At 46.9% G+C, this 204,723-nt stretch overlaps 9 protein-coding genes and 2 non-coding genes across 19 annotated transcripts; 7 read left to right on the top strand and 4 right to left on the bottom strand.

Moving 5' to 3' along the window:
- Positions 1–202: 202 nt before the first annotated feature.
- On the top strand, positions 203–52,344 carry FAM149A (family with sequence similarity 149 member A). Of its 2 annotated transcripts, none has more exons than XM_061571223.1 (15): positions 203–1,895; positions 23,793–23,906; positions 25,151–25,283; positions 26,346–26,488; positions 32,628–32,759; positions 34,964–35,185; positions 36,273–36,463; positions 37,353–37,483; positions 40,085–40,191; positions 40,298–40,540; positions 42,722–42,851; positions 44,674–44,805; positions 44,941–45,022; positions 45,683–45,820; positions 47,037–52,344. In XM_061571223.1, the coding sequence occupies exons 1-15, from the start codon at positions 1,192–1,194 to the stop codon at positions 47,111–47,113; spliced, it is 2,679 nt and encodes an 892-aa protein (XP_061427207.1). In that variant the 5' UTR covers positions 203–1,191; the 3' UTR covers positions 47,114–52,344. The 2 variants fall into 2 exon arrangements, with proteins under 2 accessions (XP_061427207.1, XP_061427206.1); XM_061571222.1 differs by having other exon boundaries at positions 25,148–25,283.
- A 425-nt stretch (positions 52,345–52,769) lies between these two features.
- Positions 52,770–56,972, bottom strand: LOC133354498 (uncharacterized). Its single transcript, XM_061571383.1, has 3 exons — positions 56,816–56,972; positions 54,221–54,451; positions 52,770–53,951 (listed from the first exon to the last, which is right to left on the bottom strand). The coding sequence occupies exons 2-3, from the start codon at positions 54,435–54,437 to the stop codon at positions 53,275–53,277; spliced, it is 894 nt and encodes a 297-aa protein (XP_061427367.1). The 5' UTR covers positions 54,438–54,451; positions 56,816–56,972; the 3' UTR covers positions 52,770–53,274.
- A 4,375-nt stretch (positions 56,973–61,347) lies between these two features.
- LOC133354567 (uncharacterized) lies at positions 61,348–76,419 on the top strand. 3 transcript variants are annotated; one of them, XM_061571514.1, is made up of 6 exons: positions 61,348–61,535; positions 70,250–70,325; positions 71,151–71,206; positions 73,274–73,339; positions 74,163–74,282; positions 75,841–76,419. In XM_061571514.1, exons 2-6 carry the CDS (start codon positions 70,289–70,291, stop codon positions 76,417–76,419), a joined length of 858 nt encoding a protein of 285 aa, XP_061427498.1. In that variant the 5' UTR covers positions 61,348–61,535; positions 70,250–70,288. The 3 variants fall into 3 exon arrangements, with proteins under 3 accessions (XP_061427498.1, XP_061427499.1, XP_061427500.1); XM_061571515.1 differs by having other exon boundaries at positions 61,348–61,559; XM_061571516.1 differs by lacking the exon at positions 61,348–61,535 and adding an exon at positions 64,132–64,334.
- Positions 76,257–80,728, top strand: LOC133354566 (nuclear mitotic apparatus protein 1-like). The gene is made up of 5 exons (XM_061571512.1): positions 76,257–77,985; positions 78,703–78,884; positions 79,637–80,229; positions 80,315–80,399; positions 80,703–80,728. Exons 1-3 carry the CDS (start codon positions 76,430–76,432, stop codon positions 80,161–80,163), a joined length of 2,265 nt encoding a protein of 754 aa, XP_061427496.1. The 5' UTR covers positions 76,257–76,429; the 3' UTR covers positions 80,164–80,229; positions 80,315–80,399; positions 80,703–80,728.
- A 5,210-nt stretch (positions 80,729–85,938) lies between these two features.
- LOC133354544 (palmitoyltransferase ZDHHC6-like) lies at positions 85,939–102,509 on the top strand. Of its 4 annotated transcripts, none has more exons than XM_061571455.1 (11): positions 85,939–86,131; positions 91,081–91,379; positions 92,243–92,334; positions 93,660–93,819; positions 95,415–95,573; positions 96,257–96,310; positions 96,904–97,068; positions 98,418–98,459; positions 99,208–99,353; positions 100,079–100,125; positions 101,496–102,509. In XM_061571455.1, exons 2-11 carry the CDS (start codon positions 91,125–91,127, stop codon positions 101,747–101,749), a joined length of 1,374 nt encoding a protein of 457 aa, XP_061427439.1. In that variant the 5' UTR covers positions 85,939–86,131; positions 91,081–91,124; the 3' UTR covers positions 101,750–102,509. The 4 variants fall into 4 exon arrangements, with proteins under 4 accessions (XP_061427439.1, XP_061427438.1, XP_061427437.1 ...); XM_061571454.1 differs by having other exon boundaries at positions 90,899–91,379; XM_061571453.1 differs by having other exon boundaries at positions 90,896–91,379.
- A 101-nt stretch (positions 102,510–102,610) lies between these two features.
- Positions 102,611–152,063, bottom strand: LOC133354543 (serine/threonine-protein kinase Wnk-like). Of its 2 annotated transcripts, XM_061571451.1 has the most exons (16): positions 152,046–152,063; positions 120,217–120,272; positions 117,887–118,056; positions 116,906–117,131; positions 116,178–116,457; positions 114,966–115,052; positions 114,332–114,455; positions 113,392–113,589; positions 112,492–112,595; positions 110,895–111,016; positions 110,325–110,450; positions 109,014–109,130; positions 108,229–108,317; positions 106,665–106,829; positions 104,717–104,869; positions 102,611–104,418 (listed from the first exon to the last, which is right to left on the bottom strand). In XM_061571451.1, exons 2-16 carry the CDS (start codon positions 120,231–120,233, stop codon positions 103,778–103,780), a joined length of 2,619 nt encoding a protein of 872 aa, XP_061427435.1. In that variant the 5' UTR covers positions 120,234–120,272; positions 152,046–152,063; the 3' UTR covers positions 102,611–103,777. The 2 variants fall into 2 exon arrangements, with proteins under 2 accessions (XP_061427435.1, XP_061427436.1); XM_061571452.1 differs by lacking the exons at positions 108,229–108,317; positions 152,046–152,063 and having other exon boundaries at positions 103,978–104,418; positions 120,217–120,423.
- Positions 125,392–144,520, top strand: LOC133354545 (uncharacterized). The gene is made up of 9 exons (XM_061571457.1): positions 125,392–125,825; positions 131,248–131,269; positions 132,082–132,178; positions 134,623–134,708; positions 134,913–135,012; positions 137,550–137,659; positions 139,326–139,381; positions 141,170–141,332; positions 141,784–144,520. The coding sequence occupies exons 1-9, from the start codon at positions 125,821–125,823 to the stop codon at positions 142,003–142,005; spliced, it is 861 nt and encodes a 286-aa protein (XP_061427441.1). The 5' UTR covers positions 125,392–125,820; the 3' UTR covers positions 142,006–144,520.
- Positions 145,161–145,232, bottom strand: TRNAA-CGC (transfer RNA alanine (anticodon CGC)). The gene has a single exon. It is a non-coding gene; the product is annotated as a tRNA-Ala (tRNA).
- TRNAA-UGC (transfer RNA alanine (anticodon UGC)) lies at positions 145,734–145,805 on the bottom strand. The gene has a single exon. It is a non-coding gene; the product is annotated as a tRNA-Ala (tRNA).
- ENOPH1 (enolase-phosphatase 1) lies at positions 147,129–158,260 on the top strand. 2 transcript variants are annotated; one of them, XR_009756600.1, is made up of 7 exons: positions 147,129–147,302; positions 150,801–150,902; positions 152,534–152,724; positions 153,619–153,751; positions 154,377–154,500; positions 156,905–157,148; positions 157,195–158,260. XR_009756600.1 is itself a non-coding variant. In XM_061571458.1 (6 exons), exons 1-6 carry the CDS (start codon positions 147,207–147,209, stop codon positions 157,027–157,029), a joined length of 771 nt encoding a protein of 256 aa, XP_061427442.1. In that variant the 5' UTR covers positions 147,129–147,206; the 3' UTR covers positions 157,030–158,259. The 2 variants fall into 2 exon arrangements, 1 of the variants encoding a protein (XP_061427442.1); XM_061571458.1 differs by having other exon boundaries at positions 156,905–158,259.
- A 2,074-nt stretch (positions 158,261–160,334) lies between these two features.
- MAN2B1 (mannosidase alpha class 2B member 1) lies at positions 160,335–188,892 on the top strand. Its single transcript, XM_061571258.1, has 24 exons — positions 160,335–160,710; positions 165,189–165,291; positions 165,920–166,093; positions 166,915–167,108; positions 168,306–168,438; positions 169,192–169,337; positions 169,491–169,607; positions 170,193–170,275; positions 170,571–170,691; positions 171,636–171,714; positions 173,498–173,607; positions 174,221–174,328; positions 174,602–174,718; positions 175,557–175,769; positions 176,344–176,441; positions 176,744–176,861; positions 178,820–178,938; positions 179,960–180,061; positions 180,661–180,748; positions 181,182–181,262; positions 181,475–181,702; positions 182,464–182,613; positions 183,577–183,673; positions 185,583–188,892. Exons 1-24 carry the CDS (start codon positions 160,630–160,632, stop codon positions 185,696–185,698), a joined length of 2,976 nt encoding a protein of 991 aa, XP_061427242.1. The 5' UTR covers positions 160,335–160,629; the 3' UTR covers positions 185,699–188,892.
- The last annotated feature ends 15,831 nt before the right edge of the window (positions 188,893–204,723 follow it).

Here is a 204,723-nt window from a genome sequence, read left to right as displayed (position 1 = left end):
AATGCGACGTACGTGAGCTGAATTAGCTTGCAAAGGCTCGCGTTGAATTTGACATTTTCCACAGACCAGTCATTGCCTTCCCTGTCTCACTCGAAACGAAAAGGTGCTGAGTATGGTGGATCTCTTCCCAGTAACAAGTGCTGTTTGTGTTTGCCTTAGCAACACACCAGGCACAGAGAGGGGAGTGAGCCAGAGCTCGGGTGCACACACGCAGAAGAGCGCGACTGCCAGCGATTGTGCCGGGCCTGCTATCGGGCAGACGCTGCTGTTTGCGCTGTACAACTTTGTGTTTGTGTTCGTAAATTAAACATTAACCCCGCTTGGGTTGCTTGTCTCATGCCAGCCTGGTTTTTTTTCTTTCGTCCCCCGAGCGTCAAACACGGCGAAAGCGAGAGGGGAGAGCGCTCGCCGACGACTGAGCCCGCCCGCCAGCTCGCCCGCATGGCTGCCTGGCTGATTAATGAGTTGTTTTAAAAGGATCGGGTTTACCTTGCTCATTTTCTGTCAGTCGCAAGAGTGGAAACATCATCCTGATCCTGTCAACGGGGTACGGCATTTGCGGATGTCTCTTGCGCACGCCTGTGGCATGGCATGCTGAGCTCTGTTTTCTCGTGCTCTGGTTGAATAACAAGAGGACCTTGTGGCAGTTTGCTGTAGGATAAAAAAACGGCGCGGCGGACGAAGGGAAAAGTCTTATTTTTTAAGCTATAACGCTACGTCAACTTCACTGCTGCATCGCAAGAAAAGGGCCTCTGTGACGATCGTGTCAAGATGCAAGACGCGTCCGCCGTGGTGGATGCGAGTCTCTAGTTTGAAGTCTCGTGATTTGTTTCTGTTGCTGAAATTGGGATCTCTAAGTAAAAATGGTGTTAACAACTGTTTAACAATAACAATCTGTTCAAAATAGTTTCTTTGGAATAAAGTATGTATTAAAAAAAACACTTATATTGTCTACCGCTAACACCATCTGTTGGATTTGTAAAGCGTCTCAAAGCATACAAATTAGTTCAAGATTGAGAGGAATCATAGACACCAGCATAGGGCAGCTTTTCTTGGTTTGATTATAATTATACAAGTTAGGATACAATTAGCGAGAACAAGCCATAACTGTCGCAGATAGTAAACGCAACACGCACTCGGTGCATAATTGCAATCGGCGCGGTGCCGACAGATCGTCGCACGCTGGGCAATATGAAGCTGAACTCTCTCGGCTTCTTCGACATCGGCTCGTTCTTCGGGAAGATCTTCAAATCGCCACCCCAGCAGAATGCGGCAGGGAAGAGCGGCAAACCCAGCGTGGGCCCTCCTCCTCCGATGCCATCCCTCTCCGACTCATCTCCGGGCCTCTCATCGGCGCTCTCTGCCAAGGGCATTTTCGGCCGAGCGCCTGCACGGCAGTCGTCCGCCAAGCAGCTCGTGGCGCCGGGTGGCTCGCAGGCGGCGGCCGGCTCCCCGATCGCCGCTCGGCTCGGCACTCAAGACCAACTGCATGGCGCCAGCAGCAGCAGCCCATCGAGCAGCCCATCGCAGATCAGCACAGCGGGGATCATCGCCGGCGGTGGCGGCAGCCTGGCAATGGTGTGGCCGGCGTCGGGCGCCAACACTGTGTCGACTTTGTCGCCGGCCGCCGCGTCCCAGCACCAGCAGCAGCAGCAGCAGAGGTTGTCGCCGAGGTTCGCGCGCCCGGCGAGTGTGGGGGCCCGTGCCGAGGCACATGGGGGCTCGGACCGCTTCCTGGTGACGGTGGGGATCGGCAGGGCCCCCCCTCTACCGGTGCCGCCGTACGGTCTGCCCGACATCCATGAGGAGGACTTCCTGCCGCGAATGTACGAGCAGCAGCAGCATCAGCATCATCATCAGCAGCAGCATCAGCAGCAGCGGCACGTACATGACAGGTCAGGCAACCCTATGACATGCTGTGTATGCCCATAGGTGTGGGAACACACGGGCAAGGAGGACGGCTTTCTTCTGTCCACCTTTTGTGTGCAAGCCATACGCTGTGTCCTCTCAATCAATTGCCTCCATTGGTTTCCTTTGTTGCTTGGCATGGGTGCCCATAGCTACTTCGTGTTCGGCCCCTTGTCAATACACTGAATGACGACCACCCCACGTGGTGTTGGGCATGTGGCGTTGTTTGACCATACTTCACTGCGACGGTCATGGTCAGTGCGGGTTGTTAAAGGCGGACGTTATTCGGGAGAGGTTCAGATATTGCTCGTTACTCATGTTAGCCACGACTGAGAATTTAAATCTATTCGACCACTGTGCCACCACTCAATCGACCCCCGCCCCCCGATAGCCACTTTCCCCCTGCAAACCTAAAAATAATTTTCCCACGCGCCTATGTATATCTGTTAAATGCGAAAACACCCACTTGAATGTTTTTGTACAGAAACACGCATTCATCATTTTAAGTTCATTCATTGTGAATGGATCTATACAGTCCCACTCGTCGGAGCAGTGGGAGATCTCAAATTGTTACATTGCAAGCAAACGAAATGTACCCTTAAATTGCATGGTACATTTTGTATGTTCGTGGATATAAGGACATTGTGGATGATTTAGAAAAGTATTTTGCCAGTCAAAATAAATTTGGTAAAAAATAGTTTTTCAATGCACACACTTTTATTTGCACTCAAAAGTAGAAAAAATATAATTTGACCCCATAATTGATCAAATTTGATGTGCTGAACATAAGTGGGTGGCTTGCATCAAGCAAATTAAACTAATCAAAAGGAAACCACCCACTTATATTCAGCAAATCAAATTTGATCTACTTTTGAGTGCAAATAAAAGTGCGTGCATTGAAAAACTTTTAACTATTTAACGACTTTTATTTCACCAGGTAAGGCCCACTAGAGCCATACAGTATAGCTCTTTTTCAGAAGCAACCTGGACACATGATGGCCCAATGAAGTGGCTTATCATGTGGAAATGTATCAGAGCCAAATACTCAAAGCACATGTTTCTAAATGTGGGGGAGAAACCAGAGGACCTGGAAAAACATCCACGCGACCCATGGGCAAAACACGTAAACTCCGAATATACATGTGTCAGTGTCAGGATCGAACCCACAACCTCCTGTATACCAGGCGAGGTAGTTAACTGTTAAGAACAGCAGCACTATAACCTTCACCGCCTATGAACAAATCACCTGGACTTGGAATGCAGCCGTTCTAGTTGGACTTCGAAAGCCATGCAGATGTTGAGCCTGGACAGTGTCTGGATGGGTGCCCACCATGCACTTACAGGTTTTCATAGGGCTGCGGGGAGCTACGTGTTTACGTCCAGTTGTACTATACTTCAATGCAACCCACCTTTACCAATCCGCACTGACCAGCCGGGGTGGCGTATGGTCAAACGGCCTCCACAACCAGCTCGGCAATTGGAGGCCCTCATCCAGCGGTGGATTGACAAAAGGTCTCTGTGCTTCTACGGGCATTGTGCGGCGCTCATCTCCACCAGTGGAAATTCCACATTCCCATGGTAGGGACCAGCTTTAACAACCACTGACGACTTCGCATTAATTGGTACCTATTTTATGACCCTGTAGAGATGGCAATGATGGCTTGCCTAGGTTAACCGTTGACCCTACAATAAACGAAAGCATGCGCATTGCTATACAATAACAGTCTACGTAATGAAAGGTTGATAGCACGAAGGATGGCGATTAGAACTAGAATAACGATCCCCGATTGAAAAGTAGCGAATTGACATTTATAACAAGGCGATACGTATAGTATAAAGTGTTTCATTGGCATATTTGTGATAATTAATTACTGTATGGAAGACTGTAAGACGCATATAGACTGGAATGCTGTAACAATGCTTGTATATGCACAGCATATTGTGACACAATATTCAAAGTGCACAGATTTAGCACTTTCATTTAAAGGATTTTTATCAACAAACATAATTAGAACATGTTATCAATCAAAATAGGGATAATATTACCGTATTTAATTCTAAAACATGATCACGATTCTCGCCTGCTCGCTCAACTTGAGCCAGAACCATGTTGCCCCTCAGCGCATCGGAACGGGCATCGCAAAGCAAACGATAATATTACTTATTAAGATGATAACTCTAAAATTATTTTGGCAATAGCAAGAGGAGTCATTATTATTGTAAGCGTTGGTCTCGCGCTAAGAGGGAACCACAGCGGCCGCTACGGCGCCATGCCGAGTGGCGATATAAGCGCCGCTTTCATTGGTCAAAGGCTCCCGAACAGCTGCTCTGATTGGACGAGACGTTTGCCCTCGTAGCCTGGCGCGACCATTCGAGATTTCAAAAAAGGGGGGAGGGGAGGCCAAATGTCAGGGTATTAAAATTAAGTAAAAAATATGAATAGCCCAGGATCGGCAGTGCCTGGACCGGTTTATTTTTTTAATTAAATCTAGAATTGCCACTCGAGACGAGTATGTGTCGAAAATTTCAGCTCGTTAGACATCGTAGATCCGAAGATATTAATCGTCAAAACATTTGAAATAATTTAATCGGGCAACACGGCAAGTTCAATAAAGTGTGTAAAAACTAAGAAATGTAATCATCTTTAAGTTGTACTTGTTTTTAAAGCCACGTGTTTTCGTACAACCGCTTAATCATACTCGCGCGACAAAGTTCTGTTCACTGAATCGCATTATATCCATTTTGCATGTGCGTTATATATAAGTATTACCCGTAAAAACAAAGTTTTTCACTCTAAATCCTTTATATGCGTGGCGGCTAGAGTCCTCTCGTCCTCTGGCTTGAGATGGCTGCCACCTATGGGTCAGATGATTGCCTGCAGTATTAAACAATTGGTAATTAAATATAATATTTTTGTCCTATAAAGTGTAAAATTTTGGAAAAAAAATTTCACGAACATTAATTGTCACGCACAACGAGTCTGTGTGGAAAATGTCAACTCGATTGGATCACGGGAAGTGGGTTAAAAAACGACCGAAAGATTTACACGGTCGTAAGCAAGCAAGCAAGCAAGCGAACTTAATATAAAGGATTTTAAAAATGTGTTCCCCAATACATTCATCGCGTTATATCCTATTGGCGTTATGAAAACACGCGCCGTTATAGGAGAACGACAGTACTTGACCCATGCAAATCAGTGTGGGTCGGTGAAGGTGAATATAATTGACTTTGGAGCTTAATACAGTTACAGCAAAAGATTTTATTTCCCTCCCATCAGCTGACAACGTAGCCCTGCAGCAGCCTGCAGCGCCTGTGTGTGTGTTTTTTACGCATGGTGATGGTCATCCATCCACGCGCTATCCGGGCTCCAAGCTCAGGCCTCCGAGATCCGATGAGATCAAACGCACTCTTGAGTGATTTGGTAAGAGGCTCATAACACGCGAAAGTAAATTTGTACAAGCTTACTTACAGCAGTAAGCACAGAAGGGTTACACACTGAGCACTTGTACCTATAGTTGCGTCTCTTCGGCGAGGCGTTACTCTTTAACCGCTACCACCATGCCCATTTATATCAGCAGCATGCATGACAACAGCACAGGCGATTGACAGATACGCGTGTGATGGGGTAGAGTGTGGGTATGCCCACCATCTTCCAAGACGCCTGCTCAGCGTGTCAAGAGTCGGCCAAATTAACCGCTTAGTGGAGGGGAGCGGTCGGATCTTCAGTGCTCCCATCTACTGGAGGCACTTCCGCCAGCAGTGGTGTGAGCAAGTAACAGAAATGCTGCATCCACCTTTACTTTTTCACTCGGAGGCCCGAATGTTATTGGCAGGAGCAGCCACCCGTGAACAATGTGGCTGGCGCTTAAAAATAAGGTGGCGGCGGCGGCAGCAGCCCGTTGCAAATTGTAGGGGATTGGCAGTCGCTTAGCGATGCGTGTGACATTTCTAAAAACCCGGCAGCCTGAAGTGCAGGAGTAATGCGAGGATGGTGCAGATTTAACCTGTGTACCCTGATCCGACTTACACGCGTAATCCCCACAGTCCCAAAATTCTTACAAAAAGGTAATTGAATTCTTTAGCTCAATACCCATACACACACACATTAGTAACTTTAGGAGTTTTTTTTTGCTTTTAGTAGCCTCATCATTGTTGGGCAACTGCTGAAGGGATCCATTAAAAGGCCCTCTGCTTTAAAAACACACAAATAACGAGCCTTAGAATAAAAGGGCTCTGCAGCGAGCATGACTTCCTTCGTGAAACCTGCCAGCCTGTTTGCCTTGCTCCCCAATAAAGTGTGATTTGTTTTAACGGTGCTGATAAAGGTTAAACAAGTCTGTGCTTGCAAGTCCTGCGGTTGATGCCCGGAGTTGTTCTTGTTTATTTAAGACGACGCGTTTCCCGTTGGGGCTCCACCAAGCCGTCGGTCGGTGTTGTGGTCGGCCGTGGCTGGCGTGGCGTTGGTGTTGACGTTTGGCGTCGGTGTTTGGCGTAGCATTGGTGGTTGGGTGGCTTTAGCGAGCAATCGTGGCTATCATGGTGATGGGAACGCAACGCGTATTTTCATGCCACCCCATCAGCCCGTGTCACGACCTAACCACGTCGAGCCAGCGTTGGGATAGGCGGCTCTGTCCGTTGGCAAGTGTGATACGACAACGTGACGCTTGTGGCAATAAGTGCCCCCCCCCCTCCTCCGAGTGAAAATATAAATGAAATAACGAACGATTCAGTGGGTTGAGGTGTCGATATGAGATCGCTCATTGGGTACATCATTCAGCAAGGAGGTTCAGAATAAATATAGGAAGGAACCCCACGTTATATTCTTGGTTCTTTCGGTAAAGTCACGTAGAAGGGAAATATATTGTTTTATATTTTTATTATTTTATTATTTCCCTTCTACGTGACTTTACCGAAAGAACCAAGAATATGAATCCCTGCAGTCACGAAAGCTTTAAATCAAAATTGAAACCCACGTTATTAAATAGTTCCAAATACCCATATATGTGTACTGTGTTATGTGTTTAGCGGTGGTTTTAAACTCGGTGACCCGAGTTTGATTCCCAAACGCGGCTAACACAGTGGCGAGTAATATCTGAATCGGTCCTGGCCACCCCCTGCCCCTTCACCAACTCGCACGGACCGTTGTGGTGAAATGTGAAATGGAACAACATGATATTTTGATTTAAAGCTTTCGGGACTGCAGGGATTCATATTCTTGGTTCTTTCGGTAAAGTCACGTAGAAGGGAAATAATAAAATAATAAAAATAATAAATTTAATTCTCACGACGTTTCGACTGCACACAAGCAATCATCATCAGGTGTGAAATCCACAACAAGAAAATTTGAAAATAATAATTTATTGCTGTGGATTTCACACCTGATGATTATTGCTTGTGTTGCAGTCGAAACGTCGTGAAAATTGTATTTTTTATATTTTTATTATTTTATTATTTCCCTTCTACGTGACTTTACTGAAAGAACCAAGAATATGGAACAACATTGCCAATACAGCATAGCGAGGCCTTCACCCAGCAGTGGATTAACAAATAGCTGTACAGTATCTGGGAAACCATCGGCATCGATGTGTTCACCCGCTCAAGCAAGCACTGGGCAGTGCTCATCACTATTCACAATCCTTAGCCTCAAGTACGACCCTCAGTGCATTACGCATTGTTTTGAACGCAGTTCAGTACAACGCCACACATCCGCCTATACCTCGGTCGCCAGCGAGTCGGAGATGCCACGTGGTTCTGTGCAAGTGCGTTTATTAAGAACCACGACAGATCTTTTTATGAGAGAATTCTCCTAATTTATAATCGTTGTCAGAGAAACGCACCGATAACAGCAGACTATTAGAGTCAGTCCTTTCTCCATGGGATGCATAACCGAGTAGACAATAATTTTGTACTCTAAAAATTACGTGTGCACCTTTTGGATAGCTGCTCCAAATTGCAGTGCGAGTGGGGAAAAGCTCTCCTAATATGTACGCAATTCTTACATAATAATTAAGGTTCCTTTATAATCCATGCTTGTGGCCGGACGTGAACCTGCGCATTGTAAAGGAGACCCACACTGCTTAATATACCATCACCAATTGTTACTTGATATCGTGCCAAACACAAGCAGACAATACTCATCATTAGACCTACTTTGCTAGTACCAAAATATAATAATAGGGTTTTCCCCCTTTTTTCTGGCACCAATTGGCTCGAGGCTCAAAAGAAAGCCGTCCCTTGGTGTGGACCAATCAGTTTCAAGGAAAATGCATATATTATCATAGTGTGATTTTTGTTTGAATTTTGACTGCAAGTATTGTGGTTAATTCAGACATTAATCCTTGTAAAAAGGTTTCAGTTTAGTTGCCAGAAAAAAGAGGAAAAAACCCTATTATTATCAGACAATACTCCTTCACATATCTGTACGTCGTTAGAATCACAAAACCTTTCCCAAACGACCAATAGCGTTTATATAGACCCACATATATGCATGTGTAACGAATGTCACCATAACAATCATAATAATTCACTGCCCTGTATCATGTCACTGCTAAATAGAGGACTCTCCCAGCCACATCAACCTTGTGGGGTATGTTTGACCATACTTCACTGCACTGGTCGATGTGGGTTAGAGAAGTGGGACCCATAGCCAACATCACCCACCATGGATGTTCGCCGTAGCTGGAAATTGAGCTCATGTTGCCGAGTTCACAGTGCGATCCGCTAACCACTGCATGCTGCTCATAATTAAAATTAAATATTTTTAAAAGATGTAGTTTGTTTAAGCTAAAGGACCTTTATGCATACTGTAATAATGGTGTTAAATCTGACACAACCAAAGCTTTTGCCTTATTTGTACTAAAGGTTTATGTAAAAGTGCCATGGCATATCAGGAACATAAATAGACCAAGACCTTATAGCTCACTAAAACCGTATTTGCAAATGAGGCACAATAACAAAGATTTAAACACGGTTTACTATATGTTATAAGTAAACTAATATAAGAGTGATTTTTTTTTATTCTAGCCCCAAGTTTCTTCATAAAACATTCATTCGTTGCATAACTCATGTTTGTTTGTTGTAGTACAGAGTTAGACTGATGGCCTTAATCTAAGTTGTCTTGTGGTTGTTGTTGTTTGACTTGCATCTCACTGGGATTTTTGCACAGCGTTGGTGTACGGTGCTTATTTTCTGGAAGATTTTGCAGTTTTTTCCTGGATTTTTTTGTTTGCGCATAGTCACTTTAAGATGTTTTCTTGTTCATGTTTTTGTCTTTTGTCTGTTGCGGTTGCACCAGATTCAAGAGCCGAATGGCTCACAGGGCTATACGAAATAAATGCAACTGATAGGTTGTGTATAAAAGGAAGCATTTCACAACAGCCGTGTGCTGCTGGAATATAACCTATATGTAATGAGGAACGGCATATTAATTCCCTCTGCACATTTAAGAGTTCACAAGTACAGCTCGTTCCAAAGATCAGTCCGTCCATCCCCCCCCCCCCCCCCCCCATATCTCACGGTCAGCATGTGCCCTTACCACCAAATATATGTGAACAGCGATGCATGTGAGTGATAACAGACGTAGGAATATCCCATCGTTATTTCATTGCATCGATGGGCGACAGATCCTAGTTCACAATTGGTGAACGGTGAAAGGCTCCGTTACATGCGGGTGAGTGGGACGCCCCCAATCTCATTCTCGCCCACTCTGTTCTGGTGACCGTGGCACCCGTGACCTCTGGAGTAGATCCCGCTGGGAAAGTTTGTTTTGAGGTCGTCGCCTCGCTGCGATCATTTGAAACGGAGGGGGACAACGGGTTCTGCTGAATCACCTCGCTTGTTTGTAGACTGCAGGTGGAAGTGTGGCCATGAAGGGGGACCCGGTGCTGTGCCTGTGTGCTTTCTTCACACACTGTTCCATTCGTGAATGCGTGTGTCTGTGTGTGTGTCTGTGTGTCTGTCTCTGAGTGGGGGAGCCGTAGTGTAGTTGTTAGCGCGCTGCGCTACGAACCTGGCGACCCGAGTTCGAATCCCGCTCACGGTCAACACCAGTGACGATTATCTGAACTCATCTTAGGCCTCCCCTGAGGTCACCTCGGCCTCAAAAAAGGTACCTCGTGCGATGTGTAAACATCGCCACTGGGGAGACAAAGGTGGTCCTTGCCACACCAACCACTCATGCGCCGAGTTGGCCTTCATGGGTGCATGCTCACAGCACTTGACCCAACAGTCTGTGTAGGCTACCCTCTAACATCGTGTTGTTATTCATTTGTATGGTGAGTGGTGGCGTAGTGTTTAACATGCTGCAATACGATCCCTATGAACCAGATTAGATTCCCACCCATGTACAACACCAGTGGCAAATGGAATTGGAACCTGGTGGTGGCCTCCACTTGGTTGACTTCAAACAATCATACTTGGCAATCATAAAAAATAGGGGACACTAAAGCAGCCAGGCGTAGTGCTGGCCGCATCAATCCCCTGTGCACCATCCTTTGTGTAGGTGCTTGTCCAAGTACTGTACTCATCCCTTCCAAGTTGTATGGAACCATTGTCTCGCGTGTTATTCCGGCGTACTGTACAGGTTTCCCTCGCGTTATGCGGGTTCGGTTTGCGTGATTTTGCGTGCATTGTGGCGAACCTATTTCTATCCATAATTCGTTTTATGCGCTGATTGCACTATGCGGTCGGACGTCGGACAACATTGTTTGTGAACTTTGTACGCTACTTGGCAGGCAACTGTCTCGTGCGGTTTTGCTGTGTGCGCCCTTTTTTGGGAACGCATCTACTACTCCGTAAAGCAAGGGAAACCTGTAATATGTTTTAGTTTTACAGTGCACAGTGGTAGCGTGTCTTCCGCTTATTGCATAGGGTCAAGGTTCGAATCCTGAGTCCATCTTGGGGGAGAGCCAGGACTGCTTCAAATATTCGCTGCCACTGTTATTGGTAGTGAGCAGGAATCGAATCCCAAGTCGCCAGGTTCGTAGCGCAGTGCGCTAACCACTAATTCTACCGCTCACCCTATTTATACGCAAAAACAAAGATCCCAATTTTAGCCTTGACACACTGTTAAAGTAAGTGCTGTTAGCGAGCACCTATGAAGGCCGGCACGGTATACGAGGGGTAGGGTGGTCAGCACCACGCTCAGCCGCTTTCGTCTCCAGTGGTAATGTGGGCACATCTTACCAGGTACTTATCAAAGGCTGAGTCAACCTCGGAGAGACCCAACACTAATTCAGATATTCGTCACTTGTGTTGGCCATGAGCGGGAATCGAAATTGGCTCGGTGGGGCTTGTCGCTCAGCTCGCTCACCGCTGCACTACCGCTCCCCCCCTCTACTTACGCACACACACACACACATGCGCGCATGCGAACACACACCAGCTTCAGTGCTCCACATTCGGCGTCCCCCGTCCTCGGTCCGTGCGCCCGGGCGTGCCGCTTATTGTGGCAGATCATTTTCACGAGCACGCCCCGCCAGTCGTAACGTGACAAGTGCGCCGGGGAGAGCGTGCGCTTGATGGGATCTGTCAACACGGCTGCCCACTCGTGGGAAACGGCACACACGGAGAGAGAAAAAAACACCCATCTCACTGTACGAGTTATTTGCGTTTGATAAATATAATTCATGAGTGCACTTGGAATTTGGCTTCTCCACATACACAATATTGCGTATGCGAACCCAGCGACCCGGGTTCAATTCTCACTCACGGCCACTACCAGTAACTATTATCTGAACGTCCTCGTATGCCATGCCGGCCCTCCTAGGTGCTCACTTGCAGCACTTGCCCCAGCAGTTTGTTAAGGTTACATGGGGATTTTTTTGTCTTTGTCTTTTTGATCTTTGTGCCAAAGGTTGGAACAGTGGGGAGCACAGATGGTGCATCTGTCAGTCATCGGTGGCGAGAGGGTAGCCTCAGTGCCTGGTACGCAGGAGGTCGTGGGTTCGATCCCGACTCCGACACCTGTATATTTGGAGTTTGCATGTTCTCCCCGTAGTTGCGTGGATTTTTTTTCTGGGTCGTCTGGGTTTTCCCTCCACATTTAGCAACGTCCGTTTATCGTATTTGGCTGCTATAAATGTCCACATGATAAGCCACTTCGTTGAGCTATCATTTGTGGCTAGGTCGCTCCTGAAAAAGAGCTACATAGTTCAGTGAGCCTTTCCTGGTAAAACAAATCTTTAGTTTCTCAGTTAAGCCATCACATCTACGTCTCTCCTGTGACCTTTTTCGCCAGCGAGTTTTCACATGGCCTCAGAGTGCACCTCACCTGGCACCTGTGCAATGACGATGTCTTCACTTTGTGGCGAAAAACCAGCCCTGTCTAGATTTTACACCAGCCTTAACTGAGTTACGTAGTGCGTTGTGTGAACATCAACACTGGGAAGACAAAGGCGGCCAGGCGTGATGCTGGTCATACCACCCCTTCGTACACCTAAGCAGGCTTAATAGGTGCTGGGGAACAGCACTTACGTGAACAGTTTGTATGGCTACGGGGGGCATTTTAGCTTTGTGTTTTGGTATGTGTGTATTTTTGTGTGTACGTGTGGGTATGTATTTACATGTGTGCATATGCGTGTGTGTACGTTCTGTGGGGGTTTGTTGCCCCACTGTAGCTATGGAGAAGAGGCCTGCAATGCAGCCGCTACCACTGTTTGTTTATTACGTTGTGCATTCTTTGGCTCCTGTGCAACGTGAAATACCACAATAGTAAACAGCACGTGCAATAACACTTAATGTTCACAATACAATAGCACGTGGTATTCTTGGTTACATTAACACATGCTATCTATTGATACATGAGAACATGAAATGCACAGGTGTATACTCGCATACGCATTTGCACAAAGACAAATGTTCCCCGTATAGCCATAAACTTTTGGAGCAAGTGCTGTTACCGAGCACCATTTAAAGTCCGGCATGGCACAACGCTCAGCCATGAGGTACTCATTTGCTAAGGTTGAGTCGGCTTTAGGGGAGGCCAAGGACCGGTTCAGGTGATCATCACTGGTTTTGGCTTTGAGTCGGAATCGAATTCAGGTTCTCATGTTTATTCGCACAGCGCGCTAACCGCTACACGAACGCACGGGCCACATTGGCGCACCCAATTACAGATACATTGGCACACGTAATAATGCACGGGTGCATTAGCACAAACAATGCACAGTACAGTAACACCTCTGATCGTGGAAAGAGCCTTTCTGGTCATGGGGGATTCCGGAATATGGGAAATATTTAAATAATTATAAATATTGTACGGTACTTTTTTTTGCTTATTTATTTTTATTAATTTGAACCTATCGACGTGACTTTACCGAAGGACCCAAAGAACATGAATTCCTGCAGTCACGAAAGCTTTAAGTCAAGATTTATATTTGAATTGCATTTCTTTTTAGTAAAACAAATCTAAATTACTTCATGATTAACACTTATTAACAATTAACTAATTTACTAAATGTTTGCTATTTAACATTTTTCAATTGAGTAACGAAGCATCACGACTGCACAGTTTACCTCCAGTCGCCCTCCATCCCTGTGAAGCTGACGATGAATGCCCGCGGTTCTCTGGACGCCAGAAGGTTGAAATATTTTTTCAAGCGCTTCGAACAACTTGTCCTGTTTATTTTTTAAATGTAGACGTTGTGTGGATCTATTTTTGCAAACGGATACCTGAAAAAAAATGCTGCATTGCATTCATGTCAGTACAACGCATGGTCCTTAAGCAAATTTCAGCCTTCTGTCAATCCCCTGCTGAATGAAGGCCTCCCGAAGCGACGTTGGTCAATGGGGCTGTTTGATCACAGTTCACCGTACCTGTCGGTGGGGATAGGTGAATGGGAGGTATCCAGGACCGGTTCAGATTCCGCTGTCCAATGTTGGTGGCTGTCGCCCGGAATTGGACTGTTAGGTCGACGGGTTCATAGCACAGTACGTAATGTATGTTGAACTTCTTTCGCATCCTACAGTAGCCAACCCTATGCTAGATGTAGGTATTTGAAAAATGCATCGTCTTACTTCACACCGTACGTAGAACTGCTTTTTGTGATTAGTTTGTCCTTCTCCCGCATCTCCGATTAGTACGGTTGGCTACGTATGGTGTGAAAGACATGCTGCATACACACATATGTAGCCAACCGTGCTAATCCAACCCCATAATAGTTGTAGGTATTCCCAAAATGCATCGTCTTACCATGAGTGCTGATGTCTCTTCTAAATGCTTAACAGTGCCCGGTAAGGACCTGTGGATTCTAATGTGGATTGGTGGGGGAAAACGGAAGCAGGTGAGGGTTGATGCCTTGCAATGGGTGCCTATTTGTTGTTTGAACATCTTAATACCTTTGTTATTGCCAGAAAGGATAAAAGCCTGTCCTTTATTTTTCATCAGTGAGGGTTTTATCACACCCAGCCACCCAGCCACCGGCTCCGCATTTTAATCAGACCTTGATATTCAACCTTTCACGGCCCGAAAGCCATGCGTGAGAGCTTGCACGACGCCTCCTCAATTATTTCACCAAAGTTGTGCCATGAAATGTATAATTTTGTAAATTGATAAAACGCCCCCCACTCCCCCTCTAATCCGTAGGTCGTATCCTGTTGTGCATTTTGGGTCACGCAGCGCTGAATGGCTCCGGTGTCGTGTTGCGAATTGCGGCAATCAACAGCGGTCTTGGCAACTTGGCTCCCATCGCGGCAACTTGGCTCCCATCGCGGCAGCTTGCACGCGGTACCGCCGCCCCTGTGCCAGACTGCCTGTGACTAATTGCCCCTGTAATGTTAGCGGCCGCTTGATGGCTTCGATGGGGTCGATTTGGGGCTCAATGAGGGCTGCAGACGGATGTCGGCGAAGCGGCCAGATGCTGTGCAACAGAGCCGTGCTTGCTCCGACGGCTTCCCAGGTCCATAATGAGTCGTGACAATGTCTTTTTGAATGTTGATTCGATTCAAGTAAAGCAATACCCTTTGGGGAATTCAATACATTCGTGCTTTAGGTGTGTTTGTGTTTGGGGGTCGCCGCGATGCCTCGCCTGGTATACAGGAGATTGTGGGTTCGATCCCAACCCTGACGATGCCTGTATATTTGGAGTTTGCATGGTTCTCCCCGTGGTCACGTGGATTTTTCTCCAGGTCCTCCAGTTTTTTTCTTCCACATTAAGAGAAACATGCGTTTATAGTATTTGGCTGCTAGAAACTTCAACGTGATAAGCCACTTTATTGTCTTCTTGGTTCTTTCGGTAAAGTCACGTAACTTTACCGAAAGAACCAAAAAGATGAATCCCTGCAGTCATGAAAGCTTTAAATCGAAATCCACTTTATTGTATCGTAATTTATGGCCAAGTCGCTTACGAAAAAGAGATAAATAGCTCAGTGGGTCTTACTTGGTAAAATAAATAAAAAGTTTAGTTTAGGTTATGTTTTGGATTAAATTATTGTCCAATTAGACGAGTTTATATCACTTATAGGTAAATGTGAGACTTTATGTTAAAGGCGTTTATTAATTAAGTTTTTGTGATCGTGATTTAGTGGTGATTATTTGATAATTAACATGCTAATCTCTCACATTAACATCGCCACCTTGGCACACTCGCCGTGAAGGATGCTTGGCGATCTTGTATTGACATGCTAATTTTTGCCTCCAGCCCTTTGATTGGTGGAAAGCCCACCACCGTCGCGGTTGCTGCCCACCACTTGCATTGACATTGGCTGCTGACATTTGGGCTATGCCCATTTCAAACCTTTATAAGCAGTTGTGTTTAAAAGCCAAACCCCCCTTTTCCTGATGACGACCGCTTGTGTTGCGATCGAAACGTCGTAGTTTTTTATTATTTTCTTTTAACCTATCTACGTGATTTTACCGAAAGACCCAAAGAATATGATTATTTGATAATTCACTGGTCAACACGCTTTTTCTGGCATAAGGTATTCCAACGGTTTTAATGTAATTTTGGGGTGCTGATTCCAAATCTGGCATCAGTTTTTGTCTATCACATCAGGTTTTTGAGATAAAATTTTCAATAAAAACTGCAGAAGAAAAATATTTAATAAATGTGGATATGTACATAAAATGATATTATAAACACACTATCCTAAAAATACAGCACCATATTTTAACACTAAAGCAGTCACTGAATCGCAACAACTTGCAATCATAAGTGACAGAGTTAATTTCGGGTAAAATCAATGAAAATGGGGTATGCCGATAGCATAAAAATGAGATGTGATAGAGCAAATCTGAGATCAGATTTGGAATCAGCACCCTGAAATTAGTCTAAAACAGCTGCAAAATTCCAGGCCAGAAATTTTTTTATTTTTTTTGTGGACCAGTATAATCGGAGAGAGCGGTGGCACATTGATTAGTGCACTGCACTGTGAACACGGCGTACATCAGTGCCGCCGGGTGATATATGCACCGGTCCTGACAACTCCACATCGGCAACCCACACTGACCACTCAAGATGTTACTTCCTTAATGTGTGGTCAAGCAAGCCATGAAGGTATGAATGACAAAAGACCTGTAAATTAATATGATGATGTGAATGACCTAGGTAAAGCTAGTTCATTGTCATTTTGTACGTTTCCTGCGCCCGGTGAGATGCTGCCGTTGCGTGACGCTTTGCACACTGGGCTCCCAGAAGTTGCCGGTTCAACTTCACCTTTTCGGTGCGGCAGTTAAGAAATGGCGCAAGTTTCTTAAATCTTAAATCCCATCTGCCTCTTATCCACGCAACAGTATCTGTATTCTTGGTTCTTTCGGTAAATTCACGTAGAAGGGAAATAATAAAATAATGTTGCTTGATATTTTTATTATTTTATTATTTCCCTTCTACGTGAGTTTACCGAAAGAACCAAGAATATGAATCCCTGCAGTCACGAAAGCTTTAAATCAAAATTTAACAGTATCCATGTTTACGCCACAATTGGCCGATCGCCTGTGGTGGGGTACAGTGTGGGGATGGGGGGGGGGTGGCTACTAAGACATCTTCCAAGACGTCTGGCCATCGTGGAAGAGTAGGCCAATCACCCTCTACTAGAGGTCCTATCTGCCAGCAGTGGCGTAAGCAATTGTTTACCACCTCTCTCTCTCGGAGCCTCCTCCAGTGGAGGCCCCTCTGCCTCCTGCCCTCACCGGCTGTGAGTAAGCTCCACCTCAAGGTTTGCACCTTGCCTCTCCGCAGGTCGATTCTGATATTCGGCTAGCTCTAGTAGTGGGCCAGATGGAGCCGGCGTTGTCTGTGCTATCTCAGCGCTCACGTCTCGCCCGTTGGCACCGACGGACGAGGGTGTTTCTCCGTTGCCAAACAACGCGTCGGGCTTTCGTGAGTACGCGAAAGATAACACGACCCGCATATGCCACCAATCAAGCCCTGTCCCTCCCCTCTCCTCATTATACTGGAGTAGGAGGGGGAGACCAAGCAAAGATGCCCTTTCAAATAATCAGCTTGTCAAGGTGACAGAGTGGGCCACAGGGCTAACAGCCATCGCAGAGTGTGCACAAAGGGACAGAGAGGGCAGTTGAGGTAGCTGCCCTCCTCTCGCCAACATTTTGATCGTGAGGGCAAGTTACATCCTGTGCCCCCCTCCCCCCCCCATTAACTTTTATGGCCCGTCTTGGCTACTCAACATGGACCCCAATGGTTATTTGCATGCTGTGCCCCCCCCCCCCCACCCATTAGCTTCCATGGAACCCCTTGGCTTCTCAAAATGGGTCGCAATGGCTATTTACACCCCATGTCAGAATTGTTCCTACACACTTGTCTCAGGGTTTTGAGCCACAAATGTAGAGAACTTAGACCCCGCATGATGCTTTAGAGTAAAGTATTGTCTTCGGGTAGTGAGTTGTCAGTCTCAGCTGAATGTCCAATGCCTGCATGAAATGGCACTCGCATATCACTCGCCACTGATGTTCGCCATGGCCGAGAATGGAACTCAGGTCTTTGAGCTCATCCTGTGGTGCGTTACCCACTGTGCCACCACCCCTGCACCCAAAGCATCATATACACAGAGGAAAACCTCACCTCCTGCACAGATAATAAGAAATACTCCTAGAGTGTGATGTGTCAGTCTCAATAAACGGTCAGATGGTGGGGTAGTCTTACTATCGATCTGCAAGGTTTGGGTTCCCTTTTTGAGTGGCTTTGCCACGGCCGATGCTCTACAATGGACGCACCCTTCACAGCTGGAGCACACGGTCATCGACAGGCAGAAATCCAAAAAGCTTGTCGCAGGAGTATCCCAGCAACGCCTGCGGATTACTTCGCCCGTGTTGCCCGCTATCACCTAATTGTATTCCTGACTGAGCAGCGGTAGCTGTGAGTGGTGTCCTTTCCGTTGTTGTGCACCCGCTGAGCCGTAACGCAGAGTGCTTGTAATGAGGCCCTCCTTCCCTGTGACTCACCGTGCCTACCGCGTGTAACGCAGGCATCCCTGCCGGCGTTAATCACAAGTCTATGTGCCATCGTTGCACCCGCTTCTGTGTGGCAGGCTGAAATGTTGACGACTGTCCCTGCGTTTTGAGCGTTTGAGCGTTTTTGATTCCCCGACTCCACCCACCTCTTTCTTGATTCCGTTATTGGCATCTTGTACACATGCCTCCGGAGTTCACTTGTGCTTTAGTGCATTGTTTCTTGTATTTCATCACCATCATCATCAGCCATGGTCAATCCACTGCTGGATGATAGCACTCCCAAGCTGATCCAGCTTGCGTCGTTGCATGATGTCTGCGAAGTTTTCAGTAGCGGTAGAATTATGTCACTGCTGGAAGAAGATTACCGTGCTATATGCCCTGTTTTATACACCTTTAGCAGGCCACACGTTTACACACAGCTCAGCGTCATGCAGTATAGAATAGCTCTTGCAGTGACACAAGTGACTGAGCGCAATAAAATTTTAAACACGGTGATAACGCAGATCAAACATTTTTCCCCACTGATACCCGAGTGTTGCGGCTAGGACGCTTATAGTGATGGATACATATCGGTTGTGGGCTGTGCTGGCTGGCGAGCCACGTGTGGCCACTAACCGTGAAGAAATGAAGTCGTAGGCCATATGCGGCCCCTGGGATGTATGTTCCCTTCCCCCCCACCCTTGCCTGCCCTTTCTAATGCGTACAAAACCTTTCCATACGCACAGACCTCGCCTATAAACCCCATAATTCGCCGGACACATTGCGGGGCGAGTGATTGTGCGCCCACGCTCTCTCCCATGCGCGGTGCAACACGAGACATCCGAGGCATGAGGCGCGCATCGCGACCTCGCCGACGTATTACCGGATTGTGTGTCCGAAAATTATTTCGGCGCATTAAAATTACATTTTAATAATGCAAAATGTGCCATTGTGCGTCGGTATAATGCCCTCAGTCAGTGGCGTGACGGGCGCATTGTATGAAATTGGCGCTCGCCGCGAGGCCGACACTTTTGACACAAAGCAGAACGCGCGGGACGGGATTAATCGGAGCAGGAGCTGGCACCCAAGCGACAGGTTGCCTTTGACGGGCACGGGAGCCGTGCTCGGCGTATTGCGGTGCTTATTATTATTTAAGTGAGGCTTTAAATGGGTGGGTGTGGTCGTAGTGCCGTGCGCGCGTCGCTCACGGCACGCTGGGGTAGATCTGCGTTGAAGCCACGTGTTGAGCAGTTAAGAGCGGACCTGTGCACTGTTAGGACTGTAGACTGATCAACCGATGAATTCGGCTCTTGTAGTACGTAAAGCTCTGTTTAATTTAGTATCTCTCTGTGTGGTGTAGTGTGATGTATGTTCTGCATCTACGCATAATTACATTTCAGCTTACCCTGCTGTGATGCAGAAATGTGATATTGAATAAAAATATAACTAATTTACCCAGGACAAAAATAATATGATTTTATACGACAGATACGATATAATGTAATTTTATGACAAACATCAATTGCTTGTCTCTGAAACACGCTAACTAAGGGAAAAATAAAAATATCAATTTTATCTAAAGATTGCAATATCAGTCTGAAAAATACATTTTCAACCTGAATTTTCTAAAACGCATTTAAATTATTTCATGATATCCTCATTACAGAGTTGATCATTTGTTTTCAATCATTCGGAGAGATAGTCATGCAAGTTGTAAAAATGTAAATAAAGCCCGTTCACAGAGAAAGCTTCACCATGATGCACGTGGTTGGTGAATGCCTCTGAAAGGACCAAGCGTCTGTGCGTCTGCATGCGGAGGGGCGACGTTGGAAGTGCCTTTGCCGCTCAATTGGCTCCGCACATCTCGTCCGAAGCGTCTGTGGGAAGGGCGACTGAAAACAACCGATTCCGCGCTCCAGAGCAAGGGGCATCCCTTGAAGGACAAAAGCCTGGAATAAATAAAACGGGACGCAGCAAGCGATAAGAAGCAACAACGCAAGAACCAGTGGCTGCCGCTTTGCTATTGTCCCGACGAAGAATAGCGGCCGAGCGTGGCATCGCAGCTTTGCGGAGGCTTCTTCGCTGCGAAGGGCGTAGACGGAGGAGAGGCAGTGGCGGTGGCGGAGAGAGGAGGTGGCGGCGGCGGCAACGTCAAGGGGTATTTCCCCCGGCGGCGCGCGCGTCATGCGTGCCCACGCCATCCCCTGCAGGTGGATGATGGTGATCGGGTGAGTGACGCCTCGGGGTTCAAGGTGACGCCTCGGGGTTCAAGGTAACCCCCGGGTATCCCGGGCAAGAGCACCAGCATCGGCAGTGGCCTCTGTTGTGACGCACGCATGCGCGTGCCACGAGCGTCCGTGGACATTGAAGGATGCTCCTGGGGTGTGATGAGCTCGCAACAGCTCAGCGTCTCTTGTCTGCGGTCCTGCCTGCTCCGCTGGTTAGTTCCACCAGCTCGACTACGGCAGTCACGCGGGGGTGCTGCACTCGTTGGGCTGGTGCTTGAACGTGCCGCGATTTCGATCGCGCGTCCTGATCTCGTTTGCCGCCCCCCTTGCAAGGTGGCGCCAGCCCTGTTATTATGCTCGCCACAGAATCGTACGATTTCACATCTCGAAAATTTAATTTCAGATCACGTGGCGGTTTGTTTTGTTCTCTCAACAGTCGTTGAGGGTGGTCTAAATTTTGGTTGTGTTGTTCACAACTGAGAAGCTGTTAAGCTTGACAGCTTGCGTTGTATTGCGTTATGATCACGCGGTATGCATTATCCTTAATGGACAATGTAACAATTGGCATGTTATTGTGTGACGCTAACTACTGGTCGGTTTCGCTCGCGCGCGTTTCGTTCAGTTGCGGAATGTGTAAGCTGCAGCTGATTGCAGATGTAAGCCGATTTGAAATGAATGGAGGGAAATTCAGACTGTGATGCTGTTTCAGGTTGATAAGTCACATGCAGAACCAGTGGAATTGTTTTGGGGTTTGCTCACATCCTTCATGCTCATTCTTCATTGACTAAGATGAATGTTGCTAAACTTTTGAGTGGTAAACTGAGCCACGGGTTCAAAAGTGCATGCGGCGAAAATGAATTTGTCCTTGTCTATGTCAACATTCATTCTCAAGCCACGATCGATGCATGCGGCACCGGGTCCATCACTTGGGAGTACATATTTACACAAACTGCGTAATTAAACAACACATTCATAACAATGACAGAATTTTCACAAAAGCAATTAATTTACAATCTTATCGTCGCATAATTTTTTTTTAAACCAATGCAACACGAATAATAATGCCAAATATTATTTGGGCCAATGCCCAAAACATTGCGTGTTATATATTTTTACTTTCTTTTCAAGGCAGATTTTTGTCGTTAAATCCTTGTTGTTCGGCAATGTTTTGGAAGCTTTTGCAAAAGTGCCATTTTGATTAATCACCTTATTACTTTGTTATAATTACATTGGAGTATTCTTGCATGTATGTACGCATACAAATATTATTTAAACCAGACAACACCTGTTTTGATATAATACATTTCTTTGTTAGAAATGTATGGATAAATACAATTGCAAGTGTACAGGGTTACAGCATCTTTTACAAAACTATAATGTCGACCAAGTTAACAAAATCCATATGATACAAAATATACACGGTCGGTCCTATGGTAACGAAATTACGGTATTGTACAACACAACGAATGAACACAACACATTTGTCAACAACACATATACTAATGATGCCTGTAAATGTCAATAGCACATGGACTCATGTGAGATTTGCTATTTTGTGCTTGTGCAACACTGGCAATGCAGCATCACGGTGTTTTCGTTTAATATTCACAATAGTAAACTTGAACATTACGTGGACTGTACTGCCATCTAAATCTATACCCAGCAAGTTGGTGTGATATATATAACACTAAGTTAAAGGTCACCTTTTGGCCAATTGCCCTTCGTCATGGCACGGTAAAAAAAAAACGTGCCATGAAGATGGGCCATTTCCCAAAACATCGGACATTATATTAATTTATTTTAAGGCTGTGTTAGGTTTTGCTAATTGTGCTTGTGCACCACTACCATTGCAGCATCACCAAATAATGTGTTTGATTACAGGCGGTCCATCTTCAACTAAAGGCTAAATCAAACCTAGAATGCGGCGCTACGAGATACAGAACTTTACTTTTGTCCAATTCATCATAAAAACATTTACGATCCGCCGTGTCCTTAAAACACGATTAAAAGGTAAAAAAAAAATGCTTTGAATGTTGGCCTGATGAAGAAAAAAAAAATCTTAATTATAACAAAGTTGTGCGCATCCCTCACTCATGGGAAGCCAGAATATTTTTTCTCATTTATTAATACTCGGCTCGGTGCAGCTGCATGGTCGTTCACCGCGGAGTGAAAGCGGCCCGCGGCGGGCATTGTGAGTTGGGAATTATGGCTGTGAAAGGCCTGAATGACGCATGTAAATTCGACCTTTTCGGGGGGGGGGGGGGGGGCGGAAAGGAAGGAATCTCCGCTTTGTTCGGAGAGACAGGCGGCGGAAATTTGCAGCTTCTTGGCCCAAAATTCAGCCACGGAGTTGCGGCGCCAACCTTTCCCAGGTCTCAGTTTTCGCGGGCTGCATGTGAATCGAGGGCATCTTTTGAATCCACACACGGCGCAGCAGAAAAAGTGTCCAAGACAGCAGCATCAGCATCCTTTTTTTTTTAAATCCTAGGGTCGCCCTAGCCAGAAAGCCACATCTCATTGCTCAGAAAATGCTGTGTGTATTTGGTGTTTGGGCATGCAGCCATCACTGACCATAATTTCTCATGGGATATTTTCTGGGTTCGCCCAACCCCGAGCACACTGGGAACCCTGTTGCGTCGTGAGGGATTGCGACGGCTTGGCGAGGCCTTCATTCAGCAGTGGATTGATGATGGCAGACCGAATGTTGATGATGCTTCACAACTTTTTGAAACTAGAATATTTTGTTTCAAGACTCTAAGCGATTACCGCAAAACAACAAACACAAATCTGTTGCAGAGACACCCAGTGCACGTCTCAGCAGGATAAGGTATAATCCCAACCATGACGCCTGTATATTTGGAGTTTGCATGTTTTTGTCCAGGTACCCCGGTTTTTCTCTCCACATTTAGAAACATGCTTTTAGAGTAATTGTCTGCGCTAAATATCCAAATGTTAAGCTACTTTGTTAAACTATCATTTGTGGCCAGGTCGCTTCTGAAAAAGAGTTATACAGCTCAGTGGGCCTTGCCTTGGTATATATGTTGAACATCTTTCACACCGTACGTAGCCAATCGTGCTAATTTGAGGTGCGGGCTTACCTGGTGAAATAAAAAATCGTTTTAGACAAGTCGCGGTTTCCTTTACCAGCCATCTCCTCGAAAGCGAGTGGGCCTGTTAACCCACAGTCTGTGTGTTGCAGACCAATGCCCTTCTCACATCGGACTCCCACGACTCATTGCAATTGAGTGCCGCCCACTGTTGTTTTTTTGCAGTAGCCGGGGGCTGGCACGCGGTGGGGTGGACCAACCGCCCCTGCCAGAGCCGGCTGGGAATGCCCTGCCCCTCGCCTTCAGCCAGCACATGCAGCATGCCATCTCTGCGTACAACCGGTACGCTTGCGCATCTCACTGACCGTGCCTGTAACGTACGCATGTTGAACTTATTTCGCACCGTACGTAGCCAACCGTGTTGGGAAGGACAACGATAAGGACAACCATGAACGACATTGTAGGAGAATGGCGAGATGCAACAGCTAACGTGCTGTATAATTCACGTAAATGCCTGTTGCACTGAATGAAACTATACCAAGTCTGACTTCTAAAACCAAGTAGGATTGTTTACAAGGAGAGTATACATAAACTACGGACATCTCTGAAAAGAGCTTTATAGCTCATCCTATTTTTCCAGGATAAATACAAATTCTGATTCTGAAACATAACAATTTTTATTCATCACAAAAAAAATGTTTTTGTGGGGCCCTCGAGTTGAACATAAGTGCCCTTTGCCCACCCTTAAATCTCGTGCAGAGTGATCAAGGATATCCAGTCATCGTACTCGCAACACCACATTGGCATTCAAAAAATACTCAACACATTGGCCAATAACCCTGTGGCCTTGAGAGGAAAAAATATATATTTGGTGACGTTTTGGGCAATGGGGCCCTCCTTCATAGCGTATAAATAGAGAATCCAGAGAGAGTGGGACAATACGAGTTGGAGACTGCACTTTACACCATGTGACCTGATCAGAATTACCTTTTGTCATGTTTCCTAATTGACAGTTTAAATATTAACACGTGAACACTTGACCTATTAATAGTAAATGAGTAACAGACAAACCTTCAGTATTCAAAATATATGACCCGAAAAATACAAATTATGGCTATTAACCCTTTCCCGTTCTGAGACATCTGCAAGTTGCAGTGTGGATCCCGTCCACCGCTGAATCTCGGAACGCGCAAGCGGTCAGCGTAAATTTAATTTAGAGAGCCGTAGCGCCGTTGTTTTAAAAGACATTGTACTCACCGCAGAGAACTGTAGTGACATGACCACACTCTATGATAGCTTGCACCAATCTGTACCAGACTCCCTCCCGCATGGCCTTGTGGGAGCCTGGGTATCGATAAAGTTATTTTATTTTAGCTTTTCTTCCAATTCCTTTCTGATGACGTACATCCACGTACGTGTACATCATCAGAACGGAACCGGAATAAAAACTGATGACGTATACATACGTTCATACGTCATCTGAATGGGAACGGATTAATAGGTGCTCGCCGACAGCGCTTGCTTCCACCACCACAGTCTGCGAGGCAACGTGGGGGAGGTGTTTGCTTGTTTCCTCGTGGCAGCAGCTCCTCGCTGGAATCCAGCGAATCAAGCGGGAACACGACGCCCACGGAGCTTGACAAGTCGTGGTCGGCCATCCACAGCGACACCACCTGCCCGTCCACCGAGCAGTCGTCCCTCTTCTCCTGGGGAGACGACGTACGTGTGTGTGTGTGTCTGTGCTTGAGTGTTAGTGTAAGAGGAGGCTCGTGAAGGACGCTACTGGTCGCCCTCAAACAACGGAGGGCAGAGAAGCAACGTTCACAACAACGGAAGGAGCGCCGGGCATCTAAAATGCAGCAAGTTGGCACAGTAGTGGGCACAGCTGGTGCAGCTGCCAGTCATCTCAGTCAGTCAACTCATGGGACCTGGGTCTGTCCCGTGACCTGTCAGCGAGCCTTCAACACTTTACTTGGCCTCAAAGGGCACCTGGCTTGGCACACGTACCATGGTGGCGTCACCCTATCACTTAGTGGCGAATAGCGGGTATTGATTAGTGTGAGAGTGGTGGTGCGGTGGTTAGCGCACCTGGTGACTAAAGTTCGATTGCCGCTCACGACCAACACCGGTAACGACTATCTGAACCAGTCATTCAGCCTCAAATTAGTACCGAGTACGATTCGTAAACATCGCCACTGGATGAGATAAAGACAGCCGGGCGTGGTAATTGCCACCCGCCCCCTCATCTACCATGCCAGCCTTCGTAGGTGCTAGCTAACAGCAGTTGCCTCAGCAGCCTGTTAGAGGCTTTACGGAGGTGATCTTTGTTTTTTTTGTCATGCGTAGAAGTTCAAGTTCATTTATTAGGTATAGCCCTGTGAACCATTCGGCTCTTGAATCGGGTGCAACTGCAACAAACAAATAACATGAACAAAAAACATCTTAAAGTGAATATGTGACTAAGTGCAAACAGAAAATCCAAGAAAAGACAGCAAAATATTGCAGAAAAAAACACCGTACACCAACACTGTGCAAAAATACCAGTGGGATGCAAGTCAAACAACAACAACAACCACGAGACAACTTAGATTAAGGACATCAGTCTAACTCTGTACTACAACAAACAAACACGGCTAAACTAATACACTTTTCGAAATCACCAAAATAGAGCCATGAAAGCAATGAAAAAGCAATCATAGGAACTGTGTCGTGGTGAGCACATCTCGACGAGCAATGCGCTAACTGGCACGGTGGTGTTGTGTGTGTGTGCGCGCGCGGCAGGAGTTTGAGCGGGTGGCGTCGCGCCGAGTGCAGCAGCTGTTCCGTGAGATCGACGCGCTGCTGTACGAGGGCACGGGCAGCGCGCAGACGCCCGCGCTGCAGGGCGAGTGCATGCAGTGGAAGACACGATTCTTACATCTCAGGTGCCTGTCGCCCTTCGCCTCGCCGCCCTCGAGTAGCTCAGGATTTCGGAGACACGGCGCACAGATGCAGTGCCTTGCAAGTCGACTTTAGGCATGCGTGTTTGCGTGTGTGCACACACACGCTTGCGGTAGTGTAGCGGTTAGCGCTACGCTGCGCTATGAACCTGGCCACCCGGGTTCGATTCCCGCTCACGGCTAACACCAGTGAAGATGATCTGAACCGGTCCTGGGCCTCCCCTAGGTCGACTCAGCCTTAAATGAGTACCTGTTGCGGTGTGTAAACATCGCCACTGGGGAGACAAAGGCGGTCGGGCGTGGTGCTGGCCACCCACCCCCTCGTGTACCGTTCCGGCCTTCATAGGTGCTCGCTAACAGCACTTGCCCCTACAGTCTGTTAAGGCTACACGGGGGATCTTTGTCTTATCTTTGTGCGCGCGTGTGCCTTGTGCGGAGCGGTCGTGTAACTGTTAGCGCGCTGTGCTACAAACTCGGCAACCTGCGTTCAATTCCCACTCACGGCCAACACCAGTGACGATTATTTGAACCGGTCCCGGGCCTCCCCTAGGTCGTCTCGGCCTCAAATGAGTACCTGGTGCGGTGTGTCAACATCGCCACTGGGGAGAGACAAAGGCGACCGGGCGTGGTGCTCGTCACCTGCCCCCCGTGTGCCGTGCCGGCCTTCATAGGTTCTCGCTGACAGCACTTTCCCCAACAGTCTGTTGAGGCTATATGGAGGATCTGTGTGTGTGTGTGCGCCTCTGTGTAGTGGTACTTTAATGGCCATCATGCTCAAAGGGATATTGTCCTGAGATACTGTTGCATTTAAATTCTATATCGATCCACATTTTCTTGGAATGATTTATGTCGGTTCTCCAGTTTGATGAATAAGCATGATTTGAGGTCACGATTGAAGGTTAGAATCTTTTTCATCCCGTTTGCACCCTGGTCATTTGTATTGTTGTTGTCGTTTTATTCTGTCTCTTTTAATACATTAGCCTCGCGGTAGTATTTTGTATACAGAATAATTCCTATGAACCTAAAATAATTAATTAACACATGCATGATTCGACAAATGCATTATGAGCATGAGAATTGAGTTTTCTACATTAATTGTTACATACACAATTACCCTCATCGCCATCGTGTATCCATCGCCGGGAGTAAAAACCCAACACATTAGTCAGTAGGAAAAATATATAACAGGCAACATTGTGAGCAATGGTCCTTCTTTATAGCACATAGATCATCGTCATCAGGTGCTCCGGTTTAAGCGCTCGTTTTGCGATTGGATGCAGCCGAATTAAAATCCTTCCCGGATAGCAACTTTAAACTGTCACCGTTACGGGATCTAATACACCTTGTAACCAGTTACGGTGAAAGGTCAACAGTGGTCGTTCGGTGGATAGAATACCCCTGACCATGGGAATGTGGAATTTCCTCTTCTGCCTTGCGGGCACCTGTGGAGGTGAGCACCACTTCGTGCCCATTGGAGCCGGGAGACGGTTAAGAGTCGGATTTGTCCGATGTCGTTGCTAGCGGCGAGCGCACGCTGTCGTACGCATTGCGGCGTCCTCTCACACCCATTATTTCCCCCTGGGCACTCCAGTTTACCCAAACCGCACTCAATAAAAGTCTCATAAAAGAATTGGCACGCGGGACCCTCCTAGAAGGAGAGTCTTGAAGAGGCATTGAAGCTTTACTGGGTAAAGACTTCACATCAGAGTACTTTATTATATTGGTCTTTGGCGGACAGCTATGAACACACTTCAGAGTTGTACTATAATGAATAACGCTGGACAATTCACATGTAAATGGTGAGCACACATAATACAACACGCACAAATTACCACTGAAATGGTCATTTCTCCGAGCAGGTAAATCCGTCACGTTTAATTTCTATGAATCGTGTTACGTTGTTGCTGTAATTCCCCAGTAGGGAGACTATACTTGTGAGGCTATGTGATGCTCTTAAGGATTGTTGGTACACTTCTATGATGCCTTGATTGACGTAATTTCTTAAGTTCTCCAGCCAATCCTTCTGAAACCATGTAAATGTTTTCATCCTATTTTCATTTATAATATTATTCGTGTCGCCATGTTAATCATTGGCATGTATATATTGTCTTTATCTTCCTGGCACGTATCCTCCTAATGTGGGGTATGCCTGTGGATATGGAGAAGGGTGCAGAGATTAACCTGGACAGAGAAGACAACCAATGAATGCATCTTTAATGGCATCAACAAAGGAAGAATTATAATGGAAGCCGTGATAAGAACAGAGACGCACTGGATCGTATGGATTATATAAGGACACAGTTGGATGAATAGGGACATTTTAGAAGGAAGAATAGTAACAAACAAAAAATATTTTATAAAACAATATTTTACCAGGTAAGGCCCATCGAGCTATATAGATATTTTTCAGAAATAACCTGGCCACAAATGACAGCTCAACGAAGTGGCTTATCACTTGGAAATTTATAGCAGCACGTTTTCTTAATGGAGGGGTAAAACGGAAGACTAGTGACCAACAGGAGAACATGCTAACTCCAAATATACGGGCGTCAGGGTCGTGATCGAACCAGACGACCTCCTGTATGCCAAACGAGGTAGTTAACATCTCTCCACCACGAGATAAGAGCGAGAGGGAAGGCCAAGGATTGGTATGCTGGAGGAGTTGAATGAAGTGTCGTTTTGTAGAAACAAAGAGGACAGAGAAGGTTTGGGAATATGACAGACGAAAATGTTCCCTTAAGACAGGGCATCAACGAAGACGTAGGGTCTGTCTTCCTGCTCCCCTTACTCTCATTGCTGTCCTGGGCCATGTCCACTCCACAGTTCTAAACGACGTCCTGGTCTCACTACTTCAAAACCACCTGCTAGTGTAATTGTACACGGAGGAGTGATTTCCTTTGGGTAGGGTAGCCCGAAGAGAAAAAATTAACCCGTAAAAACAAAGTTTTTCACTATAAATCCTTTATATGCATGGCGGCTAGAGTCCTCCCGTCCTCTGGCTTGAGATGGCTGCCACCTATGGGTCAGATGATTGCCTGCCACCATTAAGCAATTGGTAATTAAATATAATAAAAAAATTCCTAAAAAGTGTACAATTTTGGAAAAAAAAATTCACGAAAATACATTGTCACGCACAACGAGTCTGTGTGCAAAATGTCAGCTCGATTGGATCACGGGAAGTGGGTTAAAAAACGACCGAAAGATTTGCACGGTCGTAAGCGCGCAAGCAAGCAAGCAAGTGAACTTAATATAAAGGATTTTAAAAGGCGTTGGCATCCTCCCTCTCTGAAAGTCATGCTCGGTCAATGATAAATCATTGTAAATGAGAAGGCTCGTGAAAATAATTGCATAATTTGTCCTTTCAAGTGTCTTTCAAGTCAGAGTGTGTACCAGCACTTACCACCATCACAGACTCAGTATTGGGTTACTTTCCTCGAACGCCTCCGGGTCTGGGTTCAATCCCCATTAAATTGAACCGTTGGAACATTTTAAACATTCATCGTAAGCCTGAATGATTTCCTTGTGCAGTGTATGTCATGATCTCAGACAGGTGGTAGGAAACTGTACAATCGTAATATTTAATTTCACGTCATATCTCAATCTCTGAAGCCAAGCAGAATTGAGCCTGGATAATGCTTGGATGGGTGGCCACCATGCACAAAACAGATCGTTATAGGCTTCAGCGATACATGGGTGGGTAGCTGAGGGCAATGCAGGAAAAATATACATTGTACACTAATTTTATGCTCCCACATATATGCTCCTTGCCTTCATCAACCCACACTGACCAGCGTGGTGAAGTATGGTCCAATAACCCATACAAACAGCACGGCGAGGGGAGGGCCCCCCATTCTTCAGTGGATTGACAAAGGGGCTGTGTACGTGTCAATGAACACTTCACAATAGAGCGCCTGAGACACACATACAAACGTTGGTGTTACTTGCTATAAGTTATTGATCGTCAAGTGTTTGAGCCACTGCAATTGAAGAGCAGAGTTTGAAAGCTGGGTGACGAGAGAAAAAGCTTATTTATCCCGTATTGATCCTGCAGTTTGTCGGGCTGAGCTGTAAAGAGCAGAGCTGTTGACAAACTAAGTATTTTCCTTCGTGTTATCAATTGGTATACCATAACGACAGTCAGAAAAGCTAACAAAACGTGTTTTAGATCGAGTATAATATTAAAAATTCCTGCCTGGTAAATAAGTATTTTCACATGGCAAGTTTGTGTAAACTATACGTTCAGGTTTAAGGTTGTGAGCCGCGTGATGATAGCTTCGGGCGTAGCGCAGCTAATACGGAGAGCGGGCCTGGTAGAATGCAGTTGTTTTCTGTATTGTTCATTGTGTGGTCCGGGTGGTCGCAGGCTCTGCACTGTTGGGTGATCTTTTTTTTGTTTTATATTTCATTAGAAGCCCGTTACAGAGCACAAACCACAACCTAAGGGGGCGGTGGGGGGGGTACAGAAACTTCGCGGACAGAAGTCCTGCACGCTGTGCTCCTGACTTACTTTAGGGAAGGGGGGCGATTGGGCTCACTGTCTCACCGAGTGGGGACCGCGAGCGGGGTATGTCTACTTTCATGTGGGAGAGGGGAAGCTGAGGGAAGAAGAACTTGACCCTTTTCTGTTCTGAGACGACTGCAAGTTGCAGGGTGGGTCCCGTTCACCGCTGAATCTCGGAACGCGCAAGTGGCTCGGCATTACATTTATTTAGAGAGCCGTAGCGCCGTTGTTTTTAAAGACATTGTACTCACCGCAGAGAACTGTAGCGAAATGACCACAGCCTATGATAGCTGGCACCAATTTGTGCCACACACCCTCCCGAATGGCCTTGTGGGAGCCTCGGTACTGATCAAGTTATTTTAATTAAGTTTTTCTTCCGGTTCCGTTCAGATGACGTCCATGTACGTCATCGGAATAGGAAAGGGGTTAAGTAAAGGAGTAGAAGGAACGGGGAAAGGTGGGGGGGGGGGGGGGGTTGCTGTGTCATCTTTAATGTCCCACTCCTGGAAGAGGAGGCGTGCACAGCCACCAATCGCTGTTCTAAAGTTAGAAGGTAGTTCAGTATTCGAGTGCGTGGGTAGACGCATGGTGCAGCGCAATGGCAGTTTGAGCACCATGAGCCTCCTCCCTCCCATCCTCCACGTGTCCAGCCATAGGTGTTGGGGACACAACATCACACGGGGATTTGAGGGTCCCAGGTGTTTGCTAACTTTTCAGTTGTGACGGTTTCGAACGCTTCTGTTCTGAGCCGTTGAAGATCGGCTCGGCCTTTTCCGTCTTTGGGCAAATCCTTTATATTTTCAGCATAGAAGGCATTTGCTGCCAACATTTCAACCACTCAGTTCACACTGCTGCATAGTAATAATATTTTTTCATAATGGCTCATACCTTTTTAATGACAGCTGTTACCAAATCGCTTCAGATATCTGAAGCTAAGCAGGGTTGAATTTGGAATATAAGTGCTTTTATGGATGATCACCATTCACACCATCAAGTCATAGGCTGCTTCAGGGATGTTTTATACGTGGTGGTCAACAGAGAGCAATGCAGAACAAGCCATTGTTGTACTGTGTATCTATGTGCCCCACCTTCACCCACCCACCTACACTTGCAAGTGCCTTAAAACTTAGTCAAATTACCACCATAAGCCAAAAAGCCATACCTTGTGAATTAGCGCTTCGAGCCAGGCTGTTCTCATCTACTGGCTTTCCCACTCCAGTACCAGTGTCTTCTGCTCGGCATGAAGCCTATTGAGTTAAACCCCATTCACAGACAGCCACACAAAGTCCTCATCGTAACAATTATTTAGCCATGGGTGGAATTTGCGCGGGGGGTGGGGGGCACGGGGGGCGGGGGATGGCACACCCCGCACAAACTGGACACCTTAATTTATTTCCAGTAGTTTCCAATTAAAATAAAAAATTAAGTAAATTAATTATATGCACCCGTGATTCAAAATGTGAGGGACAAAGCGAACCCATACCCCCCCCCAAATATAGAAGTCAAACTCCGCCTATGGACTTAACTATTGCTCTAACGCGCATGCACCTCTACGCGCCCCCCCCCCCACCCCTTGTTCGTGATGCACTGTTGTGGCTGCCTTGGCCACCTCCCCTCCAACAGGATCCTGGGCAAGCAGCTGGTGGAGCCCACCGACGAGGGCTATCAGCTGGTGCCCACGGAAGGGACGGCGGCAGCCCGCACGGAGCCCCCCACCGGCTCCGTCTCCACCGGCCACAACCCCAGCGGCAGGGAGTAAGGACATCCACCGCGTTTGTCATTCCAGACGTGTCCCCCCGCATCTTGAATCACCGTAATGTCATCGCCAGTGGAGACGAGGCCATGTAAAGCGGTCCAAGACGCTGCTGTTAAATAATGAAGTCAAGTGTGATCATTTGCCAGGTGGCTCCGGTTCATAGTGATAATAATACTGTGAAGCCTACAAGTACGTTCTTGTGAATGTCTCGCCGAGTCTCAAGGCTCGGTTTTCAAGAGGGTTGCCTATCTTGAATGACACAAACAACTAAAATGACAAAAACAACTCAACAAGTTTGTCAATTAACTTTAAAGTAAAAAATATATAATAGGCGACATTTCTGGCATGGAGAGTTGGAGACTGCACTTGACACCGTGGGGGGCCTGATAAGAATACCCTTTGTTTCAGATTTACACTTTTTAATTTGCCGTGTGCATAGTTTCCGACGAGTAGCTGTTGTGTGGTATTTGTGCACCACTGCCACCGGATATCTTGAGCACCGAGGTGGTGAAAAGTCTCTCCGTAGGATAACGACTGTTGACTTGCCCGCAGAGTGGTCTTCATCGGGGTGTTTGGAGTTTTAATTTCAAGTTTGTTTGTTTCACCAGGGTGAAAACTCAACAGACCAAGATAGTATTGTTTCCAAGAGTGGCCTGGGCCACCAAAGTTACAGCAGCAGTAAAATAAAACACCGCAAATGAGTTGAGGAAACCGGATGGTTAATATTGATGAAGATGTCGACGAAATTGATATTAATGATAAGGAACAGAGCAGGAAGATGTGCCTTGATAATTTCAGCAGGTGTTTTGTTAATTTCATCTCGATGAGTGTGATGACAATATAAGGTGTTAATGATACATCTATTTACAAATGTCAATAGGTACATTAAGTATCATTCGTATTACTGAAAGGTGTCGGTGAGCGCGACAATGATGTTGATAAGCAAATTGGTGGCAACAAATTCTTGAGAGCAATGACTCCTCACTGCCACTTGTTCTTTGTCCACGTGTGGCTGAAACCCTGCCTTGCATTGAACCCAATGCCCCCCAAATCCACTGAGGCTGCAAGCAAAGCTCACTTCTTACTGCTGATGTCATCAATATTGATGAGATAATGGCCTGTGCGTAACGCCTTGTTACATAACACGCTGTTCTAATCCGCCCAGGGCGTGCTCGCAATATCGGTTTCTTTTGACGGGCGGTCTCCTCTGGCTATTTTTAACCTCCCCTTTTACATTATTCACCCGTGTTCCTCAAGACTTTTAAGCGAATTCCTTTTGGAAGCAAACAAAGGGCGTCGCTGTAGTGTAATGTTATCCCGAATGGCCGAGCACAGGAAAAGCCCCGTAATCTGATAATGCCCCCCCCCCCCGTGTGTTTACATCGCCCCCCTCAATGGCTCGTTCGCAAGTGTAAGTTCAGTTTCACGTTTAATGATTGATTTTGCCTCTGCCGTTAGGGGTAGCTGCCAATGGAAAAAATAATGTTTAGAAAGGACAATCTTTATTTATGAGACCCTATTTTTTCCAGTATCAAGATGATGGGGAAAAAATTGCCTTTTAACCTTTTCCGGCAAGAATAAAGGAGGTGTTGAGATGGTCAAACGCCAAATAGATAGTTATTACAAGGCATCAAGTCTGCCTTAAGCACACCACGTGCTTGTGGTAAAACATGCGAACAAACGTGCTTCGATAATGTACGCATTCTCCTTAAGACTGATTGGCCTACACCAGAGACAGCCTCCTTCATGGCCACGTCTCACTAGAGTTAGACCAGAGAATGCTAAAAGGTTTTGCTCAAGGTCAAAAGAGGCAATGACGTTTCATGTTTCTCGGTGGGTTTATTCCCCATCTCCTGGTTTGTTTTATATTTTTATATTTCAAGAGGAGCCCGATACAGAGCACGAATTGCTATGTAGGGGAGGGGGTACAGAAACTCCGCGGACAGAAGCCCAAAATTGCGTACTCCAATTGAGGAGGGGGAGGTGATTGGGCTCACTGCTCCAGCGAGCGGGGTATTTGTACTTTTATGTGGGGAGGGGAAGATAGGGGAAGAAGAACTTAAGTAAGGGAGTAGAGGGTATGGGGGGAATAAGGGGGGGATATCTCCTGTTAATTAACAGATACTGACCGATGAGTACCGGTTGGGTGCGCCAGCCAGCGCGCCAGTGACCTCCAGCGAGCGGTGCCTGTGCCGTGTGCCAGGCTGCGCTTGCAGGGCAGCCGCCTGGTGCCGCGGGGGGTGCTCGCTGGGCCCAGCCGGGGGGGCGCGGTGTCTCCCGCAGCGCAGTCGCATCGGGACAACGGCAGCGGCAGTGGTGGCGAGGAGGGCGAGGAGGGGGAAGAGGTGGCGCAGGAGACGGAGGAGGAGGTGATCTGCAGGGACGGCACCGTGGAGGAGGTCCTGGCTTTCGACAGGCATGAACCGTAAGGCCGCGAATCGGCAGCGCCAAACTGAGGGTGTGGTGGTAGGGCACGTAGGTTACGCCCGGTGGATTAGACCATTTGGGCAGAGCTAAAGTAAAAGAACACGTGGACTGACGGCTCCACCAAGCTTAAAGGCCCTCCGCCAACATGTGAATTGTACGACCCAAAGAGCCAAACTAAGGCTCACTTAGGATTGTTGTGATTTTCAGATCGAGATTTCTCAGACTCGGAACGACTTTCAACACTTCACATGGCCAAAAAGTACGCGTAGTCCGTCAGTGACCAATGGCGGCCCGTTGTTTTGGTTGTCGCTGTAGTATGTGTGTATGTTTATCATTGTTCATAATAGAGGTGTTTGGGTGAGATCGCGTTAATATGAATGTGTCATTAAAACCACCACCACCACCTGACACAGCCAATTAGTAAGGTTTGTCGCTTAAACAAAAGGTGCCAATTAGTTACGAGTTCAGCACACCGGTGTGTTGGAGAGTAAACTCATAATATTTTTACAATTCGGGTACGACATTTCGCCTGTAATTACAACCAGCCTCATCAGGCGACAGCCAGAATTGAACAATACTCAAATTGTAAATGGCGTGGATTTACTCTCCAACACACCGGTGTGCTGAACTCGTAACTTAATTACCACGTTTTGTTTACCTGACAAACCTTACTAATTGTCTGTCGGGTGGATGCCGGGTTTAACGACACATTTATATTTAACGCGATCGAACCCAAAAACGTTTATTATGAGTAATATTGGCCGTGAAAGCCTACGTGTTAAAAAGCATATTTCATAAAATATATGTCACTGGGGAGATTCACTGCCAAGAATAGCTGAACAATGTTCTGATAATAAACAGTATGCTCACAAAAATGATCAAGTCTTTTCACGAGCATTGTTTTGAATTAAAAATATGTTGCTTGTCCTGTTCCCAAGTGCGTCACTCTTATTTAATTTATTACGATGATGTTTTTTTTGCATTGAATACCAGGCTAGCTGAAAACCTAATTTGGTAAAAAAAAGTAGAAAATATTGGTCGCGAAAGTCCGACTACGCGTTTACCTTCGTCTTTGTGCGCCGCAGAGAGGAGGACGTTCCTGAGTGGCGGCACGCCGGTGGCAACCGGTGCGGCGCGTGGCGAGCGCGCCGGGGCCTCCCGCCCGTGTCCCCCGCCGCGTGCCTGCGGGACGCCGTGTGTACCGAGCTCTTTGATCAGCTGTGGGCCGAGGCGCTGGGCTGCCTGCACTCGCTCGACCAGCAGTCGTGGGACGCCGGTGTGCAATTTTGTTTGCTTGTCAATTCGGCCGCTATAAATTTCCACGCGATAAGCCACTTCGTTGAGCTATCATTTGTGGCCAGGTCGCTTCTGATAAAGAAGCTAATAGCTCTGTAGGTTTTACCCGGTAAAATAATATTTGTATCGATTTGCTTACCTTTCCTATGCTTTGCACTCCTAATATTGTTCGTGGTTTCTGGTCCGCTCCTACTGGATATTTGCGAAAAAGAGCTTCATAGCTCATCGGATCCCTGCAGTATAAATAAATATTCTGGTTCTGAAAATACGCGACGCAATTTGTACAGAAAATTATTTCCCACAATTTTATCCCGTTTGTGCCGTCAACGTTGTATCCTGAGACGCGGCATCCATTCAGATCTCTCACGGAGCGGCACAATTCTTCATGTGAGAGAATGGCCCGTGGAAGCGGATGTCACAGAGCTTACCTCTGAGATCCCTTCAAGTGATCTCTGCGCCACACAGTAGGAGGGGCAGCACTTTCCCACTTGCTCTGCCACTGAGAGTAATGTCCATCACATGACTATCAAACTGATATATTTCATCCAAAGAGCTTTAATTTAGCTAAATTAATTAAGCGTAGAACCAACATTAATTTGGTATGTGTGCAGTCGTCGGTGGCCAGGCTGAGAACAATCAGCCGTGAGAACCCGACTTCATCACGAGTCTCTCGTAGCTATAGGCACTACACTCTTAAAAGCATCGTCCTTGGATGCTGTCCAGACGTTTCGCCACCATAGGACCCACCTCTCATGGCAGACATCTTGCCCCTCTGGCCATGCTCTATGTAATCCACTGCTCCTGTGTGCGTGCGCGTGTGTGTGTGTGTGTGTGCACGTGTGCGTGTGTGTGCATGCCTTGATGTGCAGAGGAGAAGGGGCTGACGGGCGTGGAACGTCCGGCCATGCAGAGGATCTTGCTGCCGCGGCAGGCAGGCACAGCTGACAGTCTCTCCATGCCTCCATCGCGAGGCTCGGACACACGGAGCTACCTTCCCCAGGTAAACTAAAACTGAACTATTTTTATATTTTACAGGGTAAGGCCCACTGAGCTGCATAGTTCTTTTTCAGAAGAGACCTGGCCGCAAACGATAGCTCAACGAAGTGGCTTATTGCGTGGAAATGTATAGCAGCCAAAATACTATTAACGTGTTTTTTTCTATCTTCTTTGGGTTTTTCGGTAATGTCGCGTAGATTCATGACTTTACCTACGTGACTTTACCGAAAGACCCAAATAATATGAATTCCTGGAGTCACGAAAGCTTTAAGTGTGTTTTTTAATGTGGAGAGAAAAACCGGGGGACCCGGAGAAAAATCCACACGACCCCAGGGAGAAGGTGCAAACTCCAAATATGCAGCCGTCAGAATCGGCATCAAACCCACAACCTCCTGTCTACCAGGCGAGGTAGTTAACATCTCGCCACCGTCGCACCCCCAAGTAACCTACAGCATCGTGAGCTGTGTACACGTTTAACAAATGGGGGCTGGCACTGGCTGCGGTCCCATGTGCCTGTACCCCTGACTCACATCCCGTAGCAGTCAGAAATGTCTTCCTTGAATTAGCATCCAGGCCATGCATATCTCCGCACCTTCCGATTATCACAGTTGGCTATGTACGGTGTGAAAGAAGTTCAGCATACATACGCTTACAGCCAGGGCTGAGCTATTGATGGAAATTCCATACTACTGTGGCAGAGGTGAGTCGATGCATAGAAATACAACTTTTGACTTCCCATAAACCGGTACTTATTTTACCACCACTGAGGAGATGATGGGCTGCTAGATGTTCCATTGGCTCAGACCAAATCTATTACTTGTTGGTTCCACCTGCGATTTAAAACCTGACTTGTACCAACATTTAAATCACCAACAAAAATACTCTCTCATTAGAACTGGGATCCCTAAATATTTACCGCTGCCTTTGGTACCAATAATTTGCTGGCCCTTTGGCTAAGACAAGTGATTTTCACTGGCCACTCTCAATCAGTTTAATTGGTTTATACTGGTAGGAACCTCCTGGTTACACCAGCCCACAGGAGATTATTGTGTCCGTCCGTCGTGCATCCAAAAATGGGAGGGGTGGGGCTGGGTGGAGAAGGGAGGGTGGGGAGGGCTGGGTGGGGAGGGGCTGGGTGGGAAGGGGAGGGTGGAGAGGGGCTGGGTGGGGAGGGTGGGGCTGGGTGGGGGGTGGGAGGGGTGGGGCTGGTCACCCCGTGGTGCCCTTATAAAACTCAACGTTTAACCTACTCATGCCGGCTTGTGCCCACCCTCACAGTCGGCCATATTTGCGAAATACACCACGCCGCCGTTGACCCTGGCCATTGACCGAGCAACCCAACGTCCCTACCAGCTCCCTCCGCAGGAATGTGTTTATTCGAGCTGCAGTCGGGTGGCTGCTGCTCTCAATTCACATCACTTGTCTCGATCAGGTGGTTGATTCGGCTCATTTCTCTGGGGCGAGTAAAATGAGTACCGCTTTGTGGGAACTCAACCGTGGCCATCTTACGAGTAAACAGGCACCTGCCATGGGAATGTGGAATGAACATTTGTAGCTAATCACTGCCATTGGAGTTGGGTGTCATCCCTTTGCTTAATTGCGAAGATACTTAAATGATATTTAGATATAATGAGTCATCATGAACTGGTTTGATTTTACAGTATTTTCTTACTGCTCTGAAGGAGGGCCATGACCCAAAGTCTCAGCCTACCATAGTTCATGTCAACTTAAAGGGGCAGCGTTTGCTCATTAGTAAGATGGTCAAATATTTTCAGCTCTTTGTACATCGTTAAATACACCGTTGTGCACACCCCACTGAGAATTTGATGCGAAGTTTCTGCATAAACATAAATACCACAGAATTTGATGATGATTATATTGATGATGCTATTGATGAGCATGCATACACATTACGCACACACCCACGGAGACAAATGCACAGCTCTTGCAGCTGTGAGTACTAGGCATGTAGTTATTCATCCATTTGTCTTGTAAAATATCTTCATATGCTTGTGTATCAAATTACGTAATAATACGTTATTTAAAATTCTGCTAATTACATTCAAATGTTTCCTTTGACTATGACTGAGGCACCTGGAATACACACCCCCGATCTCATCAGATCTCCTGAACTAAGCTGGGTTGAGCTTTAGATAAGTGACCATTTATAAAAGAGGTGTAATCGGCTCCTGTGGGACTATGCTGCCATGCTGCAACGTCTATTGCTCCCCGCCTTTGTCAATCCGCGCTGACCAGCGTCGCTGTACTATGCTCCATCATCAAGTAACCCCCACGGACTGGCTCAAGGCACTCATCCAGCAGTGGATTTTAAAAAGGGGGCTGTGCTTGTACATGTTACCTTGAGGCTAATTGAATGAGACAAAACAAATAAGACTGTGCATATGAGACGGGTAACACAAATGAAGCACAATAAAGGAATAGCTCATGAGCCTTAATTGTGACAGTTCATCCAATCTTGGGAGAGGTGAATGTGCTACATGCCTTGTAAGCTCGTACACACACAAGGGAGAGAGGTCCACTGCTTGTGTACGCGGCTCTGTCTCGCTCTGTGACACGCACACTTTGCCGTGTGCCGTCGCGGCAGCTGCACCGGACGTCCCTGAGCGGCCGACCGGGCGACCTGCATGGCGTCATGATGATCCAGGCGAAGCCCCTGCAGCAGAGGCACGGGCCCATCATGGACAAACTCCCGTACGTCCGCACTGCCGCGTCTATCGGAATCGTTTGCCTGCCGCCGCGCCTGCGGCCAACGGTCGCTGCCAACGGTCGGGCGCGCTTCCCCCGATGCCTCCCGCAGGCTTCCATCGGCGCTGGAGGAGCGCATGTGGAGCGGCCGCCCGGCCTCCAGCGTGCTCTCGCTGCCGCGCAGTCGCGCCGGCCCGCGTCCCGCCGCCGCCGTGGACGACACCCTGCCGGCCTTCTCTCGCGTCGCGCTCTCCTCGGCCCGCCGACGTCCGCACCCCGCTGCCGGCCCGAGGCTCGACGCGCGCGCCAAGACGTCCAGCGTCAATCGGCAGGAAGTGCTGCGCGGCACCAGGCTGTGAGCGATTCGCATTATTTGCCAGCACGGCGACGCTACGGGCACTGCCACCGCAACCTTAACCCCCTCCTCTGCCATCTCACTGCAACCACGTCTCCCATACCTCATCTACAGTTTCTATTTGGCACTGCTAGTCCGTAGTGTCCTGCTAATCTCATTACAACCATTGCCACCACCCTACTACTACTGTGAATGCAGCACTGCCGCCACCCCTATTCCCCGTATCTCTTCCACAAACGTCTATCCAACCATTGCTGCCCCTAACATTCTAAGCTCACTGCAACCATTGCCATCAACAGTCATCGCATGAGATTCAAGCATTAGGGATTCAGCAATTGTTCAAAACAACCCAGTAAGTAAGGAAAAGAAGGGAGGAAAATAAGAAAATGAGGCAAGCCTTTGCTCAGCAGTGGGAAGTTCCTAGCTGACAGCCACAACTATCAACCACCCCTCTTCCACTCCGTCTACACAACACTGCAGGTCCCCCTTATCGCTTTCACAAAGTCTATACAATAATCTCTTTATCTCTTCCACATTGCCTCTACATCACTGCAGCCTGCAGTTATACATACCGCTGCCACCAGAAAAAGCAATTGTCCGGGAGCCTTTTTAAAGGGCGTAGTTGAGTTTTTTTTCACGGAGGAAGAAAAGAGCGATGTCATGGCTTGGGATTTAGAGGTCAGCTGCTTGAATTTGAGGTTTTGTTCAGCCACCACTGAGTGACTGCTGGTTTATGGGAGTAATCATGAGCCTCGAGGCTTGTCCTGCAGTCGGAGTGTCGCGTCCCGCTGAATGCAGCTTTTCGGAAGCTGCTGCCGTTCCACATGTCCAGGAGTGGCCAGGCGTGAGATTTGTTTACCGTTTGGTTTGCCCACCACGTGGGTTTAAGCGAAAGGAATGTTACGATGTTTTCTCGTGTAATGTTTAATTTTTGTCCTTTCATTCTTAAGTTTTTTTTTATTCTTTTTGGTTGTATCATTAACATCGGTTGATCGGTAACCTTTGGATTGAGTCGTACATTCTCTGCATAGTTGAGAACCCCAAAAACAAGTGACCAGTGGTCTGTTTAAAAGAAAAAATTGAGTGAAAGTTTTCCATAGTATGCTGTGTAAATCTATGTAAACCAAAGATATTTTTTGCTTTCAGTGTTTTAGGTCGTTGGCATAATAATCTTACACAGGTTATTGTCCACCGTTCACACTTCATCATCCATCATCATCATTGATGTATGATAGCCTTACTGATTTCATCCATCATTCATTCAGTACAGACCATAACGATGTATATTCCATCACCATGATCTGTTATGTTCTTTATTATTATTATAAGCTGTTAATTATCTCTCGTTCACACGCCATCATATCCTGCTCGTTATGCATCATTCACACTTCTGCATCATCATCATCATTACCATCAAGTCTTACATTTTCAAAGTGCTCACACTTGCCACAGTAAGACAAGATCCCCCGTATAGCCTGAACAGACTGTTCGTGAAAGTGCAGTTAGCGAGCACCTATGAAAGCCAGCACGGCACACGATAGGGGTGGGTAGCCAGTACCACATCCAGCCACCTTTGTCTCCCCAGTGGCAATGTTGACACACCACACTGGGTACTCAGTTGAGGCTGAGTCGACCGTGGCGAGACCCAGGACCGATTCAAATAATCATCACTGGGGTTGGCCGTGACAGGGAATCTAACTCGGGACACCAGGTTCGTTGTCTTACCGCTCCCAACTACTGTCACAGCAATCACACACACAACAACAACAACCGCCATTCGCCACTAAGCAGCGGTGACGTCACCACGACGCTTGTGCCAGGCCATGTGCACCTTGAGGCCACGTGAAGTGTCGAACGCCCGCTGGCAGGAGGTCACGGGGCAGACCCAGGTGCCACGGGTCGACTGAGATGACCGAGATGACTGGCTGATGCACCACCTGTGCCTCCTACTTTGCCAACTTGCTGTGCTTTAGTCACCCGGCGCTCCGTTCGTTGTTGTGAGCGTCGCTCCTCCGCCCTCCGTTGTTGTTGGAGGGCGACTGCCTCCAACTGCCCAGTAGCGTCCTTCACGAGCCTCTTCCACAGAGGCCGATCTTGACACCGCTGGTACCAGTCATCGGCACGTTGGCTCCCACGCATGAAACAGCTGACTGGGGGGGGGGCGCATCTCTTCTACCACAGAGCGATGGGAGCTTCCGAGCGGCTGTCGACGCCACAGATGAGTGCTGTGCGCAACACGCTGCTGCCCCCCATCGGCTCGCCGGACCCCCACGAGAGCCAGCTCACAGTGCCGGGGGCGCGCCCTTCACAGGCGAGTCCAGGAGGGGGATGCGCACTCACTCAACGCCTGTCCCTACATCAGCAATATTGTACAACGGAGGGGGATCGGTGGCTCGGAGGTCAGATCGCAGACAAACGGACAGCATTCAATCATTCAGGGTTATGGTAGTAGCAACAGACACAGAATGCGAAATTCGTATATAAATGAGGGATTCAAAACATTAATATTTACCATATGTGAAATGGGAGTGGAGCCGCAGAATGTGTCGTCTTGTGTGTGTGTGTACGAGCTTACAGGGCATGTAACAAATTCACCTCTCCAAAGATTTGATAAACAGTCACAATTAGGGCTCACGCAATATTCCTTCATTTTGTTTCATTTCTGAAGCAAGCCAGTGACCCTCGACGAGTGAGGAGCTGCTAATAAGCAGAATAAGTACGCACGGTAAAACGACTTGGACGCGCACGGTTAATCCGCAACCGGAATAGACCACCCCTCAACTCTACGTACATGCAAACAGATTATCCGCTTATTATACACGGATACCCTGTTTAGCGCGGGGGATGCGTGCCTGTAAACGAGAGCGCGCGGTGAATCGGCGCTATACGGGGTCATTGTAGGATAGACCCTATGGAGATGTGTTCCCGACATTGTAATTTATCACCTACGACCAACACATTAGAGGTTCATTGGGTTATTGGAACAATACTACAGATGATAAACATGATTTTAAAATACTGTTAATGGTACAAGCATTTTAAATAACATAAACAGTGTACTCACCTAGATTTGAAGCTTTCGTGATTGCAAGGATTCATACTCTTTGTTTTTTTCGGTAAAGTCACGTAGGTAAAAAATAAAATAAATGAAAACAACTAAATTAAATCACGACGTTTCGGGCGCAACACAAGCGTCCTTTTTACCTACGTAACTTTTCCGAAAATAACAAAGAGTAGTGTACTCACCAGCGCATGGTGCGACCCCGAACTTGGCAGCGCTGGGAGACAAGATGAGAGTTATGAACGGGGAGATGGGCCAGGTTGTGGCTCATCCTCAGCTCGATCTAGAGCACGGTCCACATCCACCTGATGCTCACCCGCCTCAAGCCTGCCGTAACACTTGCATTTTAACCTCCAGCATGATCCTTTTCCTTCTTAATTTTGGAGCTTTCGTGACTGCAGGAATTATTCTTTGGTTCTTTCGGTAAAGTCACGTATAAAGATAAAATAATAAATTAAATAATAGCATACGACGTTTCGATTGCAACACAAGCAATCATCATCAGGTATAATGAAATAGCGACATAAAATCTAACCAGAAAACTATAGACAGACATATAAGCAGACAGATATCACCTTTTCCTTGTCGCTTTTGCAGCCCCTCCAAAACTGTCACTTGCATGCCTCTTGTCGGTCATTATGGGTCAAAATTTATCACTAAAATAGGAAAGCAGCAGTAAGAGAAAGACCACGGAGGGATAAACAAAACACCTCGTGGGCGCCACTTGAACTGAACAGTAGAGGAAAGTTCTCATTAGCGGAGAGCGAATGCCACGCCAACCCGAGTATGATATCGCTCATTGGCTGAGGGCGAAGAGAGTAATAGGGCGCTAATACTGTGCAACGTTTGGATGAGAGCTTATACCGCGCTAACTCAAGTACGGCTTTTCATCATTATTTCTATTTACTGTACGCAACGTATGTATTGTATTATTTATATATATATACTGTGTATAGAACAAACAGCTCTAACGAATCGGTGCTGTACGGGATAGCGCTGAACGGGATATGCGTGTACAGATATGAATGAATGAACCATCATCGATCGATCGATCTTACCGTGGCGTGCGCAGACCAAGGGCCGTCTGAGCATTAGCCGCGTGTCGAGCGCCGTCACGGACGACACGGGCCGCCGTCCGGCCCGGGACCGGCCCTCGCTCGTGCTGGAGCATCCGTCGCGGCCCAACACCACGCACACCTTCCGGGTAACCCTCCGTGCGCACTGCAGACCAACAACCCTGCCGGCTTCGGCTGGAAAATGACCGGCTCGTGCGCGGGACCCCCTACGCTTACGTGCGTTCGGGTTTGTTTAAACACGGTCCTGTCGCGTGCGCGTGCAGTCAGACATGCAGCTACGGAGGTCGCTGACACCCATGGAGTACAATAGCGCCACACGCACCGGAAGAGCCTCCCTGGGATCAGGTATGGTCTCAGCCGCACCAACCTTATCATAATAATAAAAAACTCCTATCCAGGGGCCTACCCTGGCTCCTCCCCCCTCAACCAGTATATATACAAGGTCGGATCTCTTGGAATTTCTCATTTACTTGATACAGCAATCGTGCTGTGACGGTTCCACCTGAAGACGGAAGCTTGTGTTGCCTCCGAAACGTGATTTTTATTTTATTTTTATTTTACTTTTATTAATCTTAATTTTAAATTTTTACCTACGTGACTTTACCGAAAAAACCTAAGAATATGGTCTCTGCCTGTTTGTGTGCAATCGTGTGGTTTTCTTTTTTTATGGGGAGCTGTGGTGCAGTGTTTAGAGCACTGCTCAGGAAAGAAGCACGTAAACGTGGATTCAATTATCAGTCGCGGCCTGCATAAATGGCGAGTCATATCTGAACCAGTCCAGGGCTTCCCCTGGATCAATTCAACCTCGAGTTCGTACCTGGTACGGTGTGTAAACATCGGAACTGGGGAGACAGGGGGCTGGGCGTGGCGTTGCTCACCGACCCACTCGTGTGCCATGCTGGTCCGTTGTAGGCGCTCGCTGGCAGCACTTGCCGCAACAGTCTGTTAAAGACAACAATGGGGGATCTTTGTCTTTGTGAGCACTCGCTGCCTCCCATCCCACAGACTCGCTGAAGATCCGCGTGACAGGGATCGGGCTGAGCAGCGCCGGGTACCAGCTGGACCCGTTCTCACTGCACGCACTCGGCCACTCGCCTCTGGAGGACGATGAGGACCACCCCCCCGCGTACCACCCAAGCTGGGGTCAGTGTTCAGGGAGTGCAGTGTCTGTGTGTGCATCCTCGCTTTCCAGCGTGCGACTGTGGTCATCCAGAACAGACCTTAACAATGTATAGTGACGCAACGCCCGATCCACAAATACGAAATCACAGCGGTTATCCGGTTTGACCACCTGAATGTGAAATTGCAGTTATTGCTCTGCATCTACACCAGCCATACGAAGGAAGAATTCTAGATTTGAAGCTTTCGTGACTGCAAGGATTCATACTCTTAGTTCTTTCGGTAAAGTCACGCATCAAGCAAATCTAGCTGTGACGGTCCCACCTGATGACGGAGACTTGTGTTGCCTCCGAAACGTCGTGATTTTTATTTCATTTTTATCAATTTTAATTTCATTTTTTACCTACGTGACTTTACCGAAATAACTAAGAGTACGAAGGAAGAAGACCGTGGCTCTTTAGGGCCCCCTTGTGACCACCTTGGATATCGATAGTAAGGCTACGATTTTGACGAGGTGATTTTTATGGAGGTGGAAAAATGTTACTTTTTGTAGGCTCTCACCTGCTCATATTAAGGACCTTGATCTGGACTGGATAATGATATTTTTGCTTATGGCTGCATGAATCGCTTATAAGTCTATATACATATTATAGTTATTCAAGTAATGGCTTCAATACCTCGGTTAAGTATTCACTCACATTGGTCCACAGTGTGGTCGACGGTCTGGTTGGTAATTGGTTTTTTACCCTTCTATCTGGCAACAAAACTGACACCTTTTTTACAAGGAGTCATGTTTACATAGACCACAATACCTGCAGTCATAATGTAAATAAAAAACATAACTCTGATAATGTGCACTGTCCTTGAAGTTGATTGGTCCACACCTGAGACAGCTTTCCTTAGGTGTCAGTTTTGTTGGCAGATAGAAGGGTAAAAAAACAATTATCATATTTTTACTGGCAAATGAGGTTCCAATGGTGGTCTGGTTGGTGTTTGCGCAATCGCGCGCCAGGTTTTCTTTGAATTTCCACTTGTGAATGTCATAGTGGGCGGTTCTTCTGTTAAGACGTGCGGATTATATTTTCAATGTGGACCATTGTAATCGGGAGAGATTAAATCCTGAAGGTTCTTTAATGGTGGGATCGGCGATCAGGCAGTCGATTGGGATTGGTAAACGGTAATTAAACAAATACAACAGATATAATGGAAAACAAATGACCGCCATTATTCTTGTTTGCAGGTGCTGAATCCCACTTGCATCATAAACCACAGAGTCGCAGCAGCAATGGCAAGAAGCGTTTCCCCATGGCGCTGTAGCTCATGGGATGCGGAGGATGGTTGGGCAGCTTTTTCGTCGCCCTCACTGCAGCCCGCGTCGGCATGAGCGCAGCGCTGGCCAGGCGGGCGAGCCTCCGGTTATGCTGGACCACGCTCTGCCGGCCAGACACAGCGCGCTTAGACACCCGTCTCCAGCTCGCCGTGGAGGAACTGCGACGTCTCCGATGCTGCGTGAGAGCGCCATGCTGCTGCGTAGGTTTTTTCGCGGTTGCGCTCTATAGCTCTCCGATGTCGTTTTCGTGTCGTTCGGAACGATGTCCGACGTTTCGCCCCACGTGCCGGGAGACACTTCGGGAACTGAAAAAGCTGTGGTCACTCGGAACCAAAGAATCTTTCCGGCGCGTGGAGCGAAACGTCGGACATGAAGCCGAACGACACGCGGGTAAAACTCGAAAAGCCATCGGAGCGATTGACCGGCAGCTGCATCGTGCGTTTGCCACCAGCGATCTGCGCGTCCCGTAAACGCATATGTCCGGGTACCTTCAATGCAATTCTATACTCGTTTAATTTGTGCGCACAAGAATTCTGCGGAGACCACGTCCGTGTCCTGCAATCGGAGTCGACATGAGTTGACGTCGCGGTTGTATTCGTGAGATAGGGGGGCCTTTTGGCCAAAGTGCAGGGATCAGTCATGCGCAACTAAGCATGGTGAGGCTTGATATACCCAGTGTCAGCGTTTTGGCTTCGCTACCCCAATGCGTGGGCGAGTGGCTCTCTGAAATGTCAACAAAGTCACCCGCCGTCGTGAGGTTTCGAGTATTTATCTTTTTAAAATACCGTCTCCTGTTCGCAGTATCCTCTCTGCAAACGTATTTTATTTTCAACACTGTTTTCAATCGCAAAAGTACATTTCCTGCTTTATTAACCAAAGCAGTGAAATAGCAAACTCAAGATTCGTATCAAATCTATAAATATTCCCATCACATCCAGTGTATGACGCACATAACAGTAACCTAAACAATTACCCCCAGTACGATACACATGTGGGTGCCATACATTAGTTTTTTTTTATTTTATCAGAAATGGGAAACATTTATGTGTGTTATACACAGGAGCGTATTATACGCAAGCCAACTTAAAAGTGTGGAGCTATTGCTTTCAATATTCAGCACGGGAACTTGTTCGTTATTACTGTCATATATTATTATATTTTTTAACCTCTTTGTCAGATGAGACCATAAACTGTAATTGTTTTTACTCAGGGACAACTTCAGCACAGGAATTTGGTCCACGTAGGGTACCCGAATAAGCCTTGCATCACTTCGGTGCTATCACAGCTCTGTGTAGGATTGGACTGTATAGCCCAAGGAGGTTGCAAACAATATTATTGCCACGTGTTTGAAAATGTAGGTGCAATTTAAAATGCGCAATGAGCAGATGACCGAAAGGTCCGGATTCACGATACAGCATTCTCGCAGAGCGCTTGACTTTCAGGGTTGAGGAGTCGGTGTGCATTGATGGGGCAGCAATATTTGAAACTGTCAATGCTTGCATTGGTTACGAGGCACATTCAAGAAATCTGTGCACAGTGATGTAGCTGTACGGTTGGGGCGATAAATACAGCATGCATTTAAAATCTGAGACACGGTTGCATGAAGACGCTTTACATATCCAAGTTGTATTGTTGTGAGGTGCAAATTCGCATAATTGCTGACGGTTTAGATTCTTTCCCTCGATGTGTCGTCACAGTCCCACTCGTATGATTTATTGAGCGTCTCCTCCCTTGTGCTTGTGGTAAGCTTCATGGTTCAGGGCATCATTCCTCGTTTTCCTTCTTTGTCTCAGGGCTCAGAATATTTCAGGGCAGTCGACCGATCGCATATTTACCCCCCCTCCCCAAGACTGGAGCACCTCAGCTGCTGTCCGTTATAAACCGTGCACGCCGGTTCACTTTGTAACGAGGGTTGCTGCGATATCATTTTTCAGGGTCCGATACGAAACAATATTCGTTTTGACGATATGACGATTGTTGCGATCTCGGTTTCCCCTTTCCATTTGTAATTCACTTTTGTACTATTTGTGTGCTTTGCTGAATTTACGGTACGAATAAAGATGACTTAATAGTTCAACTGCAGTTCGCTCAACATAAGCCTGTAAATAAATCTTCGAGTTATTGCAGCTTTACAGTATGTATGCGTATAATATACATGCTGTCAGTTATAACAGAAATACTTGTGTAATTGGATTAATTCCAAAAATCGAGGTCATATAATCACCATGTCCTCAGTTACTCTGGAAACATTTAGCAAACCTCAAGTTTAATGGGTAATAGCTAGTCATTTAGAAATTCTTTTTTTTCAGCTGTTTTGTTATTTCAGAGAAAACGATTGCAATAAAAGTAAAATATATTATAGAAAAATAAAATTAACAATAGCACGGTATGTTTTAGAACGTACGATACGATTATCGTGACCCATATAATATCGCCATATCGTCGCAACCCTACTTTTTTACACAAAGCAGCTGTTACCACTTCCAAAATAGTCGGATTAAACCGGTGGCTAGCATCTGGTAGCGCATTGTTTCCTAACCTTGGGGTTGAAGATCTCGTAAACCCCATTTATTGCGGTCAGCAGGATTGTATAATCCTCAATGTATGACTAACAGAACAGGTTTACGACTTATTCAGAACGAATCAAACCAGAGCTCTATAAACGTGAAACGTTGGGCCAATATTTGTTCAAACGATTCCAAGCACAGGCCAATGCTGGACCCAACCTCTGCACCTTATACTGGGCGAGTAGTTTCTCATCCTGCGCGTAGTTTGTGGCTTCGTGTTCAGCGACTGCGTGCATTGCGCGAACGGCCTCCGTGTTGGGGAGTGGCGGGGAGCAACTCTGTCGTTTAACCCCTGGTTGGGTCAAAGGCGTTGTACATAAATGTTTTATGTCAAGTGGCACGTGTGGTGTGTGCCCCATCTCAGGTGTAGATTTTGACTCGTAATTGACTCGCCAGTCTCCTGTTTGAACGCTCTGTACGTTAAACCTGTCTGTGTCAATCTGCGCACAGCTTTCCATTTGAAAGCAAAATGTTTAAGTGTCCCAGTCACATTTTATAGCAGATTCTTCATTCGTATACAGGAGACTTGGGCACGTTATTGTACAATGGTGTATATGAATCTTCTTGCACATACGTACGCGAGTGTGCCTGTTTGTGTGTATGGGAAACGGTGGTGCACAGGTTAGCGCACTGTCCCACAAATATAATCCCCTGAGTTCAAATTCCTGTCCACGGCTGACATCGATGGGCAGTGATATCTGAGCTGATCCAGGGCCTCCCCGAGGTCAACACCACCTTAGATGATTAGCTGGCGCAGTGTGTAAACATCAGCATTGGGAAGACAAAGGTGGCTAGGCATGGTACTAGCCACACCATCTCTTTGTACGCCGATCTTTATACTCACCAACAGCACTTGCTTATACTGCTATACGAGGGATCTTTGTCTATGTGTGAGTATGTATGAATGTGTCGTGCCTGATGAAAGAGATGGTATGTTGGTTAGAACACTGCCCCCATAGGCCCAGCTACCCAAGTTCAGTTGGGAAGTTCTGTTCATAACAGGAAATGTGGTTTCTCTGCCTGGCAAGAGATACCTGAGGTCATCCTCGCCTGTTTTTAGTACCTGGCACATCAAACAACTCCAGTGCTGCGGTGGGGCCGTGCTTTTACCATCAGAAATTTTTTTACTGGCCAAAATAGGTGCTCGCTAACAGCACTTGCCAGTCAAAGCAGGTGAACGAGGGTTTTTTGTTTGTACCTGATCATGTTTATTTTGAAGTTGCCAAAGATATGTTGTTAATGTCACATACACAAGATGTTATGAAATTCAGGGCCGTAATTTAACATTGTTTCATATCTTTTGAGTGTTGCCATATTTACTGAGGCATGCAGTGATGCGTCGATTTAGAAGTTAAAATCGATTCTTGCGCTCTTGCGCGTGAGAATCGATTGTGTTCGGTTGACTCATCTTGTCCGTCACGAGTTCACGTAAATCCCCTGCATCCGTTCGAGGCACTTGGTGCACCAAATTTTAATGACACCACAATATAAAAAAAGAACACATTATTTAATCGTAAAAATTATCAAATTTCGAGTGGTACGCGTATTCAACCTCCGTTAAAAGTGTCTTATCATTGTCGAACCACCGAAGAAAAGATGCAATTCTACTCTCAACAACAAGAATGCTTAAGTCTTGAATTTGTATGAAATAAATGTTGGCTTTATTGGGTCAATTTCACCCGTTTCTTATAATTGTGCATGTATTGCCGTTATTTTAGGTCAGGGGTCTTTTTTATATTCATGCAAAAAAGTACTTAATTCTCTATAGATGGGGAAATTTGCTGGCTGGTAAAGTCTGTTAACCAATAAAGCACATTAATAAGTCACTTTGACAATCTGCTTTGTATTGCAACTTAGTCAAGTCTCGATTATTCCAGGTTAAGCAATTAGGCCAAACACACAATTATTGTCATTTACCTGCTTGGAACGTGGGGTGACCATTTAAGATGTCTCGTCTGTCTTTTTTTTTATTGCTGCACGTAATCAATCGGTGCATGAGTTCAAAAACATAATTGTTTTGCAAGCACGCTTAAACTGCAACTGATAATGGGAGTTTACGATTAGAACGTCGTTCAACTCATTGCACAATGGAATACCCTTTGCATGCCCGACCATTCGCTTTCAGCGTTTACTTTTTCAACAATGTATGCAACTCTGACATTTTAATATGCATCGATATTGAATATGAACCCTCGCCATTCGCCACAGCTGGTACACCTACATTTCCCAATCATCTGTTCAACGGGAATGCGTTACACTGCACATGCACGTAGATTGGCAGCAATGGAAACCATGGGATGTGGGGACAAAAGGTTGCGGTTGAGAAATGTTGGCAAGTTAGACCAGGTTATTTAAAGCCACACTGGATCATCTCATTGCGGTTCAACATCCTATTGACACTCACGTTCTGTTACACATGGCCTTGCATATGATCTGTACATGCTTGTTGTTATATGTACAAGTACTTAGTCGCATTTCGTTTGAAAAATATTAAGTACAAAAAAAACTGCAATTTTGTAATTTGATAGAAATAAAAATTATGTACATATGTGAATACAGATTGTACCGTTTTATTTTATATTTATGTTTAGCCTTCAATGTTAAAAGGTAAAGTTACGTATTTGGTATAATAAACAATGATAGCTACACGATTGTGTTGTATTTTTCAACTCTCTTAAATTCGATTTAGCAGAATTGCAGGGTGGATTGTTCCATCGTAGGACCACGCGTGGCGGCATTTTCGAGGCCATCATATACCAGTGAATCCTGCCTGATGATGTATACCCAGAAACGCTTTGAAATTCATAATCAAGCCCTTTTATTATTTTACATTATGGCAAGTTGTTTTTGGCAAGTTTGAATTCACAGAACGTGTCGGGTATTATTTGCAGGCTACATTTTCTTGAATAACAAAGTGACCGATTGCAGGGACACGCATACTCTAAATATAAGTGCAAGTTTATTATTACTAAAGAGTAGTTTAAAATGGTACCTATACTCATTTTGAAAATGACCAGTGCCTGAATATCACTGCCACGTTCCCACCAAAAAATACATTTGCAACATTCATTTTATATACTTATCGTGTTTATTTGGACATGAAATAGGCGATGAACAATAACCAGCACAATAGCTCAATGGGTAAGAGGCCTGTTGATCCTGCTTTGGTACAAGCCTTGTCAATACCGGTTTGAGTAACATCACCAAAAAGAAAGGTTACAAAATAGCAATGTTCTTAATCTGAGTAAAACACATGTCAGCAATTCAAAGCTAAACTCTGCCATATTGTAAATTATATTTCAGTGTTTGAATGACTAAAACACTGGAAACAAAACTTAAGTATAAAAAAATGCACAATGCACCTGTGTGAAAACAAAGTAGTTTTTAAACACGCTACCTTTATTCTATTTAGTATTTATATAGCGCCCTTTCCAGGGCACTTTACAATGCAAGCTGTATACAAGGCGCAAAACCTATTAATGACAAGTTAATTATGCTCATCTGCATCTGAGAATTTTTTTTGCATCTGTTTCATAGCCCACATCAAATTTCTCTCCGTGCATCGATGCACGGGGAACACCTCAGAGCGTTGCAGAAGCGACCAAATCGTCGGAAAGTTTGCCTTTAACACGCGATTTGAGAATGCCCAGCAACTCCGAGAGCACGCCCATCTCCTCCTCGTGCATCTGGCGTGCATCCTCAATCTTCTGCAACTCTAAGTCGAAGCTTTCCTTCTTTAAGTCCTTGACCCACTGGGGCACACCACTGTTCCACATCACCCTGCGCCTCTTCCTCGCTCTGACCTGGACCTCCTCCTCCACCGCGGTGGCCGATGCAACGGGCCACTCGAGCACCTCCGGTTGCGACGACGGGACCTCCTCGCTCAGCTGGTGGTCGCCCTGCTCCGACAGCACCACTTGCACCATTAAGGGCCGGTTCATGATGAGCGAGCTGCGCGTGGCCACGGGGTGGATCTCTGCGTCTGGCCCGTACATCTCATCGAGCTCATTGAAGAAGGTGCATTCCGTCTGACTATTGCCGAACTTGTGCTGGTCAACGACTTTGCTGTAGACCTTGAGTAGCATCTTCCACCGGTGTTCGCACTGCCACTGCGTGAACATGTGGCCCTTGGCCTGGAGGCCGCTGGATATTTCGTTCCACAGGTTCTTCTTCTTGTGCTTTCCGCACGTGAACTGATGTTGCCGTTCCTTGTAGAGCGCAATGAGCAGCTGGGTGGTCTCCTCGCCCCATTTGTGAGCTACGCACAGAATGGATAGAACAAAACGTGAGAGGAGTAATGGGTTGACGAAACAAGTTCGTTTTTAAACAAGCAAATTTCTCTGGAATTGCCAAACGTTTTTACGACAGAATGTCAGGGTAAAATAGCAATCAAGTGGTTGTACTTTGCAGGTTTTACTCGAGATTGACAAGATTTATTTTACTATAAGCTGTTGATTAAATAGGAAATCTCTCACCGCTTATATTTCTTCATAACAAATTCACAAAATGCATCTATGGCAAAATCACCTGGAGAATGTGTCCTGCACTGTAATGTCAAATCGTTGATATCAGTGTCCTTGCTATCGTTCTGGCTGGGAGAGCTGGCAACGGGAGGCGAGCTGGGTGGGTCAGGGACGCTGGTCTCCGCCTCCAGCAGTGGACAGTCGTGCGTGAGGGCCAGGTCCACATCGTGAAACTGCTCCAGGCACTTGGAACACTGGTAGATCTGCATCAGTGTGGCCATGCGTTTCGCAAACCCTGCACAGATGGAAAATCAACAGACGTGTTAACTCGTATTGGTTACAACTTTCAGTGCTCATCACTTGACCTTTGGCCCTTAGGGCCTGTCCTCTGCAACTGTTTTAATATAAATAGAAAATTAGCATATATTAGTTTTCAAGGACAATGCATACATTATCAAAGCATATTTGTTTGCACGTTTCCCCACATGTATGTGTGGTTAATGCACACTTGATGCCTTGTTATAGGTGTCTAATTTGGTTCTATTCGCAACTTATTATAGCATAATGCTATCACCAAGATGCCGTTTCATCATCTGCATGGGAGCGATATTGCAGTAGCTTCGCAGTAGGTGGCACTGCGGCTGTGTTTCTCCGATCGAGTAGAAGCAGTCCTCGACTTGCCTTAAAACGCGAACTCGCAATTGCAAAATGAACCGCAGAACTATTTTGTTCAGAGGAGCGATCCTCCACAAAATGCAAAGAGTCGGCCTCGAGCTGGGAGTGAGTAGGTGGGTGTGTGTGCATGGGAGCTGAGTGGACTTGCCGATGACTGGTACCAGCGATGTCAAGATCGACCTCTGTGGAGGAGGCTCGTGAGGGACGCTACTGGGCAGTTGGAGGCAATCGCTCTCCAACAACAACCGAATGCCAGAGGAGCAACACTCACAACGAGTGGATCGCCGGGTGGCTAAAGCACAGCAAGTTGGCACAGTAGAGGCACAGGTGGTGCATCGGCCAGTAATCTTAGTCGACCCGTGGCACCTGGGTCTGCCCCGTGACCTCATGCCAGCGGGCGTTCGACACTTCACGTGGCCTCTATGTGCACATAGCCTGGCACAAGCGTCGTGGTGACGTCACCGCCACTTAGTGGCGAATGGTGGTTGTGAAGTAATAAAATAATAAAAATAAAACATAATAAATTAATAAATGTTTAATAATAAATTATTGTATTACTTCCCTTCTACGTGACTTTACCGAAAGAACCAACAAGATGAATCCCTGCAGTCACGAAAGCTTTAAATCGAAATTTAATGGTGGTTGTCTTTGTGTGTGCAATGGTGGTGACTCATTGCCTTCCTTCCGACTACAAGCTCGCATCAGGAATCAAGGTAAGTGAAAGTAAGTTTTCTATTTTAGTTACTTTTTTTCTTTTATTTACTATTCAGTATTTTTTTCCAGTGGTACATGCAAGTGTACAATATTTATTCTTAATTATGAATGTAACAATGCTTTCCTTTTCATCGAACCGTAACACAATTCATTACACCGCCCGATATGGGCATTTAAATACGGTGCATTGTTGTGTTCCGACTTAGCAATGGGTCTCGTGAACGAATTGGGTTCGTAACCCGAGGACTGTCCTGTAACATGCCGGACGATTTCAAATTTGGGGACAATTTAAACCGTGAAGCCAACCCCGTAACTTGGCCCTAGGAAACAATGTCACGCTTAGGGCTGACTAAAAAGTGGGCTTGCACAATGGTGTAATGCACGTTACCATAAATAACCCAACCGGTAATGGATATCCATTGCAATTAATATGCATCTCATTAATCACCCCACCCTCCCTTTGCACGTGAAGGGCTCACAAAGAACGCCATCACATCGAAACAGGAGGATTTCTCCACAGACCTGGCTGTCTGATGCTGGTTGTAATTCATTATTGGCGAAACGTCCTACTCGATTGCAAATGTTGTGGCTTTGCTCTTCGACACATCCGTATGCTGTACTAGTAGAAAATTGGCATGTTTTGTTTACGTGACAAACCGAACCAATTGGCGGTGTCGGGTGGTGGCGGGTTTAACGACACATTTATATTTACGCGATCTAACCCCAAAAAACTGTATTATGAACGACTAAACAGTGGCAGAAAGTCACAAAATAAGTCGTGCGCGCACGATATTCATGGGTTTTGGCATCGCGAGAACGTGAAAGGACGACAACTTGAACGAAGGAGGCTTCATGCAGCAGCGGACACATCGTAAACATGAGATGACGCTCTATCACCGCACCGATGGATTTAGGAATCCACTACTTTAACTGCCAATCGCTTACCTCGCAGCCCAAGTTGTAAGCAGCGGTGACATCAGACAAGACAGCAGTGGCTTAGCCGTGGAAGGTTTAAGTGGTCTCCTGCTCGCACAAGCGCGGCAATAAGCTACAACTCAGCAGTATCCCGTGAAAAGGTTCCGCGGTTTTGAGAACAAATGCCGCCGCCTATATGCAGTAGTGGTTGTTGTTACGATTCTCAGAATTATAGTCGTGAAGAATGAAAATCGTGTCGGAGCCTCGCAACAACAACAAAAGTTGATCCTTCAAAGGCGTTCGCGACCGACGGCTCTTGACACGGGATCGTCGAGACGCGAGACGCGAGCCTCACCTTCGAAATAACCCGGGGAAGGAGCGGCAGAGGCACCACCACCACCACAGCGAGGAGGGGAAACAACGCAACGCGGGCGGACCGTCAAGCTCTCTCGCCGCCGCCGCTGCTGCCTTTAACATAAAGCCCAGGGGTCAGAGGGCAACTTCCGGAAGTCGTATTCTACTTCCGGAAGACGAGGCCCAGGCGGCCAGGGAGCATCTTCCGAAAGATGAATTCCAATTCCGGAAGATGAGGCCCAGGCGGCAAGGGAGCATCTTCCGGAAGACGAATTCCACTTCCGGAAGATGAGGCCCAGGCGGCCAGGGAGCAACTTCCGGAAGACGAAATCCTCTCTCGAATTATTATTGCGAAAGACGAAAGCTTCTTCCTCTTCCGGAAGACGAGACCCAGGCTCCCTCTGCCGGAAGACGCGTCAATAAAACTGGAACAATAAAATCGGAAGACCTCGTAACCACTTCCAGTTGAAGGGGGAAGGGGGAGGAGCGAGGGGAATGGAGGGAGGGGGCTGGAGGGAGGGGGGGGGAGAGGGAGGGGTTGGAGGGAGGGGGGTAGAGGGAGGGTGAAGCAGGGAGGGGGGATGGAGGGATGGGGAAGTGGAGGGAGGGGGGTTGGATGGAGGGGGTTGGAGGGGAGGGGGTTGGATGGAGGGGGTTGGAGGGGAGGGGGCTGGAGGGGAGGGGGGTTGGAGGGGAGGGGGCTGGAGGGGAGGGGGTTGGAGGGGAGGGGGGTTGGAGGGGAGGGGGTTGGAGGGGAGGGGGGTTGGAGGGGAGGGGGTTGGATGGAGGGGGTTGGAGGGGAGGGGGTTGGATGGAGGGGGTTGGAGGGGAGGGGGCTGGAGGGGAGGGGGCTGGAGGGGAGGGGGTGGAGGGGAGGGGGTTGGAGGGGAGGGGGTTGGAGGGGAGGGGGCTGGAGGGGAGGGGGCTGGAGGGGAGGGGGTTGGAGGGGAGGGGTTGGGAGGGGTTGGAGGGGAGGGGGGGCTGGAGGGGAGGGGGTTGGAGGGGAGGGGGTTGGAGGGAGGGGGTGGAGGGGAGGGGGTTGGGGTGAGGGAGGGGGGCTTGGAGGGGAGGGGGTGGAGGGGAGGGGTGGAGGGGAGGGGGCTGGAGGGGAGGGGGTTGGAGGGGAGGGGGTTGGAGGGGAGGGGGTTGGAGGGGGAGGGGGTTGGAGGGGAGGGCGGCTGGAGGGGAGGGGTGAGGGGAGGGGTTGGAGGGGAGGGGGTGGAGGGGAGGGGGTGGAGGGAGGGGTGGAGGGGAGGGGTTGGAGGGGAGGGGGCTGGAGGGGAGGGGTTGGAGGGGAGGGGGGTGGAGGGGAGGGGGTTGGAGGGGGAGGGGGGTTGGAGGGGAGGGGGTTGGAGGGGAGGGGGTTGGAGGGAGGGGGTTGGAGGGGAGGGGGCTGGAGGGGAGGGGTTGGGAGGGGAGGGGGCTGGAGGGGAGGGGGGTTGGAGGGGAGGGGGTTGGAGGGGAGGGGGTTGGAGGGGAGGGGTTGGAGGGGAGGGGTTGGAGGGGAGGGGGTTGGAGGGGAGGGGTGGAGGGGAGGGTGGAGGGGAGGGGGTGGAGGGGAGGGGGTTGGAGGGGAGGGGGGGTTGGGGGGAGGGGGTGGAGGGGAGGGGGTTGGAGGGGAGGGGGCTGGAGGGGAGGGGGTTGGAGGGGAGGGGGTTGGAGGGGAGGGGGTTGGAGGGGAGGGGGCTGGAGGGGAGGGGGTGGAGGGGAGGGGGTTGGAGGGGAGGGGGTTGGAGGGGAGGGGGCTGGAGGGAGGGGGTTGGAGGGGAGGGGGTCTGGAGGGGAGGGGGTTGGAGGGGAGGGGGTGGAGGGGAGGGGGTTGGAGGGGGAGGGGGTTGGAGGGGAGGGGTTGGAGGGGAGGGGGTTGGAGGGGAGGGGGTTGGAGGGGAGGGGGTTGGAGGGGAGGGGGTTGGAGGGGAGGGGGTTGGAGGGAGGGGGTTGGAGGGGAGGGGGGTTGGAGGGAGGGGGTTGGAGGGAGAGGGGGTGGAGGGGAGGGGGTTGGAGGGGAGGGGGTTGGAGGTGAGGGGGTTGGAGGGAGGGGGGTTGGAGGGGAGGGGGTGGAGGGGAGGGGGTTGGAGGGAGGGGTTGGAGGGAGGGGGTTGGAGGGAGGGGGGGTTGGAGGGGAGGGGGTGGAGGGAGGGGTTGGAGGGGAGGGGGTTGGAGGGAGGGGGTTGGAGGGAGGGGTTTGGAGGGCGAGGGGGTTGGAGGGGAGGGGGTGGAGGGAGGGGGCTTGGAGGGGAGGGGGTTGGAGGGAGGGGGTTGGAGGGGGTTGGAGGGAGGGGGTTGGAGGGGAGGGGGTTGGAGGGGGTGGAGGGGAGGGGGGTTGGAGGGGAGGGGGTTGGAGGGGAGGGGGTTGGAGGGGGGTTGGAGGGGAGGGGGCTGGAGGGGAGGGGGTTGGAGGGAGGGGCTGGAGGGGAGGGGGGTTTGGAGGGAGGGGGTTGGAGGGGAGGGGGTTGGAGGGGAGGGGGGTGGAGGGGAGGGGGTTGGATGGGAGGGGTTGGAGGGGAGGGGGTGGATGGAGGGGGTTGGAGGGGAGGGGGCTGGAGGGGAGGGGGCTGGAGGGGAGGGGGTGGAGGGAGGGGGTGGAGGGGAGGGGGTTGGATGGAGGGGGTTGGAGGGGAGGGGGTTGGAGGGAGGGGGCTTGGAGGGGAGGGGGTTGGAGGGGAGGGGGTTGGAGGGGAGGGGCTGGAGGGGAGGGGGTTGGAGGGGAGGGGTTGGAGGGGAGGGGGTTGGAGGGGAGGGGGCTGGAGGGGAGGGGGCTGGAGGGGAGGGGGTTGGAGGGAGGGGGCTGGAGGGGAGGGGGGTTGGAGGGGAGGGGGCTGGAGGGGAGGGGGTTGGAGGGGAGGGGGTTGGAGGGGAGGGGGCTGGAGGGGAGGGGGTTGGAGGGGAGGGGGTTGGAGGGGAGGGGGTTGGAGGGGAGGGGGTTGGAGGGGAGGGGGTTGGAGGGGAGGGGGGTTGGAGGGGAGGGGGCTGGAGGGGAGGGGGTTGGAGGGGGGGGTGGAGGGGAGGGGGTTAGGAGGGGAGGGGGTTGGAGGGGAGGGGGTTGGAGGGGAGGGGGTTGGAGGGGAGGGGGGTGGAGGGGAGGGGGCTGGAGGGAGGGGGCTTGGAGGGGAGGGGGTTGGAGGGGAGGGGGTTGGAGGGGAGGGGGCTGGAGGGGAGGGGGTTGGAGGGAGGGGGTTGGAGGGGAGGGGGCCTGGAGGGGAGGGGGTTGGAGGGGAGGGGTGGTTGGAGGGGAGGGGGTTGGAGGGGAGGGGGTTGGGGATGGGGTTGAGGGGAGGTTGGAGGGGAGGGGGTTGGAGGGGAGGGGGCTGGAGGGGAGGGGGCTGGAGGGGAGGGGGTTGGAGGGGAGGGGGTGGAGGGGAGGGGGTGGAGGGGAGGGGGTTGGAGGGGAGGGGGGTTGGAGGGGAGGGGGTTGGAGGGGAGGGGGTTGGAGGGAGGGGGTTGGAGGGGAGGGGGTTGGAGGGGAGGGGGCTTGGAGGGGAGGGGTTGGAGGGGAGGGGGGTTGGAGGGGAGGGGGTTGGAGGGAGGGGGCTGGAGGGGAGGGGTTGGAGGGGAGGGGGTTGGAGGGGAGGGGTTGGAGGGGAGGGGGTTGGAGGGGAGGGGGTTGGAGGGGAGGGGGTGGAGGGGAGGGGGTGGAGGGGAGGGGGAGGGAGGGGGTGGAGGGGAGGGGGCTGGAGGGGAGGGGGTTGGAGGGGAGGGGGTGGAGGGGAGGGGGTTGGAGGGGAGGGGGTTGGAGGGAGGGGTGGAGGGGAGGGGGTTGGAGGGGAGGGGGTTGGAGGGGAGGGGGTTGGAGGGAGGGGGTTGGAGGGGAGGGGGTTGGAGGGAGGGGGTTGGAGGGGAGGGGGTTGGAGGGGAGGGGGTTGGAGGGGAGGGGGCTGGAGGGGAGGGGGTTGGAGGGGAGGGGGTTGGAGGGAGGGGGTTGGAGGGGAGGGGGTTGGAGGGAGGGGGTTGGAGGGGAGGGGCTGGAGGGGAGGGGGTTGGAGGGAGGGGGTTGGAGGGGAGGGGGTTGGAGGGAGGGGGTTGGAGGGGAGGGGGCTGGAGGGGAGGGGGTTGGAGGGGAGGGGGTTGGAGGGAGGGGGTTGGAGGGGAGGGGGTTGGAGGGGAGGGGGTTGGAGGGGGTTGGAGGAGGGGGTTGGAGGGAGGGGGTTGGAGGGGAGGGGGTTGGAGGGGAGGGGGTTGGAGGGAGGGGGTGGAGGGGAGGGGGCTGGAGGGGAGGGGGTTGGAGGGAGGGGGTTGGAGGGAGGGGGTTGGAGGGGAGGGGGTTTGGAGGGAGGGGGTTGGAGGGGAGGGGGCTGGAGGGGAGGGGGTTGGAGGGGAGGGGGTTGGAGGGAGGGGGTTGGAGGGGAGGGGGTTGGAGGGGAGGGGGTTGGAGGGGAGGGGGTTGGAGGGGAGGGGGTTGGAGGGAGGGGGTTGGAGGGGAGGGGGTTGGAGGGGAGGGGGTTGGAGGGGAGGGGGTTGGAGGGGAGGGGGTTGGAGGGAGGGGGTTGGAGGGAGGGGTTGGAGGGGAGGGGGTTTGGAGGGGAGGAGGGGAGGGTGAGTTTCGAGTTGAAATCGAGATCTTCCGGAAGACAAAAGAGAACGAGGCGGTTAAAAAAAAAACGACAACGCCTCCTCGTTCTTCCGGAAGAGGAAGAGGAGTTATAATTTAACACCAACGGCCGGAAAGGGGCTGGTCCCCATCGTCCCGTGCACATTCGCGTGGAAGGAAATCTGTTGCGAAGGTGACGACGACCGGTTAAAAGTTTGTACGTGTTGCTGTTGTTGTTGTTGCTTGTTCGATGGTTAGAACGTGTCGCTTTGTTGTGGATTTTGCAAAAGTTGATTCGTGCGGCCTTCGCCCGACCGGCGCTGGGCTAGAATGCCCTGCCCGGAACCGCGCGCCTTCGTCGGCGGGGACCTCCACGCTGAGAAGCTTCACGCTCAACCTCCCTCCGTGTTCCTCTTTCTGTGTCATCCAAACATCTCTCTTTCTCTGCTCCTGTTGGGCACTGTCATGGTCATGTGGGGTTTGTGTTGTCCGTGAAGGAACATGTTTCTGAAGTTTGCGTAGCGAGGTAGCAAAGTGCACAGATTAAAACGCCGCGATGTCTGTACAGTACTGAACGTTGAACCTCTTTCGCACCGTACGTTACCAACCGCGCTAATCCGAGGTGAACTTGCATTGGCGAACTTTACGACTTTCTTCGCCGGCCGCTTCGTGAACTTGTTGTTGGTTATAAATGTGTATGTGGCTGTGTGGTTAACGCGCATGGAAGGTAAAATAACCAGGTTTGATTCCCTTCCTGGGCCTTGAATCTTAACCCGCTCGTATTTACACGCTGGTAATGAGGATCGTCCCCTTGAAGGATCGTTGAATGGATGGGTTTCCATTGTAGTCATGTATCAAACACAAGTATAGAATAGGCACCACGAGCATAATGACTGTGAGACCCCCCCCACCACCTACACATTTCACAAGTAGTGACTAATCCCATATCTGCATTTTTACATAAATATGCTAAATTCATCTGTTGATATTGTAAACTCCTTTGTCAAGGCGCTCTCCTCCTCTAACCCAGCTTAAATATACGCTGCCAAGCTTGGTGGTGTTCATTGGGACGCTGTCTTTCCGACAGCCCTGTTCTTCACCTGAGGACGGCTGCTTGCATTGTGGCCGAAACGTCGTGAGAATTGTATTTTATTATGTTTAATTTTTATTATTTTATTATTTCCCTTCTACGTGACTTTACCGAAAGAACCAAGAGGATGAATCCCTGCAGTCACGAAAGCTTTAAATCGAAATTTAGGCACCACTGGTTCAGGACCAACAGCGCAGTTTATCTTCACTAGATGCTCGGTTGAGCCGACCAATATCGTTTTAGTTTATGTACTGTGTGTGACCTAATACTTTAGTCCTTTGTTAGTCTATTACTGCATGAAGTCCTCCCCACGCCATCTCAATCATGTGGATTGTTTGACCATATTTCACCACGCCGGTCGATCCGTGTTGGTGAAGAGAGGGTGACGGGGCAGGACCGCAGCGGCGAATCTAAACTTAAACTAAACTTTGTTTTATTTTACCAGGTAAGGCCCACTGAGCTATGTAGCACTCTTTTTCAAAAGCGACCTGGCTATCAGAAATGATCGCTCAACGAAGTGGATCATCGTGTGGACATGTATAGCGGCCAAATACTCTAAACAGGCGTGACGTTGATTCTAAAATGTGGAAGGAAAAGCCGGGGGACCCGGAGAAAAATACACACGACCACGGGAAGAGAGACACGCAAACTCCAAATATACAGCAGCAGGCATCAGGGTTCAGGATTGACCCCACGACCTCCTGCTAACTAGGCGAGGTAGTGAACATGTTGCCGCTGCTGGGTTCAGTACACTCTCCACTGCGCCACCGTTCCACTAATACGTATACAAATTTACAGTTTTTGTTCGGTTTTTTGTTTGTTATCCGTGTTACAGAAATAGGTAAAGTATACATCTTCTTGGTTCTTTACCGAAAGAACCAAGAAGATGAATCCCTGCAGTCACGAAAGCTTTAAATCGAAATTTAAAAGGTAAAGTATAATTTTCTGGTGCGGTTGATGGTAGGCCGATACGCACATCCCCTTCATGAATAGAGCATTAAAGACAAACCGCAGTAGTAGTGCGTTTGTGCCAGTGCAACCCAAACTAAGGACCATATGCTAAACCCATAGAGACACCGAGAGATACATAGACACTCGTAGAGATGCATTAAAGACAAAGTGTGACTGGCCATGCGACCCAAACTAATGTACCATAATAGTGGAGACCACTTGTCCGCGCTCCTTAAACGGTGGAATTGCAAAACTACACAAACTATTTAAGGGACCGTCACAGAAACGACCCCTCTCTTTGTGCTGATACGTGTCCTCTCTCTGTGTGTCCTTGTGATGTCTGTCTGCTTGTATGTCTGTCTATAGTTTTCTAGTTAGATTTTTGTTGCTATTTCTTTTATGCCTGATGATGATTGCTTGTGTTGCAATCGAAACGTCGTAATATGCTATTATTTTAATTTATTATTTTATCTTTAGACGTGACTTAACCGAAAGAACCAAAGAATACACAAACTCTCTCCTAAATGTTATTTGAAGCTTTCGTGACTGCAGGAATTACTCTTTGGTCGTATTTTTGTACCAGTTGAAAGGGTAAAAACATATTACTACTCTTTGGTTGTTTCAGGCAGCTGCCCCAGCAGACCCACCTCTCTCTCTCTGCCCCCCCCCCCCTCTCTATTTAAGGCCTCAACACAGAGGCATTGGGTCTCTGTTGTGTCTATGTTGTGTCTCTCTCTGTGTTGTCTCTCAAATTTAGTTCTACCTGATTACGGTTGCTTGTGTTGCAATCGAAACGTCGTATTCTATTATTTCATTTATTTTCTTTCTACGCGACTTTACCGAAAGAACCAAAGCGTCTTTCCTAAATCCTAATAACACCCGGTACTGTTACAACACTGGGAGATCCTGCAGCCGAGGAACAGCCCGTCTTCTCACGCTGATCCACACGAGGTGACTGCTGCGGCTTAAGTCTCATCCTAACACTGGCGGACCGCGACACGTTTAAATGTTACAGAACAACCGCGCGTTTGCCCACACGAAGGCTCCGCCAAATATATTTTGCTTAACATTGTCAGGTTAAACGTGCCACACGTGGTGCCAACTTTTGTCGCTCATTTCTCCCCCAAAGTACCCACTCTGCACCTTTTTATCTTTGATCAAAGTTAACAAGACTCCATTGTGTTTGCTCTTCTTGTAGATATGCCACGTTTTGACAGTAGTGTGTGGTTAAAATGTGTGAGTAATATAACGCACTACAATATTTAGCAATATGTGTTTACGTCTAAGCTGGTCTGCTATTGGCAAGTACATTGTCAAATGTTTGAATGGAATATATTGCGTTGGCAACAATTGGATACGTGTTAACGCTTTGTTAAAATGTAATGTCAAATATATTACAAGATTGAATGGTGATGATCCACTTTTATCATTATTGTCTAAACTTATTCAACCATGAATTCGTGCACCTGTATTCCAGGCTATTCACAATCTCAATTGTATAGAGCAGTTGTTTAAATGAGATATATTTGTCCTTGTAAATTATATATTTGTCACGAACAAAAACCGACAAGGCCAAACATGCTGTGAAGAAAAGAATTGAAATAATGACAATGGCTAAGTTATGTTTCATTATTTATACGAGGGATAAACATTGTGTTTTGGAAGTGTGCCGCAGGCTTGTTAAGTGATGAACATGAAACAAAAGGGTTTGCTAAAGGAGCAAGCAATATCGTCATGTGTTTTCATGTAAATTTACAATGTGCTACTACAGTCGGTTGTAGACTTAGTGTTGTAAAAAAACGCATCAGTTCGTCAACATGAGCGGTGAAACCGGTACAGTATCTGTAATGGTGCGTCCATTCACCTTGAGAGACTGTCCCTCGCCCTTAATTCTTTGCTAGATGTATTGTTTGCCAACAAAGATATTGAGCTTACAAAGTTCCAAACGCGTTTTCCTGTTATGTGGGAGACTGGTTTTAAAAACATGTTGTGTTGTGTAATGGTGACTGCTTGTGACACAATTCACAGTGCCACAGCGTAACATGTTAGCCACTTCATCTCTTGCTCTTCTGTCTCCAATTATTCGTGTCTTGGGCCATCTCCACATCCATTGAAGTCCTTCATTTTCGGATGACCACTTAAAACCACCTCTTTCTAGGCCTTGCCGCTCAGTCTCTGCCCTGGTGCTTCCATTTTCTATTTCCATTGTGGTTTTCCTCTCTTCCTACAACTTATCCCAACCGTCTGAATCAACGTTCTCTCTTCTCGTCCGAGATGAATTCCATCACACTTGCCCCGTGCCTCGTCTCTTCATTTCTGACTGATCCTGAACAAAGACGGTCACTGTATCGCACTCGATCAGATGCGCTTCTGCGGCCGTCTGGAATGCTCTTCCGATATTCGGAAGTCATTATAGCTATGCACTCTTAAATCTGAATTGAAAACTAATTTCTTTAGAAATGCTTTTTGGGTTTAGTTTGTTATCCTTCCTCCGCGCCTCCGATTACCACGGCTACATACGGTGCCAAATAATTTCAACATACATCCACTCTTGTGTTCCTAGAGACCCATCTTGCCATCCTCATTTCTGTCATACACAATGTCTGAATCAGGTGTTTTAATATAATTGTTATACATTCATGCATAAGCAAATTGTCTAGTTTTCGTGTATGTGTAATTCTAGCAAACGCAATTCGCCACTAAGATAGAGATTGAGTAATTTAATCCTCCGTGTAAAGCTAGCATCAATGAGTGCTCCTTCAAATTAGATACGTGTACTCATTGGTGTTCACCCAGCATGTAAACACTAAATAAGTGATTAGATTTGATACAGCCTTGTGCATGTAGTGGTAACACTGCCCAGCCATGTCAGTCTGGACTATGCAGTTTAAGCAATGTATTCTTATCCAGATCTTGCTCAAGTTCTGTTGTCGATAGGAAATGCTCCAAAGCATATGCCAAAACAATTGCATTTTTATTTATAAAATGTTAGTTCTTAAAATGTTAAATTGTGATAACAATATACATTTTCCGGATTAATTTCAAGTCAAACAACGACACAAATGTCTTGGCCTCTTCAGTTTTAATGTAAACAGTCTTAATGACTATAGATGCGACATTGTGTTGCTTGAATATTGCTGCTACGAGTCCAGTTCCCATTTTCAGTGTCCTGCACCGTTGTGACCATACAGATGGGTGCCACCCACCACGCCCTGCTTCAGGCAGTCGAGTACAGGTACTTTGCATAGGTGACAGCAGTTAAGATATGCGCATAGAATGGTTGTAGTTTGGATATGCAACAGGCGCGTTGCCATTACATGGGCTAGATGCAAAAATAACAGCTTCGCGCACTCTTGCCTGCGTCGACACACCATTTAGATCTAGATTTAGAGCTCTGCTTGAAACGTGCTTTTATGAGACTACTGCCTTAAGTTGATTATGACGCCATGAATCTGACTCACTTGGTGATCTGTGTGTAAATATTAGACATTTGTGAGTTGAAGTTTGACCTTCACAGTCAAGTTTTTGATCCGGTTTATGCTTTGCCCCTTCAGCCAGGGAGTTGTCTTGGTTCTGAGGATGTCAGCCAGCAATTACCATCATACCATCATACAACTATTTATTGTAAATGTTTTTGTGCATCGTTCTATTTATTACTTGAAAGCTAAAAGTAGTGATAATTGTTTTTTTACCCTTTTATCTGGCAACAAAACTGACACCTTTTTTACAAGGAGTCATGTTTGCATTGACCACAATACTTGCAGTCGAAATGCAAAAAAAAACATAACTCTGATAATGTATGCACTGTCCTTGAAATTGATTGGTCCACACCCGAGACAGCTTTCTTTAGAGCCCAGTCTCACATGCTGTTGGACCAGATGACGTCAAAAGGCGCACAACTCAAGGACAATGCACCATCAGAGTATGAGAGCTCGGGTAAAGCATTTACACCATTGGAACCTCATTACTGGCAAATGAAGGTTCCAATGGAGCTAAAAGTAGTTCAAGTATGATGAGAAATGCAAAAAAACTGCCTTTTACAAACTGCATGTTTGCGTTTTTTGAGAGCGCCATGACCTGCCCTGGACAGAGCACAGCTCTGCAACTGCTGCCTCACTGTCATCTGCAAGTTCCAAATCAATAGTTAATGAATACTAGAGAGTGTGCAAAGGTGAATATCTAGGTGACGTTAAGATACCGTGGGGATTGCACGCCATTCATTATCCATTCGCTCCTCCGATGAGCACGGTTGGCTACGTATGTTGGTAAAGAAGTTAAACGTACACTAATTACGGTGAACGTACAAAAAACAACTGCGTTACATTGCTGCGCTAGTGAGACGGCGCCTCCTAAGCAAGTTGACATCTAATTGTGGGATGATTCCCTGCGTGTTGGAGCGACTGCTCCATCAACCCATGTTGTGTGACGAGTTGTGACTTGGTACGATGGCTTATTTTAGCTGCAAACTATAAAACTGAACTTTTTATTTGACCAGGTAAGGCCCACTGAGCTGTATAGATCTTTTTAGAAGCGACCTGGCCATAATTGATAGCTCAACGAAGTGGCTAATTACGTGGAAATGTATAGCAGCCAAATACTCTAAAGGCATGTTTCTAAATGTGGAGGGAAAAACCGGAGGACCCGGAGAAAATCTACGCGACCACCGGGAGAACGTGGAAGCTCCAGATATACAGACATTGTCAGGGTCAGAATTGAACCCTCGACCTCCTGCATACCAGGCGAGGGAGATAACATCTCGCCACTGTGGCAATCACGGTGGCAATAAAGTACAGTATCAATAACCCTAACTGATATGAAATCCCAAAAATGCACCATTAAGATCATCTTCACGCTATGAGTTAATCAGTTGCTTCCAGGATAAATAGAAATTAGAAATACTTAGGGGTATCTACAAAACGTGTGTGTTCAGGCAGTCCATATACTGCGCTGCTTAATAGTTTTTTTCAGGTCTGTTGCAGTCACATATCCACCATGTATTCAAGTTCTTATTGAAGCAAAATCAACTCATGGGCATCACTACCATGAGTTTGCGATGCATTCCTTTCAGGATTTTGGTGTCTTTTGACCTTGTGTGGGTTAAGCTGCCCTGAATACTGTGCTGCATGCAGCAGTTGTTGAGCATTTAGTATATTTGTGCAATAGCTTTACAACCAATTTTATTACAGGTCATAATTAATTTTTACTATATATATTTCCCCATTATAAACTTCACCCCCTCTCCATTGTTATTAATGATTGTGAATTGGGGTAGTGATTGAATTCAAGAACACATTCGTTTTGTTTTATGTCCTCATTTGTACCGTCTATCACATTAGTTTAAACGTGTTTGGTCTTTATCATGAATTTCATTTTGCCTAAATATGCATTATCATATAATTAATGTATATATTATAAATTATTGATTCTTAGATGCACGAATTCATGCTTTGAAGGGCCATATTTATTTCTATACATGTGACATCTGAAAATTCCACCATCTAAAAACAACTTTGCTTTTTTGCACCTAGGGCTTGTTTTTGTTACAGAGAACCACAATTTCTCCATTTTCAAAGTGCTATCCCTATCTTTGTGTTATGGTCCAAACTTTAACCGTAAAACTGGGTAGGGAGAGAACCTGTGACATGTGGGCTAGATATGGCCCATGACAATTAAATACGGCCCATGGTCCCATGAGGACTACCACTTTAAAATGGCTCGCAAACGATATTTATCCGTCACTGCAAGCTACTTGTATTACCACCTCCATGCTGTTGAGAAAAAAGCCAGCACACGGAATGGCAATAGTGTGCTAAAGGTGAGCCCTATTTTTTAGCATTATTATGAAGCGCTAAGCATGTGCATTGGCTGTTAGTCAAAAATGACAATGTAGTGGCAGCAAGCGGATGAAATGTGTCCTCGAGAACGCCACCCACCAAGGGGATGGAGCAATGAGATGAACTCGTGTGCAGGTGCTCGATTGATTGTTGCATTGTGGGACCATGGGGATGCGATGGCTTGGGAAGGTCTTCATCCAGCATGTCAATTGGTTTTGATTGATGATGATGATATGCACTCCATTTGTACGTATGTATTTATGTTGAACTTCTTTCGCACCGTACGTAGCCAGTAGTGCTGATCAAAGGTGCGAAATAAATAATTAATGAGTTGTGAACATTATCAATTTCAACCTGACTTGTTATACATGCCTTAGATAAATGTTGAAGCTGTATTTTCATGCTGCAGAGAAACATGCTGACCATTTCATTTTCAAACTGCTTGCAGCCCAGTTTTCAGGGCTTTGCCTTGCAGCTTGACTTTGTGGCAGCATCACATGTTTGTGTAGACAGAAGGGTCTGTTATGAATAACTGACCTCTGTAAGAAAAGGGTTTGCTGCTCAAAGTGATGCTGCTTTCATAGGAAAGTGTATAAGTACAGTTGTGTAACCAAGCCTTGCAGATACATTCGGTGCATTGTTTGTACAGGGAAACTTAATAAAACTATTCTATGTCTTTGTCCAATTTTCTGCAGTGTAGTATGCAGGTTAACTTGAAGGACAAACGTTTCAATAAATAGAATCAATGAGTGGGACCTTTGTTTTTCCCCCACTCTGGTACCAGTTCCCACAACTGTGGAACATTACAAAGTGCAACACATCACAAAACATAGCCCCTTGGCAATAATAAACGCCTTGTTCTACAATAATGAAGAAAGGAAGCTGAATACTGGAGCTGTCGTTGTTGTAAAACTTTCCTTGCTGTGTCTTCGGCATAGGGAATATCGTAAACACGAAAGTAGTGCCACTTGGGAGGGCTTTTGGAGCCGCTGCATAATGTGATCCAGAGCGAACGTTGTCGTCTCTACGCAGGATGGTATTCCGAGAGCAGCAGTCGGAGAGGCGCACGTCATGAGCACGCCCGTCATCGATCGAGACTGGGACCCAGGTACTTTTTGATTTGTTTACTTTTGCAAGGTAAAGCCCACTGAGCTGTACAGCTTTTTTTTCAGAAGCGACCTAGCCACAAGTGATTACTCGATAAAGTGGCTTATAATGTGGAAATTTATATCAGACAAATACTTTCAATGCGTGTTTCTAAATGCGGTGGGGAAAACGCAGTGAAAAATCCACGTGACCAATGGGAGATCATGCAAACTCCAAATATAGAGGCGACAGGGTCGAACCCACGACTATCTTGCATATCAGGCGAGGTCGTTAACATCTCACCACCGTGGCGACCCTCATTCCTGACAGTTTGTCCATCTTGTGTTGTCGTGGCTTAACATGACCCCACTGGTCATTAGCAACACCTGTGATAAATTAAATAATAGATTGACTCAAACAATTACACTGAATCATGACAGTTCTTTGAATTGCAAGAGGGTGAATTGTCCCACCAAATAGATTATTATGCTCAAGATATGCACGTAGAATTGTGCGTGCAAGAATATATTTTTTCCAGTTAATCCAAAGCTGATTAGTCTACATCCACAAAGCGGTTACTAATTTGGCACGAGTACAGTAGTATCAGTTTTGGCTTTCATTGTGTTGATTTGAAGCTTTCGTGACTGCAGGCATCCATACTCTTGGGTTCTTTCTGTAAACACGTGTAGATAGAAATGAATAGATCGCGACTTTTCGATGCTGGCTTTTTCTCTCTCGCCTGAAGACGGTCGCTTGTGTTGCGATGGAAACATTGTGATCTATTAATTTTCTATCTACGTGACTTTACCGAAAGAACCAGAGAGTTATTTTCATTGTGTTATTTCAGATTCACCTCTGGAGACGCTTTTGGACCAGCAGGCTCGCTCACAGTGCACCATCACAGTAAGTGCTTCTCCCTTACCGTCTCGATGCAGTTCCCTCCGTCAGCTCTGCTGTGTGGGAGCCACATTGTCCAGGACACCCCATTTCACCCCAGTTTATCCCAAATCTGTATTGTTTCTGGGCAGTGATCTCCTTTTGCTTGTTTCGCACCGTACGTAGCCAACCATGCTAATCAGAGGTGCAAGCTTAGTATTTTGGGACCAAACGCCTTAAATGCGTTCAATCTTTATTGATCTTAGTCCTTGGAAGAGAGCCTGTGTGATTTTTCTACATTTATGCCTGTTAGTACTTGGAAGGGAGACTTGTATTTTTAAACACCAATAATAACCACATAAATCCAGTTCTCATCACTGTTAATAATATGCCTCTTCAACTTGTTCCAGCTTGCTTTCATCAGGTCCATATTGTCAGGAGAACATATCAGGCACAGCACGGGGGGACGCAACATGCACACGCAATTTGTTAATTCCCAAATGATCAAGTAATATTCTGTCCACGAGGTGTCGGCGAACCGTGCCATGGCTGTCTTCCAAAAACCACGTCTCGCACAGCTTTCATGTTCTAGATTTGAAGCTTTCGTGACTGCAAGGATTCATATTCTTAGGTTTTTTCGGTAAAGTAACATACGTGACTTTACCGAAAAAACCTAAGAATATAGCTTTCATGTTCTCTTCATCGCAGTCCCAGGCCGCCCTTAGCCAAACTCAACTTCAAGAGTCTTCCTGCTACGACATCATTCTGTAGCACATCTTGTAATGCCCTTCCCCTCCCCCCCCAGTTGCCAGAACATTGCTCCCTGGACAAAAGCTCCCTTCATTCTGCTGTCCGGCTATGGAACTGCCTCCCTGAACACATTGTAGGCAAACTTACTGATTCTGGTTTTCAGGCCTTCAAATGCTTAGTACATGGCTATCTACAAAATTCACCGCAAGCCTTGTAGGACTAAGTGTTTGAGCTGCAGTGAACCAATTATTATGCTGATTAGACGTACTAATGTCTGATATGGCTATTGTTGACAATTGCACCTCATCAAAAAAGATGATGGCGCATTCTCGATGTGTGTTCGTAAAATAAAACCCTTCAATTCGGCATTCTCAAGCGCTAAAAAATTGAGGCGGCCACGACGTTTTTTTAAAATTTTCACCATCCATTTATGGTTTAACTCTTGATAGCTTGAACATAAATAAGGAACAAAGCAACGTAGAATATTTCACCCTGGTTGTTTGAGTGGACTCAGCATGGACTGTAAAAAGCCCAATGGTCTGTTGTATTTGCTTCAATATTAGGCTTCGAATATTCTGAACGACCTTCTAACTTGTATCTCGAGGTACAATGGTCATCATGTGTACTTTGGTACAACAATAAACCCCTAGTAGCACCCAGACTCCTTGTCTCCTTAGCCAATAGATACATACATTGCATGCAACTATGCCTTGGTTTGCATCACATGTCCACCGATGGTTTTATGTTAATTCCTTTTGGATACAATAAATGTTTTATGTGCAATAGGCAAGTAGTTTACCTCGTACAGTTGTGTGACGCAACGCACTGATGGGTACATTTGCACACACACATTGCCGTTGCATGGAATCACTATTGCCTATTTATTGAAACTAAACTACTGAACTCTTTTTATTTAGCAGTTAAGGCCCACTGAGCTGTATAGCTCTTTTTCAGAAGTGACCGGGGCACAAATGATAGCTCCACAAAGTGGATTATTACGTGGACATTTATAGCAGCCAAATACTCTAAATGCGTGACGTTGATTTTAAATGTGGAGTGAAAAACCTAAGGACCCGGATAAATATTCACGCGACCACGGGAAGAGAGAGATGCAAACTCAAAATATGCAAGCGTCATGGTCGGAATGGAATTCCACGACCTCCTGTATACCCGTCGGGTTAACATCTCGCTACCATGGCGAGATGTTAACTACCTCGCCTGAGAACTAAGGTCAGTAGTATTGTTACTTCCATACACGACATCATCTGCAGTGCTGTGTGTCTGCTGTAGAATCGGTGTGTCTCTAAACACTGTGACGGTGTTGGTGTGCGTTGCTGTGCGTAGACTCTGCAGCATCAGCTGAGGTCCTTTGAGGAGCTCCGGGAACAAACCCTCCATCACATCTCCCTGGTAGCCCCTTCACACCTGCATGCAAGCATTTGTGTCTGTATCCATTCATTCTTCACAATGTCCTATCATGTCCTTCAACTTTCAGGTCATGCTGTTGTTTATTCCACAGTGTGCAACAACTAATTTACATTTTTTGTCTGGACAACAGTAATGGGTAGAACTTAATGGATAGAAGGCTGCGAGCAAGTCACCTGGAATGTGCCCGATCTCATCGGAGATTGTAAGATAAGCAGGGTGAGCCTGGATAGTCATTGGATTGGTGACCGTCTTGCACAAACAAGTTGTCATCGTGATGTAGGGTTATGTGGTTGACGACAGAGGGCAGTGCAGAAACATGCATTTTTGTACTATATCGACATGCTCTCACATCTGCTACCTATTCACACTGACCAGCGTGGTGAAGTATGGTCAATTAACCCCCATCATAAGTCCACATGATGTGGAGAAGCTGTTATCCAGCAGTGGGTTCACAAATGACTTCGAACATAGCTCAACTACATTTAAATGTATGAAGGCTTGTCACATGTGTTAATTTATTTATGCCTGCAGATGTAAGTACGGTGCTATAAGTTGAACAAACTATTCGCAAATGACACTGGAGATTACGTTGCACAGATGGCCGTTATTCCTGGCTTCAGCTGTTGGAATTCTCTCCAAGGCACATTCTAATTCTGCTGCTGCATTTCGGTGTCGAGCGCAAATCGGTGCGCGCTCCCAGCAGTCGATGTCGCAATGCGATTTGGGGAATGGAAGAATTGTTCCTGCGGTGTTTCTGCGTAGTTCGGCTCGTGAAGGTTCGTGTGTTTTGTGAACGGGGGCACAGGTGCAAGTGGAGATCGGCGAGTTATTGAGCGAGGGCCTGAACGACGACAGTCCCCAGAGCGTCCCTGGGCACAGGAGGAGCCAGCAGCAGCCTGCGTTCAGCAGCACCCTGCTGCCCTCGGTAAGGCCCCGCGCTTTACTCGTGCGGCCCACCCTAGGCGTAAAATGATACAGGGGCAACTCTTCTGTGTTTTTGGTGGAAGGCATCAAAACGTTATTTCCTTGCTCGCGCGTTCGGTGCCTTTGCACAGCCCTGAGCCAGCAGTGGCAACTCCACATTCATATGGCGGGGGTGAGTATGCATACGACAACCACTGTTGAATTCCCGACAGTGGTACTAATTTTATCGACCCCGAAAGGGCGATGGGTCGAGTCGACCCACGAATTTCCAACTGCAAGCCGCTTGTTCGACCGCTGAGCCACCTGGCCAGTTTACCGAGTATGATCGTCGTAACTGGGAGTTGATGTTCACCGTTTGTGATCTTCATCATTTAGATGGAGAGTTTTGCATTGTCCTACCAACGAATTCGTTTCTTTCCCCTCGCTCCTTCCACTTTTTGTCTATTGTGTTGTCTCTGCATCGTGTTGTTCCACCTATTTCTTTTCATCGGGTAACATTTTGCATATAATTTACCTACAATCTGCACAAATAAGTAATCTATTCTTACACACGCGATTTAAATAACATAACTCTTATTGTATGTGGTGCTATTACTCCTGACCCCTATTATCTGCTGCAGCTGTAAGGTTCCTAGAAACTGTTATTATTATTATGATCCTATTTTCCCTCGCCCCTATTCCTACCCATAATGCATAGCAAAGCAGCTTCCTAATTCTCGTGAGTTTTTCATGGATAAGAGAAGTTGTGCGACACATTACTCTATCAGCTGATTATCCATGATTTGAAAATGTGCCTTGAATAAAGCAAGTGCACAGCTGACTCTCGTTGTGATCACGAGACAATACAGACACACATAGACACGGAGACATAAGGACAGGGGGACCCACATACTCGGAGACTGAAAGACAGACAAACAAAGCGTCGCACACAAAACGACGACAAAAACAAAGATGGGGAGGCACAAAGAGACGGCAGACCTACTCTGAGACACGAACATGCACAGAAACGGGGAGACGGAGACAAACACGGAGACGTGCACATAAAGACAGACGGAGAAACTGAGAGGGACAAGTAACACGTACAGTACACGAGTTGAGAGAGATTAATGTACTGTGTGTCTGTCTCCACGTCTGTCTGTGTCATTATAAGTACGTCTCTGTACACGCCATCTCTGCTCGCCCGGAGATTACAGAAACTTATCTTTAAAGTGCTGCTGATAAGAGGAGTCGTGAGGCAAATTTATCCCATTATCCACAGGGTTGTCCGCAATATTTAGCAAGTGGGTAAGATTACTGTCATTCCAGACAACCCTGCAGATAATAGGATCTGCGATATTGGTTCCCATATTGCCATGTACAAAAGTTCTCCTTTATGTTCAGTAATATATAATTACATTGAAAGCAACAGGTTCGGTTGTAGATTGTATTAAAACAAGTGTAACCTAAAGCATTTGTATATTTTAACTTAATATGGAAGACATTTTATCTGGAGTAAAGAAAATGCCTTGACAATGAGTGAGCACGTCTTTACTGTTGCGTGTTGTTTTTTGTTTTTGAAGGCGGGCAAGACCACAGAGGCGGACAAAATACCGGGCGAGAGCACGGCTCAGAGCTTCAGCGTTTCGGATAACGTGAGCCGGCTCGTAGACAGGATGAGCCTGTGTCTGCTCACAGACGATCTCTCCGGGGTGGCCGAGGGCGGCGTCAAGACATCGTCGCGCCCTTCGTCCCGCGGCGGCGCCGCCACCTCCTCGGAGGAGTGCGACTGCGCGTCAACTGAGCGGCGACTCGGTGGCGGCAGTGGAGGTGGCGGGGGACCGCGGACCCCTGGAGGCCGCCGGCGCCGAAGGGGGCGAGGCGACGGACGATCTGTGGGCAGCGCTGGAGCGCATCGGCCTGCTGGGCACGTTCCTCCGCCACGAGTTGGAGAAGTCGCAGCTGCGAGAGCTGCTGCTCGTGCAGGAAGTGCAGAAGCTCAGGGGCTTCGGGAGCGGGAGCGGGAGCGGGAGCGTCGGCGAGAGCGACGAAGCCGCGGACGATGCCGAGGACGAGGGCCGCCCGGTGAGGCCGCGGCGGAGCCTCGGGGACAAGAAGCTGCTGAGGATCTCGGAGCTGGAAGAGACGGTGGACAGGCTTAAGAAATCGGTGATGTCACTGGAAGGGGCGAACGTGAAGGTGCAGCTCCAGCGCGGTGACGGGGGGCAGCAGCATTCCACGTCTGAGAATCATGCGGACGAACTCCGATTGGGCCGTGTGTTTGAAGGGCGAGGGTTGCGGCCGCTGAGCATGAGCAAGAGGGGCGACGTTACACAGGAGAGGGCCGACGACAGCGGCATTGTTGCAGGCGACACGCTCGTGACGAGCCTTGTGGAGCAGGTCAAGGAATTGAGGAGGGAGAGGGAGGAGTTGCTGTACATGGTGAAGAAGCGCGTCGACGAGGTGGAAAGGACGAAGGAAGACGAGCTGAGCCTGATGAGGTGCGAGCTTTTGCGGAACAAAAGCGACGTGGAACGGCTCGAGGACTCCCGCAATTACCTCGCGCAAAAGTTGACTTCACTGGACACGGAGAATAAGGCTCTGGGCCACGTGGTGGTGGAGAAGGACCAGATCCTGCAAGCCATGCAGGGCGAGCACGCGGAGTTGCTGAGGAAGACTCTGAGACTGGAGCAGGACTTGCGGAGCGTCAGGGTCCATTTAGCGAAGACGGAAAAGCTGAACAGGGCCTACCTCGAGGAGCTCAAGGCATTGCTTCACAGGTTTGAGGACCTTCGTGCGCACGCCAAGGCGCTGGAGAGCGAGAGGAGGCAGAACATGCAGGACCGCCAGACCTTTTTGGACCTCCTTGAGGGCCTGAGGAGCGAGACACGGCGCCTGGAGATGAGCTTCAGCGTGAAGAAGGCCGAGAAGGAGCTGGCGCAGCAGGAGGTGGATCTGTTGAAGAAGGACGTGAAGATTCTGACCGAAGAGAGGGCACGGTCGTTTGAGGATAAGCGCAAACTGGAGAGTTCGGCAATGCGGCTGAGGGAGGAGCTGAAGGGCGTGCGAATTCGGCTTCAGCGAGGCGAGGCGGGCAGGAGCACGCCTCCGAGTGAAATGCAAGTGGCCGAGGAGAACGTCCGATTGGAAAGCGAAAAGCAGTTCATGGAAGAGCTGGTGTCCAAGCAGAGAAGAGAGCTGGAAAGCTTGCAGGCTGACCTCGAGCGTTCAAAAGCCATCCGGCAAATCTCGGACGACAGCTACGCGAGCGACTGGAAGGAGGAGATGCACGACTTGGCGAGGGACAAGAGCAGGTTGGAGACGATCGTCGCGCAGCAGCGCGCCGAGCTCGAGGCCTTGAAACCGTCGTCACGGCTGTCAAATCCGAACGGGAGCGGTGACGCAGAGGCGGAGTGGAGGAGCGAGAGAGCGGCGCTCGTCGAAAGGAACCGGGCCCTGGAGGCGGCGCTGAGGGTCCACGAGTCGCGGCGGGGGGCGGCCCTGGAGGACCCGGACGAGAGCGAGGATGGCTCGTCTCGCTCCCGCGCGGACCGGCTCTCGTCGGCAGGCTCCGGAGTGCAGCGCCTGCGCGATAGCGAGCGGGCGCACGCGGCCCTGGAGGCCGGAGTGCGGCGCTGGGCCGAGGAGCGGGGGCTTCTCACCGAGTGCCTGCACACGGTTGAGAAAGAGCGCGACCTTCTGCAGCTCGAGATGAAGACACTGCACAGGTAGGGGAGTAAATGCGAGTCGTTGTTACTATGTGTCTGTTGTAAGATGTGTGCACATTAGAGTCCAGGCATTTATTCGTGAGAGGGCTGTGGTGTTTGAGACAGCGGCTTGTGCCTGCTGTCGCGCTGCAACATGACTTGCCCAACTAATGTTTCTGATGTTTTATTATTGTTTTTTTTTACGTGGTTACTATGTGTATGGTCTTGAGACACTTGTATTTTAATTCTTTGTGAATTCAATAATGACTTGATAGTCTTAAAATATGGCACCTTAATTGTTCACATCACTAACAATTTTCAAACTTCTGGCATAAAATGTATCCCCAATTGCTCGTCTTGGTTCTTTCGGTAAAGTCACGTAGAAGGGAAGTAATAAAATAATAAAAATAAAACATAATAAAATAATTCTCACGACGTTTCGGCTACAACGCAAGCAGCCGTCCTCAGGTGAAACCAGGTCTGTCGAGGCGACAGCGTCTGAATGAAATTGCTGTCGGTGTCATGCTCAAAGTGCAGTGCGCGTTACCCTGCGTCTGCAATCTAGCATCGTGAAATAGAGAGGTTATCCACACTTATCCCTGCTTGAGACAGCACCTCCCCCACACCTTCCTCCCACCTCCACAGCAGCTGATTACGTACACCACCACCACCACCACACGTGGTTCAAAACACAACCGCCGCTGACGCGCGTCGCCTTGGCTCCGCTCTGTTCCCCAGGGACTACCTCAGCCTGAGCGAGCGCGTGGGCCAGCGCTTGGCCGAGCTGAGCCGGCGCCCGGACCCGCCGTCGCTGCCGCTGTCCGTCGCCGAGCTCCTCTCGGACGTGGAGTACGCGGCGCGCGTCGGTTCGCACGGCCTGGGCAGCGGCGCGCGCGCCACGGCCAGCGAGGACGACAGCGGTACGCGCGTGATGCACGCGGGCCTCGTCTCCGTCGCCTTTCTCACCCCTTTTCCACTGCACTGACACACCCGAGCCGGGCCAGCGCAAGGCCTTCCCCTTGCGGGTGCTTTTCTACTGGCTAGTTGACGTAACCAGAACCAAACTCTGATACGCTGGCCTCGCAAGACATCCGATTCTTGCTCGGCCAAGCAAGGGCAGGGGCCAGTGATAATTATGCATTTAGTCCGTGTGATGTCATTCCGTACACGCGGAGGACGCAGTGCCACCGTGCCTTCTGCTTGCATCTCGAGTCGTTCACTGCGCGTGACGTCAGTGACACGGCTCGCCTTCTGCAGTGGAAAAACACCCAAGTGGCTCGTGTTAGTATGGTCGCTTTGCATGCAAAGGTTCCCTTTTATCACTTTATGGTTGATGGTTCTGGCGTAAATCTTGGCTGTTTTGTCCTTTTTCTTCTCTCTGAAGTGTTGGCTGGTCCTCTGGTTCCTGCTTGAGCCATTCCGGACGCCTTCCCTTCTCTCTACTGCTTGCTCTGCTTTCTTCTGCCTCCCACCTTACTCTGCTCCTTAAAGCCTCCGCTGCGTCTTTTCGGCCACCTTCTTGCAGGTATCGGGCGTGGCACGACAAAGGATAATTCGATTGTCTCAAATATTGTCCCACTTTACAACAAACTGAACATTAAGTATCTATTTTTTATAATTGTATTATTAAATCACCTTTGCCTTTTATCTACTGCGCCCTCACTTTCGCCAGAGCGAAGCCACTTGGAGGAGCAGTGTGCTCGGCTGAGACGTTTGGCCGACGCGACTCATCGCTGCCACAGCTCGTCCAGCGAACTGGGCGCGTCGGACGACGGGCACGCGTCCATCCGCAGCGCTCCCGTCGCCCGCTTGCGCTCTGGCTCCCCGTCCCGCCCGCTTTCTGCGCCGTCATCGTGGCAGGCTTCCCGCCCCGACGTCGGTCCGCTCTCCGCTCGGCGCTCTCCGTCCGCCAACAAGTCCTCCGTCCCCGGGCTCGGCTTCCGCGTCCGACCCGTTGTCCGAGCAGCTGCCTTACCCGGTGTCCGGCTCCCTGGCCACTCCGTCGGCCTGCCTGCGCCACGACCGTCTGTCCCACTCCCCGCCGCCGCCGCCATCGGGAGAGAGGCCAGCGCCGCAAGTGAGCGGCTCGCGCAAGCGGTGGCGGAAGAGGGAGGAGAGTGGCACGCGGCCGCCCCGGGACGACGACTGGCTGTCGCTGGTGACCTCGGTGGAGCGAGCGCCCTCTGGCCTCTCGGATGACGAGCAGCAGGGAGACGCTCGGGGGAATGCGACGACGTACGGGCAGCCCGGCTCGCTTGCTCTTCAGTAAGTGCTCCCGCTTGTCTTTTTGTCGTCGTGATGCTTTACTTCGTTGTCGGTGTGCATTGTTGTAAAATTAACTCTGGTGCAGGGAAGTGCTGAACAGCTGCGGCGAGCGATTGGCTGAAGATAAGGATGTGGATCCGCACAACTCAGGGCAGCCCAACAGCATCATGGTATCTTAACGCTTGCATATGTACACACACACACAAACCCACAGAGACACACATGCATGCACATACGATCATATAATTATGCACGTACACCTACCCCCGAACGCAAATGTACTAAAATTATTATGTAATTGGAAGAAACTACGTGGCATCTTTAGTGTTAATTGGCTCACACTGCACGCAAACATGCCTCCACTCAGTAGAGAATGTTGAGCAATCGCACGTCACATCACGGGGCATATGGGGACAGGAGAGCAACGTCGCTGTGAGCTTACCCGTGCCCTAACCGTCGCCCCCGCTCTGCAGGTAGAAGGAGAAGATATGCCGGGTAGGCGTTCGTTCCTGCGCTACGTGCAGCAGCAAGGCAAGTCGTGACACGCTCGCGTCGCACGATTACAGAAACATGCTGCATGCTGAGGGCGCATCCAAGTAAAATAAAAAATAGTTTCGTTTTAGTTTATTTAGAGTGATTTGCTTACCTTTCCTATACTTTGCACTCCGATTGTTTTTTTATCGTTTTTGTTGTAACTTTCTGACCCGCCCCTATTGGACATTGCGAAAAAGACCTTTATAGCTCATTGGATTCCTCCAGGATAAATATAGATTCAAATTCTGAAAAAATATTTTAAGTGCTCCACGCATCGCACGTTTGTGAAATAGTGGGAGGGTGTGCTGGTGAGTGGGGAGCGGCAGTGCAGCAGTTGGCACGCTTTGCGACAGACCCAACGACCCGAGTTCGATTCCCGCTCACGGCCAACACCAGTGACGATTTTCTGAATCGGTCCTGGGCCTCCCCGAGGTCGACTCGGCCTCAAATGAGTACCTAGTACAGTGTGTAAACATCAACACTGGGGAGACAAAGGCGACCGGGCGAGGTGCTGGCCACCCACCCCCTCGCGTGCCGTGTCAGCACTGTATAGGCGCTGCTCGCTAACAGCGTGTGTGTGTGTGTGCGCAGGCTCGCCGCCGACCCATCTGACGCCCGAGGAAGAGGGCTACGCCGACCACATTGTGCACAAGTACCTGTCGACGAGCGGGGGCCCGGCAGCTCCCGCGCCCCGCGTGTCCTGCTGAAGCCGGTGCGGCAGAGGCAGCGGCGGTTGGCAAGCCTACGCGCTACCGGCGAGGATGTGGCGCGGTATCGGGCAGAGCGGCACACACGCGCAGAGCCCCGCAGCTGGACACAGGGAGTAGGGAATATTGCGTATTATTGTATTACAGATGTTATGTACACACGAGCAGAGGCGAGTGCCTCTCAAAGGGCGTTTGCACTCATTGTGCCGGACTCGTTAACCCTCCCACCAGATCTTTTATTCGATCAGACTGGGTATTTTTTTAAATTGTGTTATATTTTGTAGCTTGCATTCACCATGGCCCAAGTAAAATGTTCAAGGTTTTGGTTCTCCATACTGAATTATCCCTATTGACCAGCGTACAGATAATTTGTCATGTATATAATGTGAAACGCAGCAGAGTACGTTGACGGGTATTCACCAGCTATAAATGACGCAGTCTCATTCAAAACACAACGGCTAAATGCGATTCAACACCAGCACCACTAGCTATGGACACACAGTTGGATATGTTTTCTATGGTTGGCTATATTTTCTTGCATGTAGTGTAGACCGATGGCTTTACTTAAAATGTTTGTGTCCTGCTGGTCAGGGATACACCCTCGGTAATAGTAGCCGGTGGGAAGACGTGTGCTCACATTGGCTCAATGCTGCATAGAGGAATTGTTTGCGTGATCAATTTGGCTTTTTGCATCGAGGTGCGAGCCGAGTTGTCATGAAATGTAATAAATGGGCTTTCATGTGGCAGCACTTATACACTTGGTGAGTTTACAGATATGATGTGTCTGCTGCTCCTGTGATGTCAAGGGGTGGTGCGCAAGAGATGAGCCAGTGCCACCCGTCTCCTGGCCGCCCACCTCGCTTGCCAGAGCGAGCTTTGTTCACCCGTACGATGATTAGGCGCACCTATTTTACTTACCGGCAAGCAAGTTTGCTTAAATGTGAGGGAATAGAGTTTACACTGTGGAGTAGAACTGCATTTTCGTTCAAGGACTGATTTCAGCTGGGTGCCTCGGAGTCAGCAGTGGACATGAATGGGATCTCGTTGTGGCATCCTCTGTGTATGATAAGGGCCAACTGCATGCCATGACTGAAATGTGAAGAATGACCGTTGTGGTAGGAGAACGATGCTGTATTTGTGTGTGTGTGTGTAGCCGCGTGGACGGTGAAGTTAATGATTGTTGCACACAGTTATCATTAAATGCCTTGGACAAATTGACCCAGAATTGAGGTCATTGTAGCTATAAAACCTAAAAGCCGTGTCAAGCTAATTACATGGTCAATTATATTTTGTGGAAACGGGCAACATCGACATTCTTGTTGCTGTATCTCAGCGATAAAAGATAGCAACAGCGGACTTTCATTTGTGTAGGTTTGGTATTTGACGCTTGTTTTGACACTTTAATTAATAAGAGTCAGTAAGGTGTCTTGAGCTACAGTTTGACACCGTCATTGAGTAGACGTGTAACACGGACACTCAATTAGCGGAGGAGTGTACATCACCCAATCTTTTTTTAACACAAATCCATCCAAGCCATCAACAGTCATCGTGTGTCAACGTTACCTCATTGCGATTTCATACCAAAACTTGAACATTCATATTTTCCGTTAACAATGTACATTCCATTTTAATATTTAAAACAACCATTCCTAGTGTGTAATGTAGTAAATGTTTCTGGCGTACAATACATTTTGTCTGCTCTGTTTGTGGTGGCTGTTTTAATTTAGAACTTACCATTCGTGTGTTTGTCTACCGAATATTGACATCATCGCTTGCATTGGGATCTGTGGACGATAACAGTTAAACGCTTGGATGCATAATAGGGAAATTCACGTTTTGCTTCCGAGTAAAGAGTTTGGAGTTGGGAATGATTTGGCAAGAAGACATCTGTGGCTGCCAAGGCTTGTTGTACCAGTACTTGATTCAGATACACACGTGCTCTTCTCACCGGGAGGTTTTGACGTTTTGAAATCGTGCAACTTTCCACAAGTACTTCTTTTTTTAACGATTAACATTTTTTTATTTGTACCCATATTGCACTTCAGCCGAGATCTTTTTGATGGTGGCTGTATAATGTACTTGTATAGCGCACTCATTTTCCCGCGTTAGGCATTGTGTAAAATATCCCCAAACTTCTACCAGCACGGCATGTGTGTTTTGTTTACACCGAGTGAGGTATGAATACTGTAGATTTACTTTGTTTGGTCTTCATGGCTTTGCTGTACAGCTACAAATCCGTTTTCGGGTTGTTACCGAGTTTTGTTTGGCACGATGTCAAATGTTTCGCTGAAGTGCTGAACTGAAAAGGTCCCAGTATGTGGAACAAAACGTTGGACACGAATGCGGAACAACACGCAGTAAAACCCGAACTCGGGTTGGAAGGCTGTACTGCCGATTTATTTTCATCGTGTGCGATTTAATGCACCATAATTGAGTTGCTTTCTTATTTACAAATGGGTAAAAAGGGTATTTTGGCTAACAGACAAAACAAGTGTTTGGAATGTAATCGTACCATATAATTTTTAAGCGTAGATTTATCGAGGTATATTCAGGCTCCAACCACATTTCTCTTGTTGGGGAAGCAATTGTCTCTGACCCATATTTTTTTGGAATGGTAACTCCTTAATAAAAGTTTTATTGCTCAAACATTAACCTTGCCGTTCAGATTCACTATTCCGATTGAAAGTATAACAAGCCAGCGTTTTTAAATGTTAAGTTTGGCATACTTCTTCTGGGCTCATAATCATGCATACTTAAATAATGACATAAAAAAATATTCTGAATGCATCCTCAACTGTTTATATGAGAATAAGCTATCCCACAAGGAAGGCAATATGGTATGTAGTTTCAGATAAAAAGGCAATTTAATTTCCCGAGTGTCTTTTGGAGCTGTTCAAATTTGGAATCATTATTCATATACACTTTAACATTCCATTTGATCTCAGAGTTAAGTACGTTTTTAATAACATTTATGTTAAACCACTTAAATAATTATTCTGCTCGGTGTGACATTGGTAGTATATTTTTGCACAATTGCATGAAGATTCATGGTAGAACTTTACTGTGGATTCAACGTGTCTAACGTTGGATATAATGCATCTAGGGATTTTGTAAAATGATTAATACAGGAATCTCAATAGACGTTTAGTATTGTCTCCAACAAGCACAGTAATGGAACTGAATGGGTTATGCCATTCCAGGGAAGTTTTTTTTATTAAAGCAACTTTAGATGGCATGTAACTTCTACACGGTCTTAAGTTGCATGGCGGACACATTGTAAAGGAAATGAAAAGGTGTTGGAGAGTTTTTTGGAATTAAATTAACATTTATTTTAATGTATATTTTTTTAAATCAAAAATATTAATGGCAGAGCTGCATAAAACCTACCAGCAAGTCAGTTAAAAGGCTTAATATATTTTGTCATCTTCATGGCATTGCTGTTCGTTATAGCTGCGTTAGGCTTGACAATAACCTTGCAGCAACAGATGACAAATTGACTTTGCGAATTTGGTAAAAACGCTCAGAAATAATGATAAGTTAACCAGTGGCAAAATGTATCCTGTGAGTAGTTTAGACGCATTCACACGCACTAAATTGTGGTTTAATAGATAAGTAATTCTACATTCCATTCAACACATTAAATTCTCACATGAATGTTTTTGAGAATTTAAAAGCAACGGTTGGCGATTCGGAAGCGACGACATGGCGGTGACCGACCACGTGTAAGAATTATGAACGGTCTAGTTTTGAAAACTCAAAAGAGTTAGTGTGATAGTGAGTTCAATCTAGATTTTAAGTTGTGACTGCAGGGATCACGACTCTTTGGTTCTTTCGGTAAAGTCACGTAGGAACCTAGGAACCTACGTGACTTTACCGAAAGAACCAACGAGTCGTGATAGTGTTTACTCGTGAGATGAAAGAATGGACAAATGATAAGCTGAAATGTACTGCAATTAGTGCACAATGGACATGATGCTTGTACACTTTGTATTTATCCACTAATTTGTATGTTTTACTGCTTATTTCGTAATGCGCAGACTGGAGAAATGTCACATTCCAATCAAACGTTTTGTATTTACAGGAATAACATCATGAAGGGCGTATTTTATTACATTTAACAGGAACGAGTGTTGTCCAGGCAATACATGCGACTGGAAATTACTAAAATCTTAGCGTTGCTTTGTATGTATTTGATTACTACATTGCAATAACATGTATATATTTTCACTCTACATCACAAATAAAATGTCACATTACAGTATTTTTGGGTTTGCGTGGTTTTTTGTTGTGTACAAGTAAAATACTGGTTTTTTTTTCTTTATTGTGTTGATAAACTCTGGTTTGTCAGCATTTTTCTGCACCAAGGTGACAAACCGGTTGGCCCTAGACTTGAATTTGTAATGAGGAAGAGAGCTGGGGCAATGGCCAATGGGGAATTAATTTTAAATTTATTTTACCCCAGGGAGCTTCACCGAGTCTCCCGGTCTTTTCAGCAGACTTCAACAAAGCCCTGCTTGGGAGCTGATGGAAGAACACAGGAATGCCATAGAATCCCTAAGCGCGGGGAAATAAGGTCGCTTAGAAACGTCTCTTTAACAAAGCTCCGTATCCACCGCCTCTCTCGACTGCTCCCCATCACGAGCAACTTCGCTGACCTACAGGTGGGTGTGAACCACACGTGATCTCACCGTAGGTCGCTAACCCCAGGAGTAAATCACAGGTGTCTCGACACCACACCCATCATCTCATACCTGCATTAGGTGGGTGCTATGAACATGAACCAGTAACCATGGAGTGCTGTACTGTACACGGAGTAATTAGTTGGGTTTTATCATCAGAAATCGCACAAAGGCTCAAGGGGGCCCAGATTATGGCACCCGTGGGATTCCTTGGGTGTGCTGAAAGCATTCGGGCCACAGCCTTTCCGTACCCAAGCAACGCCAAAACGTCACAAGCACACGTGGCTATAACGATTTTTCTGCACTGGTTGATGCACACATTGTGCACCATTGTGCTTATTAATAGGTGCACATCACCGAATACGTGTGTGTGTGTATATATTAATACCTGTATGTACGTACTTGTGCAAATGTTAGTTTAATACGTAGACTTTCGCGACCAATATCCATAATACAGGTTTTTTTGGGTTAGATCGCATAAGTTTACGTGGGGAAAAAAAAACCTGTATTATGGATGTGCATATGTTGGACATAATATGTATGCATATATTTTGAGCTGCTTTCGCACCGTACGTAGCCAACCGTGCTGATCGGAGGTGTGTGGAAAGGACAACGAATTGTATGCTGTGTACATGCTATATACATTGTATAATGTGTTCATAGCTCCGTGTTTGCAAAATCAATTTGCCACTCGATATCCGGCAAGTTGGCTCGACGGAAGAGCGAACGTCTCGCAGTCTGGAAGGTTGCGAGTTCAAGTCCTGTTTGGAAGGCTAACTCAGCCCATCATCCTTATTGGGGTCGATAAAACGTGTACCACTAAGAGCCGTGGATGTGTCAATGGTGACGCCACTGTGCTGTATACCTCTGCATGTGTATTAACTAATTACAGGCAAGCTTAACCAGTCTCACTGAACCCTAAGAGCATGATATGTATCACTTAAGAGCCAACGGAGTCACCCGAATGCGATTTAATATCAATTCTCACTCAGCCCACAATGTCACCTGTGTGTGTGTTTATTCAGCCTGGCCCACTGAATCCCATCAGGGCCCTGTAGGTGTCTCCGTGTCACCCACAAGGTCACCCGTGTGTGTGTTTATTCAGCCTTGCCCACAGAATCCCATCAGGGCCCTGTAGGTGTCTCCGTGTCACCCACCATGTCACCTGTGTGTGTGTTTATTCATCCTGGCCCACTGAATCCCATCAGGGCCCTGTAGGTGTCTACGTGTTACCCACAATGTCACTTGTGTGTGTGTTTATTCAGCCTGGCCCACTGAATCCCGTCAGGGCCCTGTAGGTGTCTCCGTGTCACCCACAATGTCACCTGTGTGTGTGTTTATTCAGCCAGGCCCACTGAATTCCATTAGGGCCCTGTAGGTGTCTCCGTGTCACCCACAATGTCACCTGTGTGTGTGTTTATTCAGCCTGGTCCATTGAATCCCATCAGGGCCCTGTAGGTGTCTCCGTGTCACCCACGATGTCACCTGTGTGTGTGTTTATTCATCCTGGCCCACTGAATCCCATCAGGACCCTGTAGGTGTCTACGTGTCACCCACAATGTCACCTGTGTGTGTGTTTATTCAGCCAGGCCCACTGAAATTCATTAGGGCCCTGTAGGTGTCTCCGTGTCACCCACAATGTCACCTGTGTGTGTGTTTATTCAGCCTGGCCCACTGAATCCCATCAGGGCCCTGTAGGTGTCTCCATGTCACCCACCATGTCACCTGTGTGTGTGTTTATTCATCCTGGCCCACTGAATCCCATCAGGGCCCTGTAGGTGTCTCCGTGTCACCCACGATGTCACCTGTGTGTGTGTTTATTCAGCCTGGCCCACTGAATCCCGTCAGGGCCCTGTAGGTGTCTCCGTGTCACCCACGATGTCACCTGTGTGTGTGTTTATTCAGCCTGGCCCACTGAATCCCGTCAGGGCCCTGTAGGTGTCTCCATGTCACCCACCATGTCACCCGTGTGTGTGTTTATTCAGCCTGGCCCACTGAATCCCATCAGGGCCCTGTAGGTGTCTCCGTGTCACCCACAATGTCACCTGTGTGTGTGTTTATTCAGCCTGGCCCACTGAATCCCGTCAGGGCCCTGTAGGTGTCTCCGTGTCACCCACGATGTCACCTGTGTGTGTGTTTATGTAGCCTGGCCCACTGAATCCCATCAGGGCCCTGTAGGTGTCCCCGTGTCACCCACGATGTCACCTGTGTGTGTGTTTATTCAGCCTGGCCCACTGAATCCAATCAGGACCCTGTAGGTGTCTCCATGTCACCCACCATGTCACATGTATGTGTTTATTCAGCCTGGCCCACTGAATCCCATCAGGGCCCTGTAGGTGTATCCATGTCACCCACCATGTCACCTGTGTGTGTTTATTCAGCCTGGCCCACTGAATCCCATCAGGGCCCTGTAGGTGTCTCTGTGTCACCCACAATGTCACCTGTGTGTGTGTTTATTTAGCCTGGCCCACTGAATCCCATCAGGGCCCTGTAGGTGTCTCCGTGTCACCCAGAATGTCACCTGTGTGTGTGTTTATTCAGCCTGGCCCACTGAATCCCATCAGGGCCCTGTAGGTGTCTCCGTGTCACCCAGAATGTCACCTGTGTGTGTGTTTATTCAGCCTGGCCCACTGAATCCCATCAGGGCCCTGTAGGTGTCTCCGTGTCACCCACGATGTCACCTGTGTGTGTGTTTATTCAGCCTGGCCCACTGAATCCCATCAGGGCCCTGTAGGTGTCTCCGTGTCACCCAGAATGTCACCTGTGTGTGTGTTTATTCAGCCTGGCCCACAGAATCCCATCAGGGCCCTGTAGGTGTCTCCGTGTCACCCAGAATGTCACCTGTGTGTGTGTTTATTCAGCCTGGCCCACTGAATCCCATCAGGGCCCTGTAGGTGTTTCCGTGTCACCCGTGACGTGGCGAGGTCGCGCCTCCCCCCACTTCGTGTTTGCCGAAGAGTCTTTTTTTTACGAGCGCACGAACAGCCGTAGCGGCAGCAGCATCAGCAGCAACAGCTGATAACGAACAAAGAGCAGCAGCAGCAGCAGGTACCACGTGTCTGTCGATAACTAACACTCGCCACATCGACGCCGGGTCGTGGGTTCGTCACTGCCGCAGCTCAACAAACACGTGCTCGTGTGTGTACTGTATGGTGAACATCTTTCGCACCCTAGGTTAGCCAAGCGTGCTAATCGGAGGTGCGTGTGTGTGTGTGTGGTCACGTGGCCTCGACTGTGCACCTAGCCTGGCACGGGCGCTATGATAACATTACTAGCAGTCGTGGTGGATGATTACCGTTGCTGCTTATGATATCGTTGCTGTTGGAACACGTGTTGATTAATTGGTTTATTAATCGGTTGCTCGCAAGCGGGTGCTTATGTAAGGCTGGTCTCGGGTGTGCACCTAGCCTGGCACTGGCGCGATGTAGACGCGAGTGCACTGGCCATCTTCAATCCTCTGCCGGACAAAGGCTTCCCCACTCCGTGAGCTGCGTGGAGCACGCATCACCCTGCCGCTTGTCATCGTGGGTTGGGCGAGTGAAGAGGTGGAACCACGAGAGAGGCTTGTGCCGGATGATACTCGCTGCAAAAGTAGCTGCAAATGCTACGGGTCATACTTCACCACGCTGTGTGTGTGTGTCAGAGTCATGGATGATGTGTCCATTATGCCCCAACGAGGCGTGGGACGAGGTGCATTCATATCCAGCAGTGGATTGACACGAGCCTGGAAAGTATTTTATTTTATAAAGTAATCTAAGTGTAGTACAAATTAGCGTTTGGTCATATGTACAATGACGGATATGGGGGGTATTCATCCAGCAGTGGATAGATGGTGAATATTTGATTGCTGTTTGCACTATTGTTGTGTGTGTGTGTGTAATTGTCTGTGCGAAATGTGTGTAAAGGACTGAACAGTATTCACAGTCGAATGGCATTTACAACTCTATATTATACACGAGTTGTATATATACTGCAATGTGCTTCGTGTATCGAAAAGTGGAATCTACTTACACATTGTTCAAAATATTCACCAAATATTTCATCATTTGTGTTTGAATGTGTGTACGTTGAACTTCTTTCGCACCGTACGTAGCCAACCGTGCTAATCGGAGGTGCAAGGGAAGGACAACAAACTAAGCAGTGGCTTTCTAATATCGGAAGGAAGCGCATTCCAGACGGCCACAGAAGCGCATCTGAAAGCGCGCGATGCAGTAACCACCTTTGTTTGCCTTTTACTCGGCAGTGGGGTTTGTTTTGTGTGTGTCCATGACTGATCTGAAATGAATGCAAACTTAAGCTCCTGTAGGTGCATGTTGGTCACCCCCTACAAGCGTTATCCAGGCTCATCTCTGCCACATTTTCAGAGATCAAATATCACTCACACTAAGTCGGTCCTTGACACGTACTGAATACATTTCGCACATCATTGATATTTTCTTGAATCTGATTTCCCCCCCCCACAATTGTATACCGATTCTACTCAAAGCATCGTGTCATTAGATAAGAAGCATCCGTTCGGATCTCACTTAGAGCAGTGCAGCATTTGCGACAGAAAATGACCTGCAGAAGTAGATATCAGAGAAGCACTTCCGAGGTCTCTTAAAGTGACCTCTGCTGTCCTCCAGCTGTACACACGAGGGCAACGTTTGTCGAATGGCAGTCAAACCGATATATTTTCATCCTCAGACCTGGAATTCATGCCAATTTCAGTGCAAAAACTAAACTTAATATGATGTTTGTTTTTAGCAGTCCTTGGTAAATGAGCTGAGACCATCCACTCGCTGCACTCGAGAACCCGGTTGAATAAGAGGCGGCTGAAGCCTGGATTCCAACCCATGATCGTAGTCGTGGCAGCTCGGCACTCTCACCTACGAGCCGCCCGGCCCTCCTCCCTTCCCCATCGCTGACACGGACTTGTCACCGCGTGCCAGCGCCCGCGTGCCAGCGCCGCGGTGGCGGGACGCCTCGGCCGCGAATGGCGGGCGGCGTGCCGTGGCGCCGGCTGTGCCACTGGGGGCCGTGGCTGGTGCTGTCGGGCCTGGTGCTGTGCGGCCTCGTGACGCTGTTCGCCACGCTGCTCTGGGCCTGGCCCGTGCATCGGAGCGCCGACGGTGGTGGCGGCGCCATCGTCCACCTGGCGTTCCTGCTGCTGTGGGTGCCCACGCTGCTCACGCCGTACCTGCACGCGGTGTTCGCCGGCGCTGGGTTCGTGTCCCTCGGATGGCGCCCCGTGAGTGAACTTGCACGCGCACCCGGACGGTCAGGGTGGCTTGCGAAAGCTTAAAAAAAAAACGTGCGCGCAAGTTCAGCCGCTCGGCTCGCTCGCTCACTCACTTCTGGCGTAACGGCTCTCTGCTACGAGGAGGCCCTCTAGATCTGCCCCCTCTTGGAGTGTTCTTTGGCTTTACTTCTTCCACGCTGGCCCGATGTTTGAGAAACTATTATTTTTTTAATCAAGGCCCACTGAGCTTATCTAGAGGTGTTTTTCAAAAGTGACCTGGCCATCACAAATGATAGCTTAACGAAGTGGGCTTATCACATGGAAATGTATTGCAGCCAAATACTCCAAATGCATGCTGATTATAAATGTGGAGGGGAAAAATCGGAGGGCCCAGAGAAAAATCCACGCGACCACGGGGAGAGAGAGACATGCAAACTCCAGATATACAGGTGTCCGGGTCGGGATCGAACCCACGACCTCATGAATACCAGGCAAGGTAGTTAACATCTCGCCACCGTGGCACCCCAAATAAGAGGTGTGAGTATCCACACTTGACCCCACCACACACGACCTGCCAGTCGACTGACTGCAGTGTGCCCGCTCACGCTGCCTGATTGACAGAGGCAGGGAGCGTTTAGAAACTCTTCCATTGTTTTTAACTGCCGTGCCGAGAGATTGACCCAACGACCTCTGTATTTGGTAAGAGGTTCGTAATAATGTACAGCCCTTCTGTCAATCCAGTCTGATGTAGGCCTGTCAATGCCGGTAAACTGTGAGTGTCCTTGCTTTCTTTTGAGTTGACGCTGAATGTGGGTGGAATGGGACGCTTGAATTGGATGTTAACCGAGTCTCTCCCTCTCTCTCTCCAACAGGAGCGATCCGAGGAGGCTCGCCTTCTGCCGTACTGTGAGAAATGCCAATCCTTCAAACCACTCCGGTCTCACCACTGCCGGCAATGTCAGAGGTGAGCATTCCAGCAGTGGCCCGGGTGTGTGTGGGTGTGTGTGGGTGTGTGTAGAAGTGGTGGAGTGAACTTCTTGGTTCTTTTGGTAAAGTCACGTAGAAGGGAAATAATAAAATAATACAAATATAAAACATTATAAAATAATTCTCACGACGTTTCGGCCACAACGCAAGCAGCCGTCCTCAGGTGAAGACCAGGTTTGTCTGGCCGAAACGTCGTGAGAATTATTTTATTATGTTTTATTTATATTATTTTATTATTTCCCTTCTACGTGACTTTACCGAAAGAACCAAGAAGATGAATAATCCCTGCAGTCACGAAAGCTTTAAATCGAAATTTAGTGGTGGAGTGGTTAGTGAGTTGCGCTACGAACACAGCAACCCGAGTTCAATTCCGGTCCTGCGCCTCCCCTAGGTCGACTCGGCCTCAAATGAGTCTCTGGTGCAGTGTGTAACATCGTTGCTAGGGAGACAAAGGCAGTCGGGCGTGGTGCTGGCCACCCCCCACCCCCTTGTGTGCCGTGCTGGCCTTCATAGATGCTCGCTAACAGCGCTTGCCCCAACAGTTTGTTAAGACTATATAGGGGATATTTGTTTTGTTTGTGTATATTTAAGTTTAGATTTAAATGATTTTAATCTCTGCTCACTTTTACAGAGAAAGTGAGCAGCTGCGCTGTCAACACCCCAGCCATGTGGACAGTTTGCGTGTAGTTTACGGTTAATTTCACACTGTCACCACCAGATGAGATCAATAGTAATCTGTCTTCTGGAAAGCAGACATTTAAGATTCTGTGGCATGAGAGGTGCCTGGGTGGTGCATGAGGTCAGAGCGCTGAGTTGGCACCGACAAAAAAAACCGCCGTCATATTCATTTTGGTTGTATGCTTAATTAGTATATATTCTTGTCCTGAGAATTAGAACAACTTTTGTGTGACTGCCTGCAACAACAAAAACGTTACTTTGTAGCATGGCGGCTGAGGAATGTGCTGCCGTTATAATGTGCATTGCAGTTACTTGAAGGGATCTCAAAAGTAGTTCTCAGATATCCGCTCCCACAGGCCCTTCCGTGTGAGTCTATTTTTCTTATCGTGGCATCATATCGATGGCACATTCACGATAAAAATTTGGGGAACGATCGGATTGATATTAAATAATAATCATGAGCGATAATTTACAAGAGGAGGTCCAATAAAACTGCGAGATAATTCTATTCGGAGCCGGGACCCCACTGCTCTCTCTGGCATTGGCTCCTCGGCTCCCTCGGTGTGCAACGTCACCTCCTGGGCGAGCAGCCTTACGGTGGACCACGTTCTCTCGTGCCCGCAGGTGCGTGCTGAAGATGGACCACCACTGCCCGTGGATCAACGCGTGCGTCGGGCTGCGTAACCGCGCCTCCTTCGTGGCCTTCCTGCTGCTCACGCCGACCGCCGGCCTCCACTCTCTGTGCCTTCTCGGCAGCACGCTCTACCAGGAGTTCCTGGCGCCGGTGAGCAAAAGCCACTGTGGGTTGTCGTCTATTTTAAGAGACCCCCGAGTGACACGAGGACGTTCGACCTTCAGAGAGTTCACTGCCCCCCCAGCAGTGGGCTACCTTACATCGTATCCAGACTGGCCACAGCAGGTGCAGTCACCTTCTCCATAATGTAGGGCAAAGGGAACAGTGAAGCACATCGTGGGTCGATGGGTCTCTATGTGAACTCATGTCCACTGTGAGTTTTATGGGTCTCTTTGTGAGCCTATGGGTCTCTGTGTGAGTTTGTGGGTCTCTTTGTGAACTCATGTCCACTGTGAGTCTAAGGGTCTCTTTGTAAGTATATGGGTCTCTGTGTGTCTATTGGTCTTTGTGTAACTCTATGGGTCTCTGTGTGAACTCATGTACACTGGGAGTTTTATGGGTCTCTTTGTGAGCCTATGGGTCTCTGTGTGAGTTTGTAGGTCTCTTTGTGAACTCATGTCCACTGTGAGTCTAAGGGTCTCTCTGTAAGTATATGGGTCTCTGTGTGTCTATCGGTATTTGTGTGACTCTATGGGTCTCTGTGTGAACTCGTGTACACTGGGTTTTTATGGGTCTCTGTGATTGTCAATAGATATCTGTGTGAGTCTCTGTGTCTCTGTGTGAGTCTGGGTCTCTCTGTGAACTCCTGTCTACTGTGAGTCTCTGGGTCTCTGAGTGAGTCTCTGGGTCTCTGGGTGAGTCTGTGGGTCTCTGTGTGAGTCTCTGGGTCTCTGTGTGAACCCGTGACTATTGTGAGACTCTGGGTCTCTGTGTGAGTCTCTGGGTCTCTGGGTGAGTCTGTGGGTCTCTGTGCGAGTCCCTGGGTCTCTGTGTGAACTCGTGTCTATTGTGAGACTCTGGGTCTCTGTGTGAGTCTCTGGGTCTCTGTGCGAGTCTCTGGGTCTCTGTGTGAACCCGCGTCCACTGCGAGGGATCTCCGAGGGCGCGTGCGGGATTCATGCTCGGCGTGCCAGGAAACCGGCAGCTGGGTTCACGACGTAGACGTTTATTGGTGGTTGTTACTCATCTCGTATCCGTTATGAAAGAGCACAAATGAGAAGCTTCACCTTCACACTGCCGGATGCCCAGTTACGCGCGAGGTTCCCATCCACACACCTGGGGGCTTTGTCAACAAGCCATCAAGCCCAGTGTATTAAGGGAGCCTCGGAGCTGTCCATACGCCCATCATTTTCTTTCCCAGAATATGCAAATATACTCAACGGACAAATTGGACAAAAAACATCCCAAGTAGGGACCCATCTGCTCGAGATGATCGAGGCTCATTCATGGATGTTTTAAGGACCTTCGTGTTTATAATGCTGTGGTATTTTTGTTGTTACGAGTAGAGTGCCACTGACCACTTCGGTGGTTCGCTGGCAGCTTTCCCAATAATTCTTCATCATGCTACTACAGAAGCCATTCATTCAGCGTTTCACTCGCAAAACCTCAGATCGGAACATACGAACATTGCCGATCAACTCCTCCTCGCCATACAAGAAGGAAGAAGAAGAGTTACCGGTCCCGCTCACGCATGGCACGCTTGTGCCGCCTTCCCCCCGATCCCTGTCCGCAAACTCCACCCCCAGGTTTTCTTGGTGCCTGCGGCGGGTGGCTCAAATTCGACGTTGGCCGTTGAGGCCGTGGCGCGTTACCCCTTCGGCGTGCCGGCCTTCCTCGCCACGCTCATCTCCTTCGTGGTGACGCTCACCGCCATCCCTTTCATGGTCCTCTTGGGGGTCAATCAGGTCGGTCGTCACGACGGCACGGTGGCGCTGACGTCGGGAGGGGCGAGCAGTGAAAATTTCTAGCGGGCCCGCGGATAACGCTAGATGTTTACTCCCTCGCCTGGTACACAGGAGGTCGTGGATTTTATCCTGATTTTGACTGTATATATGGAGTTTGCATGTTCTCCCTGTGGTCGATTAGCTTTTTCTCCAGGTCCTCCGGTTTTTCTCTCCACATTTAGAATCAATGTGTTTATTCGAGTATTTGGCTGCTATAAATTTCCACCCGATAAGCCACTTCGTTGAGCTGTCATTTGTGGCCAAACCGCTTCTGAAAAAGCTACATAGCTCAGTGGGCCTTACCTGGTAAAAGAAAAACAATTGTTTAGTTTAATATCAGTCCGATGAGGGCCTTCCCTCGTCATGCAGGTCATCGGGGGGGGGGGGGGGGGGGGAGTATTTGACCATACTTCATCACGCTAATCACTGCAGGTTGGTAAACGTGAGGAGCATACAAGTGCTGTACAATACAAAACATAACATTGTCTCGAGCGATCTCAATACCCATGTCCAAGGCACTTGCGGCTTGTTTGGAATCTTCTGCTGATTTTAAAAGTCGGTCCTCAAATTGTGGGAGTGGACTGATGATAATAACGATGATGATGACGATGACGATGGTGTTTTTTTATGTTTGATTCGCGCAGCTCAATGGACTGTTGAGAAACCGCACGTTTATCGAGGCCAAGATTGAAGCGAAGGTAACGTTAAATTGTAATCTACAGTACAACCGAGTGCAAACTGAAATTCGGTTTAATGACTATTTTCAGTCACGGTCTCATTGCGACAGAGGCTGTGGGTTCGCAGGTTGGCGTAAGGCCACGTGACCCTGGCTGAGAGTTACCCTGCATCTTATTGACGGCCTTTAACAGCAATGAGTGATCCGCCAGGCTTTGAGAACCGTCTCGCCAGTGTTGCATCACAACCCAAAGTGTCTCTCTAATGGGAGGAGGTTCAAAGGGTCCAAGTGCCATAACTCTCGTGGAGACGGTCCAGTGTGAAGGAAACCACGGCGTGGAGTCGTGCTTACTCCTGGGGACTCTGGCCCTCGAGTTAACCTTGTCGATCAAAGGGCTACTGCCCGAAACTTAGAGAAGCCTGAGCAATAATAGGTACGAGAGTATTTGCGAATGTGAAAAGTGTTTTGCCCTTCCGTACTGCTAATTTGATAACTCCGAGGACTAACGCCCCCCCCCCCCCCCGCGCACGCACGCTTAAATTTTTTAGTCGCTTTCTTCCCTTTAATCTTCTCTGTCTCCCGCCCCCCCCCCCCCCCCCCCCCCGTGGTGCCCAGGCGGCCGAGCGGTTCGCGGGCGGCCGCCGCGACCGACTTCTCCGCTTCCCCTTTGACCTCGGCTCCGCCTGGAGGAATCTCCAGCAGGAGCTGCCGCCCACGAGGTTGCGCGTGGACGGGCTGCGCTGGCCCACGGCAGCGGGCGCCGACCCCTACTGCGTCAACGTACGCGCGCACACACGCACGCACACACGCACACACGCACACGCACGCACACACACGCGCACACGCACACACACGCACACACACACGCACACACACGCGCACACACACACGCGCACGCACACACCCACACGCACGCACACATCCACACGCACGCACACACCCACGCACACACCCACGCACACACCCACACGCACACACCCACACGCACGCACAAAGACAAATATCCCCCGTATAATCTTAACAGACTGTAGGCGCACACACACGTGCGCTCACACACACACGCACACACCCACACACACGCACACACATGCACGCACACACACACACGCACACGCACCCACACACACACAAAGACAAATATCCCCCGTATAACCTTAACAGACTGTAGGCGCACACACACGTGCACTCACACACACACGCACACGCACCCACACACACACGCACGCACAAAGACAAATATCCCCCGTATAATCTTAACAGACTGTAGGCGCACACACACGTGCGCTCACACACACACGCACACACCCACACACACGCACACACGCACACACATGCACGCACACACACACACGCACACGCACCCACACACACACGCACAAAGACAAATATCCCCCGTATAACCTTAACAGACTGTAGGCGCACACACACGTGCGCTCACACACACACGCACACACCCACACACACGCACACACACGTGCACTCACACACACACGACACAAAGGTCTCCCCCACCCCGAGTATGCTTTATCAGCTGTTGGGGCAAGTGCTGTTAGCGAGCGCCCATGAAAGCCGGCATTGCGCACGAAGGGGGCAGTTGTGTGGACGGCGCCACAACCAGCAACCTTCGTCGACCCGGCAGTGACGTTTGCATACTCACCTCAGGATGAGCTGACCTAGGGGTGTCCTAGGACCAGTTCAGATCTCACTTGATGTTAGCCATGGCTGAGAGTCGAACTCAGGTGGCTGGTTTAGTAGGGCGGTGGGCTCACCGCTACGCCACCGTGGTAACCCTTGTCCCTCGCATAGTTCTGTCGGTAATAAAATGTTTACTGCTGTCGTCATAAGCAGTGTGTTAAAATTGTAAAAGACAAATATCTGAGAATTATCGTCGTTAAATTAAATAACGTTTAGGGCAACGGTCAGCCAACGTTTCATTGCCTTGACTGTCAATACCAAATGTGTGGGCATGGATGTCATCATTGCTTGGTCCAAAATACTATCGTCATTTCCAAGTAAAAAAAAACCCATGAGCCACGACCCGGATGGCAAACAAAAATCGCTCCCACTCATCGGACTGAATTTGAATCCGCGAGCCGGATCCAACGTGGAGTGTAACTTCTCTCCCACAGGAGGAGCACGCGGCTCAAAAGGAGGAGAGGACGTTGAGCTGCGTAAGTTCACACGAAGTGGACGTGAAAGTCACATTTCAAAAAATAATAGTTTAGATTTTGTGCGTTGGTGGTGGAACGTCAGGTTCGTTCAAAGCCCGTGGCTTCTATCTTTACGCCGTTTCTCTCCGTGTTGCCAGCTGCTTTGCGCACTCAGGCCTGCCAACAATTGGATTAGTGAAATGTTTGGAATCGCTCAACCAGAGTGTTTGGTGCTGCCACTGTCAGGGTTCGGCAACCTGCAGCTCCAGAGCCGCATGCGGCTCATTAAGGACCGCTTCGTGACGTTATGTATTAATGACCACCGTCTGGTATTCACATGCGTTGCGACACTTGAAATATTCTTTACCGAGTTTGAAAAAAATATGTCTCTTTGTTATTTTGGTTACCGACCCCCTGGTCTAAACAGTAGGCCAAGGATCTGTGTTTTTAAGGTGTTTTCAGTTCCTGTCCTCGCTCTCTAGCGCAGAGGCCTGGACACTGTCGTCTTTATTGAGGACGTAACTTAGTTCTTTGTTCGAGACTCTTGGTGGAATCTTAAGATATTGATCGAACGACTCGCAAAGTGACTGCTTTTAATAGCATACACATGAGCCTTGTGATCTTCATTGTGGGCATCATGGCCGCGAGGTGGCCACGAGACGCAATGCTGGGGGGGGGGGTGATCTTTGCCTTTGCGCCCCCCCCTCGGCACGCTTGACCTCGTTCGAGGGTCAGCGGCACTGAGGTGTGTGGGGTTACGTCGTCGCAGGTTCGGTACCGGGTGCTGGAGGGGTACACGGCCTCGGCGTGCCCCCTGGCCGAGGGTCCCGTCGTGTGCCTCGCCGCGCCCTTCACGGGGGAGCCACGCATTGCCGTCGCGCCGGGGGAAGCGGTCGACGTGAGCAAGACGATGCCGTGAGCACCCCGCAAAACAGCAGCAGCAACAACAACAACAGACGCGGGCAAAACGTTCGGTCGCCAATTTGTTTTAGTTTAATATGTAGAAGTTTCGTAGCCGACTGGGCTAATCGGAGGTGCGGAACATGTCTTGCGTTTGCGACGGTGTGACGGCAGAATTGGTTTACGTGACTTGGGCTATGTAATGATAATTATTGTTGTTGTTTATTTACGAGTGCCTCGTACCGCAAGGTTCAAAGCCACGTCACACAATTTAAGATAAAACCGAATATTTTGAACAAGTGTTGCAAAAAAACACTCGTGAAATGATGAGCACGCAAAGAGAAGGACAAATTATTTAAAAGACTTAAATAATAAGAATGCCAAAATAAAATCAGAAAACGAATTTATAGAAATAGGCCCGAAGCCTTGATTTAAAAGTAGCCACTGTGTGGGCAAAACCTCTTGACGCGATTAACTGCAGAGTTCCACGGTCACGGAGCCTGAAAACAGAGCCACCTCCTCCCCCCAACATTTGCTCAAACTAATTCTAAAGAGATAAGCATCTTGCCAGTTTTGGAGATGTGTAAATGCATGAACATTTTAAAGGCAGTATTTGTGTTTTTTGGGGGGGGAGTTTCAACATTGTTGACTATTGGTGGGTCTCATTCGTGTATCATCAATACGGTTAAGTCATTCGTTTTGCTTGTAATCTTATTTTTTGCGTTGTTGCTTTGTTTTAGACACTGGATGTATGGGGAAAAAATAAGTCACGCCGAAAATCAGGGAGGTAAGCTAAACGCAAGCACGCACTCAGTACAAATAACCCCATGCAGGAGGTTGGAGGGCTTCGATCTCTAACGCATGTTGTAGGTATGGCAAAAAGCCTCCTTGTGAGAAGTCGGGTCAGGTTATCATCACTGGACCGAGTGCGGTTACTGACGCAGCAGTCACACTTCCTCTGTCGCTGTCGATCCTCCGCCAGCTCCTCAATACCGATCCGGTTTATTCCGGTCGTCATTTCGTGTGGTTATATTGGCGGCAAGGTGGCGTCGCAGTTGGTTACACTTGCGCCTCGCAGACATAAGGGGGCCTGGGTTAGATTCCTAAACTCGGCCGTCTGGTCTGCAGTAAGCAACGCAAAAGTTACTGCACCAAACTGGGCCTGAACTTGTATATTACATTTTTTACCATTTCTCTTTTTCAATATAAGGAGTTCCGCTTCCCAACCTTTCCTCCCATCGCCCCCCCCCCCCACCAAGCCCTCCACTGCCACCCCATTGAGGAACAGGACAAATCTGTCTTTTTAATTAGCATGCGTGTGTGATGGTTAGCTTCCCTTGTTACCGCACTGCACTATGAGCTCGGCAACCTGAGTTTGGTTCCTGCTCACCACTGGATAACATCAGTGGTGATTATATGAACTGGTTCTGGGCCGCCTCCCGATCAACTCGGCCTTAAATTGAGTACCTGGTGTGATTAGTAAACCTCTGTTATGGATGATATTGGTTGCGAAAGCCTATGTGTTAAACGAAGTAAACATCAGCACTAGGGAATCAAATGCAGCCGGGCATGGTGCTGGCTTTCAGGATTGGACGCGATGGTGGCGAAATATTATCTCCCTCGCCTGGCATGCAGGAGATCGTGCGTTCAATCCTGACCCTGACGCCTGTATATTTGGAATTTGCATGTTCTGCCCGTGGTCGCGTGTATTTTTTCTCTGGGTCGTCCGGTTTTTCCCCACCACATTTAGAATCAACATGTGTTTTAGAGTATTTGGCTGCTATACATTTTCACACGATAAGCGACGTCGTTCAGCTATCATTTGTGGCCAGATCTCTCTTGAAAAAAAGAGTTCTATATAGCTCAGTGTGGCTTTGCCTGGTAACATAAAATACATCGTTTGGTTTAAAAGTTTATTATAGTCAAATATTTGGCAAATAAAAAAAATCAGTTGTGATTTACCCAATCGAATGAAACCACATAGAAACATCACCCCCTACTTTGAAACGACTGCAATTTTTTTAATATCCCTGAATATATAAAATTTTTTATAAAAGTTTAATGTGCATTCCTGGCCTTCATATAGGTGCTCTCACCATGTTGAAGGTTACAGGGGGGCGGGGTGGGAATCTTGCTCTCTGCTGTGCGCGTGCGCAGGGCTGGCGCCCCAGCGCGGCTGGTTTCCCGAGCGATGCGTGGACCTGCTCGCCGCGGTGCACTCGGCAAATTGCAGCGAAGGCGCGGAAACGGAGCACCTCGGTTGGGCCGGCGGGGACGCGTCGGGCTCGGGCCTCGTTGGCTTCGGCCACTCCTTCCAGGCGGCCAATCACGGCGCTCTGTGCCTCCCGCCGCTCTCAGAGCACCCACTGGGGTTCACCGCCGCTTTTGCGCATCGCAAAAAAATCATTTGACGATTTTGACCGCCTGCCACACGTATTGGATCCTGCCATGGTAACAGGTTTTAAAAAAAAAATGTATATATTAGTTTTTTTTACAATTGCAGAGCACTGGCCCAAAGGCCCATCAGGTCAAACGAACAGCAACAAATGGCACTATTAAAGACTGTAATGATAAGCTGACGTTTTTCTGAATTGAGCAAGGTCGTCGTGAGAACTTGGGGAAACAGATTATGGGAAAGAGGGAATTCGAGTCGAGCAGTGTGAGGGAACAAGCTGAAAAATAAGTGGCTGTGACCTGTCGTGTGGTGAGAGAAGTGTGGGTGAGGAGAGTCAGTCGGCACAACGGACTTGAGAGGTCGGCGGTTCGATTCGATCTACCGACGCAGCAGTTGAAACAATGGTGCGAGTTTCTTTGATTCCTCCAGTGCCTCCGTCCACCCGGCAGCGGAAACGGGTTCACCACGGTTAGTCGATGGCAGAGGTCGCAACCGGGTACCCGATACCCGTACCCTACCCGATACCCAGCTACCCGTACCCGGCCGGGTGCGGGTAGCCGTTTGCGACCCTGGTGCGGCCGGGTACGGGTACGGAATCAAAACCCGTTTGCGACCTCTGGTCGATGGGCAGGTCACGTGCCTCAGCACCTTCCTATACGCATACTCGCCGCTGTTCTGTTTAAGCCCCCTCTCTTTAAGTGACGTATCTACGGAATTGTGTCATAACAGTATTTTTTATACGTACATACAGTGTATTAATAAAATTGGTCTTCGTATATCGTGTGGGTTAAGTTATGAGCGTGCATTGTCATAAATGATACGGGTTGGATTTATATAGCATCTAAATACAAAGAGTGGTGTAGAGCGGATGAGAGGCAGTCATGGGCCCAGGAAAAAAAAGGGAAGTGTTGAGCCTGGACTTGCAGGGCAGGGAGTTGATGGCATTGACGGCTAAGGGAAGGGCACTCCAGACCCTGGAGACAGCAGAGGAGAATGAGCGACCTCCCACTGAGAAAACGCCGTTAAGTTTTTATTTGTTCGCTGTAGGACGATGGACGCTTTACCTAAGGCCTCGGTTCACAAATTTTGTTTCTCTTGTGTTTCCATAACAGAATTGTCTTCGTCTTTCTGTTGGCCCATTGGTTATACAATTGTCATCGTCATCACCTTCACTTGTGATTTATACCGCCTCTCATGCATTGCACAGAGGTGACAGGAAAGCCACACTGTCTGACCGAGTGGAATAAAAGTGCACCAGACGCAGATTTTAAACACAATCTTAAAAAATATAAACATTCATCAAAAACTGAAAATGTAAGGACAAATTTTTTTTCTAAAGTGTAACTTAACCGATTAGATTACAGGTCATACATTTTGTAAAAGAAATTGTAAATTGCAGCCTGTATTGTGATTACGGTAACGTGACACATGCGACGGCCTACATCCAAGGCTTCAGCAAGACCGAAGAATGTGGGCCCCCCTCTTCTCGTGCAACCAGCGCATGAGATCTACAGGAAGCGGTTTTCAAAGAGGGTTTTTCCACTGAAACATCCGAGCCGCGCCAGCGAGTGGCCCTCCCAATGTGGGTTTTTTGCACTGTTAGCCAATGCTTAGCCAGAACCAAACCACTGGCCTCGCATTTTAATCTGGCTTGGGGGAAGGGTGTGGTGGGGGGGGGGGTGGTGGGGTGGGCAAGCAGGGTCAGGGGCGGGGTTATTGACTAATTTATTTTGTCTTACGTCGGCAGCATGGCTCGGCTTTTGCAGTGGAAAAACAACCTGGTGCCAGGCTGGCTCGGCATGGCCCCGGCAAGGCTGGGTGCTTTAGAGTTATTGCTTTTCTCTCTGCGAGCTTGTGAAGCACGGTGTTTACGGCAGACTATTTTTACTGCACCGTATTTTGTAAACATTTATTTCCCCACCAAAGGTGATTGCCTCGTTTTTCTACCTACTTAATCATGTCCCAATGTCAAGCAAGATAGGTGCCCGAGTGTGAAGTGCCATTGCTACCATCACCACCATCGCCGCCAACGCAGCTGCCACTATCAACACCCATCACCGCCACCACCTCCGCCATCGCCGCCGCCAACGCCACCATCACCGCCGCCATCGCCACCATCACCGCCACCATCACCGCCACCATCACCGCCGCCAAAGCCACCATCACCGCTGCCACCACCATCGCCACCGCCTCCGCCATCGCCACCATCACCGCCGCCATCGCCACCATCACCGCCGCCAAAGCCACCATCACCGCCGCCATCGCCATCACCACCTCCACCATCGCCACCATCACCGCCGCCATCGCCACCATCACCGCCGCCAAAGCCACCATCGCCGCTGCCATCACCGCCTCCACCATCGCCACCGCCTCCACCATCGCCTCCACCATCTCCACCATCTCCACCATCGCCGCCATCTCCACCATCGCCGCCATCTCCGCCATCTCCACCATCTCCACCATCGCCGCCTTCCCTGTGGCACTGCAGCCCCAAGGCCTCGTCCTCGCCCGCGTCGAACTCGCAGAGGAGCCGCGCGATGGGGAAGTGCGCCTGCAGCGTCTTCACCACCACCAGCTTGGTGGAGCTCGCAAAGAAGGCGGCGTGCTGGCGCACGAAGGTCACCATGGAGTCCAGGTCGAAGTCGACGCCCACCACCTCCTCGTGCTCGAACTTGTCCTTCGCTCCTTCACGGCCGCCGCGTGGTGGAGAAAATCGGGAAAAATCGTTTTTTCGGTCACGACGTCCCGCGAAAATTATTGACTCCCACCACCGGATACCCTGCTGTGTGTGTGAGAGGTGTGCGTGTGAGGGAAGTGAGGTGAGTGTATGTGACAGGTGTGTGTGTGTGAGAGGTGAGGTGTGTGTGCGTGTCACAGGTGAGGTGTGTGAGAGGTGAGGTGTGTTTGCGTGTCACAGGTGAGGTGTGTGAGAGCTGTGTGTGTGTGAGTGAGAGGTGTGTGTGAGTGAGAGTTGTGCGCTCACCCGACGTGAATCCCGCCCGAACCTGGGCGAAGCTGAGCCGGTGCTGGCGCTGGATGCGCGAGTCGCTGAGGTCCACGAAGCCGCACACCCCCCACTCGTGGGTGTCGAACTTGAGATACACCGTGTGTAGGTTGATAGCGTGCAGCTCTTCGTCTGCACAAGTGGCACAAGAGGCACAAGTGGCAGCAGCAGCAGCATGAACATCGCAGCCCTGGCGTTTAGCGACTAAAGATCCAGATTTCCTCGCTCGCCCCGCGACCCCTTAATCTCCCCCTCGCAACCACCGCCGTTACCTTTCCTCTTCATATTCTCATCATTACGTGGCCCTTCTTGGTTCTTTCGCTAAAGTCACGTAGAAGGGAAATAATAAAATAATAAAAATAAAACATAAAATACAATTCTCACGACGTTTCGGCCACAACGCAAGCAGCTGTCCTCAGGTGAAGAACAGGTCTGTCTATTTTATTATTTCCCTTCTACGTGACTTTACCGAATGAACCAAGAAGATTAATCCCTGCAGTCACGAAAGCTTTAAATCGAAACATTACATGGCTATCACTCCCCGTCCATTCAATCCGTTCATCATTCACTGTCATCAATTTCGCTTTCGCTGAATTCGCCCATCACAGATTTGCGCATTGCTACCTGTCATCGAGTTTATTCAACTTATCTCCGCCACCACATCCACCAGCGTCGTTGTACCGTTGTTAATTCTTAGTAAAGCGCCTTGTTTAAGGCGCTATATATACATTTCGTTGAGATAAGATATCTGTGAAAAAACATTATTGTAGCTCGTTGGATTCCTCCAGGAAAAACAAAGATTCTGATTCTGATCACTCTTATCAGGTTTCTATGACCACCTGCATTGATGACCTAATTGCCAAATTATCTATTTTGATAAATATCAGAATTTTTCTTCTTAAAGTCACTAAGCGCAAACAGAAAAATCCAGGAAAAAACTGCAAAGTCTTCCAGAAAAAAAGCACCGTACACCAACGCTGTGTGAAAAAATCCCAGTGGGATGCAAGTAAAACAACAACAACAATCACAAGACAACTTAAATTAAAGCCATCAGTCTAACGCTGTACTACAACAAACAAACATGGCCAAACCAAAAAACTTTTCGAAATCACCAAAATAAAGCCATAAAAGCAATGTAACAGTGATCATAGGAACTGTGACCGAAATTTCACAATAAACGACAAACAACATGTACCACCAAACCCTGTAGCCATAGCTGGCTGCATGAGTCACTCCACAACAGCAGGAGCAGTCAAGCCAATATTCGAATTCTCAGAGATTGATTTTAGCTAGATTAAGTGCAACCAAATTTAATGCACTCACTCATACAAGAACAATGTGCATGCATAATGAACGTTGATTACCATATAAATAACCCAACCATTGTAATTTATATGCATTCCTTAATCCCCCCCCCCCCTCCCGCTTCGCACAAGAAGGGCTATCCCTTTGTTTAAGAACCGTAACAGGAGGATTTCTCCATAAATCTGGCTGCCACCTGATGAAGCTAGTTGTATTTACTGGCAAAACGTCGTACTCCGATTGTCAATGTTGTGGCTTGGCTCTCCAACACACCGGTGTGCTTTACTATAACGAATTGGCACGTTCTGTTCACGTGACAAACCTTACTAGTTGGCTGTGTCGGCAGATGGCGGGTTTAACGACACGTTTATATATTCACGCGATCTAACCCCAAAAAAACCTCTATTATGGCTTTTTGTTGTTGTGCAGGTGACCGGACAGACCATAAACCCACTCCACTTCAGAACGTCCGTGTGAAATGTCTCTCCGACATTTAACGACCACCACCGCCGTAACGCCGCGCCAGTTTGCGCGGTAGAAAAAGAGGTACAGGTGACGACGCCGCTGGTGTGTAGCGCCGATAGCGGCACAAGCCACGGAGGGGGTGGTGGGTGGGACCCCTCACTTGTCAGGACGATGTTGAGCTCCTCTTCCAGGCCCCGAGCAGCCGTCCGCAGCAGCCGCACCATGCGGATCTCCTTCTTCTTGCGACCCTTGACCTTCGTCTCCACGTCGTTCACCGACAGCGTCTCCACCGCCCCGCACGTCCACATGGACGGAGTCGCTATTCCTGCCGGCCGGGACACGTGGAATCGTGATTACAGCTCGTGGTGGCGAGGACTCTTAACGGTCCTTCATGGACGCTCAGGTCAATGCTTTTAGTACCCTGAGTTTTGTAGGGGATGGGTTCTTAAGTTCACGAGAACACGGTTTATGTAATTCAGGCAATCAGCCAGTCACGTTCAACCTTATTGACCAATTGCATGGCACAGAATTGTCACAATCGGTCCTGATCGATCTTCACCGATCGCACCTCTTCCCGTGCGATAGCTAACGAACGAACCACCCCTACGGCAATTCACTAAATTGTCAGCAGTCAAGGGATGTGATTTGAGAAACGAATCGATACATTTTCACCACATTTTTTTTAAATCGAATTTGTACAGCTTTTTTTTATTTAGAGCTTTCGTGACTGCAGGGATTCATATTCTTGGTTCTTTCGGTAAAGTCACTTAGAAGTGAAATAATAAAATAATACAAACATAAAACAATACAAATTCTCACGACGTTTCGACTGCAACACAAGCAATCATCATCAGGTGTGAAATCCACAGCAAGAAAATTTGAATTTTTTTATTGTTTTATGTTTATATTATTTTATTATTTCCCTTCTACGTGATTGTACATCTTTGTTTAGTTCGTTAGCCTAAGTGTAATGTGAGCATATCCACATGCGTATGTGATAATACAAAACTAAATATTTACAAAATCATTATTTGAGGGACACAACTGTACACTACCGAGGATCACGGCTGATGATGATGTACAGAGGCTATCTTGAAGGAGAACTTGGATCCAATTATAAAATAAAGAGATTATAGGTCAACTGATATGGTAAATTCCAGTGAAGCCTTCATGGGTGAATAATTGGCACCGTGGACGTTAGTCGACCTGGTGGGTTAAGGAGTTCAGGAATAAGTAAAAGAACAGGCACACAGATGATGCTGTTACTAAAGCCAGAGAATCCGAGCAGATATGGGCAGGATGTGTGACGTCAAAAACAACTGACGACAAAATTTTACTCCGGCGTGGAGGCTGAGAGAAAGCAAGAGAAGCTTGAAGATGGCGGAAGCGATGACATCACGGAGTTCGGAGGCCGTGATTGGACAAGAACAACCAAAGGAAGGAACTGGAGAAATTGAGAGCGGCTTTTGCCCAGCAAGTTCATTTATTAGGTATAGCCCTGTGAGCGATTCGGCTCTTGAATCGGGTGCAACCGCAACAAACAAAAAACATGAACAAAGAACATCTTAAAGTGAATATGTGACTAAGTGCAAACAGAAAATCCAAGAAAAGACAGCAAAATATTGCAGAAAAAAAACACCGTACACCAACGCTGTGTGCAAAAATACCAGTAGGGAGTTACAGCCTGTCAACAAAAATAGCAACGACAACGTCGACAGTAATACCAGTGCGGTTGGAGCGCCTGGTGAAGATGAATTTCTTCGTTCCTCCGCCCTCGTTTGTGAGAACGGCGATGTGCACGCCCAGTGACGTACTGAACACAGCCCATGGCACGCACACGCACGCACAAAAACATATCCCCCGTATAGCCTTTAGCAGACTGTTGGGGCAAGTGCTGTTAGCGAGCACCTATAAAGGCCGGAACGGTACACGAGGGGGTGGGTGGTCAGCACCACGGCCGACCGCCTTTGTCTCCCCCAGTGGCGATGTTTACACACCGCACCAGGTACTCATTTGAGTCGCCCTAAGGGCGGCCCAGGACCGGTTCAGATAATCATCACAGGTGTTGGCCGTGAGCGGGAAACGAACTGTTCAATTCCTGGTTGGGGGTTGACTCAGCCCATCATCCCTCCGGGGCCGATAAAATCAGCATCCCCTTTGCGGGTAAGTACGTTGAACTTCTTTCGCACCGTACGTAGACAACAGTGCTAATCGGAGGTTCGGGTGTTGTCCTATGGATAGACTCGCCCCCACCATAGGAATGGTGAACTTCCACCAATGCCTCAGGGCAGTAAAAACATGAGCACAGCCTCAAAGCTCAATTGAGCGAAAATCACTTTGACCTTGAATCACAAAAAGGGTCAACATCTAACGAGTCAAGGCCACGGGACGACCGCCGACAGCCGAGGTTTGCCTGCAGCATCTCCCCACGTTGCTCCAGAGAGGACAGCAAACGCTTTCTCTCTCACGTGCGCCCCCCCCCCACACCCCCCCCAGCGAGCAGACTCACCTGTAGAAGGGGTGCACCTGCATCTTGCACGACAGCTGCTTTAGCTTCTCCCTCTCCTCCAGGGTCATCCACATCTCCCGCATGACGCGGTGATGCACGTACATCGTTTCCTTGAGCCTAAACGCCCGGGGGAACACCGGCACAGCGGTGAGGAGAGGCATCATCATCACCGTCGTCGTCATCAGCCACGGTCAATCTACTGGACATCTGTGAAAAACAGCATCATGGTTCATCGTATTCCTTCAGTCTAAATAAAGATTCTGAATCCACTGCCGGATGAACGCCATCTGTACACGATGCCAGCGACGTTGTAATCCCCGTGGCGCCTTTCAACCCGAGGCGAGAGAAGGCATTCGGTGAAAATCAAACGCTCGCTTACGGCACTGTGCCACAGCAGTAGGTGATGCCACTATGCGATTGGTGGCATTGTCCTGCGCGGGAACGGTAGTGTAGGGGTTAGTGCGCTGCGCTACGAACCCGGCGACCCAGGTTTGATTCCAGCCCGCGGCCAGCACCAGTGACGAGTATCTCAACCAGTCCTGGGCCTCCCCTAGATCGACTCAGCCTCAAATATAAGTACCTGGTGCGATATATAAACATCGTCACTGCGGAGACAAAGGCGGCCGGGCGTGGTGCTGGCCACCCACTCCCTCGTTTGCCGTGCCGGCTTTCATAGGTGCTCGCTAACAGCACTTGCCGCAACAGTCTATTAAGGCTACACGGGGAATATTTGTCTTTGTCCCGAAAGGGGGAGCAGCACAACGTCCCACGCTGGCTGCAGCGAAGCGAGGCTGGCGCCAGAGGTCGCAAACGGGTTTTGATTCCTTACCCGTACCCGGCCGCACCAGGGTCGCAAACGGGTACCCGTACCCGTACTCTATCCGATACCCGGCTACCCGTACCCGGCCGGGTATCGGGTAGGGTACGGGTACAGGTACCCGATTGCGACCTCTGGGATGAAGCCATGTTGCAGGCGCGGGTGGGTTGATTCTAGGAACTTGAATTGTGAGAAGAGACAAGACGTTGGGAAATGAGTGACAAACGGTTACTCACCAGTGACTCACGGCCTACCCGTACCCGGCCGCACCAGGGTCGCAAACGGGTAGCCGGATATCGGGTAGGGTACGGGTATCGGGTAGGGTATGGGTATCGGGTAGGGTACGGGTATCGGGTAGGGTACGGGTATCGGGTAGGGTACGGGTATCGGGTAGGGTACGGGTATCAGGTAGGGTACGGATATCGGGTAGGGTACGGGTATCGGGTAGGGTACGGGTATCGGGTACCCGGTTGCGACCTCTGGCTGGCGCTCACCGGAGAGAGATGACGTGCGTCTCCATGGCGCCGCAGCGGTTGGTGGTGAGGCCCACCAGGGCGTACGTTTGGCCGTCGAAGATCTTGTTCTCCTTCACCATCTTCCCGTACTCCCGCCTCCTCTTCCTGCGCTCGCGCACGAGCCGCCCACCCAAAGCGGAAAGGTCGCCGAGCCGGCCTTCGTTTCAGCCGGGGTCAAGTCCGCGACGGCTACCCGGACCAAAAACCACGTCCGCGCCCTCGGCACTGCACATGTACTATACTTCTTGGCTATAACAGAGGCTAACAGCCACCTGTCTAATCGGCGAGCCAGGTGATATTTAGTGATACATCGAGCCCTGGTGACAGATATCAACGAACCGCCACTGTCATGTGACCCGCGCAATAAACCGCATAACTACCCAGGGCTGTCTGACATGGGACAGAAGCTTAGCTTTTCCTGTTTTTGAATGTATTCATTTGTAAAAAAGATCGAAGCTTTAGTAATGAGAATAAAACTACGTACACAATGAGGACTGCTAGGCGAGTGAGTGAGCAAGTGACCCGGTAGGCAAGTGAGTGAGCGAGTACCGATAGGCAGCTGCATCATATTCGAGGGTGGGGCCTTCCAGTTTCTTTTTGTCGACGACGCATGACAGGTAGCGCGGCCGGTAGCCGAGCGTCGGTCGGTGTCCATTCTCCCCTTCCACGACCTGCCAGGGCGACACACAGCTCGGCTCACATCGTGAGGACGCGACTCACCCAGCAGAGCGCATTGCCGTTAAGAGGTAAATGGGCTAACGGTCAAGGCGCAGCCCTGCAATTTTTTGCTCACACCCCTTGCTGGGGGAAGGGCCTCCCCTAGAGTGGGTTCTAAAGACCCATCCTTTATTTACTTTGGCCTCCTCTCGCATGCTGGCCGGATGTCTTGGAAGAGGTGAGAGTACCCACGCTGTGCCCCACCACACACGAGCTGCCAACCAACTGATCGCTGCACACAAACAAGTACACACAAACAAGTACACATATAACGCATTCCTGCGGAGGGAGCTGGTAGTAACGTTGGGTTGCTCGGTCAATGGCCAGGGTCAACGGCGGCGTGGTGTATTCCGCAAATATGCCCGACTGTGAAGGCGGGCACAAGCCGGCGTGAGTAGGTTAAACGTTGAGTTTCATAAGGGCACCACCAGGTGACCAGCCCCTCCCCACCCAGCCCCACCCTCCCCACCCAGCCCCTCCCCACCCTCCCTGCCCCTCCCCACCCAGCCCCTCCCTCCCCACCCAGCCCCTCCCTGCACGACGGACGGACGGACACAATAATCCCCTGTGGGCTGGTGGAACCAGTGGGTTCCTACCAGTAACAAGTACACATAAACAAGCTTACATCACGCCCGTGGGAGGAATTGTCTCGGTGATGCAACGACTCGTGCACAGACCAGTTGAGTGTCATTGCCTCACCCCAAACAACGCAGTAATTCACTACCTGACCAGAGTTCCACTGCACTACCGGGTGTTGTGTAGACCGGCACTGCAAGATCTGACCATGTCCGTCCCAGCAACCGTAAGCTGCATTGGCTTACGGTTGCTGAACGAGTACGTTATAGGGTCGCACTCATTACACACAAAGTGCTTGCCGCAGGTGAACCGCAATACCTTGCCGATCTCGTCAAGGAGCATAAACCACCACACGAAACTCCGGTCATTTTCGCAGCGGCTTTTGGCTAGCCGTGGAACAAAGGCGGTCACTGCATCGCGCGCTTTCAGGTGCCCTTCTGCAGCCATCTGGAATGCTCTTCCTTCAGATTTTAGGAAGCCACTGGAGCAATGCAATTTAAATCTACATTGAAAACTAATTGCTAAAAAACTGTTTTTTGTGTTTAGTTTGTTGTCCTTCACCAGCACCTCTGATTACCACGGTTTGCTGCATACGGTGCGAAAGAAATTCAACATACATAGAGAGGCGTGGGGGATTTAAGAAACATTCCCCATCGTTTTGACTGCTGCGCTGTGAGATCTAACTGGACCGGTGACCTCTGGATTGGCAGACCAGTGCACTGCGTACCATCACTCTGCTGCGGTAGCAACATTTTAACGGACAAAACGGAACATTCATGGCACTGGACATGCACCACATTAATAATTTTAGAAGCTCTAAACCTCGTGGACACGACGCAGCTAACAGGCTCACGTTGCCGATGACGGAATCTGCCACGAAGATCTTGGTGTCTCTGAGGAAGCCGAACGTGAAAAAGTCGGCCTTCTTTTCCTCGCTGAGGTAAGGATTCCTTCCGTCTGAGGATTAGCACAGAAACACAAAGATAGTGGCATTCGGACGTATCCCTGGCAAGACAAGGGCGTTGTAAAGCAAACGCCTGTCAAGGCATATAAGAGGCGGTGGTGTTTGCCCAAAATGTCGCTTGACCACACTGTTATTCCCAGGTGCGGAAGTTCACATGCGACTGTATGAGGTACTCGTTGCTGAGTACACCTCATGGAGGCCCAATGATGTTGACTCAACAATGCCGTATAGTTCGTAAGGTCATTCGCTTCATACCGACTCGCACATGCTACATTCTGGCACGTGCATATGTGCACAGAAACATAAACACACAAACACACAAATAGGCTCGTATACACTCGTACGCAAATAAGCGAGGGCAGACACTGGAAACACATGTATACGTATAAACACACATGTACACGAGGGGGTGGGTGGTCAGAACCACACCCGACCGCCTTTGTCTCCACAGTGGCAATGTTTACACACCACACCAAGTACTCATTTGAGGCCGAGTCGACCTATAGGAGGCCCAGGACTGGTTCAGATAATCGTAACTGGTGGTGGCGACAAGCGGGAATCGAACTCGGGTCGCCGGGTTTCATAGCGCAGCGCGCAAACCGTTACACTACTGCTCGCCTATTTTCATACAAACACACACCAAAGCACACCTTCCTGAAACAACTCGGGCACATAAAAAACCAGATCCGAGGGCTAATTTCTCAGTACAATGGCGCGACGCCAGCGTTGTCATTTCACAGGCACACCGCCTCCTTGAGAAGAGTCCATTGGCGTTGCCTAATCGAGCACCTTTGAAGAAGGTGTCGAGGAGCTGCCTAGCTGTAGGCCGAGGCTCTCCCTCCGGCTGCAGGCACTGCATCTGGATCTGCAGCAGGACATCCTCGGGCAGCTCGGGGGACTGGAGGAGCGCCTGGTACAGCGCCTGGGCAACCTCGATTGCTTCCTCTTTGACCGCGTTGTCCGTCCGGCTCCCGTACGGCTCCAGGCCTGAAACGGAGTGCGACCGCATCGGCATCATTATTCTCCTTCATCGCTCCCTACGGCAGTAAGTCCTGTAGCGCCTTTCCCTGTATTAACCCTTTTCCGTTCAGAGACGTCTGCAAGTTGCAGGGTGGGTGTCCCGTTCACCGCTGAATCTCGGAACGCGCGAGCGATTCAGCATTAATTTTATTTAAAGAGGCATAGCGCCGTTGTTTTTAAAGACATTGTACTCACCGCAGAGAACTGTAGCCACACGACCGCATTGTTGCAAGATCATGAGAAGTGACTGCGGCTCAGTGAGGCCTTCATCCAGCAGTGGATTGATTAAGGCCGATTGATGATTGTATATCATCAATTAAGGTGCCGCGGTGGCAAGATGTTAATTACCTGGCCTGGTATACAGGAGGTTGCGGGGTCAATCCAGACCCTGACGCCTGTATATTTGGAGTTCGCATGTTCTCCCTATGGTCACGGGGATTTTTCTCCGGGTCCTCCGGTTTTTCCCTCCGCATTTAAAATCAACATGCATTTAGAGCATCTGGCTGCTGTAAATTTCCACAAGATAAGCCACTTCTCATTGGGCTACCATTTTTTATGGCCAGGTCACTCTATTGCTCAGTGGGCTATACCTAGTAAAATAAAAATAATTTAGTTTTTAGTTTAGTTTCATATATAAATCACTATGTAGCACTAAACAAGCATTGCGTTCACCACAGGCTGCCTCCCTTGGTAAAGCCAGACACTGAACCTGTTTGCATGAAGTATATGAGCAGCCCCACGGTCCAGATGTCCCCCTTGATGTACGGCATCATGGGGTCAACATCGCTCGCGATATCTTTGCCGACGAGCTCGGGGGCTGACCAGCGCGTGAACTGCAGGGGGACAACGACACGCACGCCACTCGTTCACTCATTCATTCACACCTGCGACGAGCCACGCGAGAGAAAGCCCAGGAGGGATACATATTTTCTGCCACATAGATCTGGGACAAATAAAAAAGGGGAAAAATATAGAGGCCATGGGGGTGGAGTGGTTGCGCGACAGTATGAACGCGGTAGCTCGAGTTCAATTCCCCGGGCACGGCTGACATGAGTGGTGAGTAATATCTGAAGCAGTCATGCCCTCCTGCCCACCACTTCACTCCCCCCACACTGACAAACGTGGTCCATTATGGCAAACAACAAAAATCCCCATGACTGACGTGGTTTCCTTCATCCATTGGTGGATAGAGGATGGTTGTGTTGTTTATGGTGATTAGTGCCATGGCCCTTGAGAAGATCAGAGGGATGTGGGATGTGTGATTCCCACACACAGACACAGACTGGACTGCTTGTTCGATGGAAATTCCTGTCCAGGGATGTGGAGAAGACAAAACTCTTGACCTCTTGAAGCTCAGACAGGTTTCCTCGCTTCTTTGAGATCCCAAAGTCCACCAACTTCACCCGCAGGTCCAGCACATGCTCATCGATCTGAGGGTGGGGTGAGACGGAGGGACAGAAGATAGGGCACCTAGCCTGACACTGATACTGCGGTGATGGCAGCAAACACTCAAAAGCCACAATACAATCGGGAAATAGTATGGCAAATGTCACTCGCAACAGATTGAAAGTGCTTTTAAATGAAAGTTCTATATAAGTGATGAATCATTGCAATTCTTTATCTAAAGCCTATCAACATATTCCTGCGGAGGGAGCTGGTAGGAACGTTGGGTTGCTCGGTCAATGGCCAGGGTCAACGGCGGCGTGGTGTATTCCGCAAATATGCCCAACTGTGAGGGCGGGCACAAGCCGGCGTGAGTAGGTTATATAAGGGCACCACGGGGTGACCAGCCCCTCCCCACCCAGCTCCTCCCCACCCTCCCCACCCAGCCCCTCCCCACCCTCCCCACCCAGCCCCTCCTCACCCTCCCCTCTCCACCCAGCCCCACCCCTCCCATTTTTGGATGCACGACGGACGGACAGAATAATCCCACTTTTAAAACAGCCCACAAACGATATTTATCTATCACTGCAAGCATCTTAGCTGCACTAATCAGTTACTAGAGGGGATTTATTTTCACCTTAAAACACTGATTCTAATTTGCGTGCACCTAGTCACTACTGTCGTTGCAAGAGCCTCTTGGCGATGGCAGTATTAACCAGGGCGGCTGTGGGGCTCGAATTCAGAGCCTCTTAGCCATGTCAGCGACCTTTATAATATGGCGAGTTTTATAAGGTCACACTCATTGCATACAAAGTGCTTGCCACAAATGAACCACAATACATTGCTGATCTCGTCAAGGTGCATAAACCATCACATGAACTCCAGTCATCCTCGCAGCAGATTTTGGCTGGCCACCATATCGCGTGCGTTTATATATGCACTTCTGCGGCCGTCTGGAACGCTCTTCCGATATTATGAAGCCACTGGAGCTATGCACTTTTAAATAATCTAGATTGAAAACTCCTTTATTTAGAACTGCTTTTTGTGTTTAGTTTGTTGTCCTTCCCCTGCACCTCCGATTAGCACGGTTGGCTATGTATGGTGCGAAAGAAGTTCAACATACATACACACATACACATCTACAGCAGTGGGAGCATGCAATGGGGCCTCACCAGGATGTTGTCGGGCTTGAGGTCGCAGTGGGCGATGGGATCGGCGAGCGTGTGCAGGTAGTTGAGGGCGCTGACCACCTGGCGCGTGATGTCCCAGGTGCGCGAACGTGGCAGCCGCGGCGAGCGCTCCTCCTGCCGTGCCACGTACGTCGCCAGGTTCACGCCCACATGCTCCATCATCAGGAACCTGAACGGCTTAACCAAGCCCAGGCGGGGGATGCAGCCCTCCTTGAGCTGTCCCAGGTCTCGGATTGCCACGATGTTGTCATGGCGTAGCTCTCTGTCGTGCGAGACGAGGTCGCGCGCGGTGTGAGCTGAACAGGCAAGTCAAAGCGTCTCCCTGCTCGAGCGCTGTTGGTCAACGATCCCCAGGACCAGCACATGGAAGGGACCTTGATTCAGCAGTAGATTCTTACAGGGCGATACATTACATTGCATGGCTGTACACGTCTACCTGCAGGTAAAATTACTGCCACACCCCATGACGGTACATCTGCCCGCCACCTCTGCCCGTGACCTCCTGCCAGTGAGCCATCGACACTTCACATGGCCTCAAAGAGCACCTAGCCCTGCACCAGCGCCGTGCCGAACTTCAGCATCGCTTCATGGCGAACGGTGGCCATTGCTGTCATTATCTACGGTGACTTTTTTTGACCAGTATCCAAAATTATGAAAAATCAAGAATAGATTTTACCCTTTCTGGCTGTCGTTGCCGGTGTCCCGCTCACCTCAGCTGGCAGTACTCCTTCAAGATGGCCTGCTCCTTGTCCTCGGTGAGCACCTTGATCGCCACCTCGGTGCCCTGCACGAAGGCTCGGTACACCGTGCCGAAATAACCGGTGCCAAGCTCCTGCCAGGTGTCGAGGTTCAGCGTCTCCAGGTCATAGAGCCTCTCCGTGAGCGAACTGGCCTCCGTGGGGTCGCCCTCGTCACAGGCTGGCCGCCCGCTCGCCTCTACGCCCATTCGCCGTGGTTTAACGTGGTTTGAAAAAGGTGGCGGTGTGCACAGATGTAATAGATATGACATAATAGTGTTTGGTTGCATTTTATGTACATTATGTACTGAGTAATGGTATTCTAGTCCATCTAATGAACATTAGATACGATGTAACATTTTATTCCATCCATTTCAGCCATTCTGAAGCCACCAATGGATGAAGGTCTGCCCCACACCATGTAGGTCATGGGGGTTTCCTGACCATACTTCGCCATGCTGATCAGTGTGGGTTGGTGAAGGGGGGGGGGAATGTAGAACCGGTTCGGATATTGCCACAGATCTTAGCAGCCATGGCCAGGAATCAAAACTCCAGTGTAGCTGGGAATAAGTTTTCCCCTTTTTTCTGGCAACAAAACAGGTGTTAAGATGTTAAAACACCAAACTGAAACCTTTTACAAGGAATCATGTCTGCATCAACCACAATACTTGTGGTCAGAATGCAAACAAAAAACATACTCTGATAATATATGCATTGTCTTTGAAACTGATCAATCAAATGGACCAATCAGTTTAAAAGACAATGCATATATTATCAGAGTATGTTTTTTGTTTGCATTCCGACCACAAGTATTGTGGTTAATGCAGACATGATTCTTTGTAAAAGGTTTCAGTTTGGTGTTTTAACATCTTAACACCTGTTTTGTTGCCAGACAAAAGGGGAACCCCTAATCTCATTATCATTTGTATTGCTATTTAAATCATAGCTCCGCACCTGCTGCCACCTTTTCGGCGTTTCGGATTCCCTCGATGATGCGACGGATCTTCGCCCGGGCATTCTCCACCGATGCCCTCACTGCCGCGTGAGCTCCCTGCAGCTGTGCCAGGCACCCAGCCAGGTCGTGGTCGACGTCCTCCAGCTGACACGCGATGCCACCCGCATCCCTGCTCGCGACAGACACACCAGCGTTCAAGCCACACCAACAATCGGCATTCGCCACCAAGTGGCGGTGACGCCACATTAAGGCCACGTGAAGTGTCGAACGCCCGCTGGCAGGAGGTCACGGGACAGACCCAGGTGCCACGATGGGTCGACGGACTGAGATGACTGGCCGGTGCACCAGCTGTGCCAACTTGCTGTGCTTTAGCCACCCGGCACTCCGCTCGTTGTTGTGGGCATCGCTCCTCTGCCCAGTAATTAGCACCGTGCTTCACGAGCCTCCTCCAGAGCCACACCACCACCACACCACACATACATAGTGTAATATTACAATGTATAGTCGAAGGTATAGGGTGGTGTATAGTAATACAGTATATAATTTAATGTTGGGTTTGTCTATGGCAGTATATAGTACGGGGTAGACCCGTGTGATGTAAGAGAAAAAAGTTTAGCTGGAAGCATATTATATTTTTTGCGACATAGAATTGTAATATATTACTTACTGTTAGTAGCTCAGCTTATTGGAGAGTATATTTAGTATATTGATGATACTATGTAGTTTATACTTTAGTTTTTTTTACGTGGTGGTTTAGTTACTGCAGCTACATACTATTAACATTCCTTCCCTTTATTAATGCTACCCCTATCCCCTCCCTTTGATGCTGCTAATCCTGCATAATGCACGGGCATAATATGACTCTGAAACCCCCCACCCACCTCCTACGCATTTTACAAGTAGTGACTAATCCCATATCTGCATTTCCCATAAATATGCTAAATTCCTCTTGATATGTAAATTATTTAGTCATGGCGCTCTTCCCCCTCCAACCCAGCTTAAATACACGCTCCAAGCCTGGGGTGTTTCATTCAGATGCTATCTTTCCGACAGACCTGTTCTTCACCTGAGGACGGCTGCTTACGTTGTGGCCGAAACGTCGTGAGAATTATTTAATTATGTTTTATTTTTATTATTTTATTATTTCCCTTCTACGTGACTTTACTGAAAGAACCAAAAAGACACACCACACATTGCAAGCACATTCCTCTAGAAAAACTCAGTCACTCAGTTTGACACGTGCTAGGCTTTCGCGACTAATTGTATTAATAATAAAGGTTTGTATGTTTGTTGGGGTTAGATCGTGTAGAGTATAAACGTTTCGTTAAACCCTCCACCGCCCAACAGAGCCAACTAAATCAGGTTTTTTTGTCGCGTAAACGAAACGTGCAATTTGGTTCCTACTCCAGCCCACCGGTGTGTTGGGAGAGTGAATCCACAACATTTACAATGTAAGTTTCTGTGACGTTCCCATACCGCTTATTCCAGACCAATTCAGACCTCATTGGTCAACCCGTGCCCTTTATAAATCTCAACGTTCATCCTACAAAGTCCCATCACAAGGGATGAACAGAAAATAGACAAACGCATTGTTTTTTTGCCCGTATTGAAACGGCTGTATGGACCTAAAAACTCAATTTCCCTGTACAAGAACACGGGTTAAGCCGTATAGACTGACATGGTATGCGTTTCGACGGTAATTAATTACATTCAGCATCATCTCACCCCCCTTTATTAACCCTTCGCATACGCCCCCACACCAACTCTCTCAATCTCTCTCTCTACCACGAGGAAACAAGAGGGATTGCTGCTGGTCTCCACCAGACCAGGCAGGCTTGTGTAGCACAAACAGCTCCTGTGTCTACACATCTTAGAGAGAGAAACCAGTTGGCACTGTGAAGTGAGACTTCACGACAAGAAGCTGTGAGCGATGCGATTACCATAACAGCAGTGAGAGAAAGAAACCTGGAAAAGTTACTGACATGGAATCAATCTTAATTTTGGAGCTTTCGTGACTGCCAGGAATTATTCTTTGGTTCTTTCGGTAAAGTCACGTATAAAGATAAAATAATAAATTAAATAATAGCAACGTCGTAGTATGCTATTATTTCATTTATTATTTTATCTTTATACGTGACTTTACCGAAAGAACCAAAGAATAATTACTGACATGGCTTTCATAGAAGGTGCTGTGCACGTTTGAACGACGCTTCGAGGGCATTCTATGAAATGTCTCGTGCATAGCAATGTGTGTGCACACACAGGACATGCTTAGACTTCCGTACGCGACATCGGTGTAATAAAGTGTCCGTGTGCGATATACTCTTACAAATCCACAGTCGTCATCGTTGCCGAAGCTTGGCCTTGACGACTTCTCTTCAATAGCTTTGAGCGACAGACACGGAGGAGGGGTGAGAGAATAGAGGTGGTTACATTTCTTGTTATTGTTGTAAAAACCCGACTTGGTTTTTAAAGGGAAGTTTTTTTTAGTTTAAATGCATACAGTGCATGCCATACAGTGGCTAGCAAACACAAGATCAGCCGCACGTGCGTGCCCCCTAGCGATGAAGAATTCAACGCGGCGTGTGTCAAAACAAGAATGCAGTCTTATAAGGGGGACCTTCTTTAAAGACTAGGTTCTAAACAAGTATAACCCGTAAAAACAAAGTTTTTCACTATAAATCCTTGATATGCGTGGCGGCTAGAGTCCTCTCGTCCTCTGGCTTGAGATGGCTGCCACCTATGGGTCAGATGCTTGCATGGCAGCATTAAGCAATTGGTAATTAAATATATTTTTGTCCTAAAAAGTGTAAAATTTTGGAAAAAAATGTTCACGAACATTAATTGTCACGCACAACGAGTATGTGTGGAAAATGTCAGCTCGATTGGATCACGGGAAGTGGGTTAAAAAACGACCAAAAGATTTTCACGGTCCTAAGCAAGCAAGCAAGTGAACTTAATATAAAGGATTTTAAAAAAGCTGTATCTGGTGTGGACCAATCAGTTTCTAAGACAATGCATTTATTATCAGAGCATGATTTTTGTTTGCATGTTCACCACAAGTATATGTGGTTAATGCTGACACGATTCCTTGCAAAAGGTTTCTGTTTGGGGGGCCGTCCATAAATGACGTCACGCGATTTTTGACGATTTTTGACCCCCCCCCCCTAGTCACACGGCGTCACAAAAAGTCAGACCCCCCCCTCAAATATGACGTCACAAAGCTCTGCCCCCCCCCCCCAAAAAAATATAAAACATGCTTCAAATCGCTTTAAACTATTGTCATTGTAGTGCGTATTTAATGTGGCGCGGCACTCTGATGTTGTAGGTGAAAACATTTATTTAAACGTCTATTTAATTAAGTAGAACGTGTTGTCTATATTTATTTAAAGCTTGCGCATTTTGATGTGACGTCACATTTCTCACCCCCCCCCCCCCTCGTTACACATTGTCACAAATGTCTGACCACTCCCCCCCCCCCTAGGTGCGTGACGTCATTTATGGACGGCCCCTTGGTGCTTTAACATCTTAACACAACTGTTTTATTGCCAGAAAGGGTAAAACATATTCTTATATTGGGCTGCTCTCGCCTTACATTTGAGACATGGCATTTCGTGGCATGGGACTTTGTAGGATGAACGTTGCGATTTAAAAATGCACGGGGTGACCAATAATATCTGGATTGGTCTGTAATAAGGTAGGCACTGATAAGGGTTTGACGGGTATGAATTTCACTGCCACCACTTGGTTTCGTGGCCCATTACCAGATGGTGGAACGTTGATGCCTGTAAAACTGAGAACAGGATTGGACAAAATGGCTTACTCATTAAGTTGTTCAGCCAACACGGAACTTGTCGGTGTGATACATTTACTCTTCTTGGCAGAAAGAAAACAAAAACATTTAGGTGGCTGGGCTGAAGTGAGATCATACATCCTGTTTAACACACACACAAACATACGTGGGAAGAATTCATAGTGAATGCTGAAAGCCTAACTGAACCAAATTTACATCAGTTTTGGATATTTAGACAAAAAATTACAATAAATGGTCTCTTTCACTCCAGTGACTCGAAGTGCGGCCTCAAATTCACTGATCAGAAATGTCCCCTTAACCGCACCACTGGCCATTGCCTCTCTGAATATCAGCACATGCCTTTTCAGATTTATGGTGCCACCAAATGGGGTTGTCAATCGCCCTTGCCGCGTGACGCTGTTGCAAAGCAGTCAACGTTAAACCAGCATAAAAAATAAACAGGTCCCTGCGGGGTGGGCTGGTAGGAACGAACAAATGAATGGCTATAATAAAATGAAATGGCGGGGGTACGATACGAAGGGAGAGTTTGAGGCCTAGTTCTAGGCTTTAGGCCTAGCTGTAGGCTTTAGGCCGCTGTGAGTTAATTTTTAATTTAAATGTTTTAATTAAAAACTATCTCAGGGAATTATAAGGGAATGTTACACTTGTTTAGCCAGGAAAGCCTCACTAAGTCTAAAGGTTTTTGTAGGGTCCTGCCAAGTGTTTGCAGTAGGGGGCGATGTTGCTACACCTAATCGGACATCGGACGGACGGACGATATAATCTATTGTAGGCTGGTTCACTTCGTTCCTACCAGTATATTTCTGCTCCAAATTTCAGTGCCGCATACAATACTCAACACTGGTCCTAAGGTGTTCAATGTTGCACCCCCCCCCGCCCCTAATACTATGGGACTGTTGTGAATTTTAAAGAGTTGTAAAGATACTGCTGACCTTTGTACATGTGGCCTCACAAGATGTACAAACAATGAAGCTTCCCTGGAACGCCTCGATTATTTCATGTAATGCACATGGGGTGCCCAAGTAATTCGGAGTATGGGGCCGTCCATAAATGACGTCACGCGATTTTGGACGATTTTTGATCCCCCCCCTCCCCATCGTCACATGGCGTCACAAAGAGTCAGACCCCCTTCAAATATGACGTCACAAAGCTCTGCCCCCCCCCCCAAATAAAACATGCTTCAAATCGCTTTAAACTATTGTCATTGTAGTGCGTATTTAATGTGGAGCTGCACTCTGATGTTGTAGGAGAAAGTATTTCTAAAAGAAGATATTTAATTAAGTAGAAAGTGTTGTCTATATATATTTATTTAAAGTTGCGCATTTTATGTGACGTCACATTTCTCACCCCCCCCCCCCCTCGTCACACATCGTCACAAATGTTTGACCCCCCCCCCCCCCCAGGTGCGTGACGTCATTTATGGACGGCCCCTATCCTCTCTGTTAAAAAATAATGACTCGGACATGCATAGAATGAGTAGTGCAATGCTGGATACAGGCCTCACCTATCAGGTTGGCTTGCACTTACGACTAGCGCGGTTTGTTACGTATGGTGCGAAACGAGTTCAACATACACACCAAGCCGTCTCAAACTCTGAAGATCCTGAAGGTAACAGTGCAAGTAGAAACTGTCACGTGACCCATCATCAATTCCGTTCCTTCCATTGGCTGCCAGTCTCCCACCAAATCGTCCCTTCTTGTGACCTATCGTGACCTTTCTTAATCGTCAACATTCCGTTTATAAGCTGCGTATTTTCTCTAATCCGTGTGCTCCTCTTTCTGTCTTTGATGTATTGTCCCATGTTCTTTGTCGGAAACATTAAATGTCCATTTGTTGTTAACAAACATTTACAATAATTGTCTCTTTCTGCCATTATACATACAGCAAAATGGCTCTTTTGTCACTAAAACAATTGGGCCAGAAACGTGTCACTTCATTGTAATTCCAATTTAGAAACATAATTAGTTTCACAATCAAAGAGAAAACTGTGCGAACATTTAAAGCGCAATTCATTTGACAAACGTGTTAAACCACCAGTCGATACATGACATGGCACCAAGCGGACTAACTTTTGAAACTTAAGTCGACACACGCGGAAAGAAAACATCCCGAGACTGATGCAGTGACCTTGAATCGTGCATCATCATCTTGTGATCTAAACATCGCCCTTGGCACATAGCAATAGAGGAAGTGAAACCGACTAACAATCAGCCGGATGTGTTTTAAAACACCGTCCCTGCACTGCGCAGCGTGATTACGTTATGACTGACAGAGTGTGGGGAAGGCCATCGACCAACAGTGAACAGGCAAAGGGATGCACGTTATCCCCGTTATCATTATGCTCATTCGTAATAAACGCTTGGCGTGCAATCGGAAGCTGCTCGTCCCTAGGTGATGAATCAAATAAGGACAGTACAACTTTATGGGAAGTGAAACGTGGTGCTACTGCGGAGATCAGCCCACCGCCCCCCCTCTTTGGGAATGGGGAATTTTCACCACATCAACATCACGATGTTAATTATTTCAACGCGGGGCACTGACCTATTTAATAATATAACATGTACAACAAACTAACAACGAACTGTATTGTGGATGATATTGGTCGCGAAAGCCTACGTGTTAAACAAACTCAACCTAGATCCCGCTATATATTAAAAACAACTCCCCAAGTGAAATAAACTACAAAACTAACAGTCTGATCTGATGATGAAATGTTCAACGCATTTGACCCACACACAAAGACAAAGATTCCCCATATATCCTTTTAACAAGACTGTTGGTGCAAGTGCTGTCAGCCAGCACCACGATCTCCCGAGTGGCGATGTGTACACACCGCACCAAGTACTCATTTGAGGCCGAGTCAACCTATGGGAGGGACCCACGAACGGTTCAGTTTCAGTTTCATTTCTTTGGTATAGCCCTGTGAGCCATTGGACTCATGAATCGGGTGCAACCGCAGCAAACAAAAAACAAAAACATGAACAAGAAGAACATCTTAAAGTGACTATGCGCAAACAGAAAAATCCAGGAAAAAACTGCAAAATCTTCAGTGGGATGCGAGTCAAACAACAACAACCACAAGACAACTTAGATTAAATCCATCATTCTATCTCCATACTACAACAAACAAACATGGCCGAACCAAAAAACTTTTCGAAGTCACCAAAATAAAGCCATAAGCAATGTAACAGTGATCATAGGAACTGTGACTTAAATGTCACAATAAACAACATAAACAACATGTACCACCACCAAACCCTGTAGCCATAGCTGGCTGCATGAGTTACTCCACAACAGCAGGAGCATCAGATAAACGCCACTGGTGTTGGTGGTGGCCCTGAGTGGGAATCGAACTCAGGTGACCTCCGAGTTCATAGCGCAGCACGCTGACAGCTCTCCTATCCACACACACGCACGCGCACTTAAAATCCACAACATCCATGGAATGCGAGTGCAGAGAAGCAATGCCAGCAATGAAAAACAACGTGAACACGACCGGTATTTCACGCAGTAGTCAACGTCGCCCGTAGCGCACGAATACCTCGTGTAGATGTGCGTGACAGATTATCTCCCGTGAACTGAAAGGGTTGCATCAACGTGGCTCGCATGTGATGAGAGTTTCAATAAACCAGACAGCCACAATAGGCGGCGGTGGGTGGGGGGCACTGGAAATTCCCAGCCTGAGAGCACGCGTGCATGCTTTTCCTTCGCTCTCATAAGCGTGCTTGTGTGGGTGGATGTTTGTGTGTGTGTGGGTGTGTGGGGGCGGCGTTAGTCGTCCTTGACACAGTCCAATGAGAATAAATTTCTGGTAAGAAATACTGGGGCGAATCGAGAAGGCAAACGTGGTTTATTTTTTCATTTTTTAAAGAGATTTGTTTGAGCGCGTTGGATCTGTGCGCGTGTGTAACGTGTGACCAGCCAGGAAGGAGGGAGAGCATTTGTTCATTCCGTTTCGTAACTCTTCAAGTGAGAGCGCAAATAGAGAGATAGAGAGAGGCTTGTGACGCCTGCGGTTATAGTTAAGTTATCAATCACGGTTGAAAGAGTCTTTGCACGGATAGATTAGAACCATCGCACGGATATCAGCCAAGCAGCTGGGAACACACACTCAAAGTCATGGGGTAAGTACAGCAATAAAAATGTGTTTAACAAACGACGAGCTAGCCTTGATTGCTTTGCTTACTCCGAGTGGGTCTCTGTGTGCCTTTGTCTTCTTCATCTTGTGCATTCACAACAAAGTAACTGCGCGGTGTGGAGGTGTGTCGTCTAATGGTTCATTTAACCTCCGATTGGCACGCTTGGCTACGTACGGTGCGAAAGAAGTTCAACACACATTGTGTGAATTACAGTGTGTATTATGTCATTATTAATCATTAGTGCCTTTATACACCGTGGCGTTTAGTCTGTTGAATGATTTGAAGCGGATTTAGGTTAATGCATGCTGTATTCACTTGCTCTGCAGCTGAGTTTGCAATTGCTTCTTATCATCATATAAGCCATTGTCTCAGCTCATTCCATAATGAGCGCATCGGCACTGTGAAAATGTGCACTTTATCCATCGCTGATGCACTATGACCAATATGATTGATTATTCGTATTGCTTAATTGTGAGTAACCGGCGCGGTGTGTAAACAATCACAATGGGGAGACGCAGGCGGTCGGGACTGAACACGTGCTCGCTTAACACCACTTTGTCTTCGTGTTATATATACGCGCGCGTCAATGTGCATTAGCCACGCACATCGTTGTGGATGTCACATGCCCTGGGGAGGCCTTCATCCAGCAGTGGATAGACATTGGTTTGTGAGTTTCAGTGTTGTCATTGCGTTGTAAAGTGCGCTTCTACGCGCGAGTACTGAGTGTATTTATGTGCTGTGCCTAATAGAAATGCGCATTCAATGCACGTCCACGTTTGTCCACGCACTCTTATCCTGTGTTGAAACAAGAGGAGACTTCCTTGCAATGGGCTGTCACCTGCAATTTTTACACAAAGCAGTAATTTGATAGCCTCGTTCAGGGGATGGCCACCCATTGTTAGGTGGACACAGACGCTTGCCGTGGCAATGAACTTGGCAATCGCCCCGTTTGATTCGATCTCTTGGCGCGGCACTTGAAACGATGTGGCCCCCCCGCAGTTTGACTCCTACCACGGGCACACAGGTCGCGTGTTGGTGAGGTCAAATGTGGGTACGTGCGCCTCTTACAACACGTCTGGCCAACGTGGACGAGTAGGCCAACTACCCACTCGTGAAAGCCCTTCCGCCAGCAGTAACGTGAGCATGCAATTGCAGGGTTGCACATTTTTTCATAACAGTGGGGATATACATTAACAAGTTTTGTATAAATCTGACATTGTATGAAAACATGGGAACAACAACAATAGCATTGATGCATTCAATCTCTAACCGCACATATAAATACCCAAATGATCTCAAGATGCTGCACACAGCAAGCATATCGACACGGACAGCACATTGAGACGAAAACGGAAGATTACATTAAAATCAAAACAAAACCAAAGGGTCGGGCAGAAGCCGTGACAACACAAGTTGTGTAAACCTCCTCCTCCTCATCCATCACCAACCCACAGTGACTCCAGACAGACCCACATTGTCTCCCTGACAGGTAGTGAAATCGCCGCATAGCATTGGGGTGAGGCAATGTGGGTGCACGTCACCTATGCCAATTACATCATCGAGACGATTGCTTTGTGGTGGGTGATGTAAGCCGAGGCGTCGTAAGGCTCCTTCTGCTGAGCTCGTGCATACGGTATTATTATTGTCAAGAGTTTGTTCTTCGGATGAAGTAAAATATGATAAAGTGCTGCTGCTGCTGCTTTCGCATAAAATTGCGGTGAGATAGAATACGAGTGTTCAGTTTGTTTTAGTTAGCGCGGCTAATTAAAACAAAGATATTCCGGAAATTGTGAGAACAAATGAAAATTAATCTTTGGTTCTTTCGGTAAAGTCACGTAGAAAGAAAACATTAATTCAATAAGAGCATACGAAAGTTTCGATTGCAACACAAGCATTATCATCAGGTACAAATGAAAGAGAAAACCTAGTAAACTTAGAAATATAATTCAATACTACACAGAGAGTCGGCTAACTCAACAGTCAACACCCTACCTGGTTGATTACGTTCTTCCAAAGATTGTTAAATTTGAGAGAGACACAAAACACAGACACGGAGACACACAGACAGACACATAAGCAGAGAGAGATAACAGAGACACACAGTGTGTGTCTCATTTGTACCTGATGATAATTGCTTGTGTTGCAATCGAAACGTCGTATGCTAGTATTTAATTTAATTTTTCTTTCTACGTTACTTTACCGAAAGAACCAAAGATTAATTCCTGCAGTCACGAAAGCTCCAAATCAAAAATGAAAATGAACTTAAATCAATCATTGCTGGCCGGTTCTGCAGTGGATTAGTTACCCTTCACGGTATCCAGCGATGGCGTTGTCCCATTGACAGCCTGAAGCATAAACTATCTTTAGGGAGGGCCCCCTTTCAAATAACAAAATCCAAGTGAGATGATCAAAAGCGATTATAACAATAGACAAGAAATATGAACGAAGTAAGATTAGAAAAATTAACACAAAACTTGAGATGTATTGAGATGAGATTAATCGGAATTCGTTTTAATTGGCATGTTATGTTGATTGCGATTTTCATTTGAGGTGACATTTGATGCAACAATATTTTGCCATGAACCTGGGACACTTGGGGCTCCTTGTTGCGTTTTGAGTATTTGGCTGCTATAAATGTCCACATGTTAAGTCACTTCGTTGAGCTATCATTTGTGCTCGCCAGGTCGCTTCTAAAAAAGCTGTTCATAGTTTGCTCATGCCTAGAGCTTGCCCTGTATTACAATATCCTTGTAAGTGTATGGTGCGAAAGACGTTCAACATACATACAAGACATAATGTTGGCCATAACTGCCAGACTTAAATACGTGGCATAGATACGACCGTGGGTAGACGATGCAAGTCGATCATTCATCAGTGATCATGAAACAACATGGCACTTTACTCTGCATTTGTGACTATGATAACGGCTTTGCTATGGTTATGTGAAGTTCAATTATTGCATGGGCCCTGCTACACGTGTATCTGTTGTGTAATAGGTGGCGTGTCATGCTAACAATCTCAGTAACCTGGTTAATTGTGTGATGCTGTGCCGAGTTGGCAGTGGTGCATAAGCACAATTAACATCAAAACTGAATACATTCGTTAAAAAAAACAAACATCGGGCTTAAAGTACAAAAAAATAGAATATCGGCGACGTTCCGGGCAATGACCCTTCCTATATATTTTAAGACCACACTTTTATTATCAGCATGGTTAGCTACGTACGGTGCACAACAGGTTCAACATACATAGTGCATTGCAGTGTGTAGTATGATTCATTCGTGCCTGAATACACTATGGTGCTTATTCCGTTGAATAATCTGAAGCGGAATTTGGTTAATCGCTTAACGCTGTATGCAATTACAAAGCAGCTGGGCGTTGCAATTGCTGAAACTGTAATCGTGTATGGCATTGTCTCAGCCCATTCCCCAACGAGTGCATCAAATCGTGAACATGTGCATTTTATGCATCGCTGATGCACTATGATCAATATGTGTTGAGTTTTACAGAAAACCTAGGTTCGATTCCCAGCCGTGCTCATTAGTTTCAGATGAAAGGACCGTACACCTGAATAATCCCTTATGGGCCTCCCCCTAGTTCGATCCCACCTTAAGCGAGTACCTGGTGCTGTGTGTTAACCTCAGTACCTGGTGCTGTGTGTTAACCTTAGCAATAGAGAGAGACAAAGGCGGTCAAGCGCGGTGATGGCCACACCACTCCTTCTCGTGTGCTGTATATATGCTTTAATAGGCACTCGCAAACTGCCCTGTCCACTACTGTCGACAACGCAAAAAATTGGATAAATGTATTGCCCTTTGTATCAGCGTTGTAAACGTTTACTCGACGCATGATTTTAACGCGTACTGCATCCTGTATTCACGTTACATGAATATGTTGGAGTAGACGAGCAATGCAGAAGCAGGGTTATTGAGCTTTTAGGGACTTCCCTAAAAAGCCCCGCTCATGAATTGGCGTTTATCACAAACCAGTTCAGGCCTGCACCATACCGAGTCTTGACCTTGTTTTTCCACTCTTTTGTTAAGTAGATTTTTTTTCTGTTGAGATGCAGTCCTTATGACAAAAGATCACGCGCCCATGTTCTCGAGCACTTTAATCAAATCACTGTTGCTGTTGCAGTCAAGGGCGTTCCTCCTCGGGCTGAACGGTTAATCGATTTTATAATCTAAATCGCAATTTGAAACAATGCGATTAGCAAATCGCAAAGGCTGCGATTTTTTGCGATTTGAAAAGTCCTCTTACTTTCTTATTGGAATTGTGGAATTTTGTATTACTATAACTTTATTTATTTAACTTAACAACTGTTGTATGTTTGATTGTTCTATTTAAATTAAAAATATTTAATAAATACATGTTGGAAACAATTTATATCTTATAAGTTCTCATCCTTGCATTAGAATATATAGAGCAGTTCATATTTTGATGGTATCATGTGGTAATGCTCCATCACATGTTTTAAATCTATTACACAGTGAATACTGAACTGAAGCTTGACTTTAAAAAATGTAATCGCAAATCAAATCGCAATATCTGTCAGAAAAGTCGCAATTAGATATTTCCCCCAAATCGTTCAGCTCTAGTTCCTACCGTTTGACAAGTTTCCAGCTCAAGTTACAGGGTTTATGGTGAAAATGTTCCACGTTCAACAGTGAATTGTGCAATGTGTAATACCAGAAAATGTATGTTAATAGAGTACATCTAGAAAAATAAAACATACACAATACGAGATATAGCCTTTATCAAAAGCCAGGATATCTCATTCAATAGAACACTGGGGTTGTTATTATGATCACTATGTTATGATTATTATTTAAATCGACATCTGACGTTAATCTGTCCACAATCTTAATTAAAATCATCATCATTGTGAATCCCTTAGGATGGCACGATAATGATCACCACGTGTTGACGCTGCATTGCTTGATGGGAATTCATTCGTGGCTGGCTTTCGGATCGCCACAAGAATGTGGCCTACAGTGAATGCACGCATCACCCATTGTTTAAAATACGACAGAAACTTTGACTTACTGCACGGTGTATAGAGCCGTGATAAAGGATCATTGTTATTGTAGCACTTATGAGTTATCCGATTGTCGAGTAATCGAACCGATATTCGGTAGAGCAAATCAATTACTTCTAAAATCGGATATACCAGCTCAATTAAAAGTAAATTTCATGGATCACTTGTCCGAAATTGATTGTCTAAAAAAAATTAACTGATACCGCTGTCGAAATGTAGCAGAATATCATGCAATCATTCATTCCGGTCAATCACTGGGCCACTTTCCAATGTCGTGGGCGGTGTACTGTTGGCAAAGTTCATCGAGACTTTTGTCTGATCGTTGATTCTCGTCTCTCCATTTCCCGTTCCTCCCCTCCCCCTCCCCAGCACCACCAAGGAAGTTCGTGCGGTGAGTGAAGCAATATCATCCACCATGCGCCAGTCATATCTGCCCCTCTGTTGGTCCTCCCCTAGGTCAATTCAGCCTTAAACGAGTACACGGTGCATTCTGTAAACAACTGCATCGCAGAGGCAGGCAAAGGTGGCCAGGCGTGATGCTGGGCACACCACCCACCTCGTGTGCTGTCCCGGCATTAATAGACTCCAATGGCTGCTGTCTAGTACCCAGCTTTTGTCACAGTCCGTAGGTACTGACGAAGGGCATATGTCACCCGAAAACATTACAATTAATCTGAATTGAATATATTTACTGTCCCATGTGTCTGTTGGACCACTCACATTGCTGCCCTTGCCATCATTTCCTTGTCAACTAGACCACTTACTTCATACCCAGCTTTCTTCCCTGCTGATCACAAATTGTAGTGCTATAAGTCTTTTTACTTTCATTTGATCACCACTTTTAGATCTGCATTGTCGAAGGGAAATAAAATCACTTTCGTATTTCTTGCAATTTAAATAAAAGACATGATACGAGCCAGATATATGTGGCAGTTCACTACACACTGAACCTGAGTTCAATCCCATTTTCCTAACCTGCACTGACCAGCGTGGTGAAGTCTACTGGACATCTGAAATACGTTCTGTTCATAAAGTGCCATGGGGTAGGGCTTCATCCAGCAGTGGATTGAAATAAGGGCTGCAAACAAGCATTGTTTTACTTACAGTAATCATTAAGAAGAAACATTCAAATCGCTTATCAACTGAAGTTTGTGGATATGTATTTGACTGTATATATGCTTCTGTTTGTGTTTTTACTTTCAGGTGAACCCAGAATCTGACCCAAACAACTTATACTATGGAAAGCAGTACATCATTTATAATCCAAGTCAGGACCCTGTACAGAACGGATCATGTCTGAGTAAGTTTGCCTCGTTTTGTGGTCCATTGCTCCACAATCTCGGTGTCCTGGGTTCAATTCCTGGCCCAGGCACAAACCCTGTCTGCGTGGCGCCAGGCGTATCGCTCACCGTATATTGCAACCACACCATCATCTTTGTGTTCCCTCTGCATTGCTAACAATACTTTGATCAGCTGTTAGCCTGTAGGCCTGTAGGCGACGGGGAATCTACAATAAAGCCCGCGACTTGACTTTGTGTGGGCAGCGACCACGTGAGACCTACTACTTAAAAAAACAGCCCGCAAACGATATTCATCCATCCTTGTGGGCGTCTTGGCCACACTTATTTGGTACGAGAAGGGAATATATTTTTTTAATTTTAGCATGTGCAGTCACTTACGTCAAGGCCCTCCTGGGGTGTCAGAAATGACTGAGCGTGTGTGTTGATGTGTGGCGGGCCAAAGGCATTTGAAAGTCCTGTTGTTTGGCTCTCGGTAAGGAAAATTTCTCCACCCATACTGCAAGGGTATTTTTGTCTTTGCCTGCCAGGAAAACGTCATTATTGGAGTCGATCTTAAAGCCGTGTATGGGTTGCTGATGGCAGGATAGTCCGCTGCGTTGAGCTATAGGCACTGCTGTGATAGTAGCTGTTACCGCAAGGTAAAACGTACATAATGTTTTTTCCCCCCCAACAAACACATGCTCATATTGATAATTAATCCGAAACAAAAAACATTAACGAGATAGTGCTTAGGTGGGAACCCACCCACCAACCACACAAAAGAGGTGTTACACGCATTTTGAGCAGCAGAGGATAGTGCAGAAAGATCAATTGTCGTGCTGTAATTCCTTCACCAACCCGCACTGACCAGCGTGGTGAAATTACTCCCATCACCTCGTCCTGTGGTGTATCGACAAAAGGGGCTGTACGTGTGCTAAGTTGTACAGCGTGTGATTCACCATTCCGCTTGGCAATGCATGCTGATTTTTTGTTTGTTTTACATGTAAAAAATTGCACAATACTGTTATGTAATGGAGTTATAGTATTTAAAGACCCAATTGACACAGGTGTTATTTTCCCACAGCTGGTGGGAGCGTGCGTTATGTAATGAATGTCAAACTCACGGAAATGGCAACAGATTTTACTGCGATGATGTCGCACCTATAAGGCTGTGTTGCAACATGCATCACCAATTTTAATTAAATATACGTACAGTTGTGTTTCATATAGGTGAGGACAGGGGCTCAAGTCACACCTGGGAAAATGCGTGTGTCCTGCTAGTGAATAGTTTGCGGATAAGAGGCGTACTCATAATCAAGGTTTTTGGGTCAGGTCGCGTTATTTATAAATGTGCCGTAACCCTCCACCACCCGACACGGCCAAACAGTAAAAAATGTGTCACGTTTTTCAAAGGAGAAAATAATTCACTTCTTTAGCCCACCGGTGTGTTGAAGGGAGAATCAACAGCATTTTAAAATTTGAGTAGTACGACGTTTCTAAAGAAGTGAATAATTTTGTCCTTTGAAAAACGTGACACATTTTTTACTGTTTGGCCGTGTCGGGTGGTGGAGGGTTACGACACATTTATAAATAACGCGATCTGACCCGAAAACATTTATTATGAATAATATTGGTCGCGAAAGCCTTGCGTGTTAAAGCGGCGTACTGCTGTACTGTAATTATCCCAAATCGACGTGGCTACTGGCTACGGGTTCAGTCTGGAGCCTGTTGCCCGTGCCCCGCTGCGTATTTAAAGGCTGTGCGGTCAGCGCAATCGGCAATTATATATGTCACCTCGATTTTTTGTCGAAATATTTTCGGGCGTCCCTCCATGTCTTAACACGATGGGGGGAGGGGGGGGAGTGTATCAAATGCTCACCTGAAGAGTGAATGGGTCCATACTCTTAGGTTTTTTTCGGTAAAGTCACGTAGGTAAAAAATAATAAATTAAATAATAATAAATGAAATTAAATCACGACGTTTCGGAGGCAACGCAAGTCTCCGTCTTCAGGTGGGACCGTCACAGCTAAATTTACTGTATCAAGTATCAAGTTGATACAGTAAATTTAGTTGATACAGTAAATTTAGCTGTGACGATCCCACCTGAAGACGGAGACTTGTGTTGCCTCCGAAACGTCGTGATTTAATTGATTTATTTTCATTTATTATTATTTTATTTTATGATTTTTTACCTACGTGACTTTACCGAAAAAAACTAAGAGTATGAATCCTTGCACTCACGAAAGCTTCAAATCTAGAGTGAATGGGTCATTTACCAAAACGTCGCCAATTATTATATCCACATTCTCCGCTTTTTGAGGGGCAGCGTCGTTGATGAAAAGTGGCGCGTCTCCGTTATTTGTGCATGTACACTGCTGCCAGGCGCAGCATCGCCAATGTTTTTGTTTAAAATTGAAAATTAAACGAGACTTCGCTAGTGGCATTTTCTTTTGTTCTCTTGCAGTTTTCCGAAGAAACACCGAGTATGATTTGCACAGCAAAGAAAATGTTCGCTTTTGGCTGAATCTTAATGGAAACGCTGAAAATAAGGTAATACTATTGTTTATTTACACCACCGCCGCCACCCTATAATACAACTCCACTCCTTTGTCCTGTTAAGCTGTAATATAAATAATGTATGCGATTGCCCGGTGTTTATAATGAACCCTGTTTACCGCACATCGGCTCTTAAATAATAATAATAATAACTGTGGCGTGTGTGTCGACTTTGTGTTTTCTTCTGCTGCGGCACAGAAATTTCCAGACCTGGTGGCCGGCCTCCGCAAAAGCTTCCCGGACGTCAAGTTCACCCGCCGGCTCGTCAAGCTTATGGCTGCGCTGCTACGCACATATGGTGAGATACCGCCTGTGTTCTCCGGAGTTACCACCCACGACTATTGCAAATGTCTCCTCTACGGTCTGGTTAAGATAGCATTAACCATCACGTGAACGCCGGTCATCCTTGCAGCGGCTTTTGGCTGACCATCGAACAAAGACGGCTACGGCATTGCGCGCTTTCAGACGCGCTTCTGCAACGACCACTCAGAGGGAAGTGTATCTTTCTCTCCTGCTGCCCCCTAAGTCTACAACTCTCTTCCCCCAGACATCCGCGCTATCGACCTCCTGCTCCATTCAGTCCAGGCTCAAGACTCGCCTTTATTCCTCGGCCTATGACTGACTCCTACGCTCGATTAAATGAACATGCCTAATGTTTCAGTACAGCATCTTGAGATTTAGTTGCATTTAGATGATATATAAATCCAAGTTATATTGTATTGTAAGTTACATATATGTATAAACAATATAAGTGGGAAAATGGAACACGTACATCAATAACACTGTGAACCCGGCGACCGGAACTCGATTCCCACTCACGGCCAACACAAGTGACGATTATCTAAACCAGTCCTGTGCCTCCCCTAGGTCGACTCAGCCTCAAATATGAGTATCTGGTGCGGTGTGTGAACATCGTCACTGGGGAGACAAAGGCGGGTGGGCGTGGTATTGGCCACCGACCCCCTCGTGTGCTGTGCGGGCCTTCATAGTTGTTCGCTAACAGCACTTGCCCTAACAGTCTTTGACTTTGTCTAGCCCCGCCAGAGATATTTCAAGTCCAGTTTGGCCGTTGTTAATGAAAAAGTTTCCCCACTCCTGGGTTCTTGTCATTTCTGAATTGTGACCGAAATGGAGTCAACATTTCCTCTGTTGCTTCACAAATCACTTGGCCACACCCAATTTGGGAAGTTTGCAGCGCTTCTTGTTTGTGAAAGTGTTGCGAAAACGCAGTTTGTTGTTGCCGTGACATTGAGTGTGTTGGGAAGGCGACGGACGATACAGTAGGTTCGGGAAATTAAAAAAAAGTTAATCTAAAGAAGAAGTGAAAATGTTAAAGAGAAATAGGGTACCGTTTGGTGGATGCTGCCGTGGAGTAATGGTTAGCACACTGCACTTTCAATACAGAGGTCACCAGTGCGATCGTGCCTGGCGTGCCATTTTTAAACAATGGAGCAGGTATTCATCTTCTTGGTTCTTTCGGTAAAGTCACGTAGAAGGGAAAAAATAAAATAATTAAAATAAAACATAATAAAATAATTCTCACGACGTTTCGGCCACAACGCAAGCAGCCGTCCTCAGGTGAAGAACAGGTCTGTCGGAAAGACAGCGTCTGAATGAACACCACCAGGCTTGGCAGCGTATATTTAAGCTGGGTTGGAGGGGGAAGAGCGCCTTGACAAAGGAATTTGCATATCAATATGAATTTAGCATATTTATGGGAAATGCTTTAAATCGAAATTTAATGGAGCAGGTTTCTTAAACCCCCTTTCCACCTCCGTCCACGCAGCCGTAAAATTGGTTACGCCACGGTTAGTTGATGATCATGTCCCAAGTAGTGGGGTTAAGTGTGAGTACTGGGCAGAGTGGAGGAGTAGGCCAAAATATCTTCGAAAGGGTCTTTCAAGAGCTCCCTATAGTGGAGGCCATTCTGCCAGAAATTACATGAGCAGGTAATTGCAGAGCTGCACTTTGACCTTTTTACAGTACAGGATATTGAATTATTGTACTTTACTTATGTCGACTGTTGCCTTGGCATAGTTTAGCTACAAGGAAACATTGGGGAAATGAGATGTAGATTTATGACATTTTGTAGTGTCTCATCGGCAATTATGAGGGGGTGAGGGACGATGTTCGAATGTAATAATTCTCGGTACTTTTCAAATTGGAAACTTCGACTTGGACCACGTGTCGACTTTCCCACTTTGAGAGTGATATCATGGGACTTTGAGAGGTTTTTAAAAATCTGCCCGTCATTTATAGTGTGTGCAGAGCATGAGTCAGAGCATACAGACGCTGTCATACCTCATGAGACACATCACTGAATGCCAAAGTCTCATTTCCATTACATTGTAGATGCAAATGTGGCATGTGTCATGCACAGGAACTTCGCTAGCCTTTATGATTTTTTGGCAACTAGCCATACACAATTTAGGCCTGCAGTGCACTGTGCATGCACAGCGCTTTTCCTCAACCCACTGCTGGATGAGGACCTCCCCTGGTCACGAGGGTTTATTTGACCACATTTCACCGCATGCGTCAGTGCCGGTGGGTGAATGAGAAGAGCAAAGACGCGGCAGCACAGAAGCAGAGCACGACAATTGCTTTTGAATCACTTTGTCTCCCGTGCTGGCAGCATAACCTGCAACGCACCAGCCTGCAACGCACCTCCTCGCTTACACGGCGTGGTCACTCGTCAAAGCCCTCCCAGGGCCCAAACCTGCTCGGTTTTCTGAGATCTCATGAGATTGGGCGAATTCTGTGTAGGCTCAATTGTATCGATCGGAGTAAAATAACTTCGTTCTACAATCGAGATTTGTTTTGTTTTGTTTGTTTCAGAAGAGGACGGTTACCTCTCGCTCTCCAGCTTCTGCAGGCTCGTCGGGTGGTTTGGTCCTTTGAACCGGTGTTCGATTAACGGAAGGCAGACCTGCATTCTCCTAAAGAACGTGAGAGCTGTTTTTTGTTATTGTCCCCTCATCCCACCCCCCCAACATTATAATTATTCGATGAGCCCGAATTGCGGGAGTGAAGCTGTGAGTCAGAACCGTTCCACGTGATGTCATACTTAAATGAAGTGCAGTTTTATGCTGTGATCGTGTAACATGACCTCTGTTCCATTGATGATTATCTCAGGGTCACCAGGGTGGCGAGATGTTAAATTCATTGCCTGGTATAGAGGATTTTTATGGGTTCGATTGAAACCCTGACGCCTGTATACTTGGAGTTTGCATGTTTCCCCTGTGGTCGTGTGGATTTTTCTCCGGGTCCTACAGTTTTTCCCTCCACATTTAGAAACGTGCATTTAGAGAATTTGGCTGCTATAAATGTCCACGTAATAAGCCACTTCACTGGGCTATTATTTGTGGCCAGATTGCTTCTGAAAAAGAGCTTTATAGCTCAGTGGGGATTACCTGGTAAATAAAAGGTAGTTTAGTTATAGGTTAGAAACACTTTGCAGTGTATCTTACACTGACTTGTGAACCAACGATCAACAAACAAAAAGGTAATTATACAGGGTGTTTAAAATAGATGGACCCAATTTCAAAGCAGTATTTTTCACGATGGCAACATGTTACAATTACACAAAAAGTTGTAAACGGTTTAATGAGTTTATCAAGTTTTACTACCCATTTTATAAATGCTCTATGTGCCCTCCACCTGCTGGAGGGACAACATCGAGACGATAGTAGAATTCGTCCCAACCGCCTCTCAAAGTGGCTTCTTCCACTGAAGTCACCGCTGCCGTGATTCTGTTTTTGAGGTCATCCAGATTAGTCGCTAATAGTGGCACAAAAACACGGTCTTTTGTGCCACCATGCTCTTTGACATTGGCGGATCAATGCAAAAACGCCGTTGAAACGCACGCTGCACCGCAATTACGGATTCAGTCTTGCTGAACTGCAGAACGCAAAACGCCCCTTGTGTGTTGTGGGGTCACCGTCTTGCGAATGACTGAGGCTAGGGGCTGTTTGTGCACTGGGAGAGAAATTCTAGCGGTAATCATTTGAAACTCTATGCCCCGCCCTTTCCAGTGGTAAGAGTTTCATTCATGGGCGGTTCGTGGTTGCAGAGATATAGCTATTTCAAATGGGGTCCATCATTTTAAAACACCCTGTAGTTCTTTTTTTAATACGTAAAATCATAATTCTTCCACAGACACACCACTAATTTTTTTTATTATGATGCAGGACAAGCGGATTGAGAAACGTACAAACGAATGATGCAACAGTAATATGACTTGCTTACCCAGGAAGTCACACTGAATCTCGAAAATACATTTCAGGAGGGTTCTTGCCAATGAATTATTTGTGTGTTTTTGAAGAAAACAATAAAGTCTGGAAAAACTCTGAAAAATAAAAACGTTCAAAGTGCACACAAATAGCCTATAAACCCGCTTGCTTTATTTCTTCTTACAGACACCATCACATTGCCCCTGCAAGTACCATAAATAACCCACACACACACTGAAGTTGCTATCTATGTGTGATCTCCAGAGTTTCAGATCTTTATCGCAACCACGATCGGCTACGATAAGTTGTCTTTCTGCTTGCTTCTCAGGACCCTTGAAGAATGTGTCAATGTGCTCCGTGTGTGTCTCTCTCTCTGCCGCAGCTGGAGGCACTGTTTGAGAAGTCGATGCTCTCCAGCTGTCTGGGAGTGCCAGAGAGGTGAGCCCACATGCCCAGCACTCGCCGCGTCTCTGTAACGGGATCCGTACGTGCGCCAACCATGGTGGAGAACTGTCCAGGGTGGAAACGTTGTGACTGTATAGTCAGCCTGGATAGTACTTGGATAGGTGGCCACCATGCAAAAGAAAGAGGTGTTATAGGCTGTGGCAGAGCCATGATGAGGGCAGCAGTGTAGCAAAAGTGATTGATGTACCGGACTATGCTTCCACGTCTTTTTCTCGATGCCATCATCCACCGGCACTGCCCAGTGCAGTGAGATTTGGTCAAATAAGCTGTACAATCCGCACAGCTTGCGGAGGCCCTCATCCAGCAGTAGCTTGAAGGAAGAAGGGCTGTACATGTGCAACCATAGACCTCTCACCATTGTATGTATGTTGAACTTCTTCTGCACCGTACGTAGCCAACTGCGGTAATCGGTGTTGGGGGGGAAGGGCAATAAACTAAACTCAAAACCATTCATGTGATTACCACCACCGTAAAAAATTGAAGATATTATGCACCCTATTCACAGTGTTATAAGACACACTATTTTCCCCTCAAACCGAATTTGGTGGTGCGCCTCATAATTCGGTGAGCTGTATTTTGTACATGACACCAGATGTTCAGAACTTTATTGACACCTCGGGACATGTCTTACTTTCCAGAGCATTTTATAACCTGGAGAATACCGAATATCATAGGTTGATGTTTTTGACGATGGCCCTTTTTAAATCCTTTATATTAAGTTCGCTTGCGTGCTTGCTTGCTTGCTTACGACCGTGCAAACCTTTCGGTCGTTTTTTAACCCACTTTCCGTGATCCAATCGAGCTGACATTTTGCACACAGACTCGTTGTGCGAGACAATTAATGTTCGTGAAAAAAAATGCAAAAATTTTACACTGTCTAGGGAAAACAAATTAAATATTTAATTACCAATTGTTTAATACTGCAGACAATCATCTGACCCATATGTGGCAGCCATCTCAAGCCAGAGGACGAGAGGACTCTAGCCGCCACGCATATAAAGGATTTACAGTGAAAAACTTTGTTTTTACGGGTTATACTTATTCTGGGTGGTGACGTAGCCTAGCGGCAGAGCATTCACCCCTCGTCACAGAGGTTCACGGTTTGAAAATCCCGCGGCCGCCCTGATTATTACTGTGGGCGTCATAACCGGAGTAACAATGCTACGCGCCGCATGCTTCACCGTGGACTTTTAAAGATCAGCTGATCAGCTGGGTCCCAAATTTTTCACATTTGAAAATTGCCCGCAAATTTACTCAGTTGGGATTATACATGACAATTATCCATATGTGGCAGCCATCTCAAGCCAGAGGACGAGAGGACTCTAGCCGCCACGCATATAAAGGATTTACAGTGAAAAACTTTGTTTTTACGGGTTATACTTATTCTGGGTGGTGACGTAGCCTAGCGGCAGAGCATTCACCCCTCGTCACAGAGGTTCACGGTTTGAAAATCCCGCGGCCGCCCTGATTATTACTGTGGGCGTCATAACCGGAGTAACAATGCTACGCGCCGCATGCTTCACCGTGGACTTTTAAAGATCAGCTGATCAGCTGGGTCCCAAATTTTTCACATTTGAAAATTGCCCGCAAATTTACTCAGTTGGGATTATACATGACAATTATCGCCTCCTAGTGGCAGACTAATGTCCCAGGTCCCTTGCGTTCTCGCCTGATTGAGCAAAATAAACTTGAAAACTGATACAGACCTCGGCACGGGAGCTACGTAATGACGTCAGTTGGACCCTTCCTTCTCTTTCACAGCTGGTTTGCAGGGCACATGACGCAAACGGAGGCATGGACGCTGCTCAAAGGGGCTGTTCCCGGGACTTTCCTCATCCGATTCTCCGAGTCGCAGGCCGAGAATGGGAGCTTCGCACTCTCCATCGCCACTGCCAGTGGGGAACCGGAGAACGTCAGCATCCATGTGAGTCACAGTCGTAGGCCCCAGATGCCGCCCCTCGGTCATTAACTCATTAACTCAGCGAGTCATTTATTTGTATCCATTTGCTGGATCAGATGCCCATGAAGTTTAAAAGCATGTATATTAGAACTCCATGTTGTGTCTCTGCATTTTCCTATTGGCTATCCAGACCAATACAATCCAGCAGCGTTTGTTTAATAAAATTCTGGATCAGATTTGACCCTCTGGTTCACATCACCAGAGTCAGGCTTGGTAAACAAATGCTGCTGAGTTACCAGACGTTGTTGGCTACAGCACTCCATCTAAGTAAGCTCTGCTCAGCTTAACTTTGGGCTCTTTTAATCTACTACTGGACAAAGCCTCCTCCCACATTGTAACTGCGCACAACCATAACGCCTGACTTGCGAGTGATTGCCAAAAGCACCTGTCCACATGTGGTCATTTGACTCGGCAGGGCGACCCATGCACGGCGAGCCTCGGGAACCCGATGTTGAACCTGGCCCTGCGCTACGGCGGGGATGACGATAACTGCCGCTACCCGGACCTCCCCACGCTGGTGGCCACGCGGCTGAAAAAGCACCCATTCCACTCGGACCATGTGGAGCGCTGCATCTTGCCCTGCCCTCGTCTGCCGCTTGCCTACATCTTCAACATGCCAGCGGGCAACGAGACATAGAGACGGTTCAGCGCGGACTTCTGTCTGAAACCTGGTATTCTTTTTTGCTGTGGCCATGGCGGTGCATGCTATTGGCCAAAATATAGATTGCCCCGCGTAAAACGGGATGAGTCGTAGAGTGACTACATACGTGGCAGAATGCGTTTGCGTAAGGCTAGCGAATTTTTGCGAGGCTCAACTGGGACGTGGTGAGCTGGCAGCCGTTCCGTGCTTTGGTCAGTCCCACCCATTTTTACATAGCCATGCCCACGCGATGTAGTGACCGTCTTTGTTAGATGGTTAGCTTGCGCAGGTGAGCTGCATGGAGCAGCGAGCGGTCTGTTTTCACAAGAGGCAGGAGAGTGGGTGAGACCACACACAGGTTGCGTGGTTTACTGGAGGTTTCAGCTGATTTTGATATGTAGATGTAGTTTTTATTATTTATTGTTGTAATCTTATTTTTTTTACCTTAGCCTTGATGATGTCAATAACTTGAAGATATAATATACTCACAGGAAGGAAATATTTAACATTTTGGAACGTGTTTCCATTGCATAAAAAGCCGTCAACTTAAACTACAATAAATGTAATGTGCTATGAAATGTGTTTTTGTGATATTGTATTCATGGTATTATATCTAATTTGCAATTATATTCCATTAAAAGAATAATGTCGCGTGATAAAATATGGGTTTTCACCTCTTCTAAGACGTCTAGCCAGTGTGATAAGAGGATGCAAAAAATACCCTCTGAGAGCTTCCTCTCATGGGAGCCCCTTCTACCAGCAGTGGTGTTGGTAAACGATTGCAGGGCTGCACCTTTATCTTTAAAAATACCTTGAGATTGTGTTTACAGAGGATAGTACAGTATACAGTTCATAATAAAGTGTTTTTTTTATTTGGTGGGTCAACGACACATTTATGAGGTACCACAGTGGCGAGGTGTTAACTACCTCGCCTGGTATACAGGAGGTTGTGGGTTTGATCCCGACCCTAATGCTTGTATGTTTGGAGTTTTGCATGTTCTCCCCGTGGTTGTGTACATTTCTATCCGGGCCCTACGGTTTTCCCCTCCACATTTAGAATCAACGGGCGTTTAGAGTATTTTGTCCGCTATAAATTTCTACATTGATAAGCCACTTCGTTGGGCTATCATTCGTGATGGTCAGATCGCTTGTGAAAAAATTAACCCGTAAAACAAAGTGTTTCACTATAAATCCTTTATATGCGTGGCATCGGTTTTATTTTATTATTCATTTCTGTTTTTCTTGAGTAAGAGTTTCATTTTTATCACATTGGTATTTTAAATTAAATATGAAATTTATTTTTTCCTAAAATGTGGAAAATTTAGGAAAAATTTTTTCACGAAAATTAATTGTCACACACAACGAGTCTGTGTGCAAAATGTCAACTCGATTGGATCACGGGAAGTGGGTTAAAAAACGACCGAAAGATTTGCACGGTCGTAAGCGCGCAAGCAAGCAAGCAAGTGAACTTAATATAAAGGATTTAACAAGCAAGCAAGCAAGTGAACTTAATATAAAGGATTTAAAAATATCTATACAGCTCCCCCCAAAAAAACAACCTTTATTGTGGATATTGATCGCGAAAGCCCACGTGTTAAACTGGCAGTATTTGAGTGTGGCGATGGTGTAAAGACTGAGGTTTGACGGCCGCTTGGGGGCTCCGTGGCATATTGCTTTAATTTAGTTTTTAAACACAACATTGGTAGTGAATCGATGTATTTAAAATCGAATTATATCCCCTATTTCATTGACAACCTTATCGTGAAGCCGTTGGTAAACTGGAGCGACGTAAAAAAAGAGGACTTTTTGTATTGGGAATCAAGTTGACAACGTAGCTCCCAACTATGCAACAAGATAAATGTGCACAGGCTTCATAATTTTTAGGAGTCATAAGGCACGGAATTAATTTACCTCGACTCCCTCCAATAATGCAATTCTAAGAATAGGTGTATTCTTTTCTTTGAACCTATCTACGTGACTTTACCGAAACACCAAAAGAATATGAAATCCTGCAGTCACGAAAGCTTTAAGTCAAGATTTAAGAATAGGGTTTACCCTTTCTGGCAATAAAACCGATGTTAAGATTCTCAAACACGTACTTGTGTTGAACATGCAAACTAGCATGCTCTGATAATACTGGTAACACGTTCCTTCGGAGTGGGCAGGTAGGAAAAAATGAAAATGAAATAAAAATGACTTTTACACTTATTTTAACATTTTATCTACAAAATTACACCTTGCCATATTTACAACATGTTACCCTATTTGTATTTTTGTATTTTAAGATTGTATATAACGGCTGGTTTACATTTTATATTGTATACATATTGAAAATTTTACATTCTTTAGCCCCTGAGTATTAGTTAGACTTTGTAATTTTAGTATAGTTAGACTGTATACCACTTATTTAAGTTTTAAGATTCCTACATGTTGAATGTATGCACCTTCCTGCCATAGTAAATTCCTTGTTTGTGCAAACTTTCATGGCGAATAAAACCCTTTCTGATTCTGACTTGGTTGGACAGCGCATTCGTGCACGACAGAAAGCTCGCGGTCACGTGATGCACTTCAACCAATCCTGGAACGTACATGTTTGGGAGGGGCTATGCACGACAGACAAATAATCCCTGGTGGGCAGTGTGAAACTGTTGTTCCTACCTGTATAATTCCACTCGTTGAGTTATCCTTCAGCGATGAGGACTCCAGACTGATTTTCTTCTCACCCACTCCGTTCGACCACCACTCGGCAGGTCACAACACTTTTCTCTCGGCTTCCTCCACGCACTGCTCAAATTTGGAAGTCCATCCTACGGTTTCAATTCTAATTATCTTGCTAATTTCCATACATATTTTGATTTCACACTTGATGATGATTGCTTGTGTTGCAGTCGAAACGTCGTGAGAATTTTATTGTTTTATGTTTTTATTATTTTCCTTCTATGTGACTTTACCGAAAGAACCAAGAATATGAATTCATGTTAACTCTTATCGACTACAACTTTGATTATAGTGTTGTTCATTGCTGACCGTATGACATGTTGGTCTTCTAGATCTATGCTCAGCAACCATAACGAATGAAAACAAGCAGACGTTTTGTGCAGGCCACGCATATTCCTTCGAGTAAAATTATCCGCTGGCAAAATATCACCTCGTGGAGATGCCGGGGATTGAACCCGGGGCCTCACACATGCGAAGCGTGCGCTCTACCACTGAGCTACATCCCCATGGTGGCTCTACCTGGGCGCAGTTCCACCTCGGTACGGGGTGAAACTTCGTCATCATCTTCTTCCTCTCCCTCGTCACCCCACTCACTCTCCTGTTGGCCCTGGGCCCTGGACACCTCGAGTCTGCACAGAGTCCAAGAAAAAAGTATTTCTTTGAAAGAAATAGAAATAATAAGCATACATGTGGATGGATACTATGATGCTTCCCAATTTATTTATTCTTGGAAATATTTAATTCGGAAATAAAAGTGTTCTGGATACTTTTAAGCACTTGCTTTCATCTACAAATGTTTAAGTAAACAATTTGATCACTGTGTGCATCGCTAGTTATACAAATAGCAAGTTCCTGAAATCAATACAAATTCATCCGAAGGTATCGTTCATATAGGGTAATATTTACGAGAGTTCATGTGCACCCCTATTACAGGGACATGGACACAGCCAATTGATTTTGGAATTCAACCTTTGTTGGAGAAATGAATTAAATAAAAGCTTCCGACATGGAGATGCCGGGGATTGAACCCAGAGCCTCACACATGCAAAGCGTGCGCTCTCCCACTGAGCTACATCCCCACCACGCTGACAGCCAGGTAGCCAGCCTTACCCCTCCTCCCTTAGGCCCCTCCCCTTACCCCCCCCCCCTCCCTCCCTCAGCAGCCGTCCTCAGGTGAAGAACAGGGCTTTCGGAAAGACAGCCCTGTTCTTGCATTTTATTATGTTTTAATATTTTTATTTTCTTATTTCCCTTCTACGTGACTTTATCGTCGTAATATGTTTATGTGATCCGTACAGCCACTAGAAGCACTACCATTAATCTTTATTTTTTTTAACGAATCGAATCTCGAATATCATTGCAACAATTCATTGAATCGCAGTTGGAGTGGATAACAGCTATCATCTTTACCACAGACAAACGTTTAGGTATTGTGCAGTAAAACGGTGATACAGTTCAAACGGGAAACCACCAGATCTCTGTACAAATGAATTATTTCCGTCCACACGTGGATAATAATTCTGAGTACATATTCATGGCATCCTTAAACTACCGGCGTGCTGAAGTACCAACATTGCACCTGCAGCAGGCTGTATGTATTAACATGTATCAACATGTATCAACATGTTTGTATTATGCATGTTCAACATGTATGTACTAACACGTATGTTTAACATTTAGTCTGCAGCAGGTGCAATGTTGCTACTTCGGCACAGCGGTGTGTTGGAGAGTAAACCCACAACATTTTACAATTCGAGTCCGACGTTTCGATAGTGATTACAACCGCCTTCGACCGGCTAACAGTAAGGAACTAATTGGCAAGTTTGGTTCATGGAGTCAACATTGGGGGGGACCAAATCTTCCAGGGGGTCTGAGGGGTCCCCCCCCAGAAAAATATCTAAATTTGAAAACGAATTTCCTGCCTAAAATATTAAAAATTCACTTACACATAAGATGGACTTTTTTATTTTGTAAAATAATGTCTAATAGTGTATTGTATTACATTTCTGTTTTTCTTTTTTTACCTTTTCTTGTTTCATTGTATGTAATGGCAGAGATTAGGGACATATAAAGTACAACCATAATCACAATCACATAAAACAGAAATCTTTTTTATAGCAATATATTGGGGGGGGGGGGACATTTTGAGCATATTTGAATATTGGGGGGGATGTGTCTCCCCCAAAATATATTATAATTACGGCCTTGATATTTATACCCCTTTATTACGAATAATAATGGTCACCAAAACCTACTCGTTAAAAAAAAATATCTATGAAATGCATTTGAAATAAAAACACCCCTCGCCTAATCGTGAAAGTGGACGAGTCCACGCCGGCCAGTAAAGGAACAAGAAATAATTCCCCCCCTGCCAGTGAGACCGACTTGGTACATCCCGGCACGCCACGCTGTGAGCAGCCCTCAACCACGTGGAAGGGAGTGGACGGTGGTGAACGAAAAGCGGTGGACGGTAACAAACGATGGAGGCTCCTTCTGATCGCTCGCTCATGGTGGACAATGTCCTCGTCCTTTTGCTGGACATCGAGGGCTGCACGACGCCCATCACTTTCGTGAAGGCGAGTCGGAGTGCGAAGCATCTTTGCTTGTTGTTGTTGACGCGCGGTTTAAACACGCGGATCCAGAAATATCAAGACCACCAACACCGCTGTGGATAGTAATAGGGGTTTTACCCTTTCGTCTGGTACAAAAACTGACACCTTTATACAAGGGGGCATGTTTGCAATAACCACAACACAAGCAAGTCAAAATGCAAACAAAAAGAAACAACTCTGATAATGATATGCACTGTCCTATATCATCAAGACAACTCTGATAATGATATGCATTGTCCTATATCATTATCATGTTTCTTTTTGTTTGCATTTTGACTGCTTGTGTTGTGGTTATTGCAAACATGACCCCTTGTATAAAGGTGTCAGTTTTTGTACCAGATGAAAGGGTAAAAACCTATAACTATATTTTGCTACTGGTAAAGGAGGTCTCGTAGTGTAAACCGCTGTGGATGTTATAGCCATCATCAACCTCGTGAAGCTTAAGCAATCGCGATGATGATGATTGGTGGTGGTGGTTGTTGATGGTGGACGTGATGTGGATGGGATGTGTGACACGTGCTTTGAATGGTGCGTGCGAAATGTACCATAATGTTTATTGTTTTGGTGCAACCCGGGCTGATGGGGGAAGCACAGAGTTCACTCACTAAACAATAAAGACAAGCAAAATTGGTGCGGTTAAAGGCCATTCAATCCCTGCTTTGGACCATGGAGTAAAAACAAAAACTGTGGAATGTTTTCCTTCAGGTGAGGAGGACTAACAAAGCTACACGAACTCTCGTCGCTAGCAGACCTTGGATATTGCCATTAAGCTCCTGAACATATAACCGTACGCAAGAATACAACAGTACTCCTTAATTGATAATGCTTAGGATTATTATAATTGTTAGTATATATTGCTCAAAACATTAAGAACGCGTAGTATAAATCACAAACCCGCACTAACTGGTCAATGGTCAAACAACCCCCATGGCCATAACTACGTGGGAGGCCTCATCCAACTGGGTTGACAATGGGATGTAAACTAAAGTAATGATCTTCTCTCAATCAGGAGTCAAAAGGCAATTGTCACCACTGAGATCCTGGGTTTGAATGCGGATTCCAGCCGCTCCCTGATAAAAACCGGATTCTCAAGTCAAGTGACGGCACTAAAAAACACATTCCTGCGGAGGGAGCTGGTAGGAACGTTGGGTTACTCGGTCAATGGCCAGGGTCAACGGCGGCGTGGTGTATTCCGCAAATATGCCCGACTGTGAGGGCGGGCACAAGCCGGCGTGAGTAGGTTAAACGTTGAGTTTTATAAGGGCACCACGGGGTGACCAGCCCCACCCCTCCCAGCCCCACCCCTCCCAGCCCCACCCTCCACCCAGCCCCTCTCCACCCTCCCCACCCTCCTCACCCAGCCCCTCCCTGCACGACGGACGGACGGACACAATAATCCCCTGTGGGCTGGTGTAACCAGGAGGTTCCTACCAGTACAATGCTGTTGCCATACGAAAGAAGAAGACTGTAAACGTGGTCTGTCAATTAGGCCAGAGGTGGGATTCAAACGGCCAAAGCCTTTAAAAGTGTGTTTCATTGAAGAATTGGCAAGTTCACATTTATGTAAGGCAATTGTAAAAACTGTAACGTGGAAGTGCACCCTTCCAGTATCCTGATTAAGGAAGGCCTTCAGGACCATAACTTAAATTATTGCATTCGACCAATGCTTAAACAGTAGACCTACAGCCCAATGGATTAGCATCGTACACGTGTAGACAATTGATGCACAATATTCCCTCGGTTAACACTGACATGGGTTAACGTTTTTGTTGGGTTAACGTTTCAGCCTCCAATAGGACCCCATGGTTTCGACTAACGTTGACATTCTGATTCACGGTAACGTCCATAATACAGGTTTTTGTTGGGTTAGATCGCGTAAAAATAGAAATGTGTCGTTAAACCCGCCACCACCCGACACAGCCTATTAGTAACGTTTGTCACGTAAACGAAAATGCCAATTCATTACTAGTTCAGCAACACAGGTGTGTTGGAGAGCAAATCCACAACATTTAGAATTGGAGCACGACGTTTGGCCAGTAATTAACAACCGGCATCATCAGGCTGAAGCCAGATTTGCCAGATCAGTAACGAATTGGCAAGTTCCGTTTACGTGACAAACCTTACTAATTGGCTGTGTCAGATGGTGGCGGGTTTAACGACACATATTTACGCGATAAACCCCCCCAAAATCAACCCTATGTTATGGATGATATTGGTCGCTAAAGCCCTTACTGCGTGTTAAAGTCACGGTAACGTATTTACGTTCTGCAACTGCGGTCGCCAATTTCGACCAATCCGAGCGCTCGTAGGTGTGGCTGAGCATGTCCGTAGCCAATCAGCGACGTCCATTTGTGAGCTTTGTTTATTTTTTGATTTAAAGCTTTGTTGATGTTGCGTTTTCTGTTTCGTCAGTGCAAACAAGACGGCTGTCTTGCAGACTCGGCGATTTTTTGTTGTTATCTTTCAACTTATAAGTGCATTCTCTTTACGGTTATTTTGGTCAGTAGTAGTTTTCGCGGAACGGATTAAAAACGTTAACCGAGGGACTGACTTCAAATGCAAACTCGCAATGAGTCGGCCTCGCGCTGGAAGTGTGCGGTGTGTAAACATCGCCATTGGGGAGACAAAGGCGGCCGGGCGTGGCGCTGACCACTCAGTCTGTGCAGGCGACACGGGGGATCGTTGTCGTTGTATGTGTGTCTTTGTGTGTGTCTTTATGTGTGTGTCTTGGTGTGCCTTTGTGCCCCGTGTGTGTGTCTTTGTGTCTGTCTTTGTGTCTGTCTTTGTGTGTGTCTTTGTGTGTGTCTGTCTTTGTGTGTGTGTGTGTCTTTGTGTCTGTCGTTGTGTGTGTGTGTCTTGGTGTGCCTTTGTGACCCGTGTGTGTGCAATTGTGGTGACTCCGTTTCCTCTTCCGACTACGAGCGAGCATCAGGACTCAAGTGAAAATAAGTGTTTTTCTATTTATGTTACTTTATTTTTTGTTATGTTTTATTTACCATACAGTATTTTTTACTGTGTTATATGCAAATATATATTTATTTATGACAATGCTTGACTTTTTGTTAAACCCTATAACACATTTCATAACACTGACCTATGGGCATTTCAATAGAGTGCATTGTTGTGTTCCGACTTACGAACAATTCGACTTATAAAACGGGTCTCTGGAACGAATTTGATTCGTAACCCGAGGACTGCCCATAATCGGAAATCCAGTCAATGGCAAATATAGCAAATGTTCTTGCAGCTGCCATATTCCCATATTTGCCACGTAAATATTCAAATACCTCGTGGAGTATAAATGTAGGTAATTTATATAGTAAACCAATAATTACATGGATTTTCATGAAACATAAGAATATTTCTCGGCCAATCCTAACACCCCAGCCAATTTCAGGGAAAAGTTTGTGTGTGAAGATGACAATGTCTGCAATTAAACACAGGTCACGTGTGTGTTTGCAGGATGTGCTGTTTCCATACATAAAGGAGCATGTGCACGACTACCTGACAGAACACTGGGCGGAAGAAGAATGCCAGGCTGATGTGCAACTGCTAAGACAACAGGTAGCAACATCGCATGCACAGTAGGTTTCAAATCATGAGGTCCTGAGGTCAGATACCTGCCACGGTCAATTCTGTTAATCGTCCCTCAGAGATAAGTGAAATTAGTAAGAGCAAAGCTGCACAACTTCGTTTTCAGAATCAGAAGTTTGTTTCTCGAAATGGAGTCCATTGAGCTAAGAAGCTTCTTTTTCAAGGGCGACTCAGTTGGCGGACATCGTCAAAGTATTCCACAATTACAGATTAAAAAAAAAACGTAATAGAAGTCTTGGAAAGCCAGTGGTGATTGTGGCTGTGCTGTAGAGCCACTCTCCATACCCTGAGAACATTATATTTCCACTTAACCGCTTATGGTAATAAGTGTTGAATACCCGTTTGAGCATGTGAACACAGAGGGCCCGAATTGCATGTTGACAAAAGTACCAACATGAAAAAAAACCAAAACGTAATTAGTTTGCCATTTTTACTTCACTATACCGCTAAAATTGTCAGGTTAATCCTGTTATAAAAACATGCATTGATTAAAATGCACTTTGACAGTAGGCTGTAAACAATATATTTCTATGCACATTACACTTGTATATTATGGTTTTAGTGTGACCAGTGATTGCTTCGTGAAATGAAAAAACCTCGACTTTAATAACAAATTTGGGCTGGAGCTTAAATATACAAAAAGGTCCTCGATATACGTCGGGGTTAACGAAACGATGTATAACGGGGACTTTCGCCCCATAGGAATACATGTTAATAGGGAGAGATAGTGACCATAGGAGTGTAAACATTGCCTATGCGATGCAAAGCAAGGGGCAGTTTCTCCCGTAAGAAACAATGGAATAAGGTAGGGATAGGGACCGTAACTTAGGGAAATGTCTTTCATGCCGAGCAACCAAAATACATATTTACATGCAAAATACGTACTTTACATGGATGTACAACACAATGTACACATTTATAACCAATTCGAAGTTGAAGAACCTTTAAACGGCATTTATACTTATCAAACACTTAATTAAAAAAATGTTTTATAAGTCTTTCGAAGCAACCCAGTACACTTTACAACTTGTTTTAATAAAAGACGTATTTTCGTGATATTTCAGTGTAAAGCACAGCATCTTAAACAGAATTTGTAAAAAAAAATGACGTTACCTATATTTATGATGATCTTTAGTAGTGAATGAGTTGTGTTGAAGGGTTGCGGCGATATTTTGCCAAAATATCTGCGCCGATTACAATGCGCACTCAGTACGCACACGAGAGAACACGATGGGACTGAGAAGATGGCGAGTTGTACAGTACTTAAACACCCCCCCCCCCTTTTCCAGAGCTGAGTTTAGCTGAGCAGAGTCGAAAACGATAATCGTCACTGGTGTTGGCCAGTGAGCGGGAATGAAGTAGGGTCACCGGGCTCGTAGTGCGCTAACCGCCAAACACCCACGCACAATGTTATCAACTCAGCTCACCTTCAACGGAGTTCAAATCGACCTATATGCGGGGAAATTTGACATTGTGTTCCACCAAAAGTTGGTGACGTGAGTGCGAAACAACATCGAGACGACGTTTATTGCGGGCTCCCCTCCTGTGTACCACCGTTCAGGAAACAGCTGACGGGCGGCGGCTGCTTTTCATGATTTCAGGCGGAGGCCGACGCGCAGCTTCCGGGCGCCGTGGCCATTCCGTGTGATGGCGCGGCGAAGCAGGCGGTACTGGATGCCGCCGTGGCAAGCGTGCTCTGGCAGATGGCCGCTGACCGAAAGACTACGGCTCTCAAGCAGCTGCAGGGACACATGTGGCGGGCTGCGTACGCCTGCGGGGAGGTGAAGGGAGAGTAAGCATCTCCTCGCCGCAGCCCACCGATTGTTTTTCGCGTTGTGCCGCGCGTTTTGGTATGACGTTCGACATTTTGCTCCACGTGCTGGGCGCTTATCCAGCACGTTGGAGCGAAATAGTCGGACATGGTGACGATAAAAATGCGGTACAACCTGCAAAATGCATCGGAGAAAAATATACAGCACAACCGCCAAAAGCTACATAGTAGTGTCTTCCAGAGGTGGGACAAAGTCATTGTTATGCAAGTCCAAGTCGAGTCTCAAGTCATCAAATTCATGACTCGAGTCTGACTCGAGTCCAAGTCACATGACTCGAGTCCACACCTCAGAGGTGGGACAAAGTCATTGTTATGCAAGTCCAAGTCGAGTCTCAAGTCATCAAATTCATGACTCGAGTCTGACTCGAGTCCAAGTCACATGACTCGAGTCCACACCTCTGGTGTCTTCTGTCACTGCTTGCAATAGAAGGGCTTTGTCATATCTTTGTGCAGTCATCATGCTCTTACTTGTAGCTCTGCTGCCCCCTCTTGTCTGGAACAACCCGCTGCATTCAGCATTAAATTCCTTTCCCCTTGCCTGCCGATTCTCTCGCCATGTTCAAGCCCAGGGTCGAGACTTTTCTCCTCTGCCTATAACTGTCTATCCCCATGAGCTGTTTTAATTGACACCTTTCCATGCTGTTGTTGCCTACTCACGAGCCCTCCAGATCCTCTGCATGGTCGCCTATTTGTACGGTGTCGAAGAGATACATTTATTTGCTTTATACTAATCTATCTTGACACATGGGTTCGTGGCAAAAATGTTCAGTGCACCGTGCAATAAATCCACATTGTATTAGAAATGTTGCGATGTCACTCCACGGAGTTGCGTTGTTGCTGCTGCTGCCGCTGTAGGGTGTATGCCGACGTTGTGCCGGCTCTGCGAGCGTGGAGGGCAGCCGGGAAGCGTGTCTACATCTACTCGTCAGGAAGCGTGGAGGCGCAAAAGCTTCTGTTTGGCCACACAACAGACGGAAGCATCTTGGAGGTAGGGATCAAACTGGCTGAGCGAGGCACCAACATCTTCTCGGTTCTTTCGGTAAAGTCACGTAGAAGGGAAATAATACAATTATATAAATAAAACATGATAGAATAATTCGGCCTTATTATGTTTCATTTTTATTATTTTATTATTTCCCTTCTACGTGACTTTACCGAAAGAACCAAGAAGATGAATCCCTGCAGTCACAAAAGTTTTAAATCGAGAGGCACCAACAATCGAGCAGCCGGGACTGAGGCCGGCGATAGTAAACGTTTCAAAATATGCTGCTGTCAGCAGAGCTAGCGCATTGACTCGGCCAGAGTTTTGACCATCCTTATACAGGAAATGCCCTGCAGCTGTGAAAGTAGGCAAGTATGTCACCATTATACCATTGCTGCTTTGGACTTCCAGAGCTATGTACAAACTGGACTATGTGTCACCAAAATAGGATTATTTAACTCTCCCCACATTTTCTTACTTAGAACATTTCGCTTGGTTTTGTCTGGTACTCAAAACTAAGAACTAAAACATGCTGGGAATAGTTACCTGATAAAATGGTCCCATCAAGCAGACCGGGCTGTCTCCCGGGACACGGATTTACATGTGAGCCTGCATGTGTATTGTGGTGCAGCTTCTTGACGGTCACTTTGACACCAAAATCGGTGCAAAAGTGGAGGCGGAGAGTTACAAGCAGATCTCAGCTGCCGTTGGCTGCCCAGCGAGCAGCATCCTCTTTCTTACGGACATCACCAAAGGTTTGTTATGCTTTGAGATGGATGTCTGCCGAGTAGCGCATACAATAAACACACGATGTGTTCCCACAACCAAATGAGTAGCCGCATACGAGTGAATTCAAACTGCATACGTGTAGTGAATTTTGGGTAGAAATAGGTTAGCCGCATGAATGCGACACCGCACAAACGGAACCCACATTAAGTGAGGGAAACCCGCCACCACCCGACACACCCAGAGAAATGGCCATAATGATACTTACCAATAGCATTATTCAAGCTAATAGCATCCCATAATGCTGTACATTAATTATACATAAGGACCAAATCTCATATACAACCACTACCAATCAAAATCAAAATGAATAAGCATAAAGGAATGCCACCAAAAGAAAAAGCACAAACAACAAAAAAGTTATCACAATAAAGAAGTTAGTCCATGAGGTCGCATCCCAGACCATAATCCCAAATTCACAAAGCTGCACACAGGACTTGCAATCCAGAAGTCACATGTTCAATCTCAAGACCTGCTGGCAGTTGAAACAATAGTGTATGTTTCTTAAACCCCTCGCCTTTTTGTCCACCCAGCAATATAAATTGTTACATCACAGTTACTCGATTGGCAGGTAGCATATGGCGGGGTATAGTTTGGCTACTCCCACTTCTTCCAAGACACCTGGCCAGCGTGAAAGAGTTGGCCAAAATACCCTCCGGAGGGGCTCACTAGAGCTCCCTTGTGGTGATGAAGGCCCTTCTGCTAGCATTGGCGCAAATAAGTAAATGCAGCCCTGCACTTGAACCTTTTATACAGGATGTATTTCTGTATTACAACACCATGCTAAAAACGCGAATGGTGAAATCGTTGCGGTTAGCCCTTGCATTTGTACATGCACGGCCCGTTTGTCAATCTGCTGCCGAAGAGAGTTCCTCGTTTGCCCATGCCATACGGGTCTTTGTTTTTTTTACCTTGCTGGTTTATGTGGTTTGGTGAAGGCCGGCAGCGGTAGATGTGGGAGCATATCACAGTACAATACCGAAAAATACAATCGTACCTCCGATTAGCAAGCCTGGCTACGTACGGTGCGAAAGAAGTTCAACATACATACAAGTATAGTAGTCTCTCGGTTAATGTTTATAATCCGTTCCACAAAATCTACTGTTAACCGAAATAACTGTTAATAGAATTCAATTATAAGTTGCAAAATAAGTGAAAATCACTGAGTCTGCAAGAGAGTTGTTTCCACTGCCAATACAGAAAACGCAATGTCAACAAAGCCAGTCAAGTTCTAAACGCTCATGGACATCGGTGATTGACTGAGGCATGCTCAGCCCACTTACGAGCACTCTGGCCGAAATTCGCGCCCGCGTGCAGAACGTAAACGTACCGTGAATCAGAATGTTAACGTTAGTCGAAACCTCATGGGACCTCCTTTGCCAGTACCAAAATATGAGAATAGGTTTTCCCCTTTTTAGTCGAAACCATTGGGTCTTATGGGAGGCGAAACGTTAACCGAAAAACCGTTAACCGATGTCGCTGTTAACCGAGGGACTACTATAATAGAGGTTTTTTTGGGTTAGATCACGTAAATATATAAATGTATTGTTAAAAGAATTCTCCACAAATCTGGCTGTCGCCTGATGAAGCTAGTTGTAATTACTGGCAAAACGTCGTACTCAGAGTGTAAATGTGGTGGCTTGGCTCTCCAACACACCGGTTAGTGCTGTACTAGTGACGAATTGGCATGTTCTGTTTACGTGACAACCCTTACTAGTTGGCTGTGTCGGGTGGTGGCGGGTTTTATCGACACATTTATATATTTACGCGATCTAACCCAAAAAAACCTCTTGTGGATATTGGTCGCGAAAGCTTACTTGTTAAACCGGGGGACTACTGTACATCAAATGTTGCTGTATTGCCCTCTTGTGGCCACATTGTCCTGGAGCAGCTTGTATACCACTAACGCTGCAGTTCCGACGTTTTATTTGTTTTTAAGCTACAGTATAATGGCACATTTTTGACTCGGTGGTGTAGGTGGATATGTGAAAAGATCAGCTGTGAGAACGTCAATAGAAGATCGGTTACACCACCGTACACACATAAGTTACTGAACAATAATTAAGTGCAAACTGCACTTTGAATGCATTACTTTACGTGAAACGGTCAGAATTTTGAACAGCTATGTGATATGAAGAGGGGTCATTGCCAGAAACATTGTCTATTACATAGTATGTATTTGTTTGATTTTAAAGCCACATTGTTATTGATAAATGTTTTCTTTTTGAAATGTACAGAATTACAGTTACACCTCTATGCATAAATACCGCTCTGAGGGATGGGGGGTGGTATTGTGAGCGATGAATTGGTCAGGACAGATATGCGATGTCGAACTGTCACGATGCAAAACCTTTGTCCATTCTCGCGTTTCAGAAGCGGCTGCGGCTGAGGAGGCAGGCATACGAACAATGGTGGTGGAGAGACCGGGCAACGCGGAGCTTACCGCTGACGAGAGGAAGCGATTTCAGACCACAAGCACATTTTCCCTTTTGCACTGAAGTGATGCATGCCTTGGATTGAAAAATGCTGTCGCGATCCCCACCCAAACCCCAGAAATACTGGGATGTTTAAATGTACAGATAAAACTTGACGCGCATAACCATTAGGTGCTTTTGTATGTTGTAATTTACAAAGCCGAAGCTTTACAAAGCCTAAGCTTTGTAAATTGCAACGTAGTTGCTACGTGTGAACATTTTAACCTTATGGCGGTACCCCCGGGATACCATAGTACCCCGGCTCCCCCGGGATACCATAGTACCCCGGCTCTCGCATAATGTCCGTGATGCAGTCATCTTTAGTCTGTTGATGGTCGACGATGCGGCAATCGACTCATCTCGATGAGCTGTACACGATGCACCACTACGGTGCGTACGAGCGTTCAGGGTTTCAGCGCAATCGTCCTCGCTCCGTTTCGACATGGCGGAGTAGCACTGGTTTCGGTTTGATTGGTACCCGAGTCGCGGAGTTAAGTACACCCCTGGAAAAAATAGTCCCAGAAATAAAATATTTAATTGCCTCGACCATTTTGTATTATTTGGTATCCCGGGGTACCGCCTTAAGGATCATTTGTGCGTTACCCCACCGTGCATATGGGTTTTCGCTGATTGCTTTGGTGTTCACGCACAAAACCAAACACTTGGGTGAAAGGCGCAGCCCTTGCAATTTCTTGCTCATGCTACTGCTGGTGGGCTTCCCCTAAAGGAGCTCTTAATGCACTCCACTGGAGGGTATTTTTTGCTACTCTTGTAGACTGTCAGATGTACATACTTTACCCCATCACTCGTGACCAGCAGATTGACTTGATGTCCTGTACCCATTTGTGGTGCTGGGTGGACAAGAGGCGTGACATTTTAAGAAACGTTCTCATTGCACTCACCGTTATTGCATTGGCTCAACATTCCAATGCAATACTGTTGAAAAAAATAAAGTGTTTCGTTAAAGGGGTTGACTAAACAAACCGTTGTACTCTGCGAGGCGTTTCTGGATAAGAAGGCAAGTGTGTGTTGGTGGAATGTTGACCCCAATATTTGACGATGGCCAATTTTTATAGCATTGCGTAAAGTCACCTGCTGAAATAGGCATCGGAATATCCATATTGGATTAATCCGATACGCTTGAAGATATTTTTCACAGACGTCCAGTAGGGGTGGGTCTGAAAGACCACAAACGATCGGAGTATAAGAAAAGAAAGCAAATCACAAAAATATATACTGTACATCAAATAAAGTATATAAGTAAAAATGTTATAAGTACAATTCCAAAGCTTGGGCAAGGCCATAAAACGGCAAGAACAGTCCAAGACCACACCAAGAAAACAGTCCCTCAAAATTGCACATTAACATTGAACTATCGATAAATGTGTGATGATCGACTTCCATTACACGTCATATTGAGGGTACTTTATTACACTGGGCACAACACAGGCCAGCACTTGCTCTTCCTCACGGAGTATAACTCCAGGTAATAACACCTCCACTGGCTACACGCACAGCCGATCACTCGGCAAGATCCCCTCGCCCTCGGCCACACCGCTGGCTGGTGACATGACGACGACGGTGATGGAAACCACGCAGGAGATCTTCCACTTGACCGGACGACGGAGAGAGATGTCGGTGAACAGCGACAGAGCCAGGATCCCACACATGAGCCCAGAGCACCGGGTCCGCTCCCCCTTTTATCCCCCAAGGCGTGGCTCGGCTAGGCCCCGCCTCTGGCCACGCCCTCTCGTGGAACCTTCGAGCAGGTTGACCCCAATATTTTCTTGGTGTATCTCGGCTAGCCCCCACCTGCTGTTACATTTGCCCCAGATACACCTCCTTTGCTGATTGGTTTCTACTTCTGTGCCCGTACTTGTGAATCCCTTCCCAGGCCAGCAGGTGTCACCCTGTCATTACACATGGGTAAGGATTAAAGTTACAAATCATATTTCTAACACATTCACGAGTAAGCACCCATCGTATGCACACTGGGGGTATCTCTCGATTTACGAAAGTTCGTAAATTGCGTTGCGACGTCATTTTATGTCTGTTGAAGGCGAACGACACAGCAATCTATTCCTCTCGATGAGCTCGACACGATGCGCTAATCAAAGTTTAAAAGTTTTGTTTCTTATGCGCATTCGTCCTCGCTGCTGCGCTTGGACACGACATGACAACAATGATCCGCGCCAGGTGGGTCGCGGCGTTTATGTGCGCAGTGGGACGGAGTCGCCAAGAATAAAGTAGTTAATTACGATTTAGACTTCCGTTTATTCAAGACCCCATAAGGTTAATTTCACGTTCTCGCAATTATTGACAACATTTTGGACGCTTCCATTAACGACCTCGAATTTTCCGCGTAAATTAAATTCCACCTCTGCACGCACCGCGAAATCAAACAAGCAGCACCCTTCAGTAAGAAGGCTGCGCTAATTAATTGGCAGACGCCGAGGACAATGCAAACACCGGCATTGTTCTTCGTTGTGTGGTACGTGTGACATTCGATGGTTTATCACTTTATTTTAAACCTATACTGTAATTTGCCGTCATGACGGCTTTATAAAATTACATTTAATGGAAAATATTTAAGATTGTATTACATTTATTTAATCAAATGTGTATACAGTATATCACGTTGTTATTGTGATCTCTTAATGCCACAGAACCAACTTATCATCAACGTTGTGTTTGTGTGGGGTAGTGTGTCGGTGTAGTTATACTAAACCCATCGACCCGAATTCGATTCTTGCTCACGGCCAACATCAGTGGCATTTGAACCGTTCCTGGGCCCTCTCCTAGGTCCACTCGGCCTCAACCGTGCAGCTGGTGCCACTTGGGGACACAAGCGGTGGCAGTCTCGAACAGCACTTGCGCTCTGTGTGACACGCGCGCGTTACAAGGCGGGTCTACCTTGTTTATACTGGTAGGAACGAAGTGGACCAGCCTACAATAGATTATACCGTCCGTCCGTTTGTCCGTCCGTCCGTGTAGCAACATCGCCCCCTACTGCAAACACTTGGCATGACCCTACAAAAACCTTTTGACTCAGTGGGGCTTTCCTGGCTAAACAAGTGTAATAATACATTATGTTTATATTCTTTGGTTATTCGTTCCTACCAGCCCACCCCGCAGGGTCCTGTTTGTGGTCTCTTAATGCCACAGAACCAACTTATCATCAACGTTGTGTTTGTGTGGGGTAGTGTAGGTGTAGTTATACTAAACCCATCGACCCGAATTCGATTCTTGCTCACGGCCAACATCAGTGGCGCATTTGAACCGTTCCTGGGCCCTCTCCTAGGTCCACTCGGCCTCAACCGTGCAGCTGGTGCCACTTGGGACACAAGTGGTGGCAGTCTCGAACAGCACTTGCGCTCTGTGCGACACGCGCGCGTGTTACAAGGCGGGTCTACCTTGTTTATTATATATCTAACTTGCTTTTCACGTGGATCTTGTTTAAAATCGGCAATCACCTGACCTGGGGAACTAGAAAAACAACAACAACAACAGCAGCAGCAGCCTCAGCGATCGTTGTCGGGCTGATCACGCGGCCTGCTTCCTCCTCCTCTTCCTCCTCCCTCGTTCGTTCGTTCACCAGAAGAGGTTTCATCTTTCGACGAGAAGATGTTGCCTACGACGACGATGATGATGAAGATGTTGGTGATGTTGGCGATGGTGGCGATGTGCCGAGCCTGCAGCTACGAGGTGAGAGCCTCGCAATCAATAAGCGAAGTCTGTTGTTGTAGACTGTACAGGATGGTCCAGATGTCTTGTGACCCCCTCCTCCCTCGCCCCCCACAATTGAATTATCTAAAACTTAATATATCTAAAGTAATATTTAATTAAAATATGAAGGAATCCGCATCGGAGAAAGAAAATTGGAGGGGGGGTCACAAGACATGTGGACCACCCTGTCGTATAGGTTACTGTACCGCACTGTAGCCGGCGTGTATTGAGGGCAGAAGAGTTTTTTTTTTATCTTTTCGTTTGCCACGATTGTTGGCGGAGATCTCTCTTGAAAGCGTCTTCTTTCGTGTTCCGTCAGTGTTTCATAATTGTTTATTTTTTTTTACATATCGTTCCCGCTGTTTTGAGCGTTAACTTCACCCAAGGCCTACTTTCGTGGCTTAGAAGTTCCACAAACATCAACTACTGCCGATTTTTAAACTTCACACAGATCAACAACATCCCCCCCGAGGGGTTTGTCAATCCACTGCTGGATGAAATCCCACTTATCGGCTGTGTCAGTCATACGGTGACCGTGGTGGGGGTGGAGGTGTGTTTGACCATACTTCACCACTCTGAGTCGCTTCGGGTTTGGTGGCAAAGAGGAGTAGGAGCAATGATGGGGATTCAGATATCACTTGCCACCGATGTTAGCCCTGGATCGGCGAACTGATCTCGTGTTTGTGGACCGGTTCTGAACGCAGGGACGCTAACCACTGCGCCACCGCTCCCCCATCGATCCACTGAATCTGTGTTTTTTTTACAGGATTCGTACTGGGCTTTAGTGTAGTTAGTTAGTTGTGGTTACTACCATCGTCTTTACCGGCACCATCATCAGTACCGAGACCATCATCAGTACCGAGACCATCATCAGTACCGAGACCATCATCAGTACCGAGACCATCGGTAACAAGACCATCGGTACCGGTATCACCATCGGTACCGGTACCATCACCAGTACCATCGGTACCGGTACCATCATCAGTACCGAGACCATCATCAGTACCGAGACCATCATCAGTACCGAGACCATCATCAGTACCGAGACCATCGGTAACAAGACCATCGGTACCGGTATCACCATCGGTACCGGTACCATCATCAGTACCAGTACCATCGGTACCGGTACCATCATCAGTACCGAGACCATCATCAGTACCGAGACCATCATCAGTACCGAGACCATCATCGGCACAGTACCGAGACCATCATCGGCACAGTACCGAGACCATCATCGGCACAGTACCGAGACCATCATCGGCACAGTACCGAGACCATCACCGGCACCGGTACCGAGACCATCACCGGTACCGGTACCGAGACCATCGTGCACAAACATCACCGTCAACATCACAGCCTGATCACAACACATGTTTTTTTTTGGGGGGGGGGGGAGTTAGATCGTGTAAATATAAATGTGTGTCGTTAAACCCGTCACCACTCGACACAGCCAATTAGTAAAGGGTTGTCACGTAAACAGAACATGCCAATTCGTTACTACTACGGCGCACCGGTGTGCTGGAGAGCAAATCCACAACATGTACACATTTACAACTTGCAAATGTATTAATGTTGAAAAATGCATACTGCAGTTCCTCTTGCAAAACTTTCATTTTGACAAAAATCTAGGTTATTTCCCCGACATCTCTGCCCTGATATGTGTACGTATAACTTCTTTTGCTCCGTACGTAGCTAACCGTGCTAATCGGTGGTGCGGGCAAGGTTTATTCCCTTAAATTGAGAACCAGAACGTTGTTTTGGCTGAGAATTCTGTCCTCGCAGTTGCAGGGAAGACGAACCGGTCTTGGGTACAGCAGTCAATACACCTACACCTTGACTCCCAATCATAAACCCCAACCATTATCCTAACCTCCAATTCTTAAGCCATCTGATTCGCGAAATGTGTGTGCGTTTATGCATTGTTTTCATTATTATTATTGACCCTACACAAAATAAAGCAGTGGCATCCCTTAATACTATAATTCATCAATTGAAAGATAACGAACTGGGAAATGGAAAGGACCCACTAACAGTTAAGCACAACCCAAGGGAGGCCTGTAATTATTGGACACAAATCTGGACTTTTAATGGAAAAAAAATCGAAGATATTAGTTGCCAGACTCAAGATTATTTCTCCACACCTGCAGTGATATTACTGAAGTCACCTTTTTCACAATGATAAGTCAAATTTCGATTTAAAGCTTTCGTGACTGCAGGGATTCATCTTCTTGGTTCTTTCGGTAAAGTCACGTAGAAGGGAAGTAATAAAATAATAAAAATAAAGCATAATAACGTCGTGATAATTATTTTATTATGTTTTATTTTTATTATTTTATTACTTCCCTTCTACGTGACTTTACCGAAAGAACCAAGAAAATGATAAGTCATTCCAAACAAGGACCTCCCAACTCGAGTACTCGTCAAACCCCGCCAACGGTCCGAATTTGCAAGTTTACCAATCCTGACAGCTCAAATGTAAGACGAAAGTCGGTGTCTTTGCATGCATCTATGGTGGAGTGCAAGCGCTGGAGTTTCATAAGGCCAGAGTTAAGAAATCCTGGATCTAAATGTAATCGGCTGATCAGTTACAACCTAAAAGTCGTCGCTTGCAAAAACGTGTGGCTTTGAAGCTGCCATTTGGCCCTCGTGACGATAGTAAAGTTATCTGTTGTGTAGTTTTTGCCACTGAAGTCATGCGGGCTTGCATGTGATCAACAGTCCACGGGCAAGAATAGAAATCGGTACCAGTTGAGGTGGAATTATTTTGGCAAATACCACTTATATTTACAACAATCCCAATGTTTTATCCAGAAAAGTTTCCCATAGTCTCAAGACTTTTTTTTTTCAAGAGAGCCCTGCATGGGGTGTTTGACCAGTACCATCAGTGAATGTTTAATGTATGGGAGGAAACTGGAGTACTCTGGATGACACCCAGCATTGCTATATCTTGACTACCTCAGTCCAGAGGTCGCAAACGGGTTTTGATTCCTTACCCGTACCCGGCCGCACCAGGGTCGCAAACGGGTACCCGTACCCGGCCGTACCCGTACCCTACTCATACCCAGCCAGGTACGGGTAGGGTACGGGTATCGGGTACCTGATTGCGACCTCTGGGATGAAGCAATGTTGCAGGTGTGGGTGGGTTGATTCTAGGAACTTGAATTGTGAGAAGAGACAAGAGGTTGGGAAATGAGTGACAAACGGTTACTCACCAGTGACTCACGGCCTACCCGTACCCGGCCGCACCAGGGTCGCAAACAGGTACCCGTACCCGGCCGGGTATCGGGTAGGGTACAGGTATTGGGTACCCGGTCGCGACCTCTGCCTCAGTCCCACCCTACAACACCTGGCAAGTCTTGGTGGTCACCCGTCCCAAGTACCAACCAGGTTTAACTGTGCTTCGCTTCCGAGATCTGGCAAGATCGGGTACATTTACAGTGATTTTAGTATCTGGTCAACCAAAGTGAATTACAGGCAGACCTCGCTTAACGCTCAAGATGCGTTCTTGGAGAATTGAGCGAGAATCGAATCGGTGCTGAAAGCGGTCATTATACCATGCGTTCCTGGCAGCGTTATTTCTTTTGTATGAGCAATAAATGAGGGCTTCATTGGGGTATAGGTTTAGTGCTAATAATAACAACACAAATGGTCAACATTATTTCATGAATAAAAAAGAATAATTTATTATAATAATATCGGTAAACATTACGCACTATACTCAAGAGTGCATTCTACTGTACTCCTACATGGCAGCGGTGAGAGGTGATGTTGTAAGAGCTGCTGAGATCCCAGTCAGAGTCATTCTCTGAGAAGAACTGCAGGATTTCCGTGATCTTATTGATGCCCTCAGTCTTAAATTTGTGGTGAAGGTTTCTTTTAGGTTGAGCCTGAGACTCTCTCCTGGTCTCGTGAGTTCTCACCTGGCTAACATTGGGGGAAAAAATCCATACTAATTTTTTTTAATCGTGACACAAATTGTGATAATCCAGTCGTGTGGGGTGGGATTTGGTTGGCTCCAAGTATGTCGCTTTAATTGGCTGAGAGGATTATGGTGGTGAGTAAATTTCCTCGTCCAGCGTTGCGTGTTCTCACTTGTAAGTGCCCTTTGTATATGTTTCGATTTTTCTAAATTTTTTGTTGTAAAAATGTCCACGACAAAGAGGGCTATAACGAATGGGCTTTCTCCTTGGTGGCACTAAACGAGGTCTGCCCGTATTTATTGTTTAATGTCTGTTTCTACCGATTGCGGTGTGTGAGTAGAATACTATTTACACTCCAACACACTGGTGGGCTGAAGTAGTAACTAATTGGCACGTTTTGTTTAAGTGACACCTTACTGGTTGGCTGTGTCGGGTGGTGGGGAGTTAACGACACATTTATACTTACGCGATCTAACCCAAGAAAAACTTTTATGACTAAGTGCACGTGTGCTGGGTGTCGTGTCTGCGTGCGAGCAGAATTGTCCCACGTCCCATCCAGATATGATCAACGTTCACCTCGTTCCACACACGCATGACGACGTGGGGTGGCTCAAAACCGTCGACGAGTACTACTATGGAGGTGCGTGCCGCTTATATTGTTTTACTGATATTAATATTTCCCAATTGACGTACAAACTCATGTCGCAAGACAGGGACGAGGAACCTTTTTATTACTGAGAGCTGAAAATAAATTTTAAATAGACTGGCAGGCCACACTTTAATGTACCCTTCTGTCACAGCAAGAAACCCTTGCATTGACGCAAGTGGCTGAGCTTGCAAAAATTCGAAAAACTGTTTTGCTAATTTTCAAACATTCCCCCTCTAATATCTGATTTGCGTGGCAAATGTATTTGCAAATATGGAAAAATATTGTTTGTGGGCCATTTCACAGTGGTAGGCTTCAAGTTGTCACAGGGCCTTATGAAATGAAGTCACAGGTCAGATATGATCCATAGGCCAGAGTTTCACCACCCTTGTAAGGTATACACATGTCCTATGGGAACCCTTCTCAGCAGAGAATCACACCACGATGGGTAACAGTCCCAGAAGATTATTGTATTCATGGATGGTGGGCAATCTTCTGGCAAGTGTGATGTTTACGCACCTCCGATTAGCACGGTTGGCTACGTACCGTACAAAGGAAGTTCAACATACATTACGTAGCTGTCATGATTACTAGGCGTCTCCTGTGTGTGTCTGGACTGCAGAAAAAAACGACATCCAGCACGCGGGTGTCCAGTACATCTTGGATTCGGTGATTCCTGCGTTGGAACAGAACCCGTCCCGTCGCTTTATCTATGTGGAGATGGCCTTCCTGAAGCGCTGGTGGAAACAGCAGGGAGAAGCCATGCGGCGACGTGTGCGTGCACTTGTATCGCAAGGTGTGCTCGCAGTGACTGGCTTGGTCACTATAAAACCACCAACAGTGATACTCCTCTAACCCACAACTCTGTTCCCCTCCAACAACTCCTGTTATTTGTGGTCCCAATGGAGCTGCAAAATATCCTGTGATTCGCAGTTGCATTATTTTCTATTGTTTGCATTTTTTGATGGGTAAGTCACCCAGAAGCGGCCTTCTGAAATCTTGGGATGAAATATCAATTTGGAACTCGTGCAGTGCAGTGCATCACCAGTAATATAGAATAGCGCATGATCTATTACTTATTAGATCCTTTCAAGTAACCAGGGCACTGCACGTACCTACACACCTTGTAGAGAAACATTCATGGCATGAAAGATTGACTGATATATTTTTACAAATTCTCATAGCTGAGCTGGATTTTTTTGCTAAATTCGGTGAAAACTAAATTTTATAAAGTTGAGTTTTTTAAAGGTTTTTTTTTTAAAGGTTTTTTTCAGTAAGTCACGTTAATTTTATTTTTTACCTACGTGACTTTACCGAAAAAACCTAAGTATGAATCCTTGCAGTCACGAAAGCTTCAAATCTAGAATTGAGTTTTTTTATTTAATCGTTGGTGACTGGGATGACAACCTGGTATAATCACAGGGGGCTAAAGCCTGGATTTGAACCCACGAACTCAGGGTTACTGTTTCGGTGACCTCTGAGCCACCTGGCCACCTCATGGAGGTCCCTCGTTAAATGGGGGGGGACTCTGTGGGCTCGGTGCCGTGTGTTTTATACACGGAGCTACCAGTGCACGAGAGAACTTGGCAACGTGTTCAAATGCCGTCCGGATCGCAGGACGCTTGGAGATCATCAACGGCGGCTGGTGCATGAACGACGAGGCGACGACGCACTACAACGGCATCATCGACCAGATGACGCTGGGGCTGCGCTTCGTGAGCGATGAGTTCGGGGGCTGCGCCCGTCCGCGTGTCGCCTGGCACATCGACCCGTTCGGTCATTCGCGCGAGCAGGCATCCCTCTTCGCGCAGGTGGTGGCGGCTTCACAAGCACCTCTCATGCAACACTGAACTTGCTCATAATCAACGTTTTTGGGTTTAGATCGCGTTATTTATAAATGTGTCGTAACCCTCCACCACCCGACACGGCCAATCAGTAAAAATGTGTCACGTTGACAAAAGACAAATAGTTCACTGCTTTAGCCCACCGGTGTGTTGAAGCGTGAAACCACAACATTTACAATTTTTGAGTACGACGTTTCGCTGGTAATTGCATGCAGCATCATCGGACAATTCGCCAGAATAATATTGGTCGCGAAAGCCTACGTGTTAAACTGAACTTGCTATAAAGTACAATGTTCCGTATCCGACCGTCGTTTATCCGCTATGACCAGTTAACCCCGGACGCCCAGCGCAGTACATGACATTTGCATAACTGGCATTTTCTAAAAGACATTCCCAAGTTAGACTTTTTCACGTACAAGCTTAATATTGTTCCCTACATATATTTTTAATGCACAGTAAAGCATGTTACGTGTGTTTTAAAGCAGCTGGTGTTTAGTTTTGTCCAGTAACCTATTTGTGCATTTTGTTGTTTCTGTTATTTTCTTCTCGTATCTGACCTTTTCAGATATACCCTTAAACCTGAGTCCCGAGCGAGTTAGATGTGACATTGTACTGTTTTGAGATAATTACTTGTCATGTGGTGAAACGTTGATTTATAGATTAATCTCGCCTCTTATGCTCATGGCATATGCATCGAATCATGCATGTAAGAATTGATTATTTACAATGTATGCATATTTTACATAAATGATATCCCAATGCTAATTTTAGTCGAATTGAGTGAACAAAACTATTCGACTATACAAACGACAATGACAACACGGGATAGTAAAAACTCGGTGAGAAAGGATCCGTTATAGAACTGAATTACAACCCCAAAGCTTTGACAATTCATGAGATCCCTCGGCGACTGAATATGGTACATGCCTAATAATCGCAAACTAGACTCGCTTGTTGCTTGCGTGACAAATTAAAATTGGCTACCAACTACCTCAAACATTTGAAAGGGTGGTACCCCTTCAGTGGCAGCTGTCCCTGTGGGCACAAAGTGACTTTACACCTGACCTGAAATCGGGCATGAGCCTGCTACGTATAATCCACGATTCGAGTAATTTTAGAGCGTGGCGAACGTGAGTGAGTAACGTGTTTGTGTGCGGTGCGCAGATGGGCTTTGATGGATTCTTTTTTGGGCGACTGGATTACCAAGACAAAGAGCAGCGTATGAAGGACAAGCAGATGGAGTTGGTGTGGAGGGGCAGCAAAAGCATGGGACCGCCTGTGGCCGACCTATTCACAGGTTATTTAGTTTAATTTCCTTAAATTTAATTTTATATGTGTACCTCACATTTTTTTCTAAGACTTTGCCATCTCACGAGAATGTAGGGCAGTTAATTTCCTTTTCATTGAAATGCTGATTGGGCCCAGGAACACATTGCTGAGTGGATTGTGCCTTGTCCTCACAAGAACGCATTTTCCACAATGCAATGCGTTAGCAAAATTTTTAAATATTACTTTTAATATAAATGAGTTTGCTTGTAATATTTTTTTATTTTTGAAGGGGGACCTGGTGCGGTGTGTAAACATGTTCCACTAGGGAGACAAAGGTGTGGTGCTGGCCACCCACCCCCCTGTGTACCATGCCAGCCTCCATCGGTGCTTGCTAACAACACTTGCACCAAAAGTCTGTTAAGGCTATACGGGGGATCTTTGTTGTGGGGAGCAGTGGTACAGTATTTCACTACAAACGCAGTGGCTCGCGACAGGTTCACTACAAACCCAGAGTTCAAAATGGCCATGGATAACACTGGTGACAAGTGGTATCAATATTAGCCTTGGGCCCTTCCTAGGCTTGTTTAGAACTAAATGAGAATCTGCTGCAGTGTTATGAGCATCAGCGATGGGGTGATGAAGGAGAGCGGGCACTATGATTGTGGCCATACCACCATCATGTGCTGTGCCAGCTTTAGTCGGTGCTCAGTAACAGCACTTTCCTTCGCAGCACGTGTGTGTGTGTGTAACCCATGGCATAAAAGATTCCTTGTGCATCTAGGTGTGCTGTTCAATGGCTACAACCCGCCACCCGGCTTCTGCTTCGATCAGTTCTGTGACGATGAGCCCATCCAGGATGACCCCAGCCTTTTCAACTACAACGTGGACTCTCGCACGCGTGACTTCCTCAAGGAAGTTGCCAAACAGGTGAGTCCGACGCCTCTCCATAAGCCAGGTATAGAGGCATAGCGCCATTGTTTTTAAAGACTCACTGCAGAGACCGCACTCAGAACAGGGAAGAATTAATAGGTGCTCGCTAATAACATTTGCGTCTGCTAATGAGGCATTTTTCTGTTGCAGGCCAAGTTTTACCGCACAAACCACATCATCATGACCATGGGCTCTGACTTCCAGTACGAAAACGCCAACCTCTGGTTCAAGAATCTGGACAAGCTCATCACCTATGTCAACCAGCTGGTGTGATGTCATATTACTTACGACTGTGTATGACTGTGACTGCTTGTCCGTTTGGATCTGTGTTTGATTTGCTTATTTGTACTTTCATCTGTGTGCATGTTCATCTCTCTGTATAGTCCATGGTCCCAGTGCAGATATTTCACTTGTCGGTATCACCTGAGGTGGTGTAACTTTCGTGGTTCCAGTTTATGTATTTAGCCTGGCCATTTGATATGAGTGAGTTATCAAATAATTCACTCGTACTTGCCATGTAAACAAATTGGTACTACTACAGTTTTGCTACCTTAGGTGGGCATCGATTTCTGCTCTGGCCAATGGACTAATAATACCTGTATTTTGGGGCCACTTAACATTTACCCCACCTAATACATTGCTTCCTAGAAAAATGTTTCCATATGTATTTTTAATGACACTGTTTTTCTCAACCGGTCAGTGAAACATACAAATTAATTACTTTTTCACGTGCATTTTCATACAAGTTTTTAAAGAACCTCTGCCCTATAAATTTAGTCAAAATTGTAATCGAAAAAAACATTGCACAAGCAAAATTAAGCGCGGTGTGTGTGTGTTCTGTTGTCTCCTTAGCAAGTGAACGGCAGCAAGGTTAACTTGGTGTACTCCACGCCAACCTGTTACCTCAACGAGCTAAACAAAGCAAACCTCACATGGTGAGTCCATTTGACAACGAGTCCATTCATCGGGGCTAATTCATCGCACTTTGTGCATTTTTGTGGATTGCAATCATTATTAGTAATCCTTCATGTACTCGGGAAAGGTTAAAGGGGTCTCTCCTATCATGTGTAACTTAAGAGTGTTCCGTGCAAAATTTATTTGGTTTATTTTGTCATATTATTTTATGAGTTATTTATTTATTTCGGGTAGCCTTTCCAGCTTACCCCAAATTCTGGCTGACTCGAGTCTGGCTTGGCAAGGTTTTACCGTGGATGCTTTCACCATTATCAGGACTGTGAAGGAGGACGACTTCTTCCCGTACGCAGACGGCCCTCACCAGTTCTGGACTGGATACTTCACGAGTCGCCCGGCCCTTAAGCTCTTTGAGAGGCGCAGCAATAACCTCCTGCAGGTCAGAGCTTGCCTCCTAGAGGTCAGGGGTCCTCTCCTGCAGGTCGCAACTCCTGCTTTACCCAGTGCCTCGTTTGTGCACAGACAGTGCTGGCTTGGTGCTTGTACCAGAGTGACCATATTCCCCCGGTAGCCCAGATCCCGGCATCCACATTCCCTTCTCTGCACCTCTGTCACTTGTTCAAAGTTGGGCCAACCCCAAAAAGAAGAGAAATGTATGTATGTTGAACTTTATAATTGTTTTTTTACCCTTCTATCTGACAACAAAACTGACACCTTTTTAAAACACGGTTCCTGCCATCAGCTCATTAAAAAAGACACCTTTTAAATTAAAAAAGGTGTCAGTTTTGTTGCCAGATAGAAGGGTAAAAAACCAATTATATGTTTTACTGGCAAATGAGGTTCCAATGGTATGTTTAACTTCTGCTTTCACCGTATGTAGCCATCCGTGCTAATAGGAGAATGAGGCCGGACAGGAACAGCTTGTTCTTGGTGATGCGATACAAAAGTAGTAGGGGAAGACAGAAAATCAGGTGGATTAATGTGGTGATAAATTATCCAGAAAGATACATGATCCTGGTTGGGTTATACGATGATTGAACGAAGCAGTAACACTGGCTAAAGAGCGACAACCACGCTGGAAATTCCTTGCTAATGAGTTGATGGCAGGAACCGTGTGATGCATGTGCCTTGAAACCACCAACTTAGTTTCACTTTTCAGCAGCAGTATTTAAAGTGCACGGGTAAAACATTGTAGAACTATTACATTTTTACGTCGTATAAGCCGACTGTTGATATACGTACGTTGAACTTCTTTCGCACCGCACGTAGCCAACCGTGCTAATCGGATGCCTTCGTCGACAAATGTTGATGAAGGCTAGGCATGTTAACGATTGACAAGCAAAGCCCCCTTCCCACGCTAGTTTCTCGCGTCGTTGTATGCAGGTGTGCACTCAGCTGGAGGTGATTGTGGCGAGCGGCGCAGCTCGAGGACCCTTGGGACGCGGGTCCAGCTTCCTGCTGTGTGAGTAAATTTAATCCTGAACAATGTATTGTCTTGATTTGAAGCTTTCGTGACTGCAGGAATCCATACTCTTTGGTTCTTTCGGTAAAGTCACTTGGGTAGAAAAGTAATATAATACAAAAATATGATTTTTTTTTTTAATTATATATATATTTTTTATTTTACTTTATTATTTTTCTACCTACGTGACTTTACCGAAAGAACCAAAGAGAATGTATTGTGTGTTGTCTTGGTGTTGTCTGGGACTGTTTTTGCTGTTTTACTGCCTTTCCGAATCTTGGAAATTGATGATCCAATTAGAACTTGTATATTTTATTTATTTATTAAAGGGGCGCCACGGTGGCGAGCTGTTATCTTCCTTGCCTGGTATGCATGCACGAGGTCACGGGTTTGATCCCGACCCCAGACGCCTCGTTTATATTTGGAGTTTGCATGTTCTCCCTGTGGTCGCGTGTTTCTTTCTCCGGGTCTTCCGGTTTTTCTCTCCACATTTAGAAACATGCATTGAGATCATTTTAGATTATTTTGGTGCTATAAATGTCCAAATGATGGGCCACTTTGTTGCACTATCATTTGTCTAGGTTGCTTCTGAAAAATAAGTTTGTACTGAAGTGGACTTTGCCTGGTAGGATGGGGATGGTTTAGTTTAATTTGTACATGTGATTTGTTTACTTTTCTTGTACTTTGCACTATTATCATGTTTTTGTACTGGTTGTTGTAACGTTCTTACCCTGTGCCCCTACTGGACATCTGTAAAAGAAAGAGCGTTATAGCTCATCGGATTCCTCCTGCAGTATAAATAAATATTCTCATTCTGAGTGCCTCCGTCGTTTTCCAGTGCACCTTGAGCGCTCACGCTTGTCCGACACTTCCTCCTGTGCAGCACACACAAAGGAAGAGGAGTTCTCCTCGATTCGAATGTTGGAGATGTGGGAGCAGCTTATGAGACTCGTGGTATACGTGCTTGCGTGTTAATGTGAAGTGGTGTCGTAGAGTGGACAGCACTGTGTTATGATCCAGGCCAGTGGTTCTCAACTGGGGGTACGCAGACCTTTGGGGCTACGTGGAAATTTCCCAGGGGGTACGCGAGGTGATTTATAAATGTGTGAAATTATATCATACATGAGTCATTGATGAATAATCATGTATGCCAATATATTAACTACGGCAAAATGTAAATCCATATGGGAACCTAGAACGATGTAAAAGACCTTTATAAACTTATTTATGACGAACAATGTGGTTTCCAAGAGTACCAGAGTACGAACAAATGATATCATGCATGCAGAGCGTCCGTTTAATTATTTTTTATCCGCTTGCAGTTACTGGCTGGTTACGGTGGTGTTCCGTGAGGCTACTACTACAGGGGGTCCGGAAAAAATAATAACATCCTCACCAAGGAAATGTACAATTTCAAACACCTCTGGCTGTCCACCTGATTATACGAGTTGTAAATGTTGTGGGTTTACTCTCCAATCCACCGGCGTGCTAAACTAGAAACGAGTTGGCACGTTTTGTTTGCGTGACGAACCTTACTAATTGGCTGTGTCCGGGTGGTGGCGGGTTTAACAGCACATTTTATATTTACGCGATTTAACTCAAACCTCTCGCATGTGGTGGTCTGCGAAATATTTTTTGTGGTTGAAAAAGGGGGCCCGCACACTCAACAGTTGGGAACCGCTGGTCTACAAGGCTAAACGGCGAGATCCGCACCTCCAATTAGCACGGTTGCCTACGTTCGGTGCGACAAATGTTAAAGATACATACTTTGTGTGTTCGACAGGGGAGGCGATGGGGGTAGCTCAGCACCACGACGCCGTGTCCGGCACGGAGAAGCAGCAGGTCGCCTACGATTACGCCATGCGTCTCTCCCTCGGCTGGGACAGCTGCGAGGTGCCCAACCCATTGCAACCATTAAAGCATGCTCTCACGTGCAGTACAGAAGAAATTAAGACAATCAAAATAACCTAAAAGGTAGAATGAATAAGTGCCCATGTAATGGCTTGCTATTGAAGTTGTCATGATTATCATCAGCAAGTGTCAAGAATTGAGGAACATGGACTGCTATGGTATGGTCATGTCAGAAGAATTTCACCAAAAAGGAAAAAACTAAAAGCAATGGCAATGCCAGTGGAAGGAAATGGAGAAAAGTGTGGATTAATAGGAGGAGGCACTAGCACGGAGGGAAATGACATGGAATCATCAGTGGATGGGATATGATGATGATTGATGACGATCGCTAACAGTGGAGGGCAACGGGCTCTGTATAGGGGCAGGACAGTGAGGGGTGGGTTGGGGGATGAAGAGGAACACACAACATGTCGCGCATTACTGCATCGCGTGAACTGTGACGGATAACGATGGCTTGTGGAGACCTTCATCCAGCAGTGGATTGATCCCAGGGCAGCCTGCAAGAAACATACTTGCTGCCGTACTGCCACCTGCAAGACGGCGTGTTGTTCAGCGTGCGTTACGTTGACGTATGCACGTGCGATTGTTGTGCCAGATGCTCATCAGCAATGCGCTGGCTGCTCTGTCCGGGAGTGGAAAGCCCACGGAGATCTGCCGCTACCTCAACATCAGCGTCTGCCCGGCCACGGAGAGTGCTGGCGCGGTGAGTGATTTTTATTTATTTGTGTAGCTCGCACAAAACTACTGCTAGATGAGGATCTTCCCATTTCTCTGCCCCCTACCTTCAGCAACCAGCACTTTGCGGCCTCGTGAGATTGGTCAAATAACTCGCACAGCCCACGCAGTGGTTGGGAGACCCTCATTCAGTAAGAGGGCAGTACGCGTATATTTAGTCTCACAACAAACGGAGGAGTGTGTTTGTTAATGTGGGGCGTGCATGCGTGTGTGTGTGTATGCACACGCGTCTCGTGCGTAGTTTACGGTGGTGCTGTACAATCCTCTGGGGCGAAGCGTCACGGAGAACGTGCGTCTGCCCGTCAATGGTTCCCGCTACCTGGTGCAAGATCCCAGCGGGGCCACCATGGTGTCCAAGGTGAGTGGAGGGTCCCGTCGCACGTGACCGCCGTTTGTCTGGCATTTCTGTGAAATAACTTTCGGATGCAAATTGAGGATATTGAAATTAAGCTTTCGTCGTGACGCGGCCGAGTGGTAAGAGCGTTTTGCCGCTCGGCGCAGAGGTTCGTGGTTTCGAGGCCACCAGATGCCCTGTTTTAATACTCGGGTCTGTCAACGACAAATACCACACGGGCTAAACGGGGGATGTAAAAAATTTCGTGACTTTTTGAAAAAGATTAGGCCAAGACTTCATGTGCATCATCGGCCGCGTTGTGCTGGAAAGTAGCTTGCATGGGATTTTCTGCTTTCGGGAGGCAGGATGTCCAGGAAGCTGCCATTTTTTTTAAGCGGCCTGATTAATCAACCAAAAAAAACTTGGCGATTACAAATTCTAGCCACTTCTTAAACTTAATAGGCTTATCATCATAGTATCATTATTGCTGGAAAACTGCACCGCTTAACTTTAGCGTTAGAATTTACAAAAACTAAACAATTTTATTTTACCAGGTAAGGCCCACTGAGCTATAGAGCTAATTTTCAGAAGCGACCAGGCCACGAATGATAGCTCAACGAAGTGGGTTATCATGTCGAAATTTATTATAGCAAAATCATCTAAACACATCTTTCTAAAATGTAGAGGGAAAAACCGGAGGACCCAGAGAAAGATCACAGGGAGAGAACATGCAAGCTCCAAATATACCAGGATCGGGATCTGACCCATGACCTGTATATGAGGTAGTTAACATTTTGCCACCGTGTGCATGTAAGGTTTAGACACGTTATACGCACAATCTCGTGCCGTCTTCGTGCCACAGGTGTTCCCCGTGTCGGATGCGACGCGTGCCGTTCGCCGAACCCTGGGCACAGCCTCCGGCGAGCTCGTCTTCCAGGCGGCGATCCCTCCTCTGGGATTCGCCCGCTTCTCTGTGAGCCGAGCCGCCCGGCGGCCCGCAGAGGCCCTCACCGGATTTGTGGCGCGCGGCCCAAGAGCCGGAGGCAAAGGGGCTCCCATCTACATCAAAAACGAGGTCAGGATCAGGGCCGCCACAAGGTTAAGACTACAGTACAGGACGACCTGGTTTGGCAGGCTCGGTCCCGTTTTCAGAAAGGCTGGACTGGTTTCCCTCCAAAATATTTGAGAAAATTGGGATTTTTGTTTCGAGTAAAAAAAAATTGGTTTCATGCAAAAAATTAATGATGTGCGCAAGGATGGGGCTACCAAAGTAGTGGGCTACATGAGGAGTGGACGGGGGCTACCTCAGCGGTGGGTGGGGCTACCTGAGTAGTAAGTGGAGCTACATGGGCAGTGGGCGTGTGCTACCTGAGCAGTGGGCGGTGTTAGCAGAAGAGTAGGTGGGGACTATGAGCATGATGTTGGTTGGTCAGTGTGGGTTGGTGAAGGGAGGGGCACAGGACCAGTGGGCTCTCATTGAGACTCGCACTCACGGTTGGCTACGTACGGTGCGAAATAAGCCCTACGTAATGATATCGCGTATTGCAGCAAGCTGAATGTAAGTAAATGGGTTGTCCACCAATTCTTAAAATACCAGTATTTGCTTGATACCTGCCGTGCTAATTGTAATAATAATTGTTGCGTTGCAGTACTACACGCTGACCTTTGATGGAATCTCGGGACTCCTGAGCAACGTGGAGAACAGGAAGAGCTCCCTGTCACTGCCTGTAACACAGAACTTCTACTGGTAACGCTTGGCAGCTGCAGCTACAGCTCACGGCTAATGAACCCCTTCTGATAGAAATCCATTTTGCAATAACGTGCCCAATTCATCCATAGAATGATCAAGTATTGACTGTAATCTTCCTAGAAATGTAATCCCAGATTTGAACTTTCAAACTTCTTCAGATCACGAGTTAACAGCATTGCCATCTGGGCAGATGTCTTATGTAGCACATAATTCTTGATACGTGCCACTTTGCTGCTGTGCTTTTGTGTCCTGCCGTGCTTCTGTGTGTTGCCGTGTGGCGTGGCATTCTGTGTATACAGGTACAAATCGAGCAAGGGTGAGGAGGACAACGGTCAGGCCTCCGGCGCATACATCTTCCGTCCAAACTCCTCCGAAGCCTTCCCTGTCGCCAAATCCGCGGTCACGCACTTCACCGTTGTGAGTGGGGGCTTCATTTCTGGGAGAATTGTTGAAAAAAACGGAAAGGTCGGTGTGATGTTATCTTACTCGTCTGGTATACAACAGGTCTGGGATTCGACCCTGACACCTCTATATTTGGAGTTTGAATGTTCTCCCCGTGGTTGCATGGAGTCTTTTCTCCATGTCCTCTGTTTTTTCCCTCTACATTAGAAACATGCTTTGAGATTATCTAGATCATTTTTCTGTTTTAAATTTCCACGTGATAAGCCACTTTGAGCTATCATTTGTGGCGAAGGTCGCTTCTGAAAATGACCTATATAGCTCCGTGGGCCTTACCTGGTAAGATAAAAAAAAGTTTTATTTGTATATTTATAAGTGATTTGTTTACCTTTCCTAAACTTTGCACTCCTATCGTATTTTCGTCTTTTTTTGTTGTAACTTTCTGACTCCGTGCCCCTACTGAACATCTGTGAAAAAGAGCCTTGTAGTTCATCAGGTTCCTCCAGTATAAATGATTCTGACGAGGTGACAGCCATGCAATCCTGGGCTCAACTTCCAGGTGGTTGCCCTCTGACTAAACTGGGGTTCAGAGTGTGTTGTTTTTTGTTATTTCCTTTATTTATCCAGGAGATTAAATTAATCCAGTGAGGCAGGCACATGCAAAGACTATTTATTTTGTAAGGTCGACCTGGTCGTGAATTAATAGTCTCATGCCGGTCACCAATGACTGCAAAGAAATATCACCCATATCAGATTAAATTTCACTCCGCACTTAATTTGGGCTAAATTCCAGCTCTGAGAATCAAAAATATCTGTTTGATTGTTGGGCGGGGAACATTGCTCTCGTGGCAGGATAAGTGGGAAATTGCTGCCCCTCCCTTTTCATTACTTCTACCTCAAACAAACGTTGGCATATTCTGCTCATAGAGGTTAGTCCGTTTTAACACGTAGGCTTTCGCGACCAATATTCAAAATAAAGGTTTTTTTGGGTTAGAACGCGATCTAATCCAAAAACCTTTAGTATGAATATTCTGGTTTGAAGCTTTCGTGACTGCAGCAATCAATACTCTTTGGTTTTTTCGGTAAAGTCACGTAGGTATAAAATTAAATAAATCACGACGTTTCGGGTGCAACACAAGCGTCCGTCATCAGGTGGACGCTTGTGTTGCGCCCGAAACGTCGTGATTTAATTTATTTTCTACCTACGTGACTTTACCGAAAGAACCAAAGAGTATGAATATTCTGACCTCCTGTAAAGTGTGCACCAAGGAGTGCACTGGTTTGCGCACTGCACTACAAATTCAGCGACCCCGAGTTGGATTCCTGCTCATGACCAGTAACAGCGACGATATTTTAACTGGTCCTGGGCCTCTCCCTAAGTCTCGGTCAGTGGTTCTTAACCAGGGGTGCATGCACTCCCTGGGGGTGCAAGATGCCCTTTCTGGGGGTGTGAAACATGCCACATTTGTTTAGGTTAATCACCGAAACACAAATTAAGCACGGGCACGTATGTACAACTACTTTGTTTCATCAAACCTGTGTATTAATTCACATATATAATTTTTTTATGATTGAGAACCTAAAGGGGTGCCAGGCTGCAGTAAAGGTTAAGAACCACTGCCCTAGGTGGACTCGGCCGTGCGGTTTATAAACGTCAACATTGTGGAGACAAAGGCGGCCCGGTGTGGTGTTGGCCACCCATCCTCTCCCTTGCCTGCCGTGCCGGCCTTCATAGGTGCTTGCTTAATAGAATTTTTACCCAACAGCCTGTTAAAGGCTATAAGGGGGATCTAAGTCTGTGCTGTTCAATGTCTGTTGAACCCAGTGTGCTGGGGTTTTTCACAGCAAGTACTGTGTGGTGCTTGTAGGCACTGCGATCCAACCCTGTCGTTGTGTGATTGTTCTGTGACGGTTATTGTTGCCCCGTGCGCTCCTGACTCGTCCGTGCGTGGGTTTGTGCTGCTGCGCCACTGCAGGACCCCTTGCTACAGGAGGTGCGCCAAGTCTTCTCGCCCTGGTGCTCGCAGGTAATTCGTCTCTACCCGGGCAAGCCGTACGTGGAGCTGGAGTGGACCGTGGGGCCCATCCCTCTCGCGTGAGTGGGTCCCACCGTTGTGATTGTGCGCGCACGCACGTGGTCCGCTTGTGTGCACGTGTGTGACGCACTGTGCCTTCATGGGTACTCGCTAACAGCACTTGCTCCAACGGTCTGTGAAAGGCTATACGGGGGATCTTTGTATTTGCCACACTGTGCTATGAACCCAATGATCTAAAAAATTTCCATCGATGGCTAATGCCTGGCTCGGCCTTAAATGAGAATCTGGTACAGGGTGTAAACTTCAACACTGGGGAGGCAAATGCGGTCGGATGCAGTGGTGGCCACACCACTCCATCTCGTGCAGTGTCAACCTTAATGGGTACTCATGAGCAGCACTTGCCACAATAGCCTGTGTAGGCTATAAGGGGGATCTTTGTATGTGTGTGACCTATGACGTAATCGGCCAGAATGCACCTATAATCAGATGACGAAATCTAAGCAAAGTTGAGCTTGGATTGGCAACTGCCATGAATAAAACTGGTGATATTGGCTGCTGCAATGCTACATTTTGGATAGAGGATATTGCAGAAAAATACATACTATAAGAATAGTCTTTTTTCCACTTTTTTCTGGCAACAAAAAAAAGTTTTACAAGGAATCATGTCTGCATTAACCACAATACTTGTGATCAGAATGCAAAAAAAAATGTATACTCTGATAATATATGCATTGCCTTTTAAACTAATTGGTCCACACCAGAGACGGCTTTCTTTTGAGCCTCGTCTCAAACGGTGTTAGACCAGAGGACGACTTTTCCAACCCACAATGCTCAGTATGGTCAAATAACACCGAGAACCCTTATGTCTTGGCAGCTCTCATCCAGCAGTGGATTGACACAATACCTATACGTGTACATTTATACCAGTTAACAGCATCATGAGGTGCACGTGCATTTAATTTTCTGTTTAAACAAACATAATAATATACGAAGTCCAAATTTGTGTGTATTGTATACATGCAAAGCGTTGTGTGTACATGTCGTAGTGCGAATTTCGATTTTCTGAATTTTCTCTTTCAGGGACAAAATTGGCAAGGAGGTTTTGGTTCGGTTTGACACTCCGTTAAAAACCGACGGTGTGTTCTTCACCGACTCGAACGGCAGGGAGATTCTGGAGCGCCGGTATGATTCTTGACATTTCACCGTGTTCAATGCTCGCGTAGAGGTATTTTCCCTTTTAAAATACTCGACACTAAGCCCATAGTTTCCCCCATTCAAAAAGTGACCTCCGTAATGGGTCCAGGTGGGCTCGGAGGTCATAACACTGAGCTGAAACTTGTTAAGACGCTTTGTTTGAATCTGTTCAACCGCCTATGGATTAACCAGTCTCGCAAGTGCATCAATGAATGCGCAAAAAAAATTTGGGTTCACATATTAAATAGATTTTTCCCCTAAATGAGGCTAAAGTCCGGGTCGAAGATTTAAATATATCAGGTTGACTGTGTGCAACAAGCTTGACTTGCTTTGGCAAGATGGGTAGGAAAGTTGTGCCCACTACAATGTGGACCAGAGGTCACCGAAAGAGAGGTCAGTGGTAGTTCTGTGATGTCCACTTCTACGGGTCATTCTCTAACGGGAAGACTTGCACTGCTCTGCGAGGGATCTTAACGGATGTCATGACACGTGATGCCGATGGCACAATCCAGGATGTAAAAAATTTGGGAAAGTGTTTTTGTTTTAAAAGTGACCTCCACAAACGTGGCATGACTCGTTTCACCCAGGAGAGACAAAAGGCCAACGTGGCCCTTGAATCAGACGGAACCCGTGGCCGGCAACTACTACCCGGTCAACAGCCGCATCTATATCAAGGTAAAGGCAGCACTGGGGCGTTGTACAACCGTCACCAACGGCGCAGTAAACTTGGACTCTTGTCCAGTGAAACAAAGGGGCTGTAATTGGGCTTTCGGAGGTGCTCTTCCTCTCGCATAACAATGGTGCTGGTAATGTATTATTGCAAGCTTGAATGAATTAAAGTACTGTGATGTATTTGTAAACGGTCCCTCTGTTCTTACACTTGTAGGTGTTCAGGTGCCTTCACTGTAACCTTAGTCCCCTGTCTCCATGCCCTTTATTCCCTACCCTCTTGTCCCACATGCCCCTTTCATATTCCATACTCTTCCATGGGCCTCATTCACACTCCTCTCCCCGATGCCATTATCCTCTTTTCTCTTTTCGTCATGCTCCTTTGTCCATCTACTCGATGCCCTTCATTCATCTCCTCTCCATGTGACATCTCCCCCAGGACGAGAAGATGCAGCTGACAGCTCTGACGGATCGCTCTCAGGGCGGAGCCAGCATTCGCGACGGGTCCTTCGAGCTCATGGTGAAGCACGCAATGACCGGGATTCTGTTTTGGGGATCTTTCTGTTTTTAAATCTAAGGCGATAGTCGCTGGGCTGTTTGTTTATGCCTGCTCTGCGTGTCATGTTGTGCATATTTACTCCTTGTATATCAAGGGTCGAATAAGACTTACGCACGCTCCAGTAGCTTTCGTCACTGCAAGATCGCCTTGCTCTCGTGTCTGCCGCCCCGCAGCTCCACCGGCGGCTTCTTTATGACGACCACCGCGGGGTGGACGAGGCTCTCAACGAGCCGGGCGAGTGGGGCAACGGCCTGGTCGTCAGGGGGCGGCACCTGCTGGTGCTGGAGGCACCGGCACGATCGGCCGCGCTGCATCGTCCGCTCGCTCAGGCCGAGTTCATGGCGCCCATGCCACTCATCGGGCCGCCTGTGCAGGCGTGGCCATCATCCACGCTCACCCAGGTGATGCTCGGTATACAGCCTTGCTCGTCGTTTCCCAGTTTGAATGCTTTCACTGATCCCTTCGGGTTACCGAAATTTTAAGCAAAACCCAAAAAAGAGCAGGGAGGGGAACCCCAGCGTGGAGGTGAGTCGGCTCCCCGACGTTCCAGTGGCAGCTCAAGCAGCTCGTCAGGCTTGGAGAGCAGCCATAAGCGAGAGCACCAGCTTTGTTTGAGAGCGACACCAAGGCACAGGTCACTGCGACACGGCCTCACTCGCAGCGGAATGACGTTCCTCCTCCGAGGGGGCGTGAAGATTCAATCAGTTCAGTCACCTTGGTGGTACACGTGGTGTTCACGCCGCTCTCTCGTTATCCTCCCCCCCCGCACCTCCGATTAGAAAGAAGTTCTACATAAATATGTTCATATCCAGCTCCTTCCTGTGCTACTCTCAAAGTTCCAAGCATCACAGGAATTATACCAGTCCAGTCCAATTGATCCATTTCATTCTGTGCCTTTTTCTCTCCGGTGTTCCTTCTATCATTTTCCTCCAAATAAAAGTGCTTTTTCTTTCTAATCCGGATGTGAATCTGTCCCGGTAGAGGCATGGCTCAGCAGGGCTTATAATGACTGGGTACCTGTCTCTCATTCTCAAGGCACATTTTAAGAAGGCTCCTTGTTTTATATCTATCAACCCAGTCTCCACGCACACACACCACCGTGTTCATTGGCAGAAACGATGCTCGACCTGACACCTTCTCATGTCTGCACCTCCTGACTTAGTTTTCGGGGCTGACCCGGCCACTGCCGCCGAGCGTCCACCTCCTGACGCTGGCGCCATGGGGCGACGGCTCGGTGCTGCTGCGGCTCGAGAACCAGTTTGAGCGCGACGAGGACGCGGCGCTGTCGGGAGAAGTGACCGTCGAGCTCACGGTCAGACACGCGCGTGCATGGACATGCGCCGACACGGATACACACACTTGCAGTTACATGGACGTACACAGACGTACCCTGATGCATGCAAAGACAAATATCCCGTATAGCCTTAAGAGACTTTTGGGGCAAGTGCTGTTAGCGAGTACCCATGAAGTACAGTACACGAGAGGCTAGGTGGCCAGCACCACATCCGATTGCTTTTATCTCCCCATTGCTAATGTTTACACACTGCACTAGGTACTCATTTTAGGCTGAGTCAACCTAGTGAAGGCCCAGGATCGGTTCAGATAATCATCAGTCGTGTTTGCCGTGAGCGGGAATCGGGTTTCCAGGTTCGTAGCACAGCGCGCTAACCGCTACACCACCACTCCCCTACACACACACCTATATCGGTACATACATGCATATGTATCCATTTCGATTTAAAGCTTTCGTGACTGCAGGGATTCATCTTCTTGGTTCTTTCGGTAAGTCACGTAGAAGGGAAGTAATAAAATAAAACGTAAAATAATTCTCACGACGTTTCGGCCACAACGCAAGCAGCCGTCCTCGGGTGAAGACCAGGTCTGTCGACGCTGTCTCCCCGACAGACCTGGTCTTTACCTGAGGACGGCTGCTTGCGGTGTGGCCGAAACGTCGTGAGAATTATTTTATTATGTTTTATTTGTATTATTTTATTACTTCCCTTCTACGTGACTTTACCGAAAGAACCAAGAAGATATATGTATCCACTTACGTTCGCACCAATTCAGTGCTTAACCCATGAAACTCCATCACATCCATTAACACCCACAACCATAGCTTGTGCAAATTTAGTGTAAAAGGCTGAAACCGTTATTTGTTACCTTGCTCACGCTTGGTCGCTTGATGAATGACGCCGTTATTGTATAAAAAATCACAATATCCAACAGTGCACACGTTATGTGGCAGTTCACCAAACCCCAGCACCTGCGTTCACAGGGGTTGTTCTCGCGGTTCGAGATCACGTCGCTGGAGGAGCTCACCCTAGCGGCCAACCAGCGCAAGGCCGACATGAAGAGGATGCGGTGGAGCACAGGTGAGTGACACTTGTCCCCCATCGCCAGGCGCGGCGCTGGTGATGCACCACCTGTAATACGATTGTGCTATCAGCATAATTTATTGAGAATTCATTAAAACCTCTCGCAGGCCGGTGTGACCGCCATGCGATAGGAGAAACTGCCTTCAGAAGCAGGCTTCGGAGAATGTCTTCTGAAATTGCTGAAAGTCTGTTTTTTATGGACATATGTAGGATGGACAACAACAGGAAAATGTAAAAGTTTGTTGTTCGGAAAAATGTAAGGAACCGTAAAGAGAGGAAGACCTAACAGAGAATGGATTGATAACGACAGTAGTAATTGGTGCCAGAAATACGTGGCACTACTTGAGCATTTGGCAGAGCAAAGTGGAAACATGACGAAATGTGCAATGGACATCTACGGGCTCCCTGCCCATGGACCATGATGACGACGACGATGTTCTATCTGCGGACTAGGGGACGCACAAGAGAGGGCACACTATTCCATCTGACCTGCGCGGAAAGAAATATTTTGTCCGATATTTGTTTTAATTCACACAGCTGGAATTGATCTAAGTGAAGTAAAAACTCAATTTAATCTGATTTGATAATTGGTTGTTTACCCTTCTATCTGGCAACAAAACTGACACCTTTTTTTACAAGGAGTCATGTTTGCATAGACCACAATACCTGCAGCCATAATGGAAACAAAAAACATAACTCTGATAATATATGCACTGTCCTTGAAGTTGATTGGTCCACACCCATGACTCCTTGTAAAAAAAGATGTCAGTTTTGTTTCCAGATAGAAGGGTAAAAATCCAATTATCATATTTTTTACTGGCAAATGAGGTTCCAATGGTGTTAATATGATTTCTTTTGTGCCTTATTAATGGTGACCCGGGCTGAGATTTAGATATGGGTGGCTGCCCCAAATTCACACCTAGATTGTCAGCTTTGTCAACTCAGTGGTGTCATCCTTGAGCCACCCGGCCACCTTGAATCAATTTGTTTTAAAACGCAGTGATATTTTTTAATATCGTTAATAATTATATTCTAGTCATTTTCAGCCCTTTGTCAATCCACTGGCTACTCTCAGCCAAAGCCTAAAACATCTGATTATATCCAGGGAGCTTTCCCATGCAAGTACTGACCAGGCTTAACTTTGTATAGTTTGAAAGATCGGAAGAAAACGGACACATTAAGCATGATTGGGTCCTCTAGAAATGTTTGTTTTATTTTCTGCTCATGGCAGGAGACTGAGAGTGCGTATTTGAGCTGATTCCAATAGTGCAGTGATTGGAGTACTGCGCATTAATGCTACAAGCCAGAGTTTCATTCTGACCGTGCACTTAAATTTCAGTTGGCATCTCAAGCCTATCCTTGGTCAGCTTGGCCTAAATATAATACCTGTGGTAATCAGTACTGGGGAGCCAAAAGGTGGTCATTTATACAGAGTACTTGTCTCCCCTTTGTATCACATGCCAGCATGAATGCGTTGCAATATTTTATGTCTCCGTGTTTGTCTTCAGTGTTCAAAGCACAACTGCAGTTACGTAATCGTGAACTTTGGGCCACCTTGAGAGCTGAGCGAGATGCCGCGTCACACTTTAAACTAATCGCTGGTTAATCTTGGCTAGCGCCCAGCTGTGTTGGGATTCGGGTTGCCACCTCTGAGATGCCAAAAGCTGGGACATGTTATGGGAATAGGATTGTCACAATCCCAGCAGAAGGGAGAACTACATGTCAATACATTGTCTCGAGTAGTGAATTATTACTACTACTACACAAATAGAAATAACATGGACTTTCATATTTCCCAAGACAGCTACCTGGGAAAAACCAAGAGGCAGTCCCATTTCAGATGCGGTCGATTTGCTTTGCGTGTTTGCGCCGCGTGGTTTCTCACCACTTGCTTCTGCCCCAACAGAATCGAACGACGTTGAGAAACCATGGCAGCAGGGAGAGACCGAGTCTGCCCTTTTGGCGATCACTCTGCAGCCGATGGAAATCCGCACCTTTAACGTTACCATTAAGTATTTGTAAACACAAGCCTGACCAATCGCACTGTGTCTTGCACTTCCAATGTCTCGGAGGATACATTTTGTGAAATTATAACTCAAGGTTTTGGTGTGGTGGGGTTCGTAAGCATTCACCCAGATTATACGAAACAGATGTGGGCCAATTCCACGGTAACAGAATTGCAGAGAAAATGTAACTTGATTAGGGCATAACATTTCACGTAATAAAGGTAGTTCTCGTTCCACGATTTCATCATTAGTATAAACATAAAGTGGCTTTTCTATGTGGGCATGGTATGTTAACCAATTCGGGACTCTGTAATTCAGATGGAAATATGTCCGTCTTAAGTGAGAAATTTTCATAATATACCGCGGTGTTGGGCGTACTTGGACGAACTGACTTTTTCACACAAGCATTGAATTTTTTGTCCGTGTAAAACTATTGACTCCATCCATAACCGAGCCATATTTTCTAAAACTACAGATTACCACCTTTAATGTAAAACTCCAAGAGTAATTTCAGGATGATTTTTTTTTTTTGTGGTTACCGAATTTGTGGATCGATCCATCAGCATCATGTGGGGGTTTTCTATCTTCGAAATGTTTTTAAATGCAACCGAGTGGTTTTCGCTCTTGTGCTGCACGGCTCTCCGATGTGTATTTCGGCTTGTGCCACATGGAGTTCAGCACGGTGTCCAACAGTTCTCTCCATGTTGCTGTGCTTGGGACTCCTGCAAAAACAACCATGTGCGGCGGGCATTGGAGCACGTGGAGCGAAACGTCAGGACATTGTGCCGAACAACACGTGGTACATCCAGAAATCGCATCGGAGAGGTTTTTTTTCTCAACTGCAATTGCATTTGCACGTAATGTAAATTCCAATAGTAAATGTAAATCGTAATAATGACAATTGAATCAACGTGGTGGGAATCGTTAGTCATTCAGAATCAGACTTTCAATATATACTGGAGGAATCCGAGGAGCTATAAAGCTCTTTAGCACATATTCGTTACGCTATCACACACACACACGTGAGTGACACTGGCAATGAGATTCTTGCCAGATTTGACGTGCGCCCCTGATCCCTTAATCCTTTATGATGTGTAAGCCAATGCTTTTATCTCATGCTGATTGATCCACACGCTAAACGCGACACTATTAATGTAACGGTGTTTTGTAATTGTGATTTAATTTTTCTTATAATATTTGCACAAGGAGTGAGGTGGCTGTCTACATGGAGTTAATAATGCCTTGCCCCTATTTGTCTTCATGTGAAATTATTATTTTTTGCACGTTATCAGCAGTATTGGAAATGCAAGCAAACTGGACCGGTTTTCACTTTCAATGTCTGATCAGCAGAGTCGGGCTTGCTTGAACCATTGCTGGTGAGCTTCCCTTTGTTTAAAGGCAAGGACCCTCCCTGTCAGATACGAGTCCTATTTCTACGCAAAATAATGTAATGCAAAACACAATCATTAGTAAACATACCTGTCAACCCTTTATCAGTACCTACCTCCTTCTTGGTTCTTTCGGTAAAGTCACGTAGAAACAGGGGCGGTTTCTTCATTAGGGCGATTGGGCGACGCACCACCAATGTCATTCAACCACAGAGTCACGCTAGCCGCCACTGTGCCTCTGGATATAGTCCAATCAGCGTCATGTCACATTCTGTGGAGTACCGCCTCTTTTTGGGAGATTTCACTCCGGCTAAGAATCGCCCCGAGTGGCCCCATAGACTTACATTCAAAGATGTTTTTTTTCGACCGGGGGGCGCTGCAATGCATTCTCTATGGCTTCCGGGAGGGCTCGCCCTAACGTGCTTACGTCATCATACGCAAGCACGTTTCATCCAACAATATAATTTGTCGCCACCTAGTGGAATCTTTAATAAAAGAAACTTGAGTGGATTGTATTAATAGTGAGTATAGAAACAAACAAGATGTATTGTAAGAGTCACTTTATTTTTCATTAATATTAAAGAAGTGAAGTTGCCTTTACATGCTTAAGCTGTTAATTTATCCATTGCATGGGTAGACCTTATCCTTATCAATCATCCAGACATTTGCCCCCCCTGAGAGATTTTGCAGGAGCCGCCACTGCGTAGAAGGGAAATAATAAAATAATAACAATTAAACATTATTACAGACCAATTCAGACCTCCTTAGTTACTCTGTACCCTTATAAATCTCAACGTTCACCCTACAAAGTCCCATCACAAGGGAGAAACACAAACAAATAAACAAAACTTTTTGCCCGGATTGAAACGGCTGTACACGCCGTATGGACCTAAAAACGCTATTTTCCTGTACAAGAATATGGGTTAAACCGTATGGGTTGACACGGTATGAGTTAGTGTCATTGTGGAGGATGTTAATAACAAAGTAAACCTTATATGGAGAGACAAAAATGGGAAGGGGGAGGGGGCTTTGTTAATTTTGTTGTAGACGTTCTCCACTGGCGCTGAAGTAACTAATTACGGCGTTTTATTTACGTAAAAAACCTTTCTGGCTGTGTCGGGTGGTGTAGGGTTACGACACATACTGACACGATGATTGTTGTGACATCGACATAGGAGGTGGTTTTAGCCGTGTAGCAAGCCGTTCCGTCCAGTCGAGGTGCTTGGCTCCATGGTTGAGGAGGCAATGCTGTCCTCAGGTATTTCCAGTTGCGGGTGCAGACATCTCAATTAACTTTTGTGCAGGTGTCCTCTGTCTTAATTCCTGCTCTTCGTAGCCAGCTGCCCGGGTACCCTTCCACTCCAAGGAGTGCGACGCTACAGAGGGCAGCGTGGGAAGATGTTTGGTTGTCTCTGTTTAGGCTGTTTAAGTCGCGTCAAGGCAGTGCCTTATGCTTGTACGGGAACAGATGTGTTGATGTAGAAAGAGAGTTAAACATTGCACTCATTTGTCGACACATTGAATATATTTTGAAGATGAAAATGTTTATTTTTAATACCCGGAGAAATGTAGTCCCGCCGTTTAGTAATGAATGTGATGAGCGTGGTTGGAATTTCTGAGCAAGTTGCCAAATACAGTGATTGTCGTTGATTGTGGAACATTTGAAATTATATCATTGCATCATCTGGACATTTGTTACTTTATAATAAAAAAAGCACCTAATAAACACTGGCACTTATTTAAAAAAAAATACTCTTCACATGTTCTTTCACCAAGTTATTCTCAGCTCGCTGCTCAAGTATATTTTATGTTTATGAAATATGGCACCGCTTTTATATCATTAAAATTGACTTGCAGAGCACAACATAAAAATAATTAACTTGCACCACTCGTTTGACATGGGAACATTTTGTCATCAATGTATCGGATATCTTAATGAACCAGCCCTTGAAGAGGCAGCAGACATAAAAGTTTCAATTTTGCCAAAGCACGTTCTGTCATCAGCTTGGCAACAAGCCTTAGCCCACACCCATCTTGGTGTCACCGCATGCTGCTGCACAGAAGAACCGCGGGTACAGCAAGGATTTCAAGGTGCCCGGAGATGCCTGTGGTCATTGCAAGCGTTTGCGGTAACATGGCTGAGCGGTAGCCCATTTGCCACCTTGTGCAGAGTTTTGCGGTTCGGCTCACTTGGCCGCCCTGGTTAACGCTCCAGGTGTACTATTCAAAGAATATGCGTTGGCTGCTTCACAGTGGGTGTTAGAGATTCCGGGATGTTCAAACAGAGTGTGCCATGTGTTTCGGCATCATGACGAGATATTAACAACCTCGCCTGGTATAAAGGAGGTCGTGAATTCGATCCCGATCCTGATGCCTGTATATTTGCAGTTTTCATGTTTTCCCCATGGTCCCAGGGATTTTTCTCCACGTTCTCCGGTTTTTCCCTCCACATTTAGAAACATGCGTTTAGAGTATTTTGCTGCTGTAAGTTTCCACATGATAAGCCACTTCGTTGAGTTCTCATTTGTGGCCAGGTCGTGATGAAAAAGATCTATATAGCTCGTGGGCCTTACCTGGTAAAATAAAATAAAAAGTTTAGTTTTAAATAATTTATTGCGGTCAAATGTGTGGCAAATTTGAAAAGTTACTTGTGAATTTCACAATTGGGTAAAGCCACATAGAAACATCACCCCCTACTTGATTTGAAGCTGTCGTGACTGCAGGAATCCATACTCGTTGGTTCTTTTGGTAAAGTCACGTAGGTAGAAAATAAAATAAATCGCGACGTTTCGGGCGCAACACAAGCGTCCGTCATCAGTTGAGAAAGCTTGTGTTGCGCCCGAAACGTGATTTATGTTATTTTATACCTACGTGACTTTACCGAAAGAACCAAAGAGTATCACCCCCTACTTTGAAACGACTGCAAACTTTGTTTATATATGAAACATAGCGCCTTCCTGCGTGCCTAATATAGTGCTTTGCACCATAGGAATTGCGTGAATACCAAATATGATGATTTTTTTTTCATGTTTATCGTGTATTTAGCTTTGTTCTCTGAAAATGTTTAAATGTAACTCCATAATACCAGCCCGTGATCACTTTCTGTGTGGAATTATCTGAGTACAGAGACATCGATGGGAATACTGAGTTGTGAGATTCAAGTTCTCAGTTTTTCTCCTCAATGGCAATGTTCTAGACTCCTTTTTTGAAAAAGGAGTTCATTATCCTCCTGTTGCTGCTGGTTGCGCACTCAAGCAGACTTCCGCTTCTCTCGTTCCTTTCTCTGATACCAAATTTACCAACCTTGAAATATGCTCCTTTTATCCATGTTCAAAATCTCCCATTATGACATTGTAGTGTGTGTTTGCAGTCGATTAGAAGTTGGTTAATTTTTCAACCATATTTGGTTTACTCCCCCCATCTTTATGGCTTGTTTTATGGGAATATACAGTATTTCATATTCTTAGGTTTTTTTCGGTAAAGTCACGTAGGTAAAAAATTAAAATTAATAAAAGTAAAATAAAATTAAAATCACGACGTTTCGGAGGCAACACAAGCTTCCGTCTTCAGGTGGAACCGTCATAGCACGATAGCTGTATCAAGTAACAGCTGTATCAAGTAACATATATGAATCATTGCAGTCACGAAAGCTTCAAATCTAGAATACAGTATTTCAATAGTCTTTCCTTCTTTCTGATTTAAGAGCCTTTATTAGCTGGGCAATTCAACTTAAAGTACTCATGAATCTTAAAACTATGATTGATTTGTGGAGAGTAAGAATTTCCGTGATTACTGTCATCTCTTGCTCTGATAGCTCTTTAGATTGGTCTTCTGCGCACAGTGGCGTCGTAGTGATCAAAGTCGGCAGTGCTATTACACAACTGCACATTTGAGAAACAGTGAGTGTTTATTTGGTGTTTCTTTTACCTTTGACCACTATAAAGGAAACTGAATCGTGGCACTGTTTACACATCACGGAATGGCTAAAATCGTTAAAAAAAACACAATGCGTGCAAACAGGATTCACCACATCCTATTTTATTTCTCAATTTAGTGCTTTTGACGTTGAAAAAAAGTTCATATGTGTTTAATCCTACTTTTGCACGCGGGCAGACGGATGGGAAAATGCGAGCTTACATTCTTACAATGTTCTCACAAGGTCGACTTTTACAGTACTCAAGCGTGGACGTAGGTTGAATGGTGAATTAATTTTCTAGAAAATAATTCGTGAAAATTAGTTTTTCTTCTGGGGGTCAGATCGTGTAAATGTGTCTTCCACCCACCTCCACGAGACCGTCGACTAGTAAGGTTTGTCACGTGAATAAAACGTACCGATTAGTTACGACTACAGCACACCGGTGTGTTTGAGAGCAAACCCACATTTACAATTTGAGTACGACGTTGCTGGTGATTACAAACCAGCATCGGTACCAGTGGCGCTCACCTTGTGACAAATTGGCACATGTAGTTCCACGTGACAAACCTTATACTGCTTGGCTTTGTCGGGTGGAGGTGGGTTTTACGGCACAGTCTACAGTTACGTGATATAACCCAAAAAACTTTAACGCGAATATTTGTCGCGAAAGCCTACGTGTTGGATTACAATTATTGTTCGACTGAGCAACTTTATCTAGATGGCGAGTCAAGCAGATTTGTACATAAAAGGATCGTATTCGTATTTAGTTTCCTTACGTTACATTTTATAAACACTAGGGCCCGATTGAGTGATATCCCTCCACCTGCTCCTGCCTCGCTGGCGCCAGCTTCACAGCTGACTCGACTTGGCACCCGTTTTGGTCGAGATCACATTTCACCGAGTCAATCCAGCGCTTCTGTGATCTTCCTGTATTTATTTTGCCGTGTGCTTGCGTGTGTAATGCCATCTGTGGGATTATTTCCAGATACGTCTAGGCCACGTGTCCAAACCACTAGAGTCATCACCTCTGATATTATCTCTTACTGCTTTGTTTCGTATTGTTTAGTCTGGACGCGCATTATACTGGTAGGAACCGCCAGGTTACGCCAGCCGACAGGGGATTATTGTGTCCGTCCGTCGTGCATCCAAAAATGGGTGGGGAGAGGAGGGTGGGGAGGGGCTGGGGGGGCTGGGTGGGGAGGGGCTGTCACCCCGTGGTGCCCTTATAAAACTCAACGTTTAACCTATTCACGCCGGCTTGTGCCCACCCTCACTAGTCGGGCATATTTGCGGAATACACCACGCCGCCGTTGACCCTGGCCATTGACCGAGCAACCCGACGTTCCTACCAGCTCCCTCCGCAGCAGGAATGTGTTTCTTCTCAGCCAGATCATTTCTGCAATTGCGAAAAAAATTCATCGGATTTTCTATTTCTCCAGCAATAAGGAGCCATAAATTATTACTGACACACTTATATTTTAAAACACCTTGATTTTTACACACCAATAAGTATTGAAATACTGTACCCGTGCCAAACACGCATAGTATTACATTGTTTATTTCAAATTAATGCATTGAAAACGCCCACATGTAAAAAAAATACAGCCCTCCTGTCAAACCACTACTGGATGAAGATATATCTCCTTTGTAACGGTCATGGGGGCTATTTGGCCATACTTAACACTGTTTAGTTCGAGTTGGTGAAGGGGAGGCCCAGGACTAGCTCAAATATCATCGCCGATGTTATCCAAGGCCAGGAATCGAACTTGGGACGGTGGATTCAAAATCGCAGCACTTGCATCACCGGCTAAATCCGGACTGCCCCATCACGAGTCTGCTCATATTATAGCCTTGGGTGTGTGAACGTAGAGGGAGTGCTGTGGACATTAAAACCCAGTGGCGGGCCGTGTATTTTACACCAAGTCATTCAATGCTATCCTCCCACAATTAAACAAACTTCGAATAACTACACTATGATATGACACTAGGGCTATAGACTATTGTTATTTGACGTAACCACCCCATATTCACAGCGACAGTAACCTCTATCGAGTGGAAAAAAGTGATTTAACGCGAAGCTCAACACCTATGAGAGTTACAATACACTAATTGCAGAGACATGAATACATGGTGACTGAAACCATCAAGGATGTACCACGATTACGCACTATGACAGGATGCTGCATCACAAATAGACATCGCATAGCCCAAATCAATGTCATTACGAGTAAATCCGCCACCAAATCCGTGTCTTCTCCTCCTTCAGCCATTGTGCGTTAAAAAACAACGGGGCTAAGTAAAAATCTAAAGGTCTACATCTAAAAATCTAAACGTCACGAAAGAAAGTTTAAGTAAGTCTTAGATGATGCTACGTTATGTGCTAGCTAGTTTTACTTTAGTTAGCTAACTGGCTTTCTGATCATGGCACACGAACAAGGCAAACGTAAGCAGCTCGGCCAGCTAGAAGGCTCCGGGTGTGTCAAAGAATACACCCAACGTGGCAAACTCGACATCTGATTGGTTAAAGAATGACAATCAACAACATCGTCCCCATTGGCTTCAACAGCAGAAGGGATTCACTCGACATTCTGAAGGCCTCAGGGTAGATTTTTCACCCGGAGACGGCACAGGTGGAACATTGATTGGATTAAAGCTGGAATTTATACGAGCTGCACTGGAAGCAGCACAACTGAGGAAGAGCGTAGCAATGAAATGGCGTTAATAGACTGATGGGAACGAACTTTGTAAAAAACATAAGGCATTAATATTTTTTTTATAAAAGTCTAATTTTCTTATTCTGACAATCTCTAGGCCAGCAGATGGGGCGTTGCTGGCCCTGATGGCCTGCATCATAAACCTTTACCCCAAAAAGGATACACCCCCGTGGACTGGCACAAACAGTGTAGGAGGGGATCACGTTCTTCAAATTCACTGAGCCAAGAATGTCTGTGTGTCCTGCGTGTGACGTCACTCCACGTCGACCAGCCCCCCTCATTAATAATCATGAGCAGGTGACATCACTCCACATCAAACAGCCCCCCTCATTAATAATCATGAGCAGGTGACGTCACTCCACGTGTAGCACCCCCCCCCTTATTAATAATCATGAGCAGGTGACGTCACTCCACATCGAACAGCCCCCCTCATTAATAATCATGAAGAGGTGACGTCTTCCAAATGGACCCCCACCATTAATATTAATTAGCGGGTGACGTCACTCCACATGGGGGGCCGAGGAGCCTCCTCTCTCCTCCTCGGCGTCAACTCACAACCCTCACTACAAAGGCAGAACCCTCACGTCACGCGGTCTCCGTCACGCTGTTGAGACATCAAAGTAAAAAGGACGTCATGATGAACAAGGGGTTATAACCTTTAAATGCAATAAGTCTGTGTCACCGCGCCCTTTCAAATGCAATGAACATCACGTCGCGGTCTGCTTTTCTCTTGCAGGTTTCAGATTTACTGAAATACACCCGTCCTTGGACGGGCAAAAGGCTAGTCTGGTATAACATTATCCACGGACATGATGTGACTGGCACACAAAGTTGTGAAAATTAGCATCGGCCGGTTAAAAAATAAAATTGGCTGCCCAGTCGCATCCATCACCAACCCAGGGCCCCCTGCCAAGCGAGACTGCACCAGACTGGGAGAGAGCAGCCCCCCATTCATTTTATCCGTTAACACGACATCGCCTGGTGGGGGGTTGCGCTAAATGTTGAAAGAGTTTTGCCGGCACGCCATGACCTCACTCGGTGCCAGTTGCATAACGGGTTGGCCCAAGGCCGTAGCCATGGAGTCAACATTGGGGGGGACAAAATCTTCCAGGGGGTCTGGGGGTGCCCCCCCCCCCCCCCCCCAGAAAAAAATATAAATTTGAAAACGAATTTCCTGCCTAAAATATAAAAAAATTAACACATGGGATTAACGTTTTATTTATTTACTTTTTACAATGTCTAATAGTGTATTGTATTACATTGCTCTGTTTTTTCTTTTTTCTTTTTCTTGTTTCATTGTATGTAACGGCAGAGATTAGGGATTAATAAAGTACAACCATAACCACAATCATATAAACAGAAGTCTATTTTATAGCAATATATTGGGGGGGACATTTTGAGCATATTTGAATATTGGGGGGGGGATGTCCCCCCCCCCCCAAAATATATTATAATTACGGCCTTGGTTTGGCCAACGGAAGCCAATATTTTTTTTAAATCCCGAGTGACACCTGCCGACGCAGATCCATTTGCAAAATCAGCCCCTGAACCAAATATATTTAGAGCATTATCTGCCACGGTGATACATTGCATACAATACACTTTGAGTGCGGTGTATTGCACGCTGTTGAAAAAAAAGTATCGTGTCGCCTTTATTTGTACGTGACTATTACCCAACGTTCAGCAGGTGTGCAATGCGCTTGACCATGTCATCAAAAACGAAGCAAGGTTTGAAGAATGATGGGCTTTAATACCACCTTACACAAACACGGTTATGGCATCTGCGCGGCTACTTTATGAACAGCAGAGGGCAGTGGAGCAAAATCAATCGTACTGTACTTCTATCCTCCCGTGTCAATGACCTCCACCTTGAACCTCCACTGACAGGAGTGGTGAAGTATGGTCAAAAAACCCTCATGACCCTGCACGGTGTGGGGAGCCTAATCCAGCTGTGCAGTGCGAAAAGGACTGTGCATGTATTGTTTATACACGTGTCCTGTTTGTATATGTGCACGTGTAACACATTCCTGCGGAGGGAACTGGTGGGAACGTTGGGTTGCTCGGTCAATGGCCAGGGTCAACGGCGGCGTGAGTAGGTTAAACGTTGAGTTTTATAAGGGCACCACGGGTTGACCAACCCCTCCCCACCCAGCCCCACCCCTCCCACCCCCACCCAGCCCCTCCCCACCCTCCCCACCCAGCCCCTCCCCACCCTCCCCTCTCCACCCAGCCCCACCCCTCCCAATTTTTGGATGCACGACGGACGGACGGACACAATAATCCCCTGTGGGCTGGTGGAACCAGGTGGTTCCTACCAGTATGTATGACCTAGCATGTATGAACAGTGGTGGTGAGCACTCTGTGTTGGTATCCTGGATTTAAAACGTGGCGATGATGCAGAAGGGGTCTTTATCACAGTACAGCAAAAGCGCAAGACATCTCAGTACTTTGCTTGTTTTTGTAAAGTAGCTTTGCGTTACAGTGAGTGCAGAATTACGTGACCATAAAAGTCCCAAATACCCGTGGCTTTCTGTGTTACTTCATCTCGTGGCATTCACCTGCACAAAACACTACAGCTGAAAAGCCCTAAAGGTGAAATTAACGTAACAAAGAGCCAATCCGAAAAAGAATAAATTACATTGTTATTAAAACATATATGAAATAAAATAAATGGCTTATTTTATTGTATACACATTGAGGTGTAGAAGGAGGATGATGGTTGTAATGGCATTTGCCAAGGCTGGGTCTGAGCCTGTGGCACTTGAGTATGCGTCCCACCTTTGAAGTTGCTGTTTGCCCCGCCTGAGTTTTGCGGGGCCAAACCCCCCCCCCCCCCCCCCGTGTCGCACCTTCCTCAAAAAAGAATGGGGTGATGCACACGTGGACACCCCCTGCACTCGTGCGTAGACACCAACGCGCATAACAATGATGGTGGCGATAACCGCAGGCTTGTTTGCAGAAGGGTGCCACGGTGGCGAAATGTTTACTACCTCGCCTGGTCTACAAGAGAACGTGGGTTCGACCTCGACCCCTGTATAGATGGAGTTTGCATGTTCTCCCCGTGGTAAAATTTTCTCCGGGCCCTCCGTTTTTTACCTCCACAAAAGAATCAACACGCGTTTAGAGAATTTGGCTGCTATACATGTCCACAACATAAGCCATTTCGCTGAGCTAGCATTTGTTGCCAGGTCGCTTCTAAAAAATAGCTAATAGCTTTTTGGGCTTTACCCGGTAAATGAAACGTGTAGTTGTAGTTTATTTAGTTTTAGTGATTTGCTTACCTTTCCTATACTTTGCACTCCTATCGGTTTTTTGTATTGTTTGTTGTAACTTGTTTACATGTCCAGGCTGGATAGGACAATAGATTCTAGATAACATATTATACACTCAATACATTACGGTCTACGTGATACAAATGTCAGTCAGCGTATTTATGTTTTTAATACGGCGTTTTCAGATGCATTTGGTATTTTGGGCATGACACATGCATCCACATTGTATTGACCAAACATTGACCGACACAAATTCAGGTCACAATAAAATCAAATACATATCACAAATATATCCACGTGTTGCAGACAAACGCGCTGGCAAACACACGCACACACGCGCACGTGATGCGGCAATGCGCAAACAACACGCGCGCGTCAGCTCTGTTGACAGGCGCGTGACTCCTGGGCCCCGATTCTCAGTCACATGACGGTGAAATATCCCTCCACACCTCAGCGTGGAATGCAGATGAATATAACCTGCGGGGCAGACGTGGGCGTGGGGGGTGGTGGGGGATGTATTTTATGACCCCCCCCCCCCCCGTGGAGTGAAAAAGATTAGAATTTGCAGGGGAGTCCAACATCCGTGCGCGCGTGTGAGAGAGAGAGAGATGAGTGGAGCCAGAAAAGGGGCCCCTATGCACCGTGCATGTACAGCTATTGGCCCTCATACACTGCTGGATGGGATCCACCCCATGCCACCCACCCCCAAAAATTAAAAAAAACCAGTCCCTGGTGTCCGCGCCAGATATCGCCACCGCCATCGTGTCCCAAAGCCAGCTGGAATTTGACGGTGCAGAGATCTGCGTTACGAGCTTGATGAGAATGCAGCAGCGAGTGAGTGGCTCGGTGGTTTGCACTCTTGTGCTAGTACCGGCAACTTGGGTTTCATCCGTGGCCTCAGATAACGAAGTAGAAATCCGAACATGTCCTGAGCTTCTTATAGGTTGACCGGGCCTAATAAAATGAGTACCTCGTGACAGGGTCTACAGCAACTTGAGATGCGCTTTCATTTAGACACCCTATGAACGTAAACTTTATTCTTGCGAGAGTTTCAATGCACCGACATTGTACCATCACATAGAAAATCAGACTGTACATATATAGTGTAATAGCACCGGCTGTTGTCCAGCAGCGGTAACTGTGGTGGACAAACAGTACACACGCCGGTGAGCATAGACACGGCTGTGTGTGTCGGCAGGGCGGAGGAACTGGGGCAAGGGTCACGGAAGGCCCCATCTGGAAGCCCCTGGAAGCTTCTAGTGCAGGGGTCAGCAACCAAAATAACAAGAAGAGCCATTTCTTTCCAATTCGGTACAAAATTCAGTATTTCAAGAGCCGCAATGCATCTGAGTACATACTGTACATACGTACATATCGTCAAGAAGCAGCCCGTAAAGAGCCGCATGCGGCTCCGGAGCCGTAGGTTGCCGACCCCTGTTCTAGTGGGTTCGAGAAGGGAGGCGTGGCCGGGGCGGAGCCAGGCCGCGCTGGGTAGCATAAAAGCAGCTGAGAGCGGGAGCTCAGGGCTGCCGGTTCTGGGAGTGAACTCGTCGTCGCTGTCGTTTTCGCCGCCACCATCGCTGCCGTGTTCACTAGATATTGCGCGGCCGGATAGTTGTTGGTTGTCTCGGTCAGTGCCGTCAGTGTTACACGGTCAGGGTTGTGTTTCTGCTCGGCTAGACGACTGGGGAGGGCGTGAGGGCGAACCTGTGAAGTGTGAAGGTGTTGAATAAAAATGGTGCCTCCTGAAAATTCTTGTCTCCCACTCTGCTAACACTACACATACAGTAGTGTACTGTAATTGCATCAACAACAATGACTTAAAGCCCTTTGTCAATTCACTTCTGCATGAAGGCCTCGCCACGCTGTCGATCATGTGTGTTGTTTGACCATGCTGGCCAGCGTGGGTGAATGAGGAGGAGTGAAGGCCAGCAACGGGTTCAGATATCATTCGCAGACTGATGTTAGCCTTGGCAAGAAAGCAAATCCGAGCGGCTGGGTTCATAGCACGCGGTACACCAACCACAGCACCACTGCTTCCCACCCAAACATCATTTGACAGGCGTGAAATGAAATATTAAACCATGAACGTGAAAACGCTTTCTGGGTTTACGATAGGGAGAGAGTGTCGAGCCACTTGTTAAATTTAAATGCACATTGCTCACTTGGTGCAACGTGTGTTGGCAACTGATATAAATGTTGTAGAGTATAAATCCACGACAAAGGCAACAACGTTAAGTAGTCATATTCTTGGTTCTTTCGGTAAAGTCACGTAGAAGGGAAATAATAACATATTTAATAAAAAATAAAATTATCACGACGTTTCGATTGCGACACACGCAATCATCATCAGGTGTGAAAACCACAGCAAGAAAATCTGAAACGTTGTGAGAATTGTATTGTTTTATTTTTTATTATTTTATTCTTTCCCTTCTACGTGACTTTACCGAAAGAACCAATAATATGAATCCCTGCAGTCACGAAAGCTTTAAATCGCAAAGGTAAGTAGCCTTAATATCTCTGCTCTGCCTGGCTATTTGTTTCAGAAGCTAGGCAGTGTTTTAGCCTGTATGATACTTTGATGGGATACTGCCTGGGAATACCAGGTGCAAGGTGGCCTTGAGATGGCAGCGCAGCAATGGATTCTATCATCCATGGTGGGTTATCTCCGGTTTCCTCCCACGCGTTCTATGTAATTGTCATGTTTCATGGTCGCCCATGTATGTTTTGTTAGTCTGGTTTGATAAGCCCTCAGCCATTCCCTTTTGAACTCTTGAGGGACCTAAGACTTTTAAACAAAGGCGAGTTTCAGTAACCAAGAAAATAATGCGTATTTGTAAATGCTTATAATATATAGCCCTCGACTAAACACACCTGTTATTTGACCATACTTCACCACGCTTGTCAACGTAGGTTAGTGAAGTGACCATGCCCAGGACAGGCAATGTATGTATCTAAAACAACAATTGCTACTCCTTCAAGCTACAAGGCGATAGGCTGTTTTGACTACCTGATTTAACAACACAATACAAAATGTATCAGGGAGTGAGTCATGCGAATTGTATGGCAAATATGCATCATTGCTTTCTCAGAGGATCTCGCTCAGTTCGTCACTGCAGACGTAAAGGGGCTCTGGTTACAAGCACCTCTTGGTAGATACTCAAATCTGAGATATTCTTATGCATTTGTTTCATCAACAGATTTCATTATTGTTGGCATTAGACATTAGCCATACAAATGCTCGCCCCCCCCGCAGTGAGCATTGGTGACTTACAGTGCTGTACGCTGAGTTCTAATAAAAACGAAACCGGTCCGCAGTTGTCTATGTTTCACTGCTGTCTGTCCGTCGGGCACATTTGCTAAAATGTATTTTGCTGGTGCCGTAAGACCACGGTGTAGTTCTACAGGGACTTGTGATGGTTCTTTGTATAACTGCGCAAAGGCTTAAATGCTATTTGTACACTTATTTTTTTGTCGCGTGTTCTTTACAACGTATGGCTTTCCAGCCCTGCACACTTTTTTACGTTTTGATGTGTTTGTCTCGTAATTTACAGATTTGGACGTCTGTTCTACGCATACACAAACAGATAAAGCCTCGTAGCTCGAGGAATGGCCAAGGGTTTGATTGTTTGGCCACGCATTGTTAATAGAGCAGGACTAAAAGGAGGCGGGAGAAGATACATATCTCGCTAATGTTAAAGACACGCTCTACATTTTCATAATATGGTTTATCATTTTAGGCTTTTAAACCTTTAAAACCTCCCCAGTCAATATGCTGTCTATCGTGATGATGATCATCGTCAACCAGGATCAATCCACTGCTGGATGAAGGCCTCCGAAAGCCACCACCATCTCTCACGATCTTGCGATGATTCATTGGCTTCATCGCTCCAACTTGATTGTTGGGATCTTAATTTTGGAGCTTTCGTGACTGCAGGAATTATTCTTTGGTTCTTTCGGTAAAGTCACGTATAAAGATAAAATAATAAATTAAATAATAGCATACTACGACGTTTCGATTGCAACACAAGCAATCATCATCAGGTATAAAAGAAATAGCAACAAAAATCTAACCAGAAAACTATAGACAGACAAATAAGCAGACAGACATCATAAAGATACACAGAGAGAGAACACGTATCGGCACAAAGAGAGAGGTCGTCTCTGTGACGGGGCCTTAAATATAGAGAGGGGGGCGGGGGCGGAGAGAGGGAGGGGGGCGGGGGCGGAGAGAGGGAGGGGGCAGAGAAAAAATTAGCATGTCAATGAGTGGACAACAACGTGGTACGGTACGCAAGCTTGAAAATTAGGAGAAAGACACACTAAAATTAAATAACCTAGTAAAATATCGAAATGTAATGTAATGCAACACAGAGAGTCGGTCAACACACAATTAACGCATAGCCCGGTTGATTACGTATTTCAAAGATTGCTAAGTTAGAATTTAAGTGTGAAAATTGGGAGTCTTCCTGAGTGGCTGCTACTCCGTTCTTATTCTCGACCATCGCCCATCGTCATCCTGTATGACAGTAGCTGGCCCAATCCACGTGACAGTTTGAATGATGTCATTTGACATGCGTATGCTCTCAAATCCATGTGCTCCTCATTCTGGTCTGTAATTCAAAACATGCATTTCTCCGTGCTTTTTTGCAAACTTATATTTTTTCCCCCTGTGGACGTGGCAATACCTCAATGTTAATAGAGCAGGAAACAGCCAGGCAAAGATAATTATCCCGTATATTTTTATGAAACACCCAACCCTATATTTTCACGAGAACGTTTTTCACAATAAAAAATATATTTTGAAACCGTGTGACTTGTTGATACTGTATGTAATGTCCAGTAAACGGGCATCATCTAGGTTTGGAGTGACTTTGTTGTAATGGCATTGAGGAAATTTGCAGCCAAAGAGAACAAAAACATACAGTATCTTCAAATGGCCTTCAAAATTATGCTTTATAGCTCGAGAAACACTTCGGCAAATTCCTACCCATGACTGATAATCCGTGAATGCAAATTGACGGCACGACCACACACCAGAGGTCGCAAACGTTGTTTTGATTCCTTACCCGTACCCGGCCGCACCAGGGTCGCAATCGGGTACCCGTACCCGTACCCTACCCGATACCCGGCTACCCGTACCCGGCCGGGTATCGGGTACGGGTACCCGATTGCGACCTCTGGGATGAAGCCATGTTGCAGTCGCGGGTGGGTTGATTCTAGGAACTTCAATTGTGAGAAGAGACAAGACTTTGGGAAATGAGTGACAAACCGTTACTCACCAGTGACTCACGGCCTACCCATACCCGTACCCGGCCGCACCAGGGTTTCAAACGGGTACCCGTACCCGGCCGGGTACGGGTAGCCGGGTATCGGGTAGGGTACGGGTATCGGGTACCCGGTTGCGACCTCTGCCACACACCCCCTACTACACACTGACCAATGGGCCATGCCTCCTACCTGGCAGACCTTCTTCAAAGGGTGGTAGGGTAATGCTCTATGGTTTCACGCTGTTTTATTTTGTAAATGTTTTCAGGTCTTTGTGGAAGCGCTGGATGATGTTGTTGCATCGCACGATCGCGGGAAGTTGGCGGCGGATTGGGGAGGGCTTGTATGCATGTTGGACTTTTTTCACACCGTACGTAGCCAACCGCGCAAATCGGAGGAGCCTTCATCCAGCAGTCGATTGACCGTGGCTGATGATGCATCATATAACACACCAGTGGAGTGGGGGGGCATTGCAGCTGTTTGCGATCCTGTTGCCGTTTAAATCTTGCAATTCAAATGTGGCTTTCATGATGCAGTGGACATCTGTGAAAAAACTAGACATCGGCTCCCCCCACCACCCCCAGTATAAATACATATTCTGAATAATTTCTCAAAATGACACGAACTGTGGTCTCGTGTTTTTTCGCCTCGTTCCCCCCCAAAACATTCAACAGCAAACAACAGCCAACCCACACCCACCCCAGAGGGCAGGGCTCATGCGCGTGGCGTCTTCACAGCCGGTGGGGTGGGCTGGGCTGGCTGGGTGGGGGGGGTGACGTAACTGGCCTGACTGGTAGTCACGAGACGCGCCCTGGGTTTTCCCTGACCCAGCATGACCGGTCGAACCTCACTCAACACGCGCTCGCTCTCTCTCTCTCCCACACGTCATCACCCATTGGCAGCAAATGGTTGGAGGTTTGGAGCGAACGATGGGGGTTGGTGGTGGGGGGGTATTGCAAGGGAGAGTCTGAGAAGGGAAGAATGGGGGGTGGGGGGGGCTAGATCATTATTTAGAGCGGTGGTTCTTAAATCTGGGGTGCACGCATCTCCTGGGGGTGTGAGATGATGCCCTTTCTGTGGGTGCGAGACATACTCTTAGATTTTTTTCGATAAAGTCACGTAGGTAAAAAATAATAAAATTAAAATTAATGAAAGGAATTATAAAAATAAAATAATAAATCACGACGTTTCGGAGGCAACACAAGTCTCCGTCATCAGCGAGACATGCCACATTTTTTTAGAAGGTAAATCATCGAAACACAAATTAAGCACGGACACGTAAGTCTGGACATTTTAAATAAGCCCCTTAAAACTTCCTTATACGTATTATTTGGGTCTATCGGTAAAGTCACGTAAATAGATTTCGATTTAAAGCGTTTGTGACTGTAGAGATTCATCTTCTTGGCTCTTTCGGTAAAGTCACGTAGAATGGAAATAATAAAATAAGAAAAATAAAATAAAACACGTAAATAGGTAAAAAAATTATAGCAAAAAAAACTAAAAACTACGACGTTTCAATCGCAACACAAGCGACCATAATCAGGTGGATAAAAGGGGGGAAAGCCACGAAAGGCGAGCTGGTTTAAAGGTTTAAAATGTAGCCCAAGCGTCCTGGTATCAGAACGAAGTGGACGGGGCACCAGTGGCCTGGGGCCAGCACAAGCGGTGACGGTGACGTTCATGTGAAATCGGAGAGCCAAGAGAAAGGATGACGCCAACAACTTGTGGTACGCCCAAAGCAGGGGCGACACCGCAGGAACTGGAATTGCTTGTCCCATCTTTAGTCAAATAAAACTAACATCGGAAGGTGACAAGATGGAAACATCACAGCGAGTTATGACTTAAACTGGTTAATGACGTCCTTCCAATGATTACTGAGTTTGTACCCATTGAGCTCGATTTATCTCCGACCATCATCACCTAGCCAGTGAACTGAAACACGTGCACCAAGCTCTCAAGATGCGGCTGGCTCACACGAAATTGATTTATTTAAGACTAAGGTAATTTTCAAGCCCATTGGCTAAAAACAAAGATTTGTTCATGAAGCCATCCATATATACAGACACAGACACAATTTCTACCGAGAAAGACCCAAAGAATATGAATTCCTACAGTCACGAAAGCTTTAAGTCAAGACCTATTTCGATTTAAAGCTTTCGTGACTGCAGGGATTCATATTCTTGGTTCTTTCGGTAAAGTCACGTAGAAGGGAAATTAAAAAAAATAAAAATAAAACATAATAAAGACATTCAGACGCTATCTTTCCGACAGACCTGTTCTTCACATGAGGACGGCTGCTTGCGTTGTGGCCGAAACGTCGTGATAATTATTTTATGTTGTATTTTTATTATTTTATTATTTCCCTTCTACGTGACTTTACCGAAAGAACCAAGAACATCAAGACCTATTTATACGCTTCCGCTTATTACATTTTTTGTTCTTTTAGTAAAATTTTTTTCCAATGTATTTGTATTATTTTCATG

This window comes from Lethenteron reissneri, chromosome 47 (assembly GCF_015708825.2).
Source record: "Lethenteron reissneri isolate LAM-NWPU_2019-01 chromosome 47, ASM1570882v1, whole genome shotgun sequence".
NCBI classification, from domain to species: domain Eukaryota; kingdom Metazoa; phylum Chordata; class Hyperoartia; order Petromyzontiformes; family Petromyzontidae; genus Lethenteron; species Lethenteron reissneri.
This window is presented reverse-complemented; position numbering and strand designations above follow the sequence as displayed.

What these genes read in the sequence shown, in the direction of transcription:
- LOC133354567 (XM_061571514.1), top strand. Translation starts at nt 70,289, where the DNA reads ATGAGCACGCCCGTCATCGATCGAGACTGGGACCCAG. An exon ending in CCCTCCATCACATCTCCCTG is followed by an intron (nt 73,340 to 74,162) that starts GTAGCCCCTTCA and finishes ACGGGGGCACAG; the next exon opens with GTGCAAGTGGAGATCGGCGA. An exon ending in GCAGCACCCTGCTGCCCTCG is followed by an intron (nt 74,283 to 75,840) that starts GTAAGGCCCCGC and finishes TTGTTTTTGAAG; the next exon opens with GCGGGCAAGACCACAGAGGC.
- MAN2B1 (XM_061571258.1), top strand. Translation starts at nt 160,630, where the DNA reads ATGTTGCCTACGACGACGATGATGATGAAGATGTTGGTGATGTTGGCG. An exon ending in AGGCATCCCTCTTCGCGCAG is followed by an intron (nt 167,109 to 168,305) that starts GTGGTGGCGGCT and finishes TGCGGTGCGCAG; the next exon opens with ATGGGCTTTGATGGATTCTT. An exon ending in TGTGGCCGACCTATTCACAG is followed by an intron (nt 168,439 to 169,191) that starts GTTATTTAGTTT and finishes TTGTGCATCTAG; the next exon opens with GTGTGCTGTTCAATGGCTAC.
- ENOPH1 (XM_061571458.1), top strand. Translation starts at nt 147,207, where the DNA reads ATGGAGGCTCCTTCTGATCGCTCGCTCATGGTGGACAATGTCCTCGTC. An exon ending in TGCGGGGAGGTGAAGGGAGA is followed by an intron (nt 152,725 to 153,618) that starts GTAAGCATCTCC and finishes CTGCCGCTGTAG; the next exon opens with GGTGTATGCCGACGTTGTGC. An exon ending in CAGACGGAAGCATCTTGGAG is followed by an intron (nt 153,752 to 154,376) that starts GTAGGGATCAAA and finishes ATTGTGGTGCAG; the next exon opens with CTTCTTGACGGTCACTTTGA.
- LOC133354544 (XM_061571455.1), top strand. Translation starts at nt 91,125, where the DNA reads ATGGCGGGCGGCGTGCCGTGGCGCCGGCTGTGCCACTGGGGGCCGTGG. An exon ending in TGTCCCTCGGATGGCGCCCC is followed by an intron (nt 91,380 to 92,242) that starts GTGAGTGAACTT and finishes TCTCTCCAACAG; the next exon opens with GAGCGATCCGAGGAGGCTCG. An exon ending in ACCAGGAGTTCCTGGCGCCG is followed by an intron (nt 93,820 to 95,414) that starts GTGAGCAAAAGC and finishes CTCCACCCCCAG; the next exon opens with GTTTTCTTGGTGCCTGCGGC.
- LOC133354545 (XM_061571457.1), top strand. An exon ending in ATGGAAACGCTGAAAATAAG is followed by an intron (nt 134,709 to 134,912) that starts GTAATACTATTG and finishes GCTGCGGCACAG; the next exon opens with AAATTTCCAGACCTGGTGGC. An exon ending in CCTGCATTCTCCTAAAGAAC is followed by an intron (nt 137,660 to 139,325) that starts GTGAGAGCTGTT and finishes TCTCTGCCGCAG; the next exon opens with CTGGAGGCACTGTTTGAGAA.
- LOC133354543 (XM_061571451.1), bottom strand. An exon ending in CGCCGAAAAGGTGGCAGCAG is followed by an intron (nt 117,132 to 117,886) that starts GTGCGGAGCTAT and finishes GAATGGGCGTAG; the next exon opens with AGGCGAGCGGGCGGCCAGCC. An exon ending in TCAAGCCCGACAACATCCTG is followed by an intron (nt 115,053 to 116,177) that starts GTGAGGCCCCAT and finishes CCCCACCCTCAG; the next exon opens with ATCGATGAGCATGTGCTGGA.
- LOC133354566 (XM_061571512.1), top strand. Translation starts at nt 76,430, where the DNA reads ATGTCACTGGAAGGGGCGAACGTGAAGGTGCAGCTCCAGCGCGGTGAC. An exon ending in GAGATGAAGACACTGCACAG is followed by an intron (nt 77,986 to 78,702) that starts GTAGGGGAGTAA and finishes TCTGTTCCCCAG; the next exon opens with GGACTACCTCAGCCTGAGCG. An exon ending in GGCCAGCGAGGACGACAGCG is followed by an intron (nt 78,885 to 79,636) that starts GTACGCGCGTGA and finishes CACTTTCGCCAG; the next exon opens with AGCGAAGCCACTTGGAGGAG.
- FAM149A (XM_061571222.1), top strand. Translation starts at nt 1,192, where the DNA reads ATGAAGCTGAACTCTCTCGGCTTCTTCGACATCGGCTCGTTCTTCGGG. An exon ending in GCCATCTCTGCGTACAACCG is followed by an intron (nt 23,907 to 25,147) that starts GTACGCTTGCGC and finishes TCCTCGTGGCAG; the next exon opens with CAGCTCCTCGCTGGAATCCA. An exon ending in CACAACCCCAGCGGCAGGGA is followed by an intron (nt 32,760 to 34,963) that starts GTAAGGACATCC and finishes GCCGTGTGCCAG; the next exon opens with GCTGCGCTTGCAGGGCAGCC.
- LOC133354498 (XM_061571383.1), bottom strand. Translation starts at nt 54,437, where the DNA reads ATGGCCACACTGATGCAGATCTACCAGTGTTCCAAGTGCCTGGAGCAG. An exon ending in GTGCAGGACACATTCTCCAG is followed by an intron (nt 53,952 to 54,220) that starts GTGATTTTGCCA and finishes TTCTGTGCGTAG; the next exon opens with CTCACAAATGGGGCGAGGAG.